The sequence below is a fragment of the Dromiciops gliroides genome, chromosome 4 (assembly GCF_019393635.1).
Source record: "Dromiciops gliroides isolate mDroGli1 chromosome 4, mDroGli1.pri, whole genome shotgun sequence".
NCBI lineage: Eukaryota > Metazoa > Chordata > Mammalia > Microbiotheria > Microbiotheriidae > Dromiciops > Dromiciops gliroides.
Genome location: NC_057864.1, coordinates 177,482,563 through 177,770,920, shown reverse-complemented (window position 1 = coordinate 177,770,920; position 288,358 = coordinate 177,482,563). Strand labels below are relative to the sequence as shown.

At 39.7% G+C, this 288,358-nt stretch overlaps 4 protein-coding genes and 1 pseudogene across 8 annotated transcripts; 4 read left to right on the top strand and 1 right to left on the bottom strand.

Moving 5' to 3' along the window:
* The first annotated feature begins 35,755 nt into the window (after nucleotides 1–35,755).
* On the top strand, nucleotides 35,756–36,282 carry LOC122726576 (annotated as a pseudogene).
* Nucleotides 36,283–62,603: 26,321 nt separating this feature from the next.
* NME1 (NME/NM23 nucleoside diphosphate kinase 1) lies at nucleotides 62,604–69,453 on the top strand. 5 transcript variants are annotated; one of them, XM_044001824.1, is made up of 5 exons: nucleotides 62,604–62,704; nucleotides 65,761–65,890; nucleotides 67,168–67,269; nucleotides 68,087–68,199; nucleotides 69,166–69,453. In XM_044001824.1, exons 2-5 carry the CDS (start codon nucleotides 65,765–65,767, stop codon nucleotides 69,281–69,283), a joined length of 459 nt encoding a protein of 152 aa, XP_043857759.1. In that variant the 5' UTR covers nucleotides 62,604–62,704; nucleotides 65,761–65,764; the 3' UTR covers nucleotides 69,284–69,453. The 5 variants fall into 5 exon arrangements, with proteins under 5 accessions (XP_043857759.1, XP_043857756.1, XP_043857758.1 ...); XM_044001821.1 differs by having other exon boundaries at nucleotides 62,656–62,859; XM_044001823.1 differs by lacking the exon at nucleotides 62,604–62,704 and adding an exon at nucleotides 62,954–63,154.
* A 5,656-nt stretch (nucleotides 69,454–75,109) lies between these two features.
* LOC122753949 (nucleoside diphosphate kinase B) lies at nucleotides 75,110–80,582 on the top strand. Its single transcript, XM_044001820.1, has 5 exons — nucleotides 75,110–75,269; nucleotides 75,657–75,786; nucleotides 77,489–77,590; nucleotides 79,191–79,303; nucleotides 80,245–80,582. The coding sequence occupies exons 2-5, from the start codon at nucleotides 75,661–75,663 to the stop codon at nucleotides 80,360–80,362; spliced, it is 459 nt and encodes a 152-aa protein (XP_043857755.1). The 5' UTR covers nucleotides 75,110–75,269; nucleotides 75,657–75,660; the 3' UTR covers nucleotides 80,363–80,582.
* Nucleotides 80,583–87,939: 7,357 nt separating this feature from the next.
* On the bottom strand, nucleotides 87,940–163,988 carry MBTD1 (mbt domain containing 1). Its single transcript, XM_044001391.1, is given in 20 exon segments — nucleotides 87,940–91,201; nucleotides 100,348–100,425; nucleotides 100,862–100,901; nucleotides 100,903–100,944; nucleotides 100,947–101,084; nucleotides 101,086–101,100; nucleotides 101,689–101,770; nucleotides 102,664–102,836; nucleotides 103,754–103,858; nucleotides 104,199–104,254; nucleotides 104,890–105,124; nucleotides 106,195–106,283; nucleotides 106,598–106,732; nucleotides 123,167–123,266; nucleotides 123,269–123,289; nucleotides 134,763–134,845; nucleotides 135,758–135,872; nucleotides 137,055–137,188; nucleotides 141,710–141,911; nucleotides 163,894–163,988. Coding segments are annotated over 20 exon segments (1,995 nt in total). The 5' UTR covers nucleotides 163,927–163,988; the 3' UTR covers nucleotides 87,940–91,082.
* A 107-nt stretch (nucleotides 163,989–164,095) lies between these two features.
* On the top strand, nucleotides 164,096–216,459 carry UTP18 (UTP18 small subunit processome component). The gene is made up of 14 exons (XM_044001389.1): nucleotides 164,096–164,488; nucleotides 172,690–172,802; nucleotides 173,034–173,129; nucleotides 175,175–175,242; nucleotides 176,718–176,806; nucleotides 178,400–178,525; nucleotides 178,650–178,824; nucleotides 185,764–185,864; nucleotides 186,108–186,198; nucleotides 193,453–193,576; nucleotides 204,960–205,134; nucleotides 209,367–209,509; nucleotides 213,174–213,220; nucleotides 216,347–216,459. The coding sequence occupies exons 1-13, from the start codon at nucleotides 164,150–164,152 to the stop codon at nucleotides 213,196–213,198; spliced, it is 1,665 nt and encodes a 554-aa protein (XP_043857324.1). The 5' UTR covers nucleotides 164,096–164,149; the 3' UTR covers nucleotides 213,199–213,220; nucleotides 216,347–216,459.
* The last annotated feature ends 71,899 nt before the right edge of the window (nucleotides 216,460–288,358 follow it).

The window sequence follows — 288,358 nt, the reverse complement described above, 5'->3', positions numbered from 1 at the left end:
TAATAGACTTAATTAAATATGCCACTTGAACCCCAAGCCTGTTTCCACCAAGTTCCAAATTGCTTTCAGAAAGCCTCAAAAACTCCTTCTGGGGCAGCTAGGTGGCGCAGTGGATAGAGCACTGGCCCTGGAGTCAGGAGGACCTGAGTTCAAATTCAGCCTCAGACACTTAACACTTACTAGCTGTGTGACTCTGGGCAAGTCACTTAACCCCAATTGCCTCACCCCAAAAAACAACAACAAAAAACAAAACTTCTCCTTCTGGATGTGTCTTCCCTCTACTTCCAATCTCCCCACTATCATTCAAATGAGCAGAATTCAAACAAATTTTGGCAGCTATCTGGGTTTTATTATTTTCTCCAAATAGAAAAATGCTTAAAACGCTCTGGTTTACAGAAATCGCCCCTCTAAAAGCCATGACTGCTATCAGCAAGGAGGGGGCACTGGCGGTATGAAGAGCACTTTGACCCCATCCAGTTCTCTACATAATGCATCTAAAGGATTAAATATAGCAAATAATAAAGCCATGTATCTCAGTCCCCCCCCCAAAAGAAGAGGGGGTAAGTCTCCAAGGCAGCCTCACCCCAAGTCCCTGTTTCCTGGATCTCAGATGGCCAATAGACATTACTGGGATTCTCTCCCCTGATACATATGGCTTGCCCCAGTTTGGGGAGAGCTGTTCTGCCAAGATGGTAGAGAGTTCAGCATATAACCTCAGGTTCAGATACACCTCTGGCTCCCCACCATCTACCATCCTTTGCTCCTCTCAACCTCTCCTCTGGCTTTTTCTCTCTTTCATGATCATTACCTGAGGTCCTATGCATAGTTTGTCCTCAGGTAAAGCATGGAATCCTATCTTAGCTTAGAAAAACCTGAAGAGTTGACTGCCAACCCTCAGGTAACACCACCCCCATCTTTCCTGGCTCCACAACCAAGCCCCTTTGGTAGAATTCCAAAAGCTGGGCTACAATACTATGCTTCTCTATACTTATTTGGGGATGATTGCTAGTCTTTGTGCTCTCTGTGGGAGACAAAATTTTAGTCCTTCCAAGTCTATGATTTCATTGGTGGGGCTAAGGCCCTTCCACTGGTAAAGCTGACTACACTTCACCACCACCACCACCCCCAAACACACAGTTTAGTAGATAAATTATTTTAATGAATTGCTTTGAGCCAGAAAAATACTTCACCTGGTATCCAATTTTCTGGTGATCAGTAGGAGATAAGTGAGATGCTCATTTCCATTTATTTCATGGAACTGAAGCCCTTTGAGGGTTGGGGGCCCTTTTAATTTTGTCTTTGAATCCTCAACATTAATAAGTCTCATGCACATAGTAGGTGAATTAATAAATTCTTATTGAATTGAATTAAATTTAATTCTGTCCTCATAGGATAATTAAGGTCTTTTTCTCCCATGAATAAAAGGAGGTTATTATATAGTCTAGTTTCTGCCCTCATATCCCACTTGAGTATCTGAGTTGGAATTTTTATCAGCAGTAACTGCTTTTCAGCAAAACCACAGGTTAGTCATTCGGAACCTATCAGAGTACAAGATAGGTAACCTTTCAGTGGGACCTTTAAAGGTGCCTCCTTTAGGAGCAGAGGCTCATAATCCATACTAGATAAGGCTCACATTTCCGTACACTCATTAGTAAATCTTTTTTTTTTTTTTTTTTTTGGTGAGGCAATTAGGGTTAAGTGACTTGCCCAAGGTCACACAGCTAGTTAAGTGTCAAGTGTCTAAGGTCAAATTTGAACTCAGGTCCTCCTGAATCCAGGGCTGGTGCTCTATCCGCTGCGCCATCCAGCTGCCCCAGTAAATCATATTATTATAATAGATAGTCATGTTTAAAATTAACATATTAAAAATATAACATTTTATATAGCTCTTATTATGTGCCAGGCACTGTGCTAAGGGCTTTACAAACATTATTTCAGGTGATCCTTGTAACAACCCTAGCAGGTATGTGCTATTGTCTCCATTTTACTGAGGGGAAAACTGAGGCAAACAAAGGTTAAGTGACTAGCCCAGGATCACAAAACTAGTAAGTCTCTGAGGCTAGATTTCAATTCAAGTCTTCCTGCCCATACTGGGTGCTCTATCTACTGCACTACCCAGCTGCCAGCATGTGGGGTGTTAAGGGAGGACTAGCACCTCCAGTGAGAGGGATTATTGACTCCTTTTTAGGGCTGCTCATCCACCTTTGGTGTCTACCTTTCACCCAGCTCTCTCCTGAGGCTCCAAGAAACTGTGGCATGTATAGCAGCTTGGCATATGGGCTAAACCAGGTTGAAGCTGACAGGCCTCAAACCTGTAGGTGAAGATTTCCCCCAGCAGAATGGGTGGCAGACAACATTTTGTTCCAATGGCCATGAAGGCAGCTGAAACAGATACTTCAGAGTGCTTAGAGTTTGGTCAGATGTAACAGTCATCCTGACTTTTGTCTGACCACTGGACTTCTATGACTCTGGAAGAGAAAGTGAGGCTGATGACTTTGAGCAATGTTGGCTCACTTAAATCCAATTCTAAGCAAATCAAAATATCCCCTGTGATGTCAGTGGTACTCTTTAAAAATGAATGACAACATAGTTGTAAAGGGGCAGATGTGATTAACTGTTTATTGCTCTCCCTTCATATCCTGCCCCTTACTCTGTTCACCTCCAGTAGGCTGCAAACAGCAAAGCCATTCCAATCCCCATTTGGGGATGGTGGTTTTTACACTGGGGAAGTGAAGGATTGCCTGTGTCGTAAAATCTGAGGCAAATTTGGCTGAGAGGAAGTGGGAGGTAATTTTGGAGAAAGACGCACTGACAGTAGTAATATTAATCACATGTTGTTCTTCCGTCATTTCAGTCATGTTCGACTCTTCATGACCCCATTTGGAGTTTTCTTGGCAAAGATACTGGAGTGGTTTGTCATTTCCTTCTCTAAGTCATTTTATATATGAAGCAAATGGAATTAAATGCATTGGCCAGAATCATACACCTCAGTAAGTGTCTGAGACCAGATTTGAACTCAGGTTTAGGAGTTTTCCTGACTCCAGGAATGACACTCTATCCACTGTACCACCTAGCTGCCTCATTAATCACATAATAGGTTATTAATAAACTTAACTATTGGCAGGCAAAAGAAACAACTTAAGAGCACTGTACACCTGGGAGGAGAACAAGAGGACCAAGGGGAAGGGAGGGAAGGGAATAAGTATTTTATGTAGGACCAATGTGTGCCAGACACTATGCAAAGCACCTTATGTTACCTCATTTGAGATACCAGGAAGTAAGAACAGCCCCCAAAAGATGTGGGAAGACCCCTCCCTCCCACAAATTATATTGCTATAGGAATGCTCTGGATACATTCAATACCCCTTCATGGTTCTAGATATACCACTGAAGGGTTAGGGGCATCTCTTCTGTAATGCTATATTGACTCAAGCCTCTTTCTGGAGTAAACCCTGCCCCCTCCCAACCAGTTGTAATTAGTACCCTACTTGCTTTCAAATGGTTACCATCAATTAGCTTTCACAAAGGTGTATTTACTGTGAAGATATAGCAAGAATGGAAGTACTGCTGACCAGTACTTCCCTGCCCTCCCTCCAATACCTGGTAGGCTACCCTCTCCTTGGGCAAGTCACTTAACCCTCATTGCCCTGCAAAAACAAAGAAAGAAAGATCAGGGACTGTTTTGTATCCCCAGCACCAGGTGCAGTACCGGCACATAGTAAGTGCTTCTTGGGCTGTGCAGTTACCAGCTGCTGACCAGTACTTCCCTGCCCTCCCTCCAACACCTGGTAGGCTACCCTCTCCCCTACACCACATGAGTCTTTGGTGAGAGATGGCTCAAACTGATCTCAATTCCTCCATAGCATTCACCCCACGAAGCTCACTTCCGAATGCACCATGTCTGATGGACAATGAGTCTGCATTTCTGCCTACTGCTGGGCCACGTTCAAGCAAGTCCCATGGGACCTCATTCCTCACTATCTGGCTTCCGGAAAATCCTGGCATGGACTCCAGTTCCCAGACTTCTGGTAGCTCACTGGCCTAACCTTTAAAAGCTCACTGGTCATATCCATCTGCCAGTCTCCTTCACCTAAAAGCAGGAAATAATAGGCACAACAGAGATAGCAAGGCCATGTGCTTTATGCCTGTTGGAGATAAGAGAGGACCTGAGGCCCTTCACCAGTCTGAAAAATCCCAGCAGCTTTCCCTCCTTCCCTATCCCAGCCAAGCCAGTGGGAGACAGAGCCAAGGAACTTGCCCTGGCTGGCTACAGCCTTTTGAATACATCCTGATTTTGCCTCTGCATGCAGTCAAAAAGGCTCCTCTTTACCACATGGCCTGCAGCCTGGAACAGTTGCAGAAGGTCGCCCACGCTCCAAAGTCCACATGGGTAATGCATCAATCAAGCAAGCTGTACCTGTGAATATAAGGACCGGGCCTGTTGGCCAATATCCAGCCCCGCCCCTTCCTCCTCCATTAGAATACCAAAGAATTGTTGTTTTATAAATTATAATTTTGCCCATGATATAGTCCTGTCCTTATAAGCTCTTTTGACCCACTGACTTCTCTTCAACTGACCAGTGATATCTTTAATATATCACACTACTAGGCATACTATTATCTACTAAAACCGCTGGGGTTTTTTCTCCCTTTTTTTGAAAAATAGAAAAGCAAAGATGCCTCACAGGTGCAGGGACTCTATTGTCCTTTGAATGAATTCAATTTATTGGGGCCCAGCAAAGAGCCAATGAGGAAACAAAAGACAGGAGAGGAATAAACCAAATCACATTAAATGTATTCTGCAGACTCTGTTGTCACGTCCTCTGGGGACCTCGACTCTCAAATGAGGAGGTTTGACCACATGATGTTTATGATTTCTATATTTTGGTAAATCAATAAATATTTATTAAGCACCCACTGTGCACCAGGCACTGAATCAGGAGCTGAGTATCCAGACAAAAGAGAAATAGTTGCTGTCCTCAAAAAGGTTTCTACAGTGATCCATATCTATAACTTGGACTTTTTGGGCTGTTCTGACCATGTCTTCCATCCCAGGCCTCCTCCCCCCACCCCATGCCCCGGAATAAACTCCACTTGTTTCCTTTTGCCTCCAGGGTCAAATATAAACTCCTCTGGCTTTTAAAGCTTTTCTTAAAGGGGTTGCTTCCTACCTCTCCATTTTGTTTTTATATTACCTTACTCCCCTCAGCTTACAGTCCAGTAAACTCGGCCTCCTTGCTTTCCCTTGGACACTCCACCTCTCCATTTTCATCCCCTGGCTTCCTCAGATTCCTTTAAGTATCAGGAAAAAAAGAGCCTTTCCCAATGTCTTCCATCTGAGTCAGCTCCCAATTTATCCTCTATATAGCATGTTTGTATATAGTTGTTTGCATGTTGTGTCCCCCATTTGACTGTGAGCTCCTCAAGATGACTGTTGGGGGCAGCTAGGTGGCATAGTGGATAAAGCACAGGCCCTGGATTCAGGAGGACCTGAGTTCAAATCCAGCCTCAGACACTTGATACTTACTAGCTGTGTGACCTTGGGCAAGTCACTTAACCCTCATTGCCCTGCAAAAACAAAGAAAGAAAGATCAGGGACTGTTTTGTATCCCCAGCACCAGGTGCAGTACCGGCACATAGTAAGTGCTTCTTGGGCTGTGCAGTTACCAGCTGCTGACCAGTACTTACATATGGCTTTCTGATTTTAAGAGGTGTTTAGGGGCAGCTAGGTGGCGCAGTGGATAAAGCACTGGCCCTGGAGTCAGGAGGACCTGGGTTCAAATCCGGCCTCAGACACTTAACACTTACTAGCTGTGTGACCCTGGGCAAGTCACTTAACCCCAATTGCCTCACCAAAAAAAAAAAAGAGGTGTTTAACATACATTATCTTATTTGCACCTTGCTGCAGCTAAGTGCCTCAGGTACTATTGCCACTATTATTCCTATTTTACAGATGATGAAACTGAGGACTCAATCTATAGGGAAAATGAGTTACACATGGTCATACAGCCAGCAAGTATCAGAGGCAGATTTTGAACCCTGGTTTTCTTAGCATTCCAGGAAAAATCATCCAGCCCTCTCTTCACTGTAGAAGTTGGGACAGCTGGCTATCAGAACTCCCTCAGTTGATAGAAGAAGGGAGAGTGCTACAAAAAGAGGGGGAAGAGATACTTCTAGTTTGACATCCTGTAGCTTCCTATTTAATTATTCTTGCTTCCTAGGTGCTAAAGTAATTTTTTCCATATTGCTAAAGAAGTACAAGTGTTCTTAGAGCCCTCTAAATTTTTTGCCTTGGGGAAAAGTCCCAGTCACCTCACCCTAATTTTGGCTCTATTATCCTGTAACCTTGGAGGTGGGAGTAGGAGATAGACAAATAGCTGGAAAGAAGAGCTTCAGTCTGCTTGAGGATAAAGTAACCACAGCAGCCTCCATAATTTTTGCCACTTTTTTCCTCTGCCTGGATATTGGGCCATGCAATTGGTATCAAAATGACTCTAGTCTCATGCACCTGGGTGGAGCAGGTTCTAGCCTGAAGCATAGGTAGAATCAGGGCTGATGAGAGTCGGGATTTGACTTCTCTGAATGAAACTATGTTCAGAGCTGCCGTAGGCATTATCTCCAGAAAGCCTCGGCTAAAATAAAAACTGTGCTCCCTGAGGTTAACACATCAGCACACCATTCCTCATTACCAGCAGAAAAGAGGATGCTGAAGCATTAGAAAAAGGTAAATTTTCATCCAGGGTAGAGAATGGATCATCGAGCCATGATTAAAGGATTGGGGAAATCCTAGTGGGCCGTAGTGTTGTTGTGAGTTACCATACACGGGGTACCCCCAATGGGATGAAGACGAATGGCCTACAGCAGATCACACTGAGTTTTCCCCATTGATACTGTCAGACTGGGTTAAAATGAGTAACAAGGACAATTTTAAAGGGAAAAAAAAAGTTACAAAGAGGCAGCCTGAGGAGTGTGTGCAAAGATGTAGGGACAATCACCCTTTTATTAGAAACTCACATTTTTATAGTTTTTTTATCATTACAACATGCTTTCCTCACTACAACTCTGAGGTAGGAAGAAAGTACAAGCATTATTATTCCCATTAAATAGATGAGAAAACTGAGGCTCAGAGAGATGAAAAGGTTTGACTAATATCATACTGCCCATGTGGAGACATAATCCAAAATCAGGCTTCCCCTGAGGTCTGGGGTCTCACCTGACTTCTTATCTTGAGAGGAGGGGAGAAAGAAGGAATAGGGGATAGAGGCAGCTAGATGGCGCAGTGGATAGAGCACTGGCCCTGGAGTCAGGAGTACCTGAGTTCAATCCAGCCTCAGACACTTAACACTTACTAGCTGTGTGACCCTGGGCAAGTCACTTAACCCCAAGTGCCTCACTAAAAAAAAAGAAGGAATAGGGGAGACCAATGTTTAAGGACAGGTTAATATGAGCCCTAGTGCTTTTTTCAGCACTGCCTGCTCTGAGTTATTGCTTGCTGGGCCTCTAAAGCATTTGTCCTCTTGATACCACTGACTCTTACGGAGAGAAGAGAGTGTCAGAGAAAAACTCCGCTTTGGCTCCAAGTCCATCAAGGGTATCCAGGATTGGAGGGTTTGGTGAAGATATTTTTGAGAATTGAGCCCAAGTGCTACCTCCTGGGTAGGAATTCTGGGGAGCTACAGCAACCGGACAAAGACTCAACTAGTTAAAGAAACATAAAGGCAGAATAGGAGAATCCTAGTCCAGTCCTTGCTTACTGCCTCTAGGTAAAACACCAAGAGGCAGACCCTAAGAGTGGGCTCCCTGCCTTTCCTACTTGTCATCTTTGTTGCCACTAAGCATGAAATTTAAAGTTGTTGAGTCGTTTCAGTTGTGTCCAACTCTTTGTAACCCCATTTGGGATTTTCTTGGCAAGGGTACTGGAGTGGTTTGCCATTTCCTTCTCTAGCCCATTTTACAGATTAAAAATTGAGGCAAACAGGGTTAGAGTTGGAATGAAATCATTTGAAATTCTAGCCCATTCCAACCACCCATTCAGAGGTTGCTTTTCCTCCAAGTCCAGTGCTCTGTGCACCATACCAGCTAGCTACCCACTATATATGAAAGAAGGTTTATGTGGATGAATGAGTCACATTGGTGGAGAGAATGCCTACCTTAATGGGAAGAAGGGTCCATTAAAATGCCAAAGTGAGTGAGGAATCTTGGTCCGAGAAGTCTCATTTTAGCTCCAGTGCCTAGGAGCGTTCTTTCTTTGCTCAGCCGAGCAGATAAATTCTGGTTTTTCTATAACTTTGTTAGCAGGGCTAGACTGGAGCACTTCCTAAGGAGCTAGAATGTTCCTTGGCACCTTTATGAGGGACATATGCTCTGGCATATGTTCTCCCAGCTCTGATCCTGACTTTCTGGACTTCAACACCAAGCCTCTACTTCTGGTTCATCTTGGAACTTCTCTCAGTGCCCGGGGCCTCCTTACCTTGGGACAGCCTACCACAGCTGTCTACTAGCCCTGGAATATTCCTTCACAAGGCCTGTGCTCCTTCTACCATTGGTGAATACTTCCTGAAGCTTTCACTTTGTGAAGGGGCCCAAGCCAGCCTGCCTTCATTCTCCTCCCAGCCTTGTTCTTACCTTTCTGTAATGCAAAGCCATGTTCCCATAATGCCAGGCATTTTCCTCCTCCTTCCTCTTCCCTTCCCCCAGCTTTTCATCTCCCTTTTTGGATGTTGTCTTCTCTCATTAGAACGTATGCTCTTTGAGGGCAGGGTCTGTCCTTTTTGCTTGTATTGGTATTTCTACAGCTTAACAAGGTGCCTGGCACATAGTAAGTGCTTAATAAATGTTTGTTTCTTTCCTTCTTGGCATCTCACTAAAAGATATGCACCCCAGAAACTCCTGAGTAGTTCATTGGTTCTTGGGACTAAGCTTGTGTCAAAGATGATTGGTGACTAAGCCAGAAAGAGCCACTTACTCAGTAGGTTATAAGAGGAGCTGAGAAGAAACAGATATTTCTCTCCCTTGTTTTAAGTATGTAGCTTTGAGATTCTGCCAGTCTCTCCTTGGGATTTGCAGCAAGAAGAAACCTTTGCTTACTGAGTGAGTGGCTCTTCTTGTCTCAGTTGCCAATCATTTTTGATACAACCCCAGACAGATGTATCAATAAACACATCAAGAGTTGCTGGTTCTTTCATGCCCTTTAGTAAGGGGCCATAGCACATATCCCCTAGAAAAAGGCAAGAACATATGTCTGGCTCCGTGGTATATACCTCAGCTCATCCCCAATACATTCTCAATGTTCTTCATGCATGGCCAGGCCAACTAGTTTATGTTTCAGCTACTAGTGCTGAGAAAATAATACACGTTGCTTCCTCTTTTTTTTTAAGTCTAGATTTGTGGTTTCGTTGGTTTAGGGAGCTTCCAAGGAGGAAGCAACTTTTGACAATGTTGATTTTCAAATATTTTGCAATGCGTAGTCAGAATTGCCTGCGAACTTAGAAGTTAAACAGTTTGCCCAAGGTCACACAGCCAATAGATGTCAGATGCTGTATTGAAATCCAAGGAGTCCTGAGTTCAAGACAAGTCATTGTCACCATCACTAGCATAAAGGTTTTCAAAGTGCTTGACATACATTCCCTCATTTTACCCTCACAACAACCTTGAGAGGTAAGTGCTATTACACCCATTTTACAGAGAAGGAAACTGAGGCTGAGAGATGTGAAGTGACTTGCCCAGGTTCACACAACTGGTAAGTGTCTGAGATTAGATTTGAACTTCTATCCTTCTGCGTCCAGGAGCAGCATTCTATCCCCTGCAGCACCCATCTATCAATTAAGCCAAGTTTTTTCTCCGTTGGCCCATATGGGCCAAAATACCCTCAGCAGCACTTTTTGTGGTAGCAAAAAACTGGAAACAAAGTACGTGTCAATTGGAGAAGGATCAAAAACTGTGGTGTGCAAATGGAATGGAATATCAAGTCATAAGAAGTTACAGAGGTAAAGAATTTAGAGAAACATGTGAAGACCTGTGTGAGCAGAGAGCAGAGTGAAGTAAACACTCTGTAAGTAAGTGAGAACATCGGGGACAATGACTAACATAATTCAGGAGAGTATTAAAAGGAAGCCATAATCTGAGTAATTGTATCTTGGTCTTGGAGAACAATTAATGAATTTGCTTCCCTTATCTCACTAAGGAAGTACGAGACTGTGAATGTGGAATGTTGCATATGTTGTAAGACATGGATCATTGTGTCCTTTGGTTTTGCTGTTACGAGAAAGGCTCATTGGAGAAGGGGAAGAGTGTTATGGAAGGACTAGAGGTTATATTTAGAATTATATCTGGAAACAAATGACATCATTAAATCTTATTGTAGCAAGGCCCCTCCCAAATGCCACCCCAAATACTCACAAATACAAATACAGCTCCCCCAGGGTAATTTCTGGTGGGCCACCAATACTGTGCCTCAGTGATAAAGATTTAGCACTTGGAGATGACAAAGCAATCCCATTCTTGGCTGTTAGAAGTATCCTGGGGGTAGCTAGGTGGCGCAGTGGATAAAGTGCCGGCCCTGGATTCAGGAGGACCTGAGTTCAAATCCAGCTTCAGACACTTAACACTTAACTAGCTGTGTGACCCTGGGCAAGTCAGTTAACCCTCATTGCCCCACCAAAAACCAAAAACCAAAAACCAAACAAACAAAAAAAAGAAGTATCCTGATCCTTTTCTTTAGAGGCCTGGCTCCCCAAAGACTGGATCTAGTCCATGTGCATGAACCCAGAGCTAGAGACCCTTTAATAGGAAAGGGTGAGTGTCCTAGCCCCCATAGGTCCAGCAGCAGCCTTTTATTACACTTGGGGACTTTGTCCAGAATTTGAGGAACTGGTTTCAATCAATGTTGAACACTTAAACCTTTTTAGTGAGCCCCATGAATGTTTGGGCTCCTCTGAGTTTGTTTTCTTGCTTTTCTTAGCTGAACCTACTTGTCCTATCACCTAATCATACCTCCATTTGGCATTCTCCAAGTAACACTTGGAGAAATCTTACATCAGACTTCCATCTGGCTACATTGGCAAGGGTTCTATTGGAGGAAGTTATATGGGTTGCCCTAGGTATTACAGGGACCTATGGAGGAATTTTCACCCAGGACAGTTTGGTTTCACATCTGAGGGTGAGGAGGCAGTTTCCAGTGATAGATAAGTCCCTAATCCATAGTAGGGGAGCTCTACATGCTTATAGAGTCCATTTGAGAATAGATTTGTCTTCTGAGAGGTGAGAGGCTGTTATTGTCTTTTTTTTCTCTATTTTTCACTTTTGTTAGTGGTTTTCTTTATTTCAGTTTCAATTTTTGTTTTTTCCTTGTTGCTTGGGTTGAAACAGGTTCTTATAAATATCGATAACCTATGATGAACTTTAGGAAATGAAATTTGTTTGTTGAATTTGCATAACTTTATAATTGGGAATGACTAGTCTTTGGATATGGTAGGTCTGTACCTTCACAAAGGAACTGTTAATTTGAGGGTTGTCTAACAAGAACTGTGTTATTTGCAAAAATAATGTGTATACTTCGCATGCCATTTAGGAAGACATTAAAAATTGTGCCACATTGAGTTTGTTGAAACCCCTTAGTAAAAGGCACTGGAGGAAAGCACTAGAAAGGGCAATGTTTGAACCTCCCAGGTCCCCAAGAGAAACTTCCAGAGTTGGGGATATGAACAATGTCTCAGATGCACCCCAGGTGATTAGATGAGGAGAACAAATGTTTAATTTGGGGAAGAGCGTGTCAGAGGCCATCCCATAAGACATTCTGGTAACTGAGCCACTTGGGGTGACGTGTATCTCAGCACTGAAGGACTTGTACTTTTTATTAATGAAATAATACCCTTGTTGTGGACCAGGCTCGACTTACTCTAGTCTAGTGAATCAAGTTCTGAATTAGAACAAAATGAGATACTAGTAGAGTCCCTAACATTTACCCAAAAGGAAGTGTATTCAGCAGTAGCTTAGGAAGGATATTCATGAAGGGTATAGTATAGGTTCAGAAAAAAAATATATCCCCCCCCATTTCTACATAGCAGTGGGTCTGGTCAGAGGTGTGTGTTTACTCCTATTGCGATGGAGTATTCATTCATTCTGAGATGTCCCAGCTCTTTATGGGCTTGCTTTTTTATGTCCTAGGTGACAAGGAAGCTGAGTCAATGGCTTGAGCCCTAGTATCCCTATCCAAACAAGTTACAGGATCTTTCCCTGCCTTTTAGGGAAAAAACAAATTTAATTTACATGGTAGGAACAAATCATGCTCCTACTTCAACACAACTTAGTACAAGGTTCACATATGTTAGTATTTCCCTTAAATCCCTATGCTATTTCTTACATATCTATTTTGCCCACACCGTGGCTCATTTTCACAGGGATCGGCAGCTCTGTTCTTTTCCTAGTTCCTTCTTTCCTCTCAGCAAAATAAATGGTAGTTAAGTCTTATCCATGCCACTTCTACTTATAACTTAGACGAGACTGTCCAGACCTTCAAATCCATAGGGGCCAATCATCCAAAGTCTTATACATATCTAGGTCAGAGAGACAAAATAAACAATGTTTTTGAAACCCAGACACAGTAAATAAAGCTCAGTTTGTTATAATTTCCACTGGGGTAGCTTTGCTATCTCTCTCATTTCATCCTCATTCTCGCGCTTCCCATTGTGTTTCCCACTGAGGTTTCTGAGTATCAACAGAGAAACATCTCTTATTAGCATCCAATGCTGCTTCCCCTCTTGCTAATTTCATTTTTCTCTTCTTTTGGGGGTGTTATGAAAAATACAAATCTAGCAACAGTTGAGAGGGTTTTTTTCCCTTTTCTTTTTTAACAATTGAGGTTAAAAAATGTTTGGCTGGGACAGCTAGGTGGCACAGTGGATAGAGCACCGGCCCTGGAGTCAGGAGGACCTGAGTTCAAATCTGACCTCAGACACTTAACACTTACTAGCTGTGTGACCCTGGGCAAGTCACTTAACCCTCATTTCCCTGCAAAAAAAAAAAAAAAAAGAATAGCACCATCCAGAGGACGACATGGGACAGAAGAACAGGGCAGTAGTGAGGTCTCTTCTTTAGCCAAACATCTTTTTTTTTTTTTTTTTTTTGCTGAGGCAATTGGGATTAAGTGACTTGCCTAGGGTCACACAGCTAGTAAGTGTCAAGTGTCTGAGGCAGGATTTGAACTCAGGTCCTTCTGAATCCAAGGCCATTGCTCTATCCACTGTACCGCCTAGCTGCCCCTGTGGGGACCAATTTTTAATTGGGGAGTGTTAGCTAAGCGGCTCACCACAATATTGGGGCAAGGAAGGAGACCGGCAGCCTCCCTCAAAACAGAACAGGATTTATTTTAACAGGAACGAACTTAAAAAAAAAAACACAAACAGGATCAGTAGGATCAAGGTGTAATGATTGGAATGATGCCACCTGCTGGAGACTTACTGTAGAAAAGCTCCACCATGAAGTGAAGGTCTTTGAGGGCAAGACTATGCGTTTTCTCTTTGATGTCAGGAAGTGACGTTTGCTTGTGGGAAGAAGAAGGGGGAGCCTGGCGCTCTGACTCTCACTCTTTCCTGGGGACTCTGGCGGGGAGGGGAGCTAGGAATGCTCTCTCCCTTTAATAGATAGATGAATGTAGGCCTTTCTCTCTTTACCAAATTCTTATTCTCCTTAATAAATGCTTAAAAGTCTAACTCTTGCTAAAGCTTATAATTTATTGGCGGCCACTCATTAGATATTTTAGACAAACTAGCTAGAATTTTAGCCCTTAACAAAGGGAAAGGAAATAAAATGGGGGAAGGGAAATTATACAACCTGAAAAGATACCACCGCCCAGGAATCAGCTGAAAATACACAGCAGAACTCTTGTTGCCTTCCAGCGGCCAGCTAGCATGCCCAATTCTCCTCCCCCAATCTCAGAAAAAGCCCACACAGCCCCAGCCAATGGGATGGCTGCTGACAGTCACATGACTGCCCTCACTAGGCTTCCAATCATTATAATTTTCCCAGGCCCATGTAGGCATCTGCAAGTGGTGATGAAGTGAGGTGCCAGCGCCGTGGCAACAGCTACAACCAGTGGGTGGAGCACCATGCAGTTTGCGGAGCCCCAGGCCAGTGCGCCCTGAGGAATAAAAACCTCAAATAACAATTAATTCTTTACACCCCCAAGAATGGTGCTATTCTTTCCCAGCTTCTCCCTTCAGGCATCCCTATGGACTTTCCTTTCCTTTTAGCCAATGCCTTTCCTCAACCGCCTAGGGTCTGGTGACTTAGACTCACTTAAGGTAGCTAGGTATTCTCTAACTATCACATGGGGCATATGGGATGTTCAGGGAGGACTAGTACCCCTGGTGTGAGGGCTTTCGAAGCCCTTTTTAGGGCTGCTCAGCCACCTTTGGTGTCCACCTGTCACCCAACCCTCACCTGTGGCTCCCAGAAGGTCTATCATGTGTGGTGGCCATATCCCGGTAAAAACATTTTGGTAAACAGGCTAATCCAGGTTGAGGATGACCAAGAGGCCTCAAACCTGTTGGTGAGTTAGGGGAATGTCTACCCCAAACATGTGAAGACTTTCCCTGGCAGAATGGGAAGATAAGAATAATTTGTTTCAATGGCCATGAAGGGAATGGAAGGAGGAACTGTGGAGGACATAAGAGTTTGGTCAGATACGGAACATGCCAAGGTCATCTACTGCATCCCAGGCCAGGCCATTGCCAGTCATGCCACTCGACTTTGATGACTATGGAAGAGAGAGTGAGGTTGACCTTTATGCAACTGCCTCACTTAAATATAATTCACGAGCAAGTCAAGAGATCAGCCCATGATATCACTGGTCCTAACAAAAGACAAACAAGGACAACAAGGGGGCTTGGGGTTCTGTTGAAACTTCCTGGGGAGAAACAATAGGAAGCCTTTATCTCAAACAGGTTGTTCTCCAGTCGTGTCTGACTCTTTATGACCCCATTTAGGGTTTTCTTGGCAAAAACACTAAAGTGTCCATTTCCTTCTCCAGTTCATTTAACAAATGAGGAAACTGAGGCAAATAAGGTTGAGTGACTTGCCCAGGATCACACAGTAAGTTTCCAAGGCCAGATTTGAACTCAGGAAGAGGAATCTCAAGGAAAATGACTCCAAATTAATCACTTACCAAACCTTCTACTACCAGAAAACAGCTGGCTCATTATATGTCCAGAATGATTCAAATTCATTTATTCTTCTTTGCACTAGGGGAGCTATGATTGTGTATATCAATAAAATCTCTTCTGATGGTATCTGAATACAGATTGAAGCATAATTTTTTGTTAGTTCCTCTATCTGAAGTTTTGTTTTTGTCTGTTTTCTTTCACAACCTGGCTAATATGGAAATGTTTTACATGACTACTCATGTATAACTTATATTGAATTGCTTGAGTTCTCAAGAGGGGGGAGGGAGGAAGGAAGAGAATTTGGAACACAAAGTTTTTAAAAATTGATGTTAAAATTTGTTTTTACATGTAATTTGGGAAAATAAAATTTCTAAATTAAAAAAAAAGGATTATAGGGGCAGCTAGATGGCACAGTGGATAAAGCACCGGCCCTGGATTCAGGAGTACCTGAGTTCAAATCTGGCCTCAGACACTTAACATTTACTAGCTGTGTGACCCTGGGCAAGTCACTTAACCCCAATTGCTTCACCAAAAAAAAAAAAAAAAAGGATTATAAAACCAAAATAAAATAAAATCTCTTTTGTTCATCTTAAGCCCCCAACTGCTAGTTTCAGCAATTAGAGAGAGAATCCTCCTGGGACACATATACACAGTGAATAATATCTCATAGAAACTAGTTTCTCTTGAAAACACATACCAAATGCAGGAAGCCAACAAAATCTTAAAGACATAGAGACTGGAGACATAAGCTCAGCATGAGGACCCTAGAAAGGTGAGGGACAGGGAAGTGAGAATATCATTAGTTTTGTTCTGAGCAACAGGATGAGCTATAGTCTGCATCAGTTTGTGTCTTCTTCGTACTTCAGTTGTAGTCTTTCCTCAACATCTCATACCTTGTTGAGGCAGCACCAGTGTACTGGGAGTACTTCTAGGATGATCAGTCTCTGGCCTAGCCTATTCTTTCTCTGTCTTATCACAATTTAAACAACTTGGGTGTAGAAGCTGTGGCCTTAAAGTTGAAGCCACTTGGGGGCAGCTAGGTGGTGCAGTGGATAAAGCATCGGCCCTGGATTCAGGAGGACCTGAGTTCAAATCCGACCTTAGACACTTAACACTTACTAGCTGTATGACCCTGGGCAAGTCACTTAACCCCCATTGCCCTGCAAACAAACAAAAGTTGAAGCCACTTTGGCAAAGAGGTCTGTGGCAGGGGTTAGGTGGTGGCCACCCTGCCTTGACAACCCATTGCAACTATAACCTCTCTTCCTGTTGTGCCATCCTCATGCTTCCAGAGATCTTGACAACCACCCTTCAGCATGCTTATATAGTTCTTGCTTCTCGAGAAATTTCACTTTTTCCCTTTCCCATGAGACTAGGAGAGGGCTGCCTTATTAGTCAAAGATTTACAGCCTTCAGGGGCTTGAGGAGACAGGCATTGAGGTATTTCTGTCTGCCTGCAAATACTAATATACAATGACCAATACACAAGGTTAAATAAAGTTGAACTGAGTCTATACCTGAGTGTGGGAAACCTGGGTTTCCATGATAGCCATTCTCATCTCCCTCCTTCACCTTGTCTCCACATTCCCAGAATTGGCCCAGACCTGAAGAGCAATTAGAGAAAGGCTTAGACTGTGGGCAAAACATGACTTAAACTGTAAATAGTTAGTTCCCTAGGTACTGTCTTATGTATCCTTAGCAGAGGAAAGTGAGCAGGCCTTCGATATAATAGAATGTAATTACTATACAACTACATATTCTATGTAAAACTCTAGCTTAGGATCTGTCACAAAACTGTTACTCACATCCTTGTGTCAACTTATATCCCCACTCCTTCCACCCCCATCTACCTTGCTCTCTGCTCAAAATAGAACTAGGAAGATTTCAGAAAATATCCTATTCAGGTAAATGAGAGGAACCAAGATCAGACTAATACCTTTCATCACCCACATCCAGTAATGTTGGGATTCACACTGAGGGATTGAGGAGAGGAAGAGGAGCCATTGTAGATATAAAAATGACAAAATTTTGAAAATTATTTGATATGTTGAGTGAGAGTGAGTGAGGAAAAACAATCAAATGCACCAGATCAAGAACCTACCCACTTTCTATAAAGTCCATGACCTTTGGTAGCCTCAGAGAGATACTGTGAGAAAATAGAACTCCAAAAACTTCTGGAACTCAGTGTTGGTGGCATGTCAAAGACATATTTTGTTGTCATTCTTGCGAGAATGGGCCATTCTCTAGTGGAATGGGCAATGAAATGGAGGTTCACAAGCCTTTTTAATCTCTTAATGTAACTGGCCCCTCCCCTTCTTCCCCAATTACTCAAGGATTACAATCCACTGGCCAAAAACTGGTGCCAAAAGCTGGTGCCAAAAACTAGCCAATCAAAATGCAGTGTAGCCAATGGGGGAGGCAACACAGGAACAACTCTTCAACTCCTCTCCCACATGACCAGCCTAGGGTTTCCCTGAATCACGTGATTTTGTTCCCTGGGGGGGAAGGGGAGAGAGGCAGACCTTTAACACAAATGAGAGGAGCCCAACCCCCATTTCCTCACAGATACCCTGGTATAATAATGTTCACATGTCAACAAGGAGGAATGATGGAGAGTTTAGCTGAGTTGGACATCATGAGTCTGAGAATAACCTCCCCAAAGGACCATCACTAAACCCCATTCTGTCTCCTGCCATGGCTTTAAGAACAGGCCATCTAGGATTCCAGTGACCTTCAGGAACAGGGTTATATCATTCCCTTGTTATCTCCATTTCCCCCAGAAACTTCAAAGACAAGGTGACTTTTTGTTTGGGTCTTGAGGGTGACAAACTTCCTGGCTATACTGACCGTGTGGTAACCCAGCCTTTAAAGGACTTTTTGGCACTCTAGAATAAAGTGACAGACCCTGAGTGGGGTCAACCCCCCACCATAGCAAAAAGGAGATGGGGTGCTGTGCTTGATCAGAGAAGAGATTTCTTTGAGGTGGCCCTCTTAGGCTTCAGCTTTCCAGGGGAAAAGATGTGATGTTAATGAGAAGAAGGAGGACAGTCCTCTACCCAGACATAATGACAATGGCGTGGGTGGGGGGGAGGTGTTCCCATATGGAATATGAATTTAATTAGCCAGCTTTATACTGTGCTGTGTCCTTCCTTTGTTGCTTTTATATCCTTCCTTCAAAACACAAAAGACTCATGAACACACATTCACAAAGACTTAAAAACACGATACTCTCCCTGGAGGTTGACACTTAAAATATCAAAACACGAAACATTTTATAGGACAATTGAAAAACCATTTCACCTTCACCTCAACTCTGCTCCCTCAGGGTTCCTATCTTCTGGCAATCCAGGGCATGGCTTGTGTTTATCTTCCTGATGGTGGTCATCTTATCTGAGAAGGGCACAGTGGCAGAATGCTCCTCCTGGTGCCTTTCACTACTGACCTTTCACATCTTTTACTAGCCATACTCCCCAAACATCCAAGGGACCATCTCCCCTAAAACCCATCTTATGATTGCAGTTTGGTTATGCGTGCTTAGGAAGATAAAGCTGAAAAGGCAGTCAGGGGCCTGATGTTAAGGCTCAGATTCACTGGGGTGGCGCACGTGACTGCTGCCATATTGAATATGCATCTGCCTTAGCTGGCAGGACTGGTAAATGGAAGAACTTTTTCCCCTCCCTCTAGAAGTCCAGTAGAAAAGATCATAAAATACTCAACAGTGGAGAGAGAAGACACCAGAGGATGAAGTCAATCCTTTTAAGAGCCACTGAATAACTTTTCTTTCTGGTTCATGAGCCAACCTTCTTTTGAAGTAGCACCTCATCAAGGGGCCAGTGCATCCTTTTAAGAAAGGGTCAAAACCCTTGTTCCATCCATGATCCCAAAGGAAGCCTTTTCCAATCCCCCTTAATTCTAGTGTTTTCCCCTCTGTTGATTATTTCTGACTTACACTGTCTACAGTTTGTTGGTACATAGTTGTTTGCATATTGTCTCCCCCCATTAGACTCTGAGTTCCCCAAGAACAGGGACTATCTTTTACTTTTCTTTATATCTAAGCATGGTACATGCTTTAGTGCATGGCACATATTAGGTGCTTAATAAATGCTTATTGACTATTGACATACTCCAATAGGATTGATTCTATTACACTTGAAATCTCAAAGTCCTCTCTGTGTGTCCATTTTGCTTAGGTAATATCTGTTACATCTCTCCCTACCTCTCCACTCACACCATCACCACTTATGGTTCAAGCCTTCCTTACATCCTTGCCTGGTCTGTATTGTAACAGTCCCCTGTTACAGCACACCCACCCCCCCGACCCCATCCAGTCTCTCCCCACTCTAAGACAGTCATTGTATGTCCTCAAATCCCCACTTAGCTTTGCACCCATAGGTGAGTAATAAGTGTTGAATTCACTCATTGTCTTTTGCTTTGTTTGTGCTGCTGTGGAAGAGACCTATCTTATAAATGATTGATGATGATGTAGGTTTTGTAAATGGTTATTTTGTGACAGTCCAAAAATGAAGTGTTAGGAGACAAAATAAGAATGAGTACAGTTAGGCTGGGACCTGACTGGGGTCAGGAAGTATCAAGAAGTATGAAAGAGGGGCAGCTAGGTGGCACAGTGGATAGAGCACTGGCCCTGGATTCAGGAGTACCTGAGTTCAAATCCAGCCTCAGACACTTGACACTTACTAGCTGTGTGACCCTGGGCAAGTCACTTAACCCCAATTGCCTCACCAAAAACAACAACAACAACAACAACAACAACAACAACAACAACAACAAAAAGAAGTATGAAAGAAATAACTGAAAAACTGAGCTAAGGTGAGAGGAAACAAAAGCATGGAGTTAAACAGAGTAGATGCTAAAAAGAGAAGCTTGGAAAAGCTGATTTAGGCTAGATGCCTAGGAAAGGAAAGGAGAAAAGTCCAATAAATTCTGGGCCTGAGTACTTGGAAGAACAAAGAAAACAGCTCAGGGTGTCAGGGAATGTTCCTGGGTGGGTGGTTGGGTGGAGAAGAGGTTTTGGCCCAAATACCTGGTCAGGAAATATCTAGGGACAGAGTTATTTACCCAAAAAAGGATGGAAATGAATATAAAAGATAAAACAGACATTTTTGATTTAATACAATTAAAAAGTTTTTTTTCACAAACAAAATCAAGACAGAATTAGAAGGGTAACAGTTGACTGGTACCCAAGATATATGAGAAACTAATTTTAAAAACCATATATATAAGAATAAGGATAGTAAATAAATGTGGGGGGTTTTGGGGGGTGTGGGGCAATGGGGGTTAAGTGACTTACCCAGGGTCACACAGCTAGTGTCAAGTGTCTGAGGCCAGATTTGAATTCAGGTCCTCCTGAATCCAGGGCTGGTGCTTTATCCACTGCGCCACCTAACTGCCCCCTGGTAAATAAATGGTAAAAGGATATAAACAACCAATTTTCAAAAGAAAAATGCAAGCTATTAACAATCATATAAAATGTTCCATATAACTAAGAATATGAAAAATGTAAATTAAAGTAACTGATGTTCCATCTCATATTCTTCAGATTAACAAAGATGACAAAATATGAAAAATGAGGGGCAGCTAGGTGGTGAAGTGGATAGAGCACTGGCCCTGGAGTCAGGAGGACCTGAGTTCAAATCCGGCCTCAGACACTTAACACATATTAGCTGTGTGACCCTGGGCAAGTCACTTAACCCCAATTGCCTCACCAAAAAAAAAGAAAGAAAGAAAGAAAAGAAAAAAGAAAAATGTCAATTGTTGGAGAAAAATGATAAGTACACTATTGCTGGAACTGTGAATTGGTCATCCATTCTAGAAAGTTATATGGAATTATACACCAAAAGTCAATAAACTGTGTCTACCCTTTAATCCAGTAATATCACAAGTAGGTTTATACCTCAATGACATCAAAGACATGGGGAAAGGACCCATACATAGAAAAATTATAGCAGTAACTCTGTTGTAGTAAAGAACTGAAAGCAAAGTGGGTGCCCATCTACTGGGGAATAGCTGAACAAGTTATTGTATACGGATGTAATGGAATGTTATTGTGCCTGAAGAAATAATGGAGGAGGTGGAATTCTGGGAAACTTAGACTTTCATGAACTGCTCCCGTGACAAAATAACATAAAAAGATCTGAGTATTTAGGTAATTTGTTTCTAGACTAATAGACTCTTAGAGTTGGAAAGAATTTTCAAGGTGATACAGTCTAACCTCCTTTCCAACACAGGAATGCCTTATATAGATGATATCCCATATAGCAGGTTAACCAGCCTCTGTTCTTCCAGTAGTATGAAAAAGGCCAAGGGCTCTTACTGTGTCCAGGACCATCTCTAGTCACCCTATCTATATCTTGCCACTGGACCCAGATGGCTCCTGAGAAGAGTGAAGCTGTTGACTTTGTACAGTACTGCCTCACTTAAATCCAATTCACTGCAAGTCATAACATCACCTCCCCAACGTCACAGTTCTTTTTGAAAACAAAGGACAAATGACAATAACAATTTACTTAACTTTGAGGTACCACCTCATACCTATCAGATTGGCTAATCTGACAGAAAAGGAAAATGATAGATTTTGGGGAAGATGTGGGAAAATTGGGACACCAATGCATGGTTGGTGAAGTTGTGAACTAATCCAACCATTCTGGAGAGCAACTTGGAACTATACCCAAAGGGCAACCAAATTGTGCATACCCTTTGATCCAGTGATACCACTATAGATCTGTATTACAAAGAGATCAAAAAAAGGGAAAAGGACCTACATGTACAAAAATATTTATAGCAGCTCTTTTTGTCGTTGCAGAAATTGGAAATTGAGGGGATGCCCATCAATTGGGGATTGGTTGAACAAGTTGTGATATATGAATGTAATGGAATACTATTGTGCAATAAGAAATTATGATCAGCAAAATTTCAGAAAAACCTGGAAAGACTGATGCAAAGTGAAATGAGCAGAACCAGGAGAACATTGTATACAGTAACAGCAATATTATGTGCAGATCAATTATGAATCACTTAGTTCTCAATAATACAATGATCCAAGACTAGTATGAATGATTCATGATGGAAAATGCTATCCACAGCCAGAGAAAGAACTGATACATTCTAAATGCATATTGAAGCATTATTATTTTCGCTTTCGTGTGTGTGTGTGTGTGTGTGTGTGTGTGTTTCCTTTTGGTCTTTTTCTTCTTTCACAACTATGACTAATATGGAAAAACGTTTTATATGATTGCACATATATAACCTATACCAAATTGCTTACTGTTTTAGGAAGAAGGGAAAGGAGGGAAGAAGGGAGAAAAAATTTGGAATTCAAAATTTTGTAAAAGTGAATGCTAAAAATTGCCTTTACATACGTTTGGAAAAAATACTATTAAAAAAAGTAAGTATTTTACTAACCCTCAAGATAGACTATTACATTCTTGGACAGCTATCCTGTATTTGACATTTACCATCCTTGTGACCTTATGCAAGTCACTTAACCTATGTAGCCCTCAGTTTCCTTACCTTTAGGGAGCTGGTCAAGATGACTTCTAAGGTCTCTTTCATCTCTAAATCTATGATCTATAATCTATGATTCAGTGACTCCTATGTTCTATTGGAGTGCTAGAGCCTAGTTTTACTCTACTGATGTTGAATAAATATACTATTTGAAGGCAATGATTGTCAGACTGAAATGAGCAAAAGAAAAAGGTTAAGAGAGAGTCAAAATCCAAACTATATAAAGAGCAAAAGAACCACCTAGCCTAAATGGAACTAAGTTACCTTACTAAGGTATTGAAAGAATGTGCAGATGTGATTGCTAAATTACATCATTGATTTTTGAGAAACTGTGGAAAATGAAAGAGGCATCATGTGGTGGGAGAAAAATGTCCTGATTTTTATTTTTAAAAAAGGAAGAGAAATTCTGCCAACTAAAGGATAGAGAAGTTGATTTTATTTCTGGGCAAAATTTCAGTATTAATTTTTAAACAGTTTGTGAGCACTTAGGGAGGGAAGCAGCAATCATTATAAGCTTGTATGGGTTCATAAAAAAAAAAACCACCATGCCAACCTAACCTCATTTCCTTTTTTGGACAGAGTTCACAGATAGATATATCAGAGAAACACCATAGGCAGTATACCTGAATTGAAACAAAACATTTTGACAAAATCTTTAATGATATCTTTGAGGACAAGATAAGAATACATGGCCTGGATAGAAGTACAGTCATGCCTCATTTTATTGCACTTTGAAGATATTGTATTCTTTACAAATTGAAGGTTTGTGGCAACCCTGTGTCGAACAAGTCTATTGGCGCCATTTTTCCAACAGCATGTGCCCACATTGTGTCTCTGTGTCACATTTTGGTAATCCTCACAATATTTCAAACTTTTCATTATTATTTTATCTGTTATGGTGATCAGTGATCTTTGATGTTACTACTGTAATTTTTTTGATGTGCCATGAAACATGCCCATATGAGATGTGGAACTTAATAAATGTTGTGTGTGTTCTGACTGCTCCCCTCACCAGCAGTTCCCCCCTTCTCCCTCTCCTCAGGTCTCCCTATTCCCTAAGACACAACAATATTGAAATGAGGCCAGTTAATAACCCTATAATTGCCTCTAAGTGTTCAAGTGAAAGGAAAAGTCAAACTTCATTTTTGTCTTATTTTAAGAAATTGCTACAGTCACCCCAACCTTCAGCAACCACCACCTTGATCAGTCAGCAGCCATTAATATTGAGGCAAGACTCTTCAGCGGCAAAAAAGATTACAACTTTATAAAGGCTCAGATGATGGTTAGCATTTTAGCCATAAAGTATATTTTCATTAAGGTATATAACATTGATTTTTTAGACATAATAATATTATGAACTTAATAGACTATAGTGTAGTATAAGCATAACTTTTATATGCACCGGGAAACCAAAACATTCATGTGATTTGCTATATTTCAATATTTGCTTTATTGTGTTGATATGGAACTGAACTCATAATGTTCCCTTTATACCTATATAGGTAGGTAATTCAGGATTGGTCAGATACTGAATGGTGTAACAATTGGAATGACACCACCTGCTGGAGACTTACTGTAGGAAAGCTCCCCCATGAGGAGAAGGCCTCTGAGGGCAAGGCCATGCGGCTTTTCTTTGGCATCAGGAAGTGACGTTTGCTTGTGGGAGGAAGAGGGGGCGAGGCTGATGCTCTGGCGGTCTTTCTTCAGGACTCTGGTGGAGAGTGGAATGAGAAATGTGCTCTCCCTTTAATAGACAGATGAATCTAGGCCTTTCTTTCTCTCTTTACCAAATTCTTATTCTCCTTAATAAATGTTTAAAAGTCTAAACTCTTGCTAAAGCTTATAATTTATTGGCGACCACTCATTAGATTTTAGATAGTATAGCTAGAATTTTAGCCCTTACAATGGAAATCTCCAATGCTGAGCTACAAGGCTTTCCCCCTTGACCCTGTACAATTCAACATTTTTTCTGTTATTGTAGAGGGCAACACAATCCTCCTTGTCCCTCAGGCTCACAACAGAGAAGTCATCCTGGAGTCCTCACTATCTCCCACTCTCCCCTCCCCCATATACAAGCTGTTATGAAAGCCTGATTTCACCTTTGCAACATCTCTCAAAAATGCTCCCTTCTCTCCTCCGACACTGTTATCCTGACACCCTCCACCCCTTTCCTGCCAGGCCCTCATTGCTTCACTGATTATTACAATAAGCTGCTGCTGGTTCTGCCCGCCTCAAGTTTCTCCCTATTCCCATCCATACTCCATTCGGACACTAAAGTGGTTTTTCCCAAAGTGCAGGTTCAATCGTGTCCCTCCCCTTGCCCTACAACTTATGAACTCCAGTGGCTTCTTATTGCTTTCGGAAACAAATACTAAATGCTATATGCAGCATTCAAAACCATTTATAACCTACCCCCCTCCTACTTTTCCAGTCTTCTTACATCTTACGGCCCATTCTATAGTCTTCGATCCAGTGACACTCCATCTCTCAGCTCCAGACATTCTCTCTGACGGTTCCCCATGCCTGAAATGCTTCCTCCTCTTCTCTCACAACTGACCCTCCCTGGCTTTCTTTAAGTTCCAACTAAAACTTTGCCTTCTACAGGAAGCCTTCTCCAATGCTTCTTAATTTGAATGAAAGGTTTGGACCAGATGACCTCTAATTTACTCTAAATCTATCTATCCTGTGAATTGGAATTGCCACAATATGGAAGGAGCTTCCTTGTTTAGTGGATTTCCCATCCTTGGAAATCTTCAAGTGAGGGTTGATGACCCACTCGTATTCAGGGATGTTGTGCATTCAAGTACAAGGCATACTAAATGGCCTTTGAGATTTTTTCCCAAGTCTAGTAGAATACCTTGCATACAGTAGGTATGTAGTGCTTGTTGTTCAATCATTTTTAGTTGTGTCTGACTCTTCGTGAACCTATTTGGGGTTTTCTTGGCAAAGATGGCTTTCTGGAGCAATTTGCCATTTCCTTCTCCATCTCATTTGACAGATGAGGAAACTGAGGCAAACAGGGTTAAGTGACTTGCCCAGGGTCACAAAGCTAGTAAATATCTGAGGCCAGATTTGGATTCAGAAAGATGAGTCTTCCTGACTCCAGGCTCATTGCTCTATCCATTGTGCCACCTAGCTGCCCAGTGCTTATAGACTTTGAAAGGCTTAAGGACTCTAATCCGTTCAATGACCAACTATGATTTCAGAGGCTGGATGCTAATAATCATGTTATCCAGGTGATGGATTCAAGTGGCAGATTGGAAAATACATTATTGAACATGGACAAAATGAGAGTTTTTCTTATCTAAGCATATTTATTTGTAAGATTTTTGGTTTCCTCCCCCATTGTAGGGGTGAGAGGGAAAGAAAATATATGCTTATTAGTTGAAAAATTAAATTAAATTTTAAATTAAATATAAAAAATTAAATGTCTGTTGAACGATTGATTGATAATTCTAAGATTCTGTGATTCAGTGACCTGTATTTCTTTAATACAGGAAGGACAAGACTCTTCTGGAAGATACTAAGGCCATTTTTCTAACTTCCTTTGGAACTGTTGCTTATACTTGAGCAGCAATGACATATATATGTAGATAGTAGGGACAAGTGAGGATTTGCTTTCTGCAAGTCACCCAATTTTGTTAATTCATCCTGGATAGTTTTTATTTATTTAGTTAGTTAGTTAGTTTTTTTTTTTTTTTTAGTGAGGCAATTGGGGTTAAGTGACTTGCCCAAGGTCTGGATAGTTTTTATATAACCTTTTTTTTTTTTTTTTGGTGGGGCAATGAGGGTTAAGTGACTTACCCAGGATCACATAGCTTGTGTCAAGTGTCTGAGGCCACATTTGAACTCAGGTCCTCCTGAATCCAGGGCCTGTGCTTTATCCACTGCGCCACCTAGCTGCCTCCCATCCTGGATATTAATAACAAAGACCTTCCTCCCTAATTCATGTCTTTCTAGGGTCATCCCTATCCTTTGCCCACTGTACTCTAGAGAAAATATATATTTTCCTTCTTTAGCCCTAATAATAGAAGGTTAGGGAACTTTTCTTGACCTCTCTCATTTGGGAAAGGTTGCCTCAGGTCATTCCCTCCTCAGGTCTTTGAGCAGAGTCTCAGTGTCCACTTGTTCAGGAGATGGAGTAGAGAGAATATTTATTCAGGGGCAGGTTGAGCTAAATGGCCTCTAAGATCCCTTGCAGCTACTCTACAACTCTCAGAAAATCTCTAGAGCTGAGGTCAATTCAAAAGAGAAACTATTCCAAAAGTCAGATTATTGAGATAATAAAGTCAAGGTCCAATGAACAAAACATATATATATATATATATATATATATATATGTTTTAAAGTGGACCTGTGATTTCAGATCAGTGACTGTTGTGCCCTTTATCATCTTGCCAACCCATATTCCCACTGGCTGCGTCAAATGTCTATCCCAGAAGAAAGTATTATGACTAAAAAGAACCAGATAAGATTCTAATAACTACATTCAGAGGTGAAAGTTCAAAGTCTTCCTGTGAATGGATTGGAAAAAGAGGAAATGAGACTATGACAATCACTGTGTAACAGTGATATATCACTCTGGATAAAAAGAAAGAAGTCCCAGATCAAAGGACATTCAGGCCCAGGACAGTAGAGGCCAAAGGACATAGAAAGAAGTGTTACATTAGTTCTGTGCTATCACTGTGCAAGACAAGGATATGAAGCCTATATGATACAGGGTCAGTGAGCTGGGCACAAAAAAGTACGGGAAATGTGGTACTAAAGTCCAATATTAATGTTGAACTTCTTCACCAATGGAGTGTTTCCCAAAGGGATGAACGGCCTATAAGGATGTATAAGGGATTGGCAAGTATTGGCAAGGTTGATATCTAGGGTGAGGGAATCAAGCAACAATCATTTATTAAGTACTAACTGTGTGTCCTGGCACCGTGCAAGGTGCTGGGGACACAGAGAAAGAAATGAGACAGTCCTTGCCTTCAAGGGATTTTTAAACAAAAATCTGTTAAGAATACGTCATACATGGGGCACCTAGGTGGCACAGTGGATAAAGCACCAGCCCTGGATTCAGGAGGACCTGAGTTCAAATCCAGCCTCAGACACTTGGCACTTACCAGCTGTGTGACCCTGGGCAAGTCACTTAACCCCAATTGCCCTGCAAAATAAATAAATTAAAAATTAAAAATAATTAATATGTCATACAATGTATTGGGAATAGAAGGACAAAAATAATTCTGCCCATCTAGGGGAGAGAGAAAGGAAGAAAAAAATTTAGATATATACATGTTATTTAAGTATGTTATAAATGAACATATATGTTATACTCCATTCAAAAGACAGGTCTAAGAACAACTTTGAAGAACTTAACAACTCCGATCAATGAATGTAAGGACCAACTATGGATCCAGAGGACTAATGATGAAGCATGATACCCTACTTCCTAACAGAGAGGTGATAGACTCAGGATGCAGAATGAGATAGACATTTCTGGACATGACCAGAGTGGGGATTTGTTTTGCTCGACTATGCATATTTGTTACAAGAGTTGTGCCTCAAATCCCAGCTATGTGACTCTAAGCAAGTCATCTAACTTCTCTGAATCTCTTGTATAAAACAGAAATAAAGACAGCTCTTCCCTCCCAGGACTGTTGTGAAGATCAAATGATATCATCTACATTGCCATTTGCAAGCTTTCAGTGCTCATAATCAGGAGATAGCTCAGCCAGATTATGTGTGGCTGACTTCGTGCTGATCAAAGGCACAGTCAGAAGCTACCTGTTGAGACAGAGCTTTGTTTATTGAAAAGATAAGCTGTCTTGTGCCATATTGTTGGAAGCTAGTCATTTTTTATATTGGCCATTTGGTGAATAGTGTGAGCATATTGGGGATTGCAACCTACAGTGGGAACTAGACATCAAATTGTTTACTGAAGATATAATTTTGCTAGCAAAAGACTTCTATGAGAAAAAAAAAAGAGTGAATTGGAGAGGGGGAGAAACTAGAAGTGAGAAAAACAGTTAACTGGCTGTTGCTGTAGGCCAGATCAGAGGGGTTTAGGGAATGGATTAAAGTGGTTCCAATGGAAATAGAAATGAGATGACAGATTGAAGAGAAATTGTAGACCCAAGGATCAACTAGACTTGACACCTAATTAACTCTGGAGGTTGAAATAGGAAAGAGTCAAAGATGACTTTGAGGTTTTAAGCCTAGATGACAATGAGGATGGAGGAACCATCAACAGAAATAGGAAAGTTAGGAAGAAGGGCAGGTTACTGGTGGAAGATAATGAATTCAACTTCCATGTTGAGTTGGAGGTTGGATCGTTCAAGTATAGATATTTATTTGGAAATGTGGAAATAGCATTCACTGGAAAGGTCAAGGTTGAAGGTATGGACCTGAAAGTCATCTGTGTAGATTTTTTTTGGGGGGGGGGGGCAGGGCAATGAGGATTAAGTGACTTGTCCAGGGTCACACAGCTAGTTAAGTGTCAAGTGTCTGAGGCTGGATTTGAACCCAGGTCCTCCTGAATCCAAGGCCAGTGCTTTATCCACTGCACCACCTAGCTGCCCCTATCTGTGTAGACTTGAAGTTAAAATGATAAGGTAATAAGGTCACCAATGGAGGATAGAGAAAAGGGCTAAAGCCAACATTTGGGGGAAGGAAGAAGGAAGAGTAGCAAGAGAAATAGTGAAGGAGAAATCAGAGAGATGGGGGGGAATATTATGAGAATATATATCATGGAAGCCCAGAGAGAAAAAAATATCAAAAAAAGGATATTCCTTCACACACTTCTCAATGTGAAGGGAACCCAGGGTTGCTTCTAGCTAAGGTGCTAGCATCTAATGTCCAGGGATATTAGAGGAAAACAACAAATCTGAAAAAGGAGGGAAACAGTGACTGACCATGGCAAGTCACTTCTAATGACATCATAGTCTGTGTTCCTTTTATTCATTGTTTTCTTTCTTTAGGATGAATATTTCATTAGGGATCTGTACTGAATAGTAAAGCAATAGAATGATGGAATGCTAAAGCCAGAGAGGACCTCAGATCTCATCGAGTCCAAGTCTTCTATTTCACAGATGAGAAAACTAAGGTTTCATTAACTGCAAGTCAATATAATTATAATCTCTTATGTCCCAGATTTAAATAAAAATTACAGAAATGTACCTATTTGAGAAGTCAAGCACCGAGAAATTGTAAAAACCAATGAAGATCTGTAAGAACAGATAATATCTCTCCTCATGGAAGAGAGACAGGGTCAGAATATTATATACATGCCTAGGTGAGGTCACTTATCATGGGTGTTTTTATTTAAATGCTTAAAAAAACACAAAGGGGATGGTTCAATACTAGGGGTGGCTGTGGGGGAAGGGTTTTTCTTTTTAGAAATGACTGTGATGTAAAAACAAAAGGCATAAAAAAATACTAAAAAGAAAAAAATACACCTATCTGGAGGTAAAGAAACAAGCATCAATTAAGTGCCTATTAGATGCCAGGTACTATGATTTCATTTGATCCTCACAACAACTCTGGGAGGTAGGTACTGTCATTATGCCCATTTTACAATTGAGGAAACTGAGGCAGAGAGAGGTTATATGACTTATACAGAGTCATACTGCTAGTAAGTGTCTGAGTTGGGATTTGAACTCTGGATTTCTGATTACAGACTCAGCAGTCTATCTACTTCTTCACCTAGCGGCTTGCTATCTGACGACATCTATTGTTTGAGATGATTTCCCAATAGAACAAGCTCCAGATAAACCCATCCACTCATGTCCAAGTAATGTGGTCAAAAAGAAAACCAAAACCCAGAGATCATTTCCCAATTTCAGGAGAAGCAGTGTGACTAAGACAATAAGGGCTAGGCTTGAAATGTGCTCCTCCTTCCCTTCACCTCTTAGAATGCCTAGCTTCTTTCCAAGCTAGGTTCAAGTACCTCTTCTTTCTTTCTTTCATTCTTTTTTTTTTTTTTTTGGTGAGGCAATTGGGGTTAAGTGACTTGCCCAGGGTCACACAGCTAGTAAGTGTTAAGTTTCTGAGGCCAGATTTGAACTCAGGTCCTCCTGACTCCAGGGCCAGTGCTCTATCCACTGTGCCACCTAGCTGCCCCTCTTTCTTTCTTTAAAGTTTTGAGTTCCAAATTCTTTCCCTCTCTCTTTCCCTCCCTCTCTTTCCTCCCCCCTTCCTTCTCCCCAAGGTCGCAAGCAATCAGTATAGGTTATACATGTGTGATTATGTAAAACATTACCATTTTAGTCTTTAAATGGAATGTTTTTCCCCCATACCACACTACCTCTCTCAAATCAACTCGGCAAGTTTTTCTTTTCTTTTCTTTTCTTTTTTTCAGGGCAATGAGGGTTAAATGATTTGCCCAGGGTCACACAGCTAGTAAGTTGTCAAGTGTCTGAGGCTGGATTTGAATTTAGGTCCTCCTGCATCCAGAACAAGTGCTTTATCCACTACATCACCTAGCTGCCCCTCAAGTACCTCTTCATGATGCCTTTCCTTACCCCACCCCAGCCCACCAGCTGTGAGTGCTCTCTCCTACCCCAATTTGCACCTACTTATCTGTAGCTGGAATGAATGATAGCCCTTCATCTGGAGGTGCTTATGTGTTCTGCCATCTTGCTGTAGGAAATGTGCAACTCAGCAGCAACTGATTGGTCCTTTGGTTTATGCAGGTGTATTGCTGGTGTTTGGGGTGTCTGGTTAGCACCTTGCCTCCAAGTCCCAAGCCATGTCTGTGATGTCCCTTGCTCATAGCTCATCCTTTTTGGCACAATTAATCGTCCAGTCACAGGGACCAAAGGACTAACCAAGAGCTTCTGGGTCACACATGTCCTTTGGCAGGGGACCCAACTATATTTCCTTTCCAGAAATGGGCCAGAGGGCATATCTAACTCCAAGAGAAGTGTTCTGATCCAGTCCTACTGTGTGTATATTTTGTATGTACTTATTTATGTATTATTGACATGTTGTTTATCCCCCCAGAATAGGACCTCTTGGAAGGTGAAGACTTTCATCTTTGGCTGTGTATACCTAGTACCTAGGACTTGGCATATAGAAAGCACTTGACAAATATTGTTGATTTATTGATGAATCGGTTTCAAATCCTGCCCTGACATTAGGGTCACAAGATAGCTAGCATTTACATGAGAAATAAGGTTTCCAAAGTGAATTAAAAATATCTCATTTGATCCTTACAACAACTCTGGGAAGTAAGTACCATTATTTCCATTTTACAGTTGAGATAACTGAGGCTGAAACAGGATAAGTGGCTTGTCCAGACTCACACAGCTAGCAAGTGTCTGAGGCTGTGCTTGAACTCAGATCTTCCCAATTCTAAGTTTAGCACTCTATTCAGTGGGCCACCTAGCTTTGGACAATGGATCAAGAACTGGAAAGGACTTTAGAAGTCATCTAGGCCAAACACCCACTTTTTATAGATAAGGAAATTGAGGCCTGGGGAACTCAAGTGATTTTTAAGTGATTTATCCCAGAATACCTAGGTTAGTTAGCATCAGGGGGAGAATTTGAACCCATGTCCTCTGAGAACAGAGACAGTGCTCTTTCTACTAGTTAGTATCCCACTACTAGCTCTGTAACCATGGGCAATTCCCTTAACCTCTCCCTCTGAGCCTTAGTCTCCTCATAAAAGTCATCATCGTAATAATACTTGCAATGCTCCAATACTGCTATTATTGTGAGGCTCAAATGATAAAATGTCTGTAAAATACTTTGCAGGCCTTCGAGTGCTATATAAATGTCAGTTGTCATCATGATGACAATGCCAGGGTGCTCAGACCGCTGCAGCCAGACAGATGCTTCTGATCCTCCAAAGGATGCTTCTTTGCCTTTTGGGTGTGTCTTGTGCTGCTTCTGGCCCCTCATTAGAGAAGGGGTCCTCTGGAGAATATAATCCCTAGATCTCTAAATGCACACTCTGGAACAAGAGTTCCTGTTTATGAGAGGAAATGTGAGACAGGAATAATCATTTGCTATTTGAATTGCAGTTTGACTCTGGGGTCAAAGGTAAGTGAGGCTACATACTTTACTCTCGATTACGGGAAATGAAGAGTCCTTGGGGGCTCATTCTCAATTAGAGTATATAAATGTTCTGTCTTTGTTCTACCTTCCAAGATGCATCTCTGTTTCTCAGAACCTGCTAGCATAATGTACACAGATTTGAATGGCACTGATCTTCTAAATAATTACTCTGAGGATTTGTGATCTCCTTGTTGTGGCTTCTCCCTTCACTGGTGCAGATCATAGCCCCTGTACCAAGTAGCAGATCATAGAACTAGACTTTGAAAGGACCTCAGAGCTCATCTTGTTCATCACTCTCAGTTTCCATGTGACAAGGCTTGGCATACATGCAGAACACCTGAAATGGCATCTCTCCATTTGGAAAACCTGCAAAGTTTTCTCCTAGAAGAATTGTAATGATTCTCTAAGGGAAGTGCCTTGGAAAGATAGACTATGGAGTGTGGTTCTGGTCTGGTAACTATATGTTAAAGAGGAGACTCTGTGATTGGCTCTGGAGGTATTTGAACAGGCCTATCATCTTCAGCTAGGATGTCTTTGCTTCAATTGATTCTGAGCTATCTCAGTGACAACTTTGATCATGATGTCAAATGAAGAGAGTGGTTTCTGACTCTGAGAGCTTTAAAATGTTGGGAGAGAAAGTTGAGAGTCAGAGCCAATACCAAGTACTGTAGATGACCCAGTGTCAATGTCCTGAGATCTTCTGGAGGACTTTTGGGTTCCCCTTCCAGTGGAAAGCTAAGAGAATTCATCCATCAGGGATACTGCCCTTAGACATGAACTTCTCTATGTAGGAACCGCATTAAGTTCAACCTACTCTACCCTACAGACTAAGGTGGTATAGAGGAGAATATGCCCTGGAGGTGTTGAGAGAAATGTTTCCATGTTTGTTCTGACTAAGCAAATATCCTTTTGTAAAAACGAATAATATTCAGTGGTTAAATGGAACTGGGGAATAAGTTACTTGCCTCTAACAATGAGGGTAGCAAAGCCTGTGGGGTCCCCAGTGATGGCAATGAAGGGACCAGAGAGTACAGGAGAACTTTGGCCTTGAGAGAGTAGGGCCAGAACACAAATACTACATATGATGAGTAAACTGACCTCATGATTGGTTCATCATAGTTACCTTGATCAAAGTTCTCCAGTCTTTCAAAATTGTTTGTCTTTACAAAGTTGTTATTGTATAAATTGTTCTCCTGATTCATTTCCCCCCAATAAAGCTGGCTTGATTGCTTTCTCTCTGCCAACTCTGACTTGGTGTGCTCCGTGCTTCCTTTTACTGAACCTTGGAATCCAGAACCTGACCAAAAGCAGTTAGGCACCTTCTCATTTCAACCCCGTGGGAATCAGTTCAACTGTGCTCTGTCTTCTACTTGCAATTCCTTGTTCCCTTTTTGCCATTTAGTTTGCTATGGTTGATAGAAGCCTTCTCAGATTTCTCTGACCCTATTCCTTTCATCTTCCTTGCTATATAATAATATGCCATGGCATTCATGACCATTATTTATTACTATAGCATTCATTGGTTCCAAAGGTTTGTCATGCCGGGGTGGGAGTGGGGATAAGCTCCCACTCTCTATAAAATGCTCCAATAGCGTGCTTCTCAAATAGCCTCTGACAACCGAAGCCCAACTCCTGGCCTTCTCATGGCAGAACTGTTTCCACTAACAGGAGAAGGGGCGAAGGTGAGTCACTGGCACCTTAAAACCAGTCGCTTCGGGCAGGTGGGGCTTGTTAGCCTTGGCAGGCAACCCACCTAGGGGAAGGAAACCCTGACTTTAAACCTCTGCTGTCTTGCGGCTATACCCATTTATAGGAAAGGCTTTGGGAGTTAACCCCGAGGAAAAATCAGGAGTCGGAGTCCCTTAGGCAGTTGGATGTTGGACATCACTTCCCTCTGGCAACTCCTGCGGAGGCACTGGTGCCAAATTGTGTTGGCTCTGCCTCTCCTTTGGATCCACCAATGTCACAGAGAGGGAAAACCTGCTGCATGGGCAACAGCTTGTTTTCCATATTGATCTGCCCAGGCCAGCACCCTGGAGAGGACACTCCAGCTACTCTTCATGGAGTAGATAAAACACGGGATGCAGGCAGTTACCGGTTATAAGTTACTCAGGAGCTGTGGCTCCCATATTGTACTGCACAGCCACACTGTGGCCTGTGGCTCTTCAAGGCGCTGATCCATGGTTGTCTGTGACTGATAGAGGCCTACAGCATTCATTGTTATTATTCCACTGTTACCTAGTAGGAGCTTAACAAATATTGATTGATTAAGCCATTCCTCAACTGACAAGCATCCCTTTTAGTGTCCAGTTCTTAGGTATTACAAAAAGAACTGCTATAAATATTTTTTATAGATGGTCCTTTTCCTCTTTCTTTGATCTCTGGGTTATAGGCCTATTCGTATCATTGGGTCAAAATGTATGCATAGTTTGGTCATGATTCCAACTTGCTTTCTGATGACCAGACCAATTTATAGTTCCACCAACATTGTGTTAATGTGTCCGTTTTCCTGTAGCACTGCCAACATTTGTCATTTTCCTTTTCTGTCGTCTTTGCCAATCTGGTGGGTATGAAGTAGAACTTCAGTGTTGCTTTTTTCATGTGGTATTTGAAAGTTGGATTTCTTCTTTTAAAACTGCTGTTTATGTCTTTTGGCCATTAAAAATATTGGAGAATGGCTTTTATTTTTCTAAACTAGAATCAACTTCTTATATATCTTACAAATGAGATCTTTATTGGAGACATTTGCTACAAAGATTTTTCCCAGTTAACTGTTTCCCCTATAATTTTAAATTTATTATTTTTTTTGGTAGGGCAGTGAGGGTTAAGTGACTTGCCCAGGGTCACACAGCCAGTAAGTATCAAGTGTTTGAGGCTGGATTTGAACTCAGGTCCTCCTGAATCCAGGGCCGGTGCTTTATCCACTGTGCCACTGAGCTGCCCCTCCCCTATCATTTTAGATATATTGATTTTGTTTATGCAAAGCTTTTAAATTTTATGAAATAAAAGTTGACAATTTGGTCATCATGGCAACTGAGACCAAAGCCGGGGAACCCAGGAAGGAGAAGTCCTTTAAGCTTCTAGGAATTTTGGACGTCCAAAATGTACCCTGTGCACGAGACTCTCTATTCTATGGCTCCTTAGGATCTGTCTTAGCGGGCTTTGGACATTTTTAATTTACTAGTAAAGTTAGAAGATCTTGTGATGTTGTAGTGGGAGTGTTTATTTTGGGAACTTTAGGATGCTGGTTTCCTTGTAGATATAATTATGCAAAGGAAAGAATCCAGCAAAGAATTGTCCACAAAGGAATAAAAACCAAAATTTTGTTTGAAAGCACCAACCTTGATCCTGAAAGAAAACAAAACAGCACCAAAAGCAGCAATTCTTAATCTAGACCAGAAGGCTATGGAACAACTTAAAGCCTTCCTTGAAATAACGGACTATAAGCCAACTTGATCAGCTGTAGAAACATTTAACAGCGATGCTTTTTAAAAAAATGGAAATGTAATTTTAAAAATATCTGCACTGTATTAGAAATTTCATTCTCTGTATTGTAAATGTCAAAGTTTTCTGAGTGCAACACAATTTAGAATTTACTGCTACTGTGATGGTGAAATAAATGACAAAATAAAGTGTTTGGCATACTTGGAAATTATGTAAAGTAAAAAAAAAAAAAAGTTGACAATTTTATCATCTGTGATCCCAAATCTAATTTTCATCCTTACCTGCACCTGCAATCTCCCCAGCTTTTTTTTTTTTTTTCAGACTATCACCTTTACTTTAGTTACACTCTCCACCCTTCTGTAAGGACCTTAGCGGCCTCTTCAACCTATAAACAAAGAAGCTCTTGGGGAAACTCAAATCTCCTGAGTCACCCTATCAAAATAAGGCACTAATGGCTAAACGACCCTTTCCCCAGCCAGTGTGCAGTTTGGATTGGAGAGTTAACTGGCCCCAATTTCTCAGGCATTTCCACCCAGGATGAATGGGTACCAGTCCCCAGGTCCAGTTTCCCTGCTCTCTCCCCCCAATTCTTAGTCCTTCTTGACCCAGATAAGAGCCCTATAAAAAAATCATTCAATTTTACTGGTTTTGGTGCAGCCACTTGTGGCTCTGTGTGGAACTGTTTCCATCTTCTCTGACAGACTCTTCTTGTGAGTATTTCCCCCAAATCAAGCTGGCTTGATTAGCTTTCTCTTTGCTCTCTCTGACTTGGTGTGCTCTGTGCTTCTTTTTACTGAACCTTGGAATCCAGAACCTGACCAAAAGCATTAAGACACCTCATTTCAATCTCTTGGAAACCTGTTCAACTGTGTCCTGTCTTCTACTTTCAAATTCCTTGCTCCCTTTTTGCCATTTAGGCCTTCCCAAACCCTAACTCTGACTTACTCTCACCATTTACCTCCTCTACTCCTCACATGCTGCTCAAAAGATCTAAAGGAGGCCATGTTACTTTGTTGACTAGGTCTGAAAATTTATATGATTTGCTCTCAACTGAGCCCTCATTGCATCAAGGCAATCATTTTTACTGTTCCCTAATTGACTCTTTACAAAGGCTATTCTAAATCTTGACTTCTCTCCTTAACTCTCCTGTAGTACCCCTCCCCTCCCTTCTCAATGAAGTTCATTAGGCCATGATATGATATGACAGATGGACAAGGGAAAGGAAGTAAGCATTCTGGAGTATAGAAGAAACCAGGGCTGCTGCAGCTTCTGTGCCAGAGACCCAAGAACTGGAGCTGCAACCAGTGTTTTGGTTTTTTGTTTGTTTTTTTTTTCAGTGAGGCAATTGGGGTTAAGTGACTTGTCCAGGGTCACACAGCTAGTAAGTGTTAAGTGTCTGAGGCTGGATTTGAACTCAGGTACTCCTGAATCCAGGGCCGGTGCTCTATCCACTGTGCCACCTAGCTGCCCCTGCAACCAGTGTTACCAAAGGGCTCCACATGATGATAGAGGCGCCAGTCTGTGAAGCAAAGAGAACTGGACTCTATGAGATCATATCAAAGCTCATTATCTTCCCCCCTCCACCACTTTACCCCCCCCCAAAAAACCTTCCCTTTTCCCAATGCTTCTTTTACTGACAAGGATATTACCAATTCTCCCAGTCACCCAGGCTTGCAATCTTGGTGTCATTTCCTCACTAGCACTCAATGGACAGATTCAACCTGTTGTCAAGTCTTGTCTCACAATCTCTTTTGTATAAGTCTCTTTATCTACACTCATAGAGCCACCACCTTGATGGAGGACCTCATCCCCTCATACCCAAGGCACGGACTATTGCAATAGCTTTTCTGCCTCAAGCTTTTCCTCACTTAGATTCATCTTCCACTCAGCTGATAAAGTGATTTTCCTAAAGCACAATCTGATCAAATGTGATAATATATATAAAGTGCTTTGAAAATCTTAAAGCACTATATAGATGCTTGCTTCATTAAATTCAGTAACTCCTTATCACCTCCCAAATCAAATAGCCTTCTTTGTTTAGAATTTAAAGTCCTTCACAACCTGATCCTTTCTCACCTTTCCAGTATTCTTAGATTTTATTTCCTCCCCTTCCACTCCTGCTCCCACCTCTGCTCCCACCACCCTACCATATAACCTACAATCCAGCTACACTTCCCTTATTGCTGTTCCTCACACAAACTACTTCATTTCCCTACTTTCTGTCTTTTCACAGGCTGTCCCTTCTGCCCAGAATGTTCTCCTTTCCCACCTCTGTCTCTTGGATTCTATGGCTTCCTTTGATCAAGACTCAGCTGAAATCCCAAGGTCTGAAAGAGAACTTTTCTTGTTCCCCTTCACCATTTGAGCCTTACCTCTGAGATTACCTTCTACCTATTCTGTATATTACTGAATTATTTACATGTTGTCTTCCCCAGTATAATGTGAGTTTCTTAAGGCAGGAACCTTGTTTTTGCCTTTTTTTTTTCTATCTTCAGTACTTAGCTTAGTGCCTGACACATAGTGTTTAATAAAGCTTGTTCACTGACTGACTGACTGACAATGAATGAATGAATGAATGAATGAATGAATGAATGAATGAATGAATGACCTGGCTGGGTAGCAACCAAACAGCTGATATAGAGACCTGTACCTCTATGCTCCTGTTACGGGACTATTTATCATTCTCCCATCCTTTGTTTCCATTCAATTCTCTCAGTCTCTCAAGGGGAAAGATAAACTTGCTCTCCCTACCTTTGCCTTTAAGAGTTTGTTTTACTTTTTGCCTTATTTTTGTTCTAAAAGAAATTGGTTTCTCTAAAATAACATGGCCATTCATTATATTCCTGATTTGTGTGTGTCATTGGGTAAATGCATCTGAGAAAGAAGCCAAAGATGGGAAAAAATATGAGAGAAGTAGGACATTTTATACTGACATATATGTATATATATATATATGTTTATTAGTACATATGTATGTGTATGTACATATTTATGTGTTGATCTTATGAGAAAACTTTTAAGTTTTATGTAAGCAAAATTGTCCTGTCTTCTATAATCCTCTTAATTCCTTCTCTGATCATGAACTCCTTCCCTATACATGATTGGGAAATGTATTTTCTTTCTCTCTCCTCTAATTTGTTTCTGATATGATCTCATGAAATCTCTCTCTCACAAACATATACAGATATATATACACATATGTATGTATACAGACATCTCTGTGTATATGCTGTTGCTCTTTTACACCAAGTTTCTACCCTCAAGAATATAAATTCCTTGGGCCAGCTATATGGCACAGTGGATAGAGCACCGGTCCTGGAGTCAGGAGGACCTGAGTTCAAATCTGGCCTCAGACACTTGACACTTACTAGCTGTGTGACCTTGGGCAAATCACTTAACCCCAATTGCCTCACCAAAACCCCAAACAAAACAAAAATATAAACTCCTTGAAGTTAGAAACCACCTTGGTTTTGTGCCTGAATCCACAGCACAGTGCCTATGCAAATGGAGTTAATTGGCTTTTCTGTATGTTCTGGGGTTAGCAATGGTGGAGAGGGTGTCCAATTAAACACAAACACTAATTGATAATGTACTATATAACTCATTTATCAACTCCTTTATTTTCTTTACAACAAGCCTATGGCAGCAGCTTTATTATCCTCATTTTACAGATAAGGAAACCAAGCCTGAAAGGTTAAATAACATAACCCCATCCACATAGCTAGAAGTGCCAGATCTGGGATTCAAATCGTCTCTTGGCACCCTTTCCATCACACCATGCAGCTTAACTTCAGCAGAGTATTATGGGAGAAGTGACCAAGACCAAGTGTTGTCTAAGCTTTTATCTAGTCCCTGCCCCTATGAAACTTAAAGTCTAGAAGAAGGCTAGGAAGCAAACTCTGTGTTTGTGTTGCAAAAGAATACTTAGATAGGGGCAGCTAGGTGGCACAGTAGATAAAGCACTGGCCCTGGATTCAGGAGGACCTGAGTTCAAATCCGGCCTCAGACACTTGACACTTACTAGCTGTGTGATCCTGGGCAAGTCACTTAACCCTCATTGCCCCACCAAAAGAAAAAAAAAAGAATACTTAGATGAAAACAAGTGGTACAATTTGCTTCCTGAAGTCCAAGGGAAGAAGTCTTACTAAGGAGGTTGACCTCCACTTGGGCTCTGCTGGGGTTCTTAGCTTTTGTGTGTGTCATGGACCCATTTGAGAGTCTGGTGAACCCTAACTTTGGGCAGCTAGGTGGTACAGTAGATGGAGTGCCAGGTATGAAGTTATGAAGACTCATTTTCCTGAGTTCAAATCTGGTCTCAGATACTTAATAGCTGTGTAACCCTGGGCAAGTCACTTAACTATGTTTACCTCAGTTTCCCCATCTGTCAAATGATCTAAAGAAAGAAATAGCAAACCACTCCAGCATCTTTGCCAAGAAAACTAAATGAGGTCACAAAGAGTCAGACACAACTGAAAAACAACTGAACAACAACACGAACCCTTTCTTCCTTAGAACAAAGTTTTAAAATATATTAAATAAGATATATAGAATCACAAAGAAAACCAATTATAAAGAAATATAGTTATAAATTTTTTTTAAGTTTATGGCCCTCAGGTTAAGAACTTTTACTAAGAAAGAGAATAGTGCTTAACACTATTCATGGAAAGATTTGGGGAGGGAAGAGGTGAATTCTCCTAGAGAATCTAAGTTTCCAGAGGGTATTTTTTATCTCTGAGTCCTAAGCCAAGGAAGAGGTAGAAGTAAGTAGGGATGGTGCCTGAGCCCTGTTCTTGCCTTTCTCCCTTCCCTGCACCCTTACAGGAAAGCGTGGGTCAGTCTACTCCTTATGACTCTACTTGCTCATAAGCTCCTTGAGGACAGGACTTGCCTGTGCTTTTGTGTTTCCATCCCAGCACTCAGTACAGTGCTTGGCACTTAGTAACATTTTTTTTTTTTTTTTGGTGAGGCAATTGGGGATAAGTGACTTGCCCAGGGTCACACAGCCAGTGTTCATCTAGCTGCCCCAGTAACATCTTAATAAATGCTTTTTTATTCTTTCATTCTGTATGTTAAGCAAGCAACACAGTGTTTCCAATAGACAGAGTAGGTTTTAATAAATGGTTGTTCAGATGAAATGTTTGCTGAGTCATGATTAGCCTGGGAAGGTTTCCTGGAAGATGTGGGTCCTCCTTCTCCAGGTGATAGAAATGGGTAATGTTCTCTCATTACTGTACTCCGGGTCCTCCTACCCACCCCCAGTTAGGAAAATAACCTTGTTGTATGGGAAATAGATTGTAGGGCCTGCTCAGGTCCTCGTCTTAGTGATGCTAGCACGCCACCTTGTGGGATGATACAAAATGCATTCGACAAATTCATTTAAGAAACGTATTTAAGCTTATGGTCTAAAAGGGGATAAGACACAAGCAAAAATAGCTATAACATACACTTGTTACCTGACTTATGTGAGAGCTGCAAAGCAAAGTGCCGTATAAGTTCTGAAGGGGAAGGTTATTACTAAGGAAAGGAGGGACCAGAGAAGACTTTCCAAAGGAGGAGACCACATGAGAGGGACTTAGAAAGATTTTGAAAGCAAAGATGGGAGGTGGGGAAGGGGGGGATGGAGAGCTCTTCAGGTATCGGGGTAGTGTGTGAACAAAAAGTTCAGCAGTAGAAAGGGACAGTTGGTGTTCTAGGCACAGAGTTGCCCCATTTGTCGGGAGTCTGGAGGAGGCAAAGACTAGAAAGGTAGTATGCGATTGGATTGAGGTCTTGAATACAAGGCAAGGAGTTTGACACTGGCCTGGGAGGCAGGAATAACAGGAGCAGCAACAGTCCTTTATGTATAGTGTAATACAGTTTGCAAAGCACTGTACATATATCATCTCATTTGGTCCTCACATAACCTGTGAAGTTGGCGCTATTATTATCCCCATCTTAGAGATAAGTAAATGAGGCTGAGTGAATTTAAGTGACTTGTTCTGGGTCTCAGAACTAGTCTGAGGCAGGATTTTCACTCATCTTTCTGACTTGAAGTCTAGCACTCTATCCGTTGCTCCTCCTGGTTGCCCAAAGGGCAACAATGGAGACTTTTCAGTCCAGGAAAGGCATGACCAGATAGATCTATGTTCATGAAAGAATGATTAAAGAAGGAGAAAGGAGTGGACACCTGTTTGGAGGCTGTTGCAACTGTGTATTTTGTGTGTTACAGGGTGATGAGAGTGTCAGTGGGAATAGAGAAGAGGAGTGTTAGAATCAATAGGACAGGGGCAGCTAGGTGGCACAGTGGATAGAGCACCGGCCCTGGAATCAGGAGTACCTGAGTTCAAATCTGACCTCAGACACATAACACTTACTAGCTGTGTGACCCTGGAAGAGTCACTTAACCCCAATTGCCTCACCAAAAACAAAACAAACAAACAAAAACCCAAACTGGTAAATAGAATCAATAGGACATGGTTTTAAAAAAAATTTATTTATTTTTTCAATAGGACATGGTAAGTGGTTACATATGAATGTTAAATAAGAGCCAAAGTCACAGATAACCACAAAATTAGAAACTTGGGAGTCTGGTTTAATGGTGTCAAAGTCCCTGATAATGAAGTCAGCAGGGGGAGGTGGTTTAGGGAGAAAGGATAAGAAATTATTGTGGATGTGTTTGATTTTAGTTTCAGGTGTGTGCCTAAGTAGATATCATGAGTCTGTAGTTCTGAAGAAGTCTAGAATTGTGAGTCATCTGCATAGAGGTGGTAGATGAGGTTGTGGGAGTGATTGAGATGATTAAGGAAGAGAGTTGTAAGCTTCCCCAAACTGCTAACAAAGAAGCACCAAGGAAGCTCAAAACCCCCTGAGAGGGAAGCTGTCACCTAGTCTTACTTAGTGAGACCAGCAGTAATGACATAAATAATGTAACCTTTTCCTGATAGTGGAGAGTTTAAATTTTTTTTTTGTTTTGCAGGGCAATGGGGTTTAAGTGATTTGCCCAGGGTCACACAGCTAGTAAGTGTCTGAGGCTGGGTTTGAACTCAGGTCCTCCTGAATCCAAGGCTACTGCCTTATCCATTGCGCCACCTAGCTGCCCCCGGAGAGTTTAAATATTAACTACCCTCTAATTCCCCAGGAGTCTTTCTTCCATCCCACCAGCATGAATCAGCAGCAGTCCCCATGTCCCTCCCTGACTCCAATGCGTGGTTCAGCTAGACACAGATAAGAATCCTATAAAACCCCACCAGACTTCACAGGTTTGCTGAAAAGGTGCCCAGTTCCACCAGGGCCCCAGCAACCTATTTCCAGCACTCTCTAAGACTGCCCTTTGTTTTGTGAGTATATCCCCTCAATAAATGGCTTGCTTTGTTTTCTTGTTATGAGTTCCATAGTTCCTTGTCCTGTTTCTGGTATTCCAAATCTTCCCAATTCAGCATTAAGACAAGAGTGAGAGAGAAAAGAAGGCTGCCAAGATGACTCTTAAGAAACATCCACATTAAAGAGTAAAGTAAGATAAGGAGCTAGCAAAGAAGAAAAAGAAGGAATTGGTTGGAGAGGAACTAGGAGACTATGGAAAGTCTGAAGTGAAGGGAAGAGAGAATAGTCAGAAAGAGGAAGTGGAAAATAGTGCCAAAAGCTATAGAGGATTTAAAGTAAAATGAAGACAGAAAAATACCCACTGGATTTGGTGATTAGGTTAAGTTACAGGAGATTTGAGATAACTATTTCAACGCTACAGAGCGGGAAGAAGACTAGAGACCAGAAAGTATGAGGACAAATAGTGGATAGTGAGAAAGTGGAGGCATTTGGGAGTTACAGCTCTTTACAGAAGTTTAAGAGTAAAGGGAGAAGGCAGCTGGGTGGCACAGTAGATAAAGCACCAGCCCTGGATTCAGAAGGACCTGAGTTCAAATTTGACCTCATACACGTGACACTAGCTGTGTGACCCTGGGCAAGTCACTTAACCCTCACTGCCCTGCAAAAAAAGGAAAAAAAAAAAAGAGTAGGTAGCTGGATGTGGCTATGCGAAAAATGCAAGAGGAGACTGCATCATGTTTGTGGTCATTCAATGTGAGAAATGGGTAGCTGTCTCCTCTCAATGTGGATATAACAGTCAGTCATACTCCCCCTGACCTGCTTGTAGGACAAAAGTCTCAGATCCCGTCCTCCCCCTCAGGTTAGCAAGGTCACATGGTTCAAGAAGCCCTGGTCTCAATAAGGTCCGCTTCAGAGTTGTGTCCATATAAGGAAGTATAAGGTCCATTCCTAAATTATGTCCATACGAGGGAGAGGGGTGGGAATACTGCGTTCCGATTAGCTAGTTTTTGCGTGTAGATTGTAACCCTACCAGTGATGAAAAAGGGGAAGATCCATTCGCGTTAAGGACTAGGGTATAAAACAGGGCCTGCGAGCCCCCTTACTGGGCACCCACTAGCTGCACACTAGGGTGCCTCCTTCTCATGAGAAGAAAATAAAGCTTTTGTCACTTCTCTGCTGAGTTCCTGAGAATTATTGAGAAGAGGATGGATTTTTCCCTTACACTCAATCAGTGAATGACTGAGGTGAGCCTTGAAGAGAAACAAGAGGTTCTTAGGGAGGGAATGCATTCTAGACAAGAGGAACAACCAATGCAAAGGTACTGAGGTAGGAGAGTGAATGAATGCCCTGCATGGAAGATAGACAAAAAGGTATTTTTGTCTGAACCACGCCCAAGAATATGCTAGGCAATCTTTAACAATAGAGTCTCTGGGTGGGTGGGTGGGGGAAACATGCTTTTTAAAGTTTAATCTGTATTGTTAACATTTTCTTCACAGTTTTCTTAAATCTCTACAATCAACAAAACAATGAATAAAGCCCTGATTTGTTACATTTGCCAATTTGTGAGGTATAAATGATTACACTTAAAATCTAACAATCTGCTCTTCTCAGTTCCAACTGGGTCTAGCATGCCACTGATCACAGCATGCATGGAGGGAAGTAAAGTGCAATAATGGGGAAAAGATAGGGTAGAAGGCCAATTATGTTGATTTGTATTGCTTATCTTCTGCAGACCTCTCAGTAAAATTATTTTTACATAATGCAAATTTCCGCCTATCCATCCTCTTTACTTGGCCTATACAACAAAGGCATACAAAAAATTATACCTTTACAAAAGTTATAACATGTATTAAAATGCAGACATGTTAAATATTGTACCATAATAATAAACAGAATTATGAAATGAAAGGTAAAGCTGATGTTAAAGTATGCAGAGTATGTGAAGTTAAGTTAACATAGGTGTGCAGTATGTTGCCCCTTCCCCACCCACAGCACATAGCCTTCATCACTGGTGGTTGGATGTGCAACTTTTTTTATGAAGCTATCGAAAATGTTTGGACAGTGCCTCATTTTTCCTCTGACAATAGCAAGCAACATCTTCAACTAGTCTTTGAAATTTTAAAAATCTTGAAGTATTTGGATTCATCTTTTCAACAAGAACAAAATTCACTCAAATGATGAAATGCTTCATTGTGACCCTTTCTGGTTTGACCTTAGATTCCAAAGCTTCCCTTTCTTCTGCAATCTTTGCAGCTAGCAGCTCAATCAGATCCTCATTTGGCAGTTCTTTTCCATGAGATTTAACTCCTCTACACAATTGTCATCCATTTCCAGCTCCAATTCTTGTGTTAATTTTACAGTCTTATTATTCACTTCTTCTAATGTTTCATCTTTGTTAAATCCACAGGAAGGAACTGTGGACATGCTTTTTCCAAACTCTCTTCAGACAAATTTCTGTTATATCTTTCCCCTGCCTTAGCAATATTCTGGATTGCATGGTAAATATTATAGGACTTTCAGAAATCTCTCAATGGTAAGTCCTTATCTGCATCCAAAGCTGCAATTGTCCAGGCAAATGTAGTGCTAGTATTAGGGGGAAGGTGGACCACTTTTACATTTTCATTAAAATCAACCAAATGAAGAGGGTGACCTGGGGCAATATCCAAAATAAGTAGAATCTTGAAAGGAATTCCATTATAATTACAAAACTTCTTAACTTTGACTTTTGGAAGGAAGTAGTGCATAAACCATAGCTCAAAGATGATAAGGGTTATACATACTTGCCTTAGGGTTAGTAAAATAATATACAGGTAGTGTTGCCTTGCTGATTCCTTCCAATGCTCTGCAATTTTCTAAGTGTTACACAAGAACAGGTTTTAATTTGCAAGTCCCAGATGCATTCCCAAGCAAAACTATTTTTTGAAGCTTTATGCCTTGGCATAGTTTTTTCCTCCACTGAGATATAGGTTTAAGATGGCATTGTTTGATAAAATAGGCCAGTTTTGTCTAAAGATCAGTTCCAGCAAGTAGTGACTTTCATCAGTTATTTTTTGCAGGAACTCTGGGAATTTCTTTGCTACTTCAATATCTGCAGCCTCTCCTGACTGACACTTGCACATTACAAAATCCTGCATGATTTAAAAATTGTAATTGGAATGTAGATTTCTTTCAGAATTCTTTACTTAAATTAATTAATTTATTTATATTTATTATTATTATTAAAAATTCTTTATTTAAAGTCAAATTTATATAATGTAAATTTATGTAAGAACTGTATACACAGTATACATGCTGTATACTGTATATACAGTATACATATATACACGCATATATATGGAATACACATAGGTTAGTATATGTGTGTAAATGTGTGTATGTATCAATAAATATATGCACACATATATGTATACACACATATGTAGAGGGTGGTGTCAGTAAGGAAGTACAATGCCCACATAAGAGAGACTGGAAAGCCCTCTTCTGCAAAACCACATAATAAAAGAGCCCTTCCTCCTGACTTTGAACATGCAGAGACATTCTATAACTGGTTCTGGTCTGATAAATACATGATGGAAAGACTGCTGATTGGCACAGTAGCCAGGACAGGGGTACCCCCAGAAGGTTCTGATCAGCCAAAGTGAATCCCTTGCTCTGGTGTTGCCTCTTTTCCAAGCTAGCTGCCTCTGAGGAGGGACAGGCTATAAAAACCTCTGGTTGGGGAGAGAGCCTCTAGGCTCTCCCTAGATGAGACCAATATGTGGCCTATGAATATAGGCTTCCATTCTTTGCCTTTGGTTTTTCCTACTTTAGGTGAAGGAATATCAAAGGCATCTATACTGTGGATATCTAAAGGTCATGGTGAACCACCAGAAGTCTGGGAGCTGGAGTCCATGGTGGGATTTGCTAGAAGTCAAATGGTGAGGATGTAAGTCCTAAATGACTTGCTTAATTCAGTATGGATTCTGGAAGGCAGTCAAAAAGGAGCTATGAATCTGTTCTCAAGACCTAGTGATTCAAACTTTGATTCTACCTTCATCTCTTATATACATTCTCTTTCTCTCCTCTGACATGCCCACTGCCCTGGTTTAGGTCCTCCTTGTCTCACCAAAGGACTAATGTAATAGTATGTTGGTTGTTTTCTCTGCCTCAAGTCTCTCCCCACTCCAATCCATCCTCCACTCTTTCAAATTGATACTCACAAAACTTAAGTCTAATCATATCACCTCCCTCATTCAACAACCTTCAGTGGCTCCCTATCACCTCCAGGATCAAATATAAAATCCTTTATTTGGTATTCAAAGTTCTTCCTTCTGTAATGGGGGGAAATGGGGTACGGGTTTGGGTTAGGGGTAGGGGTTCTTAGGAATTCCTCTTTAAAGAATTACACCCTCTTGCACACAAAAGCAGTTAGGATAAAGTGGTAGTTTATTTAGGGGCAAGGGAAGGGAAGGGTGGGGAAAGGGAAACCATGAAAGAAATCCTTGGACTTCTCATGGCGGGATAGGCGCCAAGCACGTGGCTCAGAGGTACCAATCTCCTCGAGCAGGAGAATGGCAGGTACTTTTATAGGACTGATGGGGGGAGGGGTGACCATTTGACTGTAGAAAGTTCCTTTAGTGAGGGAGGACCATCTCCCACTGGTAGTGACTAGAGGAATTGGGTGAGGGATGGCTAAGGATCCCTCTTCTGGACACAAAGGCCACAGCCACACCCAAATTTATCTCCCCAGGGTAAGGGAGACTAGAATGAAGGGTGGGAATCCAAAGCTAGCTCAGTCCAATTTGGTTCCTCTTATCTCTCTAGGCTTTATCTGTCCTGTGGTTTAGTTTCTCAAGGAGAAGATTCCTTGATGTGCCCCAGAGAACTTCTGGGGTGCTCTGCAACCCATGACACTTCTATATTTCCAATCTTTATACTTCCGTGCCCCAAATACTCTTTATGGTTTTTTTTGTTTTGTTTTAGTGAGGCAATTGGGGTTAAGTGACTTGCCGAGGGTCACACAGCTAGTAAGTTTTACGTGTCTGAGGCCGGATTTGAACTCAGGTACTCCTGACTTCAGGGCCGGTGCTCTATCCACTGCGCCACCTAGCTGCCCCCCAAATACTCTTTGATCCAATGGCATTTGTCTCCTTGCTGTTCCTCCTACAAGACACTCCTGATTCTGGGCATTTTCATTGTTAACATGTCCCCTATGCCTTGAATTCTCTTCTTCCTCATCTCAGCCTCCTAGCTTGCTTCAAGCCCCAGCTAACATCCCATCTTCTACAAGAAGTCTTTCACAATTCCCCTTAATGTTAAGGCCTTCTTTCTCTTGATTACATCCACATTTATCCTGTACATATTCTGTTTGTACAAAGCTGTTTGCATGTTGACTTTCCTATTAGACCACTGTGAACTCCTCCTTGAGAGCAAGAACTATCTATTGTCTTTCCTTCTGTCCCCAGTGTTTGGTATATAGTTAGTGCTTGTTGATTTGACTACTGGATATGACCTTGGTGGGATCTGTGTTCTGTAGTTTGAGCCCACTCTCCCTAAGGACCAAGGTAATACAGAGGAGAGTGTGCCCCCAAATGTTGAGGGGCAGATGTACTTCTGTTTTTATTATATCTATGGGGTTAATATCCCTTTGTAAAAGCTAATTGATGTTAATTTTTAAAATGTAGCTGGGGGGGAGGGGCAGCTAGGTGGCACAGTGGATAAAGCACTGGCCCTGGATTCAGGAGGACCTGAGTTCAAATATGGCCTCAGACACTTGACATTTCCTAGCTGTGTGACCTGGGGCAAGTCACTTAATCCTCATTGCCCCACTAGAAAAAAAAAAAGTAACTGGGATACTATTTTTTGGTGGCTAATAGTAGAAAAATATACTTGGAATGGGGGCTTAAGCCAAAGGCAGAAAAGTAGTCCCCTAACTCCTCAGGGATATCCTTAGAGCTCTGAGAGGGGAAATGTAGTCAGCTCAAACTTGGAAAGTTAAGTTCAAATATGGCTACTGTGAGGAAAATGACTCCTGCTCAGTAATTTTCTGGAACTCAGTGGTGGTGATATGTCAAAGGCTCATTTATTGTCATTCTCGTGAGAATGGGCAACCCAGTGTTCAGCTGGTGGGTGCAAAGAATGGGGGCTTGCAGGCCCTGTTTTAAACCCTAGTCCCTAACGTGAATGGACCCTCCCTTTTTTCATCACTGGCCCAATTATTCAAAGGGTTACAATCTACGTGCAAAAACTAGCTAACCAGAACACAGTATTCCTAACCCTAATTTCCATAATTATTATTTGGGTTCTTAGCCAATGGGGGAGGTGACACAGGGGCATTTCTTCAATCTTCCCTTATATTGACACAACCCAGGAGAGGACCTAATTGAGACCAGGTCAAGGCTCCTTGAACCATGTGATCTTGTTTGCTGGAGGGGAAGGAAGGGGACTGAGACCTTTTGCCTCAAACAGGTCCTGAGGAGTGTAATTTGAATGGTAACTGTTATATCCTTATTGATAGGAAACCATTACCTATTTCCTCATAGCTACACATATCTGTAACAAGGCTGGGGGGCAGCTAGGTGGTGCTGTGGATAGAGCACCAGCCCTGGATTCAGGAGAACCTGAGTTCAAATTCAGCCTCAGACACTTCGCACTTACTTCACACTTCACACTCAACCCTCATTGCCCTGCAAAAAAAAACAAAAACCCAAACAAAAACAACAACAACAAAAAGAAAGCAGGGGACTTCTGTTCAAGGGGTAGGGTGGGGTGGAATGGAAATGGTTACAGATGTAAAAAAAAAGAACATCAACAAAACATTTTTTTTTAATGCTTGGAAGAAAAGGGTACAGAAGGGGATTACAATAGAGTTTTATTACTACCTTGCTTCCATATATATTTATAAATAAGTTACAAATATATGTTATGGGCCCAGAGCAAAGAACCTTCTTCTTGAGAAATGAATCCAAAGGACAGACACACCTAAAGAGATAAGTGGAACCAGATTGGACTGAACTAGCTTTGGGACCTCCACCCTTCATTCTAGTCTCCCTCAACCCTGACTGCTGCCTTTGTGTCCTGAGGAGATGGTTTGAGAGATCTGCAGCCACCCCTCACCCAACTCCTCCAGCCAGTCAGATGATCACCCCCATCAGTTCTCTTAAAAGTATCTACCTGTCTCCTGCTCAAGGAGATTGGTATCTCAGTCACCTCTGTGCCATGCCTTTCTCCCCATGAGAAGTCCAATGGTTTCCATTCCCTTCCCTTCCCCCTAAATAAACTACTATCTTATTCTAACTGCTTTTGTGTGCAAGAGGGTGTGATTCTTTTTTTTTTTTTTTGGTGAGGCAATTGGGGTTGTGACTTGCCCAGGGTCACACAGCTAGTAAGTGTCAAGTGTGTGAGGCCAGATTTGAACTCTGGTCCTCCTGAATCTAGGGCCGATGCTCTATCCACTGTGCCACCTAGTTGCCCCAAGGGTGTAATTCTTTAAAGAGGAATTCCTAAGAACCCCAAACCCCTAATCCTCTACCCAAACCCCCTTCTCCATTTTCCCCATAACATAAAATATGTGTGCGTGTGTATATATATATATATATATATATATATATATATATATATATATACACACACACACACACACATATATATATACATATACACACACACATATATATAGTCACATATATAAATATACTGGTATAAAATCATATACATAACAGTTCAGCTTCATACAATCCTGCTTTCTGTTCTTTGTATTCTTCATTATTTCCCTTGATATTATTGACTTTTTGTTTTTCCAGATGAATTTTGTTATTATTTTTTCTAGCTCTATAAAATAATTTTTAAGTAGTCTGATTGGTATGCCACTGAATAAGTAAATTAATTTAGGTAGAATTGTCATTTTTACTATATTAACTCTGCTTATCCATGAGCAATTGATCTTTCCAATTATTTAGATCTGATTTGATTTGTGTGAAAAGTGTTTGGTCATTGTGTTCATAGAGATACTGGGTTTGTCTTGGCAAGTAGACTCCCAAGTATTTTATATTATCTACTGTTACTTTAAGTGGAATTTCTCTTTCTATCTCTTGCTGCTGGACTTTGTTGGTCATGTATATGTTCTTTGTATTCTTAAAGGGTTTTTTTTGTGTGTTTTTTTGGCGTGTGTGATTAAGTCCAATAAAAAAAGAAAAAAGTTTAAAAAGGAAAAACAGGACCAGGTTGTGAAGGACTTTAAATACCAAAGAGTTTATATTTGATCTTGGAGTTATTAGAGTTCATCAAGTCAGGCAGCAAGAGGGTCAGGTTTATGCTTTAGGAAATCAGTTTGGCAGTCATATGAAGCACAGATTGGAGAGGAGAAAGACTAGAGGCAGGAGATCAATTCAGAGTTGTCCTAATAGTCCAGATAAGAATTCTTGAGGGCCTGAACTAGGGTGGTGGTTGTGTGTGAGTAGAGATAATGGGACATAGAAGAGTAATGTTGGGGAGGCATTCATTTTTTCAAGTTTTATTTTCAGTTCCAAATTCTTTTCCTCCCATCACCCATTGAGAAAGGAAGAAAGAAAATGCTTATTGCATCTATGAAATCATGAAAAACATGTCCTAAAAAAAGAGAAAAAAATATGCTTCAAACTGTACTCTGAGTCCATTGATATAAATCTAGAGGTGGAGAGCATTTATCATCATGAGTCCATTGGAATTGTGGTGGGTCAATAGTATTAATCAGTTACTTAGTCCTTTGATGATGATGACCTTTACAATATTGCTGATACTGTGAACATTGTTTTCCAGGTTCTTCTCACTTCACTTTGCATCAGTTCATATAAGTCTTCTAGGTTTTTCTGAAACCATTTTGGAGGAGTATTAATGAAAAGATTTGGCAACTGAGTGCCTATGTGAGGTGACTGACATTGAGGATTTGAGTGTGACACTTAGGTTAGGGATCTTGATGATTTGCACTCCATCATCATAGTACCCTTAGGTGGTCCAGGCTTTAACCAACTGGTAGTAGTTCTAAGGTTAGTCAATTCATACCTCCTGTTTCCCTTATCTATGATTCAGAGCTGTCATTTCTTAAGTGAAAACCTCACTTCTTTTGTATCTCTCTTCATACTCTCATCCTCATTCAGTTGAATCCCAGTATTCCCCATGGCTTCTTCTCCCAGTCACCCAGGCTCAAAACCTAGGTGCCATGCTTGACTCCTCATTCTCTCTCATCCTCTATATCCAATTTGTTGCCAAGTCGGGTCAATGCTACCTTCTTGTATAGACTTCCTTTCCACTAACAGTTCTGCCAATTTGGTGAAGGCTCTTATCACCTCAAGCCTGGACTATTGTAATAGCCTGTTGGTTGTGTTAACCTGTAAATTAAGGAAACAATCAATATAGGAGAAAATAAGGTCTTTAATTGGGGCAAAGGAACTATAGCTCACGGTATTGCAAAGCAAGAAACAAGGAATACCCAAAGATGAGAACTGAGGACAGGGCTTTTATGGGGTAACAGAACAAAAGGGTGGCTCTCCAGAGTCATGTACCACTACTTATTGTAAATGAACCTTAGATCTGGCTTTTTTTTTGTTTTTTTTGTTATTGAGGCAAGTGGGATTAAGTGACTTGCCCAGGGTCACACAGCTAGTAAGTGTCAAATGTCTAAGGCTGTATTTGAACTCAGGTCCTCCTGACTCCAGGGCCAGTGCTCAATCCACTTGTGCCACCTATCTGCCCTGATAAATGAACCTTTGACAAAAGAAACTATAAACTGCTCCTGAGTTAAGTATAGATGCTACTTAAGACTCTTTTACATAATAACATAAAGTCCAAGGAGTAAGGTGGGGAATCACTGGAAGGAGATAGTTTTCTTGTAGGAGGGTGGGGTGAGAGGTCCATAAGTCAATCAAGAGTCTGGAATTGACAAAGATTGGTTAGCCCCAGGCAATTCATTGGCCTGAGAATGGAGAGCAGGTGGGGGATCAGTCAGTTCTCAGTAAATTTGTAGTTCTCAGTTGTTCTCCCTGTTTCAAGTCTCTCCAAGCTACAATGCATCCTCTACTTGGCTATTAAAGTGATCTTCCTAAAGCACAGATCTGACCATGCCATCATCCCCCCACCTCCACACATATCCTAGTAGCTTCCTGTTACCTCCAGGATCAAATTGAAAATCGTGTTTGGCTTTTAAAGTCCTTCACAAGCTGGGCTCTTCTTAGCTTTGCAGTATTTTTAATACTCTCCTCTCCTTTATATACTCTATGAATACCTTTTGCTGTTCTGGGAACAAGTTACTCCTCCCAATTCTGGGCATTTTCACTGTCGGTCTTCCATGTGTAGAATTCTCTCCCTCCTTATCTCAGCTTCTTTCAAGTCTCAGATAAATCCCACTGGCCTGATCCCCTTAATGCATTTGTAAATAGTTGGTTGCATGTTGTTTCTCAGATTAGATTGTGATCTCCTTGAGGGCAGGGACTGTTTTTGTCTTTTGTTGTACCGCCCCACCCCCCCCACCCCCCAAACTAAGCACCGTGCCTAGTACATATCTTAATAAATGTTTGTTGACTCAACTTGCCTGAGCCCTCTGAAATCCAATCCTATTATTACCCGAAACCAAAAATTTTCACCTTCAGTCTCTTCTTTTCATTCTTTTGTACTCATGGAAATCAAGCTTTTATAGAAGAGACTGTGTACCTTCTCCAGGGCTGATTGCTGAGATGGCAGACTCCTTCATCTCTATACTTGCTTTGTCATCACTTGTCAACCTCCCATCCTTGGAGATTCTCTATTATTGGGTATAGTGTTATTGCTATGATCTATTGGATTCCAGGTCACTCTCCTTCCTTTTCCAAGGAATTCAGTACCTAGCTCACAGTTTCTCTCTCTCCCCCAACCTATTTCATTATACTTGGAGATTTCAACCTAGTTGATGTCCCTTTAGGCACTTATCTCCAAGTTCAACTCAAGGTAACTCCACCTCTTTATGATTAAGAGTTTTTAGTCTATCTCAGCACATTCTCTCCATCCATCAAGTCAGGAATTTAATTCCTCTCTTTGATCACAAATTCAATGACCCCTGACTCCATTATCAATGTGTTTGTGGCCTAAATCAGGCCCTCACTGCTGCACACCAATCCTTTTGCTCTTCCCTGATTGTCTCTATCTTGCTCCTTCAATGCCTGTTCCAAACATTCTCTCAAGCTACTCATACTGCCACCCTCCCTCTCAACAGAGGTTCTGGCCAAATATTATACTAAAAAATACTGAGGCGATCCCATCCACCATGAGCTGCTTCTTCCCAGTCACCTCAACAGCATACCACTCTGTTCCAGTCTTGGAGGAAGAGGTAGTCCTTCTTGCAGACACCAATCCCCCTACTTTGTGCCCTGGATCCAATCCCTCTCTTGCAGATTGTGCTTTGATCATTGTTTGGGACAAAATTGCCTCAGTTTACCCAAATAACTCGAGGAGACCACCAAGTCAAGCAGAGGCAGATTTATTACATTCTCATGAGAATGGGCGACCCCACGCAAGGGATGAGGAGCACACTAATGGGCTCATGAGTTGGATTTTTATGGAAGTTTTGAGAAGGGGGGGTCCCCTCGTGCACAGGGTGAGCTCACAATCTAACATCAAATCCTGTCTCACCCAGCATGTGTGTTCAGTATGTGATCAAAGTATGGATATATGTTCCAAGAGCAAGAGGAAAGGGGAGGGGGGAAAGGTCAAACTGATGTGGGCCAGAATGTGGGGTCAAATTGATTGTGAGTCGTCCCAAAAGAATTACAAGACTCAGTGACTCAGTTTCCCAAGTTTTATTGCAATACTGTGGGTGGCCACAGGGAGAGAACCATAAAAGTGGAAAGGAAAGACAGTAATATTTATAGTATGGATAAATCGATTATCAGTCTCATTATAATAATCTCTACCTTGGGGAGGTACTGGGGAGGGCCTGTCCTTCTCATTATAATATTCTCCACATAGGGGTGTTACAAGGGAGGGCTTATCCTAATTTGGAGTTCCTGGGGGTCTTAAGCCAACCACTGAGGCGGGTACCTTTTTCAGTGGAGGTGTGTTTTGGGGGTTTACACATCATAAGGTGAATCTGGGGACAAATTTGGCCTTTTCTGCGTATGTCTCTTTCTGATTTCCATGGCTAGTTTCAAAATATAATAATTTTTTCATTAGAATTTCTATAGGTTGTCTTTTTCCTTTATTGTTATTTTGACCTGACCCGTTCTGGTCCGTTATGGATGTTGATCACTATGGGTATGAGAACCTAACATAAGTTATCCATTAACTGGGATCTGACTCCTTTTTAGAGCTAATATCTGTACTAGAGCTTGGGTCTTAGATTTTTCTATTAACCCTTTTTTGCTTCCTTGACCCCAAATTCTAGCCCACATCATTTGGTGCCCCGTGTGACTTCAAGTCCCAGACTCAAATTCTTTTTCCTTTTTTGAAAGAAGTTGGGTGAGATCTCATTAAGGTAAATTTGGTATCTGCCTTTAACTCCTGCACCCAGGTTTTTGGCTCATTTGGGAGTCTGGTTGGCTCACCAAAGCAAGTGGGGGTATTTCTTGTTGATCTGGGATCAAGCGATTTACCCTGAGGGATTTCTTTTTTTTTTTTTCCTGAAAAGGGAAGAAAGGAAGTGCCCTTTCGGCAAGACCCAGCAGTCTGGGGGATGCCCTGGATTGGGTTCTTTGCTGTTTTGTTTTGTTTTTAGTGAGGCAATTGGGGTTAAGTGTCTTCCCCAGGGTCACACTGCTAGTAAGTGTTATGTGTCTGAGGTCGGATTTGAACTCAGGTACTCCTGACTCCAGGGCCGGTGCTCTATCCACTGTGCCACCTAGCTGCCCCTGTTCTTTGCTGTTTTAATGGATACCCATGTGGACACAGGTGCGGTGTCGGTAACTTCTGGGAGGTTACAGATGGGTCAGGAAATTTTGACAAATTGGGAGAAGGGAGTAAGGAGAAAATTGGATGTAGCCAAAAAGAAACAAATGACTTTAAGAGAGAGGAGAATTAAGGGACAAATTGAAACAAGTCTGATAGCACTGACCTGAAAAAGAAAACGGGTGGTGTTTTATTGCAATACCGACCACAGCAATCCCCTCATTCGGCTCTTGGGTTCTCTGGCATGGAGTATGCATTGTGTTTTTCCTCTCTGTTGCCTCAGAAACCTCAGTCACTTTGGGTGGGCTCCCAAGGTTTGAGGTAGGATTTTTCTCAGGTACGGTCTTAGCCCAACCTACCTTAAAGGGACAGGGAGAGAAAACATTCTGCATAACCCCTCAGGTGTATCCTTAAAAATTTGGAAAAAAAGGTAAAAAGTTGGACATGGGTAAAAAGGACTTATTTGCAAGAGAAAGATTTAAGGTATGGCTGTTTGCTTGTCTGTGTACAGCTGCTAGCATGCTTGTTGTCTTGTGCATTTATGTCTGTCAAATGTTGTAATTGTGTTGTACAATCTGTGGGGAATTTTTGGTTGTACCCCTGTAGCCTTTCACAGTGAAAGCCAGGCTCTGAAAGTAGGGAAGGGAAGTTTCTGACTTCTGGATATCTTTACAGGTGTGTGTCTACTTAAGAGTTTGAATTTGGAACCAGGATGTAACTTCTTTGCTAGGCATTCATAGCCTTAGATGAACATTGTAAAAGCTGGTTTGAAAATGCTGCTACTTTGAAATCTTTTGTAGTGGAATGGTTAAAAAATCAGGAACTATTTGTAATGTGTAAAAGTTGTAATGAAAAATGATCTCTAGTCTAGCATGACTTGCATCGATGACTCCCTGCCACCTCCCCCCCCACACCTCAGGTGCTAGCTGGCTGTGCAGCACCAGAGCTGTGAGTGGGTGAGTAAGAGAGAAAATGTTTAGAAAATCTTAAAAAACTGTCCAGAGTATTTTAAACTTTTGGTAAAAACAGATAGAAAGAAAACTGTGTTGTTTTGTACTGACTGTTCAAATAATTTGGAATCTTGAAAAAAAAAGGGGGGGAGTATATTTAAGGTGCACTGCCACTTTAAGTGTTCACCTGCCATTTCAAGGTTTGTGAATTCTGGAAGGAACCAAAGAGTATACTGTTAAAGTTTTAAAGTTATTTTAAAATTGATGTATATGTGTTAAAATTGTGTTAAAATTATTGGAAACAAAGCAATTGATGGTTTTAACAAAAATTGGTATAGTTGTTGTTTCCTCTAAGACACAGAGGAAAGCATTGGAAGCTGGTAAATCATTGAACAGAAAAAGGCCTTCTAGATTTTTAAAAATTTGTAAACTTGCCAGAAAAGAGCTTGTTACAAAGAATGGTTTTGCTGAGGATTTATAAGGCTGCTTATTGTATAGAAGTAATTTCTAATGACTGATCTTTACACCAGGATAAAGTTTAAACCTGAGAAGAAGGAAAGAAAAACCAAGCAACTCATGTGTGTGTCCTGGTAAATCTTTTTTTGCTCATTGCAATTTCATGAGAGTAGAGGTTTGCTATTTAAGATAAAATATTTTGGGACTGTAATTTATATTGTTTTGAGTTTTGAATTCAGGTATAATTGTTTGGATGGTTAAGCCAGTAATTCAAGTACTGGAGAGAATGCCACAAATCAATGCCACAAGAGGGAATGTGTTGCTTACAGGTAGAAGTATCTGGGAACAGCAATAGTGTAAGATGATTTGCTGTGAAGGACTTGGTTGTTTTTAGTAATGCAATGATCCAACATAACGCTGAAGGACTTATGAAAATTGCAATCCATCTACAGAGAAAGAACTGATGGTATCTGAAAACAGATTGAAGCATAATTTTTTTTTATAGTTCCTTAATCTGAAGTTTTGTTTTTGTCTGTTTTCTTTCACAATTTGGGTAATGTGGAGATGTTTTGCATGATTGCTTGTGTATAGCTTATATTGAATTGCTTGAGTTCTTTGGGAGGGGGAGTGGGAAGGGAGGGAGGAAGGGAGGTTGGAGCACAAAGTTTTAAAAAATTGATGTCAAAATTTGTTTTTACATGTAATTTGGAAAATAAAATTCTAAAAAAAATTGGCAATATTTGGCAACTCAAGAGATATATGGAATGAATGAGAGAGAAGAGCTGAGGATAATACTGAGGTTACAAAGTTGGAAAACAAAAATATTTTTATGCCCTTGGCAAAAATAGGGAAGGTATAAAGAAGGGATGGGTGTGGGCATAAAGATAATTAATTCTATTCTGGACTTTTTTGTTTTGTTTTTGTGGGGCAATGAGGGCTAAGTGACTTGCCCAGGGTCACACAGCTAGTAAGTATCAAGTATCTGAGGCTGGATTTTGTGGTAAATCGGCTTTTGAAGGACCTCCCCTTTTGGGGAGGAGACCGTGAGGAACAGCCATGCGCCTACTGCTGCCCGGGAGAGCGTGGCCAAGCACGTGATACTTCTAGGAAGCCAACTTAAAACTAAGTAGTAGAACTGAAGTTCTCACTCAGTCTGGCACACTCCGGCTTCTCAGTTTAGCCGTGACGGCACCTTCTGGCGCGTTCTGGTGATGAACGGCTCTAGTTCTCGGCTTGGCAGGCAGTTTTGGGATTCAGTGAGTTTTATAAAAGAATATAGACTAAGCGTAGATCTAAGAGTATTCATTTGTAGTTCTATTTTCTTATTTCCCTAACTGGTATCACCTGTTTGTTATCTAAACAATAAAAGCTAATCCCTCTCTGATTAAACCTCAGAGGCTTCCTTTTCTTACTGGCCTGGGAGATATATAAGGAAAAAGTTCAAAGGGGAGTTTAATGCTCTAAATTTCAAATCTCACAATTTGAACTCAGGTCCTCCTGAATCTAGGGCTGGTGCTCTATCTACTGCACCACCTAGCTGCCCTTATTCTGAACTTTTTGAGTTTGAAAAATCTCTTTGCCTTTTATCCTTTTGTGTATCCCTAGTGCTTAACATAGTTCCTGGCACATAATAGGTACTTAGTAAATGCTAGTTAACTGGCTTTAGGATATTTATCTTGAAATGTTCAAATAGACAGTTGGTGATGTAAGACTGGCAGCAGTCTACCTGCTTCTGTCTACATATACACATATCTGTAATTATAGGAGTCATCTATAGACGGATGATAATTTAACCCTTGGAGTGACTCCAAGTGACTCGTGGTCACTAAGTGAGAGTCTAGAATATAAAAGAGGATCTAGGACAGACTCTAGGGTTACACCTACTTTTAGGGATTGTGATATGGTCATAGTACTACAAAATAGGTTGAGAAGGAACAGTTAGACTGCCAGAACATGAGCTAGGAGAGAATATCCAATGGGTGATCAATTCTGCAGAGAATTCCCGAAACATGAGGACTGAGAAAAGACCTTTAGATTTGGTTACTGAAAGATTCTTAGAGGGGGCACTAGCTGTGTGGCCCTGGGCAAGTCACTTAACCCTCATTGTCCCCCCATCTTAGTTTGAAGAAAGCAGTTTCAGTTGAATGATATTGAAAGCAATATTGCAAAAGATTGAGAAATAAGAAGAAAATACAAGCAAGAAGCATAAGTGGCTTTTTCTTTGGCTGAAAAAGGGAGAAGAGATGTAGGACAATAGGATCTAGTAAAGGATTTCTCCAGGATAGGTATATTTATAGGCAGCAGGGAAGGAACCAGTAAATAAAGAGTTATTGAAAATTGGAAGGGGGCCTGGCTTCCAACTTCTTCCTGTCACTACAGTTTATTTGCAGCTACTAACCTGAGTCCACAAATCTTCTCTGCTCCAGGGCCTATCTGCACCCTCTCCATCCAAACTTTCTGCAATATGAAAACACCAAAAATAATATTCTTATATCAATTTTTACTAGAACCAATAACCTGTCAAGCCTGGAACAGAGACTTAACCAGATTACCCTTAGCCTTAATAATCTTTAAGTCCATGACTTCAAGGAAACAGAAACCAATGGGCGAGAGCCCATGAACTAATATTCTGTTTCCACCACTCATGCCCCATCAAGATAACCAGAGTAAATTCTTAAAAAACCTTCACTGGATTCTTTAATGACCTAATTTAGGCCATCACTTCTCCTTCAACTGACCTCCCTGCCTTACCTTTCCCTTCTCTAATTCATCCTTTACATAGCTACCTTAAAGCACAGGTCTAATTTCTAGTAGAAAACACACATTCCTTAGCCTGGCATTTAAAACCCTTAATAATCAGGCTTCATTTGAATGAGAATTGTTTCATATTTTCCTCCTTCATGCACTCTACAATTCAGCACATCAATCGATTTAGTTTCTATTGAATTAACGTTTGTTAGGCATCTATTTCAACAATATACCAAATACTGGGCATTCAAAAACAAAAACAAAACAGTTTCTTCATTTAGGTTCTTACATTCTCCTTGAAAGGGGGCAGTGGTGGTAAAATACAAGATATTAAAAAAAAATACAGTATAAGATAAATTGAGAGAGAGAATACTAAAAACTGGGAGCATCAGGGAAAGTTTTGTGGAGGCTGTTGTACCTGGGCTGAGCCTGAGAGGAAGCTTAAGTTTTTAGTGAAAGCATTCCATGATTGGGGAACAATTTACATGAACATACAGATGTTGGAAATTGTTGAAATCAAAGAATAACTAATAGTCCATTTGGCTGGAATTTGGACCATAGAGTTAATTAAGGAGGTGAAGAGTCCAGGATGACTCTGAATTTGTAAATTTAGATGCACTAGAAGGATGGCATTACCCTCAACAGATTACATTCAATAAACCTTAGCATCTATTATGTGCAAAGCACTGTCTTAGGCCAATGGCAATCATGAAGGCCCCTTATTCTACTGGGGATGAGAGGCTGCAGGGGTCTTCATTCAAATCTTAGTTCAGACCTAGGTCACCTAGTCCATACTATTCCAAAAATATCTGAATTGGTTTTGGTGTTTCATTTCTTCCCCTTCTAAGTTTCCAAAGCATGGGTCTAACCATATCACTCCCTGCTCAAAAAGGTCCCTTATCGCTTGCTTCCAAGATCAAATATAAACTTCTTTGATTGGCTTTTTTTTTAAATTTATTTTTGCCGGGCAATGAGAGTTAAGTGACCTGTCCAGGGTCACACAACTAGTAACTGTCAAGTGTCTGAGGCCAGATTTAAACTCAGGTCCTCCTGAATCCAGGGCTAGTGCTTTATCCACTGTGCCGCCTAACTGCCCACTGATTGGCTTTTAAAATACTTCCTGATCTACTACTGACCTACCATTCCAGACATATTAGACATTATTCCCCTTCACAAATTCTGGAATTCAGCCATACTGCCATTTTTTCCTGTACCTTATATATGATATTCTACCTCTCGTTACTGTGCCTTTTTTTGGGCCTCTGCCTTATTAAATACCTAGTTTCCATAAAAGCTCAGCTTGTTCTACCACAAAGACTATTCTTAATTTTCCCCCTATGGCAGTCTCTTCCCCAACTCCTTTTTCCCCCAATTACTGTTCCTTTACTTTACATATATTTTACATTGTCATTTATGCGTACATCTTGTTTCCCATGATGGAATGTAAGCCAAGGAACAAGCAGTTTAATACTTTGCATCATCAGCAGCTGGCACATAGTAGGCACTTTATAAATGCTTGAATCGATTCACATATAAGTACACAGATAATAATTTCATGAGTGGGTCTTTGAAGAAAAGGAAGAATTCTATGAGATAAGATGGAATTGTATTCCATACACAAGAGACAGCCTGTGCAAAGGCATCAAGGTCAGAGATGGAATCTCACATTTGGGGAACAGCGAGCAATCAATAAGTTGTCATTGCTGAATCCCGTTTGACAATTTGTGGCTCCGTGGACAAACTGTGCATGAAGTCTACTTGGCAATGGTATTGGCCTAGCTTCCCATTTCCTTCTAGTTTTATGCAGGAAAGGCTTAGTGACTTGCCCAGGGTCATACAACTTGTGTCTGCTGTCGAACTTGAACTCGGATCTTTTTTGACTCTATTAGCTACACCAATATAACAGGTGTCTTTTTAGGCACTGAGGATTCAGCACAAAGAATGACATAATCCCCACTTACAATGAAGCTATTAAAACTGCAACAAGACCTGTGTGTGTATACGCATAAATACACGTGTACCTATTTCTACACAGCACCGATAGAAGGTCAATCACGTAAGGACGCGTGGAGGAGGGGCAACAGCTGGAAGACCGGAAGCAGCTCAGATTCAGACAAAGAACAAGCCGCCGCAGGGGAGGGTGAAGGAAGGTCCGGGACGGGGAAGAGGAAGATCAGGAAGCCAGGAAGTTGGGAGGGGGAAGCTCTGAAGGTGAGCCCGGGACACCACGCGCCGAGACACCACGAGTGCCGAGGCCTGAGCCAGGGATGACGACGCCATGCAGGCCTCAGGACCGTGAGGAAGGGCAAAGCCCGCGGGAGGGAGGCGGCCAGAGCAGCAGAGATTAAGAAAGGCTGCGGAGGAAGGTAGAAAGCCAAAACACCCACCCCACCCTTTTCCCTACTTGGACGGAACAGGAAATGCGGCCTCCACAGGAAGTAGTTACCCTCAGGAGGGCATCAGAAAATGGTGTCCTCTTTACGCAGACAACGCTAAGGGGGCGGGGAGTAAAGGGAACAGTCCGGTGCTCTTCAGAATTGACTCCCTGGATCCCTAAACCTAAGAGGAAGCGTTCCGTGATTGGTTCGCTGGGGACCACTTGGGGCCAGGGCATCTTCCAGGCAAGTGGAACCGGGGCGCGGGCCTAGCCTGCGGGTTTAGGTGAGGGGCGGCTCTAGGGTTGTGGAGGTCAAGGGCTCAGGGAGCCCTAGTCGGTGGGGGTTATCGGGGCGCAATCTGAGCCCCACTCCGATTCTTCTCCGGCCTGTCCCCACATTAAAACCGCATCGCCCTGTGTATATAGATATATAGATATAACCTATGTCAGATTACCTGCTGTCTAGGGGAGGGGGGAGGGGGGAGGGAGGGAGAGAGAAAAATCTGAAATTGTAAAGCTTGTATAAACAAAAGCTGAGAACTATCTTTACATGTAACGGAAAAAATAAAATACCTTATATGTAAAAAAAAAAAAAACCCGCATCGCCCGTGATCGGGGCCAGATTTTGATCCCTGGGCTGGGACTCGGGGATACCCCTATACCCAGGGCCGTGGGGTTCCCATTGGAGTCGTAGCTTTGTGGGTCTGGAGCTGAATGGGACCTGAGGGGACTAAGCTGACTCAGCACTGATATTTTACAAATGTAGAAACCGAGGCATACTGAGGCGAAATGACTGGCACAGGGTCACATGGGCCTCCACCTGTATCCACACCCAGGCAACATTCTTTTCTTTGCTAGTCAGGATGTCAGCATAAGCTTGGGTCCTTCCCCCCCAACTCCTCTCCTCCCTCATCTTAAGGTTCCTTTATTTTATGAAATTGACAAACATTCACATATCCCTTTAAGATGCTTTATGAATATTTTATCCTCACAGCAGCCCTGGGAAGTAGGTGCTATTTATTTTCCCTACTTTACACATGAAGAAACTGAGGAACACAAAGGTTAAGTTACTTGGCTCAGGATCTCAGTAGGTGTCTGAGACAGCATTTGAGCTCAGACCTTTTCTGGCCCCAGTTCCAATGATTTCTCCATTAGGTCACTTAACTCTCTTAAATATGATCTAGGGTTTTTATTTTTATTTTTAAGTATAGATTGAATTTTACCCAGAACGATGATCATCCTTGCCTCACTTGTCCATTCTGAACTTGCTTCTTCTGCCTCTTCTCTGTGTTTTTAATGTCTAATTCCCCCCCCCACCCCCCTTTTTGGTATTACTATTACTACCCTCCCAAATTTTTCCTTGCTGCACTCCATGAAAGTAAAATAAGTATAGTTAAACTAAAAAGAAACATCAATTAGCTGAAAATGTTTGTCTCATTCTGCACCTCGAGCCCATCTCTTCTCAGTCCAGAGGTTATATGAATATATCATCCTGAGTCTTTCGGAGTAATGATTAGTCATTGTATTGATCAGATCATGATTTTTAAAAATCCATTCACATTTGTTTTTTTTTGCAATGTTGTTGTCATTGGACAAATTGTCCTGGTCTTGCTCTTTTCATTTTACATCATTTTATATGATTCTTCCCAGCTTTCTCTGAATCAGTTCCTTTTATCATTTCTTGTGGTATAATAATATTCCATTAGCTTATACCATAGTCTGTTGAGTTCTTCCCTATTTGAGGGGCACCCAAGTTGTTTACAGTTCTGTGGAACAACAAAAAAGTGCCACCATAAATATTTTATGCACATGGGTCCTTTCCCTCTTTCTTTGATGTCTTTGAAGTACAAAAATGCCCAGTAATGGAATTACTGAGTCAAAAGGGTCCTTACTCTTGATTTCCAAACTAAAACTAGGCAATCTTTCCTTTTGTTCTAAGAGAAAGAGGGATAGATTGGGAGGAAGGAGACCTAAGTCCCAAACCAGCTCTGTGATTTTGGGCCAGACACTTTGCCTCCTTGGCCCTCAGTTTCCTCATCTGTAAAATGAGTGGTTTAAACTTGAACTCTGAGGTCTTGGATCTCTAAATGTTATGGGAATATAGAATAGAATGTTTACCACAAGCTCTTCTTACATTAATAGATTTGGTAGGTCTGTAATTTCACCTATTAACCCCTCCCCCTGCCTTTCTCCCATCATGCAGATAGCAAGTCTTAAGTGTTGAAAAATTCATCACCTGCTGGATAGTCTCCTTGGTAATGAGCCACTCTATACTTGGCTATACTGGTACCAAGGGGAAGACAGATAATTAACTCCTATACTCAAATCTATTCCAGTTTGGTTGGTCATGTCATAGCTTGCTCTCCCCAGGCATAGCATCCACGGTCACCTCAGCACTGTGAGGCATCATCATAGGATTTGAATGGAGCACTTAAAAGTCACTTTTTGTTATGTAGTGCCTTGTATTGTCTTCTGGTTCAATGTGTACTCCTGTTATCCTCTATAGATGAGTATAAAATTTAAGGTAGGGAGTGAAGGGGAAAAGGATAGATAGATTTCTATAAGAAGTCAGGGCAGGGATGATCTGTTGCTACTGTTGTATTCTTTCCCATAGTTATTACAGTGCTAGTTAAGTGGTAAGGGTTTGATCAGCACATAGTGAATTACATAGGAAAGGGGTGAGATCCAAGGGATTGAGAGAAATGTTATACTCCTTTTTTAAAAATTGATATTAAAGCTAGCAGATTTAGGGAACTGGGTTTGTAATAAAAAAGCTTTGAGTTGGTAGGACAGATTTAAATCGGCTTTAGTGTAATCTACTTGAGAAGGATAATGATACAAACAGGACACTTACAGCCTCATTTCCCTCCCCCAACCAACTCACCTCTAGGGTCATGGCTAACAGTGAGCGTACTTTTATTGCCATCAAGCCAGATGGGGTCCAGAGGGGCCTGGTTGGAGAGATTGTTAAGCGCTTTGAACAAAAAGGATTCCGACTTGTTGGCTTAAAATTCATGCAAGTAAGTAGATTATTCCCCCTCTTGAGCAAATGTACTCTCTCATTTAGCATGTTGGGTTGAAATACTTTCCTCTGGGACAGGGGTGGGGTATTGAAAGGAATAAGGTATGTGAGTGGGTTGAAGGGAGGTGATGCTGATTATTTTTCACTTTTCATGCTGTTTTGGGGAAGAGGGAGCATTAATTTCCTTGAGGTAGTGCTAGAAAGTGTTTGCTAGCCTGCTGTTATATCACCGGGCTACACGTATCTGGGTGCCTTTGTCCCAGTTTATATTTGAGACTTTTCATCTTTGAAAGAAGCCCCCCACCCTACATGGTAGAGGGCTTCTTAATAAACCTCTCATCCTTCTAAAACCTTATGTACCAGTACATTACTAACATTTCTGGCCCAGTCTGGGACATATTTGAGTTTGTAGTTTTGAGCTTCCCAGAATAGATCATTTTAGAAAACCATTTTCTTTTCTGAGGCAGGTTGCATTCCAGCCAGATCTTTCAGTCAGTCTACACCCATTGTGTGCTGAATCCTGAATTATAGCCATGGTGGGGGACACAAAGAGGACATGGGCTCTGCCTTTGGGGAGCATCTGCTCTCAAGAAGGAGAAAGGACACCCACCTACCTCTGAAAGTGAGGTTTTTCAGCTCCAATATCTCCTCTACTCACTCTTTGGTGCAGATAAATTGAGAAATCATCGTACCTCAAAAACATGCCAGTTATGATCCACCCATCCCAAAAACATGGAAGGAGAGACAAGGAGCTTGGAGATTCCACAATGCAGGTTGGCAGTTTGAATAATTAGGAATTGGCCATAAAAATCAACCTTAGATTTGCTCCGGAAAATTACAAAATCTGTCTGGCTTTGTTTCTGGACTATCCTTCTCGGATGTTGACAAATGATCAGAGAATACAAATTAACTTTAATATTTGTTTCTTACTGTAAAATAAGGGTCTTCCATATCAAACTCTCAGGGCTTTTCTGTGATTAACCCAAGTCCAGTGATATTAAATAGGAAGGAAAAAAGAAGAAAGAGCACTACAAAACAATTCAATAGACGTTAATTAAGCACTGTGCCAGGCACCTTTGCTAAGTGCTAAATTACAAAACTAAAAGGAAATGAATAACCATTCCCTTCCATTAGCACTTCTATCTAGGATTTGACCTCATCTCTGATTCAGTCAGGCATCTAAAATGTCTGCCATGATTTTAAGGGTGGGAGAAGATTTGATGTGCCTTAGATCACTTCCGGGCCTTGGTTCTTATACTCAGTTCTTTGGTTCAGGCTTCTGAAGATCTTCTCAGAGAGCACTACATTGACCTGAAGGATCGCCCGTTCTATGCAGGCTTGGTAAAGTACATGCATTCTGGGCCTGTGGTAGCCATGGTGAGTATTTGTGGGGACCATTTGTGTGAGCTGGGATGTTGGGAATAGACTGGGATGAATGACAATAAATTCCCACTTCTGGGACAACTTGGTGTAGTGGCCAGAGTGCTGGACTTGGAGTCAGAGAGACTTGGGTTTGAATCCCTCCTTTGATACCTGACAAGTCTCTGAATGTCAGTTTCCTCAGAGGATAGTGGTGATGTTAGTGATAAAGGGGAAGCAGTATTGGCGTTAGAGTCAGAGCCTTGGGTTGTAATCCTGACTTTTCAAGCCATCTTTGTGACCTTGGCCAAGTGACTTTACCCCTCTGCATTTTAGTTTTCTCATCTATAAAATAAGGGGATTGGACTAGGTGACCAATAAGATCCCTTCTAGCCCTGAATCCATAGATTTGGTCCCACCATCACAGGATTGTAATGTATGGAAAATGCATTGCAAAGTTGAAAGTGCCCCATAACTGTCAGTCGTTGTTACTATTACTGTCCTCCCTTATATACTGGGAACTCTGTGTTCTGGAGGAGTCTCAGAAATGGAGATTAGCTGAATCCTCTGACCCATTTCAGATAATACAGATCTGTCTGTGGAACTGAAGGCCTATGATTTGAGGCTGAGAGGTCACCCAGCCCATCCCCCAGTATCCTGGCTGGATTTCACTGACTCTTTCCTAAACATATCAGAATCTTGGGTTTGTGGAGGCCTCACCTGTGCACAGGGTCCTCTGCAAGAGGAGAGTGCTTTTGTAATCAGCAACCACTGGGTCTTCCCCACTGATTAGTTTTCTCTCTTGACTTTTTCCTCTTTTTTTTCCTCTGTGAAGGTCTGGGAGGGGCTGAATGTGGTGAAGACAGGTCGAATGATGCTGGGAGAGACCAACCCAGCAGATTCCAAACCAGGCACTATCCGTGGGGACTTCTGTATTCAAGTTGGCAGGTGGGTCTTAGTGCTTGTTGAGCTTATTGTCAAAGGGATTTATGCTCCTTCAGCACAACTGCAGGGGATCGAAATGTGCCAGGGTTGCAGTAATATGAGAAGGAGGCTTTTAGTACATCTTTCTCACCCAGTGGCTTGGTTCTGGGGCTCTCTATCTTATGTCAACTAACCAACATGATTATGTGCCTGTGGTGCATGTAGCCCTGTACTAGGCACTGGGTGTGTATATGTGGCAGCCGTGCAGAAGATAAAGAGGACCCAGTGGTCAGCACCACAAAGAGCTCCCCAGACTATCTTTTGTTTTTGTTAGCTCTGTAACTGTACCATTGTGGTAGTGGTGTTTGAGCCAGTCTTGTGGAAGGTTGTGACTGTAAAAAAAACAGTGGATAGCCTATTTTTGGACTTTGGTTCAGCTTAAATGAGAAGTGGGAATCTGAGAATTTTCTTATCTTTGGAGCTGGGAGCTACTTGGAGGGAAGGTATGTTTTATAAAAAAAAAAAAAAGTCAGGGGCAGCTAGGTGGCGCAGTGGGTAAAGCACTGGCCCTGGATTCAGAAGGACCTGAGTTCAAATCCGGCCTCAGACACTTGACACTTACTAGCTGTGTGATCCTGGGCAAGTCACTTAACCCCCATTGCCCAGCAAAAAAAAAAAAGTCATTTCCCAATGACTTCCCCCACTACCTCTCTTTCTTTTTTTTGATGCTCCTTCACTTATAGCACAGGATCAGGCCCCATAACACATACTCATTCATTCATTGAGTGCCTTCTTGGCATTTGGGATAGTGACAAAACAAAACAAACAAATAGCTCTGGCCCTTGAGGATGCTACTCCCCCCCCAACTTTCTTTTGCATCTTGCCAATGGTGGGAATAAGGGGGCTGCAGGAATGAGACTTTGCTTTTTAATCCTTTTTTTATTACTAATATGACAGGTGTTTTTTTCTTTCATGCCCTTTCTGTCCCAGGAATATTATTCATGGCAGTGATTCAGTGGAGAGTGCTGAGAAGGAGATCGGCTTGTGGTTTCATCCTGATGAACTGGTTGATTACAAGAGCTGTGCCCAGCAGTGGATCTATGAGTGATAGAGGCGTGTTGATCTTTCTTCATTCCTACAGGCAGAGGCCTAGACTGTGGCTCTGCTTATTTCCAAGGGCTTCCATATAGACTATGGAGACATCTGTGCTTGCTGTTAACTTTGGCTGCACAGTGTTACATCCTTCTAATGGTCCTATTAAAAGGTTGTTGGAGCTATTGAGTGTGTCATTGTGTGGTACTGGGGGAAGGGTTGGGAGGATGTTACTGTTTCCAGCTTCTTTCTTTAAGCATATTCTTGGACTGGTTGCATTAATGGAGTAGTGCGAAGAACTGACAAATTATTGATAGCTCTGATGCAGAGGGGATATATAGTGAGGGAGAGGGAAAAGAAGAGGGAGAGAAGTGGGGTGGAAGAGGGAGGAACTGAGGGAGGTTTAATCTCTGTTCTGTTCATTTCATTCGGTTGTTATCAAGATCATATAATTGTTGAACATTGGGAGGGTATATTGCAGAAGTGAGGTTTTTCCCAAAAAGCTCTATTTCCCTTGCCATATTAATATTAGCAGCTCTGACAAGTTGAACTCTAAGTACATTATAGCCTCGGTGATGCCAGTTATGACTCATTTATCTCTAAGAACTCCCTAAGAGGTAGTTTTCTCTGGCATGCCCAGTAAAACTCCCTTTCCCAAGTAGCTGTTCAAGGATAGCTTAACATAAGATCATAGATCTCGAGCTTGAAGGGGCCTTAGAGGTTTCGTCTTTTACAAATAAGGAAATGGATGCCCAAGCCGGGACCTGCCCTGCCCAAGGTCACACAGGAAGGAAATGGCAGGGAGAGATTCAAACTCAGGTCCCATGAGTCACAAGCTCATCACTTGTCACTGTGTCATGATGCTTCCTACAGCAGGGGGATAGTGAAGTTTAATTATACCAGTTTCCCCCTTTACTGGACTTGTGGAGATAGGGAGTGATCTCTAAGTGAGATTCCCCCACCCCCACCCCCATCCCATCATTCTGTCTGCAGTAGCATTCTGCCTCATTTTAAACATAATATGCTCGGGGTGGCTAGGTGATGCAGTGGATAAAGCACCGGCTGGATTCAGGAGTACCTGAGTTCAAATCCGGCCTCAGACACTTGACACTTACTAGCTGTGTGACTCTGGGCAAGTCACTTAACCCCCATTGCCCTGAAAAAACCAAACAAAAACCAAATAAACATAATATGTTCATATTTTGCTTTTAATTCCTAATTGGCCATAACCCTAGTGATAAACTTTTGTCAATTACTGATTTGCATTCATGCTGGCTGGTATATATAATACTGAAAATGGTGCCAGTTACAGCTTTTTGTGTGTGATAACCTTCGGTTCCCCCTTTGTTCATCTACTGAGCTGATGAGTCTCTTTTCCATATTTCTCTGTCCTATGTCTTGTTTCCTTGGGTTGTGGAGTCCACTGGGGCTTCCCAATGATCATCATGTTGTACTTAGCTCATCTTCCCTCTTGTTCCTGGTAGTTCCTACTACTGTTCTTTTCCCCCTTGCAACCTTGGTATGTTGGCTGGGAAATGAGCTCAGGTAAACAGCTGGGGAGGCAGGAGTGATGACCCTCTCCTAGATTGTGCTCATGGTGCATTTCTTTCTTTTTTTTTTTTAGTGAGGCAGTTGGGGTTAAGTGACTTGCCCAGGGTCACACAGCTAGTAAGTGTTAAGTGTCTGAGGCCGGATTTGAACTCAGGTACTCCTGACTCCAGGGCCAGTGCTCTATCCACTGCGCCATCTAGCTGCCCCTCTCATGGTGCATTTCAACAAGGAAAGGTGCTTTTTGCATAGTAAGGTGCCATACAAATGCATGATAGTATTTATCAAGGAAGTGTTGAGCAATAGAATGTAGCATCCTCAAGGGCCAGAGCTATTTTTTTGTTTTGTTTTGTCACTATCCCAAATGCCAAGAAGGCACTCGATGAATGAATGAGCATGTGTTATGGGGCCTGATCCTGTGCTATAACTGAAGAAGCATCAAAGGACTATTGGAGGCCTGCCTCAATTATCCTTTTTTCAAAAAGTTGATTTGAGGTTTGTCATGACCTCAGAATACACTAGAGACCCAGGCAGCCCCTATGGGTAGTTTTTCATTCCACAAGGTTGAGGCAATTTTATCTGGTTGTTATTTTCCTTGCTTATTTGGGCATGGTGATTCTGGTAAGGGATAATGGTAATAAAGAATTGATCTCTTATAGCACTTTATAGTATACAGGGTACTTCATATACATCTCATTTGATGCATGTAAATCAATAGCCCTTTGAGGTATGAAGAATGGATTGAGGGGTAGGTGAGGAGAGAATAGAGATACCTTTCAGGAGGACCTAGTATATGGTTCAGTAAATTTGAATTTGAGAGAAAGTATGGGACAAGGATTAAGGGACAGGTCGAAGATTTTGTGCTGTGGGGCCTAAGAAGATAGTTTAGACTTCCCACTAAACTGTGGGAATCATCACAAGAAAGAGTAGCTGATGCTAATGCTGGGCTAGAAGAGTTGATTTTTCTTTTTAAAAAAATCTTATTTTTAATGATGACTTGTTTATATCACTTTCATTTCCAAAGATATCCAACTCCCTCCCCTCCACAATGAGCCATCTCTAATGACAATTTAAAAAGTGAGAAAAAAGGGGGCAGCTAGGTGGTGAAGTGGATAAAGCACTGGCCCTGGATTCAGGAGTACATGAGTTCAAATCCGGTCTCAGACACTTGACACTTATTAGTTGTGTGACCCTGGGCAAGTCACTTAACCCTCATTGCCCTGCCCCTCCCCCCCAAAAAAGTGAGAAAAAAAGCAATTAAAGTACAACTGTGTCTTACAGTATATATGGTCTCCCACATCCATAGTCCCTTACCTCTGCAATGAACCACTCATCTCTTCTCTAGAGTCAAGCTTAGTCATTATAATTACATAGTGTTTGGAGGGGTTTTTTTGCATTCTATTTACATTGTTGTAGTCTTGTAAATGTGTTATATAATTTATATTAAAACAATGTAAATAAATACAATTTCTACAACAATGTAAATATAACATTCTATAATCTATATACAGAATTCCATTAGTATAAATAGAACACCCCCACTGTGACAGTACATACATTAGTTTGTATACATACATGTGTGTATGTATATGTATATTTATTTTGCTAACTTCATTCAGTATCATTTATCTTTCCGTGCTTCTCTAGATTCTTTGTCATTTTATTTTTACTGCATGTTAATCATCCATTACATTCCTGTGCCCCAATGTGTTTAATCACTCCCTAGCAGAAGCAGACTCCTACTTATACACAGAATAATCTGAATTTCAAATAATTGAGTCAGTAAACATTAAGTGCCTATAGTGTGCCAGGCACGGTACAAAGACAGGTAGAAGATAGTCCCTGCCCTTGAGGAGCCCAGGTTTTATTCCTGTGGGTATACCTGCTCGAAGGTGCCTGGCAATGGGTATGATGGAGTTGAAGAGAGAATCAGGAAGGAGCTCTCTCTGTAGGTGTTAGTGGCCTAGCTTCTGAATTTGATTGAGGTCTAGAGAAATTATATAAGAAATTCCCTTCTTGGGGGCAGCTAGGTGGTATAGTGGATAGAGCACCTGCCCTGGATTCAGGAGGACCTGAGTTCAAATCCAGCCTCAGACACTTGACACTTACTAGCTGTGTGACCCTGGGCAAGTCACTTAATCCCAATTGCCTCATTCCCCCTCCCCCCCAAATAAAATTCCCTTCTTGATCCCTAGGAAAGGCATTGGGCCTCCTTCAGTAGCCTGTGGTTTCTCTGGGCTCCAAGCAGCATGTAATGTAAGGGGCTAAATTCTAGCTATACTATCTAAAAATCTAATGAGTGGTCGCCAATAAATTATAAGCTTTAGCAAGAGTATTTAAGTGTTTAAGTATTTACTAAAGAGCATTAGGATAAGAGAGAAAGGTAAAAATCTAACTATTTCTAAGAGACCCCATCATCTGACCAGACATGGCAAGGTCAGGAACCAAACTGACCCAATGCCTCCTGAGAAGCTGGGAACACCCCCCCACGCACATGCATACAGCTCCAAGCTAATTGGCTGGCAGCTTTGATAGACAGCACCCACCAGCAAACGTCACTTCCTGACACCAAGGACCTGGCTGCATGGCTTGCCCTCAGACACCTTCTCCTCATGGCGGAGCTTTCCTTTTTTTTTTTTTTTTTTGCTGAGCAGTGGGGGTTAAGTGACTTGCTCAGGGTCACACAGCTACTAAGTGTCAAGTGTCTGAGGCTAGATTTGAACTCAGGTACTCCTGAATCCAGGGCTGGTGCTTTATCCACTGCGCCACCTATCTGCCCCCATGGCGGAGCTTTCCTACAGTCACTCTCCAGCAGGTGGCATCATTCCAATCGTTACAAGCATCTCTATCTAGAGGTGGGCTCAGACCTCCAGAAACTGGAAACTGAAAAAATGTCCCTGAGATGGGAAAAAGGGCAGCATCTGTTTAGAGCTAGAAAGGGCCTCAGAGTTTTAGCTCAACCCTCATTTTACAGAGGAAGAAAATGACACAACAGCCCTACTTTTTCACCATAGCTCCCCTTCTTTCTGGCAGGTTGATTCCATTTGGTCATGGTGTGGTGAAAAGTGACCTGAGTTCTATCCCTGCCTCTGCCCCAGCTCTCTTTTTGGGGAAGCCATTTGAGGAAGTAATTTCTCTATTCATGGACTTAGTCCCCATCTATGGAATGAAGGAACTTTTAACCAGATTGCTAAAATTCCTTTCCACTCTATCTACTAGGTCAATATTCAGTCAATCAACAGCTATTTAACTCCTACTGTATACCAGGCTCTGCGCCAACATCTAGGAACCCAACTGCTAGAGATCCAAAGGGATAGGGACTGAATTTGAGTTCACTGAATCCCTAGACAAGGAAAGTGGTGTTCTTATTAGCTCCCATGGATTTAGTTACCATCTATATGAGGATGACTTTCAAATCTTACCTTTCCTATCCCAATCTCTCTGCTGATCTCTGGTCTTGCACCTCCAGCTGCTTTTCAGACATCTGGAACTGGCTGTCCAGTAGGCATCTTAAACAACGTATTCAGAATTAAACTCGTTACCTTTCTACATCTCTGCAACATCTTAAATGTGCCCCTTCCTCATCTCAGATGCTGCCATTGTTCTACCATTTCATCATCTCACACCTGGACTATTGCAATAGCCCACTTGTGGGTCTGTCTGCCTCAGGTCTCTGTGCTCCAATCCATTCAGTCACCAAAGTGATTTACTGAAGTGCCAGCCTGATCATGCCATCCCAACCCTTTCCCCCTACCCTCCCAAATTTCAGTGGCTTCCTATTGCCTCCAGGAGGAAAATCCTGTTTCTGGTTCAAAGACCTTCCTAACCTTGTTCCTTTCTACCTCTGCTGTTCAGTAGTGTGTCCAACTCTTCCTGACCTCATGGACCATAGCATGGCACTAGCATGGGGTTTTCTTGGCAAAGATACAGGAGTGGCTTGACATTTCCCTCTCCAGTGGCTCTAGTTGATCCTTTTGTCAGGCAATCAGAGGTTGTGACTTGACCAGGGCCGCACAGGTCTTCCTAACTCCAGGCCAGGACTCTATCCACTGAGCCATTTAGATGCTTACCTCCACACTCCTCTTATACCTTACTCCCCACCACGTACTCTTTGATGCAATGACACCTCACTGTTCCATAACTCTTCTCTCCTCCCCCTTCCTTCTCCTCTCTGCTCCCCTCTCCCCTCCTTTTTGCACTCCTTCCTCTCCTTCCCTTCCCCTCTCCACTTATCCCCCTCCCCTTTTCTTCCCCTCCCTTCCCATGCCTCCTTCTCCTTTCTCTGCCCCTTTCTCCTAGGCTCCGCCTCCTGACGGTGGAGGCGGGTTCTGAGGTTTGGGCTCCGGTTTCTCTGCTCTCGGCTTCAGAGTGAAGTGCAGACTCTTCGGGTCCAGCTGCCACCTCCGCCGCACCCATAGCTGCCTGCTTCTCCTGCTCCAGCCTAAGCTTCCCTGGTGAGAACGGCAGGGTCCCCGCTCCCCCTTGCTGCCGTCTCCGCGGCTACGCCCCAGCAGGCGCCCCCTCTCGCCCTTGGCTCCCCCTGCTGGGGCCCGTCCCGTCCGCTGCCAGCTGGAACCGAGAGAGGAGGAAGGGGAGAAGTCTTGCCGAACGGAAGCGGCTCCTCCGTTCCGGGAGAGCCACGTGGACCCCGGCGGGGCACCGGGGAAGGGGGGAAGGGGCAGAAAGGGATGGAGGAGGCGGGGTAAGAGCCTTTCAGGGCTAGGGAATAGGAGGGGGAAGGGTAGATGCAGACTCCCTCGGTCCGGTCCACCCCACCCTGGACTAGGCCTTCCCACGTGGCTCCCTGACCCGGCGTCTCTCTCTCTCTCTGCCCCACGCAGGACCATGGCCAACACCGAGCGCACCTTCATTGCCATCAAGCCAGACGGCGTCCAGCGGGGCCTGGTCGGGGAAATCATCAAACGTTTCGAGCAGAAGGGATTCCGCCTTGTGGGCATGAAGTTCCTTAGGGTAAGGGAACCGACCCATTAGTTCTCCGCCTCCAAATCTCTGCGGCCTGGGGACCGTGAACGTGGTTTTTAAAAACTCTTTTGATAACTGGATTTCAATAGAATTGGTTTTCTTGTTAACCCTATTATATTTTATTTTGTGCATTTAAAACATTGTTCTGAGAAGGGGTCCATAGACTGTCCAAGGAGTCCCTGACACAGAATGGTTAAAGAACCCTGCTCTGTCAAGATTTTCCAAAGCGCCCCCCAAACGTTTGGGATTTCTCTTTCTTTGCCCGTTCCCCCTGAGAACACGCCTCACCCCAGCGATGAGGACGAAGAGGTTCTAGGCTACTCCCAGTTTCCTCCAGCAGTTTATCGGCATGCATTTACAATCTGAGCTGAAGAGCCTCCTTGCTCTAATTTTATGAAAAAGAAACTAAACCAAAAACGAACCACCCGGCCTGACCGCCATTTTTTTCTGCTCCTCCTCCAACTCTTTCCTGTCCCCTATTGGGAGGGAACAGAGGGGTGATTAGGGGAGGGCACTCCCCCTTCCGGGGCCGGCCGGGCAGCTAGCTGGTTGAATGACAAATGCCCTTGGCTAAGGTGATTTGTACCTCTCCTTCTGACCCACAAGGATCCTTCTTCCTGTTTGGACCTGTCTCTAGCTTCCCTCATTCTTAGGGATGGGAGAATCAAGCCTTGATTATTCAAATGCTCTGTCTGCATGTTTAGAGGTTTCTGGCCTTTGCAGTTCTTTTTCCAGAAATACTCAAATATTTTAAAATTCAGCCTTGTTGTATACTCTCAAAAATGGCAGTATCTAATTCTGCCTGCCCATGTGGCCTTAATTCATAGGATAATTAGTGGACTGAAGGAAAATAGTGAGTTTGGGTTATAGTTACAAAGTCCAGGGTTGGTCAGAATCTTCATTCAGATCAAACAATTTTAAGAAATAATTGCCCTCAGAGGCAATCTGATACAGCATACACATACCTAAACAGCTGTCTCTTCTCTAATATCCCTGAAAGTAGTAATCTAGTGAGGGGAAGGCAGAGCATTTTATTTTCTGACAGTCTTTATCTGTTCAGAAGTTTTTCTTTGTATTGAGAGGAAATCTGCTTCTCTGTAATTGGCTTCTACTAATTTTACTCCCTGGGGTCAGGAAAATAAGTTTACTCCTATCCTTCCAAATGACCCCTCTTCAGATACTTGAAGGCAGTTAGGGCCAAACATTGCCCAAATCCTTTAACGTATTCTTTTTTTCTCCCATTCTTAAATATATTTTTATTTATTTTGTTAAATATTTCCCAGTTACATGTAAATTTAACATTTCTTTTTAAAAATTCTGAGTTCCAAATTCACTCCCTCTTTCCTGCCCTTTTCTCTCCCCCCTCCTTGAAAAGGCAAGCGATATGATGTCATTTATAATGTAAAACCATGCAGAACATTGCCTTGAATAGTTTTTTAAAAATCCCTTCACTATCGTGGTTGTGACTACCTTATTCAGCATGAAGAGTGACTTTCTCCCTCCTTCCCCAATTGACTTAAGAGCCTAATAACAGGTGATTTGTTTGTAGGCAAATGCTGAATTTGCTTGAGTTTTTAGAAAGCACATTGTTGGCAGAAGTGGTACTAAGCTTTCCTTCTGCCTTCCTCTTCTCCCCTCTCAAACTTGGATAGGGTCTTTCTCTAATAACCCCCTTCTTATGTGCCCTTAGGCCTCAGAGGAACATCTGAAACAGCATTATGTTGACCTGAAGGACAGGCCATTTTTCCCTGGGCTTGTGAAATACATGAACTCAGGACCTGTTGTAGCCATGGTAAGTATCTACGTGTTTGAAGCCAAATGCTACTGGGTTTTACCATTTCCCAGGAACTTTGTCTGAAAACCCAGCTTTTAAAGGCCTTTGCCTTACATTATTCCTCATTATTTGATTCAGCTCAGTAAAGACGAAACACTTGCTGGGTACCAAGACCAGGGAATTTAGGACTACCAGGGATTGCTATTGTTTTTTATTTTGTTTATATTACAAGCATTTATTAGCAGTTCTTTGCATTTTCCTTGCCAGTTGAACAATTAAAATAAAACCCTCTTGGGGCAGCTAGGTGGCACAGTGGATAAAGCACTGGCTCTGGATTCAGGAGTACCTGAGTTCAAATCCGGCCTCAGACACTTGACACTTAACTAGCTGTGTGACCCTGGGCAAGTCACTTAACCCCCATTGCCCCGCAAAAAAAAAATAAAATAAAAAAATAAAAGCCTCTTAACAAATTGTATAAACCAGCAAAACAGATTCCCACATTGGCCTTGTCCAAAAATTTGTCTCATCTTGGCTAAGCTAGCTAGCATTTATATAGTACTTTGATGTTGGCAGAGCACTTTACAGATATAAATAAAGATCCTAAAAACAACCCTGGGAGGTAGGTACTACTTTATCCATTTTGCAGATAAGGAAACTGAGGCAGACAGGTTAAATGCCCAGGGTCAGTTATTAAGTGCCTGAGACTGGATTTGATCTCCAATATTTCTGACAGCTAGGAAGGGTGACTGAATTTTAGGGAAAGGAGAGGTGGGAAAAAAATGACCTAATGTACCCCAGAGCAGAATAGATTAGCTTGGTTATTTGAATGGCCTCGTTCTTTGGATTTTGGCTACTCACCAAAAAGCTCACTATATGCTGGAGCTGTTAAAAGGTTTTTCCTCGATGATTTTGAGTCTTAATTAAAACATACTTTTAAGGTACTCGTGGAAAGGAAGAGAAAATGGAGAACACAGTATGGTAGATTGCTTTTTCATCGATTACTTCCCACTAATGTGGGTCCTGGAGGAAGTGAAAGCAATAAACAAATGACATCCTGAGTGAGGGTTGTCACAGATTAGTTTGTCAAAAGTGGCACTTGCCTTCTCTGCAGAAACAAACCTAAATAGACAGCTGGAGGAAGCAAATCTGGTTTCTGGTTTGTTTTCTGAAGGTCTTGTAGAAGGAGGAGTCTTGGAGTCAGGAGACCTAGCTCCAATTCCTAGTTTTGATGTGTGACTCTAGGCCTCAATTTCTTTGTCATTAAAATGGGGATTTTGAATTGGGGTGATCTATAATTTTTTCATCTTAGCTCTGTCCTTTTCCTTATACCTGGTGCCATCATCACCTTTAAAATCCTGCTTAAAACGCATCTTGACTTCTTATCATTCCATCCTAGGCTAATCACTAGTCATTCTTTTCTCATTGCTCTTTTCTGAAGTTTTGTATTTCTTAAAACTAGATAGGGAGTTCTTGAGATATGGAGTTAGGGATTGTTTTGTTTTTTCTCTCTATAACTGTAATGTTGGGAACAGGGCTCTGTATGCCAGGGGCTACTCCATGTCATAACCACTTAAACCTAATGTGAATTTTGCTATGCCATTCTTTCCTTGCTATGGAGGTCTGGGAGGGCTTGAATGTGGTGAAGACAGGCAGAGTGATGCTGGGGGAGACTAACCCAGCTGATTCTAAGCCAGGAACCATTCGTGGGGACTTCTGCATTCAAGTTGGCAGGTGAGTTCTGGGGGACTTTAAGGCCCTTGCTGGGGAGTAAAAAATTCCATTACCTTGATTATATTTATATGTGTGGGTGGTGTATATCCCTGATGTATGAAATCTGATGGATGAAAAAACAAGTTTACAAAAAGCTGACCAAGTGGGCAGGGATCATTATCACTAGGGCCCGGGTATAGTGATGGATAGAGCTGGCTTCAAAGCCCAAAAATACCTGGTTCAAGTCCTGCCTCTGACACACATTAGTTTTGTGACCCTGGCCCAGATATGGCCCCTCAGTGCCCTGGGAAGGTCTGTCCAGTAAGACTAGAAGAGAAGGTGCCAGCCTACATTGCTAGAAAGGAGTTCCCTACACTAAAGTAATAATCCTAAGTCTGTTCTATATTCCATCATCACTAAAAAAAAATTGGAGTTACAAAAAAAGGTCGTTTCCTTTAAGTAGTGACCTTTCCTACTGCATTTAAAATAATCCAATTTATAAAATTGAAATGTGCAAGGTAACTGCTTAAACATCAGCCTGCTTATCCTATCCATAGATGATAAGGGAGTTGGGTAAGGATTCATGCCCGTCTAGGCAGGCCTTTTATATTACAGATTTAAGGTTGGCTGGTCTGATAGCATCCCTTTATTTACTGAAATTTGGGAAGGAGTCATTTACTAGCATTGAGGAGGGGGGTATGGTGTGTGTGTGTAAATTTAATGACAGCAATATGGATGGCTGTGACAAGAATTGTTAACTGGCAGTTTGGATAATCTGATCTGTGTTAGTGTAGTTACCAGTGTGAACACACTTAATGGATGTTGGTCACTACTTGTTTCTCTAAGCAATATGACTTCCTGAATCTCCAGGTCTTACTTGAGTTCTGGAAAGAGTTGGTGTTTTTAAACAACTGCTAATTGTTTGTTTACAACATAGTGATTTGTAATTATTATTTCCTTAGGAACATCATTCATGGCAGTGATTCTGTAAAAAGTGCTGAGAAGGAGATCAGCCTGTGGTTTAAACCTGAAGAACTGGTTGACTATAAGTCTTGTGCCCATGACTGGGTCTATGAATAAGATTTAAAAAATGGATATAAACTGGACCCACCACTCTTAGTAGCTGTGGTATGCGTGTGCACGTGTGTGTCTTCATCACAGAGTATGAATATGTGTGTATGTCTGTGTGTATGTGTCTATCCCTGAATACATCTCATGCCAGGGGATTGAAAGGAATTGGAACCAGCATTTTCTAAAACAGTCTTGTAACCCTGTTCAATAAAGCCTTGGAAATAAGGGGCCCTCTTGTGTGGTTATTGAAGTGAATTGTAGCCCAGGCACACTGTATTCACCACAGTGTTAGTAAAGAGTTGATTAAACCTGTCTAATCTAGTGGTGGCTATGCATTTTTAGGTTTTATATTTTTGAGGAGGGAGGCAGCAATTTTCTTTGATCCCTTTTAAAATAAAGAAGATAAGGCAATAAGTTCTTCTGTAAGGTTAAGAAGGCTTTTGTTAATGAGCCTTGTTATGCCCCCCCCCCCCTTTTTTTTTTTGGCGAGGCAACTGGGGTTAAGTGACTTGCCCAGGGTCACACAGCTAGTAAGTGTTAAGTGTCTGAGGCTGGATTTGAACTTAGGTCCCCTGACTCCAGGGCGGGTGCTCTATCCACTGTGCCACCTAGCTGCCCCATGTTATATCTCTAATGCAAATGTCACCATTCATAACTCAGAGGAGCTCTTACAGTCCTCTCATTTATAGATCATGAAAAAAGCCCAGTCAGTCAAGCTTGCCCAACCAAAGTCACACCTAACAGGTTGGATTCACATACAAGTCCCTTTGCCACTCACTCTCCTGGGTTGTTTCCTTCTAACTACAATTGGTATAGTTAGTACAGAGGTGCTCATTTATATCTCTCCACTCAGCCCTAAGCACCTTTTAAATGTTTTTTGTTTTTTTGCGGGGCAATGAGGGTTAAGTGACTTGCCCAGGGTCACACAGCTAGTAAGTGTTAAGTGTCTGAGGCCGGATTTGAACACGGGTCCTCCTGAAATCCAGGGCCGGTGCTTTATCCACTGCACCACCCACCTAGCTGCCCCCCTTTTTAAATGTTAAACTTGTTCTATTGCTCATCAGTCTTATTTCTACTGTCATATCCTGTATAGGTTCCTTTCCTTGCTTACAATTACACTGTAGTTCGGGCCCTTGTTTGTCTGCATTACTACAGTAGCTTCACTGGTCTCTGCTCATTGCAGTCCACTGTCCACACAGCTGCCAAAGGGACAAACGACACATCTGACCGTGCCACCTCTACTATTCGGTAATCTCAGTTGGCTGCATTGATTTGGTAGGGTCAGATATAAAGTCCTCTTTTTGTGTCCTTATCTTCTTTACTAGTCTTAGACTTCCTCCCTACTTTATTGCAATCCATCTATATTGGCCAACTTGTTGCATGAGCAGTGTCTGTTGGCTGACCCCATGTTTGGATGCTCTCCCTCCTATTTCTTATTCCTCACTTCAAGACAGCTCAAATACCCACTTACAAAGGAAGCCTTTTCACATGGAAGGTTCCCTTCCACAGTTGAGCCACAAAAATTATGTAGGTAAAGGAATCTGCCAATCTTATAGTCTCACCTGAGTGCTTCTAAAGTTGGTTCTATAATGAATTGTTTGTAAATTACCAAGCAGAACCAGATGAAGTGTTTGTGGTTTAGTATTTCTACAAATATCTAACACGATGCATGGAAACTCCAAATGGTAATTAAGATGAATTAGAACAAAAGCTCTTGAGACAGTAAAAGTAACTAGCCTGGGAAACTTCATTCACCAGGGAATGGCTAATTAAATTCAAATAACTATTATGTGCATCATCATCGGAGATGAAAACGTAATAGAGGAGAGATATTAATTCACCACTAACTTCAACACATTTAGGAGCCTATTTGATATAAGGCACAAAATCCAACAAAAAAGCCTAGTCTCTTCCCTTAAGGAACTTACATTCTCCTGGGAATACAACTGTTGTACTGAAGGAAAAAAAGTAAAACTGGGGAACCCCAATAGGATCCAAAGGTGGCACTTGAGCTAAGCCTTGAAGATTCTACTAGGTGGAGACTAGGAATTTCAGCCATGGGCAAGGTAAGGGATGAGGGAAGATGGTATGTTAAGTTTGGAGAACAAAGGAATTAATGAACTCAGTTTGAACTCATGTAAATGAGAATATTTTAAGGTCAAGAAAAGTCCTGGAGTGAGTCAGCCAAGGCTTGACTGAAATATGGGAATATCGAGTTGTTCTGGAATATAGGGTGCCCCAAGAGAAGTGAAAAACCTGTGGGTTTATACACGTTTTTTCCAGCTTTCTCTGAAGTCAATCCTGCCATCATTTTAGGACATAAAAGTATTCCATTATATTCATATGCTATAATTTGATCATTCCCTAATTGCGGGGTGTCTCAAATCTCTGTGGAATATAGGCATTGTAGTGGAATGGCTGGGTCAAAGGTAGTTTTACACTACTTTTGTTAAAATTTCTAAAAAATTTAAAATTGATCAAAATTCAGCTTCTCTGCCTTCTACTTAACCCCATCGCGAAAGAAAAACAAAACCTCTGTAATACACAGTCAAGCAAAACAATTTCCTGAATTGGCCATATCAAAAAATGTTTCAATCTGTACCCTTGAGAACACTTGTTCTGTCAGCAGCTGGGGAGCCTGTTTCACCGTGAGTCCTGCTATCATGCTTGATCTTTGTCTTTAAAAAGTTGTCATTGTGCTCCTGGTTCTAATCACTTCACATGGCATTTTGTCCAAGTCTTCTGTAAGGGGCTAAAATTCTAGCTAGTTTGTCTAAAATATCTAATATTTTAGACCAATAAATTATAAGCTTTAGCAAGAGTTAGACTTTTATTGTTGTTTTTTGTGAGGCAGTTGGGGTTAAGTGACTTGCCCAGGGTCACACAGCTAATAAGTGTCAGGTGTCTGAGGCCAGGTTTGAACTCAGGTCCTCCTGACTCCAGGGCCGGTGCTTTATCCACTGCACCACCTAGCTGCCCCAAGAGTTAGACTTTTAAGCATTTATTAAGGAGAATAAGAATTTGGTGAGAGAGAGAGAGAGAGAGAGAGAGAGAGAGAGAGAGAGAGAGAGAGAGAGAGAGAGAGAGAGAGGCAGGCCTAGATTCATCTAACTATTAAAGGGAGAGAGCATTCCTAGCTCCACTCTCAACCAGAGTCCTGACAAAGAGAGCAAGAGTGCCAGCCTCGCCCCCTCTTCCTACCACAAGCATCACTTCCTGACGCCAGAGCCGCATGTCTTGCCCTCACACCTTCTCCTCATGGTGGAGCATCCTGCAGTAAGTCTCCAGCAGGTGGCGTCATTCCAATCGTTACACTTCTCAGGTTTCCCCGAATGGCTCTCTTGATCATGTCTTACAGCACACTAGTATTCCATCTTATGTATATATCATCACTGGTTCAGCTATTCCCCAAATGAGGGACACCTTTTAAATCTCTTAGGTTGATGGGTGTGTACAATCTACTAGTTTTAGAATAGTTCCAAATTGCTATAATTTTATTTTTCAGTGAACAAGTATTTAATTTCTCTTCAACCACTACCTTAGTTAAAGGGGGGTCATGGGCAAGGGAATGGAATAACCATTTATAGAGCACCTTTTATGGACACATTAGCTGTGTGACCCTGGGCTATTGCTTTAAACATCTGGGGCCATCTCCAATCATCCTGATAGATATCTTGCTACTGGACCTAGATGGCTGTGGAGGAGAGAGTGAGGTTGGTGACCTTGCACAGCCCTCCCTCACTTAAATCCAATTCATTGCAAGTCATGACATCATCCCAATGTCACGGTCCTCTTTAAGAATGAAGGACAGGGGCAGCTAGTTGGTGTAGTGGATAAGAACACTGGCTTTGGAGTCAGGAGGACCTGAGTTCAAATTTGGCCTCAGACACTTACTAGCTGTGTGACCCTGGGCAGGTCACTTAAGTGCAATTGCCTCACCAAAAAAAAAAAAAAAAAAGACAAAAAACAACAAGTACAACAACTATGGGCTAGGCACTGTGCTAAGTGCTTTACAAATACCTCATCTGAACCTCAAAACAACCCTGAGAGGTAGGTGCTAATATGACCCACATTTTGCAGCTGAGGAAAAACAAAGGTAGTGACTTGCTTGAGTGTCACACAATTAGTATCTGAGGCCAGATCTGAAATTAAAAACAAAAAACAAAAACCTTTATAGCAAATTAACAAAGCTAAGCAAAACAAATTCAGTGTTCAAAAATCCATGTCTCATTTTCTATCTTGAATGTCACACCTATTGTAAGTTTTTCACAGTTGTCTATACAACATGGCTGTTATGGTTTTCTTGGTTCTGCTTATTTGTTTGCCTCAGTTCCTACCTTCCTAGTTTTTTCTGAACTCATCCCTTTCATAATTTTCAATGGCACAAGTGTTCTAATATATTCACATATTATAATTTGTTCAGCCATTGCCCAGTTGATGGGTACACCCTTAGTTTTCTGTTCTTTGTCACAACAAAAAGAGCTGCTATAAATATTTTTGCCTGTACTGAGTTTTTCTTTTCTTTCTTCCATCTTTTTGGGACATAGACCTAGGGTTATTGTTGCATCAAAAGTTTAATGACTTTTAGTTCCAAATTGTTTTTCCAAAATGGCTGATCCTTACACCCGTTTTCCCAAGGCCTCTCCAAAATACATCATTCTTTTTTGGGTCATCTTTGCTGAACCGATGTTGAGGTAGAATCTCAGCGTTGCTTTAATTTACATTTTCCTTAGTGCTTTGGAGCACTTTTTCATATAGCTGTTGATACCTTGGTTAAGAACTGCATGGTTATATCCTTTGACCATTTATCAATCAGGGAATGACATATTCTTATAAATTTGAATAAGTTCCTTATATATTTTGGAAAGAAACTTATCTGAGAAATTTGCTGCAAACCTTTTTTCCCAGTTAGTTATTTCCCTTCTAGTTTAGTCACATGGGTTCTGTTTGGGCCAAACTTTAAAAATTTTATGTAATCAAAACTATTCATTTTATCTTCTGTGAGCCTCTATTCCTTGTTTGGTTATGAATGATTCTCATGTCCAGAGAGTAAAATCTCTTTCTTGTTTCTATAATTTGTTTATGATGTGACTTTTTATATTTATGTGACTTTTTGGAACTGAATTCCAAAGGTTTAACATGTTATGTATGGTACATATTGTGAGATGTTGGTCTAAAGCTTATTTCTGCCAGAATTCTTTTAAAAACAAAACAAAACACAACTTTTTTTTTAATTAGCAAAAATCTGACCTCTAACCCATTCCAATTGAGAACAAAACTCCTCCAAACTCCAAATCTATTACAAATGTATAGATAGGGGGGCGGCTAGGTGGCGCAGTGGATAAAGCGCCGGCCCTGGATTCAGGAGTACCTGAGTTCAAATACGGCCTCAGACACTTGACACTTACTAGCTGTGTGACCCTGGGCAAGTCACTTGACCCCCATTGCCCCGCAAAAAAAACCAAAAAACCCAACAAATGTATAGATAAAGCAAAACAAAATTTCAAATTGACCATATCCAAATACATTCTCACATCTGTGTGTGTGTGAGTATGTACATATTTCATTTTGCACTAAGTCCTTCACCTCTCTATTAGGAAGTGGGTAGTATATTTCATCATCAGTCCTCTGAAACCATGGTTTGTCATTATATTGATTAGAGTTCCTAAGTCTTTAAAAGTTTTTTGTCTTTAAAATGTTGTTACCATATAAATTATTCTCCTGGTTCTGATCACTTCACTCTGTATCAGTTCATACAAGTCTTCCCAGATAAACCATCTTCTTTATAATTTCTTACAGCATAGTAGTTTTCCATTATATTCACATATCATAATTTGTTTAGCCATTCTTCAACTGATGGAGAATTCCACAGCTTTGTCACCTCAAAAAAAAAAGCTATATTTTTGTACATCCTTAGTTTGTTTTGCTTAGGAATAATCCTCTTAAATCTCTCCTTTTAATTTCTTCCACTCCTCTTTCCCTATCAAGCGAAATGTATTTCTGTACCACAACTATGTGTGTATTTTTCCCTCCTTTGATCAGTTCAGATGAAAGTGAGGATCAAGTGTCAGATTCCCCTCAGCATGCCCTTGTTTGTACAGATGTAGATGTCAACTTACAAACTTTGGTTACGTGAAATAATTTTGCCTCCTTCTCTCTCCCTTTTCCCACTTTGCTGTGCTTCCCCTCTTCTAAGGCTATCAAGACTGAATCATTCCCAGGCCCTGTCTAATTAGATTACCCTCTATGACCTCAGAGGATCATCTTTTCCCTCAAGCCAACCCTTTTTTAGTGTTATTCCCTTTCATTTCACATACCAAGGTAAACCTTGCTGTTTCTACCTCAATGCCATCTCTCCCATGCCTGCTTCCTTCTACTTGCAAAGCCACCACCCAAATCAGGTGCTCCTAGCCTTTCCGAATGATTACTGCAATGGCCTCCCATTTGGTCTTTGTGCCTCGAGTTTTTCCCTACTCCAATCCAACCTTCAATAATCACCAGGATGATTTTCCTCAAACCTAGATCTGATGATGCCACTTCTGTAGTCAAACTGCAGGGGCTTCTCTATTGTCTTTTAGAGCCCTTCATGACCTGATCTTTAAGTTTTATTCTGTGTTACTCCTTATTCTGCACTCTATGGTCCTGATGAACTGGCTTTCTTCTCTGTTCCTCATGTCATGCTTCACTGATCTTCTCTATGCATTTTTGTACTGTCCCCTGTGTTTATAACGTCCTCCCTTTTCTACTGCCTCCTCACACAATCCTTTACTTCCTTCAAGACTCAGGTCAAGCACCACCTTCTATAAGAAGCCAATCCTGATCTTCCCAGTTGCTAGTGCCCTCCATAATTACCTTGTATATAAGATCCTGTCATTTCTTAAATGTTGGTCAATTGAATAAGTGGCCCTCTCTCTGAAGCAAGGTGAAGGAGTGATATGTCCAAAAGCTGGGCTGAAGTAATGTAACCAAACATCCAGTGAGTGGGGCTGACTGGTTTGGGGCATAAAGGATCATTAACCATCTACCCAAAAGCACAAATTGGTTTTGTCATACCCCTGAAGGTCCTTAAAATTTCCTGATGCAATGAATAGTACATGACTTTGAAAAGAACAAATTGTAGCCAAAGTTAAGTTTTCACAAAACAGAATGCAAGAGTGAATCATCTCTTGACAGAACTGGTGGGACAATGTGACACTGCTGTTCAAAGCCACATGAAACTGGAAGCAAATGTTTTAGATATGAAAACATTGTTAGTGGAAGTAAAATCAGCAATTATTAAAAAAGGTTTTCCTTGAACCAAGATAGCTTGTAGCAAAATAAGAAAACATAAACATAAATAATGTAAATCTTTCACCCCGGGGGGCAGCTAGGTGGTGCAGTGGATAGAATGCCGGCCCTGGATTCAGGAGGACCTGAGTTCAAACCCGGCCTCAGACACTTAACACTTACTAGCTGTGTAACCCTTGGCAAGTCACTTAACCCCAATTACCCCGCAAAAAAAAAAAAAAAAAAAAAGAAAAGAAAAGAAAAAAAGAAGTAAATCTTTCACCCATACAAAGCTTACTTTAACATTTTATTTTGTGTAAAAAAGGGCAAGTTTAGTGAATTATTTTCATCTTGTACACAAAGTTATAATTTTAATGCTTTTCACATCCATGCTGAAAATCTGCAATTTGGTAAAAATGAAAGGAACATAAATTTTTCCAAAAGCATTTTTCACTTAGTTATGTACACTTCATGAGAAAGTTTTAAACACTTTCCCACTGATCACACAATTACCAAGAAAATAAAAGATTAAATTTGTACAGATATTGATCTATATATCAAATACATACAGAAATGATGTAAAAACCCTATGTAGTTTACTTTGACTTCTGCCCCAAAGATCTACCCAGGGACAGATGCTTTTTTTTTTGTATAAATGACTGTGGCTTTATTTAAAATATGAAAATTAAAGGAAGAAAACCCAGTTTAATCACAGTATTTAAAAATCCCTTCCCAATATTAAAGGATCATCACCAAATATATAGCACCATAATACAAATATTGATGGGAAAGGGTATTCACATCACGTAGTAATAATAATAATAATAATAATAATAATTAAAACAAAACAAACACTGAAACCCGTGTTAGTATCCGTAGAACAAGAAGTTGATAACAGCTTTAGCTTTCCTCATACACAGCAAGGAAAAGGTTAAAGAGTTTAAACTACCAAAAATCCCAACTTGAGGAAAAAGGAAAGAAAACTCAATGTCAGCAGTACATTTTGAACTGTAAAGGAAAATGGGGCTATTAAAAGTTGTACTATTTAAATTATGGCTAAGACATAAAATTTGTGAGCCTCATAAAGAGATGATTTTCTGATCATCTGCAGTAGGGGACTCCTCTTTTGACCTCACAAAGTTCTTGTCCCCTCCAACATTTGGTCACAGTTTTGAAACAATAAAAGCTGTACCTGCACTATCACTGATAACAAAAACATGCCATTCGGACGGGAGGTTCTAACCACTTAGTGTGCCTGGTTTAGCTTTAGAACTGGAAGCTGACAGTGTCTGGGCTACAAGTGAGTATTTTGAGTAACTACCTCTAGGACAGGTTGGCCTCAGATCTGACCTTCCTGCTTTACATATTAATTTCCCTGTAGACTCCCCAACCCCAGGCTGTACTGACCTCAAGATCTAAGTATTCAAGGGGAACGTGGGGTAAGCCACAAACTTTGGCTTCTTATGCCCATATGGTTTGGGCTCAGAATCCTGAATTTGTCACTGAGTCTGAGGATTGATTTAAGACAACTGCTACCTTTCCTTTGGAAGTTTCCCAGTTTTCACTTTTATGGGAGGATTCTGAAAGTTAAAGATGAGGCATTGAAAGTACTATATTTGGATTAAGTCCTCCTCAGCAATCTTAGTTTAGGATAAGTAAATAACCAGTAATTTAACAGCTGAATTCACATACATTTGACACATGAGAATCAACTAGTGTTGATATGATCTACATGCCCCAAAAGGTCAGTATTAAGAAATGTTGACACTGGGGTTCCATACATTCCTACAAGATAAATAACAAATTTTACTTCCAGTAGCAACTACAAAACCACATGTTATTAACCCCTCTTGCATAGAATGAGGTAAACCTGTGCGTATTACCAATGTTATGTACCCAAAATTAGAGCAATATTTTAGAAAATAAATTGCTGGTTTTCAACTTTCTATGCACTTTTAAAAGTCAAACAAAAACTTACCTAAAATGGTCTCCTGGGGCTTTCTGTTAACATCTTTTAAAGCATTCCATAGGCTGAAGGACTGTAGAGGTTAATCATGTTGATTATTTTCTAATTAGCCCTACCTACAACCTACCTATACTCCAGAGGAGATGGTCAGTATAAGCACTCTGAAGGGGACAGGCTAAGGCCCAGAAGCACTTAGAGAACACACGCAGTTAATTCCTGAGAATTTAGTTAATGAACCTTACTGGTAAAAGCTAAAACTCTCTCTATTTTTTCAGTCACAACTCAGTAGAAAGCTTAAAAATGCAGAGAGCACACGTTCCCCCTCCCACCACCCTTTTAAAAGAAGCCACATACACTTTAAAACAAGGAATGTTTACATGGTCCAAATCAGTTGTTACTTTTGTTAAGAACTTGTTTTGGCTGTAGTGATATACAGTTTTTACAGTACATGGGAATTTTTAAGAGGATGAACACATTCCTTTTTAACAATTAAAGCAGAACTGGAATGATCCTGAAATTTAGACTTACTCTGGCTTTAGAAGATGCTCCATTTTCACTTTCTGGCTAATATAGAACACCGGGCTTTGGGGTGTGCTTATGCTACACATCATCTCACAGAATGAGAAAGGAGGAGATGGCACAGAGGAAAGAACAGAATCTCTTATCTCTTTTGTTAGGGGTGTTTTTGAAAAAAAAAAAAAAACAACTTAGGGCGATCTTGCATTTTCCCCAACCCCACTTTGCCAAGACAAAGATGCTATGCATAAGCTCATGTTAACCATTCCAGTTTAATTAACACAGAAGTGTTAAAATAATTTCGATCATTTCTAATTAAAAAGCTAACTTGTAAAAGTATCTAGAGTTCTTCCAGTTTCATACAGAACTCCAAATAAATTTTCTTGAGCATTTTCCAGAATGAAAACATTTCTGTACAAACATTTAAAATGGTCTGCAATAAAATGCCAACAACTCAAAATTCGTCCCACCTTCCGTGATCTACGTGGTGATGCTCCTTCCACGAGGGCATCGGTTGCATATTTCTGCAGCAGAGGAAGTTGGAGATGTGACTGGCATAGTTTCGAAGATTCCAAAATCTCCCAACTTGTACCAAAAAGGTTCATTTGTAATGACAGTTCATTTGTATTTGCAACTATATCCTTCTTAAATCGTTTCCTGCAATCCTGTTACTTAAACTTTAAATCTTACCAAAAAGTTAGAATTTCAGTTCTTGTTAACAATGCACAATAAATCCAAACTTGGAAAATATTACAAAATTCTTTCAAAAGCTTCAAATACAACACAAAAATGTCCATCTTTATAAATTGAAAAATTTTCCCCTGACTAAAATAGTTTCCCCACCCACCTCAAAAATCCAGAACTTAAATCTCTTCTATGGTTAGCAAAGTGACCCAGTAGAATTGTCCCCCTGTCTAGTTGGGTTGGTAATAAATCCGTCCGGCAGAAAGTTCTCCCTCCTCTGGTTTCTGAGCTGTCACCTCAGGGTTCTTGTTTGATGTAGTAGCTGGCAGAGCCATTGCTTTCCTGATCAGAAGCTCCTTGGAGAAAGCTGTATTCCTCTCCATCTAGCAACTCTTCCTTCAGCTGCAATGGAGTCACTACATTAAAAGAAAAAGAAAAAGGAGACATACATACCTAATACAGTCATGCCCTTTATCCTCCAGTTTAGTCAACTTTACAGGTAAGGGGGCTTCTTCATCCCTTTAATTTAAAAAACACTAAACTGTAAGGATGAGCATCTGGGTGATTGTAGCAACAAAGATGATAAAGGAGATTAGCAGATGACAAAAAGCCATGCAAATAGGAAAGGCAAATACTTGGTGTATTTGCACAGAGGGCACTTTCCATGGCAAGTATAAGACATAGTGTTTATTATTTGGATGATAGTCATGTACAAAGTTTTTTATTCAAAAAGCATTTATTTCAAATAATAAATACTTACTGAATAACGAAAGTCTATATTTAACCTTAAGGATTTTGTCAGAGGATGAATGAAACAAGAAGTATGAGATGAATGTTCTAATAATCTTTGGTGATTAAATTTTGGTAAACATTTAGTGATTAAAAACATCAAATAGGCCTTTATTGCATATTATAATACTCCTGGGGGAACTTTAATGAACATTTCCTGGGCTATAACAAAATGGGTTATTATTTAAAGTCTATTTCTAAATAAGTGCAACCACCTAAGCCTTCCAAAAAGATCACTGGTGACAGCAAGAACATGAAAAGTAGGAGTGTGAAACTGATGATGTCACAAAACAAGGACCTTTTTTTTAGTGAAATGTTTTTGGGCAGAAACTGATTATGACCTTTTTTTTTTTGGTGAGGCAATTGGGGTTAAGTGACTTGCCCAGGGTCACACAGCTAGTAAGTGTTAAGTGTCTGAGGCTGGATTTGAACTCAGGTCCTCCTGACTCCAGGGCCAGTGCTCTATCCACTGTGCCACCTAGCCGCCCCTGATTAATGACCTTTTAATTTTAAATACATAGGCTGTCCCTAACTAATAAAGAAGTGGTGGTTTTTCTAAAAGAAGACTAAATGGTTTCCAGGCCAGCCCATAAATGCTCACTTAACACATAACATAGCCGATAATAGTACTTGCCTGAGTTCTGTGGTTGGATAGCAGTAAGTCCCCAAAGTATGGGATGGAAAGGAACAAAGAGGGGAGGACAAGCGAGGAGGAAGAAGGCAAGTAGCATAGTTCCTTTTTCCATTTTCTAGGCAGAGATGGCTTAGGCAAAGCAAAATGTGCAAAAGTAGCATCTGCCTTTGATTCTGTATCATAGAATGCAGAGAATTAAGGATCTTGGAGACCATATATTAAGAGCTGGAAGAGGCCCTTACCATCCATCTAGTTCAGCTCCCTCATTTTACAGATAAAGATACTGACACCTAGAGAAAGGGACCTGCCCCAAACCATAAGCCAGGAAGTGGCAGAACTGAGGTGTGAACTTCCAGGTTCTGATGCCCATGAAAATTGGGAGGCAGAGGGGGGGCTGCAAGTCTGTTCTTTATTCTGCCACTTTTGTGACCTTGGATGAGTTGCTTCACCTTAGGGCTGCACATTTGTCCCTTCAAGGGCCAGATGGCTCCAAAGAGTCCCTTCTTGTTCTCAATTTATGGTCTTTCTTTTTTTGCAGGCAATGGGAGTTAAGTGACTTGCCCAGGATCACACAGCTAGTGTCAAGTGTCTGAGGCTGGATTTGAACTCAGGTACTCCTGAATTCACAGCCAGTGCTTTATCACTGTGCCACCTTAGCTGACCCCAGATTTATGGTCTTTCTAAAAGCTCCTGATCCAGTGCTTTTCCTCTAAAGGTGGCTGACTACTACATTCCCGGGTGGTTTCTGATTCTGTATGTGCTTCTCTTTTGTCCCCAAAGTAGTCCATGTTCCCACATTTCCAGCCTCCTCCTTCTTTCCTCCCCTAGTGAAGTCTCCCATTCTTACGTATAAGCAGGTCTCATCGAGGGGTGAGGAAGAAGCAATCTTTATGGAACCCTCAGTACCATAATCTTTCAGCTTTCCCATGGTAGTTTAAGACACTGGCTGCTTGCTAATTCAAATTCATTTTCATCATTGGCACTTCAGGGGTAAAAATGAAGTTAAAAAGTTCAGGCAATGACGTCAGTTGTTCTGAGGGTTGGGTGGCGCTGTCACTGACAGACCAACTACATCTGGGGCTTCTTGCCCTCAGGCAGCTTCCACAGGCCATTTCTATTTTAAAAAATGTCCTCTATTCTTCTGAAGCCATGGCTTTTCTAAAAACTCCAAGTCTGCTCATGATATATTTCATGGAAATCCGGGAGGCTGTATATGTGTCTACTTGTGTATATGTGTCACTTTTAACTTTGTCTTTCATAAGCAAAAAACTGCTTATACTAAAAAAAATCTAAGAAAATCAATTTGCACAGTTCAGTTGGTCCTGAGAGAACTAATTCTGGCTTCCTAGAATGCAAGAATCCAATAGAGTTCATCAAACTATTCAATACAGGAAAAGATGGTGCATTTTCACATTCCCAAAGGGTTGATGACTAACTACTAAAAAACAGTGAGTTCAATTAAGTATATTTAATTCTCTGATTTTGATTAGAATGAAAAGAATTGAAAAGGATCATCTCTGACTTTTTACTAATTGATTATAATTTTTTTGAAAGGTGTTTATTTAATTCCTTTGCTTTTGTTCTATAACAATGCCCATGTTCTTGAGTACACTATAGCTATCCAAAGAATCCTCAGACACAAACAGATGAAAGGCAAATGGAACCAGTTCTCATGTGTTTTTTCTTTCCCTCTTTGTCTTTTTTTTGTTGTTTGTTTGTTTTTTAAAGTGAGGCAATTGGGGTTAAGTGACTTGCCCAGGGTCACGCAGCTAGTAAGTGTTAAGTGTCTGAGGCCGGATTTGAACCCAGGTCCTCCTGACTCCAGGGCCACCTAGCTGCCCCAAATTGGTGACTTTTTTTGGGGGGGGGGGCAGGGTAATGAGGGTTAAATGACTTGCCCAGGGTCACACAGCTAGTAAGTGTAAGGTGTCTGAAGCTGGATTTGAACTCAGGTCCTCCTGAATCTAGGGCCAGTGCTTTATCCATTGCACCACCTAGCTGCCCCCCCCCTTTGTCTTAAAAAGCATCAATGATTCAGAATATTAATGGTATTGTAGATAGTAAGAACAAGTGTCCAACTGTTAACCTTCAAATCTATCACCCAAATAAAAGAGACATTCAAAGCATTTTGACTACACGAAAATAAAGCCCACTGAAAATCAAAAATGGCCAAGTTTCATTAAAGGTGCAGTACCCACATTAAAAGGTCGATTAGAAGAATTTTAAAAAATATGATGACCAAATGAATGAGAAAAGTGTTACTGAAACCTGTTACATCCAGACTGATGTTTAAATATAAGAAAAGTAAATGGAACATCCATAGTATGCCCTGATGTTACCTACATTTGCAGAAAACAGCAAATTTTTGGTTTTCATTCTCTTATCTTCTCTAAACATGAAAATGATATGCTTAAAAAAGTAGCTGGAGACAATGATGACACATTCATTCAAGTGGAGCTTAGCTGAATGCAAATTTCATCTACCTGGAATCAGAATCTATTAGTTTGTTTTCATGACTTGTTTTTCTTCCTCACCTTAGATGCTAAAACAGCTTTCATAGCTTAATGAAACTTTGTATACATTAAAAAGAGGCAGTCCTAACATTACCTTGACACTAAATCCCTAACATTACAGGAACTTAAAAAAACAAATCACATATTTTCACAAAGCCCACAGTTATAAATTGTTCTAAGAGAACTTATCAAACCACAATATTCAGTTAAAAAAGGCAGAGCCACTCAAGACTACACAAAGCCACAAAGCATAGGCTCATAGCTCTATGGCTACTATATCTATAGACCAATAGTGCTCCATACATATTTATAGTATATCTACAGAAATATATATACTGGTACATATATATCTATATAGAGATATAGTATATATTGCTGCAGGAGTTCGGGGAAAAAACTCTTGCTAGGCCACATGGTTTTCCCAGAAACACTCATTTTGAATACTTCTGGGTTGCGCCAAATTCAGTTCTTCTGGGCCAATGAAACAAGACAGACTATGAAAATCATCAGTGTTTTAAAAACCTCTCAAAAATGCCAATTATTTTCAACAAAGCTTCCAACTTCCAAGGTCATGGACCAACTGTGGATACTAATAATAGATCACAAAATAAATAACTTTAAGGAGCCAGTTGGTCTAAAACATCAAAAACACAATAGAACAAAACATTTAGAAGGCTTCCTCTTTTGCTAGGCAAGATAATGCTGGACCTAAAGTTCTTAGGATGCAAAGTAGGCCACCGAAATTCTTCTAAATGGTAAGAAGATCTTGTACTGATTTTTAGAGAGAATGGAAAGGAAACTATACAAACAATGGGGGTGGGATGAAATGCATGCCTATCCTACAAAAATCATTTGGGATGTTTATAGTAAGGCAAATGCCACTGAAGTTTTCATTTCCACAAATGTTAGCAAAATAAGGAATGAAAAGGATTCAGAGCCAGGTACTAAGTCCCATACATCTAGGCTCTCAGCAGAGAAGTGATATTTTAAACAAGCACAAAATGTTGTAGTCTAAACATAACTGCAGAGATGTGCAGATTACAATCTAGCTATATATCTGGATTTTGAGCATCTTAACCTTGACTTACAAGACTCAATTCCATCATATTCCATTAAGGTGACTCATTCTTCAGTACTCAAGGATAATTACCTTATGTTAGGTCTTACCAATTAAAGGAAAGACCAATCTTCTCAACAATTATCCTCCAATCTTTAAAGCTTACATCCTTTAGGCATGATCTTGGCCTATAATATAACAATTAAACTTGTACCAAATGCCATCTACTTATTTAACTGATGGAGCTTGTGAAGGAACACACAAAGAAATACAATTACAGAAATACAACACAGCCAAGTTCAACAGTGAACTTCAAAGCTGACTTTGAAAATACCATCTCTCTTTCAAGTCTGACTTCTTCGCTCACTGGTCCAAACTATTATCAGCACCAAAAATACATTCCAATCTCACAATCTCCTTTCCCAGTCAATGTGATGCTATGAAATGCTATGGGTTTGTTAAATGAATCTTTACCTTTGGCCTTGGGTAATAAGATTTTTTAAAAAATACATCCCACTTCTGCAGGAATTCAAATCCAACAGAATCCACAATGTAAAATGTTCTGTAGTTTTTGAATGAAATTATAAAGCAGAATGACACGAAAAAGTCCTGGTTATCTTCTAGTTTAATTTTTTGACATCGTGGTTCTGTTCTGATCTAAAGCTCTAAAGTGGTTAAAACAAAACAAAAATCTTTCCCATATGATTTGTCTAGTGAAGTAACTACCAAGCACTAATGAAAATGAATTTTTTAATTGAAAAAGAAAAAAAAAGTTAATGAGTCAGCATCTTTCATGCCAGACCATGCTTTGTCTCCCGCCACCCTACCCAGTAAAATTACCATCTGCAGTACCTGAGGTGCTGATGTGACTAATTACCTGTTTTGAGGCTGGGACTGAACTCTCGGCTAGTGCTGGGAGGTGGGAAGGCCTCCGGGGCTGTCTGTGCTGGAAGGGTTCGATATGGAGGAGGAGTCAACTCTTCGTCACCAGAGAGGCTCCTCCGCACCCCGCCTGTCATGGGCAGGCTCGACAAACTGACAGGCTTCTTCCCAACTGGCATCTTCCTTTCTAAACATTAAGTCAGACTAAAGTAAGCTTTTACTTACATGTGTGGTAAGAAAAGTGCATTAAATAAGTTGGAAAGTTTGTGGAGCAGAGCACAAGGTTGGCACTCTGAAAACATGGGATTCTATATTCATTCTTTGGGAGTTTGAAAATCCCAGGCTCTGAATCCTGAACCAGTTGAAAAAACAAAGCAAAATTTGAACTACAGAGAACACTGGTTGTGTTAGGAGAACAGCTGGTTCATTTCCTTTAACCAAGAAAAATCCTTAGACATATGTTGGAGGGAATAACCTGCTAACAAGTGGGAGAGATTCTTTTAAACCTTGCTCAGTGGCACCACTTCACACAAAATCCCAAATACTGTTGTTTTGGTTAGGAAGGAAAGTGCAACTGTTTGTGAATTCAGAGTGTGACAGGATCTCACAGATATGAATGTACCTATATAATTTTGTTCTGAAACTATTTCTAAGATAAAAAATTCTGACTGTATGCATATTCAGAAGCATTTGAATTTCATCCCAATTACAAATGTATCACACCCATCAGTTTCATCTTCAAGAGGAAACAAGCTTTAAAGTATGAACACATACTGTCAATAAAAATGCTCTAGAATCTGATGCACATACATTTGAATTATTTAAAAACAAACAAATGAAAAAAAGGCAAAACACTGCCATCTATTTGGCAAGAAGGCAAGGCATGGACAGTCTTTATAAGAGTTGTCAACCATGTGGCCCACAATACTCCTGAATGTGGCCAGAACCAGGTTAAAATGTATTTGGGAAATGTTTAACAAAATAAATAAAAATACAATAAAAACAGTGATAATTTTGCATTTTAAAATTAAGTCAACATGTGGCCTGCATATTGTGGATCCTTTGTACGGTGTAGTAGTTCCTATTTCTATTTGAGTTTGATACCACTGGTCTAAATGAATAAAAGCAGCAATAGGTTACCATATTGCATATATGTTTAGGATGCCAACAAGACGTTTTCTTCAGGTATTACCTCAGGTAATACCTCAGATAATACCTCAGGTAAGAAGACCAAATATAGCCTATGTTTACATAGCCAGGGCAAAAGCCAAACCAAAGCTGTATATCACCACTACTTAAAATGACACAACCAATCTAAATATTAAGTTCCTACTGATATCTTAATTGCTAATCCTAAGCCATGTGTCCATCCCCTTGAAACTTCACTAATATCTGACCAGAGAATAAAATGCAAGTTATTAACCACAGAAAACTACTACAACAGCCAATGACAAAGCACAGAGTTAATGCCAATTTCCTTACTTTATAATGAAAGCACCTTAACTCAAAGATGTTTTTGAGAACATATACCACAAGCAATCTATGGGAGCCTACTGGTGGCATGCTATCCTTCTGTTAGAAATCACTAGTTAATATGCATCCACACTCATACATAGCAAGAACATATATATCCCTGAGCATGATTTAAATGACAGATTTTCCAACCTGCTCCAACTATTTCTCCACCTTTCCTATTTCAAAAGAAATAAGCACCACTAAAGCAATAACAGATGTTTTAGGAAAAAAAAAATTAAAACTGTAGAACAAATCATTTAACTAGTACATAAGTCTACTTGTACACAATGCAAATAAAGTTATTTATTTTAAATTTTTATCTCCATATATCATTTCTGCTACTACTGGAATTCTGGCTCCAAAAACTGTAGTGCTTTATGTGCACGAGTTTATTTAGACCACTACCCTTTATTTTCTTAGACAGACCTTGGATCAGGACTATCCTATCTGGCAGTGTGATCTGAAGTATCTGAGAAAGGTTCTCCTCTTCTCTAACCAGCACAGAATCCAAAGCGCTTCTCAGCACAGCCACAAGAAGATAATGGTCCTTTATGCTTCTTTTCCTCTCCATTTCTGAGGGAGTGCTTTAAAGCTTTATAAAAGACATCATAAAACTAAGAGGAACTGAAATGCTAATGAGATAAAAATGTTGTATCTTTTGCTAAGAACATTTTTCCTAAATTCAGTCTTGTTATAAACCGTGTCATTAAAAACACACTTATCAATGCTACCACTTCTCAGGAGAAGTCCTCTAGGGCCTATCTAAATCAATCAGTCTTAAATCACCTTCACAATAAGTACAAAGTGCAGAATTTGCAAGATTTGTGTTCCAAGTGTGTATATATTAGTTACATGCACAATATTCACTGGGCTTGGTAATTAATTTTGAAAATAAAATTTCATGTAGCCACTGGCTGGAATCCAGTTCTATTTTGGAAGAAGAATTTCTAACCATCAAAATGCTTTAATTTCAAACAGGAAACAGTGAAGACAATCTTGGTTACAAACTTTTATGGTAAGTCTAGAGATTATACCTTCTACAATTTGCCCTTAAGTTCATACCTTCATTGGAATAAGTTTTAGGTAAGTTTCCTAGTTGATGGGGTCAGAATTCTCATTCCTGTATGCTCTGCTATGGAAACAGTTCTAGGTGAACGCTAGACCTGGCAAATGTCGAGCCTGCAAATAATTCTGAGCTTGTGTGACAATTACAATAGCATCACAGAAGGCTGGGGTTTAGGGAAGGCTTCATGCTCTTGGGAAAATTTGTTCTTTGGCCCAAAATGTCTCTACAATGGCAAGAGGAGGGAAAAAAGAACACTTCACTTCAAATTATCAACATAGTGAATATTAGACTAAAAATAAGAGAAAGGGAAGAACAGGCACGAAGGCTTCTTCATGTTGCTCACCTCTTACTAGTTAAAGATAATGATAACTTCTCATTTGAATATAAGGCAAACCAACTAGAAAAATATGGATTGGAGTTTTTATTTTAAATTCCATCTTTACTCTCAAAAAAATCTCTAAATTAATATGAACAAACTTCTTTCTTGGCATGAAATACTGTGCAACAAATTTGATAAAAGGAAAAAAAAAGTTATACATTCAAGCTAAATCCCTATAAGAAAAAAAGGTTTTAAAATACTGTCAAACAGACCTGTCCAATAATTCCACTGTGTTGGGCAGTTTTTTTCCAACAAAACCCATTTTTAATTGTTATGATGTATATATAACTTGGGAATACTATTTTTAGACAAGAATTCTGATTATAGGCTGGATAGATTCATTATGCTCCAACTCTATTGCAAACACCTAGGCTTCTATTGTAAAACAATTAGGAAAAATCTGGAATAGATTACTTAGAATTTTAAGTGTCATTCATGAGATCTTACCCAAATGTCCAAAAATATTAAAGCAATCATCTTCTTTTATCATGCGAGATTAAAAAAAATACTAAGCATTTCCCTACAAATTGGAAAGAAAAAAACCAAACCCAAGGCATTTCTCATTTACTGAAAAAAAGATTTGCCTTTTATGGCATACTGCACCTTTAAGCATAATACTTAATGTATAATCAACTTCAACAAGGAATGTTATTTTCCCTGAGAACACACACTGCCCACAATTGGTTAACAATGGAAAAGAAATGCATATTAACATTTGGTGACCCACTTTTCTTGTGTCCTTTGTATTGCTGGGACTTAGCCTTTTTCTTCTGCTTTGATGAACCTGACTGGCTCTCTCTTGATGCTGCAAAATAAAAGAAAAGCAATGATTCTGGGTATTTACTCATGACAGCAACCATCCTTTAAATGACTTGTATTCCTTATTCAGATGAGACCATTCTAACAATAAATGTATATTAAAGCTTCATAAATATGGTTGAGGATTTCAGGGAAGTCATGAATATTAAGATATAATGCTCCCTTTCAAATAATGAGTATACTAATTTAGTCTGATAAGTGATCTTACTTTGATCTGTATTCTACTACTCTGTCCTTTAAGTTCAGGGTTGCTAGGGTATACTGTCATTGAATCAGACATAAGAAAATTATGCCCCAGTCCCATAGCCTTAGAATATAATTAGTACAATCAAGGGCAAGCATAAAATATGTACTTCTGGAGAGGTGCACATTTAAAAATAACAAAACACAAATAACGTATTTTTGGTAAGTCAGCAACTCACTCTGTGGTGCTGGAGGCTGTAGCTGATACCCAGTTAATTGGCCACCATCCAACAGGATATAGATCAGGGGACTCACAGTCTACACCCACTGATCATACTCTTCTTCCCAACCATCAAAATGGATCCTCAACAGACGATGAATAATCCGAGTTACGGTGGCTACACATACTAAGCGTGGTTCCATGAGGTCTACAGCTTCTAGTTTCATTCCCACACGAAATCCAATGATTTGGAACATCCTGACAAGAAAAAGAACATTCTAGCTGACAGACGGTAAGAATCCACAAGAAGACAGTTTGGGACAGTAGAAAGACCCCTGGACTTGAAACCAGAAGAATGGGTTCAAGTGCTGCCTCCGGCACTTACACCAGTGGGTGTGATACAGGGCAAACCATTCAAACGAGAAATCTCAGTTTCTTTATTTGTGAGGAAAGAGCAATACTTGCACTAGACCCCATCATAGGGATGGGGTGGCAAATGAGATAGCAAGTGAAAAGGGCCTTCTAGCTATAAAGTCTTATGTAAATGACAGCTTTCTTTTGGAAGCACCACACAAAATGCTTGGCATTAGCCAGCAGATTCCTAAAATTCTATTCCAACTCTAAATCTTAGTAATTTGTTATATAAGTGTCTGTTGAATTGGACTCAATCTAGGAAAACCAAGGTACTGCAAGGGAACTAAACAGAATAACTTACACAAAAATGACCAAGATTTCTAGATGGTTCTTTAACTATAAATTAAGATGGTGAAGCATTTGAGAACTAGTTATATAACTTTATGGAAAAGAAAAAGCTTTACAAGTAGGTAACTACAATTTTCTTTTTACCTTATTAAACAACTTTACTGGTGCTGCTATGGAGCCAGTTTCCCTGAGGTAGTCAAACCATTTGAAAGGAAGTTTGTATAACCTGAAAAAATATAGCATTGTCCTAAGTGGAAACTCATTGAAAATTTCTGAAACATTAAAAAATGCAGATAAAAAGTTTCTAAGAACAAATTAAAATACTGGAGGCTTTGGGAAGGGTCATCTAAATAACTTCAGACACTGACTTCTGTGCTGCTAATGAATTACATATAACTCTTCCTTGCTCCCCCTAATTATGAGGATTTTGTCCTCCTAGAAACAGACATTGGAGCCCAAAATAATCAGATGGAGGCTGACTTAAGATATTCTTTGAAGAGGCCATCTTTCTCAACTCAAGCATTACATGAGGTTATAGGCACCTGCTCTCACAACTTATAGGTCTGTTTAGTGAAGCTCTTGAGACTGTGGGGTCATTCCTTATATGTGTTTTGTGGGGAGAAAAGAGAACATAGCAAAACCTAGTCTTGCATTTTTTCCCTCGCATTTAGTTCTTTGGAGAATGGTTCATGAATCACATTAAGTGGCCATTTGTTTACCTGAGATAGCCCTGGCATCTTAAAAAGGTATTGTTCAATCAATTTTAAAATGCTATATGAAGAGTCTAATGAGTGAATCTGGACAGTACGGCTCCTTAAAAGATGGGGTTGTAAAAAATAATCTGGCTACCTCCTGTCCACTAATGATTGTTAAACCTGGTTTTCCTTATAGCATCTCGTGCTATCAATTAATTCATGCTATACATAGACCCACAATGAAATGTTCCAAAATGCACAGTTGTCCATTAAACCTTGCAATATTTAGTTGTGGGTTTTTTTTGTTTTTGTTTTTTTCATTGTGTACAATTTTAAGGACAACACTAGATAAGCTGCACATAAATACCAAAAAGATATTTAGTGGGGAAAAATGATGGTAAAAATATAGTACAATATCAGAAACATTACTGTAGGTTAAAATGAGATACCTCTGGGTGGAGTTAATTCAATCATGTTAATTTCACAGAAACCAACAGGGAAAATAGAAGGGGAGGTTGCATGGTAACAAAACCAGTCAGATCCATCTGCTGCTTCTGATCCATCAATCCCAATCATAAGGAATCCATCTGCTAGCACCTTTATGAATTAAAAGCCCAAATATTTGAAATTAGAAAACAGTCTTAGGAATTCAAGTTAAAAGAAGGGAATCTACACCACCCATTCATCTAGATTTTTATTTAATCTATTGGAGAAATCTTATTATAAAGGTGAAAAAAGGCTTAGGTTATATGCATAGATTTTTATATTATATAATTCAAACATACAATTTCAATTTCATTAATTCTGAGTTGGCAGTGTAAAATCCAGTATGTACAAGGGACAGGGCAACATATAAGTGAAGGGAAAAAAAAAGGTTAAAATCTTCCCCAACCCTGTTTGATGCCTGAAATTTCATATCTTAGAACTTTTATTATTTCTCTTCAGAATTTTCTGAACTATATTAAAATGCAAACATCCTTGGGAATATTAAGAATTTAAATGATTTTAGTTAGTTATATCTGATTATGAATTCGATGTCAGATTCTTTAAAAGGTTAATAATTAGGCATGAAATGTGATGTGAAGACATAAATGTAGGAGGGAAAGACAAAGCACCTGCTAAAAGACCAGAAGGTTGAACACTACAAATACCAACTCTGATTCCTTTACAATTCGTTCCTAGGGCCAGTGCCCAAGAAATAAATTAACCTGCTTGTGAGACAGGATACACTGTGGGATACAACATTGGCATAGTGTCACTCTCTAGAGTATGATCTCAAAATAACAGTCTTTGCAAAGTGCTGGACAGCTGACCTATGTTAAGAAAGTAAAACTTACTTTGAAATTATCTTGGGTAACACTGGTATTCTCTTTTCCTAGTACAGATGCAGACATTAGCATATATGTGTCAACATTTCACTTCAGATCTCATCAGCTTCTATATTTTTGCATAACCACAAAGCAAAGCTCCAGTCATCACTCACTTTTTATTTAAACTTACATTCATCATCTCACCTTTCTAATGGTTGCAACACATATTGCAGATAGATTTAGAGGATCTATAGCTTCCAATTTCATTCCTTCCTTGTACCATTCCCCACTCTGGTCGACTTCTTTTACCTAAAGGATTATAAGAAAGCACACCTACTATTATGCAAAAAGTATTGCTGCAGTATTTTGTAAAACAGTACCCATTTTTAAAAAGCTCACCAGAGAAGAGGTGAAATAGCTTCCTACCTACCTAACATTGTCGTTCAAACTTTCAATAGCATTCAAGGAATACAGGGAAATAAGACAGAATTTTAGGGCCATTATAATAGAGACTTATGATACCTAGGTAGTACAAAGTCCATCTTTGTAAATGACCATATAATTGAGATTTCCACTAATTTATGAAAATACCCACAACCCTCTTTCAAATCTAATTTACAAATGAGGGTTCTTATGAAAAATCTCTTACCTTAGCAAATAAATGTGGTGGTGTATCAAAATGTCCATCCTGTTTCTTAGTAATATCTACAAGGAAAAGTTACATACTAATCTGTCAGCATTTGAAAGATCAAAAACCACCTTTCTTTGAAAGTCTTAAACCTATATGGCACATGATGCCCTCAAACACGGCAAACACATGTCTCCCACACTTATAAACTACTCACTCTTAAAGAGTCCTTTTCCCTGAAGAGAACATGTGCATATACTATTAAATGAACGAAGTTAATTTGAAGGCTAATATTCTACAATGTAGAGAATTATTTAGATCACCTAATTTTAGGAGTGCTACCAATGTATCTGATAAAATGCCTACCCAAATTTACTTCTACTAACTTAAGATGGAAAAGTGGGAAAAACTATGTTTAGGTGTTTTGTTTTGTTTTGAAATAAAAGATGAGCTGAAAGACTGAAGAATAAGAAAACAATTATTATTATGACTATGGACACATTATGTAACCAAGAGCAAGCAAAGGAAGTATAGAAAATTAATCAATAAAGACATTATTATTCTGGTGTAAACACTCACTAGCTACATTAGAAGCTGCTTAGAAAATTAGAAGGCTATTTTAAATCTACAACACTTTGAAAAGAAAAATGTTTGAAGAGTTCCATTAAATCTCACTGATATTTATAATAAATATCTTTATAAATGTGCTCACCAGATCTTTTGAATCTATGACCTATACTTCGAGACCAACCAATATGATGAATCAGTGGGCTATACATATGGCACCAGAAGTCATCTGTTTTGTCTTCACTTTCTTCATAGACTAATCTTAATCTTCCTCCAATTACACTTTCGACGATTGCGACCCGTGTTCGGCATAGATGTGTCTTATCAACTACTTCTACCCTCATGGAAGGCTTGAAAGGATACTGCATACTTTCTGACACCTTGAAATCAAAGAAAGAAATAGTTAAGCATTCATTTCAGTCCAAAAACGATCTATCAAACATCTGTCATATCCAAGAGTTTGAGCAAGGTGCTAGGTATTCAAAGATGATAAATAAAACTAACTCTGCCCTGGAGGAACTTACATTCACCTGGTATGTATATTGGTATGAACTAATGAACTTACTATTTCATTATTAAAGCAAAGAAAGATTATGAACAGAAAAGGAGGTAAACCAGTCATGCACTAAGAATGAACGATAAGACAACAACTGGACAGTGACTAGTACCCTGATATTAAAGAAATTAAAAAGAACCAGAAGAAAACCTCCAGAATGGTAGGTAGACTCTGTAATCAACCAACCAGCTTACCACGGTCTGCACTGTGCTAGGTTCTAGGGATACGAGGTCCCTGTTCTCAAAGAGCTTACATTCTATTAGGAGAGATGCAACATGTAAAAAAAGGACACACATATACACATTTACACATAAACACACACTGGCGTGAAATGTGTAAAAGTAGTACAAAGTGAGGGGAGAATCAATAAAAAAGGCTTCCTGAGTGATGAGCCTTGAAGAGGGCTAGCGGTTCCAGGAAGTAGAGGTGAGGAAGAAAAGCATTCCAGACATGGGAGACAACCCATGCAAAGGCATGGAGGGAAGAGGGGGCCTGGATAGGAAAAGTAATTATATCAGTTTAACTTAAGTATAAAAGGAATGAAGGGGTATGATATGTAATTGAGGAAGGACAGACTAACAACTATTTACAGAAAGACATCAGTATGAACTGCACAAGAAAAGAACTTGTGAACGGGTTTTAATCTGTATGAGTGGAGAAGTACCTACCGAGATGAAATCTGATGTACCCAAGTATCAAAAAGGATGTGCATTTCTTTCAAGCGGTTTTTAAGAGGAATGTTTGATGAATGATAGAATCAGCTAATTGTGATTTTAAACATTATCTGTATTATAAAAAAGCTTCAGGTTGATATATCTTGAAAACCCCCAAATGCCTAAAGTCAGACAATTCTTTACATTTTAGTTAAAACTGATTTACAAAGGGCAGCTTTACCTTTTGAGAGAAGTCAGGAGGAAGTGTTTTGGCACCAGTAAGTCGTTTCACTAGAAAAGCTTTCCAGTTTGTGTACTTGTGTTGAATGGCTATTGCAAAAGAAATAACCAGTCATATTTTAACAAGAGAAACTGTTTTGTAAACAAACTTCTTTTTTAAGGAGGGAAAAAAAAGTAATGCAAATAGTACCAGATATCTCAGGAATTCAGGGCCTTAAAAATAGCATGTATTTCAACGTATTAACAAAACACTCAGAGCAAAAATGCCACCTTGGAAATTAACTTTAAATTAAGATAGAAAAGAAGCAATGTTATTCCTGGAATTATTATTGCCTATGATGAGGTAAGAGGGATATATTCACTTAGAATATTGTGAGGTCAGCAGTTCTATTACTCTTACTTACTCCGAGGAGGAACAAGAGGTTTCCCGCTGGCTGCACACCAACCAACTGGATGGATATCAGATCCACATATGTTGCACCAAAAGTCCAGGCTGGAGTCACTTTCAAACCCTTCATATCTTAAAAGGGCATTATAACCTGAAAGAAATGCAAAATGTTTAAAGGGGGAAAAAACCCAAATGCAGCAAATAGGATTTTACCAAGGAAAAGAAACTGGAACAAATTTAGGGGAAAATGCATGAAATTTCTAATTCTTTGTTTAGAAAGGTCTCCTTTTTGGTTTTCCTGCAATTTGTACCAAATCCTGGGGAGGAAAATCATTAAATTCTATTAGAAGGGCTATGACTAAAATTTTGAAGGAATGGGCTGTACCCATTATTATATTATATAAGGTATTAATCTATTCAAATTTATATTTTAAAGCTAGTTTCCTGGGTGATTAGATTACCCATTATTTTTAGAAATCAAAACAATGAAAAATTTGAGCTCTGGCAACTTTTTTTTTTTTTTTTTAGTGAGGCAATTGGGGTTAAGTGACTTGCCCAGGGTCACACAGCTAGTAAGTGTTAAGTGTCTGAGGCCACATTTGAACTCAGGTCCTCCTGACTCCAGGGTCAGTGCTCTATCCACTGCGCCACCTAGCTGCCCCTTCTGGCAACTCTTAAGGCTATTTTTCCCTGTCACTTATTTGGTATTAATGAGGTTTTATAGCTATGATGGGCCAATGATCTAATACAATGTACCAAGGAAAAAGAAATTACTGTTTCTTTAATTATCTTCTGTCCCTGAAGTGAAGGTAATGGTTAAATAACAGTTTAATGTGGATTCCTGCATAGTGCCTTCAAGCCATTAAACCAAACAGAAAAACCTGAATTCAACTCAATTCATCCAACATTTATTGAGTGGCTACTATGGAAACAGCACAGTACAAAGTATGTCAGAATTCCCATCCTTGTGGAGATGAGTCTATAAGGGACATGACATATACAAATAACCAGAATACAGACTCTATGAGAACTTAAGGGAAGTACCAACCCTGTGCTTCCAGAGGTTGGGGGGGGGGGTCTGGGTTGACTAACTGAGGGGATTAAGGAAAGCTTGGTTGAAGAGATGGCGCTTGAACCAGACCTTTTAAAGGACAGGTAGGAATTCACAGGCTGGACAAATGAGGGGTGAGGAGGAAAGCTGAAGCATTGGAGATAGTCTGAGCAATTTCCTGGAAGGATAATTTCCTGGTCTCAACTGTCTTGGTCTTTAACATAAAAAAAAAAAAGATGCCCAGATAAAAGAAACTAATACCAGATAGCTAATGAGCACAAAACTCTCTGGTCCAGCATGCTTGTAATACACTAGAAGGTCATCTTTGTGAACTGCAAGATCTTCATGGGGGAAATGGGACTGGGGGACAACATGCAACCAATTATGTACAAATAAGATATAGGCAGGATATATTGAGGGGAAGTCTCATAGGGAAAGCACTTGGATTTAAAGGTGTTGGGAAATGGGATTTTTGCTGGGACCTGAGGAGGGCAGGGAAACCAGGAAGAAGAGCTATGAAGGGAGAGGTGATTCCAGGAATCGAGGATAGCCAGTGAAAAATACTGAATTATCTCATTCAAGGAACAGCAAGGAGTGTCATTGGATTACAGAGCAAATGGAGGGGAGTAATTTGTAAGACTAGAAATGTGGGTGGGTGGGTGGCTAAGGGCGTGGGAAGGGAGGGCAGGTTATGAAGGGCTTTAAATGCCAAAGACAGGATTTTATTTTGATCCTAGAGGTAATAGTAAGCCACTAGATTTATGGAGTAGCAAGGTTACATGATGAGACCTGAACTTTTAGGAAGATCCTAAAATCTATCCTTTGATAGCTGGGTGGAAGGAAGACTAGAGTGGGGAGTGAGACAAAGTATAAGGCTATTGCAATAGTCCAGGTGTGAGAAGGTGAGTGTTTACACTAGGATAGTGGCAATTTCAAAGAGGAGGTGGTATATGCAAGCGATGTTGTGAAGGTACTACATCAGGTACAACAACAGAGAACGCTTGATAAATGCTTGGATTTTGGAGGGTGAAAGTATGAGGGGTCTAGGTGACTGAGAGAATGGTGGTGACCTTGACAATAAGGGGGAAGTCAGGAATCGGGCAATCAATTAACAAGAATTTATTAAGTACCTGCCACGTGCCAAGTATGTGTGTATATGTCCCTATGTATACATTTGTGTGTGAATATTGTGTTTGTGTGTATATGGATATACACAGGCATCTAAAGAGAGGAGAGTTAGGACATATATATGTCCTGCATATATATGTGTACATGATATGCAGAAACTCACATATACATATACACACAAATATATAGAAATACTTAAAGAGGGAGGGAGTAGTATGAGAGAGATGGTCAGGATAAAAGAAATCTCTATGTTGGAGACGGTTCTTAAACTGCACCTTGAAGGATGAGAGAGGGATTCTATAAAGTAGAGGGTAAGGAACGACTTCATTCCAAATATAGGGATTGAATTACTGCAAAGGCATGGAAAAAGGAGATGTGTGATAAACACAAAAAAGGGCAATTTGGATGGACTGCAGAGTGTGGGAGGTGGAGTAATGTCCACTGAAGCTAGAAAGATAGGTGAGGGCCAAGTTGCAAAGAACTTTAAAAGAGAAACAGAAGAATTTATATTTGATCCAAGAGGCAACTGGGAGTTAATGGAGTAGGGAAATCATATGGTCAAAGGAACATCATTTTAGCAGCACTTTGTAGGGGAGACTGGAGTAAGGAGATAGGTATTTGTGGTAGTAGTAGGAAGGTAGTAGGAAGGCCCATTAGGATGCCATTACAACAATGTAGATGAGAAGTAATGAGGTCTGAACTAAGGTGGTGGCTGTACAAGTGTTATTGTAGAGATAGAAATGGCAGGATAGGGCAAACGAATTAATATGTGGGGTGAGGAAGAGTGAGAAGTTGAGGATAATACCAACACTACAAACTAGGAGAATGGGAGAGTGGTGGTGTCTTTGATGAAGTAAGGAAGTTTGGAAGAGAGTAGGTTTGGGAAAAGATGAGTTCTATTCTGGGCACATTGAGAAAGACTGTGGCTAGATATATAAAAAGCCATCTGAGGGGCAGCTAGGTGGTGCAGTGGATAGAGCACTGGCCCTGGATTCAGGAGGACCTGAGTTCAAATCTGGCCTCAGACACTTGACACTTACTAGCTGTGTGACTCTGGGCAAGTCACTTAACCCCAATTACCTCAAAAAAACAAAAAAAGCCATCTGAATCAAGATAATAGTTAAACTACAGGGGAACTGATAAGGACCCCAAGAAAGAATGTAGAGAGAGGAGGGCCCAGAACATGGCCTTGGGGCACAACCAGTTAGGAGGTATGATGTGGATGATGATCTAGCCAGTAAAGAAAACTGAGGAGTGGTCCTATAGTCAGGAGAAGCAGCAGGAAAGAATAAGTAGTGTCATGATAATCCAGAGAGGAGAGAGTATCTAGGAGGAGAGACTGGTCAACAATGTCAAATGAAGGAGAGTAGTCAAAAAGGATGAGGACTGAGAAAAAACCATTAGATTTGACAATTAGGAGATCACTACAGAGAGTTATTTCAGATCAATGGTGAAATTGGAAGCCAGACTGCATTGTTGAGAGGAGACAGAGGTAGGGGGTATGGACAGCTTTTTTCTAGGTGTTTGGCTGAGAAAAGAGGAAATATACAGAATTAAAGTTTGAAGGAATGGTAGGGCCTGGTGGAGTTTTTTTCAGGAAAGGGGAAATGTGGAAATGTTTGTAGGCAGTAAGGGAGGAACCAATAGATAGAAGAGTTAAAAATTTGAGAGAGAAGGGATGATTGAAGTTACAATTTGCTGAAGATAAGAACGGATGGGAACAAGTATACATGTAGAGGGGCTGGCCTTGCCAAGGAGATTTTTGTCACTGACAGAAACTAGTGGAAAGGAGGAGAGAGAATGATGATGTCAAGGGATTTTGAAATGGAGAAGGGGTAAAGAGGGAGCTTAAAACAAAGGTCCTCAATTTTCTTAGTAAAGAGGCAAGGTCCTCAAGTTGAGAGAGAAGAGAGGTGGGGGTGGGTGGGGGGACTTGAAGAGAGAGGTTAGAAGACTTTCTATGGGGAGTGGGATATGGAATCAACTTGGATAGGAATAACAGTCTTACCTTGCTGAAGGGTGGACCCAGCTAACGTCAGAAAACATGCACTGAAAACACACCCAGTCAGCATGGCTGGGTGATTTTCTCCAGCTCCATTCATGAGTAAAGGAATAGGCAAAAAGGAGATAAATTATGGGAACAATCCAGGGTTGAAGTTTGGCAAGAGAAAAGGGCATGGAATTTAAGCACACAGGATAACATGGAGTTGAATTGGTTAATTAGAGGGTCAATATTGGAAAGGCAGAGAAGGGACGTCAGGGCAGGGGCAATGGTTTGAGAAGTACTAAGGAGTAGAGAGACTGGAGGTTGAAAAGAGGGTAAAGAATAGGTTTAAGAGGGATGAGGCATAGAAAGAGATGGCATAAGAGGTTACAGTTAGCTAGAAGAAAGTTAGTTTTACAGGAGGGAAGTAAAATACTTTGGGGGTAATGATGAGATAAGGCCAGGTATGATAATCCCTGCGTGTGGCTAAGTGAAAGTCATGGGATTGAAGGAAACTAGCGAACTGGGTGGTCATGAAGGAGACCGTAGGAATGGTGAAATACTATAGTATATAGTATATAGGAGCTGGGAAGGAAAGGAAAACATTAAGCTAGCTACTGAACTTCTTGAGAAAGGGGAGAGAATAACCCAGGAACTGGTATACAACAGCCACCATAACCTGGACTTGGTGGAAAATTTTAACTAAGTTTCAAAAGAAGGGAGGTTGCTGAGTGATGGCAGTAAAGGAAGAATATGGAAATGGAAGAGGGGAGCTAGGAGTATTTTGACTGTCCCCTCCAGGACCAGTGTGTCTAGGGTGGAAGAGGGTTAAGGAGTCTGAGTGAAGGTACAGCCAGAGGTAGGGAGGATGGCAGCGACATCTGGGGGATGTCAAATCTTAAATTATGTGTAGTAGATCAAAAGACTCTGAGAGAAAGAGGTCCAGAATGAAGGAAAATTTGTTCACTATGGAACGGGAATTCTAGAAGGCATGGTAGAAAGCGGTAGGCAGGGTTGGAATGAGACATGGATTGGGTAGGGTTGAGGAAGATGGACATGAGAGAACAAGGACATAGGAGCTGGGGGGAATTTTCTCTTTTGTGGTTGTTGTTTGAATAATACAGGGATAGGGAGAAAATCAGATGTCTGGGGGTTGTTAGCTATAGAGGTCAGAGTGAGTAGCAGATGAAGAATGCTCACAAATGGGTGCTGTTGGTAGGCAAGGGCTACCTGTTTCTTCTGTGTATCTGGGAAGGATGATGACAGGCAGCGCTATAGGTAGGCCTCTCTGGAAAGAAGAGGCTTTCTAGGTCTAGGTCTGGGTCATTCCTGGCTTGCTTCTCCTCTACTATGGCAGTGAATATGGTATGTAAATAGGTGTAGTAATGAGCCTGGATTCAGCGGTGTTAAAGATTGAAGAAGAGTAGGAGATAGGTTAAGCTAGATCAAAACTTCTTAAACTGTGGGTCTCAACCCCATACGGGATCATGTAAATGAATGTGGAAGTCACAAAAAAATTGGCAACAGTAAAAGGCGATGTTTACCTATGTTGTATACCTATGTACCTGGGGTTGAGTAAAAATTTCTAGGGTGAAAAGGGGTTGTGAGTGGAAGAAGTTTAAGAAGCATGAGCTAGATAATGTAGGGGCCAATACTGAAGGCCAATTCAAGGGCCCTGAATGCTAGGTGAGAGAGAAATTTGCAATCGGAAAACTGAGCAAAGGGAGAAACACTTAGTTCTTGAACAAGAGAATATTAGCAGATTAGTATCTAATCAACAACTTTACAACCAAAACATCTATTTATACACAGAAAGCAATCACAACAATTCAATAAGTAACAAGATAAACTTTGCTGATCCTTCAGACTGTATCTTTAAATGTTATACAACTGCTAAGATAAAGTCAAAATGTATACATAATTTAGATGGGTGATATCATAAGCATAACGGGTGCTATCATAAGTAAATTGGGAGAATATGGGAAAAATTACCCATGGATAAGGGGGTTTGTGACCAAACAAAAGATAAAGGGGATCACGGGAGGGAAAATGGATAATTTTGATTACATGAAATTAAAGTTTTAGCTCAAACAAAACCAGTGTAGTCAAAATTATGAGGAAAGTCAGAAACTGGGAAAAATTCTTTATAGTAAGTTTCTTTGAAAAGGCCTCAATTCTCAAATATAGAGTGAACTGAGCCAGATTTATAAAAAAGCCATTTCCCAATCGATATATGGTCAAAGGATATGAACAGGTAGTTTTCAGAAGAAATCAGAGCTATCAAATTATATGCAAAAAATGCTTCAAATCACCAATAATTAAACAAATGCATATAAAAACAACTCTGAGGTACCACTGCACACCTATCACATTAGCTAACATGATAGAAAAAGATGACAAATGCTGGAGGGGATGTGGAAAAAACTGGGACAATAACGTTCTGCTGATGCAGCTGTGAACTGGTCCAACACTTTTGGAGAACAATTTTGAACAATGCCCAAAAGGCTACAAAATCGTGTATACCCCTTGGCCCAGAAATACTATTACTAGGTCTGTATCCTAAAGAGATTAAAGAAAAAGGGAAAGGATCTATAATTACAAAAATATTTATAGCAGCTCTTTTTGCAGTGGCAAAGAATTGGAAACGGAGGGGATGTCCATCAATTGGGGAATGGCTGAACAAGTTGTGGTATATGATTATTATGCTGCAAGAAATGATGAGGGGGATGGTTTCAGAAAAACCTAGGAAGACTTATATGAACTGATGCAAAGATAAGTGAGCAGAATTGGGAGAACATTGTACATAGTAACAATATTGTAATAATGATCAACTGTGAAAGACTTAGCTATGCTGATCAATATAATGATCTACAATTCCAAATGTTTCATGATGAAAAAGTCTATCCACCTCCAGAGAGAGAACTGATGAACTCTGAATGCAGATTTGAATCATGTTTTTTTTTTTAATTTCTCTTCCCTTTAAAAATTTTTTTGGCAACACAGAAATGTTTTACATGACTTCACATGTATGATGGAAGTCATATTGCTTGCCTTATCAATGGCTGGAGGAAGGAATTTGGAACCCTCCAAAATCAATGTTAAAAAATGTTATGCAACATTTTTGGGGGGACATGGCTAATGGTGAATTTGTTTTGCTTGACAACGCCTATTTGTAATGGATTTTGTTTTTCTTTCTCAATTTGGGGGGGGAGTGGGAAGTGGGAAGGAGAGAAGGCAGATTCTGTTGCTTGAACAAAATAAATATTCAATTAAAACAAGAGATATAATTCAACATGGGATAGGGAGAGGCACACTGAATAAGTGCTATCAGTAGAGCCAGACTAAGAGCTGGGTTCCTGGATCTGGCCCTCATTCCTGGATGTTACCCTAACTTGTAGCAGGAAACTTGATTTCCCTGGAGCCTCAAGTTTCCTCAAGAGCAAGCAAGCAATGGTAAATAACTCTCTTCACATGTTGTGGGGAGAACGCTGCAAGTCTTTAAAAAGTCATGTACAAGTGAGTTATGTCGCCTTAGAACCAGGAGATTGGGGCTTTTGTTTCAGTTCTGTCACTAACAAAATGACCTTGAACAAGTTACTAACTCACAAAGTGCAACTTCCTTATCTAAAAAGTGAGGGAGGAATCAAAGAAGGGAATTGCCCTGCTGCAGTGCTGGCCCAATTGAAGTTGTGTGTGTGTGTGTGTGTGTGTGTGTGTGTGTGTGTGTGTGTGTGTGTGTGTGTGTGTGTGAGAGAGAGAGAGAGAGAGAGAGAGAGGGAGGGAGGGAGGGGGGGGGCACCCAGTCGGCACAGCTGTGTGGCTTCCTCCAGCTCTGTTCAGCAGCATCTGAGTAGGTAAAGAAGTGGAAGGTGCTGAGAATGACCCAGGACTCAGGAGGGCAAGGAATGTATGGCATAAGGGTGAGGGTCTTAAGAGCAGAGGACATTGGGGGACTAAAATGGCTAGCTGCAGGGTCGAGATTGGAAAGGCAGGGAACTCAGAGCAGGAGTAATGGTCTGAGAAAGTACTAAGGGCTGAGTGGAGGTAAAGGTTGAGATGAGGGATAGGTTTAAGAAGGATGAGACACAGAAAGGGATGGTATGATTGTAGGTTGTTAGACAGGAGAAGTTTTAAACTTTAAAGTTTTTAGACAGTTTTAAATGAGGGAGGTGTAACATTTTGTGGTGATGATCCCTGTGAGGGGCTGAGGTGGAATGAAGAGTATCTAAAAATTCTCTAAGTCTCTAATATGCATATACGTTACATTTTTTAACGAGGCACCAGGCTTGTGAATGCATTTGAAAAGGTAAGTAATGATAAATTCTTTCTACCAATGCAGCGTGGCAAGTTTTTAGTCTTAAGGGAGTAATTTCTGATATTGAGGCTAAATGATACTCCTTCTGACGTGTGTCAAAAAGCAGCTACCAACTATACACCACACTTGTCTTCCTGTGTCATACACACATGCATGGACAAAGTTGCAGTCGGCATATACTTTTTCCACCTTGCGTTATTTAATGCAAAGACTTTCTAGAATTTCTTTGCATATTCTTTTTATTTGCTTTTCTTACAGTTAGTTAATACTTCAATATAAACAAGGTAGTAGAAAAAGCACTGTATTCAGAGGAAGAACACCTGGGTTCAAAGAACTCTGTAAACTTTTATGTAAAATGAATGAACACAGAGAGTCTAGCTGCTTCTTAACAATGGGGCACTTTGCTTTTTGCTATTAAATACCAGCCATAAATCTTTATACAAAACAACTTGGAAAACAATTTCGCTGGGATATATTCCTAGTCTTCTTTTTGGTCCTATTCCACTGAATCAATGGCTATGCCAGAGAGCAACCCTGGGTTCTCAAGTCCCAACTCAGGTAGGTGCTACCATGATGAAAAAACTTTGGTTACAAACAAGGGTGTGCTGGTAAAATATTTGATAACAGGCTCTCAAAGAAAAAGAGGCATGTATAACACACTTAAAATTTTTTTTTTTTAAGTGAGGCAATTGGGGTTAAGTGACTTGCCCAGGGTCACACAGCTAGTAAGTGTTAAGTGTCTGAGGCCGGATTTGAACTCAGGTACTCCTGACTCCAGGGCCTGTGCTCTATCCACTGTGCCACCTAGCTGCCCCTGTATAACACACTTTTAAGTTGAATACTGTTAACATTTCTGCCATCATTTTCCCATGTCTAGTCAATCAGCAATAAATCAAGCCCTGATTTTGTTAAAATGTTTGCCAATTCTGATGTGTCAATGCTCACAATGAAAATCTAATAAATTACTTTTGAGAACTCATAAGCACCTGGGTAGAGCACACTTGTACAAAACCACTTAAGGTCTTATATGTTTAGCTTTAAATATTTTTCCAAATGTCTCTTTACTATGTATTACTCAACTGATTGATTTATACATGTCTACTAGAGATTGCCTGTTTATTGCTTTTTATAAACATAAACACTTCCTAATTTCCAGATATTATTTTAGCTGTGATTTGTATTGCAAATGTTTCCGTCTGTTGCCTTTTTAGTCTACTAGTATATGGTTTTACTTTAAGAAAAATTGAAATTGATTTTATTTTGTATTACCTTCTGAGTATCTCTTCCCCACTATCTAGCCAATGTACCATCCCTTCAAACAAGTTTTTTATAAAAATAAGAAAAAAAGCAGTTAAGCAGACCTAACCAACATGATCAGCCAAGACTGATAGAATAGGTGATAGTTCACGACCTTCATCTCTTACCTCTTCTTGACTTTCTTTATAGCTTAGTTTTGTTGTTTTTCACCATGTAAGAAATTATTCTCAAGTAATCCAAACTTTCAACATGATCCTCAATGATTTCTTCTACTTCTCAGAGTCAGTGATTTATTGTTTCCTTCTCAGATGGGTTAAGCAGCCCATTATGCTTTCTTCTAACCTTTACACATGTATCTGTTTTTATATTTAAACCATATGGCAGTGGGATTTTTTACGGAACATAGCGTATTGTAGGGAACAACTAAAGTTTTGTTTTTTCCACCTAAGAGTTGCTTCCTAAACCATGTGACTAATGATTTTATTCCCACTGTTTAATTTCAATGGATCCTTTCCTCACTGCAAATTTCAACAGTCATTATAAATTATAAATCACCATTTTTGCTGTCTTTCCACAGGAAGTTTCCCTAAGATAGCAGGTTGGGCATGGCCTTCAAATCTTGGTGCCCAATAAAAAGGTGGTTGAGGAGTAGCACTAATAATTTTATCTCCAAAATAATTCAACTTTAGGTAATTCATTTCAGTTGTGGTTTTCTGCCTGAATTTTCAGTTCTGGCTTTCTTCAATTCATCTTTCTTGTTTGGCTTAGTCTGTTCCCTTTAATACTCTGTTTTAATTCAGTTCAGGATACTGAGGCTCCAATATATCTGGACTTCTTTCTGGAAGCTCTCTTTTCTTTATTGGTGTATTATCCCCATTTTTCTTTTAAAGCTTTGGGCAGTTTGGAAAATTGTAGCTGTATAAAATATTTTAAAAAACACAAGGGCAAATTCCCCTTTGGTTGTTTACTCTTCTTCCCTATTCTTCCTACTTGTTTGAATTTTTGTTTGCTCATTTTTTCCCTCATAAATTACCTTGGGATATTGTCTCTGCAATTCATGAAACAAATGAGAATAAAAAATGGCCCATAGTCCTGTGCCATTCTGCATTCAAGGTGCCACATGGTAGAAAAAGGGGGAAGATGGTGCTAAAGATCACAGTTTTTAGACCATCTATAAACATTAATTTAGTTGTTAGTATTCTAATTGTGAAATGCTTGTTCAATGACCAAATGGACATACTACTTATTAGAGGAACTGAATCATATCAAATGAAACCAGACTACAAAATCAAACTGAAATTAGATGAAAGGATGGCTACTGGGTTCTCCTTGGAGAGGAAAATAAAATAATTGGTTTTACCATATGTCCAAGCACTAAAAAACCCACCATTTCTTTGGGCATTTGGTTATTTTGTATTACACTTCTCTTGATATAGAGTTGCAAAAAGACCACCATGAAAATAAAGATTATTGCCCTAATACTAGTTGCAAAGTTTGGGTAGTAGATAATTCTACAAAAAATTTGGTAAGATCTTCCAAGTTAAATATATAGTTTAATAATTTAGTGACTTCAATGTAAAGGTAGATAGGAAGATGGTGACAAAACAGTGGAAAATACGGTTTAGGAGTAAGGAATGGGAGATACTGAAAACTTGCAGACTACATAGAAGCCTTATATTTTTATGTCATATAGTTTCTCTTTGAGGAAAGAATTTGGAAGCACTAGAAATGACAAGCAATAAATGACATCACAAAAATGAAATTGAGTCTATGTGGGAGTCATTCTTCAATTAGTAATTTATGTACAGTTAGATCAACAAAGAAATACATACTAGAACATAATTAAGAGAATCAACTTCAACCTGACCTATTTAAATGAATTCTGGTTCAGGTTTTTTTGGGCAGGGCAATGAAGGTTAAGTGACTTGCCCAGGGTCACACAGCTAGTAAGTGTAAAGTGTCTGAGGCCAGATTTGAACTCAGGTCCTCCTGAATCCAGGGCTGGTGCTTTATCCACTGTGCCACCTAGCTGCCCCTTTAAGTGAATTCTGAATGGATTAAAAATAGGAACTGGATAAAGAAAAGGACAATGACAACAATTATAATGATTATATTAGAAGTTTAACTAATTTAAATCAAATACTATGACAAGAAGATAATGAACCTAGAAACTGCCTCAGTCAGCGATCTACTTGCCCAAGACACTAGTGCAGACTAAAAGTCATTTGTAAAATCTAATGGAGGATGGTGGAAATTTATGAGGAGTATTTTTCATAATATAGTGAGAGGCAGTGGAAGGAAACAAGTTTAAAGAAAGCTTGGTGAGAGACCCATTATATCATCAAAAGGGCATTTTAATGATGAAACTGGAAGGGTAACATATAGATGAAAAATAAAAAAGAGCTATAAACATTTTTATAATTGAATTTTCACCATCAGGCATATACAAGCTACATTTGGACTTCAAAAACACAGTTTTGGATATATTAATGAAGAAAATGAAAATAGTACTGAAGAAAACAAAGACTCAAAAAGAAAGCACCTGGACTAGATCAGATACACACAAAGACAAAGATGGTTCATGCTTGAGAAGACAAAAATTTGAGGGCACCGAGGAATTCATTCTCAACATATGTGAAAGAGGATAACAAAGATGTGGGGGAAAAAACCTCAGATACTATTACTTTAAACAAGGCAATCAAGAGAACATGAATCACAATTGACTGCCTATACAAAAATTTTATGAGAATCATGTACACATGCGTTGAGGGAATTCTTTGTAATGGGATGAAAAGTGAATAAGCAGAGAATTCATAAATGATACTTCACAGCAGGCTGCATTTTTACTATCCCAAAATTGACTTGACAATAAAGAGGATACAAAATCGGTTGACTATATGAAGGCATTTGCTTTGGTAGAAGAAAATGCCACTTTAGAAGCTCCTTCCCATCAAGGTTATTTCCCCCCAAGCACATCTGAAAATCTTTCAAAATACTTTCTAAGATATAACCGAGATAACTTTGTTCAGTGACCCCCTCCATAACATACAATGAGGCATAAAAACCAAGATGTATGGTTGCCAAAGGTGCTTGTCACTATCAAGCACCTGGAGGATGGTGTAGCACAGAGTTCAGGCTGAAGAGGTCCTCTAGATACTCCTGGTTTGCAGATAAAATTGCTGACTGTATCAAGTTCCAGAACACTGCAGAGCCTCCTAAATGAAATTCATAATCACCCAGAAGAGTTTGGCTTATTCAACACTGTCCACACAGGAAAAATCAAGTGGATGGCTGTTGAAATCTTGATTTGCAACCGAATGGACAATTTGTCAATTCATCCATCCATCAGTAAACATATTTGACCAGACACTGCAAAAAGACAATGAGTGGGGCCTAGAGATATAGAGGAAGAGGGAGAGAGCAGGATGGATTGTCTTTTGGAAATTATAAGAGCTTCTTCCCCATGCAAAAGCTCATCTTATTACACCAGTATTTTTCTGGTGATGGTATATGGCTGGGAGTCATGGAATAGTAAGTAGCCTAGGAAATATTGAGGTTAAGAGTCACACAAAGGACGACAGGGAGTGGTATGAACAGGCTGCAAAAGGCTATAAATTAGGCAGAAGTGTGTAAAGGATGTCAGGGAAATGTATAACTTGAAAAAATGATGGGACTAGGTACACTTTGAGAGCAAGGTACAAATGACAGACAGCCTGTGTGCTCCATTCTGAAGAGAACATAAAGAAAGCCTTTGCAAGTTGGGAGGACCTCCATGTCAAATTTATGGGAAGGTATGGTTAAGACCTGTACAGGATGGGAAGTCATGGATGGGCTGTGATTAGTGTAGCAGAAGGAACTGTGTCCATGAATAAGACACCACATCCACTGTAGGTACACTGTATTACTGTCATTTTTACTGTATGCAAACTGACATGTACTGGCTTCGTGACTTGGGCAACTCACCCAATCTCTCGGTGTCCCAGGTACTTCTCTAAATCTATAAATTACATAGCAAGTATGAATCTGCACTGGTGGAAGGTTTCCTTCCTGGAAGTTCTCTACACCAATGAAATTCCGTTAAGATAAAAATTATACTTGTTAGTTTCTTTAGCACTATGTTGAATATGAATAGTCATCGGGTCATTTACTCAAATGATTTTGTTTTTTCAGATGAGGAAATTGAGATTCAGAAAAGGTAAATAACTTGTCTGAGGTTGGGCAGGTAAGTTAAATGTCCTCAGATTTCAAATTCAGTACTATTTCCAACTGTCTCCCCCTGCCCCGGCCAATCACCACCCACTGTTCCCTTTTCTATTATAGCCTTGGCAAATAAGATGTTTTTTCTCATTGCCACTGCTAATTCTTCTACTCCTCTCCTTGAATTTATAATCTCCTGTCTCTTCGAGGAGCTTGACTTTTTAAAAATTAGGCAGAAGGGGATATCATTTTTTCCTCATTCACTGCCTTTTCCCCCTTGCTTACAAAAATGCCCAGATTATCCTAAGTATTTAAGTATTTATTGTGTACTGGGCACTGCACTAAGCACTGGAGACACAAAGAAAAAGCAAAACCAGTCCCTGCCCTTAAAGAGCTTACATTCTATTAGAGATGGGGAGGAGAGACAACATATATATAAGCAGGTACACACAAGATAAGAGTTAATGGAAGGTAACTCTAGAGCAGAAGGCACTAACAGCTGGGGGAATGGGGAAAGGCCTCCTCCAGTATGTAGAGTTTGAGCTGACGGGATTCTCAGAGGTAGAAGTGAAGATGAAGAGCATTTGAATGATGGGGATAGACATCCTTTAAAAACCCTTTATCTGAAAACAAGACCCTCAGGCAATCTTATGGCCACCCTACCCTTCACATCCAAACTCCTAGAAAAATGCTTGTCTTCATCTTTTCACCTCCCATTTCTTATCTCTTCCAATCTGGCTTTCATCCCCACGACTGAATTGCAACAATTTCCTCTCAGGTCATCAATGAAGTCTTTATTACCAAATTTAGTGGTCTTTTTTTCAGTCCTTTTCCTTCTTAACCTCTACAGAAGCTGACATTGTTGACTACCTGCTCCTTCTAGATCTTCTTCCCAACCTGGGTTTTTGTCACACTGTTCATTCATGGTTCTCGTTGTACATATTTGATCTCCTTTCCTCAGTCCCCTTTTAGAGATCAACATCCTTGTCTTGCAGGTATTTCTGTCCCAGGCCCTATTCTCTCTTTATATTTCTATCCTGTGATCTTAGCATTCAGCTTTCATCTCTCTCCAAACTCCAGTTCTATATCACTGTCTTTTGGGAATCCTTATTTGCTTCTGATTTTTTAAAGGATGGTTTAGTATTGTATATAATGTTGACTGAATTTCAATATACTTTCCAATGATACTATAGAATTTTAAATATAGTCATGAATGGAGAATGAATTTTGTCAAATGCTTTTCCAGCAGAGAGATAGATTTTTGTGGAAGATTAATCTATCATATGACAGATTAGTCAAGCAGAATGGATTGGAAGGAAAAGAGATTAAATAGGAGGATGTCATAATAAACTGGGTGTGACGACTCCAACCCAGAATTCCTTCCTTCCTTTGGGCTATTTTAGCTCTTAGTGTCTGTGTGTGGGAATTTAATCATTTGATGCATTTAATTATACATTATTTTCTGTTGCTGCTATTTTTTATGGGTAAGCTGTATTTCCCATACTAAATTATAATCTTTATTTTATAACAAATTTGTTAGATGATCAGGTTTGGGCAGTGGCATATTAAAACCTTTTAGGTCCTCTATTCATAAAGACTAATTAAGGGAGGGTCTTTCCTCATAATCTGTAATGGTTTTTAAAAAAATCCAACAAAAACCCAAACCCCACAACTAAAGAATCACATGGTGAGGAAAGTACTTTATAAACTTCAAAGTACTGTGTAAATGTGAGTTATTACTCACATTAATAAATTTTAAAACTTAAAAAAATACACTAAAACATTTAATGGAAGACAAACTTATTGTTCTAATATTTTATTTACAAGTTGTTTTTAACATTTGAAATTTATATTTTATACTTAACATTCATGTCCTATGGTGGGGCAAAGGAAATGAGTTTTCTACATTGCCATTTCCCTCTTTGTCCACACTCCTCTGTGTGTGTAATTCAGAAGGTTACGTACCCTCTGGATCAGGGTCCTTAGTCTCAGTGCTCCTTCACTGTTTTTTTTGTTTTTTTGGGGTTTTTTTTTAATTGAGGCAATTGGGGTTACGTGACTTGCCCAGGGTCACACAGCTAGTAAGTGTTAAGTGTCTGAAGGCCGGATTTGAACTCAGGTACTCCTGACTCCAGGGCCGGTGCTCTATCCCACTGCGCCATCTAGCTGCCCCTCCTTCACTGTTTCATAGGGGATCTGAGATTCCAGAGCAAAGGTGGAGAGCTGCTCTGCTTCCCACATCTCACACCAGGAATCCATGGAAAAATTCTGACCTAGAAAGGCAGGGACGCAGGCTAACTAGTAGCTACAACTAATAGTGGGGCTCCTAGTTGTGTAAACTATTTAACAATATGGTACTGTAGTACAGGAGAGTGATATTAGTGGGAATGGTAAGAATGGGACAAATCTGAGGAAACACTGGGTAAGGAAGAATTGAAGGGACATGTCGACGTGGGACACTGTTATCATTAACAATCCAAATCAGTTATATTTAGCAAATCAGCTACACAAAATGTTCTAATATAGTCAGTTTCAATTATTCATTACAACTTCCCAAACCTCCATGTAACACAAAATTTATAAGCACCTATAAAATAATTTAATTATAGGTATCATTAGCTTTTTTTGGTCAATTACTATGAAGGTTTTTCACCTGCTAATTTTCACAATTCCAGCTATCAGAAGACTTTGGTAGGTTAGGACGCATAGTCTGTATTGGGAACTTCCACCCTCACATTTTCTGAGATATCACCCCCCAGCAGGTCCCCATGGGTGCCTGTCATGTAAAAAGTACCAAATTAGCACCTTATATTAGCACTCAGATTGGAATACAATCTTTATTTTTATTAACTGTCACCAACAATGGAAATATACAAGAAATGACAGACTAAAATGTACTTTTCTAGGTGAAAATTCAACCTTTTCTTCTGCCTTGATTTTTCATAGAATTTTTATTATTTACTTGATATTCTATAAGTATTTAGTATCAGGGTTTTGAAATTCAAGTTTAACAGAATTCAAAGAGGTTAAAATACACAAATGTTAGCTTCAGAATTCAGTATATTCAAAGAAAATAATTATTTACAAAAGCAGAATTACAAAACCAACTGTAGCTTTCACAAGACAAAGCCAATTAAGATATTTGTTATTATTTGCGATATACCTTTGAATGAATATAATTTAATTTGACAAAGAAAAACAAGAAAGTAATTCAAACTACCAACCCTGCCCTTTCATGCATTATGTCATTACCTACAGTATTTGGGGCAATATACTTCAAGTTAGTAAGAGAAAGTAGCTAAGAGAAGATACGAAGGTTCAAGGTATTTTTTCACCTCAGTATAAAAACCTGCCACTTTTAAGACTGATTCACAGAAGACAGTTTGTGAGAATGGGCAAAAGAGAAGGTGGCAGGAAGTAAACACTCAAAAGCTAAAGTTGGAATTTTAGGACCTATACCATAGTAAATTATTAGTTTACCCATTTGATATTTGTTTCTATCTTGATTAAAATAACAATTTACCAAAAGTCTCTATCGCCAAAAGAAAAACCTTGAACATTAGAAAATGGAAATCACCAGAAAAATCTAAGTGACTTTTTATCTCCACCAGGTGATTAACCTACATAGTAACAAAATGGTTTTTTTTCCTAAAACTTTGACCATTTCAATCTACAACTATTATAGCTTTACACATCTCCCCTCTATCACTTTTTAGTCAATTAGATACTTGAAAACTTATTTACATCTTAAATACAGGTGTGTGTGAATTATTTGGGACAACGGATTTTTTTATGGTTTCATCTTGTGACAGCAATGGTCATATATAGATGTATCTACAATCTACTGACATTAGGCTCATTTAGAACACTGGACCATGACCAGGCATGTTGAGTGAAGCTTATAGGAAATATTTCCTAAGTATCTTGTGCCTCTGTTTCTTCATGTAATAGGGAGATAATACAGTGATGTGGAGGAATGCAATAAATTTAGATATGTTTCATTTTGGGACAGCAAAGTCATGTGTGCTTGGGTATGTGTGCATGTGCACACATGCATGTCTCAGAACAGCTTGAACGAAAACCAAATTAAACTAATTATTCCCCATCTTTTGTTAGATCTTTGTTCTGAATGACGTCTCTCTGGCCAACTACATGTGTCTCACTGACCTCTTCTGTTGTGCTTTTAGTGTTTTTTGGTTTTAAAGAAAGGTCATTATTCTAAATGAAAGTGCAAAGTTTTAGCTCTTAAAGAGCACATTTCAATGACTATTAGAGAAATTGCTGTGGCTCTTGTGTGGGGAAGTCAAGCATTTCAAGATTCATTCAAGTCCAACAGTGAAAAAGAACCAAAAGAACCAAAACACAAAGGAAAATTGCAGATGAAATGATAAATATTGCCAAGAACTAACAGACTATATCAATTCAAAAGAGCCTAATTAATCCTAGAAGACAAGCAAAGACCTTCAGAGGGACCTGGCAGCTGAAGGGATTGCTCATATTTGCTCTATGTGCAGAGGAGGCTTCTTAAAGCTGAAAGAACAATGAGACCATTAAAAAAAAGGTGCCAACAGTTGCTATGAAACAAAAATGGCTGACATGAGCAAGACAATATAAAGAGGAGAGGACTGAAGATTGAAAAAACAATTTTTTGAAACTGATGAAACTCATTTTCATTCAAAGCTGTACCAAAACTGTTGTTGGAAGAAGTTTAGGTAATCCTGTAAGATCTAGGATTCTCCATTAGACTATGTACAACATCTACTGGAAAAAAAAAAATGTCGGGGGCTTTTTACTTCTAGTGGGCCTGGAAGAATTGCCCCCATTGAGGCATGATAAACTGAACGATATATACTGATATGCTGAGAAGCAGAACTATCCTAAAAATGACAGAAATTCCTAAGTTGAGATGGAATATGCATTACAACCTTTAACCATACCTTAAACCATGAAAGACAGAGAATGTGTCTAAGAGATGGAGAGAAACATGCTTCAGTGGCCTGGGAACTCACTGATTTAAACCCCACTGATAACCTATGGGCTATAATCAAGGATAGATGTGGAAATGGACTGTTTGCCAAAGGTGTGTTTAATAGTCACTGTGATGTATTTTTTCATGATGAAGAATTAGAGAATTTGTCTGAAATCTTATGAATGCCAAGTCATGTTAAAACAAGTGGACTACAGCAGAAAGAGGATATATTGCACGTTAAAATTTGTTTAAAGATATAAACAGCTGCAAGGCTTATTGTATAAATCAATAAATGCAATTATTTTACTTTGTCCCATTTAATTTGCACACCACTGTAATTGTTAACTAAATTAAATAGGTGAGTTTTAGAAATACAGAAAATATTGAAACAGTCTCTGTGGAGGTAAGATAAGAACCATACTAAAATAATTAAAAACCTTGATGATAAAGAAAAGAATCAAGTAAGGTAAGGTGAATTTGCATATCTTGGGGCAAATCAACATAAGAAAATGTAGCCAGAAGAATGAGTAACCAAAGGGATCAGAGATACAGGACCTAACCAATTTGAACATCAGGCAGTAGACATCTATACATGGTCTTATACTCTCTGGTAGACTCTTCTGACAGATCAATGACTTGTATGAAATACCATCTGTTCGATCCCTATCTTCTCAAGAGTCAAAGTATGAAAAAGAGCAATTTTAGATTGAGGTGAAGAAAATGTCAAGTGATAACAAAACTACAAAACTAAGTCCACAAACTAAAAGACAGAATCAATTATGGCTCCTCCCTGCCAGTGGTGGGCATGAAATATGCCTCCAAACGTATGGAGAAAACAAGATATCTCAGCTATCATTGATTCTGGAGGGTAGATATGAACAGGTTCTCTAGTTGTGGAAAAAGTTGTCAATCATTTTTTGGGGGCCTATTTATTAATTTTATGTTAAGTTCTGGACTCTTCATGTTCTGCTATCTTCCCCTATATCACTCTAGACTTTGAGGCTACCCCTACTGCCAGCAGGTATAATAAGAAAAGAAGAAAACTTAAAAGAAGATGGATTATCCAGATCTGTAAGTATATAAAGCTAGTCTCATCAATACTGATCTTACTGATATTGATCTACTGAAAGTAAAATTAGGCAGCAGTTAAAAATTTAAAAAATTAAAGGCACATCTTTCTTTTCTTAAGCAGGTGGAGTGGTGGGGCATGGGAAGGAGAGAATAAATCTTTGAAAAGGATCTGCCTTGTGGAATCAGGAGAAATGCTCCAGCTGTATTTCTTAGATTTTGGTTTTAGGTTTGGTAGCTAGCCTAATACACAAGCCTACTACTATAGACCCTACCAAGCTGATAGGCTGATTGGAAAAAATTTCATCAATTTTAATGGATCAACTCATTTGTCTTCAAGTAAATAAAGTGTCAATATTTTCATTTAAAAATGGTAATGATCTTCACTTTTCATGGGGATGTTACTTTTGGTTCCTTACAGTCTGGCTTGGTATAGGAGGAAAGTAGCCGAAAGTGACATTTGTTCTTGCCTGTAAGGTTTGTGGTTCTGCTACGGCCCTCCCTAAACCAATCCATATGTTGACTCTATGGAAAAAAGAAAAACAAGGGGGAAAACAAGAGCACCACAATGTGGAATGTGCTCCATATATCAAAACAAACAGCTTATATGTAATATATATGCACATATATGTAATATAAATATATACACATATACATACATATATATTTTCCTTTTGTTAAAAATGAATATTCTCAAATGGGGAAGACTGAATGACCCAGGCCTTGAAAGCCATCTTCGTTTAAGTCATCTGTTCTTCACTTGCTGGCAAAGAGGGATAACTGAAGTCTGGATTGGCATAGTATGAACTAGCAGAACGTAATTTACAGGTAACAACAAATTTACCTTCCAGACTCATGGCGAAGAGATCCCACCTCAGGTGCCTCCCCAAACAAGGAAGATCTGGTTTCACCACTTCCTGATCCAGGAACCACTCGTGTGGGTTTATCTGTGATGCGACTCTCCTTCCCTGCAAGGCTAAGCTGCAATCAGGAAGGTCCTGTTGGACATGGCCCAAATCCAAATGCTAAGGGCCTCCCAACAACAATGACAAAAAATGATCCTTTTTCTCATCTGTAAGAAAGTATTTTTGTGGGAAGTTCCGTTTCCCCAGACTTCTTGTAAGCTCAGGAGTGGAATATAACCAGGATTTCTAGAAATGCTTGGAGCACAAAAAAAGTCTATACAGATTTGCTCTATATAGAGTGGGTCAATATCAACACTGATAATTGCATGTAAATCCTTGGCATAATGTAATAAGACTAGAAGATAGTGTTTAGCTTTGGAATTATACACGAATCTATCCCAACAGTAATAAAGAGAAATCTACATGAAAGCTTCCCATTAGAGTATACTTTCAAGATTCATTTTTAAGAGATAATTAATGTACTGCATCTAGCGTAGAAACAGAAAGTAATTACTTTGCTATAAAAAAGTACAGGAATATGTTAAAATTTCACAAGAAAGAGGGAGGAAAATAGCGATGAGGATTTAAAAAATAAGAATATACATCTGAAACCACAGAAAGTAGGATGAGGAAATCTTGATTAACAGGACAAAAGAAATCCTTCCATTTCTCACAAACCCACTCACCCTTCCAATTTGACAATATATTGCGTGCATACGTGTATATGTGGTGTGTGTGTGATGTGTGTGTGTGAGAGAGAGAGAGAGAGATGATGAGCGAGAGCAAGAGAGAGAAGAGAGCTGAGAGAGGGAGAGCGAGAGAGAGAGAGAGAGAAGGGTGGTGGTAGAGGGCAGAAGATAATATTTGAGGAGGCTGTAAGATTAATAATTACAGAACACTATAACTAAGTTACTAATAAGCTGTCAAATAACCTTGGATAAATCATTTCCCCTGTCTGGACTTCAGTTTCCTCACTGCTAAAATGCAGAATTTGATCAGATGGACGTCTAAGGTTCCTTCCAATTATAAAATTTCATAAAGTGTGTGATAGGTGCTTGTTTATGTATGTATAAGCATAGGAAACTGACTAGTGGTTTAGAAAGGGGGAAAATCCATTCCTTTTTTTTTTTTTTAGTGAGGCAATTGGGGTTAAGTGACTTGCCCAGGGTCACACAGCTAGTAAGTGTTAAGTGTCTGAGGCTGGATTTGAACTCAGGTACTCCTGAATCCAGGGCCAGTGCTCTATCCACTGAGCCACCTAGCTGCCCCAAAATCCATTCCTTTTTAACAAAAAATGTGTATGTCAGTAAGGGGCCTTGGAAATCATGGTAGCAAAAGCAAAATAATCATTTTAGAAAATCGAAGAGATCACATAAAAAGGAAATATCAAAATATATGTGTATCTATACACACATATATAACATCTATGCAAAATACAGGTGATTTTCACAAGTGTAAATCAATCCTATTCTTCCTAGAAGAGGGTTGGTTTCTTTATAAACAGCAAGATCTTCCCAATAGAAGATGTCACTATATATTGAAAAGATCCCTGGACCAGAAACTTGACAACCTGGGCTCAAGTACTGGCTATGTAGCTTGCTACTAATGGAAACTATTCTGAGCCTTAGAAAGCTCGTTTGTAGAATGCCCAGTCTCAGAGGGCAGCTCTGAGGCTAAAGTGACCCTCCTCCTGTGACATGACCATCCAATAGTTCTTCCACTTTTCTGTTCTTTCTGTTGATTTCCCACTGTCAGTAATACTCAGTAAGGCCATGGGTAGGTGTCCACCAAAGTCCTGTCTTCAGCCTTCTCTTTGCCTGTTAGCCTCTCCTCCTTGGTGATTTAATATTAAATTTCTACTGCTTCAGTTATTGCTTTTATGCAGAGGATTCTCTAATCTCACATTTCCAAATATATGCTGGACGGCTACACAGAGATATACTATAGGCACCTCTTATTTAAGATGTCTATAACCAAACTCATCACTCTTTCCTCAAACTTGTCTTTTCTCTCATAATGATGGCTCCATTAGCCTTCCTGTCACGCAGGCTTAAAACTCAGAATCATCCTTGACTCTTTCCTCACTGCCCATTAATGTCAAATCTTTCTTGTCTGTACCATCCCATCTCTATCTGTCCCCACTTCTTTCCATTTTTCCTGCAACCAGGTGCTTATTCCTTCTCATCTATACTACTGTATTAGCACTTCTACCTTTAGTCTCTTTCCTCTCTAATCTGTCCTTTTGTACTACTATCCTTGTATTTTCAAAATGCATTGCTCTGATCCTGTCAACCCTCTGTTTAGAGACCTCTGCCTCCTAAATAAAATAGAAATTTTTCTGTTATTTCAGACCCTTCTATAATTTACTTCCAAACCTATTTTCTCTCCTACTGTTTCTTTTTACTTTTTATTGGCTGTTTAGTCATTTTACTTCTGTTTGACTATGACTCCATGTGGAGTTTTCTTGGCAAACAATACTGGAGTGGTTTCCCATTTCCTTCTCCAGCTCATTTTACAGAGGAAGAAACTGAGGCAAACAGGGTTAAGTGACTTGTCCAGGGTCATACGGCTAGTAAGTAGTTGAGACCAGATATGAACTCATTCTGACTTCAGGCCTGGCACTCCATCCACACCATTAGGCCTGCCACCTAGCTGCTCATACTCTAGCTAAACTGGACTGTAATCAGTCAAAAGTTCTCTATTATATAGCCTAGAGGGAAGAGACGTTAAAAGTTCACTTCAGTGCCTGGATATGATCTATTATTTTGAATGCCCAGAGCACCCAGGACCTCTTTTACAGCACCTACTATATATTTTGTCTAGTGCTGGGTTTTTTGGGGGTAGTAGGGGCGGTAATATTTGTCACAGCTTCCTAATTAGATGGTAACCTCCCTTGCAAGCAAGGACTATATTATTTTTCTCTTTCTAACCTCCAATGCTTCTATCTAATAAGCACTCAATAAATGCTGAATTTCAAATGAACTTGAATATTTTTAAAATATCAAATTCAGAGAACAATTAGTCATCTTAGCAGCTGAAATTCAGTAAACTGCTCATTATATTCTCAGAAAAGACTGTTAATTGCTCATGAACTGTGTACTAAAGCATATGTAGAGGTAGATATTGGTAGCTACATTTTCTAACAGAAATACAAGTTCACTGCTAGGCTAAGTCTGAAATGAACAAAGTAATCACTACTGCCTATCTGAAGACTCGGAATATATATTAGGCACAAAAAGAGGAGTAATGTGATACAGTGGAATGAACTATCTGTTGTTTTAGAGTCGTAGTGCACATTCTCTTTCATAGAGATAAAAGTCCATTTTGGTTCAAAGCTTCTTAGATTATTTTCATGGAAGAGAGAGAAGGCATAGTGCAACCTAAACATTTTTGGTCTCTTGAGTGATGGGAACATGAATGACAAGAAGAAGCTTTAGTATATATGGTGCCACTTACATAATAAGTGTTCATCTGAACATAAATCTGAAGCATGTAAGCAAAAAAATTTGATTATATTTGATTTTTTATTTCTCATGTATTTTGAGCTTTATTATTTTAGTCATGTCTTACTGCCTTTTTAAAAAAATTTTAAAAGCATACAGATGACTGGAATAGGGGCATGATAGCATCTTTTAAATAAAACAAGTCCTATCAAATATTTTTTGAAAAAAAGGAGTCAAGAATCAACATCATTCTCTGTAATGCAGGTGTTCTGTATATATTTTTGCTACGTTTGAGAATACCCCAGGATTACATTTAAACGATTTATAGAAGAAAAGAGCATGTGAATTTTATCATCAATAGCTATTAAATACTGCACACAGCACTGTTTTAAGGGATTTTCATTGTAAGGGAACAACTATTCCAAAATACAATGGGATGCCTAAGAAATACTGAATTTCCTATCTGCTGAAATTTTCACACACAGGCTGGATGACTGTTAGTGATATTGTAGAGAGGATTCCTGCTCAGATATGGGATGCACCAGATAGACCTTGAAGTTGCATCCATCTGTCAGATTCTGTGATGCAGTCCCTAGATTTAGGTGCCTAACTTTAAGCCATTTTGAGAGATGCAGATTTTGTGTTCTGGAAAGCAAATTACAAGTCCTCAGGAAAAAACAAATCAACTCCTCAAAAGGTAGTAAGATCATTACATTTCTAATTGTGAAAAAGAAAGGTTATAAGGATCATCTCTCAAACTCCTAAATAAAAGACAAGATACACCAGACATTTTGTAGATAGTAATCACGATAGGTAAAAATTTACCAAAAAATGAACTTCTGGTTATATTAAATCCATATGACAACTTGGGTTTAATCTTGAGGATACATTACTGTCAAAATACCACCGTTCTTCTTGAATAGTAAGTGAAAAGCCAAGTTTATAGAATTTTAGAAATATCTCTATTAAACAAAGAAGATACATTTCAATTATACTTTTTTGCTCAATACTAAAAGTAGAAATGTAGACAGTACCAAAAGTATGTTCCAGGAAATTAAAGTGAAACAAGGAGTTTTCCCTAGGAAATTACATTAACTACTACGTAAAGTAACATCAAATGTACAAAAGAAAAAAAAAGAATAGTGGAGAATTGAGGCAGAGGGAAAAGTTGGGTTTAAAGAGCAGATGGAAGAGGTTGGACCCTTACTCAGGCAGGATTCCTCCAGTGGCAGTAGATCTTAGGAACAGCTTTCTGTTTGCTACAACCTTTGCTTCCAAGAAGAACAAGGGGTGCTTACTGGAGATCACTCTGTCCCTTCCCTTTCTCAATAAGTACTACTAGTCACCCTAAAGAACCTATGTGTTTTATCTTCTCTTATTTCTTTATTAAAAAAGGGCTTAAATACATATTCTGAGTAAGTTAACGCACAAACTCATTCTTGAAGCAGAATCAATAAAAAATGAAGTGAGGGCCATCAGATCCATCCTTCTGACAAGGGGAGTTAATGAAAGCCTGAGAGTGAGGCTAGATGTTAAGGTATTTTTATCCTTTTAACTATGGTACCTCCGTTTTATATAATAAAGGCCATTAAAAAACCACAAAACTTATTGTTAACCCTGCTATTAGAAAATAGAGAAAGTCCCAAAGTTCTCCTTCCCTACACTCCTCTAAACTGTTACATATCATCTACTTGACTCCATGGTCCATGGTGTGCAGTGGTGTGTTTTCCTCACAGAAGCAACATTGCATGTTGCTAAAATAAACATACATTTCACTGAGATAAAATATCTGATATTCCATTTAGGTCAGTTCAATTAGGTTATCGTTGCTTTGTAATTTAATTTGTGTCTCTCTAGCAAAAGACCAATCACTACTAATTCATAGCAGGGGAAAGTGATGAGCAAATTGTTGTTGTTTACCCATTTTTAGTTATAAACCTCAAACGCTTTGTTTCTAAGAATCAGTAAAATCTAATTTCTAAAAACAAATTTGAAACTACATCACAACGCCGTTAACTTAGTGAAATTCAAGGATTTGTTCAAAAGTGATATAAAAATAATCAAGAATATCTTTGAAAAAAAAAAAGAACATCTTTGGATTCTCAGGAGCAGCAAGAACTGAGGCTTTGTCTACAGCTACTGTTCATATATATTGATATCTGTGATTAAGCAAGTCTTAATGCTAACAAGATCAGCCTCAACAATCATAAAGAGCCATAATTCAGTTACTTTTCATTTAAGAGTCTACCTCTGGCTAAAGTAGACATAAAGAATTAGTTAAAAACTAAAGAAATGCTGAGCAATTTTTTTGGGGGTGGGGCAATGAGGATTAAGTGAATTACCCCGGGTCACACAGCTAGTAAGTATCAAGTCTGAGACTGGATTTGAACTCAGATGTACTTTAGGAACATCTTAGGTACTTTAAGTACAAGGCAGGTACTTTATCCACTGCACCACCTAGCCCCCCCAAGTATTTTTTTTTGGTTTGTTTTTTTCCTTTTTTTGGTGAGGCGATTGGGGTTAAGTGACTTGCCCAGGGTCACAAAGCTAGTAAGTGTCAAGTGTCTAAGGTCAGATTTTTTTTTTTTAAGTGAGGCAATTGAGGTTAAGTGATTTGCCCAGGGTCACACAGCTAGTAAGTGTTAAGTGTCTGAGGCCGGATTTGAACTCAGGACCTCCTGAATCCAGGGCCGGTGCTCTATCCACTGCACCATCTAGCTGTCCCTAAGTTCAGATTTGAACTCAGATCCTCCTGAATCCAGGGCTGATGCTTTATCCACTGTGCTACCCAGCTGCCCCCCAAGTATTTTTAAAAGAATAATAATTCAGGATGTTCTTAAGTCATAATTGGAATCCTAAATTTTAAGTGTCATATTAAGATACATTATTTATCACCTTAACAATGTATTTATCAAGAATTATCTCTAGCACTGTGCTGAAACAGTATTGTGCTCTACCCATAATTAATGGGAAGGTCTTGTAGGCTGCTATAAAGGGCTGGCTCTGGGGAATATAGGTATAAGCAATTCTTAGTGCTTTGTACTTGTGAAATAAAAATAAAACAAAAATACCAGGAAGTTAACCTCAGATCTATTAAAAATTTTTTTTTTAATTTAATTTTTTATTTTTTTGAGGGGCAACGAGGTTAAAGTGACTTGCCCAGGGTCACACAGCTAGTACATGTCAAGTGGCTGAGGCCGAATTTGAACTCAGGTCCTCCTGAATCCAGGGCCGGTGCTTTATCCACTGTGCCACCTAGCTGCCCCCTAATCTCAGATCTAACCAAAGAATAAGCTCTGAGGAACCTGACAGATGCCAGGGGTGATGAAAAAATGACAACCAATAGATCTGCTGGATCCCAAGAGACAGGAATGAAGCAGCCCCAGAGAGGACATTAACAAATTGAAGAATAGAAAACTTTTCAATTTAATTTTTACATATTTATAGAAAAGTATGACAAGGTAACTCTTATTACTAGATAAATGGAAAGAATGAAAGTGGTCACTAGACAATTCAAATGCAATCCTGCATTATCTCTAATAGTTTATTTAATAAGCTATGGACTTAAAAGAATACTTAGTTAATGTTTTAATATAATATCTAACATTATAATATTAACCACACTGCCAAATCTTCAGGACTTAACGTATGGATACAGTACAAAATGAGATGGGGAATTCTTTGATTTCCCCATAATCAGTTCCAGATATAGGACTCTTTTCTATTAACAATGGCAAGCTTGTGCAAGGTGAAGAGAAAAATTTTCATTATAATCTGTTAAAACAAAAAGCTTGTTTTTGAAAAATAAACCAGTTAATTTCTCTATACTGATTCAAGTGACAAAAGTAGCAAATCTATACTCACATGCTTAAAGCAGGTCACTGGAGCAGCTATAAAGCTATTGCTGTTGATGTAATTACCCCAGCTGAAGCCTTCCAAGGAGACTGCTGAGAAAAGACGGAAGTTAAAAAAATCAAAACCTTAAATGCTTTAATAAGTTCCAGTAAAAGTCCACTGAAACTTAGATATGAAGTGACATCAAAGTTGTTAGTTGTTAATTTAGACTATAAGTGCAAGTTAACTACTCCACAAAGGTTATGGAACTTCCTAAGAAAGCCAGTCAGTGCCATCCCACATGTGAGAGCAGTAATGACATCTGATCACGTCTCTGCACTGGAGCTTCCTGAAAGTGGTGGACAAGGAAGAGCTGAACAGAAACATGCTCTGGAGGGCAAAGGCCATGAGGTCTACTTTTGTAGGTCTTCACAGTCCTTGCCCCAGCTGTCTCTCGGGCTTGTAGGTTTGCTGATTGCCTTCTCCCTTGCAAGGTGGATCTCCTTGCTTTCTACTCTTGCCTGCAGTCTCAGGCAGCTAGGTGGCGCCACTGTGCACAGAGTCGGGACCAGAAGTCAGGAAGGTGAGTTCAAATCCAGCCTCAGACACTTACTAGCTGTGTGACCCTGGGCAAGTCACTTAACCTCTGTTTGCCCCAGTTTCCTTATCTGTGGAATGGGAATAATAATAGCACCTATGTTTCAGGGTTATGAGGATCAAATGAGATAACAATTGTAAAGCCCTTAGCACACTGCCCAGCACATAGTAAGTACTATATAAATGCCAGCTATTATTATTATCTCTAACCTTTTGTCCTACTCCCCCAAGAATCTGTCAAATGCTTTGGCTCCAGGCTTTCTTCTACTCTGCAGCCCTCTAGGAGACTGGCATAAAAAGATAGTTAGGATTATAAAGAAAGCTTCTGTAATGACAATGTGGCTAGTTCAGTTAGGCTCCTCCCCATCAGGTCTGGGCAACCCTACTCCAGCCTCTACTAAGACTGACCCTGGCCATTACCACATTACCTGACTTTGTCTTGGCCTGGCTCTGTAGGGTGGCTTGGTATTGAGCATAAGCTGCTAGCTTGGCCACCAAAGGCTGCTTCTGAAGAACTTTTGCTTTCTTAGTGGGAGGTTTACCCTGAAACAAGAATAGTTAAGTAAATCGAGAGATCTTTTTCATTCATCCCCTGAAAAATGACTACCTAGGCTGCTATTTAAACCTTGATGTTTTAGAAAATTATAAACTAGGGAAGCACAAGGAAATTTCAAGATGGGAAGCTGTTAGCATGCACAACATACAGATGTCAGACTGCCACAGCAATATGCATGTTTGAATATTTATTCATTAAGTGTTACATATATACTTGGTTAAAACATCAGGCTGTGGCAAAGCCTCAAATCCTTCCCACAGGAGATACAGCCACTCTTGTGGGTGTCACCCTCATATAACAGGGCTCAGAGGCTGGAAGGCAAGGACTGCGATGCCTCTTGTATGAGGATAAAGGAAGAAAGACAAGTCTAGTCATGGGTAAAATTCAGAACATGACAAATTCCCAGCCTCTGAGGCGTAGGACTAGTTTCTTTGGGCAGTTGGTGAAGCAACTAATGAATATCCATGTGGTGTCTCCTGAAATTTGGGGGCTGAAATAACACCCACTTTTCCACTGCAGAGAAAGAGGGGAAATGACTGTATTTACCAGTTAAGTAAAAAAAATGTTTAAGATGTGCTCAAGTAGAGAAAAATCTATTACCTAAATAACCAAGTAAGGACTGTGAAAAGCTAAATTGTGAACTCAAATGACAACTTGGTCAATAAGTACTTAAGAGATTCTGGATTTGAAAAAAGGTTAATTTTCTTCTCAAAGTTGGAAGGATTTAGTAATGCAGTTTCAATTTGACAAATGTAAGCAATACAGAAAAGCCAAGATAATGGCAAAAAAACCCTAGCAGATAATAGTGAAAAGTTGCCTCCCCTCCACTCAAATAGGCAAAAATGTATATTTTTATTTTATACTAAGAGTAATAAACTGCTTCAACTGTTATATGAGAAAAATCACCTAGTCATTTTCAATAGAGATTCACTTGAGAAATAGATAAAATTTATTTAATTCACTCACTTTGAGACAGAGCAGGGATATTTCCTAAGAAGTTCACAAAATTTTTAACAAAATCACTTCACTATTGATAGGACATAAACATAAGTGAGGCACTGGCCAGTTGGCAGTAGCACCACTTGGTGAATCATCATTAAATGACAAATAACAGAAAAAGCTATAGGAATTAAAGATTCATAAGAATAAAAAAGTTTCTGTACCGTTACCTGAAGTCTTGCCAAAATGCTTGCCTTCTTGGAGTTTGAGGAGTAACTTCTTGAACATGAAACACTGCAGAAACGCTTTGTTTTAGAATAAAAGGCATCTCGTACTCCAACCATTCCGCACATCTCACATGTGGCTAATTAACAAAAGAAAGCTATCAGGAATATCTCACAAAAATTCAGTTTTTAGCCACATGATTTAATCATACCTCCAAAGAATCAAGGGATGATGATCTATTTACACCAATTTTTACCCTCCTATAAATTCTTTCTAGTGGCAATAAATTAAAACAATAGAAACAATTCAAGAAATTGAGAGAAGATAGGTATGACTTCATGGCCAGAACTTCAAGTTGGTTTTACAGGCAGTTTTCTTGCTAAATAATAAAAAGAAAATCCAAATAACATTAAGAACAAATGTTCTAATGATGACACTTTCTTCACTGGTTTTTCCCGACTCTTCTTTCTCCTGGTTCTTCTACCCGTCCAACTGATGTTTCCTTCACTGAATTGTCATCTTATCAAGCCCCCTAATTGTGAATGTACCCCAATGCTCTGGCCCAAGCCCTCTTTCCTTCCTATGCTGTCTTGTTGACTTCATTAGTTCTTTTTTTGGGGGGTGGGCAATGAAGGTTAAGCGACTTGCCCAGGGTCACACAGCTAATAAGTGTCAAGTGTCTGAGGCCAGATTTGAACTCAGGTACTCCTGAATCCAGGGCTGGTGCTTTATCCACTGCGCCACCTAGCTGCCCTCACTTCATTAGTTCTTATGAGTTTATTTACCATGCAGATAATTCACAGCTCTCCATAATTAGTCCCAGTCTCTCTTTTAAGCTCTAGTCCCAGATCACCAACTGCCTATTAGACATTTCAAACTGGACGTCTCATTGACATCTCAAACTAAACACGTGCAAAACTGAACTCATGTACTTTCTCCTTCTCCCCCTAAAACCTTCCCCTCTTCCAAAATGTCCCTATTTCTGTTGAAGATACCATTATTCTTATAGTGTTCCAGGTTTGTTACCTTGATATTTTCATGCATTCCTCCTTCTCCCTCACTGCACATATGAAATGAGCTGTCAGACCCACCCTGCCATTTCTATTTCTGTATCTACTTAAAGCAGTATCATCTTATCTCAGCCCCTCCTTAGCTTTTTGCCTGTTTATTGGAATATATACTTCTGTTTGGCTTTTAAAGCCTTTCACAACTCGGCTCCAACCTATCTTGTTTCATCACACACTACTTTTTTTGTATTTCAGGGTCCAGCGAAACTGGCCTGTCCATTCCTCATATGGAACCCTCTTTCCTGTCTTTGCCTTTGCCCTGGCTATCCTCACTATCGAGAATGCACTTTCTCCTTGTCTTTGCCTCATAGAATTCTTCACTTCCTTTAAGACAGAGCTCAAGCAACAACTTCGACAAGATGCCTGATCCTAATGGCTAATGCTCTCTTCAATTACCTTATAATTATATTGTATTTATTCTGCATATATTTATTGTTGCATGTCCCAAACTATTTAACTAGATCAGAACACAAGTTCTCAAGTTTAATTTCACAGTATTCCTGGTATAACTTCTACTGATCAGTGGGGTCCAACATTAATGGCAAGGAAGACATCCAGACTACAGTAGAGTTAACTGTTTGTGCCTGTCTCTATACACAGGGAAAGGGAGAGAATCTGAGATTTCATTGATATAAAGAACTCCTTGGGTGAGGAAACTCCCTCTACCAATGCAAACTGGCATCTTTTCTGCAACTCTGAGAATCACCTAGAGTGCTGAGAAATGAAGTCATTTGCCTGGTATCATACAGCCAGCATGTGTCACAGGCAGGATCCGAACCCAGGTTTTCCTTGCTTCAAGGCCATATCTCTATTCACCGTCACTCTGTGCCCCTCCCCCATGACTTTCCCTTTTTTTTCATACACATGCATCCTAAATACACACACTCATACTCCCACCCCCACCCCAATCTGGCAGGAGAGATGGACAGTCCATCTCAGAGTCTGGCGGTGAGGAAGCTCTGGGGAGCACAGACTTTGTGTTGTTGCATCTGTTAGCACTGGCATCCCACCAGAATCAAGGGCCTAGTACAAATCTGAGACTATAATTGTTGGTGTGGTATGGGGGCATAAGAATTCTGATTTCCAGGTGCTGAAGGTGGTAGCAAAGTCCTGTTGATAGTTGGAAAGTTCCACTTGTCATTTTCTTTTTTGGTCATCTTTGCCAATCTGATGGGCATGATGTGGAAACTCAAAGAGTTGTTTTAATTTTCATCTCTCTTACTATTAGTGATTTGGAGAATTTTTCCATATAGTCATTTATAACTTGGATTTCATTCTTTGAGAAGTGTTTTTTCATATCCTTTGATCATTTATCTACTAGTGAATGGCTCTTATAATATTTCTATCATTTCCCTAAATAACATGGATATCAGACCTTTATCAGAGACACTTGCTAAAAATGTTTCTCCTCAGTTTACTATTTTCCCTTCTAATTTTGGTTGAGTTAGTTTCATTTGTGCAAAACCTCTTGAATTTTAGTAATAAAAATTGTCCATTTTATCTTGTCATCCTTCCATTGACCTCGCTGGTGTAAGAAAACTCATCCCCTACCTATACTTTTGAAATTTACCTCCTCTGTTCATGTGACATTTTTATATCTAGGTCACACATACATTTGGAGCTTATTGTGGTATATGGTCTAAGTTACTGGTCAGTATCCAATTTCTGCTGGAAAGCTTTCCTGTTTGAAAAACTTGTGTCAAGTGATGAGTCCTTACCCCAGGAGCTGGGGTCTTTGGGTTTACTGAATACATGCTATTAAGTTTGCTTGCTTTTGGAGGTTGCAAACCTAATCAGTTCAACTGATAGACTTCAATTTTTTAACCAGTACCAAATAGTTTTGACGATTACTGCTCTGTAGTAGTTTGAGATATGGTATTATTAGGCCTCACATTTTTGCCCTGTTATTTCTCTTGAGATTTTTGGCCTTTTGCTTCACCAGTTGAACAACGCTACCTCCTCCTTCCCCCTGTGCTCTGTGAAGTAATCCTTTGGTAGTATGATTAGCATGGCACTGAAGAAGTAAATTAACTTAGTATTGCTATTTTTTTTTTATTATATTGGCATGATCCAAATGAGGAATTTTTATTTTTCCAATTATTTTGAATTGCCTGTTTCTGTTAAGTCTTTTGTATTTGTATCCATATAGTTTCTGTGTCTGTCTTAATCGGTGGCTATAGAACTATTTTTAATGTTTTAGTTATTTAAAATGGAATTTATCCTTCTATCTCTTCCTGCTAGGTTAGCAATATACAGATGATTTATGTATGTTTATTTTATATCCCAATACTTTGGCTGCTGACACTACTTTTTCTTTTCCAACTTTACTGATATGGCTAACATTTTTAGCTCTCTTAAATAATAGTTATGATAGTGGACATTGTTGTTTTATCCTTGATCTTACTGGTGTGGTAAAAAAAAATATGAAAGTTTTTTTAACAGTCGGTTAGGAGATTTATGATCTAATATCCAATTTTAATCTCACACTGGGAAGGTCTTTCCCTTATCTATTATATACCCTTATCTATTATATATATAATGCTGAATCTTAGTTTAGACAAATACTATTTTGCTATATTAAGGAAAGATCCATTTGTTCCTATGATTTTTGGTGCTAATAACAGGAGTGGGTGTTTTATGTTGTAAGCTATTTTTTTTTTGCTTTGGTATTTTACTAATTAGCCTTTTTTTTTTTTTTTTGCAGGGCAATGAGGGTTAAGTGACTTGCCCAGGGTCACACAGCAGGTAAGTGTCAAGTGTCTGAGGCCGGCTTTGAACTCGGGTCCTCCTGAGTCCAGGGCCAGTACTTTATCCACTGCGCCACCTAGCTGCCCTGGTCATAGTATGTAATATTTTCAATATGCTGCTACAGGATTTTTGCTAATTTTTAAAGTTTTTCTGTAGATATTCATTAGGGATTCTGGTCTATCAAAGACCATATCAGTACCATGAAAGGAACTGGATGGGCTATTTTCCTATTTTTGGAAACATCTTATGTAATATTACAATTAGTTATTCTTTGAATGTTTCATATAATTAATTTGTAAATATAGATGGTCTTTGGCTTTATGGTTTGTTCAGTATATTTTTCTGAGATTTCATTCTTTACATTCTCTATATCCTCCTAAATCCAGGACTCATGCTTTATATCCACTGTGCCACCCAGCTGCCCCTGAATGACCACTCTTAAAGAAAATGTGGTAAGGGTTCCTGAACTGAGTGAAATGCTGAATGAAATTTATTTTTTGGTTCCTTCAAATTCATAAGCTTTTGTGATCCTATGAATGCTCAATATTTTAGAAGCTGATTATGTATCTTATAAATAACGCAGTCCTCACACTTCTTCCTCCTTTCTCTTGTTTATTATTTTTAACATTTTGCTATTTATTGGTAGTGCCACTACAAGGTAGACATGAGAAATAAAGAGAAGTTACTCAAACCCAATGAAATTACCTGGCAATGCAAATTATGTGGTATATATCTATCTCTTCAAATAGAAAAATTTCAAAGAGGTTTAAGGAGAAATTCCAATTTTTGAAAAGCAAATAATAAAAGTGAGTAATAAAAATAAGAGCACAGATTTCAGCACTTACCCATGCCAGATTTGCCATCTGGATATGTGTAGACTTGTCCATTATTCTTAATAATCGGGAGACTAGAGGGTAAGGGGGCAACTTCTTCTTCACTTTCATCAGAGCTGGAGCTGCTACTGGTGTCCTCACTGCAGCTATCATAACCGTCAAACATCCCGAATGAATCTCGACGCTTCCTTTCGGAATGTATAGAATGCTCAGTCTTAAAACAGAAATAAAACATTATTGCATTACAATGAACAAGAAGTTAAAGAGATCAACTTAAGTATTGTTGAAGCAGAAATGGTGGTCTCCGTAAACATAAATTTCATTTTTCATTATTAAAATGATCACATTTTTTATTCAAAAGTGGAACCCAATCTTATCAGGCAGGAATTCTCAAGCAAGAAGCTAGCGCTACCACTTGGGCCACTTAAAAACAGTAATAGCAAGCCTTTTGTGAACTCTCTTGGGGATTGCCAGGTAGTAGAACAGTTAGGACACTGCGATTATGCTTGTTCAAATTTGGGATAGTCACCATTTCAAACCAGTATTAATCCTAATTCAGACTCTTTAGTCTCATGGTTTACAATTTTTTTTTTTTTGGTGAGGCAATTGGGGTTAAGTGACTTGCCCAGGGTCACACAGCTAGTAAGTGTTAAGTGTCTGAGGCCGGATTTGAACTCAGGTACTCCTGACTCCAGGGCCGGTACTCTATCCATTGCACCATCTAGCTGCCCCTACAATTATTTTTAATGCAAGTAATGGTTAAAACAGACCCTAGAGAAAAATTACTTCCTGTTCAAAGAAACTAGCCTATATTATATCCTCATAGATTAATATTGTAGTCTCTTCTTCTATTGCACTTGAAAAGCTATTCTTCCCTCCCAAATGAAAACACACAATTAAAAAGAATGCCTCCAAACCATGAGCCATTATATTTCTGTATGCCATATGCCACTGTTTTTTCCTAGATTACTTTTCTGGGGGTCAGTTTTCTAAAAGAACAAAACAATAGATGATTATATCGACTATGCAGTCTTACACAAATCAGATGACTGGGGAAGGTTGGAAGGCTTTTGAAATAAAAGATACCATGCTTTACTCAGTGAAACCTAAGGTCGTTTTAGCTTTTCAGGCTGCCGTATCACACTGTTCTGCTCATAATGAGCTTGATGCTTAATGAAGTCTGTGAAACCTTTTCAGTGAAACTGTTCCCTGACCATGCCTTCACATCATGTACTTGAGAAGTTGACTTTTAGAACGCAAACATAAGATTTTGCACATTTGTCCTGATTAAATTTCAACTTATTAGATTCAGTTTAATGTTCTAGCTTCTAAAAGTCTATTTGGATCCATGTTAATAACCTTTCCTGACGAGAATACCATCTAAGCCTTTATTCAAGCCAATTATAAAACCACTGAACATCACACACCTCCTTGGGGCACACCATTGGAGAGCTGCTTCCAAGGAGACGAAGACCACTCAAGATTCTAATCACTTTGGAATCCACCTAAAATGTACAGTTATCCATCACTGAGACTAGTGCCTGCCATATAGAAGGCACTTAATAAATGCATTTTGATTAATCAATTCCCCCTCCCCCCCCATTCTACCAGTCTAGTAAGCCTGTCAAAAAAGGAAATTATTTCAGCCTGGCATAACCTGTTTTGTTGTTTTTGGAGAAATGTTTGATTGATGTTCTTAAAACAACACCCAATGATCAACCCTCCCTCTTAACAAATAAGTTCTGGGGCAGGTAGGTGGCGCAGTGAATAAAGCACTGGCCCTGGATTCAGGAGGACCTGAGTTCAAATCCAGGCTCAGACACATGACACTTGTGTGACCCTGGGCAAGTCACTTAACCCCAATAGCCTCACTAAATAAATAAATAAATAAATAAAGCAAACAAAAAAACACCAAAGAAATTCTGTTAAGCAAAACAAAACACATTGGCCATGTGTAATGAAGTATGTTTCATTCTACACCTATAGCTGACCAACCCTCTGCCAAGAAGCAAGAGGAATTTTTTATAGTCTTGTGACTTCCATTTCCATTTGTAGATGTTCAGTAATTCTCCCTTTAATCATCTTCTAAGACTATTAGGAATAAAAGTCAAGTTCTCTGGCTTATGGCACATAAATCCCACTTCCTTCCCTCTGTGTGAAAACCAGGATGCTTGCCTTTCTTTCTTTTTTTTTAAAATATATTTTTAAAATTTATTTTTTGTGGGGCAATGGGGATTAAGTGACTTGCCCAAGGTCACACAGCTAGTAAGTGTCAAGTGTCTGAGGCTGGATTTGAATTCAGGTCCTCCTGAATCCAGGGCCAGTGCTTTATCCACTGCACCACCTAGCTGCCCCAGCCTTTCTTTTAACACTATGTATCTCTTTTACTCTCCATAATTACATCTGCTTGTTGTTTCAGTATTCAAGTTTCATTTGGACCTGGTGGCCTGAATTCATCACTGGTAGCTAAAGGTGTTCTCTACTTAACCTGGGTGTCAATTATCCTATTAGTCATTTTTGCTCCTTAACTTTCCTGTCCAAAGGTCAAATTCTCTCCTTGACAGAGAAAAGGGAAGCAAAATATGGGCTGAGTAGCTGTTTTCACTATTGCCTCCTCGTTATCCATCTACCCTTGCAATGGTCCTATCCCTTTTTTGCGCCTCCTCTTTTCCTAAAGATCCAACAAAATTCCAAACAAACCCCAAAACAACCACCATTCTATTTGTTGTCCTTAAGCCTTTTCCCATCAACCTCAGTCTATTCGGAGATTGCCTGCTAACCACTCTTTTAAGATTGTACTTGGAAAACTAGGTTCATGAGCTTCCTATGATTCCACAATTTTGGGGTGGGGGTTGGGGGTAGGGAACTAGGAGGGGAACTGGCAGCGAATTAGCATTTATTAGGTACCTACTATGTTCCAGTCACTGTGCTAAGTACTGGCACTACATAGAAAGGCCCCAAATAGTCTCTGCTCTCAGGAAGGTTCTAGTCTAATTAGACAATTATTCCTTTTTCCTCCTCATTGTATTTGTCTTCAGAATTTTTTGTTCTTGAAAGCTCTCCGACCTTCCTGTACTGACTACTCTATAGAATATAAGTCCATGGGATCCTACCTATCCTTTCACTAAACCCTCTGAAAGCTGCTTTCCTAAAATCCAGGGTTTGTATCAGTCTATGCTTCAATTTCCTCTCCTCTTCTATCCTAAGTTCTGTAACAGAAAACAACATTTTTCCTCCAAGTCTCCCTTCATTTCCGTATCACCTTAGCTTTAGTCATCTGGTCTGGCAAGTCTTGGAAGCGTCTGTCATATCTCTGCTATATATGAGCCAGGACAATAGCATAGCCCTCGGACAAAAAAGTTGCCTCAGTACTCCTTAGAGCAAAGGATCATACCTAAAAAGTCTCCTCCTCCTCTGGATGCATAAAGGGATAATCTCCCACCTCACAATACCTGTGGCCATATCATCATTACTCAGGAGGAGAAGCAGCTGCTTTCTCCTTGGTTGGGGGGAGGGGTGGCAGTACCTTTTTCTTCTGATCTTTGCAACTGAAAACTGCTGTCAGGTGATGAATGTTACATGTGTGTTTCAAATAATCAGAGGGGTGGGTAAATGGGAAGTTATCAAGTATAATTACTGAGTCTATTATTCGATGGACAGTTATACTTCTTATTGTTACAAGAGTAGTAAGTTTTAAGTAGTAAAACAGGTTAAAAAACAACCAAACATATGTAGATGAGTAATGTTAAAGTAAAGTTGGAGCATATATTCATTTCAATGTCCAAGACACTGGCTATCTATCTATCTTTGCAGGGCAATGAGGGTTAAGTGACTTGCCCAGGGTCACACAGCTAGTAGGTGTGTCAAGTGTCTGAGGCCACATTTGAACTCAGGTCCTCTCGAATCCAGGACCGGTGTTTTATCCACTGCGCCACCTAGCTGCCTCATTATAAATCTTTTAAAATGGTCGCCAATGTCAGTTTATTAGCCAGATTAAAAAACAAACCAACAAAAATCCCAACCAAACTCAATCAAGGGCAGCTTTCTGACTTTAGAATCCTACCCTGTTTTTTAGCCTCACCCTGGGATAACAGAGCCTGAGCATCAACCATTCAATCCACAAGCATTTCTTCAGTACCGATTAGGGGGTCAGGCACCCTAGGAGGTGCTAGGGACACAAGTACAAGGAAACAATCCCTACTCTTAAGAGTTTGCCTTCTAATAGGAAAGACAACAAGTACATCTATAAATACACAAGGAATAAATATAAAGAGAAATATGAGTGGTTAGAGAAAGAAAGCACTTATTCACTGCACTTGGCTTGGAATGACTTTTCACTTTTTCCAAAAACCAAATTATGTCCTCAAAGGGTGACTACTGGTCACTACTGCAGATATTGCTATTCCGTGAAAACATCTCAGAGCTCCCCAAGTGGCTGTGTAGGAGACAGTGCTTATAAAGCCATTTTAGTATGAGAGGCACTGTGTGGCAGAAAAGAAAGAGCTTTAAGTTATAACCAGCATTTCTAACTAAATGGGACTCAAAGCTGGATTATTAGTAGGTGGAGTTTGGGCAAGATATTTTTTTAAACCTCTTTGAGCTTGATTCCTTGTCCACAAAATGGGGGTCATAATATACCATCTTACTCACAAAGCTGTTCAATTCAATAAATATATATTAAACTACAACCTTGCTTAAGATGCACAGATTATAGACTTGAAAAATGACAGTCCCTACCCTCAAGGAGTTTATCATCTGAGGGGAGGGGAGGGGAGGAGGTGGAGATGAGATATATACACATGACTACAGTATTACTTAGAACCCAGCTAAATTCAGGGGAGACAGTAGCATCAAAGTTGAAAAAAGGGTGTTGATTATTCAGAACTGGGAGAATGAGGGAAAGATTATGATCAGCTGATCCTTGAGGGAAAGGAAGAATTCATGTGGATATACGACACTCCAGATATGAGGGAGATTCAAATGGATCTGAGACCATGCCAATTTGGCCATTCCCTCTACCAATAAAGATCATCCTCTAGGGAGTCCATACTAGGTCCTGGAGACATTTCTTGTTTTCTCTTGTTATTACGAAATTACTAGTGAAATGATTGTCACCCACCTGTTGTTCTTCATATACGAACAAGCCCCCTTCTTTACCTAATATAAATTTTCTGAATGATTTTTTTTTTTTACTCCTGTTCTTTAAGTTTCTCCCTGGTGATAGGTTGTAATCTGCTCTTACCCACCATGCTCTCAGAGTGATGCTTGTTTTCAATTCGTCAGAGACTGTTGTATTCCAGATACTGAAGCCATACAACATTTTAGAATATCCATATTAAAAAGATGGGCTTTTGTTTTGGGGAAAAGCTTGGAGTCATTAAAGGAGTTTCAAAATTTCCTAGAGGCATCCTAGCTTACTCTACTCTTCCTTTTAAATTCTGGGCCCAACTCATTGTCCACTTGTATTCTCTGTCCCAGGTTGTCCTTTGGAGGAGAGATAGAGACTAGAAAAATGAATGGCACTAGAAAAGAATAGAATGAAAGTGGAAAATAGCAAGTGATTTAATTTGGCTAAAGTGTAGAGTATATGTGAAGGGGAATAATATAAAATAAAGTTGGGAAGGCATGTGGGAAGACTAGTGGGAATTAAATGTTAAGATAAGGAGTTTAATTTTGTATTATAGGTGATATGAAGGCATTCAAATTCTCTGGGCAGAGGGACATGATTAGATTTATGCATAAAGAAAATTAACTTAGTAGCTGTGTGAAGATCACACATTGAATCAATTCCTTGTGGTGAATTTATGAGTGGATGTAAACAAGAGCTGAACAAGGATGGATTAGGAAAAATATTGTTAGAGTAAACATTCAAATGGAACAAGAGAGAGAGAGAGACTGAAAGTAGAGATATCAAATCAGAAAACTACTAGGATAGTCCAAGTGAGATAAGATGAAAGTAAATTCTGGAGGTGTCAATGGGAAAACAAAAATGAGAAGCTTTGGGTGGTAGAAGGACTAGGAAGTGGCAACTGTATGAAAAATAAGGAAGAGTCAACTAGTTTCCTAGAAAACTAGGGAGATGTTGATACCATCTTCAGAAATAGAGAAATGAAGGGGAGGAACAAGGTTAGTTTTTGTTTTTTTGGAAATTATGAATTCAATTTTGGGTGTGTTAAATTTGAGGAATTAATGGTTTAGGCACTAAACTTGTTTAGCAGGCAGTTAGGAGTTTGGAGTTCAGGATTGGAAATAAAAACTTGGAAATCAACTGCACTGGTAAAAACTGAAGTAATGTAAATTGATGAAGAGGAACCACTTAAGAGCAGAAGGACTAAGTCCAAGGAAGAGACAACTAGAAGAGAACACCATTATGGCAGCTGAGAGAGAAGAGAATTTCAAAGAGGTGGAATCACAATGGCAAATGCTTTAAGCTTAAAGCTGAGAAAAGGTAATTGGGGACTCTGGAGAAAACAATTTCAAGAAGCTGGTGAAAATGGAAGTCAGAATGAATAATAACATGAAGGATGGCAAGAAAAAGGAAAGCTCTTTAAAAAAAGGTTAGTGGAAAGTTCTAGTCATTTTTGTAAGGAGTAAGCAAAGAGGGAGAGACTGATAAGTTTGCTTTGTTGGACAGAAAGGGTAGAGAGGTTTTTAAGGAACAGATGATGGTTAATTTCTTATGTATAATCAGTATTATAATTCTTGTCCTCCTGATGGGTGGGGAAAGAGTGAAGGGAGAGAATTTGGAACTGAAGATAAAAATTAAGTAAAAACACCCACACACACACCCACACACATACACACAGAGAGAGGAATAGATGATGAGAAATGAGAAAGCTCAAATCAGAGAGATTCAATCTTCTCATTAACGTAGAAACCAAGGTGTGTGTGTTACAGAGAGAAAGGGGAGAGAAGGGAACTGAGAGAAAGAAGAGAGAACAGAAAAGGGACAGGGAAAAGAGAAAGACTTGGGGATTTTAGGAAAAGATGATTTAATTACGTTAAGTGATGATGGTAGGTTAAAATATTAAATTATTGTGTGAATACAGGGAGATGTGTGTTTATATATTTATATATATATGTGTATATACACACACATATATAAAACCTCTGTAACTATCAATTATATAATAAATGTGAGATACTTAAGTCATACTTTAATTTTGTGTAGGATCTGTTTCCACAGGCAATTAGAATAGAAAAACTATTTTTGTTTGTGTTTGGTTTTTTCGCAGGGCAATGAGGATTAAGTGATTTGCCCAGGGTCACGTGTCTGAGGCTGGATTTGAACTTAGGTCCTCCTGACTTCAGGGCCGGTGCTCTATCCACTGAACCACCTAGCTGCTCCCAGAAAAACATTTTTAAGTGCTCAACTATTATGTTAAGCACTGGGAATACAATCAGAAAAACAAGATAGTATGTGGGCTCTTTGAGAGCAGGGACTAACTGGGAGAGACATTAAACACAAAAGAAGAAATGGCAACAGAGAAAAAGGCTTGGCAAATTTGGGGGAGCATTATGTAAGTCAGTTTTGCTAGGATCTAAGTGGAATGATAGTCTTTGGTAAAACTATTCCAAAACATTCTAAAATTCATTGAAAACAACCTTCAGTTAAAAAGGGATGTCACTATTTAAATGCAATATTTGTGCTAAATTAAACCTCTAGTGTTTTAAAATTAACTCCACAACAGCAATTGTATTCTTTAAAGAGTGTATTGTCATCAAAAGCTCTTATTTTATACTGGCAAAATAAAAGGAACTGATTATAGTTATCATAAATATTCATTTTCAAGGTTTCATTTCTCTATAATTTGCATCTAATGAAACTTCTCCTTACTAGAAAATTTACTAATAGTGATAATTCATACTTACATAGCATTATAAGATTTTTCAAAGTGTTTTAATACAATGGGGGTGTGGGTACCCTCATCCATCAAAAGGGGAATGGCTAAATAAGTTATAATATATTTATATGATGGAATACTACTGTGTTGTAAGAAATGAGGAAGGGGATGGTTTTAGAAAATCTTGAGAAGATTTTAATGAACTGATACAAACTGAAGTAAGCAGAACCTGAAGATTAATTTATACAATAACAACAATACTATAAAGATAAGCAACTTTGAAAGAACTCTGATCAACAATGGAAGCAGTCACAATTTTTAAGAACTCATAATGAAATGTGCTACCCACCTCCACATAAGTGAGGAACTCAAGAATGGAGACTGAAGATTATTTTTTTGGGACATGGTTAATGTGGGAATTTGTTTTACTTGACTACACATATTTATAAAAAGCCCCCCCATTTTCTCAATTGGTAGTGGTGGTGGAGATGGGAGGGATGGAACTGAAAATAAAGCTGAACTAAAAAAATACAATTTAATCCAATAAGCATTCATTCATTCTTGTGGGGCAATGAGGCTTAAGTGACTTGCTCAGGGTCACATTGCTACTAAGTGTCAAGTGTTGGAGGCTGGATTTGAACTCAGGTCCTCCTGAATCCAGGGCTGGTGCTTTATCCACTATACCACCTAGCTGCAACCTCAAGAAATATTTAAGCAGCGCCTACTATGTGCCAAACTAAGTGCTGGGGATACAAACAGAAAAACAACAGTCCCTGCCCTCAGTGAACTTATATTCTTCTTCTTCTTTTTTTTTTTGGTGAGGCAATTGGGGTTAAGTGACTTGCCCAGGGTCACACAGCTAGTAAGTGTTAAGTGTCTGAGGCCGGGTTTGAACTCAGGTCCTCCTGAATCCAGGGCTGGTGCTCTATCCACTGCGCCACCTAGCTGCCCCCGAATTTATATTCTACTTAAAAGGCAACAATGAACACAGGTGAGTAGATATAGAACACAAACAGATAAAAACACAAAGTTATTTTAGTGGTAGGGGGCAAAGGGAAGCACTAACAACTGAGAAGACCTGGAAATGTCTCAAATGGGTGGTAGTGAAAAAGCTGAATTTTGAAGGGAGCCTGGCATTTTCAAGAGATAGGGATGAGGAGGGAAGGGCATTCCAGGAATGGGGGAGATAGCCTGTGCAAAGGCAGGGAAGTGGGTGATGAAATGCTATCTATAGTGGACAGCTTGGATGAACTCTGGAGTGTGTAAAGAGGAGTAATGTGAAATTAGTCTGGAAAGACAGCTTGGAGCCAGACAGTGAATGGCTTTAAATTCCAAACAGAGGAGTCTGTGTTTTATCTTAGAGGTAAGAGAGGGCCACTGAAGCTTCTTGAGCCAGACTTATATGATCAAGACTGGGCTTAAAGATCACCAGTTCTGGAGCTGCAACTAAACTAGAGTGGGGAGAGAGCAAACAAAACGCTGTTGTAACTGTCCAGGAGAGAAGTGATGAAACAAGGGTGGCTTGTGGTGTAAGCAGAGAAAAGGGAACAGATGCAAAAGTTGTTACTGAGGAAGAATCAACAACACTTAGCAACTGACTGGATATGGGAGATGGGGGAGTCAAGGGTTGAGGTTGATTCCAAAGTTGCCAATCTGGGTGAATGAATGATGTGGTGTCCCTGATAGGAAATGGGAAGAGGGGTGGAGAGAGAGTGAGGTTTGTTTGGTGTGCATTGGGTTTGAGTTGCCTATGGACTATTTAGAGAGAAATAACCAGGAGGGAATTGATGATGTGGGATTAGAGCACAGTAGAGAGATGGAGGCTGGACTTGGACATCTGGGAGTCAAAAGGAAGGCAGATTCAGAGGGGGAAGGGACCTTACCTTCAAGGTCATCTAGTCCAACTCCCTCATTTTAAGATGAGGCAACTGAGGCCCAGAGAGATTAAGGGGCTTGTTCAGGGTCACACAGGGAATAAGTAGCAGAGGCAGGATTTGAACGCAGGTTCTAACTCCACATCCAGCACTTTCTCCACTGCATCAAGCTGTGTAGTCTGCACAGAGATGATAATTGAAGCCATGTAAGCCGATGAGATTACTGAGAGAGGGTACACAGGACAGACACTAGGAACGCAGCCACACAGAGGGCCTGGGAAATGGAGAACCAGGCCCCACACAGAGAGGATTAGCTCATCTGACCTTCCAAACAATCCTTTAAGCTGTTGATATTATTATCCCTATTTTACTGGTGGGGAAACTGAGGCTCAGAAAAGCAAAGCGAATTGGCACACTGTGATTAAGTGTTGGGGGTAGAATTTGTACCCAGGCCTCCAAGTCTGGCCCTCTATCCACTATGTAACGCTGCTTCACAAGGGATTTAGCCAAGACTTAAGAGTCCATATATGAGTAGCCTCAATTCTAAATTGTAGTACTAGGTAATAATTGTTTTTCTTTTAACTATTAAATAAAAAAAGGAATTTGTTAAATTTATCATCAATTTAACTATCTATAAATAAAAGGAAACAGTATCTCCAATAATTGAAATACTTGGCTTTAGACTGTGCTTCTGAATATGAGGAGTTCAGAACATGGCAAATGATATAATGTGAAGACCTTCCTCAGTAGTAGTTGGGAAGCTATTTAGCTTCTCTAGAATCTACTCCCCATTCTATCATGTGGATGGGAAAGCATCATCTCTCAAATGAACTGTAAAACCTCAACCTAAGCAGAAATTCTTTGCTTATTCTTCCTTTCAGGAGCCTGGTTTGTGGAAATAAACATAAACAGAGATCTTGATAATGCCAATATCAGACCATGAGACCTAGGGAGCCACCCCCCATCTTTTCCAAGTCTCCCACATCAGAAAGTCTCACTATCATTTAACTGACAGTGCCTTTTACGTCATCCCAACCACTTCTTTTAGCTCTGTGTTTCTTGCCCCTCTTCTGGAGGAGTTAAGTGAGGAAGACCTTTTTGCCCCTCAGACTCCTGGGAAGGTGCTTTCTCAATGAGGTCCCAGAGTAGGGAGAAAGAGAGAAAGAAAGAGATAAAGGGAAAAAGAAAGACAGATCATTAGAGAAACAGAAAAAAGTTCATAAGAGGACATAAACAGGATAATTATGTTATTACCTTGTAAATTTATTATTCACTTTAAAAATCTCTATATAAAGTTGCTAAAATTCTAGCTATACTGTCTAAAATAACTGAGTGGTTGCCAATAAATTATAAGCTTTAAGCGAGAGTATTTAAGTATTTATTTATTTTTGTTTGTTTTTTTTTTTTTTGCGGGGCAATGGGGGTTAAGTGACTTGCCCAGGGTCACACAGCTAGTGTCAAGTGTCCGAGGCCAGATTTGAACTCAGGTACTCCTGAATCCAGGGCTGGTGCTTTATCCACTGCGCCACCTAGCTGCCCCTATTTAAGTATTTATTAAAGAGCATTAGGATCTAATGATCAGAGAGAAAGGTAAAAATCTAATTATTTCTAAGAGATCCCACCATCCAACCTGCCATGGCGAGGTCAGGAACCAAAAGAACCCAACTCTTCCTTCTTCCTCCCAGAAGCCTTCTGTGAAACTGGGAACACCCCCCATCCAATGCGCCCACACACAGCTCCAAGCTAATTGGCTGGTAGCTTTGATAGACAGTACCTATGAGCAAACATCACTTCCTGACGCCAAGAAACTGACCACATGGATTGCCCTCAGACCCCTTCTCCTCAAGGTGGAGCTTTCCTATAGTAACTCTCCAGCAGGTGGTGTCACTCCCATTGTTACATATGGAACAACGTTCCTGGTTTCATATACCATCTTCTTTATATGTTCTTAAGTTTCTATTTGTTGATGTTTAAGTTTATAATAAAAAAGAAAGTATTAAAAAAAATTCCCAAGAGGCCTATGAGATTCCCTTATCTTGTGATCTCTATGTTCTGAAGTTTTCTTGCCTTGCCCCTTCTTATTTCTTCATCTAAAAAATGAGGAAGATGGTATTTTTGATTAGTTGACTTTAAATCCTACCAGTTGGGTCTTTTTGATAAGCTTAGACCTTATTAGAAAAAATAGAGCTTTTTACCTCCATCCTGGTAGGTCCCTTCATCTGAGGGCTGAAACCCAGGAAGAAGTTTATTGGCTTTATAACATGGCCTATTTCCCATATTCAATTCTTTTCTCATTCTAAACATGTGTACTACTATTGTGGCACTTCCCTAGCTCCCCACTCAAAGGAGAAATTTAGTGGACATTTTACCCACTCACCCATGAAGATACACACAAATTTTCTCCCTCCCACCTCCCCCACAGATAGACACATCTCTGACCAACAAATCAATGATTATAGGACACTTTTCACATCCTTAGCCTTTATCTCTTATCACCCTCTACAGCAAGGCAATGATTTTAATGCTTGAGCTCCCTGGCCCCAGGGAAAAGGAGAGAAAAGGGAGATCTTACAGAGTACAACTTTAAAAAACAACACCACATAAAAACACTCCCATTATAAAGAGGAATGTATATAGCAATACCAATATAGTTTCACTAACTTGAACATCTGAGCTGGATCATAGTTTATAGAACCACTGGCAATAAAGAGCATTCCCTATCCCTACTCCCAAGTTTAAAACACTACTGGCTTTTATGGGCCATAGTGAATAACTAAGAGTTGACCATACTGGTTCAAGGACATTCTGCTAAACCAATACCCACACAGTACAGTTAATAGTGACAATATTCTAAGGTAAATATATTAGTATTACTTATGAAATATCAAAGGGAAGCCATGCTTTGATAACTGTAAACTACAAAATTCCAAACAGAGACAGGAATTGTTGCTTCATCTGATAATCAGAGAATCTGGATTCAAGTTTAAGTTCTATCACTGATCTGTGATTTTAGATGAGTCACAATGTTTGCATCTTAGTTTTCCCAGGTAAGGTGATAACTTGTTCTGATTCTTACCCATCCATTAGATTGTAAGCTCCTTGAGAAGAGGGGCTCTTTTTTTGCCTTTTTTTTTTTTTTTTTGGTGTGTGTGTCCCCAGCACATAGCAGACACTTAATAAGTGACTAATATGGATGTTTTATTGTCAAATTAGACGGTAAGAGATGTAAAAACTAAGAGTACTTTAAGATGAGTACTATATTAAAATTATGCTTGAAGTATATAATTCTCTGGGTAAGATGGGTTCTAAATCATCTAAGGCAGAAATTTAAGAGAAATAGACCGATAATCTCAGATCAAATAACAATGCCACTATGGTCAAGTGAAAAGAGCCCTAAATTTAGAGTGAGAAGCCCTGGGCTTATATCTTAAATCTGTTTTGCTAGCAGGGCCAAGGCCAAGTCACCAGAGCTTTCTGGACGTGACAGCCTCATCTATAAAATGTGGGGTTTTAGATCAGATCACCATGGCTAATAAGTAAAGTTATAGTTATAAATTCCCAGTTACCTTTTATACATACAATAGCAAAACCTGTTAATATTCTTTGAGAGTCTAAAGGTCAACTCATGGAGAACAGTGTAAGTGAAAGGGTGCTTGACTAGGAGGGAGGGGGCCACAGTCGAGCTAGCTCTTTACCTCTCTGGGCTCAGGTTCTTCCCCTGAAAAATGAAGGGGTTCTAGCTTCATGCTTCCTTCTGGCTCTTAAATTCTAGGCCTGTGTTAAGCACTGTCAGTGGCACACGGAAGTATACCACACCATCCTTGCCTGTAATGAATTTATATATAACCTCTGAGGGAGATAAGATATAATGCACATGAAAATGCAAGTAGCAAAGCAGTGCCTGCCATACTGTGGACATCTGGAAGGATAAAGAATGAGTCAGCATTAGATAGGCAGGGAGGGGCTGGAAGATGTGGAAGAGAGAAGACCAGAGGGGAGAGCTGAGGAAGAAGGAGGTGTCAAGTGATTGGAAGTTGGATTTCTTTAGATATTTTCCATATGAGGCAATCTGGTAGAAATCTAATAGTGGATCAAAAAGTAAATAGGTATTATTTGTTATCACTGCTGCTCAAGAAGGAGCTTCAGAAGAGAATGAAATATATGGAAAGTGAATAGGTTGTTTAGAAGTTTCTGGGGAAAGGGATTTCGATTTCTAGGTTGGGACTTGAGTTGTTGGTGACAAGGTATTTCACCGAAGTCAGGGTAAAGAATGCATGTAAAGACCAGAAAGAGCATCACTGCTTAAAGGCTTAGGAATATGATCAGGAGGGTCTTTAAATGAAAGTGAAATGAATGATAAAAAAAGCATTTCTTAAGTGCTTACTCTGTGTCAGACATGTTAAATACTAGGGATACAAATATAATAAAAGCCAGGCAGTCCATACCCACATAAAGAGGACCTAGAAACAGGGGAAGGATATGTGAACAGCAGCTTTGTTTAGAAATGACTGACAAAAAAACCAAAAACCAAACAAACCAAAACAACATCAACAAAAAAGAAAAGACTGACAAAGTGATCCCAGGCTTGGTATCCTGGGAAGATAAGGTGAAAGTTCACTTTCTAGAGCCTTAGGGTGGTACTAGGAACAGAGTCAAAGGTTCTAGGGGATGAGGAGGAAAAGAACAATGGCTGGAGTGGGGGGGAGAGGGTGGAGGGATGGAGAGAAAACAGTTCACTGGGTCTAAAGCCTGGAAGACCTGATTCACATCCAGCCTTAGATACTTATTAGCTGTGCGATCCTGGGCAAGTGACTTAAATGTTTCGTCAACTGTAAAATAGGGACAATAATAGCAAGGCTGTTGTGAGGATCAAACGACACAATCTTTCTACAGCACTTCAGAGCCTCGAATGAAGTAGACAAGGTAGTAGTGCTTGTTCTCTCCCCTCCCTGAGCTCCTATTCCAATAGTCCAGGGTAAGGTAGTAGCCCTGTCAGAGGACGGAAGGGGACACATATGAGAGATGCTGTGAATCAGGGCCCTTTTCAGTACACCGAATAGAAAAGAGAATCCTTTGCTGAAATCTAAGAACCCATGGCCGAAACAGGGTTAAGATATTGAGTGCAGTGATGGGGTGAAAGAATCAGAAGCAGCAAGTCAGTGGGATCATACTAGAGACCTCCCAGGCAGAAAGAGAAAATGGAAGATTAATTCAGAAAGCAGATCACAAAACTGGGGCAGGGCAACTTGAACTACCCGGACATCTGCTACAGTCTTTTTTTTCCCTCTGCTAAAAATAGAGCAGCTGATAAGTTCTTGCATTGTTGATAACTGCATCCTTCAGAAGGCAAAGAGAAGCAATGAGAGTAACTGTTTTACTGCTTTCTAGACTTGACTGACCAATAAGGAGTGGACCGGGGAAGGAGAAATTAACATTAAATTTTATTGTTTTTAAGAGACTAGAAAGAGAACCCTCAGTCAAGTTTAGTGTGTATTTTCAATTAGGGGAAAGCAGACATGGAAAAGTTCAGAGAAAAGATAGGTTGAATCACCTCCCCTAAAATCAAGAGGGATTTGAATCTCTCAAGAATAAACTTTTGTTTACACAGATACAAATGCCTATGGGATAGCTAACCTGAAATATCAAATAGATGGTTGGTGATGGAAGACTAGAGAGCTAAGGAGACTGGGGCTGGACAGCTAGACCTGGAAGTCATCTTCAAAGAGGTGATAATCAAACCCCTGGAATCTGATGAGGTTGTCAAGAGAAAGACAACAGGCTCAGGATGGAGTCTTGGGCCACACTTACAGTTAGGAGGAGATACATGCATGAGGATCCAGCAAAGGAGACTGAGAAGGATGGGTCAGGGAGAAAAACCAAGAGAAAGCTGTGTCACAAAAACCCAGACTGGAGAGAGTATCCAGGAAGATGAGGTCAAGAATGAGGACTGAAACTGTGATAAGAAACAACAGAAAATTCAGAATTATTCAACTATTTTTTTTCCCTCCACCGAGACTAGGAACTATAGGGAAAAAAGTTAATAGAGAACTGAAACTCAAAACAAGTGACAAGACAGTAAGAGAAGACCAAGCTACTATCAGAAGCGGAAAGTCAACAGGCCTGGGTGAATTATGGATAAGATAAAAAACAAAAATTCAATATCTTGCTGCCCAAATCCATTCTTCTTCAAAACTTCCCTCTTTCTGTGTAAAGCACCGCCCGCCCCCCCACCCCCATCTGCACACTTGGAGTTATCCTCTAATCTTCACCCTCCCTCATTCCACACAGGCACTCAGACTCCTCCTTCTTCTCACATGACTACTCTAGTTTACACCTTTATCACCTTTCTTCTTCTTCCTCCTCCTCCTACTATTACTACTGAAATCCCCTCTGGATTGGTATCTTCCTTCTTCAATTCTTCCTCTATCCATGTGCCAAAGCAATTTTTCTAAAGCTCTGGTCTCTCATCCTTTCCCTGGTCAATAAACTCCAGTTGGTTCCTTTGCCCCAAGGATCAAAATCAAAATCTTTTGACACGTAAAGCCCTTTACAGCCTGACTGGAATCTACCTTTCCAGTCTCTAATCCCCTCCATATGTATGTATGTATATATGTATGTGTATCTATACATACATACATGTGTTTGTGCATACACACACTTACGACCTTTCACAAACTCAATGGTGTAGCAAAACTGGCCTTCCTGCTGTTCCTCAACTGGTCAGAAATTCATCCCTTTCAGCTCTGTCTTCTCTTAAAACCCTCCCTCTCTCCACCACACTGCCATGTATTTGTTTTGCACATACTTTTGTACAATTTGTCTCCCAATAGAATGTTGACAGTTTCATCTTTGTTTTTTGTATCCTCAGTGCTTGGTAAACAGGCATTTATTAAATGCTTGATGACTGATGGCAGTTAGGTAGTGCAGTGGATAAGAGCACTGTGCCTGAGGTCAGGAAGACCCGAGTTCAAATCCAACCTCACACACTGTATGATCCTTGCAAATCACTTATCCTGTCTTCAGTTTTCTCAACTATAAACTAGGGATCATAAAAGCACCCAACTGGAAAGATAGTTGTGAGGATCAAATGTCTTTGTAAAGTACTTAGCACAGTGCTTAACATAGTAGGCATTTAATGCTTATTCTTCATTACTCCACCACCCCCTAAATGTAACTTCCAAATACCTGAATCCAAACCATATGAAACCACATCATATATCAGTTGACGAAGTAAGGATGTTTAACTTTTGAGATATTAAGTTAAAAAGACACGTGTTTCTTCTAATAGTTGATGGATTGTCATGTAGAATCACAGCAGGATTTACTCTGATTGGCTTGGAGTAGAGATGCAAAATTTGGGCCACAAGAAGGAAAAGCTTCCCAACATTTTGGGCAGTTCAAATGTACCTGATTTTTAAGGTAGCAGGCTCTCCATCTTGGAGGTCTTTCAGGGAGTACCTGGATCACTTATTGTCAGAGATGTTATAGAGTGGATTCCAGCTCAGGTGAGGGCTAGACTAGATGACCTGAGGTCTTTCTAACTCAGATCCCAGCAACACCCCTAGCTCGATTGTATGGAGTCCTCTAAGTTCTGTAAAGTCTATAGATGGATTCCTTTGAGCCTCATGCCTACCCTGTGAGGTCAGTGGTACTTTAATCCCCATTTTAAAGATGAAGAAATAGTCTCAGAGAAGTTAAGTGACTTGACCAGGGTGACCTAGTTAGTTGGTATCTAACATGGAATTTAAACTCCAACTTTGGAGTTCTAGCTACCAAACTCTAGAGCAAAGCTTCTTAAACTGTGGGTCAGGAACCCATATGAGGTCGAGTCACTGAATGTGGGATTGGTGAAAAATTTGGCCAACAGTAAAAGTTCACGTATACCTATTTTATATACCTGTATATCTGGGTCAAGTAAAAATTTCTTGGGTGTAAAGGAGTCATGAGTGGAAAAAGTTTAAGAAGCCCTGCTCTAGAGCAAAGTTTAGATCACAGTGAAATCAGAACTAACTTGTCAGTGCTAGACTACAAAATCTTAGAATTTAGGAGATAAAAGGGACATCAAAAGGACCATCTAGTCCGACACCCTTATTTTTTTTTTTGTGTGGGGCAATGAGAGTTAAGTGATTTGCCCAGGGTCACAAAGCTAGTGTCAAGTGTCTGAGGTCACATTCGAACTCAAGTCCTCCTGAATCCAGGGCCGGCGCTTTATCCACTGTGCCACCTAGCTGCGCCCAACACTTATTTTTACAAACAATTCAAGGCAGTCAGCTACAGAGCTGAGAACAGAAGCCAGGTCTCTTGGTTCCTAGACCAGTGTTCCTCCTATACCGACCAGTCTGTTCCCACCCAAACTGAGTTTTACTTTCTTTCTGAAACTTGTACAAGGATTTTCATTCCACCATTTCTTATGGGTTCCAGCAAATAAGGCAAAAATTTCTAAATTAAAAAAGAGAGAAATTCTTAGTTTATTCCAGTCATATATTTAAGTGATAATTAGTAATTCTTGCAATTGTGCTTTTGGTGAATAAGAGGGTGGGGGAAATAGAGAGGGATTTATGTATTTATCTTCCATTTACTCTCACAAGGCTTTCCAATTACAGTGACAAGTTAAATTAATGTTGTGTGTCACTTTCAGACTTTAATCCTTGTGATGAATATAAATTTTCTGGATTTTTTAAAAGTAGCTCTCTAAATTTTAAATTAAAACACCAAATTTCAAAAGAATACTCAAATGTTTTATAGTTAAGAAAGCTGTGGAACAAATATTCCAATTACAGTGATCTGCCACTTATAATAATTTGGTTGTTTCCTCTACTGAGCAATGACTTTTTTTTTTTTTTTTTGCAGGCCAATGAGGGTTAAGTGACTTGCCCAGGGTCACACAGCTAGTAAGTGTCAAGTGTCTGAGGTCACATTTGAAATCAGGTCCTCCTGAATCCACGGCTAGTGCTTTAGCCACTGCACCAACTAGCTGCCCCTGAGCAATGACTTTCAATTGCCAAGACCCAGGAATAGTTGCATTATTCTTCTCACTCCTGCTTCCAGTTCTGCTCAGAAGCATTTGTCCAGGGGAGCAACCACCTACTACCTGAACTAGTACTTTCCTTTCCATGCTGGTGAAGGCCAACTAGGATCCTGTGCCCAAGAGTCCTGGAGATAGCAGTGGTATTCCCCCAACCCTACCTCCCAGTTATGTCCAGGGCACTTTGTGAGGAACAGACTTGGCAATTGCTTCTGCCAGTGCTCCAGCCCCTGCCTACTCAGCAACCACAACTATTAAAGGCCCCCAAAGGATGGTTTCAACATCAAAGTTCTTGGCACTAATATGATTTTTATCAATGGCAATGATGCTAAAGATACACTGCCATCTGCTTTGCCACTATACTATTAAGATCCCTGTGCTTTCCCAACTGATCTGCAGTAGAAGTGTCCTCTAAATGTTGTCTCCTCTATTAGAAAGTGAGCTCTTTGGGAGCAGGGGCAGTCTTGCTTTTTTCTATTTGTATCCTTCATTCATTGGGGCAACTCCATATTTACATTACATGGAATTATTTCCCTCTAAAGCTGGTATTTGCTTTTAAACCAATGTGACAGATATGTAGTTTTTAAAATCATTAAGAAATAAAGACCAGGGCAGCTAGGTGGTACAGTGGATAGAGCACCAGCCCTGGAGTCAGGAGGACCTGAAGTCAAATCCAGGCTCAGACACTTTAACACTTACTAGCTGTGTGACCCTGAGCAAGTCACTTAACCCCAATTGCCTCACCAAAAAAAAAAAAAAAAAAAAGGGAATAAAGACCAAAGCTTGTAAAATTTTTAGATGAAACTGAAGGACAGAAACAAATAAATACTTACCAAAGCTACGGTCAATATATAACCAAATTGTGAGAGAAAAACAAGTGAAGCAAAACTTTCTGTAATATGTATCAAACCAGTTTTTCTTGTCTGGTAAGTCAATTAACTTAAGTTCTCACAGTTGATCTTAAAAGCAAGCAGGAAAACACCCTAGAACTCAACATTAGCTAAAACTTTAGGGATATTTTAAGGTACAGAAAATTCCAAACTAGAAGTTTCCATAGATGTGTCCAGCAATAAGATATTTACCAAGATATATATATTATTAAAGTTGTTAATCATTTATCAAAGTGTCTAGAAGCCTGTGAACATGGGTACACGTACACGTACACACACACACACACGAAATGTTTCTTAAAGAAGGTGGTAGTACAAAAAGTGATAGATTAAAAAAAAAATCCAGTGTTGAAGCAAGTATTAGAAAAAGTTGCAGTCTAAGTATGGAAAATTTAAAAGCAAAATGTGGTAACTGGGGTTGAAGCAGGTGGAGGTGAGGGAAATATGTGTAAATTAGCCTTATAGAGCTAGGAACAGGAGCTAAAACACAATATTCCCTCCAGATTTTTATAGCAGTGTCTACTTTGCAGACACCATACGTTTATGTACGTGTTCAGATTTCTTCCACACTTTTGAATTGGGAAGAGAAAAACTACTGAAACATTCTACAGTTACTGCCCCTACTTTGGGTGAAATGATTTGACTTTAGAGACAGCATCGTTCACTAAGTCAGAAAAAGTTCTTGTGCGGAAAAACAACAAATTAGAGCTCTTTTTTGAGCAAATTCATATATGAAATAGTAAATACTCTACCTTGTTTTCTGGAAGATCATTAAAAGCAGTTGTGCAAATACCCTAACTTACTGCGAAGAACATTAAAGGTTTTTTTTGCAAATGTTCTAACTTGCTGTGAAGATCATTAAGTCATTTAGCAAATATTAAAATGTTGGGAGAAAGTGTTGGGGGGGAGGGGAAGCGAAGGTTTAAAAAATTTGTTTTCTTACTCTTATTGTGAAGAAACTAGGAAGAGCCACATTAGAAAGCAGATTAGCAAGTTTCTTCTAAGGAGGATTGGCTTCTATGGAGGGCAGTTTTATTTTTGTCCAGTCACTCCCCTACCTGTGAATAGGATGGATTCCTTAGAGAGCAAAGAGACTAAGAAAAATGACTCAGGCAACAAGTATTTGTGTTTTTTGGGTGAAAAATGAGGAGGAAGTAATATCTGGTAGACAATACCTCAGAAGAGGATTCTAAGTACACTCCAGAGGCTTATGTATTTCCCACACAAAAATCCTTCTCCCTTGAGAAGTCTGGAACGCAAGGGACCCAGCAAAATTTTCCGTTAACCATCTTTGCCTGCTTTTCGTGTCTTTCTTTCTCTTAATTCCAGAGCCTTCCCACTGAGATTATTTCCAATTGAGTCTGTTATTTATCGTGTTTGCCCACAGCTGTTTGCTTGCTGTTACCTTCCTTAATTATCAGCTCCTTGAAAACTGGAATTGTCTTTTGCTTTTCTTTCCTCTCGGTTCTCAGTATAGGACCTAGCACATAGTAGGTTCTTAACAAATGTTTATTAACTGATTGATTTCCACCTCCTCCTCCCACCCCCAAGGTTCGTTCAAGGCAACTCAGTGCAATCTAGGTCAGTGGGGGGCGGGACGAGGACACGCGTGAACACCCAAAGCTTGACAAGCCCCGGGGAGGAGGCTGGTCTACCCCACATCCCCTTTCTCCATTCCTCTGACCCTTCCAGGGCGGTTGGGCAATACGGAAGGTGGAAGAAGCCCCGGTTCCCACGCCGCACCCCGCCCCCTTAATATGTTTCCAACACCACGTGCGGCCCGTTCCGCAGCCCCGGATGGTGGGGGAAAGGGGGGAGTGGAGATAGCTTTCAGGTTGCCGCCGGGCAGAGAGCTCGGTCTCGGCCGAGGCCGCCCCCGGCCCCCGGCGCAGCCGCGGACGTAAACTTTTCCCAGGGCTGCTTCTTCCTGGAGAAGGGGGCGGCTCCGGGGAGCCGTTAACGGCCTCTAGGGTAGGCAGGGGGGAGCCAAGGGGGTGGCAAGGCCCAGTCGGGGGTTTGCAGCGACCCGCCGCCCACCCAACCCAGTTTACTTCTACACAAAGCCGCCGCCGCGTTCCGCTCTCACCAGATCCTTTGTGTTTTCCATCAGGGCCTCATGGGCAGAGGCGGGCTGCGCTCCCCAGGCCCGCCGAGCCCCCTCCCCGCGGCGGGGGCCGGCGCCTCTCTCCGGGACAGCTGCTAAAGGAGGGCTCCCGTCTCAACCCAGACTCGCCGCCGCGGCTCCGGTGACCCCAGATTTTACCCCCACCTCTTTTAACTCGGGTGGCCCCAAGATATCAACAACATTAACATAGCCCTCCCTGCCCAGCGCGCCTGCGCCGTGACCCGTGGCCCGATTGGCCCACTTCCCCCTTGCCCTCCCTCCCTTCCTGCTCTAGACCCTCGACAGGCGCCGTACTCTCCCGGCGCTACCAACCTGGAGGGGGTTGGAGAGTCGCTAAGCTGGCGTTAGGCCGAGCAACAAAATCAAGTCGAGGGTTGGGCATGCGAACAATAAAAAACGTTTACCCATTTCTTTTTCGTTAGGCTTTTTCTTTTGTACCTGGGATCCGCAGGGTGGGTCAATCAAAATCATTTCGACATCGTTCCCCCTACAACCGCTGGGATGAGGTCTTACTAAGAGAGTGTCACGTGGGGAGGGGCTCGCGAGGGGAGTGGGAGGTTACGTAGGGAAAGTGTTGGGTCACGTGCGAAGGGACCAAGCATACCCCATCAGCCTCCGCGGCAGCGGAAATAGAGGCTAAGCTGAGCTTGCGTACTGAAGTCCTCGTCTCTCTTTGAGAGTCCCGGGTTCAGCCATGCCGCCTGATAGGAGCGTGGTGTCCAAGCGCGGTAGGGGCTGGAACCAGGGCGGGAGCCTGCGCCGGGGTCGGGGTGGGGGCCTGGGCCGGGGCCGGGGTCGGAGTCGGGAGGTCGCCAAGTCAGCCCGCTCGATCCGGAAAAAGATCTCTCCCAGGCCCAACGGCGGCCCCGGCCCCAGCTCCTTGGCGGACGAGCAGAAGAGGCTCCAGCAACTGCACCGGCTGGCACTGGGCGCCGATAAACCGGCGGTGGAGCGGTGCCTGGAGGAGCTGGTGTTTGGTGACGACGCCGTAGACGAGGAGGATCTGCTGCTGGGGCGGCTGCGGAGCCTCGGGGTGAGCGAGCGCACCGGGGGAGGCTGGCCTTCCACTCTGGGGGCGGGGCGGCATGTGTTGGGGGAGGGAGAGGATGTCCGAGAACTGGTCACATTCCCCTCCTGTCCCCATCTCGACCCCTTGGTGGGTATGACAGACTTCACGCTGTGTTTTTAGTCTATCGAAGATATGGCTCTGGCAAGTCCAAGCGTCGGGTCACTCCCACCATCTGCCTTCGATTCTCACACACGTGCAGCCGAAGGAGGCCGGAGAAAATCAGGAAACCTTGAACTCTGGGTGCACTACGAATTTGTTACAAAATCTCCCCCGAGCGCTTTCTGAGCGAGGGAATCCTTTTACAAATGCTTTTGATGGTCTTTCCAAACCTTTGCATTCCTCCTGTGACTCTTCCTCCTGCTCCTCCCATTCTGAAGTGGAGGATCTTGGTCACCCTGCAGAAAACTTTCTCATTGCCCCTCTGCCTCATTTCACATCACTCAGATGTCTGCTCCCATTATCTCCTCCATCTTTTTTCCCTCTAAGATAGCCCTTGACTAGGCAGCCCCATCTGCCTACAACCTGGATTGCCTTCTATTGCACACTGCCTCCTCTATTATCCCCGATATCACTAATCCTCGGTCTTATTAGTGTAATACAGGACCACGTTTCCTTCTCTTTAAAACCCTCACTTGCTTGGACCATCTTTGCTACCTATACTGTATTTCTTTTTCTGGTCCTGGTTAAACTTGAGAAAGCCGTTTATAACCAGTCTATAATAACGTACTTCCACTTTGTATTCTCTCTTCTCCAGCAAGTCTGGCTTTGGACTTTATCATTCAGCTGAAACAGCTCTCTCCAAGGTTACCAATGATCTCTGAATTCCTTAATCTAATCTTTTTCTTAATCATCCTTGTACTCTGAAGGCTTTGAACTTCTTCTGGATCACATTCTTCTGGATATTCATTCCTTTAGATGTTTTACACTTCTGTCACCTGTTTCTCTTTCTACCTGATACTGTTTTAGCACAGTGCCAAGCACATACTTTGTCAAACCCTGCTCTACACTATTTCACTTGGTGATCTCATTACCTTCCCTGTATTCAATTATCTTCTTTATGAAGATATTCTCAGATCCATTTATCCAGCTCAAACCCCTTTCCTGACCTCCAATTTCACATCTTTGACTTCTTTGAGATATCTCCAACCAGATGTCCTGTAGACACTTCAAACCCAAGACAGAACTTACTAATTTTCTTCCCAAATTCTCTTTTTCAGATTTCTTTATTATTGCCAAAGGTACTACTGTTTTCCTGGTCACCCAGTTTAGCAAACTTGGTGTCATCCTCAACTCCTCCATCTTACCCTGTCTATCCAGTCTGTTGCCAAGTCTAGTCATTTTCACCTTCTCATCAAATCTTGTATGTTTCTTTGACAATCACTCAGCTGCCACAAGCTCTCATCTTCTCATTTCAGTAGCTTGCTGCTTGGTCTCCCTCTCCCAAATCTCTGCTACAGTCCATTCTCCACTTAGCTGCTAAATTGATTTTCCCCAAAGATAAGGTTTAGATTCTTATGCCCCCATCTCCCTATTCAGTAAACTCCAGTGATTCACTATTATATCTAGGTTCAAACATAAAATCCTCTGTGACATTTAAAATCCTTCATTACTTCCTTCCTACTTTTCTAGTGTTTTTATACTTCCAATCTACTCTAGGATCCATTGATAAAGTCCCTGTACTTTGTTGTTCCTTACACATGCCACTCCATTTCCTGACTTTGTACCTGTTCTGTGGCTGTTCCCTATGCCTGGAGTGTTTTCCTTTAGGTCTCCTGCTGTTGGCCATACCTGGCACTGCCCCCCCCCCCCATTACTTCCCACTTTTAATGTATAGATTTTGTATACATGGAGTTTACATGTTGTCTCTCCTCCTTAGACTGAACTCCTCTACTACAGGGCCCATGTTTTTTGCCTTTCCTTGTATATTCCTGGAGCCTGTTACAGTAAGCACTTAATAAATGTTTATTGGGGCGGCTAGGTGGCACAGGGGATAAAGCACCGGCCCTGGATTCAGGAGTACCTGAGTTCAAATCCGGCCTCAGACATTTAACACTTGCTAGCTGTGTGACCCTGGGCAAGTCACTTAACCCCAATTGCCTCACTAAAAAAAAAATGTTTATTGATAGTGAGATTGAGTTAAATTCTACAGGAGTTTATTATGTGAAAACTGCTTGCAAGATAACCATGGGTCTTAAGCCTTGCCCTCAAAGAGCTTTTATTCTATTAAGGAGAGGAAATTAGATGCCCCTATTCCCCTATATTCATTTTCCATGTTATTATGCATATATTTGTATATGTTTTGTCTTCTCCATTAGAACTTAAGTTCTTTGAGGAATAAATGGTGAATAAATAAATATTTGTTGATTAGTAATTATCCTCTAGAAAGCAGCAGGGTGCAGTGGAAAGAGCCCTAGATTGCCAGTCAGAAAACGTGGGGTCAAGCCCCAGCTAGAAAGTATTTTCTGTGTACTTAAAATAACTGTTGTTTGCCTGAGGTAGAACTTAAACTCTTTGAGGAGTGGCACTGTTTCATTTTTTGTTTTTGTATCCCCAGTGAATAGCACATAAAGTTGCTTTTAAAATGCTTGTTCAGGTGAATTCTGCAACTTAATAGCTTTTGGTTAAGCACTTGACTACTGGGAAGTCAGATTTCCTCCTCTGCCTAATGTGAGGGTTAGACTAGGGTGATGTCTTAAGAGCTTTTCCAGCTCTAATATTCTGTGTTTTTGTTTGATAAACTGTGGTAGGTTCCACATGCTATAGGAGTTTGGAAAAAGAGATCTGTGTGCTTTTGTAGTCTAGATGAGTGGCCTTCAAAATGGAGACCTAGAGTTATTCCGTGGAGCGCCAGGCTTGACCCCAAAGGATAGGTAATCAGCCAGTCAGAGGGTGGGAAGATGGGTTGAATCCTGGCTTCCCTTTAGTAGCGAATAGTGGCTTGGCACCAACACAGCTGTACTACTTCCCTGACCTTTTCTGCCTCTTTCCTTCATTGGGAATTTTTATGTGTGTGTGTATATATACCATATACACATGTAATTATATAATGTATAATTTTACACATAGAATATATAAATTTAGCTTAAGCTAGACCCCATGAGCTGCTGAAACTGGGCAGTTAGATTTCTCCCTTTACCCCCCTTTCATTTTTTGTTGGAAGAGTAACACAGGATGGAAAGGCATGGATGATTTACCGTTATGTTATCTTTCCCCCAAAAACTACCTTTCTTCTAAACTTAACTCTTCTACTCTCCCAGTTTTTCAACCTCTTCCTTATCCCTGATTCCTCACTCAGTTGGAACTGTTCTCTTCAGTGGTAATTGCCAAATCAGATTTTCTTTTCTCAATTATTTTTCTTGACTGTTTAGTAGATTTAATATTGAACCACTTTTCAATACTTTGTCATTTTTGTATTGTCATGACACTGCCTTTTTCTTTTTCTTTTTTTTGCTCAGGGCAGTAAGGGTTAAGTGACTAGCCCAGGGTCACACAGTGTCTGAGGCTGGATTTTAATTCAGGTCCTCCTGAATCCAGGACCAGTGCATTATTCATTGCAACATCTAGCTGCCCCGACACTGCTTTCTTGATTCTCCCTCCAGCTTTCTGGTTACTCTTCAGTTCCCTTTGCTGGATTATTATACATACATTGCCTTTTAACTTGGTTGTCCCCTAAAGTTCTGTCCTGGATCCTCTTCTCTCTCTATACAGTTTTTCCTGTGGGTTCAGTTAACATTTTTATGCAGATGATTCCCAGATCTATCCAGCAATAATTTCTTTGCTGAAAGCCAGTCCATGTCAGTAACTGCTTATTAGAAATTTTGAACTGGAAGTCCCACTAACATCTCAAACTCAACATGTCTAAAACAATCTATTATCTTTCCCCCCAAATCCATCTTTCTTCCAAATTCCTCTATTTCTTTTGATTTTCCCAGCATTTTTTTGTTGTTGTCAAGGCATTGGGGGTTAAGTGACTTGTCCAGGGTCACACAGATAGTGAGTGTCAAGTGTCTGAGGTTGGATTTGAACTTAGGTCCTCCTGAAATCAGGGCCAGTGCCTTATCCACTATGCCACCTAGCTGCCCCCTCATCCATCTTCTCAATGTCTCATATTCCCTCAGTCAATATAGCCAGTCAGTTGTTAAATCTTGCTATTGCTATCTCCACAATAGCTCTTGAATCTGTTTTTTTCTACTCAAAACAGCTAATATCTTAGTTCATTCTTACCACTTCCCTCCTAGACAGTTGTAGTGACCTCCTAATTGGTCTCCCTCAAATTTCTTTCCCTCTCCAATCCATCTTTCACACAGATGCTAAAGTGTGGGTCTGAACGTGACGTTCCCCTACTCAGTAAACTCTAGTGGCTTCTTATTAACACTGTGATCAAATATTATTTCATCCTTATGTAAGTTCTCTTTTAGTCTTAAGTTTTGTGAGGTACATAATAGTACAGTAGTACATGTGTATAAATTATAAATAAGTTAACAGTGGAAATGCACTGCAAATTTTTTTAAATATTAGGGATGTTTGATCAAAATGTTTGGTAACCATTGGTTTAGAAGGTTTTCTGGAGGAGAGGGTTCATAGTATCTTCTTAAAGGAAGCACAGGGTATGGAGGTGGGAGGAACAGCAGGTTGGTGGAAAGACCATGGTATATATGGTAGGACCAGTGAGGACTGCAGCCAGAGGGTAGTGGGGGGGGTATAGGAGGAAATATAAGTGGACAGGTAAAATGGAGCCAGATGGTGGAATTTCATGAAGACCTGGCAGAGGAGTTTGGAGATTTACTTCAAACTCTTAAATAGGAGAAATTGGCATGATTCAATTGGCTATGATTTGCAGAATCATAGGGCAGAGACTGGTAGCAAGGATGGCTGGGAAACCAGTGGAGAGACTTGCAATGAACCTGGCATGAGGTAGTCTAGCCTGGTATAGAGTGGTGGCAGTGGGAATAGAGAATAGCACAGTATGAGATGTTTGTTTCCAACGAAGAAATGGTGAGATTTGATGAAATTTTAGATAGGAAATGTGGTGGAAAGAAGCAAAGATGATTAGTTTATGACCTTAGTAGAATGATAGTAGTGGAGTGGTTGAGGAAGGAAAGGAGTTGAAGTATTACTTTGGAAGGTTCTGTGCTTTGAAAGAGATGGGTCCTGAGGAGGTGAGGGGATTCCTTACATGTTCCTACATCTTGGAATTGAGGGCAAGTGAAGTCTTGTTTTCTTGATGTATTTTGTATGATAGGTTTCTCCTAAGGGAAGAATTGAGAATTAAAAAGTTTAGAATGAAATGGGCCTCTGATGTGAAATATCCTAAGTAGTTACAGGGCTAGAGAAGTGGTATTGTTATGGATGTGGAGCAGGAATTATCTGGTCATTCTCCAATATTATTAGATTGTAAGTCCCTTGAGGCCAGGGAGTCCTATTCCCCTTTGTGTCTCTTCAAGCACCTAGCATGATGTAAGGCACTCAAGCATCTATTGAATGAATTATTATATAGGGATGTTTTATTCTTTAGCCCTCTTATTTTCCCTCCCTTTGGTTTGCTTGGCAGTTTTTGCCCTATGTCTCTTACTTTATTTAGTTTTTACTTACTTTTTGTTGTTCTCCTGCATGACCCTTTTCTTTTTGCTTGCTGACCTTTTCTCCTCGACAGTCCCATTTTTCTTTTCCTGTCCAGGGCCCTCTGCTGATCTTCTTGAGCCTTTTCATTTTCTGCTCTTTCTTATAGAACTTCCTGTCACTGACATTCCTTCCTTTATTTCATCAGAAGGGGTTGCACTCAAAGCATTCTATCACCCATTGTGTAGAAAGAGGGAGAAAACTTGATTGTAGTTATAGTTTTAGAGAAATTTGGGTCCTGGACCTTTTCCCCCACATTTATTTATCTTATTCCCCCTTTTTTATAGTTATTGTATGCAAAGCTTTCTTCCCTTAGAGGGCCATAATGGTGTAATAAATAGAGAGCTGGCCTTGAACCTGGAAAAGAAGACCTCTGTTCAAGTTCCTGGGCAAGCCCCTTAACATCCAGGGGCTCTGTGAAGTTTCCAAGAAGGCACCAGCCTACATTGCTAGAAGGAATATCCTTATCAGAGGGATTACCTGTACTGTACCGGTGAAATGACAGATCCAATCCCTGTCTAGTCCCTGTTCTCTTTTCCTTATTAGAGTATAAGTTTCTTGAAAGCAGGGTCATATCTGTCTTTATATCTCAGTTGCCTAGCTTTTTTTCTGGGAGTTGTGGGTGGAGAGAGGGGCAGATAATTCTTAGTGACTGGATGGATATGCATTTATTAAGTGCTTATTATGTGCCAGGCACTGTGCCAAGTGCTGGGGATACAAAGGCAAAAAAGCAGTCCATGACCTTTATGAAACTCATTCTTTTTTTTTTTTTTGGTAGTATTTTATTTTATTCCCCAATTACATGTGAAGATTGTTTTCAACATTCATTTCTGTAAGATTTTGAGTTCTTGATTTTTCTCCCTCCTTCCCTCCCCCCTCCTCAAGATGGCAAGCAATCAGTTATGGGTTATGTATATTCAGTCATATTATGCTTATTTCCATATTAGTCATGTTGTGAAAGAAAAATCAGAACAAAAGGAAAAAAACCACAAGAAAGAAAAAAATAACAAATAAAGTGAAAAGAGTATATTTTGATTTACATTCAGATTCCTCCATAGTTTTTTTTCTGGATGTGAAAAGCATTTTGTATCATAAGTCTTTTGGCATGGTCCCGGATCATTGTATTGCTGAGGAGTTAATTCTATCACAGTTGATCATCATACAATGTTATTGTTACTTTGTACAATGTTCTGGTTCTGCTCACTTCAGAGCTCAGCATCAGTTAATGTAAATCTAGGTTTTTCTGAAATCTGCCTGCTCTTTTCTTTTTTTTTTTTTTTTGTGAGGCAACTGGGGTTAAGTGACTTGCCCAGGGTCACACAGCTAGTAAGTGTTAAGTGTCTGAGGCCGGATTTGAACTCAGGTCCTCCTGACTCCAGGGCCGGTGCTCTATCCACTGCACCATCTAGCTGCCCCCTGCTCATTTCTTATAGCACAATAGTATTCCATCACATTTATATACCACAACTTGTTCAACCATTCCCCAATGGATGGGCATCCCCTCAATTTCCAATTCTTGCCACCACAAAAAAAGCTGCTATAAATATCTTTGTACATGTACATTTTCCCCTTTTTAATGATCTTTGGGATGGAGATAACTATATCTCAAATTCTTTTGGGGGGGCAGGGCAGTAAGGGTTAAGTGACTTGCCCAGGGTCACACAGCTAGTAAGTGTCAAGTGTCTGAGGCCAGATTTGAACTCAGGTACTTCTGAATCCATGGCTGGCACTTTATCCACTGTCACCTAGCTGCCCCCTGAACTCAAATTCTAATGTAAATGTATGTATAAGATGTATGCAGAGTAAATGGAAGTTAATGTTGGAAGGAAGAAGTACTAAGAGGCAGGAAGGGAAAGTGTGAAAGCTCTCCTTGTAGCTGAATATAGGAGGAATCCAGGAAGTGGAGGTGAGTAGGAAGAGCATTCCAAGCATGAGGAACAGCCAGTGAAGAGGCAGAGTCTGGAGATGAGGGTCATGTATGAAGAGCAGCAAGAAGGCAGGTGTTGGGAGGAACAGTGACACTGAGAGTCCAGGGAAGGTAAGGTAACTAAGTGTAAGCCAACTAAAGAGATGGGAAGAACCTAGATCGTTAAGGACTTTAAGTGGCAGCCAGAGGACTTTGTTCCTGCAGGTAATAGGGAGCCACTGGAGTTTATAAAATAGGGGGCAACTTGGTCAGACCTGTGCACTCTTCTGTAACTTAATCTTAGAGCCTTTCCTATGCTATTGAGAAGTTATGTGACTTGCTCATCACAAAAAGAATGTGTCCAGTTCATCAACCCCATAGAATCATTGGATCATAAATTTACAGATGAGGAAAATGAAGCCTAGGGAAGGTAAGCAATTTACCAAAAATCACATGGTTAGAGTATCACAAGCAAGGTTTGAACCTAAGGCCTCTGGCCTGAATAGCCAGTGCTCTTTCCACTGTACCAAGCTGCTTTCCTGACCTGACAGGCTGGCTTTTTATCAGCCATGCTATGTTACCTTTTACAGAAGATGATACATCATCAGTGTTGATTGAGTTTATTCTTGTTATATTTCAGGATGGTATCCATGAAGACTCCAGTGACTCAGAGGTGGAAAATGAAGCAAGAAATGATATTCCTGCCAAAAAGAAGCCAGTGTGGGTGGATACTGAAGATGAAGATGAAGAAGAGTAAGTTGAGAATATATGTTCATTTCTGGAAACTGAAATTCCTTTGTACACTAGATGAATAAGTTGGTATTTGAAATGTTAACTTTCCATGGGGTAAAATAGGTATCTTTTATAAACAGTGTAATTGTAATGTCATGTAATCATTGAGCGCAAGTGTGTGGAATCTGGATTTCAAACACCAAAGGCAACAAATATGTTGAATTTTCAGATAATGCTGTTCTATTTCTGTAGAATTGACATGACTCATCGGTTTCGGAAAAATATGATAAAAAATGCAAGAGAAAAGAAACTCTCCAAAGACAAACTCCAAAGAAGACTTAAAGAAGAGTAAGTATTTCTGTGTGATTTACTTATAGCCAGTAATATGTTTTGAAACTGTCAGTCTTTAGATGATAAGTGAAAGATCACTGGCTATAGTAGACTCACTTGAATGGTGTATTTTCCTGATGGAAATTGTATGTTCTGTAGAACATCAGTGGTAGCAATGCAGAGTGTGTTGAATTTACTCAAGACTTGGGTTTGAACACCAGCTAATAAGCTTTTTGACCTTGGATAAGGAAGTTAATCCCACTGAGCCTTAATCATTTTCCTGACTTGGTAAATGGAAACAGTAATAATTATAACATCTACCCCAGTGGTATTTTGCAAATCTTAGAGCAAACTTGTGTAACTGAATTGTTACCCTTAGAGGACTCTATATTATGATTCACAGAGTGATTCATTGGTGGGAAAGATTTGTTTTTCTATTGGCCACTGATCCCCAAGAACCAAGGGCATAAAAGTAAAAACTAATTTCATTTTATTTAGAGAGAAATCTAAACACATATGACTTTTATTTTTAACATTTAAAAACGGTTAAATGACAATGAGAAGGGAATGTCCTATGTTCTGCCATCTACTGTGTCTCATAGTACATTGTAGCACATTGTTGACACTAATGCTTGTGAATGAATGAATTAAGGGAGAAGGCAGGGTAGGGTGAAGAGGGAAGAGAGGGCGGGCTATAGAAAGTGAATAGAGAACTAATTGAGAATCAGATAGATACACAGAGAAACACTGACACAGAGAGAAAAACTTTTAGGAAGCCATATAATAAACAAATGGCTTTTTAGATGATTGCTGTTTACACTTTGACGGCTGTAGGAATAAGTAGGGTACTTTTTCTTGGTACTTGCCCCTGTGAACCAATGAGATTGTTAGGCCGGAGTTTCCTTCTGTAGCATCATAAACAAAATGTTCTCCACTTGTTCTGTAGTTTAGAAAGTGACTTTTTCAATGCAGAAGAATAAACAGCAAACAAATGTGTTCCATTTATACTTGTATTGTGAGGAATGATGAGTTTTTTGAATTAACATCTCATTCTTTGATTACCATTACCTTACCAGGAAAAGATAGGTTGAGCTTAGGCTCCCATGAAAGACTTGTGAAATTCAGACACATTCTTCATTATACTCTGTCATTTATCAAGGCAGGATACCTTGAGACAGAGGATGATGTTCACCAGACCCATGGGCAGTCTGCTGAAGCCTAGGGAACCGCTTTTCAGAAGAGTGCTTTTAAAATGCATAAAAATGCACAGGACTGCAAAGAGAACTAGATATATAAGTATAAATATGTATGGAAATGTAAATATTTATATTAAATCATTAAACAAAACCCTGGGTTGTCTTAATACAAATAGTGTTTAGATTTGAAAATAGGAGTGGGAACAGAACCTTGATGGATTAATTTTCTAAGAGGTAGGTTTTTTTGGTAGTGTTTGATATATCATCCTAAAAAGGCACTTGAAGTGCCTTCCCACTTTACATTTGACTTAATGCTGTGTAGAGGATGATGATTCTTGCAGTCTTGGATGTTTTGACATGAACTAATAAGGAAAAATAGTTGACTGGTATGTTATAGAACAGTAAAGAATTAATGAGTAGATTTCAGAGAATTCAAGTTTTTAAAATTTTATTTTAGGGTGAGGAATGAGTGACCCACAGATGTTTCATATTTTGGTAGAATAGGAACAGGAAAAGAAGCCATACATCTAGAAATGGCAGTGAATTTAGAGATCAGACCGTGTTAAATCCTTTGCGTTCCTTTTGACTAGCAGTATGATCTTTGGCAAATTGCTTTATCTTTATGGTTCTTTTTCCTTTATATAAAATTAGAGGATTTGACTAGCTAGTTTCTAAGGTCACTTTCCACCTCTAAATTATATAATATGATATGTGCTGATGATTTTATATAAGAAGGCTATCCATTCTTATAAACTCATGGAGTAATTCACATCCTATACATTGCTAACTTCATGTTATGTATGGTAGAAGGGGGGAAAAAAAATCAAAGTAATTACCAAGAAAGTAAAGCTTGCTTATTCTGTTTAGATTTCAGCATGCAATGGGTGGAACACCTGCCTGGGCAGAATTTAGCAGGAAGAAGATACTTTCAGAAGGTAACCATTACTTTTCTTGTTTTGGATGCTGGGCATCATATTCATGAAGCCCAGTATTATACTTTAGTCTTAAAATAAAAAACCTTGTAGAAGGCACAGTGCAGTGTTGACTTGTATTAAACATACAGTCAACTAAACTAGGGTTTTTTGTTTGTTTTAATATAAATAACTTTCAAGTGGGTGTACCCTCATCTTGTTAGTTATACGGTGGATTTTTTTTTTTTAAACGTAAGGGGTGGGGAGGATCTGAAATGTAATGGAGATGTAGGTAATCTGGTTAGATTGATTTATTCTTTTCTTGCATGATCTTGAATCTTGATTTTCTCATTTGAAAGTGTAAGAATTCAATGTTAGCCACATGAGTTTCAACTTAGTGTCTTTTGGCTTTGAATTCACTCTACCCCCATTTTAGTTTTTTCAAAAAAGAGAAATATGGAAATATGGGGTAGTTGCAGGCAAGCATTACTCATTAGGGGAAAAGTCATCTGTGGGACTTGTTTTATTTTTTCCATAAATTTCCTTTCCTTATTGAATTATTTTTTACATATGACAAACATTAACAAACATGCATATTTCTACATACAAAGGAGAGACAAGGTTTATATGAAAACCATGAATCTTTTACATACAACTTTTTTGTGCGTGTTTATTTAACACAATAGTATCCAAACTGTCTTCTTTTGAACTTTCTTCTGCTTTCTTCTTTTTATTTAAATTCATTAATACTTGTTTGTCTTTTTTGGATATCTCTACCCCTTGTAACAACAAAATTCACACATTGGCTGAGTCTGAAAACCTGTTGAGTTTTGCACTTTTTCCTACTCTATCGACTCTACTAAGAATCATCATCAGTCTTCTGTAGTTATTGTTGCTCACTGCATTGACCAGAGTCCTTTAAATCTTTCGAAGTTGTTTTCTTTTCCAATATATAGACGATTACAAAAAACAAAACATTATAGACAATTGTATTTATTGTTTTCCTGGTTCTTTTCATTTTACTCAGTATCAGTTCATATAATTCTGCCCATTTTTCTCTGAATTTCTCCCTTTTATTACTTTTTATATTTCATTAATATTCCATTATATTTATATATCATAATTTATTCAGCCATTCCTCATAGGCATTCACTTTATTTCTAGTTCTTTGCTGCCACAAAAAATGCGGTTAAAAATATTTTCATGCATATGAGTCCTTTTCCTTTTTACTTAATATTGCTGAGTCATAGTTTAGTAACTTTTTTATGTAGAATTCCAAATTGTCTTCCAGAATGACTGTAACCATTCATAGCTTGACCAACAATGCAACATTGTGATTGTAGTCCCATAGCCTCTTGGACAATTGGTTTTTTTTTTCCCTTTTTCTCATCTTTGCCAAGTGTGAACTAGAACCTCAGTTGATTTAGTTGGCATTTCTCTTTTTATTAATGATTTGTACATATTTTTCCTATGGTTGTTGATGAGTTTGTTTGTTTTAGATGAAAGCGATGAGGATGAAGATGACCTCTTGAAAAGGACAGGAAATTTTATATCCACATCAGCCTCTTTACCACGTGGAATCCTGCAGGTGAGAGAGTGAATATTGATTTAATGTGCTTTTATTTCTCTGTATAAATCCCATGTGGTACTGTAAGTTCTTAGTATCCTGAGCCAGTCATATTACATTAGTCTAATTCTAGTTCCTGAGTATAGAGATACAGTATCACTCCATCCTTGGGGTTGGACAGGTTTTCTACCTGTTTATCTTAGTAAATATTTGTGGAATTTCTTTTTCCACATTAGACTATTGTGAGATTTAAAATTGGATATTAGATCATAAATCTCCCCTACTTAACCTTTCCCTTAATTTATCTCCCAGACTAGTAAATGGAAGAAGCTTCTGGTTTTCTAGTTAGAGCTTTTATTGTGTGGTAGTCACCAGGTGATGTTGATTAGAAGGATAGGAAAGCAGAAATACAATACAAATCGTCTTAAGACTAGGCTTAGTCTATATTCCGTATAAAACTCACCAAAACCCAAGGCCACCTTTGGGGAGAAAGAGAGAGGCCGAGTCAAGCGCGTGCTGTTAACCGAGAGCCGGGCCGAGTCGAACTCCAGTCAGCGCAGCGCAGCCAGGAGACCAGCAGAGCAGGAAAAAAAAAGGTCCCACTTCCGTTCTCTCCTTGCCTTTTAAGCTCTCACCCTGGAAGTCGAGTGCTCAGCAGGCAATCTGGCGTGTGTTGCAGGCAGACTAGTGTGCGTAGCTCATGCTGTTGGTCTCCTCCCCAAAAGGGTGGTCCTAAAAAAACTGGCGTCTCTCCATTATCTAACCGACTGTTAAAACTTTTTACCACACTATGTAATTTTCATAGTTTTTTTTGTTTGTTTGTTTTTTTGTTTTTTGGTGAGGCAATTGGGGTTAAGTGACTTGCCCAGGGTCACACAGCTAGTAAGTGTCAAGTGTCTGAGGCCGGATTTGAACTCAGGTTCTCCTGAATCCAGGGCCAGTGCTTTATCCACTGCGCCACCTAGCTGCCCTTGACTATGTAATTTTAAAGGGATCTGGCTAGGAAGTCGTCGATCTCGGGTTATCCTGGGAGTTCAGAATCCTAAATTTTTTTTTTGCTTGCTTCTTTGTGACTCTGACTAAGCAACTACCTTTTCCTCTCAATAAAAAGGGAATGGTAGTGGAAAGGAAGAAGAGTAGGATTATAACAAAGCACCTAGGTACAGACCAGATTTTACTACTCACACAGAAGTGTTAGGGGCTGTCAAAGGTATTACTCCCCCATCTCCTCCCACCCCCAAGACACATGGACACAATTTATAGAAGAAGAAACCGAGGCTCAGAACAGTTGTGACTTGCCTTAGGTAACACAGCTACTACCTGATAGTAAAGCCAAGACTGCAATCCAAGTCTCATTTCTCAGGCTCTTTGGTCTTTCTTCTCTTATGCCACTATCTATACTCAAAAGATATTTTGTTCCTCTAAAGTGAATTAAAAAAACCTTTATCCATATGATTCAATGCAATAAACATGAAATTCCTACTATATGCAAAACAGAATCAGTGCTGGGGATTCACAGTTGGAAAATTAGATAGTATTGGTTAACTAGCCACTGATTTCTTCTCAGTGTAATTGTGTTAAGCATGTTATGCTCATTTTTTTCCCCCTCCATAGATGAAGAGCTGCTTGAATGCGAATGCTGAACGGCCTTCTTCTGCTAAGATCTCATCAGTGCAGTTCCACCCTCGTGCTCAAGTTATTATGGTTGCTGGATTGGATAATGCTGTATCCCTGTTTCAGGCATGCATTTACTTTTATGGAGACTAAGTAGTAGCAATGGCACAGGACTATTTGTGCATGCGTTTAGGAGGAGAGCTAAGGACATTGTCATAACCGGAGGAATTATTCTGTACTTTCTCGACAGGTTGATGGAGAAACGAATCCTAAAATCCAGAGCATCTATTTAGAACAGTTTCCAGTCTATAGGGCCCGCTTCAGTGCCAATGGAGAAGAAGTCCTGGCCACAAGCAATCTCAGCAAGATACTTTATGTATATGACATGATGGGTGGAAATGTAATTCCAGTGCATCAAGTAAGGGGTAAGGTTTCCAGGGAACAGTATTGTTGTATTTGTTTCTTTGGAGATGAGTGTGCATTTAGTTAAGATCGTCCTAGGTGGTTAACTTAGTGTTGTCAGTTGTTTCAAGGATACTCTTTGGTGACTAGCTCCAAATTTGCACCATATGATTGGATCTATTTGATTTTTGGGGCTTTTTTTAACTAATGAGAGGTTTCACAATGTAGTGGATAAAGAGCTACTTCTGACCTCAGAGTCAGGAAGACTTAGAATCAAGTTATGACTCTTAACGTATACTGGCTTTCTGATCCAGAGCAACACCTCAGGATTCATTAACAGAGTTACATACCTTGATGAAATCACAAGGATGGACCATTTGGTCATATCAATGTGCTGGCATTTATTCCATCATTCCTCTGTCATCGGATATTTAGATTGTTTCCAATTATTTATAATTAAATATTGTGGTGCTATGAGAACCTTTAAAAAACTAGTATTTTAATATTTTGAAGGTATATTTCCTCAAAATTTCTGAGTCAAAATGTGTGTGTGTGTGTGTATATATATATATTTTTTAGTGAGGCAATTGGGGTTAAGTGACTTGCCCAGGGTCACACAGCTAGTGTCAAGTGTCTGAGGCCGGATTTGAACTCAGGTACTCCTGAATCCAGGGCTAGTGCTCTATCCACTGCGCCATCTAGCTGCCCCCTCCCTTACAATTTTTAAAATAACTTTTTCAGTGTATCACCAGTTTATTCTCCAAAGATTCTATAAATTTGCAATGCCACTAGCAGTAACTGAGTAGCAGTTTCTCTACAACTCTACTACTTGAGTCTTGTTTCTTCTATTTTTGTGAATTTGGTAGGTATGAGGCAGTATCCCAGAGTTGTTTTAATTTGCATCTCTTTGATTATTAGTAAGGTTGGGGATTTAAAAAAAAAAACGATCATTAACCATCCCTCTTCTTTTGAAAATTGCCTCTATCCATTCTTTGATGATGTGTACTAGGAATTATCATTGTTATTTTCTAACATTTTCTAATGTATTTAGGTGCCAAGTTTTTATATTTGCTTGTAACTATTTTATCAATCTGTTTTTCTGTTTTTTATTGTTTAGGGGTTTTCTAATTTTTCTGTTATTGTATATTGTTATTATTGTATCATATTTATTGAATCAAGAAATCAGTTCCCCATCACAATTGAGATGAATGCTTTATTTGCTTTTCGTTCTTTTTCTTTTTCTTTTTCCTTTCCTTTTTTTTTTTTTTTTGGCAGGGCAGTGAGGGTTAAGGGACTTGCCCAGGGTCACACAGGTAGTAGGTGTGTCAAGTATCTGAGGTTGGATTTTGAACTCAGCTCCTCCTGAATCCAGGGCCCGTGCTTTATCTACTGCACCACCTAGCTGCCGCCCTTTTTCTTTCTTTCTTAATTTTCTTTTCTTTTCTTTTTTTTATTTTTGGGCAGGGTAATTGGGGTTAAGTGACTTGCCCAGGGTCACATAGCTAGTAAGTGTTAAGTGTCTGAGGCCAGATTTGAACTCTGGTGCTCTATCAGCTGTGCCACCTAGCTGCCTCTCTTTCATTTTTTAAAGGTTTCTCAGCTGGAATTTACTGGCATATATAAAATATGTCTCAATCTCCCCTCCAAATTCCTGACCATTTTTTTTAATATGTTTATTTTGTGATAAATCTTTCCCTCAAGTTTGATTAGTAGATTTATCAATTACAAATCCTTTGTATCCATTTGTTTTGGATCTCTGGTATACCTATATTATCCTTTTGATCTATTTATTTTTTTTACCCAATATTAGATGATTTTGATAATAACCATTTATAATATGTTTAAAGCTTGGTAATTTGATTTTTTGTCCAGTTCTATAAAGAAACCTCTTAGTATTTTGATAAAATATTGCATTAAATGTGCTACTTAATTTTCAGTTTTGTAATTTCTGTCACAGTAATTGACTTAGTCAGTTTTTTATTTAGGTCCGCATTTATTTCTACAACTGTCTTCATATAAGTCTTTTGTATTACTCTATAGGTTAATTCCCACTTTAATAGTTGGCAGTTTCTGTGGCCAGTCTAAAAGGGATTTCTTTTTATAGATTATATTTTCTTTCTCTTTATTTTATCGTTAAGTAAAATTGCAGATAGTTTTGCTGCTTATTATTTTTTAAAATTCTGTATCTTTGCAGTTGTCTCTATTAATTTTTTGGTTGTGGTGGTTGGATTTTCTAGGTACTCTATCACATCTGCAAATAATGATTAAATAGCAGCTATTTATGCTACAATTATATGTATTAGGATGATTCTAGTCTTGTCTCTTTTTTTCATTTTCTCTTTCACTGATTTGCTTCCCCTCTCTCTTTTTCAAGGTTATCTTGTTGGGACTGTTTAGAGCTTATTATCCAGTGCTGTTGTGGTTTTTCTAGTCCTTGGCAGTCTCTTTTCTCTAGGTCTTTCTGCATGACCTCAACTTTTATTTTCCTCCCTCCTTCCATTCCTTCTCTAATATTTTCTGTGCTAAACATTCTTTGTTATTACCTTAATGTCCTGTGCCTTCTCACTTTCACACTCTACTAGTTAGGTTTCTGACAAGTATTACTTGAGTGTATTTTTTTTTTAGCAATAATAGTAAAATTGTATCTTATTTAGTCCTTGAAAGCACTCTATTTATTATTTAGAAAATAAAGTCTTCTATTCAGAGATAAAAATAGATGAGGGAAAGGGCTGGAGTAGTTGTTGCAATAAAATTTATATTAAATCAAAGGTCACTGAAAAAAGTAATAAAAATAAACCAGAGGGGCAGCTAGGTAGCGCAGTGGATAGAGCACCAGCTCTGGATTCAGGAGGACCTGAGTTCAAATGTGACCTCAGATACTTGACACTTACTAGCTGTGTGACCCTGGGCAAGTCACTTAACCCCAATTGCCTCACCAAAACCCCCCCAAAAAACAAAATTAGAAAAAAAAAACCCAGAGACTAAATAATGTAACCCTAAAGAGTTGGTAGGTCAAAGAACAAATATCTCTAAACATTTTTATTAACAAAAATGAGAAAGAATAGGTCAGTGAATTGGGAATGCAACTGAAAATACTAGAAAACCAACAAATTTAAGAACAGTATTTAAACACCAAAATAGAAATCCTGAAGAATATAAAGAGAATAGACAGAATTGAAAACAAAAAACCCATTGAATTGCTAAAGAAAGCTAGTAGCTTTTTTTGGGGGGGCAGGGCAATGAAGGTAAGTGACTTGCCCAGGGTCACACAGCTAATAAGTGTCAAGTGTCTGAGGCGGAATTTGAACTCAGGTCCTCCTGAATCCAGGGCCTGCGCTTTATCCACTGCACCACCTAGCTGTCCCCAAGCTAGTAGCTTTTTAAAAAAACCATTAGAGGAATAAAATAAAATTATTAGTTTTAGAAACAAAAGAGAATTCACAACAAAGGAAGAAGAAAGGAAGGATATTATAAACTATTTTGTAGCTATATGCTGCTGTTGTTTTTGTCCTTCATTTTCAGAGGACTATGACATCGGGGTGATATCATGACTTGCACTGAATTGGATTTAAGTGAGGGAGGATTGTGCAAGATTACCAACCTCACTCTCTCCTCCAGAGCCTTTGTGTCCAGACTGGAGATGGCCCCAGATATTTAAGGAAATTGGGGTTAAGTGACTTGCCCAGGGTCACACAACTAATGTCTGAGGTCGGATTTGAATTCAAGGTCCTCCCAACTTCAGGGCCAATGTTCTGTCCACTGCGCCACCTAGCTGCCCCAACTATATGCTATTAAGGGAAAGGAAGGGGAAAGGGAATAAGCATTTTTTTGTTTTTTGGCGGGGCAGTGAGGGCTAAGTGACTTGCCCAGGGTCATACAGCTAGTAAGTGTCAAGTGTCTGAGGTCAGATTTGAACTCAGGTCCTCCTGAATCCAAGGCCAGTGCTTTTATTCACTGTGTCACCTGGCTTCCCCCTGGGAATAAGCATTTATATGACAACTTCTTTGTATCAGGCACACTATACCACTAAGTGCATTTACACTTATGTATTATGTCATTTGATCTCCACAACAATCCTGTAAGATAGGTTCAGTTATCCTTATTTAACAGATGAGGAAACCAAGGCAAACAGGTTAAGTGATTTGTCCAGGGTCACTTAGAGGTAGTGAGTATCTGAGGTCAACTTTGAACTCAGACCTATCTGACTTTAGACCCAGCAGTCTTTCCACTGTCCCACTAACTATTTCTGGTGCCTAAACCGAAAATTTAATAAAATCAGTGAATTTTACATATCAAAATTAGTAGAACAAGAAATAAAAAAATGTAAATAACCACATTTTAGAGTAATAAATTAACTTCCCAAGAAAATAATTCCTGAACCATTTGGATTCATGAATGAATTCTCTCCAATATTCAAAGATGAATTCCAATATTACATAAATTGCTTTCAAAAATAGTAAAGAAGAGATTGCACTAAATATCTTCTGTGACACAGATACGGTATTGATATATAAACCAAAGAGAATCAAAGCAGAAAAAGAAAACTATAAATCACTGTCTCTAATGAATATAGATGGAGGAATTTTAAATAAAATATTAGCAAAGGCTAAAACAACATATTACAAAGATTAAATTCTGTGATCAGATTGTAGTTATACTTTTGTTTAATATTAGGAAAACTCTAAGTTTAGTTATGCAAAAAAACTTGACAAAATGCAGCACTCAGTTTTGTAAGAAAAAACCCTAAGAAACAAGAATAAACGGTCTTTTTCTTAAAATGATTAATAGTATATATCCATAACCTAAAACTAGTTATATTTAACAGAGATTAATTAGGATACTTGGTAGTAAAATCAGGGCTGAAGCAAGGATGTCCATTGTCACCTTTTCTGTTTGACATATTGCTGACTGTATAGCAAGAAAGAAGCTGTGATAATAACCATAGGTATTACTGAGGAATTATTTTTGCAGATATGATGGTATACTTAAAGCACCCTAAAGGGTTGACATAAAAATGAATGGAAACCATTCAGAACCAAAGGTAGACTGCAGGGACCTTTTGCTGTATGAGCACACTTTTCTGGGTAGAAAACGTCAGCAGCAGGAAGGAACTGCCTGCAGGTGAAGTACATTTGGGACAAGGATTACCCCAAAGCCTGGGGCTCAAAAAGAAGGTATTAAATTTGCCAAATTCATTCCAGTGAATAAACCTTTTGCTTAGCCTTAAATCTGCTTGGAGAGTTGGTTTCTTGGACTCTTGCCTGGCTTTAGTGCTTTCATCTTTTGTCTTTGCTCCCGATACTGCCACTTTGCTGTTTTGTCCATGTCTTGTATGTGCCCTTCTCTAATCCCTGCTTTTTCTTTTCAGTAGCTGTTTCTTTTGCTGCTTCTCTTTCCTCCTCACACTAGAAGAACTCTCACTGATGCAGTTTCCATCATTGCCTGCTCAGTGGAGGGTTCTGGCTGTGGAGCCACCACAAGCTAAGCATTTTCTAATTATCTTGTATTGCAGTTACACTAAGTTGGTATCTTGATTGTTCAAAATGTAGCACCAAGTTTTATTTAATAATGTCTCTGCTTTAATCAGTTTATTTATTTAATCATTCATTCCTTCATTCACTCATCTAGCTATTTATTTATTTATTTTTGGGTGGGGGTTAAGTGACTTGTCCAGTGTCACAGGGCTAGTAAGTGAACTACTGATGTCTTTGAAAAGGAGTCTTATTGGGGAGGTATGGGGTTAATGGTAGGAGGGACAGTCCTCACCTTGGGCAAGGGCAGTTAAGGTATGGGTCATTACAAGCTTATTTTATTCAAGTAGAATAGGATTCATAATTAATTAGAAGTCCTTTTTATTTATTGAGAAGGAGTTTGTAGGATTTGAGAAGAGGCTTGACTCTTGGACATGTATTGCTTTTTTTATCCATCAATCTTTTTGTAATAAACCACTGAGATTTGAGTGTATTGAATAGAGGCTGCCAATTCTCCCTACTGTGTCATTTTTTGCCTCAGGATATAAGGGGATGCAACACATTAGACTCTGTGGCATACCTTTGTGCGGGTCCTGTAGGAGTGAGTCTCTCTTGTTTTCTTCCTCTCTCAGTCATTAGTGGACTCAGTTGAGCAAAGGTCAGAGACTATAGTCTGTTTTTCCCCCAAATCTAATGGTACATAGCAATTATATAATGTTGGTCCTCCTGCTTTCACATGGCAAGGTTGTGGACATGTCGTTTGTTCCTTTGTGTTTATTTGCTTTTCCATATACTTGACCTTGGATGCATTTGTTCACTTCTGCTTTGCTCAGTATACCCAAATCTATTTTACACACAAGACCTCTTAGGTACTGTTCCTATGGGTGTTAATTCTTTTGGGAAGCTGACTGGTCTGTTAGCATCTTTCCTCCTCTCTAGGAAGTACTTTATAAATTTTAAATGGGAATTATTACCTAAACAGAGTAGTGGTTAGCACAGTGTATGCCAGCAGAGAAGCGATACCTTGAAGGACTAGAATGTCTTGGGGAGAGGACAGGGACACCCTGCAGGCCATGTAACTGTCTGCTTCTGTTCCTGACAGACCCTGTAAACGAGTGAGCTTGTGTATTGTTGGAGGAGTTAATCTCTTAGTGCTTTTAAAAACCTTAGGACACACAGAGCCTGTCTGTACACTTTTTTTTAGTGAGGCAGTTGGGGTTAAGTGACTTGCCCAGGGTCACACAGCTAGTAAGTGTTAAGTGTCTGAGGCCGGATTTGAACTCAGGTACTCCTGACTCGAGGGCTGGTGCTCTATCCACTGTACCACCTGGCTTCCCCCTGTCTGTACACTTTTGTAGCCCAGCTCTAGGTAGCTCAGTGGCCCTTTTCAGCTCTGTGTCCTGTGAGCTTAGAAAGGCTTTGAGTAATTAATAAATGAGAACTTGATTGAAATGATTTATCCCTATTGAATTCATTTGTTCCTTTTTTAAGGTTTAAAGGAGAAGTATGTCAGAAACTTTGAAGTATCTCCAGATGGATCCTTTTTGCTCTTAAATGGTTCTTCGGGATATTTTCATCTACTTTCAATGAAGGTGACTTATTGCTAATTCTTGTTTTTCTCTTGTAACCCACCCTGGGACTCTCAGATATTCCAAGGTTATTCTACATTTGAACTTGGATTCTCAAGGAATTGCCATTGCAGAAATGTGGATTCTTAGGGGAGGATAATCTTCAAAATAGAGAAGAACAAAAGAGAACTTGGAAAATAGAAAGGTTGTTTTTAACACTGGACAATGTGGCCCTGAACACTTTGTTAATTCCTATTTATCTTTTAGACGAAAGAGCTGATTGGCAGCATGAAAATAAATGGAAAAGCCGCAGCATCAGCTTTCTCATCAGATAGCACAAAGATATATGCTAGTTCTGGTAAGTTTAATGACAAATGGAGTGGTATGTATGTGTTCATTAAAATCTTCATATTTAAAAAAACTAAATTTTATTTCTGTTTTCTTGAATTTTCATTTTTAGCTTTGAATGGGCAAACCATGGGATGAAAACTGTTAAACTTTAAAACTTGGCTTATTAAGCCTTTATCCTTTTTACTTTTTTTTTTCCAGGCAGTAATAATGAATTCTTATAGTGTTAACTGTTAATTTTTGTGGAAAAATTTGATGTGATATCTATTGCTATAATTTATATAGTTACATATAGGCTATATGAATAGCAGCTGTTAAGAGGATGTTGAATTGTAAGAAGCAGGTTGTATTAGACTTCTTGAAAGAAAGGTAAAATAATTAGATCTGTTATAACATTTTGCACTTTCTTCTGTATTGACTTGTTATAAAGGAAAATGCAACCTGGAATGCATAACTTTGTGAAGAAGAATGCACTTATTAGTTATCCACGGGAAAGGAGTGCTGAAGGATTTTGTAGAATTTATTTCATAATAGGCATTTGCTGCTATAGTGTTCTGACATTGCACAGTAAGAGGAGGAGCTTATTCATTGAGGCTACAAAATAAGGGTGTGGAAAGCTACATTGCATTATCACCAAGAAAAAGTAGCATTTTTAGTAAAGATATTGGTTTCATTTTTTTTAAATAGCTTTTTTTTCTAAATTTTTTTAATGTATAAGGTATTTTATTTTTTCCGTTACATGTAAAGATAGTTCTCAACTTTTGTTTATACAAGCTTTACAATTTCAGATTTTTCTCCCTCCCTCCCCTCCCTCCCCCCTCCCCTAGACAGCAGGTAATCTGATATAGGTTATGTCTATATATCTCTATACATATACATATAGATATAGATATAGACACACATATATATATACACATAATAACATTAATCCTATTTCTGCATTAATCCTGTTACAAGAGAAAAAATCAGAGCAGTGATGCAAAACCTCAAAATAGAAAAAAAAAACAACAGCACCCAAAACAAAAGAAATAATATGGTTCAATCAGCATCTATACTCCACAGTTCTTTCTTTCTTTTTTTTTCTTGGATTTGGAGATCCTCTTCTATCATGAGTTCCCTGGAACTCTTCTGTACCATTGCATTGGTGAGAAGAATATAGTCCATCACAGTAGATCAACACTCAATGTTGATGATACTGTGTACAATGTTCTTCTGGTTCTGCTCATCTCACTCATCATCAGCTCACGTAAGACCCTCCAGGTTTCTCTGAACTCTTCCTGCTCATCATTTCTTACAGCACAATAGTATTCCATTGTATTCATATTATTGGTTTCATTTTGAAAGGCCAAACTCTGGACCTATCAAGGAATGATATGTGTCCTTTCCTTTCCTTTCCTTTCCTTTCCTTTCCTTTCCTTTCCTTTCCTTTCCTTTCCTTTCCTTTCCTTTCCTTTCCTTTCCTTTCCTTTCCTTTCCTTTCCTTTCCTTTCCTTTCCTTTCCTTTCCTTTCCTTTCCTTTCCTTTCCTTTCCTTTCCTTTCCTTTCCTTTCCTTTCCTTTCCTTTCCTTTCCTTTCCTTTCCTTTCCTTTCCTTTCCTTTCCTTTCCTTTCCTTTCCTTTCCTTTCCTTTCCTTTCCTTTCCTTTCCTTTCCTTTCCTTTCCTTTCCTTTCCTTTCCTTTCCTTTCCTTTCCTTTCCTTTCCTTTCCTTTCCTTTCCTTTCCTTTCCTTTCCTTTCCTTTCCTTTCCTTTCCTTTCCTTTCCTTTCCTTTCCTTTCCTTTCCTTTCCTTTCCTTTCCTTTCCTTTCCTTTCCTTTCCTTTCCTTTCCTTTCCTTTCCTTTCCTTTCCTTTCCTTTCCTTTCCTTTCCTTTCCTTTCCTTTCCTTTCCTTTCCTTTCCTTTCCTTTCCTTTCCTTTCCTTTCCTTTCCTTTCCTTTCCTTTCCTTTCCTTTCCTTTCCTTTCCTTTCCTTTCCTTTCCTTTCCTTTCCTTTCCTTTCCTTTCCTTTCCTTTCCTTTCCTTTCCTTTCCTTTCCTTTCCTTTCCTTTCCTTTCCTTTCCTTTCCTTTCCTTTCCTTTCCTTTCCTTTCCTTTCCTTTCCTTTCCTTTCCTTTCCTTTCCTTTCCTTTCCTTTCCTTTCCTTTCCTTTCCTTTCCTTTCCTTTCCTTTCCTTTCCTTTCCTTTCCTTTCCTTTCCTTTCCTTTCCTTTCCTTTCCTTTCCTTTCCTTTCCTTTCCTTTCCTTTCCTTTCCTTTCCTTTCCTTTCCTTTCCTTTCCTTTCCTTTCCTTTCCTTTCCTTTCCTTTCCTTTCCTTTCCTTTCCTTTCCTTTCCTTTCCTTTCCTTTCCTTTCCTTTCCTTTCCTTTCCTTTCCTTTCCTTTCCTTTCCTTTCCTTCTTTTCTTTTGTTGTAGGGCAATGGGGGTTAAGTGACTTGCCCAGGGTCATACAGCTAGTAAGTGTCAAGTGTCTGAGGCCGGATTTGAACTCAGGTACTCCTGAATCCAGGGCCGGTGCTTTATCCACTGCGCCACCTAGCCGCCCAGATATGTGTCCTTTTAAAAGGATATTTGAGCCCAATAAATGACTATACTGGTCTTTTGTTATTGTAGGGAATCATTCCTTGAGACGAATGCATCTCTAAATCTATCATGGTGTGGTTTTTTTTTTTTTTTTGACAGCAGAGGCATTAATGTGGTGTCTCCAGTCAGTGGAACTTGACACCTTGTGAAAAGGTGTGAGCTAGTCCTTTTTTCAGTAAGGTTGATCTTTCACCTTAATCAAGGGATACTGTCAGTATAGTACTAACTTTTTTTTCCCCCCAATATTGATAGTATTTTATTTTTTTTCCCCGTTACATGTAAAGGTAGTTTTCAACATTTGTTTTTTCTTTTTTAATTTTTTTTATCAACATTTGTTTTTTTTATAAGATTTTGAGTCCCAAATTTTTCTCGCTATCTCCCTTCCCTCCCCGCTTCCCAAGATAGAAAGCAATCTGACATAGGTTATATATATACAATCACATTAAACATATTTCCATATTAGTCATGTTGTGAAAGAAGAATCAGAACAAAAGGGAAAAATGTCAAGAAAGAAAAAAACAAAACAAAGTAGAAACTGTATGGTTCAATCTGCATTCAGATTCCACAGTTCCTTTTTCTGGTTGTGGAGAGCATTATCCATCATGAGTCCTTTGGAATGGTCATGGATCATTGTATTGCTGAGAAGAGCTAAGTCTATCACAGTTGATCATCATACAATGTTGCTGTTACTGTGTACAATGTTCTCTTGGTTCTGCTCATTTCACTCATTATCAATTCATGTAAGTCTTTACAGGTTTTTCTGAAATCTACCTGCTTATCATTTCTTACAGCATAATAATATTCCATTACATTAATATACCACAACTTGTTCAGGCATTTTCCAGTTGATGGGTATTTCCTCGATTTCTAATTGTTTGCCACCACAAAGAGAGCTACTATAAATATTTTTGTACATCTGGGTCCTTTTCCCTTTTTTATGATCTCTTTGGGATAAAGACATAGTATTGGTATTACTGGGTCAAAGAGTATGCACAGTTTTATAACCTTTTGGGCATATGGAACACTGTTTTTAATGTCCATACTTTTTGGTAGTTTGACTAGTTTTTTTTGTTTGTTTGTTTGTTTTGTTTTTTTAGTGAGGCAGTTGGGGTTAAGTGACTTGCCCAGGGTCACACAGCTAGCAAGTGTTAAGTGTCTGAGGCCAGATTTGAACTCAGGTACTCCTGACTCCAGGGCCGGTGCTTTATCCACTGCGCCATCTAGCTGCCCCAGTTTGACTAGTTTTGTTCTGTGTTCTTCCTTTGGATCAGTTCACAACTCCACCAACAATGCATTAGTAGTGTTCCAGTTTTTCCACAGCTTCTCATTTTAGCTTTGTCATATTAGCCAGTCTCTTAGGTGTGAGGTGGTGTCTCAGAATTGTTTTAATTTGCATTTTTCTAATCAATAATGACTTAGATTATTTTTTCATATGGGAATAAATAGCTTTGATTTCTTTATCTGAAAATTGCCTGTTCATATCTTTGACCATTTCTCAATTGGGGAATGACTTGAATTCTTACAAGTTTTCTATATATTTTAGAAATGAGGGCCTTATCAGAAATACTGGCTACAAAAATTATTTTGCAGCTTTCTGCTTCCCTTCTAATGTTGGTTGCATTGCTTCTGTTTGTGCAAAACCTTTTAAATTTAACATAATTAAAATGATCCATTTTGCATTTCATAATATTCTTTATCTCTTGTTTGGTCATAAATTTTTCCCCTCTCCATAGATCTGAGAGGTAAACTTATTTTTTCCTCTCCTAATTTGCCAATGGTATCACCTTTTATGTCTAAATCATGTACCCATTTTGACCTTATTTTGGTACATGGTGTAAGATGTTGGTCTTTGCCTAATTTCTCCTATACTGTCTTCCAGTTTTTCCAGCAGTTTTTGTCAAGTAGTGAGTTCTTATCCCAGAAATTGGAGTCCTTGGGTTTATCAAACAGTAGATTACTATAGTCACTTACTACTGTGTCTCCTGTGCCTAACCTATTCCACTGATCCTCTACACTATTTTTTAGCCAGTACCAAATAGTTTTGATGACTGCTGCTTTATAGTATAGCTTTAGATTTGGTACGGCTAGCCCACCTTTCTGTGTGTTTTTTTTTCATTAGTTCCCTTGATATTCTTCACCTTTTTTTTCTTCCAGATGAATTTTGTTATTATTTTTTCTAGCTCTGTAAATTTTCTAGCTCTATAATTTTTAGGTGGTCTGATTGGTATGGCATTGAATAAGTAAATTAAAAATCATGTTTTTATTTATCTTTTGTTTTTTTTTAAGGGAGGCCATTGGGGTTAAGTGACTTACCCAGGGTCACACAGCTAGTAAGTGTTAAGTGTCTGAGGCCAGATTTGAACTCAGGTACTCCTGACTCCAGGGCTGGTGCTCTATCCACCGTACCACCTAGCTGCCCCTTTATTTCTCTTGATAAAAGTTTAAGGTATTAAATCGTTTCTTCTGCTTATTTTTTTCTGTGTGGACCTGGGGAGTGTGGTAGGAATAGGCTCTTATTGTTCTTTTTTGTTATTTTACTTTACTACATTTTCTTTTCTTTTTTTTTTTTTTTTGCAAGGCAATGGGGATTAAGTGACTTGCTCAGGGTCACACAGCTAGTAAGTGTCAAGTGTCTGAGGCCGGATTAGAACTCAGGTCCTCCTGAATCCAGGGCCAGTGCTCTATCCACTGCGCCACCTAGCTGCCCCTTTACTACATTTTCTTAAAAGTAGAGTCCTGAATTTGGATTCAGAAAAACGTGAGTTCAGATAATACCTCTGACACTTACAAGGAAAATCTCTTAGGAGCTTCAGACAGCACTCTACAAGCCATGTCCTGAGTCATAGATCAGTTGAACTCTATTGCTGGAGTAAGTTGCCCACATACTGAAGAAATTCTGCATCTTTTTGTATTTCCATATATCTGTCTTTTACAAACACCTCAGTGACTCTCTGTTCTCTTTCTCTCTCTGTTCCTTTGATTCCTTGAAGAAACAATATTCTTTTCCTCCTAGTCACCCTTAACCTTCACATTAAAATAAACTTGTTAGCCTCCTCTGAACTTGGACTCCATGGAATTTCCTGCATTAGCCTTTCATTTTATAGTAATAGGATGTCATGCTTACCTCTCCTCTTGGCTTCATTCCTCTTTTTAATTAAAAAAACCCAACCAAACAAAAAACAAAGGTAAAACTTCAAGCTCTTATCCAACATATATTTTATGGAAATAAATACTTTAGAAAGCAAGGGGAGAGCTGGAATTTTTATTTTTTTGGTGAGGCAATTGGGGTTAAGTGACTTGCCTAGGGTCACATAGTAAGTGTCAAGTGTCTGAATCACATTTGAACTCAGGACCTCCTGAATCCAGGGCTGGTGCTCTATCCACTACGCCACCTGGCTGCCCTAAGCTGGATTTTTTTTAGGTCTGTGGTATAATACCTTGATCAGACAAGTAAACTTTAGGACAGTTTGTTCAGTTTTGGTTGGGTGAGCTCATGAAAAGAATATTTAGTGACAGATTCCACAATCCACCTGGGGTGCAACCCAGTGTTTCAACACCCTGAGGTTTCACAATAGCTTATTTTTTCCCAGACAATCTATGATCAACATCTCATGCCTCCAAATTTCTTCTGGGAATACCAGCCCTCCCTATCCTAAGAGTGTTTCATCTCTAAGCCTTCATCTCTGGACAGTTGTCTCTTCTGAGACAACATTAGCATAAAATAATTTCTTCTCTTTTACTTTTCAAATGCTTTTAGGAGTTACAGAGTATTTTCCATATGTACTCCTGTGAGATAATATTTCCTTTTTTTTGCAAATAAGCAAACGGGCTCAGGTTAAGTGACTTAAGCCCCTTGCAATACATTTGTAAGTATCAGAGCTGGTATTCAAACTACAGTGTTTTAGGAAGTTTTTGATATCTATCCTTTTGCACCGGTTTCTAATTTTTTGTTTGTTTTTTTTCTTTTGCTTCATGTAAACAATTTCAAAATAAAAGTGAACTTTCTTTTATGTGCTGTATTAAAAAGTTTCCATTTTAATTCAGTTCAGCAAATTATTAGAATTAGCATTGCTCTTCACTGTGCTGGGCATACAAAGAAGAAAGCAAAGCGGTCCTTGACCTCAGAGAACTTTTATTTTACAGAGGACAAAAGGTAGTAACATATATAAGCTTAATACATGAGAGAAAGGAGGGGTCAAACAAAAAGCTCTAGAAAAGTTTGGCTTGGTAGATAGCCCTGATCACTGGGATTTACAGAGATGGCCTTGTGGAAGTGGTGAAGGAACTGAGTCTGAAAGGGAAGTGCAGGCATTCCAGGTGTGGAGGATGAACTGAAGCAGGAGGCAGGAGGCAGGATTTCATGAGGTTTGGACACAACAGCAGAGTTAATGTTTGGGTCAAGTTTAGAGAAAAGAATAATACTTATCAAACTTGTAGGAATTACTGAATTTAGCATTTAAAGCCCTGATTTATTTCTAAAACCCTGATGCTAGTAATCCAGTGAGACATATACCTACCGACCTAGGTTTAATTTGAGGTGAAAACTGCCTTCTTTAGCTGTCAGAGTGTCCCATGTAGTGCTTACAGTATCTACCTGGTAACTCCTAGGTGACTCCAAGGACCTATGGGTTTATTTGCTTTGAGATTATAAAGTTGTAATGTTACCTCTCCCCTTTTACTTTTTCATTCAGTGGATGGTGAGATTTACATTTGGGATGTGAATACCAGGAAGTGCCTGAACAAATTTACTGATGAAGGGTGTTTGCGTGGATTAAGCATCGCTGTGTCTAGGAATGGACAATATGTTGCTTGTGGGTGAGTAAAGATAAATGGTTGTAACCTCTTAGCACCTTGCATTAATTAATCACAATGCAAGATATCTTACTTAAATAATGTATGTGCTCTTCTTTGTAGAAAAATTCTTTATTGATGGCCTAAATTCAGATATACCTTTTGCTTGTTATTGCCATATAACACATGACTTAATATTAGTGTTTCTCTAGCAGCTATTGAACCAATAAAATGAAGGGTGACCTTATAATTGCATTTTGTTTTATAATAGAAGTAACAGTTTAGCCATGTCCTAACATTTGTGTAATTATTTTTACCCTCCTGCTGCTGGAGGCGGAATTTCCTAGTGAAGTGCTCAGGAATGGGTCATTGGCCTTGTGCTGTTTAACATTTTTAATGCTTCCTTGGATGAAGGTTTAAATGGCCTGCTTGTCAGTTTTGTAGATGGCACCAACTTTGAGGAGATTTTAACACATTGGTTGACTGAGTCTGACTCCAAAAAGATCTTGATAGGCTAGAATGGACTGAGAAAAAAACCATCTTTTATAACAAGGAACATTTTCTAAAGTAACATAAATTTTGCCTTTCTGTTCTTATCACTTTCTTCACTTTTTCTTCCCTGTTGAAGTTTTTCTTAAAGTGAACATTCTGTTTTTTCCCTCCCTATTATCTCTTTGCGATTTATAGCTTGTTTCTGGATTAAAAATGATTTTTTCCCCCACAAAAGACTTGGAGTCAAAAGACCTGAGTTCTCATCTTAACTTTGCCACTTGCTAGCTGTGCAACCTTGGAAAACTCATTGTTTTTTGGAGCCTCACATGCTAGGGGCATTGTAATGGGGAAAGAAGACATACAAAATGGAAGCTGAAAATCAGTTTGGTGGGTGGGTTGTCATGGGCGTTGGGGGCCAGAGGCATGGTGACTAAATCTGGAGAATGAGGTTTGGCTTGTCTCTGACCTTTCCCCAGGATGCAGGTTTGAGGAAGAATCAGGAGAGGAGTCAGAAGGCAGCTGAAGCATGGTGGCTAAGTTGAGAGAAGCAGGGATGGCTGGCCTGGTGCTTTTTCTCAGAATGAAGGTTCCAGGAAGAATTTAACCAGTAGGAGGATCAGTCAGATGAGATAGCTGTAAAATCTAGAGTTCTGAAAGATGTTTGTAAATTATAAAGTGGCACTTACATTTATAGTGGTATTATATAAAAATCTAGTTTTATAAGAATCATATTTTTACATCTCGAAGGAACCTGAGAGGAAATTTAGTTTTACTCCCTTGTTTTGCAAATAAGGAAACTGAGGTTCAGAGCAGTTGGGTGCTTTGCCTAGGGTTATTTTATTCACAAAGCTTTGTATAGAACTCAGATTTCCTGACTTTCCATCTTAGTGTCTTTGTGTTGTTACATGTAGTCATTCCAGAAATTGACTGTCCTTTTCATCGGTGAACTCCCATAGGGCATTAAAAAAGTGCCTGGATTTGCCACTTCCCCAATCTAATTTAGAAAAGTTCTTCACAACCCATCTCTTCATGAAGACAATACTTAGTATGTTGGTGCTAGCATGAAAATTGACTGTATACCCATGCAGTTGGGCAGTGTTTGACGCATTCATAGTTGGTTTCAATTAATGCATTTCCTTGGGCTTGATTTTTCATATCTTAAGAAGAAACTACAGACAGTCAAGGCAGATAGCCTTGTTTAGTAGTGTAAGGGGCCTAAAATTCTAGCTTTGATATCTGAAATCTAATGAGTGGTCGCCTTAAATTAGAAAATGTATAGCACCAGTCTTTGGGCATTAAGCATTTATTAAAGTATATTAGGGGTTAGTAAAGAAAAACACGTGGATAAAGAATTAGATCTTCCTGCTCTCCCTAATCTGCCTCCCCTGCCGCCAAGCCGAAGTCTCCCCAAAAGGCCAACGCTTCTGCGGCTTCTCCCCGAAGCCTCCTGAGAAACCAGAAACAGGGCTGTCCACACACAGATCTCCAAGCTAATTGGCTGGTAGCTCTGATTAACAGGTCCCACAGGTGGTTCTATAGATGTAACTTCTGGACGCTGAAGTCACATGGTTTCTAAATCACATGCTTTCTCCTCATGGTGGAGCTTCCCTGCAATATCTTTCCCAGCAGGGGGTGTCATTCCAGTTCTCACAGTAGGAAGAGCAGAGACTGGAAGTCAGGTCTTCCTTGTGGCCTGGGCCTTGCTACTCACAAACTATAATCTTGCAAATCAGCTGACTTCTTTGTGCCTTACTTTTGTAAAGTTGCTATCTAGCTATACTGTCTAAAAATCTAATGAGTGACGGTCGCCAATAAATTAGAAGCTTTAGCAAGGGTTTAGACTTTTAAGTATTTATTAAAGAGCATTAGGATCTAATGATCAGAGAGGTAAAAAATCTAACTATTTTTTTCTTTTATTTCTTTTTTTTTTTGGGTGAGGCAATTGGGATTAAGTGACTTGCCCAGGGTCACACAGCTAGTAAGTGTCAAGTATCTGAGGCTGGGTTTGAACTCAGGTCCTCCTGAATCCAGGGCTGGTGCTCTATCCACTGCATCACCCAGCTGCCCCAAAATCTAACTATTTTTAAGAGACCCCATCACCTGATCTGCCATAGCGAGGTCAGGAACAAAAAGGACCCACGCTTCCTTCCTCCTCCCAGTAGCCTCCTGTCTAAACCAGAAACATCAAATGTCACTTTTTGATGCCAAGGGACTGACCTTCCAAGCCACATGGCTTGCCCTCAGACGCCTTCTCCTCATGGCAGAGCTTTTCCTACAGTAACTCTCCAGCAGGTGGCATCACTCCAATTGTCATACTTTCCTCATTTATGAGATAGGTATTAAAGAATTTTCTGGTAATCAGGACCTTGTTACAAAGTATGAAGCACTGAACATGTACAAGGAAACTGTTGTTGACATTGCATTATTATTGATTCTCGGGTTTGAGCTCTACCTTAACTGTTTTAGAGCTTTTCTTTCCCAAAGACTCAAGTTTTTCCTTCTCATTCACCTTCAGTGGATGACCTGAGCTCTTACTTTACTGAGGATTGAGGCTGTCTGTAGTGCTGTTTCTATAGCTGAGTTTTCATCCTTCCCTCTGGTCTCAGAAGAAATGTCTCTCCTCTAAGGCTGACTATTCCACTTAAGCTTTTATTCTACTCCATCCCTTCCTGCTTCTTGAAGACCATGTTTTCTTACTTGTTCCCTCTCTCCATAACATCTTTCATCTGTTTTTTTCTCCACTCTTCCTGTGCTTGACTATGCTTTCAAACATACCCAAATTTCTCCTACTTTAGAAAGCAAAACCAAAAAATACTCACATCTTGGCTCTTGCTGTTTCTCTCTATTGCTGGGTTTTACTTCTACTGTTTTCTTTTCTTAAAAAAATTAACTTTTAAAATTAGGAAATAAAGAAGCAACAATAAACATATCCATATGAAAAGAAGTACAGAAAAAGAATTGTATATGAAACCAAGGCTTTCTTATTATATACAACTTGTTTTTAAGTATATTAAATTTAACGTGACAATTTGAATGCTACTTTGCTTGTCTCTTAGTTTCTTTTTGCTGTCTTCTGTGAATTAAAAAAATCTCTAATTGACATTTTTCTTTTTTTGGGAGGGGATAACTACATTGCAACTCCCTTTTTCTTCTGATCACATTCCAGGAAAGAAATTGATTGGGGAGATAATATGAATACAACTGTTCAAATAATGAATATATAGTATAAATTGCAGGTAGAAGGAAGGCACTCTAGCCTCGGGAGTGGCTTCTTGCAGAAATGAAGTTTTAGCTAAGACTTGAAGGAAATCAGGGAAGCAAGGAGGCAGAGCTGAGGAGGGCAGAGGAGGAACAACCAGGGAAAAAGCTAAGAAGTGGGGAGATAAGAAGGCCGAGGATGGGAATGAAGTATTGGAAGTATGGAGATGTAGGAAGGGGCTAAGTTGTGAAGAGCTTTCAAAGCCAAACAGGATTTTATGTTTGATCCTGGAGACAATGGGGAGTCTGTTGAATGGAGAAGTAACGTGATTACACCTGAACTTTACGAAGATCCCTTTGAGAGCAGAGTGGAGGATGAACTGGACAGACTTATTGCAAAACAACCACCAGAAGGCTAATGCTCAGGCTTGAGGTGGTAAGGATATTATATAAGGATAAATAATACCAGGGTATTGGCAATGTTAAAAGAACAGAAGGATATGAATATGAGAGGCTTTATGAGGGTAGAATCAATAGGACAAGGCAACAAATTAAATAATGGGGGATGAAAGAAAGCAATGGCTTGAGGATTTTGCTTCAGTTGTCAGTCTGGGTGACTGGGAGGATGGTGATTCCCTCTCTAATAACAGAGAAATTAGGAAGAGGAACAGGTTTTGTGGGGAAGGTTAATGAGTTCAGTTTTGGATGTGTTGAGTTTAAGATGACTGAGACATCCAGTAAGACAGCGATAAGGCAGTTGGATACGCAGTACCGGTAACAAACACACACTGACTCTGAAGATATGCTTCATTCTATAACTCGGGTACTTTGATCCAAGAGATGGGAAACATGCTTTATCATCAGTCTTGTGGATTCTTGGTCACTGTGTTGATCAGAATTCTTTAATGGTTTTCTTTTATAATATAGTAGTTATTATACAAATTATTCTCCTGGTTCTACTCACTTCACTTCATGTTTTTTTTTTTTTAGTGAGGCAATTGGAGTTAAATGACTTGCTCAGGGTCACACAGCTAGTAAGTATTTAGTGTCTGAGGTCAGATTTGAACTCAGGTCCTCCTGACTCCAGATCTGGTGCTCTATCCACTGTGCCACCTAGCTGCCCCACTTCATTGTGTTTTACTTAACACAGGTTATCCTCAGCTTCTCGAAAACTGTCCCTTTTGTCATTTTTTTTATGTTGCAGTACTATTCCATTATACTTATGTCATAATTAGTTCAGCCATTATGAATTTGATTGCCACCACTTTATTTCTAGTTCTTTGCCACAGCAAAAGCAGTTCTGTAAATATTTTTGTTTATGTGGGGGTTTTTTCCCTTTTGGGGGGGGGGCTCTTTGGTGACTTGAATGGTTTAGTGACTTTTTGACTGTAGCTCTAAATTGTTTTTGAGAATAATTGGTCCACCAACAACAGTGTATCAGTGATTTCTCCTCTCAAAAACCTTCCAATAACTCTTCTTTTCCATATTTTCTTATTTTTGTTAACTTGTTATGTACAACCTCCAAGTTATTTTAATTTACTTATATTAGTAATTTGGAGAATCTTTTCATGTGGTTGTTGATAACTTGGATTTCTTTTGAGAACTATTTATTTCTGCAACTATTGTCTCTTATTCTTATACATACATCAATTCCTTATATATCTTGGACATCAGACCTTTATCAGAAAAATTTGTTGTAGAATTTTTTTTTAAACTAATTAAGTTTCTCTTCTAATTCTTTTGGTTTGTTTCGCAAAATCTTTTATTTTACGCAGTCAAAATAGTCCATTTTACATTTAATGATGAAGGAATGAATAGAAAACATTTTTTCAGTGCATACATATTTTCTGTCATGGAAAATACAAATACAGAATGAAGACATTCATTCTCTGCAAGGATCTTATCCTCTTGGGGAAACAGTATGGTGGCCAGAGAGAGGTGATTTGATTTGATAATTATTTGATTAGGTTTAAAAATCTAAATGTGGGTTCTAATCTGTCCCCTCCAGTTTTGGGGGGAAACTGGCTAAAATCACTGATAAATTCACCAAGAGTTTAGGCTTTTAAGGGTTTATTAAAAGATATAAGATAGTGAAGAAAGAGAAAGATTGAGAACAGATTCCTTATAGCATGGAAATCCTAGCCTTCCTAACAGCCCACGTGAAGTCCTGTCACCAAGTTGATGTCTCGAACCAAAAGAGAAAGATCCTGTCTGCTAGCCTCAGCTTCCTATTTCCTGTCCTCCCAGAAATGGGAGGTTCTTCAAGTTGATTAGCTGAGAGCGGTCTCCTGTTGATGTCAAAGTCCATAGCCTCTGAGAACACACTCTCCTCAGTGTTGGCTAAATTTAAACTAGGTGGCTAACAGGGCAGGCCAGGTGTGGCTAAAATCTAATCACCTTTAAGTGGGTACTTAGTAGTTCCTCATTCATACCCAATTCAAACACTACTAAGTCAATCAAGTCGGACCCCTGGGTGTCTGCCAAATTCCATTATTTTACCACATTAGTTGGTGCCGTAGTGCACAGAGTTCTGGGCCTAGAGTTAGGAAATCTCATCTTCCTGAGTTCAGATCTGGCCTCAGGCACTTATTAGCTGGGCAAGTCACTTAACTCTGTTTACCTGTTTCCTCATCCGTAAAGTAAGCTGGAGAAGGAAATGGCAAACCATTCCAGTATCTTTGCCAAGAGAACCCCAAATGGAGTTAAGAAGAGTTGGACATGACTGAAAGGATTGAACAACAGCAACAAAATTGTTTGAATATGATTTCTCTATAAACCTGGGAGAGAGAAGTTGTGTTGTACAGCAAAGCAGCTGCTTTGTGAGGGAAGACAGCTGGGGAGTTAAGCATGGCTGGACCTGCCTAGCTACAATGGGACATAAGAGCCTCTCACCAGTTGTGACAATGGGGGTTCTAGTGCTGATAGGCTTAAGCCCTCCAGGACATTGTTTCCCTCACTTATAGTTGTGAAGGGTATCGCCTTCTTTTCCCATTTGTTTATGGTTTTTACATTATTCATCCATTTGGAGCTTATTATTGTGTATGGTGTTAGATGTTATTCTAAACCTGCTTTCTGCCAGACTAGTTTTCAATTTTCACAGCAGTTTTTGTCAAATAGGATTCTTTACCCCTTTCTTCTTAAATCATAAAAGTATTTTATTATTTTCTAGTTATGTGTAGACATAGTTTTCAATATTTGTTTTTATAAGATTTCTCGTTCCAAATTTTTCTCCCTCGCTTACCCCTCCCCAAGACAGCAAACAATCTGATAGAGGTTATATATGCCCCTTTCTTCTTAATTTAATGATTTATTCCTGTTTCTTTAATTTCTTCACTACTTATTCCTTCCTTGACATTCTATAATTTGAATTGTTCCCTTGTTACTCAACTGGAACTGCTATTAACCAAGTAATCTCTTAGCTAAATCCAGCAGTTCCTTTCTTGGTTATCTTCTCTAACTTTTTGTTTAATACAATTGATCTCCAGCCCTCTTGGAAACTAGTTCTTCTTTTGAAAACTCTGGTGCGCTGAACTTTTTATGATTCCTCTTCCTTTTCTCTATGATAACTCCTTTTTTTGGGTTTCTTACTTTCTCCCTCTTTCCCAAGCTACTTATATGCCTTCCCAAAAAGATCAGTACTTGGTCCTCTTTTTCTTTATCAGCCACCTGGTACCGATTTAATCTTATATCTTTAACTTTCACTTCTATGATCATGATTCCTCATGTTGTAATAGAGGCTCATATTCTTAATGGCCTGGAAAATATTTCCATTGGATATCAACATATCCCTAAACAGTCCTTAGTATCTTCTCTTGCCTCCAGGTTACTCTTTTTTTATGTCCTGGCTTTTGTTAATGATACCAGTATTCCTCCCTTCCCATAAAGTTACTGTAGGAAAGCTCCGCCATGAGGAGAAGGCATCTGAGGGCAAGCCATGCAGCTTTCCTTGGCGTCAAGAAATGACGTTTGCTTGTGGGTACTGTCAATCAAAGCTACCAGTCAGTTAGCTTGGAGCTGTGTGTGCGAGTAGATGGGATGTTCCCAGTTTTACAGGAGGCTCGTGGGATGAAGGAGGTGTGGTTCTCTCTTTTTCCAGGACTCTTGTGGAGATCAGGGCAGGAGAATTTTAGCTCCCCAAGATAGATAGCTGAATCTAGGCCTCTTTCTCTCTCTCTCTTCACCAGATTCTTATTCTCCTTAACAAATGCTTAAAAGTCTAACTCTTGCTAAAGCTTATTTATTGGCGACCGCTCATTAGATATTTTAGACAGACTAGCTAGAATTTTATCCCTTTACAATTTGAAACTTTAGAATCATAGAATATCAGAACTGGTAGAGACCTTAGAAGTCAACTGTTTCAACCTAGAGTGGACATGTATGCTTGCCCAGGATCTCCTTGTTTCTAGGGGACAATCAGGATCTGGATCTATAGCATGGTTTCTATTAAACCACATTCATTCTCCCCCTCCTTTGTGTCTGCTATCCTTATCCAGTCAGTTAATAAATTTTCTAATTCTTTCTTTGCTGGGTCCCTTGAATAAATCCTTTCTTTTCTTTTCATGTTTGTAATGTTTATAAAGCTATAGGCTTTCATAACCTTATGACTAGCTGTGTCAGCTTCTGTATTGATTTCCTTAAAGTTATTCTTTCCTCATTCTTTTATCCTATTTACTCTTGTCAGATGAATCTTCCTGAAAAAACCACAAAACAGACCCTTTTAAACTTAGTCCAATCTTTTCCCTATCCCTCACATTGGTCATATTTACATTCCTATCTGCTTTTGCTCATGCTATTCTACCAACCTGTAATGCCCTTTCCCCTTTTTTCCATCTATCTAAATCCTACTAACCTTCCACAAGTCTTGCTCAAATGCTACCTCAATTCAGCTTGATGAATAGTTATGAATAGAGCAACTCCTATCTACAAGTTACTGTGCAAGGTACCTTAGAATGAATAAGAAATGGCCCACCCTCAGGTGGTTTTCCAGTCTGGTAGGTAACACATCATGATGTAGGAAAGGGCCAACTTTGAAATCAGGAAAACCTACTTCTGACCCATACTAACTGTTGTAGCATGTGTAAGTATCTAAACTCTCAGTGGTCCATGCAATTTTCTAAAGTTATATGTTAGTTTTGTATCAGTGGAGGAAGGTTTCACACTAAGAGTTCTTTATGCCGATGAAATTAGAGGTCTAGTCAAAGGAAAAAAACGGTAGAGTAAGACAGACACACAACTAACAAGAGGCCGAATAAAAATGTCATAAGGGGACAGAGTATTAAAGGAGTTCAGAGGAAGGACAAGATCACAAGTCAGGGAGAAGAGAAAAGACAGTGTTTTGGACATGTTGTTAGAACTATCTCTATCATGTCCATTTTGGAATGTCCAGTGAGGAATTTGATGATGCAGGACTGAAGTTTAGGGGAGACACTGGGGCTGGATTTATAGGTCTGTGTTAGTGATGATAATTAAATCCGTGGTAGCTGAAGATGTCACCAGGGTAGAGACTATAGAGAGAGAAAGAAGAAGAGAACCTCCAACAGAACCTTAGGGAACACCCATAGTAGGAAGTGTGGTATGGATGACAAACTAGCAAAGGAGAAACAGGAGAGATCATTGGAGTCAAATGCAGCAGAGATGTCAAGAAAGACGAAAACTAATAAAAGACCATAGGACACCCATCACTAACTTTGTAGAGAGCTATTTAAGTTGAGTGGTGAGATATGAAGCCAGATTGAAAAAGACTGGGTGAGAGAAGAGGACATGGAGGCTGTGATCATGGATAACTTTATCTTGGAGTTTGACTGAGAAAGGGAGGGGAGATAGAGTAGGATGACTTGAGGATGGTGGGAGAAACTTAGGCATGTTTGAAGGCAGCAGGGAAGGAAGTAGTAGTGAGAGCTTCCTCATTGGGGAGTGAGGGAATGAGTGAGAAGACAGTTTGTTAGAGAAAGTAGGAAGGGATAGTATCAAGGACACAGGCATAGATGTCAAGGAATTTTTAAATTAAAAGGAGGGGAAAGAGGGATATTGTCAAATGTTCTCAATTAACTCAATAAAGTAAAAGGTGAGGCTCTCAGCTGAGATGCTAGGAGAAGGGATAGAGGAGAGATTTGGAGTAGCTTCTGCAGATATGAGATAGGGAATCAATCAGTGAAGAATAAAAGGGTTGCTTTGCTACCAAGGCCCAGTTGAGAATAAATAACATGAAATCTTGCCCTGTGACATCTTCTAGATACATCATGTAGTGGGTAGAAGAGGGTAGTGGGAATGATTAAGGGCTCCAGTTTGGCAAGGGATAAGTAGTGACTAGACAAGAGGGTGAGAAGATTTGAGAGCAGAGTATGGTTTGAATTGCTTCACTCTAAATTCAAGAGTAGGAGGAAGGAAAGAAATTAGATCAGGAGTTGAACCAAATGGTTCAACATCAGAAACGGATGTGGTTTTATCTATGTGAATAACATTAAAGAAAATATATTACCATATGCTTTACTGCTACACCCTAGGGATCATGGCTCCTTTCCGTATGACTTGCCGCTGAAACCTCTTATATGTGTTGTCTCTTCCACTAAAATCTGAGCTCCTTAAGACCAGGAATTGGCTTGTTTTTCTATTTGTATCCAAAGGGCTTTGTACTTAGTGAACATTTAAAAATCATTTTCATTTATTCATCTAAGAAAGGATTCCTGCCTTCAAGGAAATCACATTCTTAGTAAGGAGACAAGAATTAAATATTTCAACACTCTGAATGCTAAAATGTTCAGTAAAGCTTTAGCTGACATAAAAATGCTGACAGTGGAAAGATATAAATATTAGAATTGTTGGGGGAAACCTTCATTTAGTAGACAACCAACTTCTTTCTTTTTTTTGGTGAGGCAATTGGGGTTAAGTGACTTGCCCAGGGTCACACAGCTAGTAAGTGTCAAGTGTTTGAGGTTGGATTTGAACTCAGGTCCTCCTGAATCCAGGGCCAGTGCTCTATTCACTGTGCCACCTAGCTGTCCCTGGCAATTAGTTTCTTAACTACACATACCACACCTTCAAGGCTCTTCAAAATAGAATCTAAACATTTGCCATACAGTATTACCTTTGTGACTAGCAAATTCCCACTACCTGTTACTCTATAAGGGGGGGGGGTGTCTCCCAATTGCCAAAAAAAGAGAGAATTGCCTACTTGAGACTTAATGTAAATGCTTTTGATTTAATTGGTACCTGATTGGTTTTGTTGTTATTTAATATGCAAAAGTAGCCTTTTTCTTTCTTTCTTTCTTTCTTTTTTTTTTTTTTAGTGAGGCAGTTGGGGTTAAGTGACTTGCCCAGGGTCACACAGCTAGTAAGTGTTAAGTGTCTGAGGCTGGATTTGAACTCAGGTACTCCTGACTCCAAGGCCAGTACTCTATCCACTGTGCCATCTAGCTTCCCCCTTTTTCTTTCTTATAATTAATGAATATGTTAAAATATGTGGTAATCTTTTCCATTTTCTGAACATCTTGATTATCAAAACAAATTTGTTTGTGATCTTACCTGTTGGCAGTTTATTTGAGCTTTGTAGAACTAATAAGTTTAATGGTACTTACCTTCTAAGACTATAAATTAGTGTTCAGATATGTTTGAATAGCTCCCAGTTTCTCAAAGTTTTTGTGAATAGATTTTGAAAATTCTTATTGTGCTATTCTGGATGATCTGATTCTGATATTTGCTTTCTTTTTTTCCTTCATAGTTCTAGTTCTGGTGTGGTAAATATCTACAACCAAGATACTTGTCTCCGAGAAACGAACCCGAAGCCAATAAAAGCCATAATGAATTTGGTTACTGGCGCTACTTCTATGGCCTTCAATCCTACCACAGAAATTCTAGCTATAGCTTCCAGCGAAGCCAACGAAGCTGCTAGATTGGTAACTTTTAAAACTGTTTCTTTTTGGTGTTGCTCTTAATCCAAGTCGAGAATTTGGAAAGGAAATTGGAAAAGAAAAGACTGGTCTAAAAAAAGAAATATGAAGGCATACTTGCCTTTTCTTGGCTATCTCTTGACATACACAGTGTGTGAAGCTGTACCCTCTGCACCTGGCTGTAGGCCCGGCACATAACAGATGCTTAATAAACGTTTGTTGAGTAACTGAAAAAAGGTCCTAGTCTGGAGACTTCCCACATTGGACATAACCTTAGTACTTAGTAACATCAGATGTTAGGGTCATACTTTGGGCAAAGCTGCATCTCTACCCTCAGTTTAGGTGAATATTTAAATGATTTTTTTCTTGCTTTTACAAAAATTAATATTTATGTTGCCATTCTCTATCTTGAAATTCTTTGAGAATCTCCCCCCGCCCCCCAAGTGTGTAAGGGAAATAGAAAGCTCACACTTCCTTCCTCTGCAGTTTCCTTCTTGAATTCCTTATCTACATCTTTGAGATCTGTGGTCTTTGTAAGGTGAAGGGAAATTCTTATATTGCTAACTTTAGAAATTTAAATACATTATGGAACAATAATAAATTTTTATATTGTGTCCTTTTTCTAACAATCAGTGCTACAGTCAAATAGATGGGGAAGGGTCAAACTCAGTACTGCCTTTAAAGGAAATCTGTTTCACAAATTTGTGTTATTCTTTAGCATTTAGTTGATCTCTCATTATTTTAGTGGTAGCAAATTTTTTCAGGAAACTTTAGGATCTAATGTCCACAGAATATGTTCTGAAAGATAGGTAGTAGTTCTGCCTCGTTTTCCTTAGCGGTCATGAAAGTGTACTGGTTTCTGGTTGTGGAAAAATGGTATGTGACATTTATTTTAAAAAATAGTCATTTAAGTTCATGTCTAATGAAAAGAAACCAAGAGTGGCAGTGTCCTGATGTATCAGTGAAAGAATATTAAAAGAAGTCAGTCATTGAGCTCCATTATGTAAAATCACTTTAAAATTATGTAAACTCTTCTGTTATCTTACTACAAAGTAATGTATATAAATCCAAGACATTATATCAGTTGGTGACTCAGAAGTCTCTTTATTGGGGACTTGGTATATTGAACAGAGAAGATGACTGGAAGACTTTTTCATCCATTAAGTTGTGTGCATCCATATATAGAGTGGACTTCAGTTGTGGACATTGACTCTAGGATGCCGAATTATTGGGAAAACAGCAGTGTTGGAGTAAAAAGGAACTTCTTGCATCATAATAATCAGAGCTTTATCAGGATCCATTTAATTAAATCTATAATTTCAGCTTTTGAGTCATATAATGGAGTGAGGCCTGGGGAGGACCATAGATTTCTATCCAAATAGAATAGTTAGCTTCAGAGAAGTTTCATATATATATATATATAACAATTTTTGCAGGGCAATGAGGGTTAAGTGACTTGCCCAGGGTCACACAGCTAGTAAGTGTCAAGAGTCTGAGGCCGGATTTGAACTCAGGTCCTCCTGGGCCAGTGCTTTATCCACTCAGACAAGTTATATTAACACAAGAGGTTGCATTGAAGGACATTGCAAGTGATTATTACTAAAATGGTCAGGAGTTGTTAAAAATGTTTTCAATGGTTAGCATCTTAAAAAATCTACAATGGGAAGCAAAGCTTTAAAAAAAATTAAAATCACATACTAAATGAGCCAATTTGGTACTTACACTTGGTCAGAAGGAACAGGTTTTGTTTGTTTGTTTTGTTTTTGGTGAGGCAGTTGGGGTTAAGTGACTTGCCCAGGGTCACACAGCTAGTGAGTGTTAAGTTTCTGAGACCGAATTTGAACTCAGGTCCTCCTGACTCCAGGGCCGGTGCTCTATCCACTGCGCCACCTAGCTGCCCCCAAGGAACAGGTTTTAACATAAAAAAAATTCACAAACCTCCCAGTCACTCTCCATGACTCCTGGAAATGAAAAACAAAAACAACATCCAAACATAAGTAGATGGCTGTAAGTATGATGTGGCCGAGATTTTTAGCTTCTTAACTTCCTGTCTAGAAGATGGGTCATTTCAGTGACCTGGATCTCACATAGTGCAAGGCTTCAGAGCCCCAGCACTAACACGAATGCTTTCTACTGTGTTTATTGACCTAACAAGGTATAGAATAGACTCCATCCCCTGGCAAAAATTAGCTAAAACTTTCTCTGGGTTTGTCATTCAGCTTTTAACTTTAGGAAAGCCTTCAATCCTTACTCCAACTCTGCTTCTTAAAACATGTTATTTGGAAAGTTGTATAAATTCAAATTGGGATTGATCTTTGTACTTAAAGTGGGAAGTGGAGGGTATGATCAAAAACCTCAGTTCTTCAAGAATTCAGGTCAGGTAGAGAGGTTGAACTGTCCATATTCTGGTTCAAAAGGTTTATAGAAGATAATTTCAGAGTTAATGGTGTGAAAGTTAATGTGCATCATGTATAATTGATATATTATCTGCCTTCTAATGGGTGGGAGGGGAGCTAGATAGAGAAAGAATTTGGAACCCAAAATTTAAAAAATGAATGTTAAAGTATATTAAAAAAGAAAGTTAATGTGCATAACCTATTTGATTGTTAGGTGGCAGATTTGATGGAAGCAAAGCAAATTAATAGACAATTTTAACCCCCATGGTAGATTGTTAAACCTGGTCTAGTTTTTTCCTTTTAACCATTATATGTATATACTTCACTCTTCACCTTCACTCTTCTTGGCTTTTATCTGCTCAGAGAAAGTCCAGCTAATTTTGCTGTTATCAGAAGCAAAATGTAATTAGGGAAGTAAATCTCTTAACTTCCCCCAAATCATATAATACATCCCCAAACAAAATACAAATAATTTTTACATTATCTATCTTCATTAGCACTCATTAGCATAGCTGCTCAGGTAGGTGATTATTTTTATAAAATGTTTTTAACATTCAAGCTAGTTGCTCAAGGAATCTGGAGAGAAAATAGAATTTAAGAACTCCAGCAACAGTCAAATTCGAGGCAGTACCAAGTTCTTTATGGATCCAAACCCGATGAGCACAGATACACTTAGCATTAGCAACATGCCCTGAAGGAAAAACCTGCATAGAGTTAAAATTAAGTGAACATGCCTGATATTCTAATGTGAACATTCCCTATAAATTATTTACATTTTGTGATAGTCAGTAGCTATATACATTAGGTCTAATAAATATCTGGGCAGAGGGTTTAATTAAATAAACTAAATAGTGTCTCGCTTTAAATGAATACATTTTAACTAGCCCGAGGCTGTGAAAATAACCTTGACGTGAAGGTATATAGTCTTATCTATAAATGTGTAGACTGTATTAAATGAAAACTGACACTGTCAAGAGAAAATCACTAAATATAATTTGTGTATTTTTTTGTTCATATTCACTTATCTCTGAGCTAAGTTGTCGATGTGTGTCTCTGATCTGAATTGTGGAGGGAGGGGGAAGGAGGAAGATAATACAGAAGAGGCCATGGCAGAAAATAAGATTTGGCTGCTGGGGATAACAGGATTTGTTATTTAACCGTGCCCCATCTTCAGATATGCTATGACCCTTCTTTGGTAATAGGGGAAAACATAAATATTTGTTTAGTCATTGGACACATCTGGTTCTCATGACTTGTTCTAATCTGGAGGCCAACAAGGGTGCTTCACATATTTGCAAATCAAGTTAGTTGGATGTGAGAAAAACACTCAGTTTGTCTTGAAAGGCTCTGTGTGAATTATGTTGGCATTCTTGTCCTATACAAAACTTATCTCCATCGTATTAGATCTCTGTTTGCAGTTAGCATTCTTGTAGCAAACAGACCTGTTAGGTGAACCCTCATCATCATTGTCATCACATTATCAGAGAATCTGGTACATGATTATTCCCTCAGTAAATTCTTGTTGGATTTGAATTGAGTTTCCTAACTTGAGGCATTGATAGATACTGTTGACGCTCCTCATTGTTCTCTATATTCTGGTATTATAGATTGAGAGCCATAAGCACATTTTTAAGTATATTTAAATTTTTCTCAAAATTTCAAGTTAATACCCAAATCTCGTTTTAATGTAGGAAAATTCCACATTTGGAGTACTACTATATGTAATGTAAGGTTTAATTACAATGAACTTTTTAGCCACTATAGGAAGGCTAAATGCACATTACAATTGAAAAGATTTTTCAATTCTTGCTATCACTAAGATAATTTTATTATCTCCTGCAGGTTCATCTACCTTCCTGTACAGTATTCTTAAACTTTCCTATGAACAGAATTAAGCAGATTTTCCTCACTCAGACATTGGACTTCTCTCCTAGAAGTGGATATTTTGCACTGGGAAACAACAAGGGCAAAGCCTTATTGTATAGGTAGGTATTACTTGCAAAGGCTGAAAGATTCACTCTCAGCAAATCGCATTTGAAAACGGGGTGAAGTATATCATTTAGCACACTTGACCTTTGGTAGGTTGTATTGTATTCAGATTATGACATCTGAATTAGCTGTGTCTTATATTAAGCTTTTTATCAATAGCAGGAAAGTTTAATGTATCAGTTATTTATAAAAGAAAATCAGAATACAAAAAGAAATGGAAGTTGTGGCTTGAGTGCTTGTGAAATGCTTCCCAAGTAGCCTATGATGTCAGGGACCATGGGTGACAGACCCCAAACCATGAGAGGGCCCCTTGTCATTAATTAACTTTCACTCAAAATGTGTACTTCTGATTCAGCAATGCTGACATTGACCTAGTCAGCCATGTTCAAAGCAACCTGAAGGCATGAAGTGACTTTGTAAGTCACTTTGTGATAAGTAAAGGGTTTTCCCAATGAATGTACCCCACTCCCTTGTTCCTTTAACCTCAGTGGGGAGCATTTCATATTTTTAGCATTTGCCTTTGTTTTTTCAGTTATCATGTGTATTTTGTACTGTAGCTTTTTGAGTCCATATCCCTTGGCTTGCTCCATTAGGGCAAGAACTATGTCTTATCTAAACTAAATGACTGATATAAAGCATAGCATGGTGTTCTTTACACAGTGGATATTTAATTAAGTTGACCTGAACATGGAACACTCTGTAAAAATTGGGGTTTATTTAATATATTGAAATTACCTGCACGTAGAAAGCCTAAATGATGGCTAATTTCAAGGGGAATGAAAACTTCTATGCTCAGCCTATTTTATGCTTCCCACATATATTAGCTAGAAACCCAAGAATAAACCAGGTTTAATTGCCTGAAGGTCAGAAGACAGATATTCTTCAGAGAGAACTAAACATCTTTCACCAGAACATCTGTGTTGAACTTAGCCTCCTTTCCTCATTCCTGGACATTAAAGAACAAAATACATACTTCTCTGGCATTTAAATCCCTTCACAATTTGAACTCTGCTTATTATTCCTTTTCATCTGTTCTTTCATTTACTACCCCCCCCCCCCCAAACACACACATGCACACGCACACACGCACACACACACACACACACACACACACACACACACACACACACACACACACTATTTTATCCCCTTCCACTCCAAATGAGCTTGTATCACCGTTTTTATATTTTGTATTCAACTTACATGTGTACATATTTTCCCCCAATGTAAACTACATGAAAGTAGGAGCCCACCCTTCCTCCCTCCCTCCCTCCCTTCTTTCCTCCTTTCCTACCTCCCTCCCTCCTTCCCTCCACAGAGTAAGAACTTAATAAATGCTTATTGATGAATCTTTTCAAATAATTTGCAACTCTGGAAATTAGGAAAAGGAAGACTTTAAGAGGGTTTGGAAGTGTTCCATCCCTATAAGGAGACTATAGAAGTCTGCAATGTGGCTTATTGTTGTAATTGGGAAGGGGCAAAAAGCTAGTCTGGAAAGATCAGTGATCCCATAAATTTGATTCCAAAATGAGATCTTTTAAAAATACCTTGTTGGAAAAGACAAAACAGAGAAAGAAAAAACTGCAGACCAATATTATTAATGAACATTGATGCAGACATTTTAAATAAAGTAATAGCAACAGGCTAAAACAGCATGTTAGTTTATATACTATGATTAGATTGGGTTTATACCAGGAATCAAGGTTGATTCAATATAAGGAAGATTATATATTCAATAAGTCATGTTACTAAAAAGACTTTTTTGGGGGGGAGGACAAAATTGAGCACTCATTTCTGTTAAAAATTAGAAATCATTAGAGTAAATGGACCTTTCCCTAATACAGTAAATAGTATTTATCTAAATTCTAGAGCAAACATTATATGTAATAGAGAAAATTATAGGCCTTGCCATTAAGATAAAAGATAAAGCAGGAAAGATGCCTATTATCACCACTACTGTTTTAACAGAGTGCTAGAAATCCTAGCTAGCTATAGCAATAAGACCAGAAAAAGAAATTGAGGAAATGATCATCATCAAAGAGAAAACAAAATTATCTTTTTTTTTTTTTTAATGAATGATAGAATGGTGTACTGAGGGAATCCTAGAAAGTCAACCAAAATTTTTTATTGAAGTAATAACTTTAGCATTTTTGTACAGTATCAGATAAATCTATTCTATACCAATACTGGGCTTATGAATCAAAGAAAAAAGAAAAAGATTTATACGTACAAAAATATTTATAGCCACTCTTTTTACAGATGATCTAAAGTTAGAAATTTTAAGGGGGCATCCTCCTATTGGTGAACGGCTAAACAAATTGTAATATATTAATATAATGGAATATTATTTTCCCTTATGAAGTGATGAAGGGGACAATTTCAGAGGAAACTGGGAAGATCTTCAAACTGATTAAAAGCAAAATGAGCAAAACTAGGATAACAGTTTATAGAGTGATAATGTAGAGAAAATAACTTTGAAGAATTGTAGAACTCCAGTTAACACAGTGGTAAAGGATGAGGTTGAAATGCCCCTTATTTCTTAAGGTGGTGATTTTAAGATCCAGAAAGAAATAAATTCTTTTTTGGGCATGGCTAATGTGAAAATTTGTTTTGCTGGAGTACCAGCTGTATGTAATGAGAAAATTTTTTCAGTTTTGAACAAATCTTTTTTTGCTTGGTGGAGTATTGGCGGGGGCAGGGGTGGCGGTGCAGATTAATTTTTAAATGCTTTGAATTTATTGAAAAACAACCTTGGAACTCTGACCAGTGCAGTGATCAAGCATGAGTCCAAAACTGTGAAGGATGACAGATATATTTCTGAACATGTTGAGTGTATGAATTGGTCTTTTGTTTTTTGTTTTTTTGGGCAGGGCAATGAGGGCTAAGTGACTTGCCCAGGGTCACACAGCTAGTAAGTGGCAAGTGTTTGAGGTCAGATTTGAACTCAGGTCCTCCTGAATCCAGGGCTGGTGCTTTAACCACTGTGCCACCTAGCTGCCTCACTGTGCCACCTAGCTGCCGGTGAATTACTGGGCTATGTTAGCTATGGATTGATGGATTTATGGGAGGGATTTTAAGAAATTTGCTCAGTGGTAATGGGAAGGAACAGATTAATTCAAAAAGAATACTTGTTACTTGAAAAAGTATCCTGGTTAGAAAGCAGAATGCCATCTCATCAGTGAAGGTTCTTTTTGGATTTGTTGCCTTCTGAGCATTTTCTGTAGCCTCTACCTATATACCTTTACTCAGAATCTATAAGATGAAGTTGATTCTAGTTTATATTTAAGCATTTTGTTTTTTCCATAGTTTCTGTGTCTGTAATAAAATCTCTATAACCTTTCTTTGTGGAAACTGAAACTGCCATTGATTAGAAATGTGGGTTACTAAACATTCTGTCCCAGAGATCTGTTCAGCAGGTGTTTTGGACTCCTACAGCATTATTGCCACCATAGTAAACCTTTTTTCTTTTTCATGTTCATTCCTGTGGGAATCTGGACTAGGTTACAAGTGACTTAAGTCCCCAGAATGTATATGCTGACATTTTTGCTTAAAGTTCTTTGGAAGAAGAATGAATCTTCTCCAAGTGCCATGGAAAGTTTCTGATTTCTGATTGACACATGAATTGTAATACTTTGTGAAATGGTGTTTTATCTTTTTCAGGTTGCACCATTATTCAGATTTCTGAGGAGGGAGGAGGGTTGTTACAGGTAAGAAGCCTTTTTGTTAGCTCCCCTGGGCCTAAGGTTATGTTCATTGCCATTGATAGACAAATGGATTTGAATTCTTTGATTTATGGGTGTGAGCATGTGGGGTGCATTTCATCTACATTTGGGGGAGCTACTTATTTTGAAGGTATAGGAAATAGAGGAGGAAGAAGAGGGTTACCTTTCTTGAGGTAACCTTGAAACAATTCAATGGTTTTCACCTGCAGATTATGAAAGACTGGTGTAGTAGAAAAAAGCAGTGGACATGAGGTCAAACCTGGGTTTGAGTCCATCCTGGGGCATTTGTTAGCTTTACTTTTTCTCTGAACCTCTGTTTTCTTCTTTGTAAAATGGGGTAATAGTGTTTGCACTCTTTGCCTCACAGGCTTGTGAGGAAAAGTTCATCATAAGTTCTATTGCCATGGGAAAGAATCAGCTTGTTATGCTCTTCTCATCAGATTACTTAACAGTATTGTATTCAGTTATTGGCATGATACTTTTAGAGGATGTTATTACTACAACAACAACAACAACAACAACAACAACAACAACAACAGCTTACATTGATATAGCACCTACTGTGCCAGGAATGGTGCTAAGCACTTTGCAATTATTATATCATTTGATCCTCACAACAACCCTGGGAGGTAGGTGCTATTATTATTCCCATTTCTACACATGAGGAAACCGGGGTTCAATGACTTTCCCAGGATCACACAGTTAGTGTCTAGGGCTGAATTTGAACTCCAGTCTTGCTGGGCATTCTTTTCTATGCCATCCAGCTGGAAGACTAGAATTTTTTTTTTTTTATGCTCCCCTCCCGCCCTGTATAAATATTTTATTATTTTCCAGTTACATTTAGAGATAATTTTCAACATTTGTTTTTGTTTTTGTCTTGTTTTTTTTTTTAAGTGAGGCAGTTGGGGTTAAGTGACTTGCCCAGGGTCACACAGCTAGTACGTGTTAAGTGTCTGAGGCCGGATTTGAACTCAGGTACTCCTGACTCCAAGGCTGGTGCTCTATCCACTGCGCCACCTAGCTGCCCCTAACATTTGTTTTTATAAGATTTCTAGTTTCAAATTTTTCTCCATCCTTCCCTTCCCTCCCCAAGACAGCAAATAATCTGATATAGGTTATATATGTACAATCACATTAAGCATATTTCTGCATTAATCATGTAATGAGAGAAGAATCAGAGCAAAAAGGAAAAACCTCAGAAAAGAAAAACGACAACAAAAACAATAGAAATAGTATGGTTCGATCTGTATCCAGATTCAACAGTTCTTTTTTTCTGGATTTGGAGAGCATTTTCCATCATGAGTCCTTTGGAATTGTCTTGGATCATTGCTTTGCTGAGAAGAATCAAGTCTATCACAGTTGATCAACACATAGTGTTGTTGATACTGTGTACAATATTCTCCTGGTTCTGCTCATCTCACTCATCATCAGTTCATGCAAGTCTTTCCAGGTTTCTCTGAAAATGCCTGCTCATCGTTTTTTATAGCACAATAGTATTTCATTGGAAGACTAGAATTGTGGAGTGAGGAGTAGTTGAAGGAACCAGGGGAATTTAGCTCAGAAGACTAGGTGTATTGTCTTCAGATTTTTGAGGAGGGGAGTACACCTCTGTGTAACTCCAGAGTACAGAATGAGGATCGATGGTGGATGGTCAGTAAAAGGCAAGCCTTTCTGGTACTAAAGCTATCCAACAATGTGTCAGGTTCACATTGAGCACCTTGTCACCGAAGGCGTTCACACACAAGCTGGGCTCCCAGCTGTCGGGAGAGGCAGTGTGGGGTAATGAAAAACCCGAGTTTGAGACTAGGCAAGCTACATTATTTCCCTAAGCTTCAGATTCCTCATCTCTGAAATGAGGGCGCTGGATTAGATGATATCTGTGAGCTCTTCTCTGTGTAATCTGTGCAGGTCATTTGTCCTGCATGTTGTCCTGGGTAGAAGGAGCCCTGGATTGAAGACATGGGACTTGGGTTCAAATCCTGGCTTCGTGACTTCTTAGCTGTGTGATCTTGGCGAAGTTCTTCCATTATCTGGCTCTCTTTTTCCTTATCTCTACAAAGGAGGCGAAATCTAAGATCTTTTCCAGTTTGAAATTTTATGAATTTTAAACGATTCTATAGAAAATGTTCATTCTTTATTAGGAATCTGTAGGCAATTGGAGTGGCTAATCTTTAAGGTCCCTTTTAACTTGATTCTATAAATGATGGGATGTGTTACCGAAAGGTGGCCCATGCCATAGATTAGACCATTTAGCATGTTGCTGTGGCAACTTGTCTTTTGATTAGATGAAATCAAAATGTCATTATGAACAATGGAACAATTACAGTTAACAGTAATTGGCACTGGTGTGGAGAGCATTGGGTTCAGAAGAAATAATACAAATAAATGTAAATAGAATAAAAACCTGAGGACATTGGGGTTCTCAACCTTTTTGTGTTGAACAGCTTTAGCTGCCCACAGGTCACTAGTGCCTTGATTTTTCCCCTTTAGAAGTACCAGCCTATTCAGGGAATGGCAATGTATTGGGCCCCACAGCTGACATTTAAAGTGACAAGAGGGAGGAGAGCTCATCATTTGATTCAATTCAGTAAGCATTTGTTAAACATTTAGTCTGGATGATAACAGTCACTTCCGTCAAGAAGCTTATAATCTGCTGGGGGTGATATGACATGCACCAAAGTAGTGTGTGACAGGTGTGGGGGGTGTGGATTCAGAGTAGTCTAGGAAAGTGTGAGGAAAGAGAAAATTTCATCTGGAAGGATCAGGGAAAGGCACCTGAACTGAGATGAAGAAAGAGAAAGATACCAAGGTGACCGTGCATCCCAAGCGTTGCGGGGTGACTGCTCCCCCAGGTCATGACTTGAAGCACCAGCGAGCTGCCCAGGAAGAAAGCACAGCAGTCATTCTACTGAGACAGCTGATGACTGTGGCAGTTTGGAGACTACAGGGCCACTTTAATGCTGGGAGGGCTCAGAGTAAAGGAGTTTTTGGGGGGGAGGATGTGAATTGATGTCCATCCTGCCTATGCTACACTGTCAGCGCATGTTTTGTTTGTTGATTACCAACATAAATTAATTCAGTATCATCTCTTTTTTTTTTTTCCCCCCTCAGGTCCAGTTAAACCACAGAAGAAGCTCTTGCTGATTTTTTTTTTTACTGTTTTCTAAATGTATGTTAATAAATGGAACATAAATTAATAAACCAACTGTGCTTGTTTAAGTTTACAACAGTGTGTTGTCTTTATAATCCCAGTGACTTAGTCTGTAGATAATTGGTTTTCCCCCTACTAATTTTTTTTTTTTAAGTGAGGCAATTGGGGTTAAGTGACTTGCCCAGGGTCACACAGCTAGTAAGTGTTAAGTGTTTGAGGCTGGATTTGAACTCAGGTACTCCTGAATCCAAGGCCAGTGCTTAATCCACTGCATGACCTAGCTGCCCCACTTTTCTCCCTACTAATTCTAATGTATGCATTTTAAATCTCTAAATGTGAGAGAATGGAAACACCTACTCATATTCAGGAGTAATATAAACAAAAGTCTCACCATTGTTAGCCCTGCCTAGTATTTTCCTTCCTTTGTGAATGATTACCTCTCAAGACCCCTGCTCCAACCTCCTTTTTCTCAATAGATGACCTCACCTCTTATTTTACTGAGGAGACTGAGGCCATCTGTCAGGAGCTCCCTCATCTTGCATACACTACACCTAGAAGGTTCTGCCATCCTATCATCATTTATTTCAGTCTTGTAGGGTGAGGTAACCCTCTTCCCTACAAAAACTAACCCTTCCACTTGGGCCCTTCATCATCTTCTCTCCCATTTCCTTAGGAACCTTGCTCCGTGTATCATTTTCTGTTCTCTTTTCATCTTCAATTTCCCCCTCTCTGCTAGCCCTTTTTCTTCTGCTCATAATCATATTCAAGGCTCTCTACATTAAAAATTAAAACCTCTCCTCGGTCTCGGATACTTTCTCCCATTGCTAGCCTCTCTTCTTTGTGGTGTCTCTCACCACAATATGCTATTGAAATTGCACTCACTGACCTTTTAATTACCAAATCCAGTAGCTTTTTCCCAGTTCTTACCCGACTTGCCTTTCCAGCCACTCGACCTCTCCTGGATACTTTGGCCTCTTGGCTTCTGTGATACTGTTTTTTTTCTGCTGACTGCCCTGACAATCCTGTCCACTTCTCTAGTTTGAGTAATCACCTCTATGTATGGCTCTAAGGTCCTATCCTTAGTTTCTCCCTTGGCTCCAGCTTAAATCTTCAATTGCTTGTTAAGTTTCTCTATCTAGATGGCCCATAACTATTTCAAACTGGGCATATCCACAACTAAACTCATCTCTTCTTTGTTGTGAAACAGCTGCTTCCAGTTTACCTATTTGTTGATGGCACCTTGGCATGGAATAAGTTATATTTGAATCTTCCCTTTTTTTCAAGCTTCCTATCTCCCTTCTTACTCTTCTACCTCCTCTGTACAGATGTTATTGTTAAGTCCTACCAGTTCTACCTGGTATAATTTTCGGGTATTTCTGGCATAATTTATACTCTGCTACTCCCTGTAGGTTAGGCCATTCATTACCTCTTACCTGGGCTTAGGCAGTAGTAACTTCCTCATCCATTTCACTGCCTCTGTTCTCTCCAGTTCATCTCATAAAGACTGCTACCATAATCTTTGGGCACAAGGCTGACCATGTCACTTCCCTACTGAAGAACGTTCAGTCTCTTCCCTACCCTACTGGCTGTACATCCACTCAGCCTGGAAGATTGTTCTTCACAGTCTGCATCTGACTTTCATTTCCAACCTTCCTCGACATTATTTCCTTCTATACAGCCTGCTCTCCACCCAAATTCGATGACTAGATATCTTCTTATCTTGCTCTGTCTTTTCTTCCATCTGTACATTTATACAAGTTATCTCCCCCTGTCTTGAATATATACTCCTTTCCCCCCCCTCTGCTTCTTGAAATCCTTTCTTTTGATGAGCCAGCTCTTTCCATGAAACCTCTGATTTTCTCTCTCATCAAGTGAAAATGATCTCTACCAGTCTTGCCCTCTTACACTCTGGTTTTCTCCGTTGCTCCTATTGCATTATCTTGTATTCTGCTTATTTGTATGTGTAGCTTAACTGTAAGGTCTTTGAGGATAAGGACTAGGATGGTGGTAGTCACAAAATAAGCACTTACAGTTGCTAGGAGATTTTGAATGCTTAAACCAAAATTATTTGTTGGAGGCAGCTAGGTGGTATAATGGATACACTGCTGGACTTAGGAATACCTGAATTCAAATCCTGACTTAGACTTAAATGACTAGGCAAGTCTCTTAACCTCTCTACCTCAGTTTCCTCACCTGTAAAATGGAGATGATAACAGTACCTACTTCATGGAGTTGTGAATCTCAATTGAGATAACGTAGATAGCACTTTGCACACCCTAAAGCATTATATAAATGTTAGCTATCTTTTTTTTTTTTTGCAGGGTAATGAAGGTTAAGTGACTTGCCCAGGGTCACACAGCTAATAACTATCAAGTGTCTGAGGCCAGTTTTGAACTCAGGTCCTCCTGAATCCAGGGCAGGTGCTTTATCCACTGTGCCACCTAGCTGCGCCCCCATCATTGTTAAATAAATGATATTTCTACTAAGATAATGTGATATTTCTCTTGGTCATTTTGTGGACTTCTTTGATGCTTCAGTAGATCATTCTGTGGCTCTTCCTAAGGCAGATTCTAGCCCATCCCTGCCTTTTCTTGATATAAGTGATAGGTTTGTAGTTAGAGAATTTAAATTCTGGCTTAAATGCTTACTGAGTCTGTGACCTCAAATAGTCACTATCTTTCTTTGCCTCATTTCCTACATCTGCAGCATGAAGAGATTGGTCCAGGATGGAAACTTAAATTTTATGAACACTCTTATCCCATGTGATTTATTTATAGCTTTTCCAAAGGTATAAGAATTTCCTAAGGGGCATCTAGGTGGTGCAGTGGATAGAGTGCTGGCCCTAGAGTCAAGAGGACCTAAGTTCAAATCTCACCTCAGACACTTACTAGCTGTGTGACCCTGGGTGAGTCACTTAACCCCAATTGCGTTAAACACCTAGGGCCATGGTTGTCCTGATATATATGTCTTGCCACTGCACTCAGATGGCTCTGGAGGAGAGAGTGAGGTTTTTGACTTTGCACAACCCTTCCTCACTTCAATCCACTTCAGTGCAAATCATCATATCACCCCAATGTCATGATGTCATGGTCCTCTTCAAGAACGAAGACAAGGATTTCCTAGCACAGTGAAAGCTTTCCTGTAAGTCTTTAATTACAGACTCTTGAGTTGAAAGAGACCTCAGTGGTCCTCTTGCCCAGCTCATCCCTGAAAAAGAATACACTCTACAGTGTTTGAGGAGTCACCTACTCTTTGTCCTTGGGGATGGATGGGCATGGGGCAGGTGGTACCTGCTACTTCCCAAGGAGGCCCATTCCATTCTAGGATAACTTTATATTTTTACTTCTATCAAGCTGATGTGCTCTGGTTTGCCACCCAAAGCCAAGCAGAGCAAGTCTTCTCCCTTTCACATGGTGGCTCTTCAAATGTTGGACAGCAGCTCTCCATCACATCTCCCCTAATGTCCAGGATGAATATCCCCACTTCCTTTAACATAGCCTCATGTGGCAAGATTTCAAGGCTTTTAGCCGGTCACCCACTTTGGATACTCTCCAGGTTATTAAATGTTCTTCCTAGTATGTGGTCCTGAAACCCGAACACAGTCCTGACTAATGCATACCAGCACACCAGTGGGCTGACTGTTGTCCTTCACTCTACCACATGATACAGCCCCCTGAGTACCATTTAGAGTACTCAGTTTTTCAAATTCTTTCCAGAAGGAATGATTGTATAATTTTAAGTGCTTACTATGAACACAAAATGCTGTGCTTCAAGAGACGGACATTCAGCATTGGGAAAACACAATCACTGAACAGTAGTGAACTTGTTTGTTGCATATCTGTCTCCATCCCTTTCTGTAACATCTTCAATGGCCAAAATACTGACAGATTTACATAAACTCTAAAAGACCTATCATGTTGTTTCCCTGTTAGGTTGCTAGAGGGCAGCATTGGACTGTATAATTGGCTACTTGGCTGCTTGGATGGTGATAGGATTTTCCCTACCACCTTGTGCTTAGACGAAGCTAAATCATTCATTCCTGAGATGGTCACCGACCAGTAGATTTGCCTTTGTCCTGTGTTGTTGTGACTAAGACCCTGGAGTGTTGGCTTGGAAACAGATTGTTTACCAACAATTTCCTGTTTACCAACAATTTTCAATCCTTGGAAGCCAAGGACATTGAAAGGACTTTTATTTTTTACAGAAAATTCAGAAAGAGGAGTTAAACTTTATTACCCTCTGCACTTTATGATAGAAATAGCACAGGATGAAAAGGGACCGGGATTGCTTGTGATTTGTGAGTAGTGGTCAGGATGAGCATTTATCACCCACTGTGTGCCAATCTCTGTGCTAAGCATTTTACAACCACCCCAGGAGGTAGGTGCCATTATTATTATTTTTATTTTTATAGTTGTCTAAACTGAGGCAGCTAGAGGTTGATTGACTTGCCCAAGTCACAAAGTTAGGTGTCTGAGAATAGATTTTTGTTGTTTGTCTTTTTTTTGTTGTTTTGGTGAGGCAGTTGGGGTTAAATGACTTTCCCAGGGTCACACAGCTAGTAAGTGTCAAGTGTCTGAGGCCAGATTTGAACTCAGGTCCTCCTGACTCCAGGGCCGGTGCTCTATCCACTGTACCACCTAGCTACCCCCTGAGACTAGATTTGAACTCAGATCTTCCTGATTTCAGTCCCAACACTCTATCCATTGAACCATCTAGCTGCCGCACAAGGAATTTTATCTTTTTCTAGTTTTGGTAATAGGTCCTTAGTCCACAACAAAAATTGTATTCATCAAAACCTCATAGTTGGAAGAGATCTTAGAGGCCATCAAATCCAACCCCCTCATTTTACAGATGAGTGAACTGAGGCATAGATAGGTCCAAAGAGGGATTTGAACCCAGATCTTTTTTCATTTCAAGTTCAGTGTGCTATCCACCACACCCTGGTCCCTCTTCAAACACAATCTCATTTCTCCTTCAAATAGGAAGGTATGATTACTGATTTATATACTTTGTACCACCAATAGTGGTGATGGATTCGATTCATCCCTGTTTTCTGTATTGCTCTGCTTTCTGACTGATGGAAAGATGATGAATGGGAGGGTGGTGCAGTTTGTAGGTATTGCTGAAGTAAAACTTTGAGTGCTTTGACTGCTGAAGAGACCTTGATCAATGATAACTGCAGACCTTCCTTTCTAGAGTATAGGATCTGGTCGTTGCTGGGGCCTTCAAACCTGCAAAAGGGATCAGATCCATGTTGGATTGCCTGCTGTCTGGGGGAGGGGGGGAGGGAGGGGAGGGAGGGAGACAAAATTTGAAATTGGAAATCTTATGTAAACAAATGCTGAAAGCTATCTCTACATGTAACTGGAAAATAATAAAATTAAAAAAAAAAAAGAAAAAAAAAGGGATCAGATCCAAGACCAGGAGACAGGTCAGCAGGTTATTTAGGCAAGAAGGTAACATGTGTCCTTGGGGCATTGGCATTTTACCTTATAAGACAGGAAGGGCTCCTGACTCCATCAGGGGACTTAGATGGCTGTGGATGAAATTTAGCCTGTTTGGGCCTCAGTTTCCTCCTCTGTAAAATGAGGGGATTATAATAAAACCAGCTAACATTTATATAGCGCTTTAGGATTTGCAAAGTGCTTTGCAAATATTCTTTTTTCTTTTTCTTTCTTTTTTTTTTTTTTTGCGAGGCAGTTGAAGGTTTAGTGACTTGTCCGATGTCACACAGCTAGTAAGTGTCGAGTGTCTGAGGCTGGGTTTGAACTCAGGTCCTCCTGACTCCAGGGCCAGTGCTTTATCCACTGTGCCACCTAGCTGCCCCTTGCAAATATTTTAATCACAAAATCTCAGGGAGGTATGTGCAATTTTGTTGTTTAGTCATTTCCAGTAGTATCTGACTCTTCATGACCCCATTTGGGGTTTTCTTTGGAGTGGTTTGCCATTTCCTTCTCCAGTTCATTTTCAGATGAGGAAACTGAGGCAAACAGGATTAAATGACTTGCCCAGGGTCACACAGCTAGTGTCTAAGGCCAGACTTGAACTTAGAAAGATGAGTCTTGTGACTCCAGGCCCAGCACTGTATCCACTGAGTCATCTAGCTGCCCTTGCAAGAAAACTTGTTATATCCCCAGTGCTTAACAGAATGCTTGGCACATACTAAGTGCTTCATAACTACTTTTGCATTCATTTCATTAATTCAGCCATTCATGCTATTTATCAAGTAACAATCTATTCCTTCAGTGTTTAAACATAAATGAGTTTTATTTTGTCAGGAGCATTTTCTGAATCTACTGATATAATCATATGATTTTATTATTTTTGTTATTCATATGGTTTATTATGGTTATAGTTTTCCTAATCTTGAACCAACACTGTGTTCCTGGTATAAAACCATCCTGGTCATAGGGTATAATTTTTTTAAATGAGTCATAGCATTTGCTAATGTTTTATTCCATATTTTTTACTGATATCCTTTAGATAGATTTAGTCTATAGCTTCTTTTCTTGGCTTTGGTTTTTCCTGGTTTAGGTGTCTAGAATATATTTGTCTTATGGAAATGAGTTTGCTAGGATCCCTTTCTCTGTTTTTGCAAAAATTTATGTAATATTGGAATTAATCTTAAAGCTTCATAGAATGTGTGGAAGAATTTTAAATGCGTGATAAAATTCATTTGTGAATCATCTGTTCTTGAGTTATTTTTCCTTTGACAGTTCATTTTAACTTGTTCAGTTTCTCTTTTTGAATTTTAGTTCTCTTATAATATTAATTTAGACATTTTGTATTTCTGTAAATATTAATCCATTTCATTTATCAGTTTTGTTGGCAAAAATTGGAGACAACAGTTTCTATTATTTTCTAATATTTTCCGTTTCATTTGTTGTGAAATTTCCTTTAAAAACTTTTATATTGGCAGTTTGGTTTTCTTCTTTTTGGAAAATCAGATCATCTAATGATTGATCTCTTTTATTAGATTTTTCTGAAAGTCTTCTAATTTTATCTATCAATTTTTTCAGTATTTCCCTTTTTGTGTTAGAGATTTTTCAATCTGTTGCTCTTTAAATTTTTTTAGTTTGATGCTCAATTTTTTGGATTTTTTTTCTTCTTGAGGCAGTTTTAGCCTCTTTCAGATCTAGATGAATCCAGCCAAAAGATAAACAAGATAAATTTGAACCAGTACTTTGCCCCACCTTCCAGCCACATGCCAAAGCTAAACCTCTGTATTATGAGAAGGTCCATCCTTATTGCTCAATCTCCTTTTTCTTTCCCTAGGGCAGTGTGGATAAGTTACTCAAATTATTCAAGACTACATTTCTGAAACTTTAGAATAGGGGTGGGAGCTTCTCCCAGTCTCCCATGGTCTAGGGAAACAGATTTGTAATCTGTTACATTAAAAATTCATGTCTTACCGTTTATTATGTGCAATGTTCTAGGGACACAGAAAAAAGAGAAAACCATCCCTGTCCTCAAGAAGCTCACTTTCTACTTGGGGAATGGCACAGTATAATATAGGTTAGGAAGAGAAGTGACAAAAAGAGACCAAATAAAGAGGTCAAGGAAAGTTTAAGAATGGAGAGAAAACAACAGTCTAATGCTGCAGATGGGTCAAGAAGACAAGAACTTTGTGAAACTGGAAAACACATCCCCTCCTGAGGGCTAGGGAGCTCTTCTCTGCTCCAAATACTCTGCATTCTATATGTGCTAGCTCCCTATTAGATTGTATGTTCACTGAGGGCAAGCATGTGCTATTTCCCCTTTGTATCCCCAAACAATGCAGTGTTTTCCACATAGTAAGAATGGTTTTTTTTTGTTTTTTTTTTTTTTTAGTGAGGCAGTTGGGGTTAAGTGACTTGCCCAGGGTCACACAGCTAGTACGTGTTAAGTGTCTGAGGCTGGATTTGAACTCAGGTACTCCTGACTCCAGGGCCGGCGCTCTATCCATTGCGCCATCTAGCTGCCCCACACATAGTAAGAATGTAATATGTAATTTAAAAAATGGGAATCAGGCAGTTAGGTGGTACTGTGGGTAAGAGGCCAGACTTGGTGTCAAGAAGAAAGATTTGAGTTAAAATCTGGCTTCAGATGCTTACTAACCATGTGACTCAAGCTCTCCTAGCCTCTGTTTCCTCATCTGTAAAATGAGAATAATAATTAGCACCTACCTCCCAGAGCTGTTTTGAGAATCAAATGAGTACACACACACACACACACACACACACACACACACACACACACACACACACACGTACACACACGCACACACACGCACATGCACATATGCACATGTATGCAGCTCTTTGCAAACCTTAAAGCACTATATGAATATTAATAACTATTATTAATATTTCTATTACTAGCAACCAGGAAATATGGATTGGAATGAACAGTGAATCATGGATCTGAGCTTACCAGCTCTGCAATCATATAGCAAATCACTACATTTCCCTGAACCTGTTTCCTTGGTATAAAAATGAAGGTAATGATACTTACACCTTCTATCTCAGAATTGTGAGGAAAGTCCTTTAGAAACTTAAAAATATTATGAAAATGTGGGGTATTATTATTATTAGTAGTTGTATTAGCAGCAGCAGCAATAGCAGCAGCAGCAGTAGCAACAAAGATGCTTAGCAAAGTAGCTGGTGTCTTCCCTCTCAATTTTTTTTTTTTTTGCCATAATGTCAGCCTCTGTGAATGTCACTGTCCTTAGAAGTCTGTGAATGAAGTCACATTTTACTCACAGAATTGTATGCCAGCCCTGAAATGATTATTAAAGAGGAAAACCCCTGAGGCCTTATTTGAATTCCATAATTAACTGTGAGCTTTTAAAAACTCCAGTCACATAATGGTACATGTTGGCTTTTTAAATCATAAAGGAGTAGGTTACTTTGTGAATTACAAAGACATAGCACTCTTTCTCTGTTTCTCTCTCTCTCTTCCCCCTCCCCCCTCCCCCCTCTCTCTCCCTCCCCCTCTCTCCCTCCCTCTCTTTCTTCTTTCCTCTCTCCCTCTCTATTCTCTCCCTCTGTCTCAGTCTCTTTTCCCCGCCATCTCCCCTTCCCTCTCTACTTTCCCTTCCCCTCCTTCTCTCCCTCTCCTCCCTTCTCATCTCTCCCTCTCTTTCTCTCTCTCTCCCTTCTCTTTCTTCCCCTCCCTCCCTCCTCTACACATCCCTTCCAAAAGTAGCTGCTTTGTATATTTTTCCTCCTTTTAAAAAAAGTGACTAATTTAAATGTAATTTATCTTTGATTTTTTTTTTTTTAGTGAGGCAATTGGGGTTAAGTGACTTGCCCAGAGTCACACAGCTAGTAAGTGTTGTGTCTGAGGCCGGATTTGAACTCAGGTACTCCTGACTCCAGGACCGGTGCTCTATCCACTGCGCCACCTAGTTGCCCCCTATCTTTGATTTTTGATGGGTTGAGACCAGCACTTTTTTTTTAAAGGAAGAAAAATATGCAAAGTACTTTCTAACTGTGTGGCTTTGGGTAAATCACTTCATTTTATTGGGCTCCAATACCTTATTTATTTAATTGAATGAGCTGGACTAGATGACCTCATAGGCACCTTCCAGTTCAAAATCTATAGAGGCGACTTGGGTTAGGGGATAGAGAGCTGGCCTAGAATCCAGGAAGACACGGGTTCAAGGGACTGCCTCTGAATCATACTGGCTTTGTGACCCTGGATAACTCACTTAATGTCTTAGTGCTTTAGACAACTTTTTAAGATTATAAATGACAGAAAAGCAGAGTTTTCTTTCCTGGGAGTTCTCCACATCAATGCAACCACAACTCAAGTCCATATTTTCTAGAAGCTTTTCTTAGATATTCCTCATGTTGGGGAAGGTGGGAACCCCACTGTTCTTTCTCTGAATGTCTGATAAAACAAATCCCAGAGAAAGAAGTAGTTTGGGAAGTGGAATTTAAATTCCCTTAGCTTCTAGATCTATACCTGTATCTGTATCTATATCGATCATCATTTTCTTTGGTTGCTCTTTAGTATTATTGATTCTTTTCTTTTACATCTACATCTAGATTATTTCTCAATACTGACTCTCCCCACCCCACCCCTAACTGTTCCTTAAAACAAATAATCAGTAATCAAACAAAATGTATTAAGCATCTCCTATATGTTTGGCACTATTCTATCTCTGCTCTCAAGGTGCTTATACTCTAACATTTTAAAAAAAAGCAAATTGACACATTGACCATATCTGACTAGGTATGCCACATTCTGCTAGTCTACCAGTCCACCAACTGTTTGATAAAGGATCATTCACTATCAGTCTTCTGAAGTCAAGATTGGTTATTCCAACGATCTAAATCCCATGATCTTTTGGCATAGTTTTCCTTTACATTATTGGGACCATTCTGGATAGTTTTCTCTTGATTTTGCTTACTTTACTCTGCATCAATTTATACAAATCTTCCAAAAGTTTCTCAGAATTTTTCATATATGTTGTTTTTGTTTAGTTATTTTTCAGTCATATATGACTCTTTGTGACTCCTTTTAAAGTTTTATTTAGCATAGATACTGGAGTGGTTTGCCATTTCCTTCTTCAGCTCATTTTACAGGTGCTGAAACTGAGGAAAATGAGGTTAAATGACTTGCCCAGAGACACACAGCTAGTAAGTATCTGAAACCAGATTTAAATTCAGTTCTTCTGACTCCAGGCCCAGTACTCTTGTCTACGACACCACCTAACTACCCATGTTATTTCTTGTAGCACAATAATATTTTCTTACATTAGTATCCCAGTTCATTTAGCCATTCCCTAGCTGATTAATAACTACTTTTCTTCCAGTTTTTTTTTTTTGCTATTACAAAAGAGGGTTATTATAGATACCTTTGGATATCAAGTCAACAAACATTTTTTTGTTTTGTTTTTGTCAACAAGCTCTTCTTAAGCCCATTTTTACTCTGTGACATGGATTATGCTAAGGGTGGGGCTACAAAGGATGTAAAAAACAATCCTTGCAGGGGCAGCTAGGTGGCACAGTGGATAGAGTGCTGGGCCTGGAGTCAGGAGGACCTGAGTTTAAATATGACCCCAGTGTAATGATTGGAATGACGCCACCTGCTGGAGACTTACTGTAGAAGAATTCTGCCCATGAATGAAGGTCTTTGAGGGCAAGACCAGGAGTCTTTTCTTTGGCGTCAGGAAGTGACGCGGGCTAGTGGGAGGAGGAAGGAAGAGACTGGCGCTCGCTCTGAGGCTCTTTCCTGAGGACGCTGGTGGAGAGTGGAGCTAGAAATGTGCTCTCCCTTTAATAGATAGGAATCTAGGCCTTTCTCTCTCTCTTTATCAAATTCTTATTCTCCTTAATAAATGCTTAAAAATCTAACTCTTGCTAAAGCTTATAATTTATTGGCGACCACTCATTAAATGGTTTAGACAGTTTAGCTAGAATTTTAGCCCTTAACACCAGATACTTACTAGCTGTATGACCCTGGGTAAGTCACTTAACCCAGATTGCCTCCAAAAAACATAAAACAAAACAACTGTTGCCCTCAAGGAGCATACAATCTAACAGGAGAGATAACATGCAAATAACTTTGAACGGACAAGACAACTAGAAGAAAAACTCTGAGAGAGCGCTCTAGCATTAAGGGGATTTGAAAGGCTTCTTGCAGAAGGTAGGATTTTTAGCTGAGACTTGAAGGAAGCCAGGGAAATCAGGAGGCAGAGATGAGAAGGGAGAGAGAGTTCTAGGCTGGGGGTAGGGGTGAGGGGGTACGGCCAGGGAAAATGACCAGAGTCTGGGCATTATAGCCTAGTGGGAAATGAAGAAAGTTGTCCTGGGCCCCTTCCTTAAATGGAGGTTCTGGGAGGAGCCCTTCACCCTTCAATCAGAGGGAGGGGCCCTAGGGATAGAGAGTTACTTTGGAGGTGAATTTCCAGGGCTGAAGAGGCTGAAAGCAGCAGGACCCATAAGAAATCTGTTTCAATTGTGTGGGTGTGGGTGGTAGAAGGAAGTGTGATATGGAACTGGACTATGGTAGTGACTCGTGTGTGTGTGTGTGTGTGTGTGTGTGTGTGTGTGTGTGTGTGTGTGTGTGAAAAGAACAGAGATATTGTGGAGGTAGAATCAACAGGACTTAGCAACTGATTAGATTGTGAGTGAGTGAGTGAGAGGAAAGTGTAGGATGATTTTGGGGTTATGAACTTGGGTGATTGCAAGGATGGTGGAGTACAACAGAAATAGGGAATTTAGGAGCAGAGGCTGATTTTAAGTGGGGAAAGACAATGAATTCTACTTTGCTGATGTGCTGATCCCAATGGGGCATCCTGATGGAGGTATATTTGGTGACATGGTAAGAGATTTGGAAGTCTTCTGTTTAAAGATGGTTGACCAAGGAAGATAGTGTAAGGTCACAAGAGAAGAGGGCTCAGGATGGAACTCACGTACGTGTGTGTATGTGTGTGTCTGTGTGTATGAGAGAGGAAAGAAGAAGAGAATAGGGAGGGAGAGGGGGAGGATGGGAGAGAGAGAAGGGATAGAAAGGTGTAATGATTGGAATGACGCCACCCGCTGGAGACTTACTGTAGTAGAGTTCCGCCCATGAAGCGAAGGTCTTTGAGGGCAAGACCAGGAGTCTTTTCTTTGGCGTCAGGAAGTGACGCGGGCTAGTGGGAGGAGGAAGGAAGAGAGTAGCTCGCTCTCACTCTCTTTCCTTGGAACTCTGGTAGAGAGCGGAGCTAGAAATGTGCTCTCCCTTTAATAGATAGGAATCTAGGCCTTTCTCTCTCTTTACCAAATTCTTATTCTCCTTAATAAATGCTTAAAAGTCTAACTCTTGCTAAAGCTTATAATTTATTGGCGACCACTCATTAGATATTTTAGACAGTTTAGCTAGAATTTTAGCCCTTAACAAAGGGAAGGGGAAAGGGAGGGAGGAGGGGGGAGAGATGAGACAGGAAGAGAGGTAGAGAGATATATATAATAAAGAAATTGAGAAATTAGGAAAAATCATTCCCTTTCATGTCCTCCTCCACTCTTAGCATCAACACACCCGTTTCTTCCACAGATTATTGTATGGCACAGTCTCCAGTTCTGTAATTATCTCAGTTGCCTTCCTGTGTACCCACTACAGCTTGTTGATGATATGGAATGGTTCAACTGTCTTTTTATAACTGTGGTGAGCAAGAATTAGCCTGAAAGTTTAAAAAAAAAAAAGATGATCTTTTAAATGACTTGGTGGTAATCTTGTGTTCCTGGTTAAAAATGAGAGCATTGCCCTCCATCGAGCAGGGCATGCACACTTACATCCCCCTACCCCTGCCAGTTTCCTCAACTGTAAAATGGGGGTTAATAATACCATGTACCTCTCAGAGTTGTTTTGAGGTGAAAAGGAAATTGGCTTTGATTTATTTTTAGTTTGATCATAGGATTAAGCTCCCTTCTTTAGGAAGAGCTAGGCCTAAGAGCTAAGGCAGACTAAGATAGATAGTCTAGGTTACCTATAGATTTAGTGAACCCATAGATGGAGAAGACTTTATCATTTACTAGCAGATAGTTTAGAAGAATAAAATAATCATAAGATTATGTGAGATTTAAAATTGGATACAAGAGCATTAAACTCCCCTTTAACCTTTCCCTTATATATCTCCCAGACCAGTAAGTGAAAGAAGCCTCTGAGCTTTAGTTAGAGATGGATTACTTAGCTTTTATTGTTTGGGAATTAATTAGCCAACAAAACAAGGTGATGTTGATTAGAGAAATAGGAAAGTAGAAATACAAATAAATAGTCTTAGATCTAAGCTTAGTCTATATTCCGTATAGAACTCATCAAAAACCCAAAGCCACCTCTGAGGCTGAGAACCGCGTCAAGCACATGCTATTATGGAGGATGAGGCTGATCACCATGGACCACACTGTAGAACCTGAGTCAGCGTGTGTGCTGAGGAACCAGCGGGTTCGTCACGGGTCTCCTCCCCGAAAGGGTGGTCCTTCAAAAACTGGCGTCCTTCAGTTATCCTAAAGGACTGTTAAAAGCTTTCACTTTTTACCACAATTACAAGGTTTTTCAAAAGGCTAAGTCTCCCCTGGTACTCCCCCAAATGGAGTCACTAAGAGTTGGATGTGACCAAACAACAAATTACATATCTATTTTATTCCACTTATTTATTTATCCATTTATCTATTTATTCATCCATTTAGTTATTTTGCATTTTACTAGTTTAATAAATGCCTGGTCCCCTCCCTTTTCTTCCTTTTTAATCTTCTCCATGTTATTTTATGCATTTAATAACATTCTTCTACGAGGAGTGCAGAGGCTTTGCTATACTGCTGGAGAATTCCATGATAACAAAAAAGTTCCTCTGGGTTTGAGGATCTTAGAATATTAGAGACAGACCCTCCCATTTTATAGAAGAATAAGCTGAGACCCAGGGAGAAAGAACTCGCTAAAGGTCATAGCTAGTCATTAGCAAAGCCAGGCCTAGAATCACTGTACACTTCCAGTTGGATGTTTAGCCTCTCACTAGGGATTAGCTTTTAACTCCTTGCATGCATGCACTTTTGCATTGAGAGCTTCAGTGTGACTGAGTTGGATAGAGCAGTAGACTTCAGACCAGGAAGACTTGGGTTTTCTCGACAGTTTATGGTGAACAAATTTCTCAGCTTCCCGGCACCTCAGTTTCCTTGTTCTTGGCTGGGCTTGACTCAGGCCAGTGCCCTGGTAATTTATATTTGATAGTAGAATGAAATGAGACTTTGTACATTCATTCAATACTTAACAAAAGGAGATTTACCAAGCAATATCAAGAAAAATTCAATAAGAATATATACTTAAGATGTCCAGGCTTGATTTAGCCAAAGCTTCTCTGCCTCTGGGTTGCCCATTGTGGTTTCTTAGCCCAGCCTTGTGTAAGAACATCTTGTGACTGTTTAGTGCTCAGGAGATGGTAGAGTGATGTCAATAGCCTGAACCTTTAGACCCCTGAGGTAATCAAGTCTTGAGGATGGTTTCAATACCTTTTGTTTTTTTTTTTTTAGTGAGGCAATTGGGGTTAAGTGACTTGCCCAGGGTCACACAGCTAGTAAGTGTTAAGTGTCTGAGGTCGGATTTGAACTCAGGTACTCCTGACTCCAGGGCCGGTGCTCTATCTACTGCGCCACCTAGCTGCCCCCTCAATACCTTTTAAGGAAAAACTAAGACTAATTTTCATGGGGGCTGGGGTGGTGGAAAGGTAGGCTATTGCTCCTCCAACATTCCCCATCTATAAAATGAAGATAATAATAGCACCCATATTATCAGGCTGCTGCAAGGATCAATGAAATAATGAATAAAAATTGTAATTATAAAATGTGAGTTGCTATTATTATTGGGATATTAATGGTAGGATACAGACTTGTTTGTTTTTAATGAGGTGGGTCCAGAAAGAAGGGTCTGTTGTCTAGGAAGTCTTTGTCTCCTTTGCAAAGGAGAATTAATGATGACAACTCTTTCCTAGGATGGGAACACAATTACCAGCTGTTTTGACTAACTTGTTTCCTCCTTGAATTAAACCTGTTTAGTCAGCTGCGTTCCCTTTCCTTCGGTCTGGCCTGGCTTGGGGCACTGTCAGAGTGGAAGCCAGGACTGTCTCTCCTGGTGTGCCAGGACTAGTGTCATTAAAATATTCTGCTTGGCTTGTGGCTTCCTCTGTACTTCATCATATTAGCAGTTGCTTGGTTATCATGATAAGATGCTCCATCTCTCCAAACCAGGCTTTTTCATTGTCTGTTCCCTGTGCTGGAGTTCTCTCTCTCCTCATCCCTGGTTTCCTTCAAGTCCCACCTAAAATCCCACCTTCTATAAGAAGCCTTGGGGGGCAGGTAGGTGGCACAGTGGATAAAGCACGGACCCTGGGTTCAGGAGGACCTGAGTTCAAATCCGGCCTCAGACACTTGACACTAGCTGTGTGACCAATTGTCTCAAACATCCAGGGCCATCTCCAGTCATGCCGATAAAAAATTTTGACCCTGGACCCAGATGGCTCTGGAGAAGAGAGTGAAAAACAATAGAATCTAGCATTTAATAAATACTTATCAGTTGATGATGCCTGGTGGGAGTGGAATGGTAGAGCACCAATAGGAGATGAGCTACTGGCAAAAGAGCAATGGAGTATGAATATTAACATGGAAGGGTGAACTCTAGCCTTTGCTTTTTCTGGGGACTGTACAGGTTCTTAGAGAGAGGGGCTTACCAGGGATAGTAAAGTAGTTGTTTTGACTTTCAGGGAACTCTGATGTGAGATCTTTCTGTATAGTTTACTGTGAAAATAAAACATATTTTGAAGCCTTGCAAGTCAGAGTGCTTATAAGGTGAGGTAAGGGAAGTACCAAATATTAAAGTTTTCATATTACACTTGGGTGGGTATAACCAGCATGATGTGAGAGGTTCCTAAAGTGCATCTAGGTACTTCATGTCAAAAGAGAACCTCTGACCCAGGAATTGTAATCCTCATATTCCATCCTGAAAGTAACTCTGTGAGATAGGCTGGACAAACATCATTATTTCCATCTTCTGGATGATGAAACTGAGGTCCCCAGAGAAAAAGAGACTTGTCCAAGATACCACAGAAAATGGAGACATTGGGTTACACCCCAGGTGTAATCATCATTGTCATCATCAATCAGTCAGTCAATCAATCAATCAACAACCATTAAGTATCTAATATGTACCAGGCATTATGCTAAATGTCAGGGATACAAAAAGAGGTAAAAGATAGTCCCTGCCTTCAAGCTCAGGAAGAGACATTAGAACGGGAAGGGAGGGGGCAGCTAGGTGGCTCAGTGGATAAAGCACTGGCCTTGGATTCAGGAGGACCTGAGTTCAAATCCAGCCTTAGACACTTAACACTTACTAGCTGTGTGACCCTGGGCAAGTCACTTAACCCCAATTGCCTCACCAAAAAATAAATAAATAAATAAACAAACAAACAAATAAATAAATAAATAAATAAACAAACAAACAAACAAACAAATAAATAAATAAACAAATAAATAAATAAATAACTTGGAAAAAAAGAACTGGAAGGGAGGGGGTGGCTAGGTGGCACAGCGGATAAAGTGCTGGTCCTGGATTCAGGAGTACTTGAGTTCAAATCTGGCCTCAGACACTTGACGCTTACTAGCTGTGTGACCCTGGGCAAGTCACTTAACCCCCATTGCCCTGCAAAAAACAAAACAAAACAAAAACTAGAAGGGAGCCTAGAAATGATTTACTCCAACCACCTCATTTTAGAGATGAAGAAACTGAGGCCCAGGCAGGAGAAGTGAATCGTACACATTGAATTAGTGGCAGAGCTGGGATTAGAGTCTGGATGTTTTGACTAAGAATTCGGGGCTGTTCCCACCATAGCACGATGCTATAAAACCCTATTTCCTCTCAGAGAGGCTCCCAAGCAGTTTTTTCCTAGGCTGTGCTCAGCTCTTGCTGTCTCCCCTGCCTCTGGGTTGTTCCTTTCTCTCTGAGAATTCTGCTGGGGCAATTTCCAGGAAGAGTAAGGAACAAACCACTGGTGGTCTCCTGTAAGGCTCTCTATGTGAGGGTCAAGAGGAGGACAGCTGTCAGGCAAACGACTGGTTTGTTTTCTACATGCTGCTGCCATCCGTGAATTTCCTTCAGCTGGGAAATGCCTTTGACAGTTATAAATTGTGGTAAATTACTCTGAGACCCTCCAAGTTGAAATAAAACCTATCTTATGTTTATGCATTTTGAAATTGTGGTATGATTTAATTCTCATAATAGATATTGTGAAATACACGATGCCACTGAAAGATATTAATGAATTTTTACAGGGTTGCATTTCAAACAATGGATGACTTCTCAAGGGAGACTTCCAGACTCCTGGTTCTTTAATATATATCATGGAGAACATTTCATTCTGCGGCAGGAAAATGTTTGCTTTCATCCTTCTCCCAGGATGACATTTTTGTAGGGGTCTGTGCTGGTGGTCTCTCATTTTCTTATCAGTGGAGTTGGAATTTTTTATTGAAATTAGGCCTCTGGAGGCATTTCCGGTTAATGAATTGACATAGGAAGTTCTCAAGCAGGAGACTGGGTGGGGCTGCTTTAAAGTCATTCCTAGTTTTGGAATATTTTATTATCTTTTAATTCATATTTTTAGGGAGTTAGGTCAGGTAGTTGAGAGAGTTCTGAGCCTGGAGTCAGGAATACCTGAGTTCAAAGCCAGCCTCAGACACTTACTAGCTGTGTGACTCTGGGCAAGTCACTTCACCCTGTTTGCCTCGATTTCCTTATCTGTAAAATGAACTGGAGAAGGAAATGGCAAACCGATCCAGTATCTCTACCAAGAAAACCCCAAATGGGGTCACGAAGAGTGAGACGTGACTGAACAACAGCAACAACAAGAAGTAGCAAAGAGTAGTAGATAGAAGAGGTTGGAGTCAGGAAGACCTGGATTCAAAGTCTACCTCTGATACTTACTTAGTAGCTGTGTGACCCTAGGCAAGCCATCTAACTTCTCCCTGTCTCAAGTAATTCCCAGTGACCAATATCTTCATGATCACTATCATCAACACAACCATAACCACAACAATAATTTATTTTTCAGTTGTTTTTTAGTCATGTCCACCTCTTTATGACCCTATTTGGGGTGTTATTAGTCAAGATGCTGGAGTGATTTGTCATTTCCTTCTCCAGCTCATTTTACCAATGAGGAAACTGAGGCAAACAAGGTGAAGCGACTTGCCCAGGGCCACACAGCTAGTAAGTGTCTGAGCCCGGATTTGAACCTATGTCTTCCTGATTCCAGAGCCCAACACTCTTATCCACTGTACCACTTAACTGCCCTAACAACAATGTTACATAGCACTTTAAGCTTTACAAAGAACTTAAATATTTCATATAATCTTACAACAACCCTGGGAGGTGAGTGCTATTATTATCCCTGTTTTGCAGATGAGGAAACTGAGACAGAGAAAAGTTAAGTGACTTTCCTAGGGTCATACAGCTCATATTTGAGGTCAAATTTGAACTTGTTTTCCTGATTGTGCCACCCAGCTTCCTCATCTATTACTAAATCATAGATAGCTTGATAGTGGAAGGAATTTCCACCATGACAGATAGTTGCTCTTGATACTTTCTACTTGTCTGTCCATGGGCAAGTCACATTCCATCCATTAAATGGGGGATAATAATATTTGTGCTATCTACCTCGTACAGTTATGATGAAATTGCTTTGTAAACCTTAATGTGCTACAGAAATGTGAATGACTCACATACACCCTACAAGACAGAAAAGAGATGGCAGCCTGACGAGGTCCTCTTGCTAATGAAGTTGTGATGTATAGCGATCAGCTCTGCATTCTGCTGCGTGTGTCAATGAAACCACTCAAACATGTTTATTGCTTTGTAATTTTACTTTTTGATTGCTTTATTGGCTGCATATTTCTAGTTTAATGATGAAGAAATAATGAGGGTTCTTGGAATTCTTCAGTGCTTTAGGAATTGGTGGATTCTGATGGATGGAGCCAGGGCTTGACCTTGTGGATTCCCTCCAAATGGCTAATGACCTTTTATACACTATGAAAGGTTGTTATGATGGGGATAATGGCTGGGGAAGGAGAACCAGAGTGTAATGAATCAAATTTCTTTAGTTTCCATCAGCGTAGTGAAAATTGGAAATGAGGAGTCTATGAGACCAGATTAACCCCTGTCTGAATGGAATTGAAGTAATTTGAATTATCCTAGGTTATGGCCTAGGTGGGATGCTTTCTGTAGAGCAGTCTGGGCCTGAGTAGAATGTCCCAGGGGCTTAAAATTTCCTGTTTGCTGTTCTTTTCTGCTCTAATTCTAGACAATTCAATGTTTTCTGATTTTATCAGGGTAGGGCCTATTGCAACCTTTCTACAGCTTACTGGAGGATCTTTGAGAACTTGTCATGGCAATAGCAACAACAATAATAATAATACCACCAGGGCAGCTAGGTGGCACAGTGGATAGAGCTCCGGCCCTGGAGTCAGGAGGACCTGAGTTCAAATCCAGTCTGACACTTGACACTTACTAGCTGTGTGACCCTGGGCAAGTCACTTAACCCCAATTGCCTCACCAAAAAAAAAAAAAGAGAGAGAGAGAATAACAATAATGAGACAATATACCTAATAATAATAATAATAATAATAATAATAATAATAATAATAATAATAATAATAATAATAATAATAATACCACCACCACCTTGCAGAGGATCTGGTAAGAAGTCTCTCAGAATTTACTTAGTCTGCTTTGGATGACAGATGCACATTCTGTCATGGGCCTGCAATCCACTCAAACTCTTTCCGGCTCATAGGACCTACCAGAGCTTGTATTTCTGGGTATAAGCATTGAGAATCCATACTAACTACATGTTATTATAATAAAAATGCAGGTGTGGGAGGGGAGCCTCTGTCATGTCAATCAGTCAATAAGTACTTACCATATATATGTCAGCCATTGGGGCACCAAAGTGCTGCACTGGATAGAGTGCCTTGGGCCTGGAGTCAGGAAGGCTCATCTTCCTGAGTTCCAGTCTGGCCTCAGACAATTACTAGCTGCGTGACTCTGGGCAAGACCCTGTTGTCTCAATTTCCACATCTGTCAATGAGCTAAAGAAGGAAATGGCAAACCTCTTCCAGTATCTTTGCTAAGAGAACCCCAAATGGGGTCATGGAGAGTTAGACATGACTGAAAAATGACTAAACAGCAAGACAGCCATTGCACTAAGTGCTGGGGATATAAGGAAAAGCAAAAACAATTGCTACTCTCAATGCTATTCACATTCTAAAGGGGGAGGTAGCATGGTAGGTACCAGGTATATACAAGCTGTATAAATTATAAATGGAACCTAATCTCAGAGGGAAGACACTAGTAGCCAGTGAAAGGACCTGGAAGGGCTTTCTGTAGAAGGTGGCATTTAAACTAAGTCTTTTTTTTTCTTTTTCTTTTTGTGGGGCAATGAGGGTTAAGTGACTTGCCCAGGGTCACACAGATAGTAAGTGTCAAGTGTCTATGGCCAGATTTGAACTCAGGTCCTCATGAATCCAGGGCTGGTGCTTTATCCACTGCACTACCTAGCTGCCCCTCCCCCTTTTTTGTTGTTGTTGCTGGGTTTGTTTTTTTTGTTGGGTTTTTTTTTTGTTTGTTTTTGGTGGAGCAGTGAGGGTTAAGTGAGTTGCCCAAGGTCACATAGCTAGTGTTAAATGTCTGAGGTTGGATTTGAACTCAGGTCTTCCTGAATCCAGGACCAGTGCTTTATCCACTGTGCCACCCAGCTGCCCTCTAAACTAAGTCTTAACGACAGAAGACAGAAGGCAGAGGTGAAGAGGGGGAGAATTCCAGGCACAAAGAACTGCTGGTGTTGAGACAGAATTGGGAGATGGGAGATCCCATGTGAGGAATAGCAAGGAGGTAGACCCTAGGATACATTGAGGGAGTAAAGTGTAAGAAGATTAGGAAGGGCCCAGCTTTAAAAGCCAAATGAAAGATTTTATAATTTGATCCTGGAGGTAAAAGGGAGACATTGGAGTTTATTAAAGGGTGTGGAGAGGGGAGGGGAGAGACATAGTCATCTGCCTTTCAGGTAGAACCGCAATTCCATCTCTCTCTCTAGACCCTTTATTTCTAAATTCTTTCAGATCTACTATCCCATTTTATCCTCAAAGCATCTCTGTGTAGTGAATGTGTAGGACATCAATTACTCCCCACTTTATTTTGTTTTTATAAAAAGGAAAAGTGAAGTGGGTACCAGTAAGTAACTGAGGACAAATGATAAATTAACGGGGGAGAAAAGACCAGAATACAGGAGTCCTGATTTCTAGGCCATAGCTCTTAAGATATTTTGCAGGTTCAACGTTACTGGCTTTGTTTATGTAGCTTGGGAAGATCTCTCCTATTTAGTTGTCTCTGTGATGATCCACAGAGTCTGGGGAAATGACATGTTTGGGAAATGGTGGCTTGATAGAGCTGACTTTGCCCCCCTGTCCTGATTGATGAATATAATTTATGACATCTAAGCAGGCTCTAGCCATGTTTCACTTGAGTCCCACGCCATCTTCTTTCTTTCCATCTCCTCTTATCATCATGCTACTTCCCTCCTCTCCATGTCCAGTTCTAGAACCATAATCAAAGCAATTTGTCCACTGCTCCTTGAAATGGCGCGTCAGTCTGTACCACTCACTATGCCAGTAACTTTCCAAACCATAATAGCCCCTCCTGCCACCACTTTTCTATTAGTGTTGTATCCTCTTAATAGAATATAAACTCCTTGGGTCAGAGATTGTCTGCTTTTGTTTTTGCAGCCCTGCTCTTGGCACAATTTTTGGCAGAGTTAAGCATTTAACAAGTACTTTTTCGTTCATTCATTCCAAAATTAGCCCTTCCTTCCACAGTCATTTTTAAGTTGGGTCCAACTCTTTGTGACCCCATATGGGTTTTTTTTTGGCAGAGATACTGGAGTGATTTGTCATTTCCTTCTCCAGCTCATTTTATAGATGAGGAAACTGAGGCAAGCAGGGTGAAGTGATTTGCCCAGGTTCACACAGCTAGTAAGTGTCTGAGGTCAAATTTGAACTCAGCTCCTCTTAGCTTCAGGACCACTGTTCTATCCACTACACACTTAGCCCCCTCCTTCCTTCCTTCCTTCCTTCCTTCCTTCCTTCCTTCCTTCCTTCCTTCCTTCCTTCCTTCCTTCCTTCCTTCCTTCCTTCCTTCCTTTCTCCCTCCCTCCTTCCCTTCCTCCTTTCCCCTAAATGGAAGAATACGGCATCAAAATTAGTAAACAATTCACATTAGTATAGTACTTATCTACTTTCTTCAAAACAACCCTATGAAGCAGATAGTGCTGATATTATCACCTCCAATTTTTACAGGGAAGAAAACTGAAATTCAGAGAAGTTAACTAAATGACCTGGCCAGTGTCTTGCACCTACTAAGTGCCTTGAACCTGGGACTCTCCTTCAAAGCCCAACACTCCTTCTACCTTACTATAGTAACAGATTTATAACTGAAAAGTCCATCTAGTTCAACCCCCTCATTTTATAGATGAGGAAACAAGGCCCAGAGAGGTTAAATAATTCATCTAAGGTCACACAGGTAGTTAAGTGACATTGAACCCAGGTCCTCTGATTCCAAATCTGGCTCTTTTCCCACTGTATGGTGCTGTTTTCCCTCACTTCCGAGGATGAATTGGGAGCTTTAAGGAAAGCAATCGTGCTTTTGCAACAATTATGCACACAAAACAATCAAGAAACAAAGGAATTAACAAACTCTTTAAGTTACATCCAAAACCCCATTCTTGGCATTTACTTGAAAATATTAAGTACCGACAATGCAAATCATTAGAGTGGCTGAGCAGTCTCTACAGCTAAGCTTAACGATGCTTATAAATCCTACAGCCCCGTCTGGTGCCTGTCTGCCTGGCTATGGAACTAAGTTGATGTTTGTGAAATCTTAAGTGGTTAATTACACATGACAAAGACTGGATCAGAAAAGTGTGCCTTACCGGGAATTCAATTCATCTTTTTCTTTTTATCATTCAGGATGACCAGTAATCATTTTGAATAATTAACGATATCACTCTTTACAAGATGTCTTCTTTACCCAGGAAGGGGTCTTGCTTCTTGTTGTTTCCCCCTGTTTTGCTTCATCTTTACATGTAATAACTGACTAAACAAAGAAGCACAGGAATCAATTGCATTCCCAAAAAGGGAATACCAACTCCCTTCCATCTTTGCTTGAGCTGCCATAGCCTGTCTCAAGCTTCTTCCCAGAGATGACGACCCTGTCTGACCTGAGAGGGCTAAGGATAAGTAGCTATTAAAATGTAGGCAAAATATCAGGGAGAAATTAATGAAGTAACAATGGCTCATCAGGCAGGATGTAATCTCACTGTGAAGGAGTCCCATTAGAGATGGGGAATATCTTGGCAGGGATTTACAATGGCCACAAATGTCAGCAGCAATTACACGCCTAACATTGAAGAACCACTGCTGGGGACTGAAATTTCCCCAATGGATCCCCGCCAAGGCATTGGACAATCCAAATTGAATTCCAAACTGAATCGATGATAGGACAAATATATTTTGTTCAAAAAGAAAACCAAGAGGGCAGTTAGGTGGCTCAGTGGATAAAGCACTGGCCCTGGATTCAGGAGGACCTGAGTTCAAATTTGGCATCAGACACTTAACATTTACTAGCTGTGTGACCCTGGGCAAGCCATTTAACCCTCATTGCCCTGAAAAGAAAAGAGAGAAAAAAATAAAAAGAAAAGAAAACCAAAGTTAGATGAACCTCAGACATGGGTGGGGCACTTCAAAAAGACTGAGCAGTGGGGGTGAGTTGGAATCAGCCCTTCCAACATAATTCCACATTCTACACTAAATATCTATTGCTGGGTCCACAGAGTCCAGAATCCTATAGTCAGCCCTCTCCCTGAGGGACTCATCTACTCTGTGAAAATAATTGGTCACTTTAATGGGGCCAAGATGGTGGATTAGGGACAGTCACCAAGCTAAACTCTCCCAACATCCCCTCTAAACAACTTTAAAATAATACCTCACATCAAATTTCAGAGTGGCAGAGCCAACAAAAGGTTGAAGTGAGACATTCTTTCAGCCTAATAAAAATTAAGAAGTCGACAGGGGAAGTTTGTGACAGGGTGGAGTCCTGTCCAGAGTCTACATATGCAGTGGAGGCAACATTGGTAGCAGCAGCAGCAGCATCTTTGGGAGCTCTCAGCCCAGAGATGGTAAAGGGGTTGGACAGTTGGCCAGAAAGAGATTACAGGGGACTCTTTCCTGGCACTGGGTACAGTTAGTGCTGATTGGTAACTCTATTGCCCATATATAGTTCTGGGTTGAAATTTCAGGGTGGAGAGGAGTGCTGGTGATCTGTCACAAGGAAGGAGGGGCCCTGGTCACACTTCTAAAGCAAATAGGAGTGCTAGTGCTTGTGGCTGCAGGGGACCAGGAGCTCTTCCTAGGTAAAGACCAGAGTGCAGATCAGGAGAGCAGTGATCATACCAGGATCACAGCACCTTGGAAGCACCAACAACTTGCAGACCTCCAGAACTAGCTCTGAAAATAGAAGCATGAAAAAGTGAAGCTTGGGACAGTGTCTCCCCACTTAGAGGTAATCAGAGCACAACTTTAACATAAAGGTCAATGTCAAGAAATAGGCTGGGAAAAATGAGCAAATAACCAAAAAAATGACATTTTCCATAAAAAGCCATTGTCCATAAAAAGCCATTTCAGTGGTAGGGAAGACCAAGACACAAACTCAGAAGAAGATAACAAAGTGAAAACAGCTATTTAAGAAAGTAAAAGAAAAATACCAATTGGACTCAAACTCAATAAGAATTCCTGGAAGAGGTTAAAAAAGAGGTAAAAGTGGTAGATAAAAATTGGGAAAAGAAATGAGAGTGATGCAAGAAAATTATGAAAAACTAACATCTTGGTTAAAAAAAAAAAGCACAGAAAACACTGAAGAAAATAATACCTTAAAGAACAGAATTGGCCAAAGTGAGACAAAAATCCACTAAAGAGAAAACCTCTTTAAAAGGCAGAATTGGCCAAATGCAAAAGGAGGTACAAAAAAACTAAAGAAAAGAACTCCTTAAAAAACAGAATTGTCCAAATGGAAAGAGGTATAAAATCTCAGTGAAGAAAATAATTCCTTAAAAATTAGAATTAGGCAAGTGGAAGTTAATGATTCCACGAGACATCAAGAAACAATAAAACAAAGTCAAAAGAATGAAAAAATAGAAGAAAAGGTAAAAGATCTCATTGGAAAACAACTGATTTGGAAAACAGAATCAGGAGAGATAATTTAAGAATTAGTGGATTACTTGAGAGCCATGATCAAAGAGCCTAGCCATCATCTACCAAGAAATTATCAAGGAAGACTGTCCTGAAAATCTTAGATCCAGAGTGTAAAATAGCAATTGACAGAATCCACTGATCACTTCCTGAAAAATATCTCAAAATAAAAACTCCCAAATTCCAGAGCTCTTAGGTCAAGGAGATAATACTTCAAGTAGCCAGAAAGAAATAATTCAAGTATAGTGGAGCCAAATTCAGGATCCCACAAGATTTAGTTGCACCATTTTAAAGGAGTGGAAGACTTGGAAATATGATATTTTGGAAGGCAAAGGAGCTAGGACTACAACCAAGAATAGCTTACCCAGCAAAACTAAGTATAATCTTACAGGGAAAAATAGATATTTAATGAAATAGAGGAGTATCAAGCACTCCTGATGAAAATACTAGAGCTGACTAGAAAAATTTGACATTCAAACAAGACTCAAGAAAAGCATAAAAAGGTAAATATGAAAGAGTAATCCTAAGGGTTTCAATAAAGTTAAACTGTTTACATTCGTATATGGGAAGATGACACATGTAACTCCTAAGAACTTTATCATTATTAGGGTGGTTAAAAGGAATTTGCATAGAGGACATAGGTGTGAGTTGATTATATTGGAATCATCTACCCCCCAAAATATGAAGAGGTGAGAAAGAGGAATGCATTGGGAGAAGGGGAGAGGAAGAATGGGGGAAATTTTCTCACATAAAAGAGGCATGGAGGGAAGAGTTTTTACAATGGAGGGGAAATGGAGCAGGGTGAGCAATTCTTGAACTTCACTTTAATTGGAATTGGTTTAAAGGGAAGTATACACACACACAGACACACACAGACACACACACATACACACTCAGTTGTGTATAGAAATGTAACTTACCTAATAGGGAAATAGGAGGGGAAATAGATAAAAGAAAGGGGGGGCATGATAAAAGGGAGGGCCAATCAAGGGAGCCAGTAGTTAGAAGCAAAATAGAATTTTGAGGAAAGACAGGAGAGTAGGGGGAGAAGAAACAGAACAAAATAGAATGGAGGGAAATACATGGTAATCATAACTGTGAATGTGAATGACATGAGCTCACCTGTGAAATGAAAGCAGATAGCAGAATGGATTAGAAACCAGAATCCAAAAATACGTTGTTTACAAGAGACACATTTGAAACAGAAAGACACACACAGAGTTAAAATAAAGAACTGGAGCAGAATCTGATAGGCTTCAGCTAAAGTAAAAAAAAAAAAAGGCAGCAGTAGCAATCATGATCTCAGATAAAGCAAAAACAAAAACAGACCTAATTAGAAGACATAATCAGGGATGCTACATAGAGGTACTATAGACATTAAAATAATATAAAAAAATTACAGCACAATTCTCTCATAAAGGTCTTATTTTCTGTCAATTGGGAAGGGCTAAACAGATTATGGTTCATCAGTGTAATGGAATATACCTATTTTGCGAGAACTGATGCGTATAGAAAATTCAGAAAAGTATGGGAAGATTTACGTGAACTGATGTAGACTAAAATAAGAATGGTGAAAACAATATACATATTGGTAACAACAATGTAAGTGGAAACTAAGATAACAACAAAAAGAAACAAGGCTGTATAATTACAATTTCTGAGCTTGACCCCAGAGAAGAGTTGAGAAAATGTGTCTCTCTCACTTCATTGGAGAAATAGGAAACTATGGGTGTGGGATAGTTTACATATATGGATCTATCTTTATTCTCCCTCCCTCCCTCCATTCCCACCCTCCATTCCTTCCTTCCTCCTTTTCTTCCTTCCTTCCTTCCATCTTTCTTTCTTTCTTTCTTTCTTTCTTTCTTTCTTTCTTTCTTTCTTTCTTTCTTTCTTTCTTTCTTTCTTTCTTCCTTCCTTCCTTCCTTCCTTCCTTCCTTCCTTCCTTCCTTCCTTCCTTCCTTTCTTTCTTTCTTTCCTGAAATCAAGAGCCCCCAGGAAGAAAAGCAAACTGTAGATCATGGGTCCTGCTTCTAATACCTTGCTTTTCTTATTGTTATGGATAACAATAATACCTATAATTTATTTATTTATTTTTGCAGGGCAATGGGGGTTAAGTGACTTGTCTAGAGTCACACAGCTAGTAAGTGTCAAGTGTGTCAGGCTGGATTTGAACTCAGGTACTCCTGAATACAGGGCCAGTGCTTTATCCACTGTGCCACCTAGCTGCCCCTAATACCTATCATTTATATAATGCTTTATGGTTTACAAAGCACTGTACATGTCATCTTATTTGATCCTTACAACAACCCTATGAGGTAGGGTATTTTTATTATCCTCATTTTACAGGTGGGGAAACCGAGGTAGACAAAGGTTAGATGACTTTCCCAAGGTCATGTAGTTAATTAGCACCTGAGGGAGGATTTGAACTCAGGTCTTCTTGACTCCAAGTGCAGCTGCTCTACCTAGCTGCTTAGGTGAAAGTGCCAGTCATATATGCCACTAACAATACCAACTGTAAACCAACTGCTATAATACAAGAGCTCCAGGAATTGTAGTAAGCCACCAAACCACTGGCTCTGTTTCTATTCTAGTCTTCCCAGCTACCATCCAAAAACAATGCTTGTAGAGATGGGACCTGGCGACTGCCTCTGAAGATGCTTCAGTGCCCACCTCCTTAAGAATAGCTACTGGAGGGCTGGAGGGAGTTTCTTGCCTCCCAAGTCTTTAGCACTGTTAAATGCTTTAACATCAGAAAAATATGTTTTTATTAATGGAAATGAAATTAAAGAAGATACATTAACATCTGCTTTTCTACTGCACCCTAAGGACTATTGAACCTTTCCATCTCATTTGTAACTGAGACCTCCTTTATATGCTGTCTCCCCTTATTAAAATGTGAGCTCCCTGAGAATGGGAACTGACTTGCTTTTACATTTGTATGCTCAGCATTTGGCACTATGTGCTTTCCATATAGTAAGAGCTTAATAAATGCTTTTTTCATTTGTTCATTCATTAATTTGCTATCAGTTGTGCTTGATGTATTGTTTAATTTTATAGAACTGCTTTTTCCTTCTCTTTTAAAAAATCTTTATTACAGGGAATGACCCATTATGTAGAAAGATATTATAAGAAATGAATGTGATGGGAAAATAAAAACGACATCAATAATTTCAATATATTGATTAGTTGTGCTGATTTTTCTTCTTTTTCTTTCTTTCTTTTTGTTGGTCTTTAAAGATACTATTTGTTATATGGAATGACTCTGGGAGGGGGAGTGGAAGAGATCCTGGGGAAAATTATGATTACTGAAAAAACAAAAGACATCAATAAAAATTTAGTTTTTTTTAAAAGACATCAATAGGAAATTAACTAAAAAGAAGATAGGGAAATGTAATATGTTTTAGAAACATGTCCATTGAAAATGGTTAAAATAACATATTTTATACAACTCTTTGAGGTTTACAAAGCACCCTCCTAACAACAATCTAATAAATTATAATTCTTATGTCCATTTTACTGATAAGGCAGTAGAGATTTGGACTGGTAGCATAGTGAACACCAGAGGCAGGATTTGAACCAGTTTCTTCCTGACTGTAGATGTGGCTATTTACTTATTACCTTGTGCTGTTCCACAGGGGCCTGAAAGCTGCTGCAGGGAGGGAATTCTTAATTTTTTTGTGTTTATGCTAATAATTCTCAAATCTATCTTTGCTGCCTGGATCTCTCTCCCAACTTCCAATCTTGAATCTCCAATTGCCTTTCAGACATCTCAAACTGTATGTCTACTAGACACCTTAAACTAAACATGTCCAAAAGAGGATGCATTATCTTTCCTCCTAAACCCTCTCCACCTCCTATTTTCCCTATTACCTCTAGTTGTTTTATTGTTTCTTGATGTCTCATGGAATCTTTAGCTTCCACTTTTCCAATTCTAATTTTGTTTTTTTGTGAGGCAATTGGGGTTAAGTGACTTGCCCAGGGTCATACAGCTAGTAAGTGTTAAGTGTCTGAAGCTGGATTTGAACTCAGGTACTCCTGACTCCAGGGCCGGTGCTCTATCCACTGCACCACCTAGCTGCTCCAGAAGGAGTTTTTGAGGCTTTCTGAAAGCAATTTGGAACTTGGTGGAAACAGGCTTGGGGTTCAAGTGGCATATTTAATTAAGTCTATTAGAGGAAGAGAGAATAATATTCATAATACTCAAGATCAGAGACCTCCTGAGACACCTAGCTGCCCCCCCCCAATTCTAATTTTTAAGGAATTACTTTCTTCAGTGAGATTTTGTAACTCTTTCCACTTGGACAATTCTGCTTTTTTAAGGAGTTCCTTTCTTCTGGGCTTGAACCTAGGAGTCATCCTGGACCCCTACCTCCCCATACCCAAGCTGTTGCCAAAGCCTATTGATTGCGTCTTTGCGACAGCTCTTGTACATGTCCTCTTCTCTACAGTCCCTCATCACCCCATGCCTTGATTCCTGCAATGGCCTGCTTGTGAATGTGCTTGCTTCAAGCCTTTCCCCACTCTAAGCCATCCTTCACCCAACCACTAAAATGATTTTCCTAAAGTTCAGGTCTGATCATGTCACTCCCCCTACTCAGCAAACTCCAGTAGCTTCCTATTGCCTCCAGGATCAAATAGAATATGCTCTATTTGGCATTCAAATCCCTTCATAACCTATTACAACTCACTCCCCAGCATGTACTTTTTGATCCAGTGACACTGTCCTTCTAGCTGTTCCACAAACAAGACACTCCATATCTTGGCTCTGGGCTTTTTTTCTGGCTATCCCTCATTCTGGGAACACCCTCTCTCCTCCACTTCTGTTGACTTCCTTGGCTTTCTTGAAGTCCTAACTAAAATACCAACTTCTACAGGAAGCCTTCCCCAACCCCTCTTAATTCTAGTGCCTTATTCCTAATTAGCTTGTATGTAGCTTGCTTTGTATATGTTTGTTTTCCCCAGTGGATTATAAGCTCCTTGAGGGCAGAGTGTCTTTTACCTCTTTTTTGTATCCCCAGTAGTACCTGGCACATAGTAAGAGCTTAATAAATGTTTATTGATTGATTGATCTTGGACCCTTTTGGCATTCTGGTGAAGCCTATGGACTCCTTAGAACATTGTTCTTAAATATATAAAATTCATAGGATTGCAAAGTAAACCAATCAAATTGAAATATAGTTATCAAAACATTCTTTTTAAAAAATCATGTACATGACCCAGAGGTTAGGAAGTCACATTCCAGGGTGAGGAACTCTCAAATACTTAAGTGAATCTGCCACATTATTAATTCAGAAGCTTCCTTAAAGGATGCAGACAGCAGCCGCTCCATGCCTGCCTGTCCTGTGTGATTCCATCCCTGTTCTCCCCAAAATTCATTACTGAGGATCCACACCACCTGCTGGAGGCCCTGTTTCCATTTTTTTTTTGGCCATCTTGAGGACATCAGTGGAGCATTCTGGCTGTCTGCCTATCATCCCTTACTCTTGCTACATAGGATTGTGGGCTACATGCCAGCCCACTTTATCTCTGGGTCATACAATTTATTTCTTTCTGTTTTTCTTGTTTGATTTTTTTTTTTGCAGGGCTATAAGGGTTAAGTGACTTGCCCAGGGTCACACAGACAGTGTCAAGTGTTTGAGGCTGGATTTGAACTCAGGTACTCCTGAATTCAGGGCTGGTGCTTTATCCACTGTGCCACCTAGCTGCCCTCTGTTTTTCTTTAGAGTCACTCTTTTACTGGTTTTCTGTTGTAGCCTGCTTATACCCGCCATGGACCTTTCCACTGTGAATCTCCTTTTTAGTTCTCAGAAGGCAATGGTGTTTCATCTATTGATGCCTTAATAATAATTCTGGCAAAGTGTTAGGAATTATAACAATAGTTAGCATTTCTATATCACTTTAAGGTTTGCCAAGTTCTTTACATAAGATGTCTCATCTGTCCTGGGAGGTGGGGGCTACTAGTCTCCCCATTTTACAGGTGAAGAAACTGAGGCACTTAGAAATTAAGTGATTTGCCTAGGGTCACACAGCTAGTAAGTGCCTGAGGGAAGATTTAAATTCAGGTCTTCCTGACCCTAAGCTCAACACTCTGTTGTGTCGCGTAGTATTAAAAATATGGATCTTTGATTTTATAGGCTGCTTGGGGTTCATAAAAGAACTTTGTAATTTCCTGAAAGCATTTAAGCCCCATTTCTTCCTTTTCAACTGTCTGTCCATATGTGTGTGTGTGTGTGTGCGCATGTGTGTATGTATATATGTAGACACATTCATATATACATATACACATTTATACATATAATACATATACAATATAATATATATCTGATGTATCTGTTTGTCTATCATCCATCTATCTATAGCCTTGGGAGGTATAAAACATTCAGAATCCTATTGCTTAAACTAGCAAATACTAGGTACTTAATATATGCTTATTGATGGAGTAGCTAGGTGGCACAGTGGATAAAGCACCGGTCTTGGATTCAGGAGGACTTGAGTTCAAATCCAGCCTCAGACACTTGGCATTTACTAGCTGTGTGACCCTGGGCAAGTCACTTAACCCTCATTGCCCTGCAAAAACAAAAACGAAATATATGCTTATTGAATGAATGAATGAATGAATTCACAGCAACACATATTTTGGGAAACTCAGGGAGTTTGTGTATATGGGTGATTGGAATTGGTGCATGGAGAGTTCTGGGAATAAGGAGTTAGAAGATGAGGGAAAGGCATGGAGTTTGAGAGGGTTGGATGTGTTTTCTATCTTGGAATGGAGGGTGGATTAGAGTGAGGGTAAATGAGGTAGGAGAGACCAGTCAAAAGTTTCTTGCAAAAGTCCAGGTGTGAGGTGATGAAGGCTTACATCAGGGTAGTGGCTATGTGAATGAGTAGAGATAAGGGTGTGTCTATGAGAGATGTTCTTAAAGTAAATTCTACAGATTTGACTTTGACAACAAATTGCTTATGGATGAGTGGAAGAGGGGCAAGTTATGAATGACACCTAGGTTAGGAGTCTTAGTGACAGGAAAGATGGTGGTACCCTCAACAGTAATGGGGAAATTCAGAAGAGGTGAGAGTTTGTCAGGAAAGACAAGAATTCAGTTCAATTTACAGTGCCTACCAACCCCATTCGCCCCCCCTCCCAAAGTATTCATGAAGGTAGGAAACATATTCCTCAATCAGACTGCAAGATCCCACCACACAGGAACAGTATCTTTTCCTTCCTTAGCTCTTGCTGTTTCACAAACAAGACACTCCATGTCAGCTACAAAAATGTTCTTTTGCTGTCTCCCAGGCAGGAATGCTCTTCCTTTTCAGCTCTGTTTCTGGTTTTCCTGATTTTTTTCAAGTGTCAGTGAAAATCCCATCTTCTATAGGAAGCCTTTCCTGAGCCTTCCTAATTCTAGTGTCTTCCTTCTATGAGATTCAAAATTGGATATACGGAACATTAAACCCCCCCTTTTAACTTTTCCCATTTATATATATATATATATATATATATCTCCCAGACTACTAAGAAAAAGAAGCTTCTGAGCTTTAATCTGTGAGGGATTAGTTTTTATTGCTTGGGAATTAATTAGAAAACAAAAGGTGATACCAATTAGGGAAATAGGGAAGTAGAAATACAGATGAATGACCTTAGATCTACACTTAGTCTATTTTCCTTTATAAAACTCACCAGCATACCCAAAGTCGAACACCAACCATGTGTTTCTGAAATCCTCTCGCCCATGCTTCCATGGCTAAGTTTAACAGCCAGAGAATGCCAACTTCTATTCCCGCCCTCACTTTTAAGTCTGCGTACTGGAAGTTCCTCGCATTCTCCTCCCCAAAAAAGGAGGTCCTTCAAAAGCTGCTTCAGTAGTATGTGCAATCTCTCAAATGATTCAGCTAAAACTTCTGGTATATATATCTTTACCACAAATAAATTTTACCACATTCCCCCCTTTGTTTCATTTAAAAAACAAATGAGTTTGCTCAATGAAACACTTCTTTTATTCCCTTTATATCCTGTGTACAGCTCGTTTCTATGTATTTGTTTGCTTAGATTGTGAGCTCCTTGAGGGTAGGGACTGGGTTTTTTTTTTCTTTTTTCTGTACCCCCAGAGCATAATTTATGCCTGGCACTTAATAGGGGCTTAATATAGGTTAATTAACTATTGATTGACTGATATCAGTATCTGACATCAGGGTTGCATTAAAGGGATATTTTCTGGGAAGAGATGCTAAGCTCCCTGGTTAGATCTAAGCTCTGAAAGAAACACATTTTGAAGCATTAAAGAAGGGACAGCAAAGATTTTTTTCTATTTTTATGTCACAAAAATAGGAAATTATCTCCAAGAACCATTGATTTGCCCTCCTGTGTCATACTTGTAGCCCCAAAGCTATTCTTCCTCTCTCTCCTAGACCACACAAAAAGACATACACTAAATAGTCAACTCAGTTATTCATGGGTGGATTATCATTGCATGGACTAATGTGTGATAGATTTAAAAAACATTTATTTATATATTTATTTATTTTGTGTGATAAATTTTTCTTAAATTTCTTTAATTCTTTTTTTTTGACAGGCAATGAGGGTTAAGTGACTTGCCCAGGGTCACCCAACTAGTAAGTGTCAAGTGTCTGAGGCCAGATTTGAACGTAGGTCCTTCTGAATCCAGGGCCAGTGCTTTATCCACTGCACCACCCAGCTTCCCCATGATAAATTTTTAATGGTAGCCTGGGTTCCCCTTTCACAAAGTTATCTTCTTCCCACTGTTCATTGCTATGTGCCTAGAGGAAGAAACTAATTTGAATATGCAAACATGTAGTCTAAACCTACTACCTCCCTTTCTTCATTACTTAATACCTGCAATTTGGCTTTCATTCTCACCAATTTATTAAAATTGTGCTCTCAAAAGACACTAAAGACCACCTAATTGCCAAATCATAAAATCATCTGGTCCAACCTGCTCATTTTACAGGTGAGGAAACTAAAGCCCAGAGAGGTTTGGAGATATGCCCAAAGTAAAGCAATGAGTTAATGATCTAGCAATCTTTTCTCAGACATTTTTCTCTTTGACCTCTCTGTAGTACTGCTGACTACCTGCTACTTGAAATGCTCTTCTTGTGCCCTTGATGATACTCCATTATCTTTCTCCTTTAACCTCTTTGATTATTCCTGCCCCTTTTTCCTCTTCCCATTTCTTAATCATGGGTACATCCCAAAGTTTAGCCTTCTGTTCTTTTTCTTGGACCAATAAAATAAGTTTTATTGATGATTTTTGTTTTATATCACAGTAATTTCTGAAAATATCCTCTCCCTTCACCTTTTCTGTTGAGTCCTCCCTTATTTATTTAAAAAACATTTTTTTTTTGTTGGACAATAAGGGTTAAGTGACTTGCCCAGGGTCACACAGCTAGTAAGTGTCAAGTGTCTAAGGTTGGATTTGAACTCAGGTCTTCCTGAATCCAGGGCTGGTGCTTTATCCACTGCACTACATAGCTGCCCCAAGTCCTCTCTTTTAACAAAGGAAAAATAAAAACACCTAATACTGTCACTGAGTTTGAGAAACGTATACAAAATTCTACCCTCTGCAATGAAGAAGTAATATAGTTTATTCTTTCTTTCCTAGGGCCATTACTGGTTGTTCAGTGACTCAGAATTTAGCTTTCTTTCAGTGATAGTTTTACTTACATTATTGTAGTCTTTGTATGCATTCTTTTGGTTCTGCTAATTTCACTCTGGTTTGGTTTATACAAATCTTTACATGTTCCTCTTAATTTCTCATATTCTTCATTTCTTATTTTATGATCATATTCCATTACATTCACATGCTACAGTTGTTTTTTTTTGGGGGGGGTGAGGCAATTGAGGTTAAGTGACTTGCCCAGGGTCACACAACTAGTAAGTGTCAAGTGTCTGAGTTCGGATTTGAACTCAGGTCCTCCTGAATCCAGGGCTGGTGCTCTATCCACTGTGCCACCTAGCTGCCCCTCATACTAAATTGTTTTTATTTTTTTATAGTTTTTCCTCTATTGTTGGATACCCACTTCATTTCCAGTTTTAATTTTCCTAGAGTAGGTCTTCTTAAACTTTTTCCACTTGAGACCTCTTTTCACCTGAGAAATTTTTACATGACGATGGGTATTTAAGCATATAAAATAGATATACAGGACCTTTTATTGTTGACAAATTTTTCACTAATTCCCTGTTCAGTTACTCCACTCCATATGGGGTCTGTAAGGGGCTAAAATTCTAGCTATACTATCTAAAATCTAATGAGTGGTTGCCAATAAATTATAAGCTTTAGCAAGAGTATTTAAGTGTTTAAGTATTTATTACAGAGCATTAGGATCAGAGAGAAAGGTAAAAATCTAACTATTTCTAAGAGACCCTATCATCCGACCCACCATGGCAAGGTCAGGAACCAAAAAAGAGACAGAACCCTTCTGCCAGCGTCTGCTTCCTACTTTGTGTGTTCCTCCCAGAAATGGGAGGCTCCTCAAGTTGATTGGCTGGTAGCCTTGATAGACAGTACCCAGGAGCAAATGTCACTTCCTGACGCTAAGGACCTTGACCGTATGACTTGCCCTCAGAGGCCTTCTTCTCAGGGTGGAGCTTTTCTACAGTAAGTCTCCAGCAGGTGGTATCATTCTAATCGTTACAGGTTTCAACCCACAGTTTAAGAAGCTAGGTCCTAGAGTACTGCTATGAATAATTTGGCATATATTGGACCTTTGCTGTTTCTTTTTTTTATAACCTCTTTGGTATATGCCCCAGAGTAGGATCACTGAATCAGAAGGAATAGATAATTTAGAAACCTTTTTTGCACAATTTCAATTAATATTCAGAAAAGTAGAATGAATTCACAGATTCACCAACAGTATATGTGTGTGCCTGTCTTCTCATAGACCTTAGAACATTGATCATTACCATTTTTTTGGTCATATTTTCCATTTTGTAGGATATGAGGTAAAGCCTCAGAGCTATTTTAATTTGCATTTCTTTTCTAACTAGTAATTTGGAGAATATATTTTTATTTTTATCTATCTATCTATCTATTTATTGGTGGGTCAATGGGGGTTAAGTGACTTACCCAGGGTCACACAGCTAGTAAGTGTCAAGTGTTTGAGACCAGATTTGAACTCAGGTACTCCCAAATCCAGGGCCGGTGCTTTATCCACTGTGCCACCTAGCCACCCCCTGGAGAATTTTTAAAAATAGTAATTCAGAATTAGAAATTCTTATGAAAACTGCTGATATCTTTAGAACTCTTATCTATTGGGGAATGACTGGGCCATATATTTGTATAAATTTTCTATGTATCTTTGCAATCATACTTTTACTTGTGATATTTGATGCAAATATTTTTTCATTTTGCAGTTTCTCTTCATATTTTACCTTCATTGACTTATTTGTAATCTAGGGTTCAAGACTTAGTAATTTCCATAAAACTCTCCTCATTGTCTGAGAGGATGATAACTCAACTGTGATTATGATAGGCAGAGTTGACAGAAGAACTTGGGAAAAGAGAGACATTCTTTTGGTTTTCTGCTTGAGAATGGACACATATGGTTCCAGACCTTCTTTGGGGAGAAATCTGGATAGAGACTTTGGGAATTGCAGATAACTACTATACATATCTGCCACTTCCTAAAGTCTTTTCTCATTCTCCTTGGCTTTTTCCCTGACCCAGGTCTGGAAGCACATGTGGCCTCTCTTGAAGCGGGAAGTAAAAAGAACGTCTCTGTTCTTCCAAGTTCTCCCAACAGCTCTGTCCCTCCTGTGGAAAGTCTTATGTAAATAACCCAGGCTTGAGCCCTTAGTTATTCATCTCTAAATAGATACAATCCATTGAAATTAGGGACCCTCCACTTAGAGTGCAATAAACAAAAATGATGACTCCTATCTAGGTAAAAAGATACAGTAAAGTACAGTAATACAGTATTTAAAATATAGCATACATGGAGCTGGTAAAACTAAGAAAAGAAGAGTTTAAAAAAATGAGAGTGAACAGACAGATGAGTTTGTCTAAACGTGGATAGAATCCTCATTCAGCTCCTTGTTCCCTCAATGGTTCCAACATTGTCTAGTTCTGACATAGTTCTCCAGAAACTGATGTAACCACATTTGTATCTTACATAGCTCACTATCTTATCAAGAGAGAGGAACAGAATGGAGACAAGACATTTATGTGCTCCAGATAAAATCTGAACATTGAAGCACCCAGAATTGGAAAATTGTGTCTCCTGTGGGTTACTTTTCCCTGGATGAGCAAACAGGACTTATCACAAAATGGAAACCTTCATGAGGTGGTAGCAGAATTCTCTAGTATTAAAAATAAGTGCATTTATTAAGAGTAACCTTGAAAAGTCTCAGACCTACTGCTAGAAGAGACCTTACAGGATCATCAAATCCAACCATTTCATTTTATAGATAGAAAACAGTCTTAGAAAAATTAGTTGCCCAGGGTCATACGACCAACAAGCAACTGAGGCAGAATTTGAACCTAGGTCTTCCTTCTCCAGATCCAGGGCTCGGTCCATTTTTCCTCTCAGTGTACACCATTGCTCTCTTCCCTTCCTCTAAGTCTACTACTCTAGATAGCTACCTAGAAGCATCATGGTAGATTCTGAACTTTACTGGAATTCGGAAGATTTGAGTTCAAAACCTGCCTCTGATACTTACATTAGTGTTACTAGGAGCTAGTCTGGCCCTCTCTGAGCCCATTGCCTCATCTGTAAAACAAAGATGATAATATATTGAGTGCCTCTCTTACAGGCCTCATGTGAGTTTCAAATGAACTAAGGCAGCTAAAGCACTTTGGAAACTTCTGAAATGCTACATAAAGGTCAGTTATTACTTTACCTTGTCTTGAGAGCAAGATGAATGTCTATCTCTTTTGTAGATGGAAATATGGAATCCCAGTGAAGTAAGGTGACCAGTCAGTCTGTCAGTAATCAGTCAACAAACATTTATTAAGCACCTTCTATGTACCAGATATTGTGCTTGGTGCTGGAAAAGTGTACGACAAAACATGCCACACTATCATCTCTCCATTCTCTAGGGGGACAGGAAGTGAAGAAGCATTTTATTAAGTACCAACTATATGCCATTTACTTGACAATATCATCTCATTTGATCCTCACAAGAAGTCTATGAGGGATGTGGTATTATACTTTCTGTTTTACAGTTGAGGAAGCTGAAGCAAACAGAGTTGTTAAGTGACTTGCTCAGGGTCACATAGCTAGTGAGTATCTGATGCTGCATTTGAACTCAAGTCTTCCTGGCTCCAGACTCAGCACTTTATTTACTAAGCTGCCTCACTGTAACTAGCTGTCTTTTGAGATCACAATGCAAATGAAATTCTTTTCTTTACTGCTATTCAGACAGCTCAATGGGACAGCTAGGTGACACAGTGGATAAAACACCAGGCCTGGAGTCAGGAAGACTGGAGTTCAAATTCAGCCACAGGAACTCACTAACTGTGTGAATCTGGGCAAGTCACGTAACCCTATTTTTCTCAGTTTCCTTATCTTTAAAATGAGCTGGAGAAGGAAATGGCCAACCACTCAAGTATCTCTGCCAAGAAAACCCCAAATGGGGTCACAAAGAGCTGGACACAACCAAAATGACTGAACAACAAGATGCTATTTGCCAAACTGAATTCAAACCTTCTGTCCCAAATCCGACTTGAGGGTTAGTGGCCAAACTGAAAATCTAACCCAAGAAGTCCCAATTTCCAGTTGCCACCTTTCATATCTGCTTTTTGCCAAAACAATCCACACAGCTCCACTGGGGAAAAACAACAACAATCTGATTTGGGGCGAATGGAGGAGGGTGGAGAAGCAGCAGGTGGCTAGTGCCTTATTAAGTATTTGTGGAAATGATTCTGAGGTTTTTCCCACCTGGGATGGTTTAGTTTCCCTGGATGAAAGACCAAAGGACATGAAGTCCGAGCTCTGGTACCTCCTGTAGAATATTAATGAAGACATCTGCTTTCCCAGGTTGTCTACATAGAGGGGTTGTGGATGGAGGCAGGATGGGTAGGGGCACGTAGCTGCTATTTGCAGGCTGACCAAGAATAAAAAATAAGTGCTTCCTAATGAGAGAGAACCTCTGGCCCCTGTTACTTCCACGTTGAATGTACTGTGGCTTACGAAACACACTTTCTTTTATTAGCTCCTTTTCTTCCCCATCTCCCTCTATTAGAAGAAAATAAATAAACTCAAGCTCTGCATCCTCACTTAACCCTGTCTTTCAACATCTATAGCCTGGAGAGAATGAAAGATGTGTCTGGCAAGTTTCCTGTCTTGCTCTGGGAGATGTAGGAGATGGACCAGCATGCCCGGTACTGGAGAGAGATACCTTCATTCTCTGGTTCTTTTAAGACTGGAATCTCTCAACTCCGAATGCCATGATTAATCACAATTCCAGAGGACCAGTGAGGAAGAACACTACCCACCCCCTGATGAACTAAATATGGAGAATGAAACACATTTTTTTTGGACATAGCCAATGTGAGAATGTTTTTTGGTATGACCGTGAATATTTGAAACTGGTTTTCTTTTTGTTTTTCTTGTTTTTTTTTTTTTCATTGAGGAGAAGAAGGTGAAAGGAAGAACAAATAAATCCTTGGTAATTAAATTTTTTTAAAGACTAGAATCTCTTTAAGCTAGATTTTAGGTAACAAGTTCATTAATGCCTAATTCCCTACTCAAGCCCACCCCTAACCCCTTTTTGCTACCTTGCCTTAAAAGTCTGGGAAAGAGATTTCTAGAATTCCTGCCAATTATGATTTCCTTATAATTTAATCAATAAGCAATATTAAGGGGGCGGCTAGGTGGCACAGTGGATAAAGCACTGACCCTGGATTCAGGGGGACCTGAGTTCAAATCCAGCCTCAGACACTTGACACTTACTAGCTATGTGACCCTGGGCAGCCCTCATTGCCTCACCAAAAAAAAAAAAAAAAAGAAAAAAAAAGAAAAAAAGAAACAATAAAGGTTAAAAAAATAGTCTTTAGTGTCAGCTAGGTGGCACAGTGGATAGAACACTGGCCCTGGAGTCAGGAGTATCTGAGTTCAAATCTAGCCTCAGACACTTAACACTTAACACTTACTAGCTGTGTGATCCTGGCCAAATCGCTTAACCCCAATTGCCTCACTAAAAAAAAATAGTCTTTAAAAAAAGCAATATTAAGTACCTGTTAGCTCGCTTTGTGCCAGGCACTGTGCTAGGGACAGAAACAAAGTAACCCCTGAACTCAAGAAGTGTATCTTCAATGGGGTGGGAATGGCAACCTGTATGTATCTAAGTAAGTAGGTAGCAGCTAGGTGGTGCCATAGTGCACAGAGAGCTGGGCCTGGAGTTCAAATTTGACCTCAGATCCTAGCTATATGACCCTGGACAAGTTACTTAACCCTATTTGCCTCAGTTTCTTCATCTGTAAAATGAGCTGGAGAAGGAAATGACAAACCACTCAATTTTTGCCAAGAAGACCTCAAATGGGGTCACAGAGGGTCACAGACAACTGAAACGACTGGACAACAAGAAAAGTAACTCGGCACTGGGGATTCCTACCCTAAAGGAGCTTATAGTCTCACTGGAGGAGACACCATATACATATAGAGGTATGTACAAAATAGATGCAAGGAGATTTTGTGGGGAAGGCACTAACTAATGGCTGGGGAGATAAAGGAAGGCTTCATGTAGGAGAGTGCACTGAAGCTGATCTTTGAAGGAAACCAGGGATTCTGAGACAAAGTGACCATCATGTAAACACAGCAAAGAAACAGAGAAACAAGAGGGCTGCCCTCAGTCATCCAGGCTGTAGGGGAAGGAGGATGGTGTCCGTTCAAAATGATTCTAGTCAGTTCTTTCAGGACCTTGGGGACCCCTGCCCCTGAGGGGAGAACTCCATTTGGGAGACTTGGGATTAACACACACAACAGAAACACAATTAGAAGTAAAAAGTTACCTGAACATGAGTCAGCAACTTCCCATCTGTCCTTTCATGGGGGAAATAAGGGAATTTGTCTTATAGTCCCCAAATCTAGGTTTGGTCTATGCCATGAAAATTTGCACAGAACTATTTAACAACAACAACAACAATAACAACAACAACAACAACAATAACAACAACAACAGCAACAACTAACATTTCTATAGTGCCTTAAGGTTTTCAAAGTGCTTTATAAATATTATCTAATTTGATCTTCCCGACAGTAATCCTATGTGGTAGATTATACTATCACCCCCATTTTAAAGATAAAGAAACTGAGGCTAAGAAAAGGTAAAGTGGTTTGTCCAGTGTCACAAGCTAGTAAATGTCTAAGGGAGAATTTGAACTCTGTTGTTCTTGGTTGCGAGTCCAGCACTCTGTCCATTAGAATTGTATAGTGTTTTGTTTTTAAGGACAGTCTCTGCAAATAGATTATAATCTCCTTGAGGGTAGGGAGGAGGAGACACTACTTCTGAATTTAGTGTACTAAGATGCTTAACAAATGGTTATTGAGGGAAAGAGAGCAGGGACAGGTTATTCAGGTACTTAGTACAACATGGAGTGAGACATGAGACTGGCTATGAAAATTAAGGGCAATTTAGGGACCTATCTGAGCAACAATAGAAATTAAATGGATGGAGGGAAAAAGCAAAGAATAAAGACCTAGAGAATTTTTTAAAACGACAAAAGACCACTTTTATAAAGCAAAGTTGTTTTTTCTCTAATGACATGAATTTTAATGTCTTTAAAATTCAACATCAGAGATACTGCCCTATTAGCTCTATCTGTCAATAGTTAAGGGACTTTGAACCATTTTGGCCAAGCAGAAATAAGCAGAGTATAAAGGACAACTACTTACAATGGAATACAAAGCCATCCTGTGGCAGTATGTTAGCAAATATAAATGAATAGAAGGGATACCTTTGAGTCATAGTTTTGGTTCCATGGGAAGTGGGATGGGGGTTTTGGCCTCTGGCTAAGGGTTGTTCCTTGTGTCCCTTGCCCACCCATTTCTCACCTTGGTGGCTTAGTGAGTGGTAGTTTTATTAAAAAAGATTGGGGGCAGCTAGGTGGTGCAGTGGATAGAGCACCAGCCTTGGATTCAGGAGGACCTGAGTTCAAATCTGGCCTCAGACACTTAACACTTACTAGCTGTGTGACCCTGGGCAAGTCACTTAACCCCCATTGCCTCACCACACACACACACACACACACACACAAAATTAAAAAAAAAAAAAGATTGGCCACTATTCAGGAAGAGCTGTCCACTCAGCAGATTTACAGGGAGAGACAACTTCTATGTGTGGAGGTACCCCCGAGATTAATGTCTGTTTTCTATGAGTTACCTTAAGAGGCAGGTACACTGGACACAGAGTAAGTCTGTTTGCTGAAAGGAACCAACCAGGAGCCTGCAGTGAACCAAAGTCTTGCTTACTTCCAGATGACTTTGTTGGTATTCGCTGGCTGATCTTGCTGAATTGTGCCTCCTCCACACCCAAATTGGGTCAAACCAGTCTTGTGGTCAACTGTTTCTGCTTCTATGTTCACCTGTTCCTGGGAAAGATTGTCCATTCTTTTCCCTGACCACTTCCTGAACATTCCCTTTGTGGTTTTCAAGCATAAATCTCCCCTGACTCTCCTAGACTGGGGGCTCCTTTGTTTCTTGTACTAGTGTCCTTAGTACTGGTGTCTGAGTTTCCTCCTAACAAAACTTTTCTGCTTTCAACCTATTTGGACTTCTCTGCATTTTGAGGAGTGGGCTTCACCCCAGTGACACACGTTCGCACTCTTCTTTCCTTATTCAATATGTGGCTTGGGGCTCTGCAAGTCTTTTTAGTAGAGGCTTCCCTCCCTGCTACCCCCTTACCCCAGTAATAGAGGCTGCCCCCACGGAGATGATGAAAATGAAACTTGTTCTCAAGTCTCTGGCTGCCTATTTTACTTTGTGTTTTTTTCCTCCCTGAGCACAGAAGACCTAACAGTGATCCTGAAATGGAGCTTTACAGCTTTGATGACTATCTTTGGAGTTTGAGAGGTTGGGTCTCTCCCTTGGTGCTGGCTGCACTGAGAGAAGTATTTTCTTCAGGGATTACAATATTCCTTATTAGAAGATGACCATCGGGGCAGCTAGATGGCGCAGTGGATAGAGCACCGGTCCAGGATTCAGGAGTACCTGAGTTCAAATCCGGCCTCAGACACTTAACACTTACTAGCTGTGTGACCCTGGGCAAGTCACTTAACCCCAATTGCCTCACTAAAAAAAAAAAAGAAGATGACCATCGACAAGAAGATAATCCCAAACTATAATCCTGTTTGCTAGAAGATATGAATCTTGAGGATTTATTTTGACAGTACAGAGCTGAGAGGAAGGTGAAATGAATGTTTAGCAGTCCCACAAAATGCTTTAGAATTTAATATGTTAAGTATTGTTGTAGCCTTTTTAGGCTTATTCTCTTATTTTACACTGGTTGAGTCCCCAGAAAGAAGGCTGATACTTCTCTTAGAGTTCTAGGGATGCCCTATGGCTAGCTATCTTCATAATACTGTTATTCAAAAACTCTCACTGACGTGCTTCCCCTAACAATTGGCCAGTAGATTAATTTACTTCATTATCAAAGTATTCACTGAAATAGCATAGCAAAATCTATAAAACATTCCTTTGTTCCCAAACCTGGTACACCCTTTCCCACAGTGTCTACCAGGGGAAAAAGTGGGTATGAATTTAAAATACAATGGTAGAGAGCATGCATGATCAAGGCAGATCAGAACAGTGGAACTTTGGGGCCACAATGTGCTTTCTTTCTCCAGAGGCTTCCTCAAGAAGTTCACTGCCTGGCAGACAGCTGACCAGTCAGCTGCTAGGCTGGGTTGGCTCCTTGCAGGGCAGAGTGTCTTAGCTTAATTAGTTAATCTGCTACTGGAGGGAGCTGAGCAGATCCATGAATTGCCAAGGTGCCTTTTTATACCAGCTTCTTGGCTATAATTGAAAGAGAACTAGATTTAGAATAAGGTAGACACATATAAACCAAAGAAACAAAAATATGTAACTGCAATACAAATTTTCATCTCAATTTTTTTTTTGTATTTAGATATTAGAAAAAGGTTGGATCTCGTTCAATATACTTTAAGAATATGGGGAAGCATATTGAATCCAAATCTTTGCTGGCTGCAAATGGATGAAACTCAACCTTCAGCTTCAGTTTCTCCAACTGTATGGATAGGGCATGCTAGATTGGATATGTTTCAGAAGGCTCTGGGGCTGCATTTCCTGAGCATCCCCTTAAAGGGTTGGACCCTGCTCTGCTCAAGTGATGTGATGTCAGTCCTGAGCAAGACCTCTAATTGTAGGTGTCCACTGAAAGAGAACTGCTGCCACAAGAGCCCTGGATGTGTGGAGGCAAGATTGAGTTGGAAAGTAAAGGTTAAAGGGAGAGATGAGCTAAAGAGGCTAATGGTCTTAGCCTGCTGGCCATGATTCTGGTCTCAGTTTGTACATATATGAGTTTCTTCTTTCCCTTTCTTTCCTGAATGTTAGTAGTGTCATAAGCTCCAGAAACAGAAGATAGACATTTCCAAGATGGCTACTGGCAAATACATTGATGATAAATAAACCAAGGAAAAAAGTTTTAGGGATTGTCCTTTACCCAAGTCAAGGCTTTCATTCTCCAAGCAGTGGTGACCATTTTCCCTAGAAAGTTCAGTGAATGATATAATTAGCATCATCATCACCACCATCACCACCACTAAGATTTATATAGAGCTTTAAGGTTTTCAAAGTTATTTGCATACATTCTGAAAAGTGCTCACTGTTTAGGTCCCTGGCCATATGCCTCCTTGATCATGACCCCTGCTTTGAGAAACATTGAAGCAATAGGATCAGAGCCCCTCTGACATCTCCAGAGCTCCTTTAGTTCTTTGCCTCTGGAATGGAAATGGGAAGGTGGAAAGGACAACACAGGGCACTTTGCCATATGAGCAGGGATCCCTTTGCTCCAATATCTAACCACTACCATCAGCCAGCAAACTAGGATAACTCCCCTCCTCTTGCTCTCCTCATTTTTTCTTTTGGTGAGGCTATTGGGGTTAAGTGACTTGCTCAGGGTCACACAGTTAGTAAGTGTCAAGTATCTGAGGCCGGATTTGAATTCAGGTCTTCCTGAATCCAGGGGCAGTGCTTTATGAACTGTGACACCTAGCTGCCTCTGCTCTCCTCATTTGCAGTTAGTCAACCCTTTGGAGTTTTTCATTTTACTCTTGAAATCACTTCTTTTGGTATCAACCCACGAGCAGGCATTTACTCAGCACCTATTATGTGTCAAGCACTGTTCTGGGTGCTGGGCATACAAGGATAAAAATGAAACTTTCCCTGTCCTCAAGAAGCTTGTATTCTATCAGCAGAAACAACATGTACATGTATAAATGTATTCAAAGTATATATAAAATAATATACAAGGTCACCTAGGGCAGGGCTTCTTAAACTTTTTCCACTTGCGACCCCTTTTTGCTGGAGAAATTTTTATGCAACCTCAGGTGTATAGGTCTATAAAATAGGTATATATAACCTTTTACTTTTTTTAAACTGGGCAATGAGGGTTAAGTGACTTTCCCAGGGTCACACAGCTAGTAAGTGTCAAGTTATAACCTTTTACTCTTGCCAAAAATTTCACCACCCCCCACATTCAATTATGCGACCCCATAGACCCACAGTTAAAGAAGCTAAAGCCTAGGGGGAGGGGAAGGGGGAAAGAGAGGAGGAGAATCACTAGAAGCTAGTGGGGGTAGTGGTGGTGGGGAACCAGGAAAGGTACAGTGGAAGCATCTTCTCCATAGTTCCTTGCCCTGTTCTGTTCCCAGTGGTGGTCTTGGCAACTCCAATAAGAAATCCATGTGCTACTGTTTGGAGAGATTCATATTTTTTACAGCAATATAACCCATTTTACCTTTATAGTAATTGTTTTGGAATAAGAAGTAATCATCCAGGACTGACCACCTTGCTTTACTAAAGCGCTCCTTTCTCACTCCTGGCAAATTGCTTTGAGAATTGAACAGAGCCCTGCTCAATCATGCAGAATATCCATTCCGAAAGATGCTGTGGAAATAGATCTATGTTATACTTGGCAGAGTCATGCCTTCTTCTTTTTTGCAGAGATAAAATGGTGAGTGCTTGCTTCATTCCACACCTCCATGGTCATGAGGCTGGGCTCATTAAATCCAGGGGCTGGGGAGAAGAGTAGGGTATGAGTGTGTGGTACAGGCTTTTAAAGAAATTCACAATAACAAACTGGTGAGTTAAAGGTTCCTGTCTTTTAAACAGATCTCTGGTTGGCAAATTATCCATTTTTTGGCGGGGGGGGAAGGATCTTGATTCAAGTCTAACCTCCAATACTTATTACCTCTATGACCATGGGCAAGTTGCTTAACCTGCCTGGGCCTCAGTTTCCTCATTAATACAATGAGGTTGGGGTAGAGAGCCTCTAAAGTCTTTTCTGTCTCTAAATGTATGATCCTATGATCCTATAAAATTAGTTTATCAACCATCAAAATGGACAAGATTTGAAGGATGGGAGGAGGTAAGAGGGAGAGACAGAGAAATAAGTCCAGAGAGACATAGAGAAAGAGAGAGAGAGACAGAGAAAAAGACAGACAAACATGAAGAGGCAATGAAAGAAAAGATGGATATTGAGGGACATCTGAAGAGAGAGAGACAGAGAAAAAGACACACACACACACACACACACACACACACAGAGAGAGAGAGAGAGAGAGAGAGAGAGAGAGAGAGAGAGAGAGAGAGAGATGTTGAGGGAGCCATAGAGAAAATGAGGGGAGAAAAGGAGAGAGAGGGAAGAGTAGAGGATAACTGAGGAGGAGAGGAGAGGGAAAATGCTGGTCAGGGGAGGGAGTATGCCTCCAGAAAGTATAAGGAAGTTTTTTTTTTCCTCTTACTATTATGCCTCTCAATGTTTCTATGATCCATGGGCCTTGCTTCAGGGGAACCATTTTCTACAATGAGATTTTATGGGCTGCTATGAAATTTCCTTTTAAAGATTTCACCAAAGTAATGTAAAGGGAGCCAAACAAGACCCTACAACCTATTGATTTCAGGCTTTCCACCAAGTTGTATCTAGTTAGGTTAGTTACAGTATTTCCTGAAAACAAACATGGTGGATTTCATTTCCTTCCTATAGGGATATGTGCCATTGCTTTGACTTCTGTCCTTGTATCTCAGAATCCTCTGCTGGCCTATGGCATACTCTGCTACTACCCCTGGGTCAAACCATCAGAAGGACCTGTCTCTGTGGCCTTCTCCTAGGCCAGACCTTATTGCCACCATCCCTGTGTGGTCACAGGGTGGTCTCTTTGGGGTATGGACTATACCCTTTCCCAGTATGACTTGGGCTGTCCCCTGCACTTCTCTCATCCTCCATCTGAATTTGCCTTTGACAAAAGAATTCCTAGTTAATGACTCTGGGTTCCTATATCCTTCAATTAGGACAAAAATCACAGCTGGGCTGGACAGCTCCAACCAAGTCTGCCTACAAAGCACCTTTGGGGATCATGTCTTTTTGGGACAAGGTCCCAACTCAGCAACATCCCCAGACCCTGATGTGGCCAGATTCTTAGGAACATGGTCTATACTGTACTGGTTACGTGTTCAAAGTTGTTTTAATGATGTTTCTTCCTTCAAGGAACCTGCCATCTTGGGGGTGTATGTGGACAAAGCAGGCCCAAGTATTAGCATCCTCTGGCCAACTTTTGATCTCTTACAGTAATGGCAGAACTTTTGCATGTGGACAGTACTTTTGTACTTTTTCCCATGCAAATATTCTGGTGTATGAGTCTAGAATGTGGTTTTTGAACCTACTTTTTGAATATAGCTGTTCTTGATATTTTGAGAATTTGCTTCAATTCATAACAAAGTTGGCCTGGGGAAGGTTGATTCTGAGGAGATAGGGAAGTGGTCTGGTTTCCTTAGCCTTCTTTCCCTTGCTTCACACCACAGTTATTTTTGCCTGATGTTGTATAGCACTAACTAAAGTAATCCTTTTTTTTTCTTTTTTTTTTGTGGGGCAATGAGGGTTAAGTGACTTGCCCAGGGTCACACAGCTAGAGTCAAGTGTCTGAGGCCAGATTTGAACTTAGGTCCTCCTGAATCCAGGGCTGGTGCTTTATCCACTGTGCCACCCAGGTGCCCCAAAGTTATCCTTTTTTAAAACTTCATTTGGAAAAAGAGAATTAGTTACATATTTGGGTTGAAGGGAATTTCCCTATCAACTTCATATATAGTGTATAGAATTAGGGATGGTTCCAAAAGGAGTGAGTAGAGAAAGTGTCCAGAAGCCAACAATTCAAGTAATTAGCCAGAACTGGTATAGTCAATAGATTGGAATAGTGGTGTCAAAGTCAAATACAGATGGGTCATTAAACAATACAGAAGGATCCCCATGGGCTGCATATTGATTTAGAAAACCATATATTGATATTATCTGTGTTTTATTTTTATTTTGTTAAATATTTAATAATTACATTTTAATCTGACTCTGACCACACATGGGAATGTTTATAAGCTGCATGTGGCCAGCAGGCTGAATGTTTGATACCCTGAGACTTGAAAGAAAGATTTGTTGCAAATTAAGATCACCAAATTGGATTATCTGCACACAGACAAGTGAGAACAAATTCTGTATGGTTGTTCTTTTGTGTCTGATGCTGTGTGGCCTTGGCCATCACCATGGAGAATACTGAGGGTGGTGCTGGTGGTGGGAATCAGAGTTACCAGATGAATGAATGAAAAAGCATTTACCCTGGAGGAGATAACATATATAGAAAGCATCAGCTGCAAATCATATGGGGTGGGAGAAGAATGATGAAGGGATGAAGGAACTTCAGAAGAAACTGGAGGGTAGGGGCACCTATATGGATGCACTTACTCATTGTCTGATTTGGCATCCTGTTACTTGCATGATTTTAAATTAATGCTAACTGAAACCTGGACTTTACCTCTCATTATTCCTTTTTTGGACTTCATATCAATATTGAATTTTGACTTTGCCTCCACTTCAGACACTTCTTCACCCTCTGCTTCTTTAGACCCACAACTTGTCTTCTTGGTTCTTGATTTTGGCTGTCACATTTCTTGGCAACAACCTTCTTTCCTTCCCCCATCCTCCAAGCATCCCAAACTTCAGGGTCAGTATCATAAATTCCATGAAGTCTCAGACTTTAATGGGCTTTTTCTTCATCCCATGGGGAAGAGTAAATCTTTTATTTTGGCAGCAAGAGACACTTGTGAGTAGTGCAGGCTGAGCTGCCACTGAACTTGGGAAAAGGGTGAGTGATGGAAACAATATTTGAGTGCTCTACCATGGAGGCAAGGCTAATTTCCCCCCTAAAAGGTGTGGAAGTTGTCCCCAAGATTTGATTACTTCAGGGAGTTAAGGCTTTGACTTTTGACTTGGCTTCCCAGTTGTTTAAGGGCATAACAGAGACCAGCCTATGAGGACTCTATGAGGACTCAGTGCCTCTATAACAAAGTGGTTGGATGAACCATTGCCTTAAGTCACCAACCCCTGTGGTCCAATTGCTTTTCTGAGAAGATAGAAAAGTGGCATTGCCAAGAAGTAGAAGAGGTTTTTGATTCAATCCCAACCCCATGGGTTGAGTCTCACTGCCTAGAACCATGGATTCTTGGTTTTATCCCTGCTTCTGCTTGGGAGTCAAGGACAGCTTTTCCCTCCAGGTATCCCTATGCTGTAATGTGTTACATTTATAGTTGTCAATAGGTAACCTTTTCTAATTCCACTGGCTAATAGTACTTTCTCCTTCTTGGTGCTTGTACTTATCTGTTTCCATAATATATCTTCCCCCCCTTACCCCAGTAGAATGTAAGCCCTCAGGGGGTAGTGGTTATTATTTTTATTGTCTTTGTTTTTTCCATGGGAAGTTCTCACTACCTCAGTTAATTTTACTGTAAAATGTTATAAAATGGAGATAGTTGCACTACTGCACACAGCTATGGTTTCTTTGTTACCTTGACCTGGTTTGTCCAAGTGTACTTGCAGAGTTTGGTGACTTTCTGGCCATAATTCCAAATTACTTTCCAGAATGGCTAGAGCAATTCCCAGTTCTAACAAAAGGGTAGTAATTTACATGCTTTCCTGTAGCCCCTCTGACACTTGTCATTTTTCTCTTTTGCCATTTTTGCCAATGTGATGGATGTGAGGTAGAAACTCAAATTTAATTTCCATTATGCAAATTGAATTTAATTTGCATTTCTCTAAGTATTAGTTATTTAGAACACCTTTTCATATAATTGTTAATAGCTCTTCTTCCATCAAAACCTGTCTGGTTATATCCTTTGACCATTTACCTATTGGGGAATGGCTCTTAGTCTTATAAATTTGAATCTTATTTATCTTGGATAAGAAAACTTTATCAGAGAAACTTGCTGCAAAAAATTTTTTTTCTGAGTTACCTATTTCTCTTCCTCATTAGATTTGTTCCAAAATTTTTAATTTTATATAATCAAAATCTTCCATTTTGTCTTGTATGATCCTCTCTCTTACTTGTTTAGTCATGAACTCTTCCTCTTCACATATATCAGAAAGGTAATTTCTTCCTTTCTTCTAATTTTCTTTTTCTTGGACATTTTTTTGGGCAGGGCAATGAGGGTTAAGTGACTTGTCCAGGGTCACACAGCTAGTAAGTGTCAAGTGTCTGAGGTTGGATTTGAACTCAGATCCTCCTGAATCCAGGGCCAGTGCTTTATCCATTTCACCACCTAGCTGTCCCCTCTTCTAATTTTCTTTTAATGATGAGACCTTTTATAGCTGGGTCCTCTATCCTTTTGGAGTTCATACCAGGCATGTTTTACTCTTCAGATTTTGCCACTATGTCTTGCTGCCTTTTCCCTCTGCTCTTGTGGCCCAATTGTCCTATTAATGTAGTCTTCCTAGAGCCTCCATTTTCTCTTTCCATTTTTTCCTCTACCTCTCTTACTTTATCTTCAAAGTCCTTTTTGAGTGCTTCTGTGGCCCAAGACCAATTCATATTTTTCTTGGAAGCTTTGGATGTAGGAGCTTTGAATTTGTTATCTACTTCTGAGGGTGTATTTTGATCTTCCTTGTCACCAAAGAAACTTTCTGTGGTCTGCATCTTTTTCTGTCTATTCATTTTGCTAGCCTATATCTTGACTTTTAACTCCTTCTTAAAGTGGGGCACTGCTTCCAGGATGCACTGTCCCAAGCTTCAGGGGGTCCCATGTGGTACTGCACTCACCTGGCCTGTGCTCTGGACTGTAAATAACCCCAAGCCTACTTGCTCTTTAACCCAGAAACAAAAGATATGTTTTGCTGTGGTTGTTAGCTCTGTCGAGCCTGTGCCCCTCCCCCACCTGGGTTTCCACTGGAGACTGCTCCCTGATTCCCATCACCTGCAAAACAACCGAGTTCCACCTCCATGCCAGCAGAAACTCCTATAATCTCTCCCCAGCCAGGTACTCAGCCCTCTCACCAGAGTGTGAGTTTAGTTCCAGGAGAAGCCATCACTGCAGCTGATTCAGAGGCTTCAGAGGTCTCTTTCTCTGGTGCGGCCTGGGGCTGAATCTGCACATGCCACTGCAGGGCTGTGCTTTGCTCTCACCCTGATACAACAGACCTTTCCTGCCAACCTTCTAAGCCTCTTTGGTTGGAAAATGATCTCACACAGTCCTTTTGTGGGTTCTGCTGTTCCAGGAATTGCCTTATGGCGTTATTTGGAGGTTTTTTTCATGATCATGTGGGGAGCTCTGAGAAGTTACTGCCTTTCCTCCACCATCTTGGCTCCACCCCAGGTCAGCTCCAAATGTTTCTAATCCCTAGAGCCTCCATTTTAAGGAAGGGCCCAGATCAGTCACAGTTCGCTCTTTGGACTTTGACCCCCCCCCCCAAACCCCATCGAGGTTATTTTCCCTCTTTCCTCCTTTTTTCTGTGTTATCTTCCCTCCATTAGAATGGTATTTCCTTGAAGGCAGGGATTATCTTTTTTTTTTTTTTTTTTTGCTTGTATTTGTATCTCCAGTGCCCAGGACACAATTGCTTAATAAATACTGGCTGATTTGATTTATCTTGGTGTATAGTGTGAGTTATCAGTCTAAACCTAATTTTTAAAGGACTGTGATTCAGTTTTCCCAGCAGTTTTTCTCTAATAGCAAGTCTTTCCCCCCTTGAGTTTTTGGATTTATTGAACACTTATTACTGTGTTTTATTTGCTTTTGTATGCTGTATACTCAATTTTGTTTTACTGATTAGCCTTTCTCTCTCTTTTAAACTAGCACCAAATAATTTTTTAAATTATTGCTTTGCAGAACATCTTGAAATCTGGTACTGATAGATACTCTTCCTCCCTACTTTAATTTTTTTTATCTTTTTTTTTTATTCTTGAGATTCTTGACCTTTCATTCCTCCATATGAATTTTGTTATTATTTTTTTATCTAGTTCTATAAAAGGTTCTTTTGGTAGTTTGAGAGGTATAACATTGAATACATAAATTAATTTAGGTAGTATTGTCATTTTTATTATATTAGCTCATACTATCCATGAACAATGAATTCTCCAATTATTTAGACCCGTGTTTCTGCAAACTATTTCTGTAGTTGGATTCATATAGCTCCTAGATGAATTTTTTTCAAAAGTATTTTATTTTCCAATTACATGTAAAGATTGTTTTCAACATTCATTTTTGGAAGATTTTGAGTTCTGAATTTTTCTCCCTCCTTCCCTTCCCTCTCACCTCCCCAAGGTAGTAAGCAATCAGATATGTTTATATATATATATATATATATATATACACACATACATACATATACAATCATATTAAACATATTTCCACATTAGTCATGTTGTGAGAGAAGAATCAGAACAAAAGTGAAAAACCACAAGAAAGAAAAAAATAACAACAATAAACCAAGTGAAACTAGTATACTTTGATCTGCATTCAGATTCCATAGTTCTTTTTTTGGATGTGGAGAACACTTTTCATCATGAGTCTTTTGGAATGCTGATGATTTATGTGGACTTATCTTATATCCTACAACATTGTTAAAGTTATTACAATCAATTTTTAATTGTCTCTGTAGGTTTCTTTCTTTTTTGGGGGGGGCGGGTGTAAAGAATTGTTATTTGAAGTTTTTATGCCTCGATGCACACTGGCCTGGGGCGCCACTCACTGGTTGTAGCTGTTGCCATGGCGCTGGCACCTCACATCATCACCACTCGCCTACATGGGCCTGGCAAAATTATAATGATTGGAAGCCTAGTGAGGGCAGTCATGTGACTGTCAGAGCAACCATCCCATTGGCTGGGGCTGTGTGGGGTTTTTCTGGGATTGGGGTAGGAGAATTGGGCATTCCAGCTGGATGCTGGAACGACAGGAGTTCTGCTGCATATTCTCAGCTGATTCCTGGGTGGTGGTATCTTTACAGGTTGTATAATTTCCCTTTCCCCATTTTATTTCCTTTCCCTTGATCCTACTGATCCTGTTTGTGTTTATTTTTTTTAAGTTTGTTCTTGTTAAAATAAATCCTGTTCTGTTTTGAGGGAGGCTGCTAGTCTCCTTCCTTGCCCCAATATTGCGGTGAGCTGCTTAACTAACACTCCCCAATTAAAAATTGGTCCCCACACGGGGAAATGAGGGTTAAGTGACTTGCCCAGGGTCACATAGCTAGTAAGTGTGAAGTCTCTGAGACTGGATTTGAACTCAGGTCCTCCTGAATCCAGGGCTGTTACTTTATCCACTGTGACACCTAGCTGCCCCCTCTAGGTTTCTTTAAGTATAAAATCATATCTACAAAAAGCAATCATTTTGTTTCATCTTTGCCTGTGCTTATTCCTTCAATTTCTTTTTTTGTGTTATTGCTGTAGCCAGTGCATCTAGGACTATGTTAAACATATGTTAAGCATGGAAAATGGACCTGGTTTCTCTTGCTATCACTACATGCTATGTCTCTTAGTTATACCGCTCAGATGCTTCAGTGGGAGGGATTTCTGATTGACAATAACAGTCAAGTAGGTACTTTAATGTTGACATTTTACAGATGAGAAAATGGAAACTGGAAGAAGTTAAATGACTTGCTCAGCATCACAAACAGCTAAGTCTCTGAAGCAGGATTTGATCTCAGATCTTCCTGACTCTAGCCCTATCACTCAATCCACAGAACCACCTAGCTGCTTGTTTAGACAAATAAAAGTAATATTTTCTTTTGTGTGTGTGGTCACTTAGAGATGCCCATTTTCCTAGAGAGCAATGTGGTTAGTGGGGACCTGTTCAGCTGAAATTCTTATGGGAAAACTGAAAAGCAAAGTTGACATCAAAGGTCAGGTTTAAAAACATGCATACATGTCAAATGTGGCAGATTGTCTTGAACTCTGTTAAATAGTCCTATTGTAGTAGTTTAAAACTGCACTAGGACTTCTGGGACACGCTGTACTTGAACCCTCTTTATTTTTCTCATATCAGAAACTAGTTTTACTTAAGGTTATATTTATTTGACTGCTTGACAAGCTTTTCAAATTTCATGATTTTTGGTTATCAATTCAAACTTCTGATATTCACCAAACCTCTGTTTGGCATGTCTATCTCTGATAAATGATCCTTAATGTTTTATAGCTGATTCTGGAATTTTCCTAAGAGACTTGCCTACCTATTCACAAGCCCCAGAAACTTCAGCCTGTGCCATGGGGTTCCTCGTGCCCGGAGCCTGGCTGATCCCATTCTCATCCCTGTTTCATAATTGGCACTGGGGAAGTGGTAGAAAGAACAGTAGATTTAAAATGGTAAGACCTAGGTTTGAATCCTGGTTATTACTCTCTATGTGAATGAGAATTTTGGTCTTCCTAGGCTTCAGTTTCTTCATCTATAAAAAAAAAAAATTGAGGGATTAGGGATAGTTCATCTTTAAGACTTCCACACCTAAATCCTATGATCCTATCAACATTAAATTTTGGGAGATTATGTGAGTTAAAAGTTTTTTTATCTCAAGTACATGATAAGCTTAGTACTATTTTTTTTTTTGTGTGTGTGTGGGGCAATTGGGGTTAAGTGATGTGCCCAGGGTCACACGGCTAGTAAGTGTCAAGTGTCTGAGACCGGATTTGAACTCAGGTCCTCCTGAATCCAGGGCCAGTGCTTTATCCACTGTGCCACCTAGCTGCCCCAGCTTAGTAGTATTGTAATACCATCATGCCAAAGCAGGCATCTTAGTCAAGTATCATGGTTGTTGTACCAGTTGTGTCAAATAATAAAACAAAACCAGAGACAAGAAAATATCTGAAAATTCATCTGTATTCATGATCTTTCTTTTCCCTCAGATCCTCATCACCAAGAGTGTGGTATGAAATAAATGGAGATCTGATTCCAACTGCTCCAGTGTAACAGCTTCCTAGCAGAGAAATAAAAGATTTGATCAACTTTGAGCAAAAAGGAAGTTTAGGATTAAGTGGGAATTGGAGCTGTCCAGGGTCTGCTTGTCCAGGTTCTCCGTGACTGGGTAACTCAACTGTAGGTTCATTCTTTTACCACATTATATCTTCTAACTTGGGGCAAACAGCAAAGCTATATTACTGTTTCTTTTAACCCAGGGAGTTGGCAAAGACTAAGATGAAGCAAAAACATTCCTCTTTAAGGAAGTGAATGTTGAGTTGCTTGGATTAGCTCCTGGGATTTCTGGTCTAAAATATCAAAATCATTAAAGCAGATGAAACACCATGATAGTAGTGTAGCTGTAAAAATGTAATTATAAACCCTGTTGTAAATAAAGAAAAAAGAAGGGAAAACTGAAGGGAAATGAAGGAATTGAAAGACAGTATGAACTATATCTCAACTGTGAGGGCCAAAATTTGATATATGGAGTGTAATTTGGGTGACTCGCCTTAATATTGGGGTCCCAGAAATATGAGGGACCTTTTAGATTCTCCCTCTGCTCTGAACTGCCCTTTTAGATATTTCTCCCAGGCCAATAAGAAAGGAGCCTCTAAGCTTTAGTTCACAAAAGGATCAGATTTTATTACTTGGGAATTAAAGAACAAAGGTGAAATGAACAAAAAAATCAAAGATAAGGAAATGGGAAAATAGAAATACAGAGAAATGTTCTTAACTCTAAACTTAGCCTATTAGGGTTTTCTGTAATTAAACTCACCAAACACCTGAACAGCCTGCCAGTCTAAGGTTTTTCTTGAGCCACCCGGACCGCAGTCGCCACACTGAGAGCATGAACACATACTGCCAGTGCAAGGACCTAGAAGGAAAAAGACTGAGTTCTGGAAGACACCTAGCCTTCTGAAAGCAGCCTGCTTCCCTTCAGCAAGCATTCAATCTCTCCTCCCCCCAAAAGGGAGGTCCTTCAAAAGCTGCCTTTCTGAGCTCAGTAGCATAGTAACCTCGGGTGGGCCAGGTGTGGCCCCTCCCAAATGAGTTAGCTAAAAATGGGAATATTAATCTTTACCACAAATAATTTTTATCACACTTACCAGGCACAATTTCTAGCCAAAATTTGTTAGCAAAATTTGGAAAATTTCTTAAGGTGAAAAAATTAATAGAATTAGAAATGAAAGTGACCTTAGAGGTCACTTAGTCTAACCTCCTCATTTTATAGATGAGGAAACTGAGGCCTAGACTGACTAACTACCTGATGTGGCTCACCAAAGGTCACACAGTCAGTCATTGACAGAGCCAGAATTCAGAAATGGGCTCTATGACCCCACATCTAGGATGCTTTCCACAAACCATGCTGCTTCCCAGCAACTTTGGGAGGTCATGAAATCTAATTCTTTTTCTGCCAATAGTTATAGCTATTCATAAACTATCTCTTGAGTGAAGGCTGAGAAGGCAGTGTGGTGCAGTGGAACAAACCCAGAATTTGGAGTCAGAGGAAAGGGGTTCAAATCCTGATTTAGGTTCTTAATATTTAAATGACCCTGGTTAAATCACTCAGCTTCTTTGGGTCTCAGTATCCTCAATTGTAAAAATGCTAGATTTGGACTCAATTATTAATGTGCCTTCTAATCCCAAATCTATTATCCTATGTGGGAATACTACTACTACTACTACTAAATAGCTAGCATTTATCCCACACTTATGATTTGCAAAGTGATTTACAGATATTATCTCATTTTATCTCCACAACAACCCTGGGAGGTAGGTACTATTATCCCCATTTCATAGTTGAGAAAAATGAGGCTGAGAGAGGTTGTGTCTTGCCCAAGGTCACAGGCTAGTAAATATCTGAGCCTAAATTTGAATGTGGTTGGCAGAAGTTGTAGTTTCAAGGCTAAGAACCTGGAATCTAGGGAAAATGCAAATTTAGTATTAAATGACTCAATCAATAAGCCTTCATCAAGTACCTACTGTGTTCTAGACATTGTGCTAACTCTCTGAGATAGAGACAGAAAAATGAAATAATCCCTGCTTTTAAGGAACTGGAAAGTCCTTTAGATGTCATTTAGTCCTACCCATACAATATTCCCTCTTCAATATTCACGGGATCATAAATCTAGAGCTGGAAGGAATCTTAGAGGTCATCCATTCCAGCTCTCTTGTTTTATTGGTGAAGAAATTGAGGTTGAGAGTGGGTAAGTGACTTGCCCAAGTCACAACCCAGTAAGTGTCTGAGGCAAGATTTGAACTCAGATCTCCCTGACTCCACACCCTTTGTTAGAAGATTTGAAAGGCCAAGACAAATCACCCCCCAAGGCAGGCAGCTCATTCCACTTTTGCACAGGCTCTGGCCATTGGATAGCTTTTCTTTGCAACGAACCTAAATCATGTTCTCTTCAACTTTCTGTCATGGCTTCTGGTTCTGTCTGTTGTGCCTAAGTAGGGCAAATCTACTCTGTCTTCCACAGGACAGCTTTTCAAAAACTTGATGACACTCCTCCTCCTCCTCCTCCTCCTCCTCCTCCTTCTTCTTCTTCTTCTTCTTCTCTCTCTCTCTCTCTCTCTCTCTCTCTCTCTCTCTCTCTCTCTCCCCCCCCCCATCTTTGTGGGACAATGAGGGTTAAGTGACTTGCCCAGGGTCACACAGCTAGTAAGTGTCAACTGTCTGAGGCCATATCATATCTCTTTTAATCTTTTCTTCTCCAGGCTCAGTATCCCCAGTTCCTTTAACTGATCTTCTAATGACATGATCCCAATTTCTTTCCTCCTTCTGGTCCCACTTTTCTGAACTCTCTCCAGCTCGTCAATGTCCTTCCTAAAATATGGTGCCCAGACCTGAATGCAGCATTTCACTTTCCTCTAACCAGGGATAGGAACACGGGACTGTCACCTACATTGTTCTGGTTGCCATGCCTCTCTTAGTGCATGAATTAATTACATGTTTGTGTATGGGGAGTTTTGTTAAACCCTTATAAATACCCAGGGATAGCCCAACTGGGGAACAAATTTTTTAACTCTCTTCATCAGGTTCTGGGAGTGAGTCCCATTTGTTGGGTCACGGGACAGATCTTCCCTGAAGCCAAAACTATCAAACAGGCCATTAAGTAGACAATGTGCATCATTTGCAAATGCTGTTAATGCTGTTTTAGCTCCCTCTAGCTTGGGCCAGGGATATGGGAAGTGGGAATAGGGGGAAAGGATGGACAGGAGCTAGTTTTGACCCTGTCATTCTAAGAAAACTGTCTTTGCCTCCAGGGTTTGATAACCAGGTGGGAAAAAAATGACAGCAATTAATTTCCACAGCGAAAAATAATTCTGCTAATTGAAAACATCAAAAACATTGAGGTTTACATAAATGTTCAGCTCTGTTTATTTTCTCTAATTTGTTTTTCGGCATTCAATAAGAACTTAATGAGGTCCCATTTTCTGCTTCTTTCCTATTTATAGATATTAAGGACTGGTGGGTTCCCATTGTAGGGAGTGTATATGCTCTGTTAGGGCAGGATTATAATCAGGGGACAGTTGCTACCCATATCTAACTTCCAGACACAAATCCCAGTCTGAAACATAGAAAACTTTGAAGAATCATGGCATTTGGGACCCTTCTGTTGTTTTCTCATCAACTGTAGGGTTTTTTGGGGGGTGGGGGGGCTCAGTTCTTCCTTTTTGCAAATGCAGAGCTTGAAAATAGCCTTGTTGTCTATAGTGCTGTGACTATGTCACCATGGAAGGGAGACTGTGACTCTGACAGTGGTAAAAACTTGAAAGTCCACATATTTTTGCTCCCATTTTACAGATAAGGATAAAAGTTCAGACAAGGTAAGTGACTTGACTCAAGTCACACAGCTGGTGATAATAACTAGCACTTATATGTCACTTTAAGGATTGCAGAACAAAATTCTAATTCTAAATCTATTATCCTATATGAGAATGATGGTAACAACAATAATAGTAATAATAGCTAGCATTTATCTAGAATCTTGAGGTTTGTAAAGTACTTTATAGATATCATCTTATTTTATCCTTAACATTCCTGTGAGGTAGGTGCCATTATTATCCTGATTTTACAGATGAGTAAACAGAGGCTGAGAGAGATTGAGTGACTTGCTCAGGGTCATACAGATAGTAAGTATCGGATTTGAACTCAATCATTCCTGACTCCAAGTCATCATGCTATACACCATGGCATCTATGGCTATAAGGCAGCTAGTAAGCAATTAAGTAAGCTAGTAAATTTTGAGCTTGTGTATCATGTCTGTTGACCCCAAGTCCTGTTCATTTTCCACCATAATCTATTGTCTCTCTATGTACTTTATTTATTTATTTTTGGTGAGTTAATTGGGGTTAAGTGACTTGCCCAGGGTCACACAGCCAGTAAGTGTCAAGTGTCTGAGGTCGGATTTGAACTCAGGTCCTCCTGACTCCAGGGCCAGTGCTCTATCCACTGCGCCACCTAGCTGTCCTCCTTGCCCTCTATTTCTGTAACAATCTTATCCATCTCCTAAAAGTTTGTCACATTGGTTCCATGAAAACTGCTGGAGGTCTTTTGTCCTTTTTCTTGACATTGTGAGGTTACCACTGCAGCACTCTACCTGGTTGTCTACCTGTTATTCCTCAAGCTTACTACATGGTGTCAAATATTAAAATATAGCTTTTGTATCTGCCTGTCTCCTACGAACAGATCAGAGAAATAATGTTTAATTTCTCCTATAAATTAAAAAAAACAGATCAGAGAAATTATAATATTATATTTCCCACTAACTAGAAAGAGAACATTATATATCTGCCTGTCTCCTACAACAAACCAGACCAGAGAAATGTTTAATTTCTCCTACAAAAACAGATTAGAGACAGATGGAAAAAACATAATATCAATTTAATATTTTATTGTCCCAAGAAGAAAGATAACATGACACATGATCATGTGGAGACTTCCCTCCTAAGAGAGAAGCTCAGGGGACTCCCCATTTCTGAGGGTATATAAGGTTTTATTTAGTCCACTGATTACAGGGCATTGTCAATTTCAATAGCATGATACAGAAATCAACCCAGAAGCAAAAGTAGTTTAACAATTTCAGTTATAACAAGTATGGAGGAAACACAGAAGCCTCATGATAAGACTACAGAATTCCAAAAAAGGGTTTGGCAAGGATGAAGACACCCAGGTGTTACCATAAGATGGGGACTTACTATCCTGAGGGAAAAGAAGTCACTAGGTAGGGTCTTTTATCTGCCAGCTATCTGGGTTAAGTTTGAAGTTCAGTTGAAGGACATTTTACTCTTATTAATCCTATTAATCCAGGGTTTCATAAACTCCTTTTGGATAATAAGGTGTCTCCATCAAATCCAGGTGATCCATATATTCATATTAACAATGGCTACTTCATCTTCTTTTCCTGTCATTTGATTCCTTCAGAATATTTTTTACTCGTAGTCTTCTTTGGAGTTCTCATTGGTCATATATTGCAGCCTCATTACACCCACCAGGTGGCTCTCTATTCACTCTGTGTGAGGCTCATCTTTGGTTCTTCCAAGGCAATGGTGTTCCAAATCTCACTGCCATGTAGCAACTCCAGTAGAGTGCTGTTATGAAAAGGACGGACCTTTGTTTTCATGGAAGCTTGGGGTCAGTAAAGGACCTTTATAATCTTCTGAAGGCAATTCAGCCATTCTCCTTCTCTTGTTTAACTTTATGCCCAACTTGTTAGCCATGACTTCTATTATCTGTCTGGGAGATAAATACTAGTGGAAAGCTATGTCCATCCAAATCTCTGATGAAATCTGGGCTATAGACATTCCCTTTTCATCTTTCTTGTATAGAAGACAGGCTGGAATCCTTTAATTTTAATTCCAGATCTCTTTCAGGAGGCTCTGCAGTGTTCTGGGACTTGATGAAATCAGTACAATGTCATCTACAAACTTGAGTATCTATAAGATCTCACCATCCACAGGGAACCCCACTTCAATCTAGCTTCTGCTCTGGATTTCTTCTACTACTGCAGTGAATTCCATTGGTGAGCATATTTTTTCTGGTTTTATGCCTTGTTTAACATTTATTATCAAAAGGTCACTGAACAAGTTTATTTCTGTAGAATATCTTCCAAGGAATCATGAATGATTTTGATGTATGAATGAAAGACACCTTGTTGGAAAAGAACTTAAAAGTAGGACTTTGATTATGAAATTAAAATAATTCAAATGAATGAATTTATGAATTTTTTCCTAATTGACAAATAATAGGCTCTCTTTCTTCCTTTGACTCTCTAGTAACTCTGAGAGTTCTTAAGGGGAGTAGGGGAGGGGTGGCTTTATCCATACCACAGACATGGGGGCATAGAGGTGAGGAGGAGCAGCTACGTGGTGCAGTAGATAGAGCACAGGGCTTGGAATCAGGAAGACTCATCTTCCTGAGTTCAAATCCAGTTTCAGACACTTACTAGCTGTATGACACTAGGCAAGTCACTTAACTCTGCCTCAGTTCCTTGTCTAAAAAATGAGCTGTAGAAGGAAATGGCAAACCACTCCAGTGTCACAGAGTCAGACACGACTGAAAATAACTGAACAACAACAAGGGATGTACAGGGTGTTCAGGGAGGACTAGTACCCCTGGTGTGAGGGCTTGACCAAGACTTTTAGGCCTGCTCATCCACCTTTGGTGTCCTCCCCTTACCTCCACTCTTTACTCTTTTTCTCTCCTCTTCTCCTCTCTTTCCTTCCCCTCCCCTTCCTTCCCCTCCTTTTTTCTTCTCAAATCTCAAAAACTTCTTCCTACCTATCTTCCTCTTAAATGAAGACCTTATTTCATATTTTCTGAGAAAATTAAGGCCACTTGATAAGGGCTCCCTTTTCTCTCCTTTACTTCCTCTCAAACATAATATGACACTTTTTCTTATCCTCTTCTTCTTTACTCTATTCTTTGATAATGAGGTGAGGCCTTTGTCCTCCCCATAAACAATCTTTCTGTATGTAGCCTTTATTACATTAGACAACCTCTCTTAGTAAATTATCCCTTTATATTTTATCTCAGTTTAATATTCAACCTTTCCCCATCAATTTGTTTCTTTACTGTTGCCTTCAAGTAAAATGTCACTTATTTTTAAAAAAACCTTTCACTAGACTCTACCATCCCCTCAAAATATTATCTTCTAGCTTTCCTTTCCTTTTCAGCCAAACTCTTAGGAAAAAAAGCTATCTGTACTTCTTTCTTTTTTCTATTCTTTCACTCAATTCTTGCTAGAAATATTTTGATGTATATATAATCTTTCTTTTTATCAATGACCAGTGGAATCTCTGGATCAAAGGGAATAGAAATGTTAGCCGCTTTATTTGCATAATTCCAAGTCCTTTCCAGGATGATTGTACTAGTTCATAGCTCTACCAATAATGCATCAGTAATAATGCCCTTCTCTGTTTGGCTTTTAAAACTCTACACTAGGGGGCAGCTAGGTGGCACAGTGGATAAAGCACTGGCCCTGGATTCAGGAGGACCTGAGTTCAAATCTATCCTCAGACACTTGACACTTACTAGCTGTGTGACCCTGGGCAAGTCACTTAACACTCATTGCCCCACAAAACAACAACAACAACAAAACAAAAACAAAAAACAAACTCTACACTACCTAATCCCAATCTACCTTTCCTAACTCATTATATTTTACCCCTCTTCATACAGTCTATAATTCAGTCAGACTGGCTGTTTTGCTTTTTCTTAAGCACATCTCCTATTTCTGTGTCCTTGCCTTGGCCAAACCACTCTATCACTTCCAAATTATAGAATCTTTTACTTACTTCAAGACTCATCTCATTCTTCTACAAGAAACCTTTCTTGATTCCTTTCAGAAGCTGGTGCCCTCCTTCCCTCTCTAAACGATTGCATTATTTGTTTTGTCTCTAAACTTTGGGGCTGCTAGGTGGTACAGTGAATAGAGCTATGGGCTTGCCATCAGGAAGACTCATCTTCAAGACCTCAAATCCAGCCTTGAACACTTACTGGCTATGTGACCTTGGGCTAGTCACTTAAGTTTGTTTGCCTCAGTTCCTCATCAGTAAAATGATCTGGAGAAGGAAATAAATGGCAAACCACTCCAGTATCTCTGCAAAGAAAACCACAAATGAACTCATGGAGAGTTGGACACAACTGAAGAAACAAATTCTCTATATTTATATATGTATGTGTTGTTTTTCCATGGAGAATGTAAGCTTCTTGGGTACAGGAGCTGTTTCATTTTGGTAATGAACACAAATAACATGTCTGAATCTGTGCCCTGGACACTTCTTGGAATGACTCAGTACTTTGAGATGACACATCAAACTCTGGAAAGTTCCATGGTTTCAATATTCTCATTCATAGTGGAGTAGGTTTTTGTAAAAAGAAAGAAATTTGCACATTCTCTCTTCTGTCCTCTCCTCTCTGAGACATGTGGCAATGAACTCTCTCTCTCTCTCTCTCTCTCTTTATTTTTGTCTCTGGGAGTTCCTTTGTGCTGTGTGGGAAGGTTGTGTACCCTACCCCTGTCCCAGAAGAAATAGCATACTGCTCACACGTGGTAGCTGACATAAGTGAGCTTCAGATGACTTCCTGTTTGGCTGTGTTTCTTGGAGAAGATAACCACCATCAGGAGGAAAAGCTCAACTCCAACCTGCCTTGTCTGAAGATACAGATCTTGAGGGAGATAGTTCAGAATGACATTCTCCAATTGGTTGGAAGTAGGCTCTTCTCCCTAATGGTGGTTATCTTTTCCTCCAAGAAACATTGGAGTAGCTCTAAAGGGGCACCTTTGGTAGTGTAGAGAGTGCTGATTGAGGGGGCCAGGAGCTTCCAACCACCTGAACTAACAAGATGGCTTCAAAGACTGGAAATGTCCATCTCAGGACTTTCTTTTGGTGACCTATGATTGGGAAACACACACACACACACAGAGCTAAAGAGGAAGCATTCTCAAGCTCACCAAGTTGAAATGTCTATTCATCAATTCTGCAAAGTGCTCTGTTTGGATGTTCTAAATATCAAATTCCTAGAAGAGTATAGCAGTATTTAAAAGTTACTACTTCTTGTTTAAGACTTTGTCAGTATGCCCTTGTGAGTCTTTTGTGTTAAGCTTTTCTTTTATGTGGAGGAAATAAAGAACTTTGCAATACCTAATTTACATTATACAAATGAGTACCTTTCTGCACTCCCCTTTAGGGGAGATCCTATACATGAGTCCAACCTCAGTGTCAAGTGATTCTCCATGGGGTTATGGGGGTTCAAGATCCCAAGACCAAAAGAAAATAATCTGACTCCTCTCTTTAGGGGCCATGTTCCTCCTAGAACTGAATACAGGCCACTTGTGTGGAATCAAAACCAGGAAGAACCCTTTAATAGGAGAGGGAGGTGAGTGGCTCAGATAACTCTAGCTCCAACAGTGGTTCTGTGTGTATCTATATCTGCAGCACCTAGCACAATGCCCGGCACATAGTATGTGCTGATAGATGATTGTTGACTAATTGGTTATTTCAAGAATCCATGATTTCATCAATATGTATGCTCTTTGCATATGTGATATTGGTCACAATTCTTCTATGATGTGATTACTGCATGGTTTGGGAGAGTTTGTTGTTGTTATTGTTCAGTCATTTTAGTCGTTTCTGACTTTTCATGCTCCATTTTGGGTTTTCTTGGCAGAGATATTGGTATGTTTTGCCATTTCCTTTGCCAACTCATTTTATAGATAAGGAAACTGAGGCAAAATGGGTTAGGTGACTTGCCCAGAGTCGCACAGCCTGTGTCTAAGGCTGGATTTGAATTCAGTCTTCCTATTCCAGGCACAGCACTTTATTCACTGCACCACCGAGCTGCCCTTTGGGAGAGTTACCATGGCAGAAAAATTAATCACCTTGCAGCCAATTAAGTGAATATTCAGTAAGTGCAAAGACAAACATGAAAATTGTCTCTGTCCTGAAAGAGATTGTATTCAGGGATATGCTGGAGCCAGCTGATTGTTAAATTTTCAATGTGAACTTTTATCCCTTGGAAATGGGCAAATCAGGGCTTGATTTATTGTTTTGTTGATTGCATAGACATAAGAAAGTGACAGAGAAAATGTTAATTATGAAGATTAAACTTAAAAGTATGTTGTACATACATTTTCCCCCTAGAAAGTCAGTTGTTAAATATTTATCAGCATACTTGCTAACACTCTATTGGAGAGATACAATATGCAGATAAATACAAAATACATTTAAAGTAAATATTATATATGTACACACATATTTCTGAAGAAAAAATTGCTAACAAATGGGATCACAAAAGGTCTTATAAAGGAGGTAGCACTTTAGCTGATTTTTGAATGGGGCTTGGGAAGGGAATAAGCATTTATAAAGCAACTTCTATGTGCCAGGCACATAGCTTTGCAAAGTAGGTGCTATTATTATTCCCATTTTACAGTTGAGCAAACTGAGGCAAATAGGGTTAAGTGATTTGTCCAGGGGTCATATAGCTGGTACGCTATATGGTCTGAGGCATTATTTAAACTCAGGTCTTCGTGAGTTCACTTCTTGAGTGCACTGCGCCACCAGCTGTGTGGGGGCAGGGGCAAGAAGAGGTAAGAGTGGGGTGGGGAGGGAGAACTGCTTGTGCAAAGGCCTGGAAACACTGATCAATTGGAGGTAGAATGTCCTGTAGAAGGAGAGCAGTGGGCTAGTTTGATAGACATTGAGTACATGAGAAGAATTAAAGTTTACTGAAGCTGGACCTCAGAGGACCGACACATAGTCCATTTTGGGCCCATAAGGGAAACCTTTCTAACTAACAGCTCTGTGACAGTGGATAAAGCACCGGTCCTGGATTCAGGAGGACCTGAGTTCAAATCTGGCCTCAGAAACTTGACACTTACTAGCTGTGTGACCCTGGACATATCACTTACCCCAAATGCCTCGCAAAAACCCAAACAACAAAAAAGCCTAGTTGTGTGAGGTAGAGTATACTTGGGATAGTGAGCAGATGGCTGGTTACTTCTGTTTGCTGGCCCCTATCCTTGTGAGGGTAGTCTCACTCTTCCCAGATCCTCCTTCTCTTCTCCCTTGGGCACAAGTTTTCTCTAATGACTCCTTTGGGAAGCCACCAGGGTTTTCCTTTAAAAATTTCCAAGAGAAAAGGAAAGGGAAAATATCTAAAGTGATCATTTCAAAAAGGTTATTATTCTCTTTATGCTACTGTGAAGTAAGCTTATTGTTGTTGCTCAGTCATGTCCAACTCTTTATGACCCCAGTGGAGTTTTCTTGGCAAAGTTATAGGAGTGGTTTGCCATTTCCTTCTCCAGCTCATTTTACAGATGAGGAAACTGAGTCAGGGTTAAGTGACTTGCCTGGGGTCACATAGCTAGTAAGTGTCTGAAGCAAAATTTGAACTCAGGTCTTCCTGACTCCAGGCCTGTCATTATAAGCACTATGTCACCTATCTGCCCTCTTACTTTTTCTTAAATGTTAGATGATTTACAAGTGTCTTGTTTCATTCTGTTGCCAAGCCTCAACCACCAGAATGACCTGAGTCAGGCCTGAAGCAGAAAACAATTCTAAGGGAGGAAGGAGAAGTTTATTGAGAGAGTAGAGTTAGAACAGGGATATCAAAGAAGGTCATTTTGTGAAACAGACAAGAGTAAGAGAGACAGGGACAAGCAGGCAGTGGGCCCTGGGAACAGATTGAGCAAGAGTGGAAATACTAAAGCAAAGACTGAAGCTAAGCCATGTGGAATGGACACTGAGTGGTTCAGGCCACTCTGCTTAAAGGGGCTAAGAACAGAACTAGTGACTCTGTACTTCCTTGACCTTTGGTTCACTTCCACTTTTGTTCTGTCTCCCTGGTGAGAAATGGGCTACTTTCCCAAACCCTGTTTCTATGAGGGTTTTTTTTTTTTTGCTTTCTGACTTGTTCCTCTAAGATAAAGTAGTTAACTATTGCATTGCTATGTATATATTGTGTATGCTTTTGCAAATACTGTCAAAGGGAGAGATTGTAGGATTAAAGCACCCGGAAGGAGGGGCAGCTAGGTAGTGCAGTGGATAAGACACTGGGTTGGGAATCAGGAAGACTCATCTTGAGTTCAAATCTGGCCTCAGACACTTATGAGCTGTATGACCCTGGGCAAGTCACTTAAACCTGTTTGCCTTAGCTCCTCATCAATAAAATGAACTGGAGAGGGAAATGGCAAAGCACTCCAATATCTGCCAAGAAAATCTCAAAAATGGAGTCAAGACAAAAATATAAGCTTGACTTCTGCAACATAACATGGCAAGTTATAGTTTCCCTGTACTCTGGATTTAGCCTTCAGGGTTATGGTGTCTTCCTCAAACTCCTTACATTGAGTAGGAATGCGTGAAGAAGTCACAGGTTCAAATCCCACTTTTTAATGTTTATTTAGAATTTTATTTTTCCCAACTATGTGGAAAAACAATTTTAACATCCTTTTCCTTTTTTTCCCTTTTTTCTTTTTTTGTGGGGCAATGAGGGTTAAGTGACTTGACCAGGGTCAAGTAAGTGTCAAGTGTCTGAAGTCAGATTTGAACTCACATCCTCCTGAATCCAGGCCTGGTGCTTTATCCACTGCACCACCTAGCTGCCCCTTAACATCCATTTTCAAAACTTTGAGTTCCAAATTCTCTTCCTTCCTCCCTCCCACCCTCCTTTTAAGAAGGCAAGCAATTCAATATAAGTTATACATGTATGGTCATGCAAAACATTTCTATATTAGTCAGATTGTGAAAGAAAAAGAAAAAACCCTCAAGAAAAATAAGGTTAAAAATTATGCTTCAATATGTATTCAGACACCATCAGTTCTTTCTCTGGGGATGGATAGCATTTTTCAATCATAAGTACTTCAAAGTTGTCTTGGATCATTGTATTGCTAAGAATAGCCAATTCATTCACAATTGATCATATTATTAATATTGCTGTTACTTTTTACACAGTACATTTCACTTAGCATCAGCTCATATAATTCTTTCTAGGCTTTTCTGAGATCATCCTGCTCATCATTTCTTATACCACAATAGTGTCCCCTCATAATCACTTACCACAATTTGTTCAGGCCATTCCCCAATTGATGGGCATCCCCTCAATTTAGAATTCTTTGCCACCAGAAAAGAGCTGCTATAAATATTTTTGTACATATAGGTCCTTTAACTTTTTGTTTTTTATCTCTTTTTGGATACTGACCTAGTAGTGGTATTGGTAGGTCAAAGAGTATTCACGGTTTTATAGCCCTTTGGTAATAGTTCCAAATTGCTCTACAGAATGGTTGAATCAGTTTACAACTCCAACAGTGCATTGATGTCTCATTTCCCTCACATAACCCCTACAACATTTGTCATTTTCCTCTTCTGTCCTATTATTTAATCCAATATATATGAGGTAGTGCCCCAGAATTGTTCTGACTTGCATCTTTCTAATTAATAGTGAGTTAGAGCATTTTTATATGGCTGTGGATAGTACTGATTATTTCATCTGAAAACTTCATATTTTTTGATCATTTATCAGTTGGTAATGGCTGTTATTTTAATAAATTTGACTCAGTTCTTTATATGTTTAAGAAATGAGGCTTTTATCAGACAAACTTGCTTCAATATTTTTTTCACAGTTACTGTTGCTAATTCTATTTCCCTCCATCCTATCTGCTCCCCACACAATTTACTCCATTCTCTATCTCCTTTCACCCTGTCCCTCTTCAAAAGTGTTTTGCTTTCATCAGGGGTTTTCTTGGCAAAGATACTGGAGTGGCTTGCCATTTCCTTCTCCATCTCATTTTATGGATGAGGAACCTGAGGCAAACAGGGTTAAGTGACTTGATCAGGATCGCACAGTTAGTAAGTGTCTAAGGTCAGATTTGAACTCAGGAAGATGAGTTTTCTTGTCTTCAGGCCTGGCACTCTATGCACTGCACCACTTAATGCCCTCAAGAGTGTTCTAGTTATGAAGTATATAGCCTGTACAAAGACACAGAAGTGGGAGATTGGATGTCAAATTTGGGGAATAAAAAGTAAGCCAGTTTGGCTGGAATATAGAGTTTGTGAATTGGAGTAATGTGAAATAACCCTGGTTCTATTCTGAAGACTCTCTTTTTTAGCCTCCATTTTACCAACATCATCAATTTTCTGTGGAATTGCTTGGACCCATTAAAAAATTTTCTATATGCTCATTCAGGGAGCATTCCATTTCCATAGTCAAGAAAGCAATTTTATGAACTACTGGCTTTATTTTGATATGCCTCATCTTTCTTGAAACCCTGTTTTCCCTAAGTGAAAAATACTTCCTGTGACTGACAGAAATCTAACATGGTCCAATTCATTTTGCCCATTCCAATGAGGCACACCCTCTTTCTTCCTAGATCTGGATTTCCTTAATTTGGCCAAGAGGTTGTTCAGATGAATGACTAATTTGTAATGCCCAAGGAGGATCTCATCAAGTTGTGAATTGAAACAGTTTGTGACCCCTTTTATGACTCCTTCAGTGGAACTGAAAAAAAATATCACTCAACAAGCATTTGTTAAACTCCTACCACTATGCTAGCTTCTTAGGAATAACAAATACAGAAGTGAGACAGTCATTGTCTTTAAGGAACTTAGCCTGAAGGAGCTTAGGAAGCTACAACATGTAACTGTGGGATATAAAAAATAAATACACAGTAATTTGGTAAATTTGATTGATGGTGGGCAGTAACAATTGTGAGAATCAGGAGTGACCTCCAGAAGGAGGTGACACTTGAATGGAGCCTTAAAGAGAGCTTGAGTTTCCAAGACATGAAGGTAGGAAGGGCGAGTATTCCAGGCATGGAGGGATGGAGATGCAAAGGGATGAAGGTGGAAGATGGAATGTCATGTACTGAGAATAGCAAGCAGAATAATTTGATTGGAATATAGAATGTGTGAAGGGGAGGAATATGTAATCAGCCTAGAAGAGTCATGTGGGGCCATATTGTGAAGAGTTTAAAGAACTAAACAAAGAAGTTTAAAGGTAATGGGGAACGATTGGAGTATCTTGATCAGGGGAGTGATATAGTTAAACCTGTGTTTTAGGAATATCACCTTGGCAGTGTAACAATTGGAATGACGCCACCTGCTGGAGACTTACTGTAGAAAAGCTCTGCCATGAAGTGAAGGTCTTTGAGGGCAAGACCATGCATCTTTTCTTTGGCGTCTGGAAGTGACGTTTGCTTGTGGGAGGAAGAAGGGGGAGCCTGGTGCTCTGTCTCGCTCTTTCCTGTGGACGCTGGTGGAGAGTGGAGCTAGAAATGCACTCTCCCTTTAATAGATAGATGAATGTAGGCCTTTCTCTCTCTCTTTACCAAATTCTTATTCTCCTTAATAAATGCTTAAAAGCCTAACTCTTGCTAAAGCTTATAATTTATTGGTGACTACTCATTAGATATTTTAGACAGTTTAGCTAGAATTTTAGCCCTTAACAGAAGCCACATGAAGGATGGGCAGAGACTGGATATAGAGAAACTGATTAGAAGACTATTATTGCAGCAATCCAGAGAAGAGGGGGTAAGGGTCTGACCTGGGGAGGTTGCTTGTATGTTGTATACTGTGAGCTTCTTGAGAGTAGAGACTGTATTTTTACCTTTCTTTGTATACTTAGCACTTAGCACATAGTAGGCACTTAATAAATGCTTATTGACTGACTATTGACTGACTGGCATAAATATAGAGAAAGGAATGCATGTAAGAGATGTTGAAGAGGTAGAATGGACAAGATTTGGCAACTGATTGGTTATGGAAGGAGGGGTTTATTGAGAGGGA

Bases quoted from the DNA above. Each gene is read 5' to 3' on its own strand.
- UTP18 (XM_044001389.1), top strand. From the start codon at position 164,150: ATGCCGCCTGATAGGAGCGTGGTGTCCAAGCGCGGTAGGGGCTGGAAC. The intron at 185,865-186,107 runs GTGACTTATTGC...TTTATCTTTTAG, and splicing joins TTCATCTACTTTCAATGAAG to ACGAAAGAGCTGATTGGCAG. The intron at 209,510-213,173 runs GTAGGTATTACT...TATCTTTTTCAG, and splicing joins GGCAAAGCCTTATTGTATAG to GTTGCACCATTATTCAGATT.
- LOC122753949 (XM_044001820.1), top strand. From the start codon at position 75,661: ATGGCCAACACCGAGCGCACCTTCATTGCCATCAAGCCAGACGGCGTC. The intron at 75,787-77,488 runs GTAAGGGAACCG...ATGTGCCCTTAG, and splicing joins TGGGCATGAAGTTCCTTAGG to GCCTCAGAGGAACATCTGAA. The intron at 77,591-79,190 runs GTAAGTATCTAC...CTTGCTATGGAG, and splicing joins CAGGACCTGTTGTAGCCATG to GTCTGGGAGGGCTTGAATGT.
- NME1 (XM_044001824.1), top strand. From the start codon at position 65,765: ATGGCTAACAGTGAGCGTACTTTTATTGCCATCAAGCCAGATGGGGTC. The intron at 65,891-67,167 runs GTAAGTAGATTA...TCTTTGGTTCAG, and splicing joins TTGGCTTAAAATTCATGCAA to GCTTCTGAAGATCTTCTCAG. The intron at 67,270-68,086 runs GTGAGTATTTGT...TCCTCTGTGAAG, and splicing joins CTGGGCCTGTGGTAGCCATG to GTCTGGGAGGGGCTGAATGT.